General features: G+C 43.2%; 2 protein-coding genes, 2 non-coding genes and 1 pseudogene across 7 annotated transcripts; 3 read left to right on the top strand and 2 right to left on the bottom strand.

Annotated features, from left to right (window-relative positions):
- Nucleotides 1-42,624: 42,624 nt before the first annotated feature.
- LOC141418060 (zinc finger protein Rlf-like) lies at nt 42,625-61,047 on the bottom strand (annotated as a pseudogene).
- Nucleotides 61,048-94,367: 33,320 nt separating this feature from the next.
- On the top strand, nt 94,368-200,187 carry Eepd1 (endonuclease/exonuclease/phosphatase family domain containing 1). Of its 2 annotated transcripts, XM_074065294.1 has the most exons (8): nt 94,368-94,797; nt 95,269-96,328; nt 158,372-158,423; nt 184,849-184,959; nt 188,368-188,502; nt 191,578-191,716; nt 196,416-196,610; nt 198,181-199,452. In XM_074065294.1, the coding sequence occupies exons 2-8, from the start codon at nt 95,451-95,453 to the stop codon at nt 198,378-198,380; spliced, it is 1,710 nt and encodes a 569-aa protein (XP_073921395.1). In that variant the 5' UTR covers nt 94,368-94,797; nt 95,269-95,450; the 3' UTR covers nt 198,381-199,452. The 2 variants fall into 2 exon arrangements, with proteins under 2 accessions (XP_073921395.1, XP_073921396.1); XM_074065295.1 differs by lacking the exon at nt 94,368-94,797 and having other exon boundaries at nt 95,440-96,328; nt 198,181-200,187.
- Nucleotides 181,127-181,230, top strand: LOC141421024 (U6 spliceosomal RNA). Its single transcript, XR_012445731.1, has one exon. It is a non-coding gene; the product is annotated as a U6 spliceosomal RNA (small nuclear RNA).
- An 18,934-nt stretch (nt 200,188-219,121) lies between the features above and the next one.
- Matcap2 (microtubule associated tyrosine carboxypeptidase 2) lies at nt 219,122-263,304 on the bottom strand. Of its 3 annotated transcripts, none has more exons than XM_020182915.2 (7): nt 263,003-263,304; nt 253,139-253,833; nt 234,467-234,610; nt 232,801-232,933; nt 231,824-232,129; nt 226,554-226,651; nt 219,122-221,884 (listed from the first exon to the last, which is right to left on the bottom strand). In XM_020182915.2, exons 1-7 carry the CDS (start codon nt 263,025-263,027, stop codon nt 221,723-221,725), a joined length of 1,563 nt encoding a protein of 520 aa, XP_020038504.1. In that variant the 5' UTR covers nt 263,028-263,304; the 3' UTR covers nt 219,122-221,722. The 3 variants fall into 3 exon arrangements, with proteins under 3 accessions (XP_020038504.1, XP_073921393.1, XP_073921394.1); XM_074065292.1 differs by having other exon boundaries at nt 253,139-253,434; nt 263,003-263,152; XM_074065293.1 differs by lacking the exon at nt 253,139-253,833 and having other exon boundaries at nt 263,003-263,139.
- On the top strand, nt 223,288-223,421 carry LOC141421139 (small nucleolar RNA SNORA51). The gene has a single exon (XR_012445813.1). It is a non-coding gene; the product is annotated as a small nucleolar RNA SNORA51 (small nucleolar RNA).
- Nucleotides 263,305-288,358: the final 25,054 nt, after the last annotated feature.

Raw genomic sequence — 288,358 nt, 5'->3', positions numbered from 1 at the left:
GGATGTCTGTACTCAGTAGGACGCAGCTGTGTGGGTTCTAAGGACATGTGGAGTGGCAGAAAGTAGGACAGGAGTTGAATTTTGGAAATTGAGCTCAGAAAGTTTAGGTATCTTAGCCAAAGCCACACGGCCAGTAGGTGGTGAGGATGGGATTTAAGCCTAAGTCTGTGCTTCACTGCCCCCGTGGGAGGTAGAATTTGGAGCTATACCAGGGAGGTCTGGTAGAGCCCAGTATGTGCCCCTAACAACAAAGACAATTCTGCATATACAGCAACCATCCCTGTGTCTTTGAACACACAAGGGACCCCAAATGCTGAGGAAGGAATGACAGATGACGTTTGGGCCCTGACATGCTTTTGCTGTGCATAAGCTCAGAGAGGCAGAGCTTGATTTTTTTTTTTTTTTTGGTGGTACTCATTTGAACTCAGGGCTTTGTGCTTGCTATGCAGGCATTCTACCACTTCCAGCACTTTTTGCTCTAGTTATTCTGGAGATAGGGTCTTGCTTTTTATACAGGCCTCCCTGGACCACTTTCATCCTATCTATGCTTCCTGTTGTAGCTGGAATGACAGGCACATGCCACCAGGCCCACCCACTGGTTGAGATGGGAGTCTCATGAACTTTTTTGCTTGGGCTGGCTTCAAATTACAATCCTCCTAATCTCAGCCTTCTAAGTAGCTAGGATTTCAGGCATGAGCCACTGGGGCTTTCCTTAACTTTTGAACTTGGGCATCAGGGAGGAAAAACTTCCCAGCTTTAGGAAAGCTTTCCTAAAGTCTCCTGCAAGTAGCAGGAAGGCCACCCTAGTTGATTTTCCCTTTGTCTATCTTTTGTCAACAAAAATTTACATGCAGTCTTCTGAGTCTGCAGAGAGAATTACTAAAGGCCAATTTTTTGGGGGGGGTTATATAATCTCATTTAAGAAATTACCATGACCTTATAGTTACTTACCATTGTACCCCATTTTACAGATCAAAACACTGAGGTTCAGCAAGAGGATCATCTTGATGAGACTACAGAAAGGGATGCTTCCTTGTTTACTTCCATGGGTGAAGAATGGACTGAGCACGACTTAGTCAGGGGCCTGGAGACTAACAGGGTCCACACACAGTACTGACCCTGCAAGAATCCTGGAGAAGGCCTGGACCTTCTTTCTATGGGGAATGGAAGGCGTCTTCTCAGACTTCAGGGCAGAGCTGGCTTTACTGCCAGAGCCAATGGTGAACATCTCTCCCCAGTTTCTCCTTCAGTGACATGTCTTAGTATTTTCAAATTTGTCATGATGGGAGTACTTACATTACAGTAATTATCAAGCACTACAACCAGGGTTGGGTTTTTTGCGGGGGAGGGAGAAGGGGGCAATTATTGAACATTTACCAACATACCTCTTCCTCAGGGGGCCAAGAGACTCCTTGACATCTAAACAGATGTCACCCCCTTACCAAGCTGTTTGCCCAATTTCAAAGAAATGTCGAAGGTGACAGTTTTTGAAGGAAAGTTTTGTGTGCTGTTTCCGTTTCTGTTTATGAGGAGGCATTGGCCAGAGAGGGGAAATAGAGTGAGCGCTAATAGGTTTTTTAAATAAGAGGAAGAGAGAAAATACCCACAGATAATGGCTTTTTTTTTTTTTTTTTGAGGCACTGGGGTTTGAACTCAGGACTTCATGCTTGCTAGGCAGGTGCTTTACCACTTGAGCCACTCCACCAGCCCAATAATGTCCTTTTGCATGTGTGACTAAGGAGAGGGACTGAATGATGCAAATCTTCAAAATGGCCTTAGGAAAATGGTGTCCTGACACAGTCAGAAAGAGTGTGTATGTTTCTTGGCACTATCGTTTTCATGGCCTGGTCTGTCTGAGAAAGAACAAGAGGTGTGAGAAACCAAATTCTGGATGAAAGTACAGGCTCTAAAACGTTGGTCAGAATACCATGGTGTTCACAGATCAAAAATGTCCGGCTTTTAATTTTTTCATCTCTATAAGTCAAACCAACGATTTCAAAGTTCTTTCTTCTAGGATCTTTAATGAAGGTGTCACTTGGAGACTTTTTTCACTTCCGTTTTTTCTGCTGTTTTACTTTGAAATAAGGATATACCTATAGAAATGTCGCAATAGGAGCACAGAAAGCTTACCAACATTTTTCATCCAGATTCCCCTAATATTAGCAGTGTGGGTAACAATACAGCAATTATCAAAACCAGGAAATTAACATTAGTACATTACTGTTAGCAAAACAAAATTGATAACTTCAAGTTTTCTCTTAATAGCTTGCTCTGTTCCAGAATCCAGTTTAGTATCACACAGCGCATTTCGATGTTCTGCTTTCTCAGTCTGTTCCCATTTGTAATCATTCCTCTCTGTTTCTCCAGCTTTAAGATGATGACACTTTTGGAGAACTCTGGTCAGTTGTTTTATAGAATGTCTTCAACTGGGGTTTGTGTGATGGCTTCACAAGCTTAGATTGAAGGTGTTATGTTCTTTTCTGTTCATCGTACCAGTTATGTGACATAAATTAGTCATACCACTGGTATAGTAATCTTTATCACTTGGCTTTGGTGGTATTGGCTGGGCTTCTCCACAATCAACTTTGTAACTGATAAATATCTTGAGAGAGCTGCTTCCAGACCATGCAAACTTTCACCTACTGATTTTAAGATCCATAGGTGGCTGTTCCTACAACTCTTATTACTATGCTGTCTGCCCTTCTTTCTTTATTAGCTGGAATGCTTCATAATAAGGAGATAGTTCTTCTTCCCTCATTGATTTCTTTATTCAATTATTTCTTTATGTAAGTATTTAAGTATGGAATTATGAACATTTACTTTATTCTGTGATGTATTAGTGTTCTTCAGAGAATCAGAGCCAATGGGATATATATTTACAGAGGGAGATGTATTTAAGGAATTGATGCATGATGCTGGAAAGTTCAAGATCTGCAGGGTGGGCTGATGGGCTAAAAATCTTACAGAAGAGCTGATGTATTTTAAGTCTGATGGCCTTCTGCTAGAGAATTTTGTCATCCTCCATGGAGTCAGTCTCTTGTTGTTTTCAGGCCTTCAACTGATTGGATGAGACCACCCACAATGTGGCAATGTGCTATCCTCAATGTACACTGATTTAAGTGTCAATTTCATCCAAAAATACCCCCAGAAACATCCAGAGTCTTGTCTGACCATATATCTGGATATCATGGTCCAGTCAAGTTGGCACACGTGTCATTATTTACTTTCTTGGTAAAATTGTTCCACTTTTCTCACCACTGGCGGTCCATTTAGGGTAGTTCTGTAACTTTTTGTCATGTCTCCATTTTTACAAGTACTTCCTGTTTCCATATGAAACCCTGAGCTCATTTTGCACTTTTCTTGCCCCGACCCTTGAGTCAGCCACTTCTGCAAAGGGTCTTATTTCTTCTTATTGCAGAAGGGTATTTTAAAATCAGTTTCTGGGGGCTCAGTATGCTCATTGTCATTGGTGGCCCAGTTTTTTCTAGCCCCTTTTAGAGCACAGGCTAGGAAAGATTGTATGCATGCTAACACATGCATGTAAGACATTATGAACATTTATATTGATTTCTATATTTATTAGTAAGACTGTTAGCTTGACCAACACCATAATAAAGCAAAACAAACATTTAAATGTGTAAAATATTTGAACATACATTCACCAAAGAAGATCTATAAACAGAAAATATACACACATGCAACATGCTCAACATTGTTACTCATTAAGGAAATGCTATCTAAAACCACAATGAGACTACTACACTTGTTACAATGGCTAAAGCAAAAATACTGTTGATACCAAATATTGGTGAAGATGTGGAAAAACTGGAATTTGAATGAATTCTGAATAGTATACCACTGATGAATTTTAATAGTACAACCACTTTGGAAAATAGTTTGGTAATTCCTTAAAAAGTTAAACATATACTTACCATATGATCTTCTGATCCCACTCCTGGGAGGAGAAACCAAAGTTGAACTTCTAAAAGCTAGAAGCAACCTAAATGTATATCACCAGGTGAATGGGTAAACAAAATGTGGTATATACTAAAAATGGGATATTACTCAGCAGTAAAAAGAAATATACTATTGAGAAATGCTATAATTATGATGAGTAAAAGAAGCTGGATGGACTATGATCCCATTTATATAAAATTCTAGGAAATAAAATAAACCTGTAGTGACAAAGCAGTAACTTGTTGCCTATGAGTGTGGATGGGATAAGGCATCAGGAGGGGACCACAAATGGGTCTAAAGAAATTTTGAGGAGCATTGCTGAGGATTTGGATCACAGTATCTGCAGTGTAGATAGAAAAATATTTTGAAACTGAGTCAACAGGAATCCTTGAATGCTGAGGTGTGAGGGGAAAGGGAAACTTTGTGGATTTTTAGTGGTGCCATTTGCTGAGATGGGTAGGACCAGACGAGAAGCACATAGAGAGTAGGTGGGAGAATCAATAATTCAGCTTAGACCTGTTAAATCTGAGATGTCTACAGGGCATCAAAGTGGAAAACTGGCCAAATAGAAAGAAGCCAAATGGAGATACAAGTGTGAAAGCTACTTCCAAGTCAGTGATGTTCAAGTGGATTAAATGAGATTAGCACATAGTTAGAAAAAAAGAAGGGGTCCTAGGATTGAATCCTCAAGAGGATGTAAACCTTTAAGAGATTGAGTGGAAGATGATCCAGCAAATTGGAAGTAGAAGGAGAGTCCAGAAGATTGGAGGAAAACCAAAGGAGTCAGGGATGTTTCAAGAGGTAAAGGGAGTTCTAACTGTTGCTTAGCATTGCAAATTAAGACCGAAAAGTAAACAATATGGGTTTGTCATTGGTGATCTTGACAAGAGACATGTGGGGATGAAAACCTAACTAGGGTAGGTTGGAAGGAAGAAGTAGAGGTTAACTAGAGTAATTCTTTCAAAACATTATGCTGTGAACACAGGGCTGAGAATTTAGGGGAGTAGTTAGAGGATGTAAGAGAGGTGAAGAAAAAATTTATCCAAACATTAGAGACACTGATTCACCTGGTAAAGGAGACAACTGCAGGAGGAAAGTCCCAAGACAATGAGAGACGGCAGGAGGAGGAAAGGCAAGGACAGAGGGTTCAAATTCAGGAAGATGGCTTTGTCTGGAGATAGGAAAATGAGGGTCCTGTCTGATGACTTCTCTTTGTTCTGGGAGGCATGGGGTGAGGGCATCAGGTGAGATGAACTTGTTAGGGGTCTGGGAAGATGGAAGGAGAGTCTGTGTCAGGAGAGACTGGGGTGAGCTTAGCTTGACCCAAGATTGTGAGAAGACCAGGCTGACTGGAAGAGAGACCCTGTGTGGTAGTCAGACTTTGATTTCTGTGAGAAAATACCTAAGCAAAACAACTTATGGGAAGGAGACTTCTTTGGGCTCATAGTTTCAGTCTATCATGGAAGGGAGGGTGTGGTACAGCAGAAAGGCTCACATCATGGAGGGCAGGAAGCAGTGAGAGAGAATGCCTGCATTCATGAACTTTCTTTTTTCTCTTCTACCCATCCAAGCCTCCAGCCATCCAGGGGCAGTCTTCCTCCCTTAGTTCATCCTGTCTGGAAACACCCTCACAGACACACTCAGAATGTGCTTTACTAATCTCCTAAGTGCTTCTTAATCTAATCAAGTTGATAAATCAAGATTAACCATCATGCCCTGTGTGGAAAAGTGGTAGGAAGTCAGTGCATAGCATGTGGAGGGAAGAGGACCCCAGAACAGATGCAGGGGCTGACCCATGTGAAGAACAGAAAGAGTTTTGTTGACTTTGGGCTGGAAATGGCCTAGTGTAGGTAAACTCTCGGGACTGGTTGGGCCAGCACTGCCAGGGAGCTGGGACCTCATCTCAGGAATGGGGCCAGATAAGAGGGCTGTCTTCAGAATTGGGAGGGGGAAGGTATGAGACACTTTAGAGAAAAATCTATAGTATTTGAGAATTGAAGAGGACCTCTCTTCAACCCCTCTGTGGCCCCAGTGGTCCAGGCCTAATTGGCACCAGGCCTTTCCTGGACTGCTGGTCCAGTCTGTCAAGTTCCATTGTTGCTGTTTTTGATCTTGTTTTTGGTGGTTCTTGTTTTGGTTTGAACTTAGAGCCTTCCATTTGCTAGCCAAGCATTCCTCCACTGGAGTCACACACAGCCCAAGCCCTTTTTGCTTTAGTTTGTTTTTCAGATGGCTTTTGCCTAGGCTGACCTCAGACCTCCTACCTCCAATTCCTAAACTGGCTTGCTTTTTGAGATAGGTTCTGGCTAACTTTTTGCCAGGACTGTTCACAAACTTTGATCCTCCTATGTCCATCTCCCAAGTAGCTGGGATTACAGGCATGAGCCACTACACCTGGCCCTGCTTTGCTGTCTCACTCTTAAAATCTCAGCCTCCTCTCCATCTTATGGCTAGCACCCATCATCTCCCAGCTCTCTATGCTCCCTGGTTAGCCCCTCATCAATCTCTTGTCCACACCACTGCCAAGATGAGCTTCCTAGATTCCAAATACAACTACGGCCTATGCCTGAGTGCGACAATGGCTGATTCATGTGATCTCTTTTCTCTTACCAAATCTCTTCTAATAGGATCTCTTAAGAAACATTGGCAGGCCTATTTAAAAACAAAACAAAAGTCTTAATTCTGAAATTCCTTAAGAAAAACACAAATTTACTTTTCAATATGAAGATGCCACTCTCATTGGGAAAGGTGTGTTTACCAGACGTGTGGCCAATGCACACAATGGGAATATGCGAATGAGGGGTTTCCTTTTTTGTGGTACTGGGATTTGAACTCGAGCCTCACACTTACAAGGTAAGTGCTCTATTACTTGAGCCATGTCTCCAGCCCTTTTTTTGTGTTGGGTATTTTTGAGGTAGAATCTAATGAACTATTTGCCCAGGCTGGCTTTGAACTGTGATCCTCCTGATCTCTGCCTCCAGAGTAGCTAGGATTACAGGCGTGAGCCACCATTGCCCAGCAGGGGTTTCCTTTTAAAAACTCATGATACCACACTCCCAGAGCTTTCAGTTCGGCTAACAATTAGAATTTGCACATGCATTCACTCATTCATTTGTTCATTCAGCAGATATATATTGAGTACTCACTATGTGCCACCTGCTGCTCTGGGCACTGGGAGGACTCAGTGGAAACAAGACAGACTTGGTCCTTCCTTGCCTTCCTGTTGGAGACTAACCATGAGTAAGAAGCAATCAGTAAGGTAATTTGAGAGAAATAGCAGGGAACTGTCAGCAAAGGTGGAAGTGACATTTGAGCCGACAGTTGTGGCAACCACTGGAGGAAGAGCATTTTGTATTTGCAGTACTGGGGTTTGAACTCAGGACCTCATGCTTGCTAAGGAGGCATGCTACCTCTTGAGCCACTCTGTCAGCCTGGAGGAACAGCTTTTGGGGCTGAGGGAACAGCAAGTGCAAGGCTGTGATATAGGAAAGGAACCTGTGACGAAGAATCCACTCTGCCTGCTGTATGGAGAGTGAGATTTGAAACACTCAGCAAAAGGTGCCATGGCCAAATCCAAATCTGCAGAGATCAGGGTGACAGAGACAGAGAGGGAAAATTCTCCTACCAGAAAAAAAGAGTTCCTGTCATTCTTCTTGGATTAGGAGGCCAATATGTTGCACCCCGACCGCTAGAGTCAGTGCAGCTCCAGGTAAAGAATATGCGCTGTAGCCAGTCCATTCTCTACAAGCCAAGCAACCTTGAGGACAACCACCTATTGCCTCTAAACCTCAGTTTTCTTCTCTGTAAAATGGGGGTAAGAAGAATTACCACCTGATAGGATTAAATGAAAGCCATGCAAACAGTGTAATCACCTAACAGTTACTGGCTTAGTTATAACTTACAATAATGCACAAGATAGGATACAATAATTATAAATATTAGTGATAATTATCATAGTTATTTCATTGAAGAATAAACTGGAAACTTTCAGCAGCAAACCTTCTGTGCCACATTTTGTTAAAAATGGTTCAGCATTCTGCTCGATTCCTGAGTCAAAAGCATTTTCACATCATGAGTCATCTCTAAACCCTTGAAATAGTTTGAGAGTTAGAAGTGAACTTTGTTTTTGTTGTGGTAGCAAATTTTACAATGCCTTTCCGTGGTTTGGAAGGAAAGCAGATTGGGGGCAGGGCTGGGGAGAGCTGGTGGAAGGTAAGGGAGGGAAGAAGAGGCCGTTGGTCTCCATGGCTGGGTGGCCAGCAGTGCCTCTGACCACACTGAGGACTCAGGAATGGCAAGTCACTTCCATGTAGCCTTGGCTTACCCTGACCAGTAACACTTTGAATTTCAAGAGGACAATAAATGATAGTCTGGAAAGACTTTTGATACAAGAAGTAATTCCCCAGCAAAGTCTAAACCATCAAAGAAGACGGGAAAACAAAAGGCCATGGGGAAATGACCTCTATGTTTAAATGAGAGAAAACTCGGGCATCCTTATAGTTCCCATTAAGAAATCTGGCCTTTATCCCAGATGGCAATGAAGTTGAGCAGAATGCACTCTGATGGAGGATGGAACATGCTTGGCCAGGAGGTCAGAACTTCCTGATCAACAATTCTAAGCAAATAGAACCCAAACTCAAATTTCTCAACCTTTTTGTGGGTGACTCTTGCTCTCACTCCTCAGTGTTTATATAAAATCAATCGAATCTCTGAGTTTCAGAAAACCTTTGCCCTCATCAGAACTCCCAGCCATGGTTATGTAATGAGATGAAGAAATTGAATTCTTCAGGTTTCATCTTGACAAAACTATTGCATTTGAGAGGAAGAAATTGGTTGTTTGCTAGACCTCTTGAGAAGGAGTTTAAGGCCCTAAGGACACAGCACTGTTGCTTAAGTGAAAGGCAAGGAGAGGTGCCTATTGCTCCTGAGAGGGCCAAGGGAGGGATGGGAGAAGAAGGGGAGGCAGGAATGGCACTGTCCCATCACCCTTGAAAACGCTCTGTGACCTCCTGCCTTGGTACAAGTGCAAATGGGTGAAGAGACCGAGCTTTTCGCTGGAGTCATAAGGATAAGATAAGAGGCAGGTCAAACCCTGAGCTGCAGAGGAAGAGAGTCCTGCTGGAGTCTGTACTAATAACCCACAGACCAGACTTTCAGTGGAAATGGCACCTACGACTGCTGTGGGAGGCTAGGCCTAGCTGAGTCTGAACTGCAGAGAGATATTTAGATGGACTTAGTCACCTGGACCCAGTTGTGGTGACTGTAAGGTAGCCATCCCTGACTACCAAACAGAGCCCTCCTTCCTGTAAACCTTGACTTGTCTGCTTTGAGTTCAAGTTTCCTCTTCTGATGCATTTACAGTTTCCAGTTCTCCAGAGTCATACAGAGCATGTGGTTTGGGTTTTAACTAGGGCTAGGGCTTTATTTAGAGGGATATGTGACAGGTTCCTTGCAGGATACCAAAGACCCCATTAAACTCTCATTAGCTGTGCCTTCCCAAAACATCAACTCACAGCTTATCCCATATTTGCATTTCCAGACAACCACACCTACAGCCAGTCACTGCAGTCAGAGAGAGCTGGGAGTCCAGTTTGGCCACTTTCTAATGAGGTGGTCTTTAGCAAGTTACTTTCTTGTATTAATTTTTCCTATATTAAGTTTTTCAACTAAAAATTGAGGATAATATCTATTATGGGCTTGAGTTGATTAATTAAATATGATAATTTCTATATGAATGGGAGAAATGGCTAAATATTTGACCATAGTATTCCGTAGGGAATTGTATCACACTGAATTTTATTAAATTTGGGGTTTTTTCTCAAAAATATGATAACATGTGAAAGACAGGTAGCAAATATTTGGCACATAGTGTGTCCTTAAGAAATGATTAGCTTTTTTAAAATCTGAAGACTTTCTAAGCATGAATAACTTATTACTAATTAAGCTAGCTGACATCTACCTCCTATTTACAAAAAGAATATTCCAACAGACTAAAGATTGAAGCCAGCTGTCACTGGGTATGCCTATAATCCCAGCACTTGGGAGGCTAAGGCAGAAGGATCATGAGTTCCAGGCCAGTCTGGGCTACATAGTAAGATTCTGCATCAAAAAAAGAAAAAAAAGATTTGTTTATCTAAATAAAAGTATGTATTGCACAAAAAAATTCTTCTTTACAAGTTTCCAAAACTTTCATAATCAATTTCATTCAAATCTTCCTAAAACAGCTCTTGTGTCATATTATTCTTACTTATGCGTTTTCAATGTTCTTGTCTGTGCTTGTGTGATTATGGATTAACAATAAGGAAATGAACAAAAAGCCACAAAATTTTAGTGGAATAGCTCAGAGTTCTACATAGCTCCATAACCCATTAAGTATTGTTTTATTAGAATTAGCATCCTACAGCTGGTGAGTAGCTCAAATGGTAGAGCGCCTGCCTAGCAAGCCCTGAGTTCAAGCCCCATTACTGCAAAAAAAAAAAAAGACAGGAATAAAAGAAACCTAAGTTATGACTCTGATTTTCAGACAGTACTTAGACACTTTCCCTTTTTGTTTTTATTTATATAAAGTCTATATTTATAAAGTATTATTTAATACAAATATCCTTGATCTCTCCTTGACTATTTCTATTGCTAATCATGCTTTATGCTTAAATCCTTGTGTGACCTTTGCTGTATAAACGAGGCTCCACAGTTAAAGTAAGTGATGGCACTTGAGTGGCAAGTCAGGAACATAGGAAAAGTAACAGTCCAAAGGCATTAGCCTTCTCCTTTGATTGTTCCCACTTCCCCAAATACCTCTGGGGCAGATGAAGAGAGACTCACGTTTGACGCTGGTTTGTAATGGTCCCTGGAGGGAGCTATTTCATGGCAAGGAATCTCCCTGTTGAGTGCCAAATAAGACCACAGAGGCAAACGCCAGTGCTCAGATCCTAGGGTCTAGGTGGAGGTGGAGGTTGCTAGGGAAGGAGGCACAAATCTCATCCACTAAACCTAACTATCCTGAGTTCTGTAGATCCAGACACAATGGAAATCCACGGGTAAGTTCCAAAGGGCAGGAACAGAAGCAAGACTCTATCCCAAGCATGAGCTACTGCTGTTTCAGTGTCAGTAGCATTTTCCTGAGGCTGGACCCATAAAACACTAGCATTTGAGAGATTCATGTTCTTTGAGTAGAAGCAAGAACCTATCTATCTGTTGCTCTTTGGGAGCCCTTCAACATAGGAAGCAAACTGTATACAGGTGCTTCAGACTGACATAAAATAAACCTGGTATCTGTGGATGCTGCACTGTGGATTCAACCAACTATGGACTGTAAATCTGCAGGAAAAAAATTGCAGATGGACTTTATTCTTTTGTTGTTATCCCCTAACAATACAGAATAGCAAGTATTTATATAAATTTGCACTGTATTAGGTACTATAAGTAATCTAGAGATGATTGAAAGAATATGGGAGGAGGATGTGCATAGGTTATCTGTAAATTCTACACCATTTTACATAAAAAACATGAGCACCAGTTGGCAGATTTTGGTATCCCCAGTGGCATGATCCATGAATACCCATGGATCCATGGATGACTGTGTACTGTTTGTAAAGCAAAAGTCTTCTTCCCTGGGCTCAGCAAGTATGTCTCGGAGATGTGTGGTGAATCTTGCTGGGACAGGAGAGAGAACTGAGAGGGGAGCTTCAGACCTGGATAAGAAGAGGCTGGGGAAAGGGATTCCAATTCAGGAAAAATGAGGACCAGAGCAATATGGCAGCAGGATAGATCCAAGAAGAGAGACAGTCAACCAGGGCCCCTTCGGGCTGTGCATGGCTGATGGTCACTAGGGCTCTGTGTAGACTGTGACAGTGAAGATTTTCAGTTTTCCTGCTCTGCAATGCAATCTTCTTCTGTCACCCTGAGGCTCCAGTAAAGTTGGTGACCCGAAAACAACTTGGGCCATATTGAGAAGCAAACCCTGGGCCCCCATTTCTTTCCCATATCCATCCACTGAACACTCTTTTGCAGTGTTCCTTCTAGCGGATGCAATCCAACAGTCTATGCTGATTTTACAAGAATAAATAGTTGTGGCTTGAATAAGTCTCTTGCTCAGTTTTTCAGATCTAGAGATTTTGCTACATAACTATTCTAATGCCAAGAATTCATACCCCAGAGCTTTTCCTCTCATCATTGAAGATGTTCAAGATAATTTATAGTCTCAGTACTGGTTGCCAGATTGACAGCCTTAAAAACAAGAGGTGAAATCCAATCTGGATGGAGCTGTGCCCACTGTCTATTTTTAGGTCAAAGATTATTCACCCATATGGGCAGCTGGAAATAACATATTGCTGGAGGTGGGGTGGGCTGGGTAGAGTGTTAAAACAGTCTTGACCCTAAATCGTCTGCTTTCAGTGGAGGTTGGAGGGTGGATGGGGCAGGAATTGTTCTTGGGTTGGGAGGGGTGCAATGGAGAGTGTTCCAAAAAACATCAGACATTTTGCAGAGAGATAAAAATAATCCTTCCTTCTCAAAATAGCCCTCTTAGAAGCCAGATGTCTGGATTTAGATGTAGTCACTCAGAGCATGTACCAGGTACCAAGCTCCAAGTTGGTTCTTTGCAGATATTCTCTTGTGCAACCCTGCTCCAGCCCCCTGAAGCAGGGTTTCCTGCTCCCTCTTGACAATCCTCAATGAGCACATTGAGGATCTGAGAAAGAATATCCAAAGCCTTCACACGACTTGAATCCAATTGCTTCTATTTCCCTCAAGTCTCCAAGGCTAAGAGTTTCCAGGCTGGTTTCACATCAGATCCTCTTGAATTCCCAGGATCTATGTCAGGCCTGCTGAGTCATGGTGCCCAGCAGGGGCAGGACATTAGGTCAAAGTTTCAAAGGTGAGTCAGATGCACAGCCTGGTATGAGATTGCTGTCCTAGATACAAGTCACTCCAGGAGTATACAGGGAATGCCACCAGCATGTCCCTTCAGTCTTGGGGTTTAAGTATCCTGTGTTTCCTTGGTCTTCATAGAGTTCCTCAATTAAGCCAACTTCCCTTAAGACCTTGGAACTTTCCCTCTGCTTGGAATTTCTCCTCCCACCTTCTCCCCACTTTTCTATCACAGCTCACCTGGAATGTCACCTCCCCATGGAAGTCAGCCTTGCCTACCTGCACTAGCTGAGAAACCTCTGTGCTTTTCTGTCAGATCATATCATGGGCTGTAATTACACCTTATGTGAATACTAGCAGTTAATATTGGTCTCACGTGTTCCATGCTCAGGTCTACAAAGGCAGTGACTACATCTGTTTCACTCAAACTTGAGCATCCTGTGCCTCATCCAGGGGAGGCACATCGTGATGGGCCATGTCTTGAAGTGAAGGCAGGAACAAGTAAACAAACTGCCATGGTGAAAAGAGAACTAGGAGGCCTGGGTTCTAGTACCAGCTTGTGTTAATTTTCCACTGAGAAATTTAGGGAGCTGTACCTCCTGTCCAGAATTCTAATTCTTGTCCTTCTGTCATGGTTTGGATACAAAGTGTCCCTCAAAGACCCACATGTTGAAGGCTTGGTCCCAGTGTGGGTGGCAGTGTTCAGAAGTGATTGGATCACGAGAGCTCTAACCTCATCAGTGGATTACTCCATTGATTAATGAGCTATTCAGAGGTGAGGCCTAATTAGAGGAAGTAGGTCACTGGGTGTGTGCCTTCCGAGGGTGTATTTTTGTTTCACAGCACTTCCTCTCTCATACTCTCTGCTTCCTGGCTGCCATGACATTCTGACTCACCACTGCCCAGAAACAATGGCGCCAAGTGACCACTGAAACCTCTGAAACCATGAGCCAAATAAATCTTTTCTCTTTAAGTTGATGTTCTCAGGTATTTTGTCACCGTGATGGAAAGCTGACTGATGCACCTACTAAAAGAGGGATTGAATGAGATGCAGGGGTCTCAAATTTCTGTGTCAGAGTTGCTTAGGAGCTTTACCTAAAGGTGAGTCCCAAGAGCCTTCTTCAGGAAGTTCTAGGGTGGAGCATTGGCATTGTCGATGTCCCCCAGAGATGCTGGTGTCAGTGAGTCTGGGGAAAGAGGGGCACATTTTAGAAAACACTGGATTGAGTGAATTCTTAGGTCTTTCCTACCTGTGCCATTTTGTAATGGATTCAGTGGCTAACAGTTCATGAGATCCAGGCACGAGGAAAACAGAGGATGGAGGAAAAGTAGTGACGCTCCCAGGCAATATCACCAGGAGGGTTTGCAGGAGACTCCTTTGCCCTTTCCTCTGTTCCAATCCATACTTGAAACCACCATTCCCAATGTGCCTGAATATAATACAGTATAGTTATGCTGAAAATATCCCCGAACTACCCTGAAAATGTTAAACTGTTCTTAGAAGATCTAGGTATGATGCAGAACCTCTAAACTATGAGAATATAATTACAGTAACTGTAAGTCCAGGGTGTGTGCATGTGTGTGTGTGTGTATGGGGGGCTCTATAATTATATAGAGGTATGAGGTAGCTGTGTCTTCATGACCAAGCAATGAAGTAGCACTTTGCCAGGCCCCTCAGAAGCCCCCCCACCCCACATCTCACCTTTAGCTCCTTCCCTTCCCCTACAAGTAAATACTCTTGTGACTTTCAGAGTTATTATTTCCTTAAGTTTCTCGACAGTTCTGTCACCTATTTGTGCGTTCCTAGTCTTCATAGTTTAGTCTTGCCACTTAAAAACATTTCGTGGATGAGGGTGGTAGAGCACCTACCTTGCAAGTTCGAGGCCCTGAGTTCAAACCTCAGTACCACAAAAAGTGACGTCTTTTACATCTCATCAGATTCACAGATTTCCCCTCCATACGTCTAAAATAGTGGGGCATTTCACATGTAGAGTTTCCTACAGCCTGGATTTGGCTGATTGCAAACTCACAATATAGTTCAACATGTTCCTCCAAGCTCTGTATTTCCTGAAAATTGGCAGCTGAAATCAGACATTTTTATCACTCATTTCCAATCCCTTTGGCAAGACTATAGGTTATGGTGTGTTTTTTTCATCAGGAGACACATAATGTCTGGTTTTCTCTTCTTCCTCCTCTTCTCTCTCCTCTTTCCTCTCCTCTCCTCTCTTTTCCTTTCCTCCCCCTCCCTCTTTCTCTCCTCCCCCTCCTTCTTTCCCTCCTCCCCTGTTATACTGTTGGTCACTGTTGATGTCAATGCTTAATGTCTGAATCATTAAGTATAACCCAATTAAGGCAGTTCAATTCCATAATTTCTACCATTTTCTTGTCAATTTATTTAATTGTTGAAATGCTTTCATGAAGTGAAAGGCAAGAGAAATGCTTCCCTTCTTTTCCGTTTCTTACCACTTTTCTAGGTAACAAATTACTTCACTGCCTTACGCTGAATGTGCTCACCTACTTTCAAAATATCATTACGAACTCTTACCTTTAAGCCTGTCTGGTGAGTTTCAATCTATTTCAGTTATTGTTGTTCAAGCTCAGATTGTCCCTCTCTGGCCAGGGAAACCTCTTTAGAAGAGTCCTGCAGGCTTCTAAACCTGACTCTGGAGGACTTTGATGGCTTCCTTGCTGTCTAACATGACCAAGGTTCCAGGATCATCTTATTTATTTCTTCCCTGACCTGAAATTAGCCATTTCCCTAAGGTGCTCTGGTGTATTTTAGTGGGAAATAGCATTTCAAGATCCCAGTCTGCGTGCTGGAGACAGTCATTGCTATTCAGGGTTAATCATTGTTTCTAGCCTCTTCAATGAACAGAGCTACAAAGTTACATTTTTTTTTTAGAGTTAAAATACTTCATGAGTTCGCATTGACATTTCTAACCTGAATTCAGGAATACAGGCCTTTATCACCTTTTTACATTTTTATTTCTTTTCTTTTACACCAATATTTCTAGATTACTAGGGAAAGATGGAACTTAAGACCCCACAAGACTCATTTACTTTATCCCACATCACACATCCAAATGTCTCAGAATAGCAATACATCATTAACATCATTAATATGATTACCAAGAGAAGTTAAAATTTCTTTTTGTACTCAAATGTTTGCTCATTTTCTGTTGCTATAACAGAATACAATAGACTGGGTAATTTATAAGAAAAGAAGCTTATTTCTTACAGTTCTAGAGGCTGGGAAGTCTAAGATGTCTGCCAGCATCTAGTGAGTGGCTTCTTACTGCCTTGTAACATGGCAGAGACCATCACATGGCGAGACAGAGCAAGTGTGCCAGCTTAGGTCGCCTGTCTTCTTATAAAAGCCAATAACGCCATCACAGGGGCCCTGCCTCCATGACTTCATCTAATCCTAATTACTCCCAAAGATCCCGCCTCCAAAACCATTAACGTGTAAATTTTGGGATTAAGTTTCCAACACATAAGCTTTTAGAAAACACATTGGAACCTTAGCAATACGCCTCCCTATTCTGTCCCCAGGCCCCCTCCCCCTCTCTCATATTGGTCCCAACACAACACTGGGTCAACTTTGGGATATTACATATTATGAGCTCCTAATTTAACTACTTTTTAATCTTAGTTCCACAAGAGAGCGTATGTTTAATACTTACCATCAAGCCTTGTGTCCTTTAGGTATTTTGGATGTCTGAAGTAGATTTTTCAGGAAGCTCTGATAGGAAACATAGTCTGACAGATGCTTAAGAGGAGAGGGAAATGAGTTTAATGACAGCTAGTTAGTTTCTGCCATGCCACTGTGGTTTGAAGATTAAGCAGATAAACCAGGCAGGTGGCCCTCGTAGGGCTGACATTAAGAGGAAGCTAAGAAAGAATGTTACCTTTCCAAAATGTCAAAGCTTACCTCCTCCAGTCTTTCTTGTTGAGGTTGTCCTACATGTGGCTCAAGGACTGTTCAATTTGTCCCTCATGGAGAAAAAGTAAATTTGTGACCTGTGGCCTAGTTCCTGGACCAGAAGCATTTCTATAGCTCAAAGCTGAGACCCCCAGGTGGTTTCACCATGAAAAAGAAAGAAAGACATCATTTTTCTTTACTGGGTGACTGTTGGCATTCTTTATGGCAGATGAAAATGTGTTTCTTAAAAATGCCCCTAGACCCAGAAGTTTTACTGATTCAAAATGACCTTTCCTTAATTAGCGCTTTTTTTTTTTTAAGTATGTTTTGCTTCTGCTGCCTGTGCTTTTGGGTCTTATTTAAAAATTCTTGTCCAGTCTAATGTCACGAAGCCTTTCCCCCAATATTTCTGCCTATACTTTCATAGTTTTACAATTAATCTTTAGTCCATTTAGAGTTGTTTGTATATCTTATGAGAGATAAGAGTTTAATTTCAGTCTTCTTCATGTGGAAATACAATTTTCCAAGCACTGTTTATTAAAGACTGTCCTTTTCCCTAATGTATGTTCTTATCATCTTTGAAAGAAAAATCAATAGACAATAGATGTGTGGATTTATTTCTAGATTCTCTATTCTGTTCCATTTATTTCTTGTTTGTTTTGCTGCCATTACCATGTGGTTTTGGTTACTATAATTTTGTAATATATTTTTGTGCTTACTGCTCTAAACCATGAGGCTCACTTGGCTTGCTTTGTGGATATTGCACACACAGCAGTGTGCAATGATATGGGCCTGAGGTTCTCTCCTGCTAGATTAGGAAAAGAACAGTGATACTTCCGGATAGCCTCAACTCTTGGTCACTCTCCTATTTAGGAAAAGAGTAATTGGGGAGATATTCATTCCAAAACACCTTCCAACTTCCCAACTTCCATATTATTATGCTTAGGCTGGATGCTACTCTGGTGTTAGACAAGGGTCCCTGTCTTTTTAGAATTCAGAGGAGCTGGCTCAAAATCATACACCTGTATCAAGTTCTCTATATCCCTTCTCAAAGACCCCAGAATCCCAGGTGTGCTGTCCTGGAGAGCTGAGTCCTCCCAGAGGGGAAGTAGAATGGGGGATCTAGGCAGCTACTTGGGGTCTTTAGTTCTTTTTGCTTCTCTCCACCACACGGTTCACCTCTTATTGTTCTAATTCTGAGCTGGTGTGTACAGAGGCCTGTGATGTGGTCTGATGATCTCCCAGCTCTGTTAGAGCTGTCTTTCAGGATGAATTTTCTAGGCTGTTTGCCTTTCTGGTCCATTTTTTCAGGCAGAAGGGATGGTAAGCCACTCGTCCTTGCTTCTTAGAATCCTGCTCACTTGGAATGCGTCCTTCAATAAAGTCTACACACATTTTCTGGGTAAGGCAAGCAGATCAGTATAAAGAATAAAGAAAATATCAGAATAAAGAAAAACATGAAAATCACTTCCTTTCTACAAAGCTGGCTGCTGCTGGTCTCTCTTCTAGAGAAAACAATAAGTTTTGCTGCTTGAGAAGATTATGACAAATTCCTCTAAATTCAAGGAGACCTGTTGTGTTTGGAAGCAAAAGACCTGGTTCAAATCCAGCCCCAACACCATCCTGCCGAGTTCACATGCCATCAGTCCTAGGTGAGAGGGAAACAATCCCAAGAGCAATGAGGACAGAGGCAGCCCCTTCTCCCCCATGGGGCCCTGCTTTCTCTCTCATAGGGAGCTACAGAATAGGCCAGCTGTACATGTGTTTTTTTCCACCCGTGACCAGCTCTGTGTTGCCCTGCAGAAGGTAAGGGTGCATTTTCCTGAGGAGAAGGGCTGGGCCTTGGTGTGTGTCCCCAGGGCTGGGTTCAGTCTAAACGGCATTGCTCTTAGATCCTTCAGGGTGTCATCATCACTAAAGACACTGGGGCAGGTCGAAGGTGCTAGAAAGAGTGTGGGTAAGGGATTACCATAGCCATCTTCATTCAGCTGTAGATCCCATGGCAACTTGAAAACAAGGCCTTTGACTTTTGGACTAGTCAAGCCAATTAATTTACCTAAACTAATCGAGAAGAGTATCCAGGGCAAAAACCCTCCCAGAGCCCCCCATCCCATTTTAGTTCATTAGCATTATCTCTCTATTCTCCCTAGCCAGCAGCAGGTTGAGTTATGAAGAACAATTCAAAGTTGGTGTAAGTTTGCAGATAAGTGAGATTTCAAAGCCTCTTCCTATATGTAATAGCCCTTCCTAAACACCTCTCCAGAAAACCTGGAGTACAAACACAGTTTTCTCTACCATTATAATTATTTCAATGGAAAAAAGCACTGTTTTACAGGCCAGGGGGACACAAATTATGGAATACAAACCAAATATGGATGACAATTGTTAGATTATAACACACTCTCATTGGCAGATTATCCATGGCTGTTTTGGTGCTACCTCAGTAGAGGTGAATAGTTGCAGTAGAGTCTGTGTTTCACAAAACCTAAAATTTTCACTACTTATGCTTTTACAGAACAAGTGTGCATGGTCCTCCTCTGGGTTAACAAATTGGAGAATGAAGGAATCATGAATCATGGTTCACTAGCTAATGAGTGTCTGAGAAATAGCCGGATTAGAGGACAGCTCATTCCAGACATAGGCCAAACCTGCCTCAACACTGACCACATCTCTTGCCTCTCCTGCCCTTCAGACTTTCTCCCCATCTCCCCCATTCTTTAAGATGCACCCTCATCTCCTTAGCACACTTTTGCTCCTCAGGCCGCTTTGTCTCTGTTCTACCATCTCCCCTTTTCACTCTTTTTTTGCTGCCATCCCTTCCCTTGATTTGCTAATAATGAAGCAGGCATAGAAGGACATCTAGCTGAAAGGCTGGAAGATTTACCAAGCCAATGGCCCCTGAAAACAGGCAGGAGTAGCAATGCTTATCTCTGACAAAGTAGACTTCAAACCTACATTGATCAAACGAGATAAAGAAGGACATTCCATACTAATAAAAGGGGAAATAGAACAAAAGAAAATAATAATCATCAATCTGTATGCACCCAATGTCAACGCACCCAGTTTCATCAAACATACCCTGAAAGACCTAAAAGCATATATAAACGCCAACACAGTGGTTGTGGGAGACTTTAACACCCCATTATCATCAATAGATAGGTCATCCAAACAAAAAATCAATAAAGAAATCCAAGATCTAAAATATGCAATAGATCAAATGGACCTAGTTGATGTCTACAGAACATTTCATCCAACCTCTACACAATATACATTCTTCTCAGCAGCCCATGGAACCTACTCCAAAATAGATCATATCCTAGGGCACAAAGCAAGCCTCAGCAAATATAAGAAAATAGAAATAATACCATGCATATTATCTGATCACAATGCAGTAAAAGTAGAACTCAACAACAAAAGTAAAGACAAAAAACATGCAAACAGCTGGAAACTAAATAACTCATTACTTAATGCAGAATGGATCATTGATGAAATAAAAAAGGAAATTAAAAAGTTCCTGGAAGTCAATGAAAATGAAAACACAACCTACCGGAACCTATGGGACACAGCAAAGGTAGTCCTGAGAGGAAAGTTTATAGCCATGAGTGCATATATTAAAAAGATTGAAAGATCCCAAATCAATGACCTAATGATACATCTCAAACTCCTAGAAAAACAAGTACAAGCAAATCCCAAAACAAATAGAAGGAGAGAAATAATAAAAATAAGAGCTGAAATCAATGAAATAGAAACCAAAAAAACCATACAAAGAATTAATGAAACAAAAAGTTGGTTCTTTGAAAAAATAAACAAGATCGATAGACCCCTGGCAAACCTGACTAAAATGAGGAGAGAAAAAACCCAAATTAGTAGAATTAGGAATGCAAAAGGGGAGATAACAACAAACTCCATGGAAGTCCAGGAAATCATCAGAGACTACTTTGAGAACCTATATTCAAATAAATTTGAAAATCTTAAAGAAATGGACAGATTTCTAGATACATATGATCATCCAAAACTGAACCAAGAGGAAATTAATCACCTGAATAGACCTATAACACAAAATGAAATTGAAGCAGCAATCAAGAGTCTCCCCAAAAAGAAAAGTCCAGGACCTGATGGATTCTCTGCTGAATTCTATCAGACCTTTAAAGAAGAACTGATACCAACCCTCCTTAAACTGTTCCATGAAATAAAAAGGGAAGGAAAACTGCCAAACACATTTTATGAAGCCAGTATTACACTTATCCCAAAACCAGGCAAAGACACCTCCAAAAAGGAGAACTATAGGCCAATCTCCTTAATGAACATTGATGCAAAAATCCTCAATAACATAATGGCAAACTGAATTCAGCAACACATCAAAAAGATTATTCACCATGACCAAGTAGGCTTCATCCCAGGGATGCAGGGGTGGTTCAACATATGAAAATCAATAAACATAATAAACCACATTAACAGAAGCAAAGACAAAAACCACTTGATCATCTCAATAGATGCAGAAAAAGCCTTTGATAAGATCCAACACCATTTCATGATAAAAAGCTCTAAGAAAACTAGGAATAGAAGGAAAGTACCTCAACATTATAAAAGCTATATATGACAAACCTACAGCCAGCATTATACTTAATGGAGAGAAACTGAAACCATTCCCTCTAAAATCAGGAACCAGACAAGGATGCCCACTATCTCCACTCCTATTCAACATAGTACTGGAATTCCTAGCCAGAGCAATTAGGCAAGAAGAAGGAATAAAAGGAATACAAATAGGTAAAGAAACTGTCAAAATATCCCTATTTGCAAATGATATGATCCTATACCTTAAAGACCAAAAAACTCTACTCAAAAGCTCCTAGACACCATCAATAGCTACAGCAAGGTAGCAGGATATAAAATCAACATAGAAAAATCATAAGTATTTCTATACACTAATAATGAACAAACTGAGAAAGAATATATGAAAACAATTCCATTTACAATAGCCTCAAAAAAAATCAAATACCTAGGTGTAAACCTAACAAAAGATGTGAACAACCTCTATAAGGAAAACTATAAACTTCTGAAGAAAGAGATTGAGGAAGACTATAGAAAGTGGAGAGATCTCCCATACTCATGGATTGGTAGAATCAACATAGTAAAAATGTCTATACTCCCAAAAGTAATCTACATGTTTAATGCAATTCCCATCAAAATTCCAATGACATTCATTAAAGAGATTGAAAAATCTACAGTGAAATTTATATCGAAACACAAGAGGCCACGAATACCCAAGGCAATACTCAGTCAAAAGAACAATGCAGGAGGTATCACAATACCTGACTTCAAACTATATTACAAAGCAATAACAAAAAAACAGCATGGTACTGGCACAAAAACAGACATGAAGACCAGTGGAACAGAATAGAGGACCCAGATATGAAGCCACACAACTATAACCAACTTATCTTTGACAAAGGAGCTAAAAATATACGATGGAGAAATAGCAGCCTCTTCAACAAAAACTGCTGGGAAAACTGGTTAGCAGTCTGCAAAAAACTGAAACTAGATCCATGTATATCACCCTATACCAAGATTAACTCAAAATGGATCAAGGATCTTAATATCAGACCACAAACTCTTAAGTTGATACAGGAAAGAGTAGGAAATACTCTGGAGTTAGTAGGTATAGGTAAGAACTTTCTCAATGAAACCCCAGCAGCACAGCAACTAAGAGATAGCATAGATAAATGGGACCTCATAAAACTAAAAAGCTTCTGTTCATCAAAAGAAATGGTCTCTAAACTGAAGAGAACACCCACAGAGTGGGAGAAAATATTTGCCAACTATACATCAGACAAAGGACTGATAACCAGAATATATAGGGAACTTAAAAAACTAAATTCTCCCAAAACTAATGAACCAATAAAGAAATGGGCAAGTGAACTAAACAGAACTTTCTCAAAAGAAGAAATTCAAATGGCCAAAAAACACATGAAAAAATGCTCACCATCTCTAGCAATAAAGGAAATGCAAATTAAAACCACACTAAGATTCCACCTCACCCCTGTTAGAATAGCCATCATCAGCAACACCACCAACAACAGGTGTTGGCGAGGATGCGGGGGCGGGGGGGGAAGGAACCCTCTTACACTGTTGGTGGGAATGTAAACTAGTACAACCACTCTGGAAAAAAATGTGGAGGCTACTTAAAAAGCTAGACATTGATCTACCATTTGATACAGCAATACCACTCTTGGGGATATACCCAAAAGACTGTGACACAGGTTACTCCAGAGGCACCTGCACACCCATGTTTATTGCAGCACTATTTATAATAGCCAAGTTATGGAAACAGCCAAGATGCCCCACTACTGATGAATGGATTAAGAAAATGTGGTATCTATACACAATGGAATTCTATGCAGCCATAAAGAAGAACGAAATGTTATCATTCGCTGGTAAATGGATGGAATTGGAGAACATCATTCTGAGTGAGGTTAGCCTGGCCCAAAAGACCAAAAATCGTATGTTCTCCCTCATATGTGGACATTAGATCAAGGGTAAACACAACAATGGGATTGGACTATGAGCACATGATAAAAGCGAGAGCACACAAGGAAGGGGTGAGGATAGGTAAGACACCTAAAAAATTAGCTAGCATTTGTTGCCCTCAACGCAGAGAAACTAAAGCAGATACCTTAAAAGCAACTGAGGCCAATAGGAAAAGTGGAACAGGTACTAGAGAAAAGGTTAGATCAAAAAGAATTAACCTAGAAGGTAACACCCACGCACAGGAAATCAATGTGAGTCAATGCCCTGTATAGCTATCCTTATCTCAACCAGCAAAAACCCTTGTTCCTTCCTATTATTGCTTATACTCTCTCTACAACAAAATTAGAAATAAGGGGAAAATAGCTTCTGCTGGGTATTGAGGGGGGGGAGAGGGAGGGGGCAGAGTGGAAACAAAAAAATTAAAAAATTAAAAAAAAAAAAAGAAGGACATCTAGCTCTGCTCTGAGTCTCTGACAAGATGGGGTGGTCCTGGGGTGCAGGGCAGCCCTCTGTGCTCCCTCTTCTCCCTCTACACACTGGAGATGATTCCAGACACATTGTGAAGCAGTGCTAGGGATTTAATATAATCACCTTAACAATACTTTCTTGGTACATTTTATGTGCTCTTAAATGCCCCTTAACCAATCAAAATGTGCAACCATGCCTTTTTCAAAATGATGGATGAATATTCATTGACACGGAATGAAAATCAAAGAATATTTTCTCATGTGAATGCAATGGGTTACAAAGCAGAATGTAAAGAAAGGTGATTTTGTTCATTAAAAATAGGCATGCATTTTTTTAAAATCTGAAAAGATATACATCAAAATCTTTCAAAGTATTTGTCTCTGGGTTTTGAATGGTTTTTAATTCCCTGTTACAAATTTTATAATCAAGTAAATATAATATGTGACATTTTCTCTCTGAGGGGAAAGTGTTGTAGTTTATTATTTATTTATTTTCAAGAACTAAGAAAATTACATGCATTGGGGGTTAATTAGGATTGAGTCCTGGAAAACGTGGATTCAAGTAATCCTGAAAATGTGCTCTGGCTCCAAGATGGCAACTAGAGGGAGGAAGCAGTCAGTGTGAGCTCCAAAAATGTGCTCTGGTTTTTACAAAATGGCAGCTATATTTATCGCTTTAAATCACAAGGGGGCTGGAAATGACATCACTTTCATTAGTCAGGTATTATGATTGATGCTGACTGAGGTGAGCTGGTTTGTAAGAAAGGGATTAGGTGTGGTTTTAGTCCTTGGGTAGTTTGGGGGAAGGGTTCCATTAGAGGTGGTCCGCAGAAGTTAGTGATGTTTCAAAGGTCACTGCACGGTGAGAGGTGGAGAGGGTGAGTCTGTAGCCCAGGTCACAGGTGTAGCTGTGGATGTGTCCAAGATCTGATTAACCATGGCCTCTGGGGTCCATTCTAAATGCCCCAAACTAACACTACTCCATTTTGAATTTTTCCCTTTGATACTCCAATCTAATCTCTATGTTGAACCCAAAATAAGCTTTGAAAAATTCAACTCATGTCACTCCTCATTCATGATTAAGTGATTCCTGGTGTTCTTAGGATAAAAACCATGTATCTTTTAACCTGGCTAACAAGCAGGATTATGGGAAACTGCCTGCATCTCTGCACCCATCTTGTTCCTCCTCCTCCGTGCTTACCCATCTCCCATCACATAGGCCTTCTGTTTCTTGATTTCACTTTAGTTTGTCTTGCTGCAGGGCCTTTGCACAAGCTATTCCCTTCACCTGAAATGTTTCTCCCAGTGTCTGCCTATTTAATTCTTATTCATCATTTAGGTTTCAGTTCAAAGGGCACTGACCCAAGTAAGCCTTCCCCACTCTGTAGGCTAGAGCAGGTCTTCCCTGTTTATAGAATCTATAACTGTCTTTTACCTTACACTGTTCTGATGGTTTATAATGTAATATAGGTATAGAGAGATTCACTCAGATTTTCACAGCTTTGTCATAATTGGCAAATATCCAGTATAAGTCATTGTCAGGGAGAAGGCAGGTTGGAGACATACACTGTGCTCTTACTTGGAGCCAAGCCACCCTCATTTCTTCAGGTGGGGTAGCCAGGAGGCCTTGGCTGAGCAGGGCTCAGCCTGACTCTTCTTCACCCCTGACATCACATGTCCTAGCCTGGCTCAGGCCCAGAATCCACTAGGTAGTAGTGGCAGTGACTTTTCCTGACTCTCATTAGATCTGGGTCCCAGAGGCAAACTCAGATACAGGCATGCAGTTTGTAGACAATTAAATGAAACTTTTTTTTCTTTAGGTAGAGGGTGAAAGAGAAGGAGGCAAAGGAAGCTTCTCAGGAGGAGTCTACAGATCACCCTGGAGGCTGAGAAGTCACTTTGAGTTTGACGGTGCAGGAAGGAGAGGCCATCAGGTTGCATTTCATGCCCTTGAGGGCCTCAGTAGTACAGTAGAAGAAACCAAGTGTGGCCCACAGAGAATCTGACAATGCTGCAAAGTGCCCTGGACAAAATGCACAGTCCTGTGTGCCAGCCTAGATATTCCTGGCAGGTGTGGGCAATTCCAGGTGCCTGCAGGGGTGAGAGACGGACTTTGCAAAAGCTCTTTTGCTCCCCTGGAGTTCTCCACTGGCTTCCTCTAGCTAGTGAGTTCCTCACGCATTTAAAATGACACTGCAAACTCTGCTAATTACTTTCTTTTTCTTTTTGTAGTGCTGGGGATCGAACCTTGAGCCTTGCACGAGGCTAACAGGTGCTGTATCACTGAGCCACACCCCCAGTCCCAGAGTCTTAAATTCCTCTCTTCCTCACCCTGCTATTCTGTCCAAAACCAAGCTTTGTAGACACAGAGATTCATGTGATTCTTTAATCATTGTAGGCGGGGAGGGCTACCTGCCTTCTCTCTGGGGAGCAGAATGCCCGGGGGGGCGGGCACTGAAGTAGGTCCAGCTCTCCATCTTCCTTCAGCCCCTCCCCACGCCAGGGACCTTCATCATCCCACTCACTGTGCACATACACCCTTCCTTGGACCAGAGATGGAACCTACAACCAAGCATGTGAGGGCTGACCTGCTGGCTGGGCTCCTGGAAGTCCCTCCCACCCCAGACTTCCACCTACCTGTGCAATGTCAAATTAGAGAAATTAAAAGCTTTCCATTTATGGAAGCAACTGTAGATGGGGGCTTGTTACAGCAACACTGACTGTTCTTAACTCATAATGTCTACAAAGTGATGTTAGTGATAAAATACTAGTTCACCTACAATCCACCTGCCAGGTGGCAGGCTCTCTTTGCCTCTCTCTTGATCTTAATATAAATCCTATCCTCCTTCCTTGTGCTTCAGAAACTTTTGTGTGTGTGTGGTGCTGGGGTTTGAACTCAGGGCCTCTGCCTTGCTAGACAGGCTCTCTATTACTTGAGCCACTCCACCAACCCTTGAGAGCTTGTTTGGAGGTTCAAGCAGGGGAGCACAGCTACTCCTATACCCTTGACAAAAGAATGGTCCTCCTCTATTGGGAATGGTCATTCCCTTTGTCTGAGAGCACAGCTTAGGGTGGGATGCACCTGGAGTAGTGAGGGAGGAAGGGGACACCTGCCTAGCCATTAAGATCAGCATGTCACAGTCAGACCACCCTCACATACCTACCAGCTCTATTTGTGTTAGGCATTTTCAAGATAGGGGCTCCTGAACTATTTGTCCCAGTTGGCCTCGAACCTCAATCCTCCAGATCTCTGCCTCCTGAGCAGCTAGGATGAGCCACTGACACCCGCTCCTGAGACTTGAGTGCTTAATTGAAGACATTCCTTCCTCTTGGCACTATTTCTGTCTCTGGCTGTGAACTCCCTAGAAATGAAACATGTCAGTGTATCTCTAGAATGTATCTTCCTTATTGCTAGACCATGCCTGGATTCACTTCCCAAAAAGTGGGATCACAGCCAAGAGAAGACCCAATGACTAAATGTAACCTGGTGTCCTGGTTGGGAACTTAGGACAGAAAAAGGACATCAAGGGAAAGTAGGAAATAAGAACAGTTATGGACTTCAGTTAACAAGAATGTATCCATCTCAGTTCACTGATGGTGACAAATGTGGAATACAGATGTCAGACGTCAATCATAGGGGAACTGGGCATGGGCAACTTTCTACAGCCTTTGCAAGTTTTACATAAATCTACAATTCGAAAATTAAATTAACTTTTTTAAGAAGTAGAAACGGGAGACTGCAGCTTTAGAGACACAAATTTATTACGCAGAGTCAAATAAGTCATGGACAGATTAAACACTCGCTCACAAAGATGCGGAAGAAAGGAACAGTTAAGTCTGGTCAGATTGGCAGAAAAGCCTCCTGATGGAGTTGATGTGAACCAAGTCTCAAATTTGGGGGTTAGGAAGGTAAAGCATAACTCAAACAAGACAAACCAAGCACATACAGTTGTCTGTTATTTTTTGGAAACTCTTTAAAGTGATATTACATTTTTTCTTTATTTTTTAAAGGACAAACTAAATAGAAGGCAGAGGAATGGTAGATACAAGAGATGAGCAGTGGTCTATGGGATAAAGGGTAACCAGCCTCAGTAAGCAAAGAAATCCCAACCTTGGGGTGGCAAAGGGGATGGTAGTGGAGGTCAGAGAGGACAGCAAGAAAGAGTTCAGATGTGATGTTACAGCTGGGATTTGAAGCGTCCCTCCCAAAAGTCTTGGCATTCAAGGCTTGGTTGGCAGCTGATGGGCTTTTGGGAAGTGATTGCATCATAAGGTTTTAATGTCATCAGCAGATTAATCCGTTGAGGGAGCCATAGTTTGAAAGCACTATTGGGAGGTGGTGGAAACTAGGAGGTGGAGCCTAGTTGGAGGAAGTAGGCCTTGGCAGGGTGTATCTTGTCTCTGGAGCCTTCTCTCTTGCTCTCTGCTTCCTGGCTGCCATGAGGTGAGCAGCTTTCCTCCACCACACCCTTCTGCTTAATCTTTCTGCCTTGCCACCAGCCTAAAAGCAATGGAGCCAGCCAACCATGGACCAGGAGCCAAAATAACTCCTTCCTTTCAGGCCACTTTTGTCAGATATTTTGTCACAGAGATGGAAATCTCACTAACACATATGGGTTCTAGGAAACAGAGACATCGATATAGGACACCAGGTGGAAGGAGTTCCCCAAATGAGCCACGCATCAGGCTTGGGATGTAGCCAGTGTGGGTGAAAAGGGCAGAGCTCCAGGGAGGACATCTGCAATTAAAAAAAAAAAAAAGGTGGTGGGGTGCCTGCAGCTCATACCTGTAATCCTAGCTACTCAGGAGGCAGAGATCAGGTGGATTGTGGTTCAAAGCCAGCCCAGGGAAATAGTCCTTGAGACCCTATCTCTAAAAGCACTTCACACACACTCACACACAAAAAAGGTCTGGTGTAGTGACATAAGGTGTAAACCCTGAGTTCAAGCCACAGTACCACAAAAAAAAAAAAAAAAAAAGCATTTGCTAACTCAAGAAAAAACAAAAACCACAAGAAGTGACTGTATTATCTTACTAGACCCAGTGGTGAAGAACATTTGTAATCATGTAACACAAATGACGAATATTGATTCAAGTCTTTATACTGTGTTACTATAATTTCATCAGGAGATAGAGGAAGGGTAAAAGTGTATGAAAGGCACAAAAGAGAATTTAAATCCTCCGCTCATAAAAGACAAAGTCAACAAAGAACACACAAAAGTGAAAGATCACAGAACATGTCTCTAAATAGATAGGTAAACCCCAGAAGAAAAGCAAAAAAAAAAAAAAAATTAAACTTGTTTTTCTCTAGGGAGAGAAAGGCAGTAGCGGAGATGGGTCAAAGAAAGGATGCTGAATATATTCAAATTTAAGATATGGCAAATATAACTTTTAAAAATAATGGTTGCTAAAGAACATGACAGTAGGAGAGGATAGAAAATCAAAAGTCCATATACCCCAGTGATGGGATGAATTGTGTCTACCCAGGTCATATGCTGAAGCCCTAGTCCCTCAGAATGTAACTATATGTGGAGATAGTCTTGAAAGAGGAATTAAGTTAAAATGAAGTCATTAGGGTAGCCCTAATCCAATATGGTTGTTGTACCAAGAAGAGGAAATTGGGATACAGACCCATACAAAGGGAGGACCATGAAAGGTCACAGGGAGAAGACAGCCATCTGCAAGCCCAGGAGAGAGGTCTCAGAACACAAAACTCCACTGGCATCTTGATCTTGGATGTCTAGTCTGTGGAGCCATGGGAAGAAAGATGTGGTTTAAGTCCACATCCTTTATTACTGTGGCCTGAGCAGAACAGATGGCACAGTCAGGCTCCTCTGGGAAGCAGTGGTGGAGGGTCAGGATGGGCATGGCTACGGTTGACCTTGGAGCTCAGCATGGGGACCAGGCTTTCCAGGGCCATGGTCTTGGGTGCCACTGCTGAGCTGAGCCCTGGTTCTTCTACTACACTGCAATCAACCTGGTCAAGGGGCTTTCCTCTTGCTGTGGCCTAGGCCAGCTAAGTACACCTGCAGAGGTCACTCTTCCCACTCCACACAGCCTCAGAGTTCTTGGAGTGGGGGCTCCCACCTTCAGGTCAGGGCAGGCTCCATAGGCAACACAGACTGTCCTGGTGCAACCAACCATCCTTTGGCCCCTTTGCAGAAACTGGTTTTGCCTCTTGACCTTGACTCTTTGGAAGCCAGAGACGTGGTGTACAAGGGGCTGTGTGGGAAGCAAGCTGCCTGGCATCCATTTGTTTTCCTTTCTGGCAGATGCTGAGGTTAGCTTGCTACAGATACACTGCACATGTTATTCTGAGTGACCCTCTGGCTGGTTCTGTGACATTTCATGCTCTTCCACGTGAACAACCTGACTGTACAAGCATTTATAGTGAAGAAAAGAGCTGAAAAGTCTCATGGAAAGTTCCATCACAGTGTGGAAATGTGACCTCTTTCATGATGGCACACGTTGGGAACCAAAATGACAGAGAAACTTCTCCAACTCTAGTAAAATCACTGTTTCCTCTTTGTGACTATGTCGGGGGGGGGCGGGGGTAGAGCAGGACAGTGATAACAAGCACTTTTCCACAGCCTAGTTGTCCTAGCTCAATTTTGTCTTCTGGATGTGTATCAGGGTGTGGGTTTGCATGCTTTGAATCTTAGTCCTTGTTGCAGTGTTCCCAATAAAAGTGGAGATGGAGTTACATTTCCAAACAGCTTGCTTTTGTTTTAAACACTGGGGGTGTTACTCTGGGAATCATCGCTGGGCTGTAATTCACTACTTACCCTCTTGGGGGCACATTAATGGAAAGGCAGAAAAGGCGGTCAATTATCCATATATCCAAATATCCATATATTGTCCTTTGGTTTCGAGGCTCTTCTGAAACTGGCTATTGTTCTTCTTATCTGCTTGTCTTTGACTTTATGATCCTGGATTTTCAGACTTCGCATCTGAGTAGCATGTGAATGTTTTCAGTGCTTCCTGGTGCCATCAGCAGGGGAGGCCCTCTTCCCTACTCCTGACGGGTTCACAATACCCTGCCTCACATGGGCCCTGTCCACACTAGCAGCCAGGAACAGGTGGAGGGCAGCTGTCTTAATTTTAAGTAGTATATTTGTGCTCCTTCATTTTTCTTGATAACCCTCTATATCCACCATAAGTGGGAGCCAGTGATTGTGGGAGGCAGACTTTTTGTTTGCCGAGAGCAGAGAGTCCCCGTGAGTGGCCTGACAGCCTCATTCACAGTTGTGAGATCTTACAGGAAGGCAGAGTAACTAGCAGCTAGAACTCACTGTCCTGCACGGAAGGGAACACCTTTGACGATGTCTGTGAACATAAGAGATGTTTCAGAGACTCGTGTGCATGATGACCACATCCAAAAAAAATCTAACATGTGTTTCCTACATGCCTGTTTTCTTCATTTTGCCATTTCACCATGATCCCAGAGCCCATTCAAAGCATCGACTTGCTTTACTACCTTGGAAGAACATGGCGCTAACCAAGAAGTTATTGCTAATGTTCTAGAAATGTACTTCTACCTCTTTGCTAATGTGTAAGTTTTGTACTAGATTATGAAAATACACTTAAGAAACCATTACAACAACTATAACCAACTTGTCTTTGACAAAGGAGCTAAAAATATACGATGGAGAAATAGCAGCCTCTTCAACAAAAACTGCTGGGAAAACTGGTTAGCAGTCTGCAAAAAACTGAAACTAGATCCATGTATATCACCCTATGCCAAGATTAACTCAAAATGGATCATGGATCTTAATATCAGACCACAAACTCTAAAGTTGATACAAGAAAGAGTAGGAAATACTCTGGAGTTAGTAGGTATAGGTAAGAACTTTCTCAACGAAACCCCAGCAGCACAGCAACTAAGAGATAGCATAGATAAATGGGACCTCATAAAGCTAAAAAGCTTCTGTTCATCAAAAGAAATGGTCTCTAAACTGAAGAGAACACCCACAGAGAGGGAGAAAATATTTGCCAACTATACATCAGACAAAGGACTGATAACCAGAATATATAGGGAATTTAAAAAACTAAATTCTCCCAAAACTAATGAACCAATAAAGAAATGGGCAAGTGAACTAAACAGAACTTTCTCAAAAGAAGAAATTCAAATGGCCAAAAAACACATGAAAAAATGCTCACCATCTCTAGCAATAAAGGAAAAGCAAATTAAAACCACACTAAGATTCCACCTCACCCCTGTTAGAATAGCCATCATTAGCAACACCACCAACAACAGGTGTTGTCGAGGATGTGGGGGAAAAAGGAACCCTCTTACACTGTTGGTGGGAATGTAAACTAGTACAACCACTCTGGAAAAAAATGTGGAGGCTACTTAAAAAGCTAAACATTGATCTACCATTTGATCCAGCAATACCACTCTTGAGGATATACCCAAAAGACTGTGACACAGGTTACTCCAGAGGCACCTGCACACCCATGTTTATTGCAGCACTATTCATAATAGCCAAGTTATGGAAACAGCCAAGATGCCCCACCACCGACGAATGGATTAAGAAAATGTGGTATCTATACACAATGGAATTTTATGCAGCCATGAAGAAGAACAAAATGTTATCAATCACTGGTAAATGGATAGAATTGGAGAACATCATTGTGAGTGAGGTTAGCCTGGCCCAAAAGACCAAAAATCGTATGTTCTCCCTCATATGTGGACATTAGATCAAGGGCAAACACAACAATGGGATTGGACTTTGAGCACATGATAAAAGCGAGAGCACACAAGGGAGGGGTGAGGATAGGTAAGACACCTAAAAAAATTAACTAGCATTTGTTGCCCTTAATGCAGAGAAACTAAAGCAGATACCTTAAAAGCAACTGAGAAGGAAAAGGGGACCAGGAACTAGAGAAAAGGTGAGATCAGAAAGAATTAACCTAGAAGGTAACACACACGCACAGGAAATTAATGTGAGTCAACTCCCTGTATAGCTATCCTTATCTCAACTAGCAAAAACCCTTGTTCCTTCCTATTATGGCTTATACTCTGTCTTCAACAAAATTAGAGAGAAAGGCAAAATAGTTTCTGGTGGGTATTGAGGGGGTTGTGGGGGAGATGGAAGGGGTGGAGTGGGTGGTAAGGGAGGGGGTGGGGGCAGGGGGGAGAAATGACCCAAGCCTTGTATGCACATATGAATAAAAAAAAAAAAAAGAAACCATTACAGTAAATGCCAGCATTTCTATGGATGACATGCAGAAGAAAAAAGGTAACAGGTATGGTTTTACTTTGGAGTTGTGTGAAACACTAAAAATGAACAGTTTAATATGGGAAACAATTTAATATAAACATGTTTGTACAATGCTGATGGGATTTACAAAGAAGTTAGTCCTCCAGATAAAATATCTGTTTAACTTATCCCCACATCTATAATGTCCTTTCAGGAATTTTCAGTCACAACTCTGTGACAATCTATGCCAAATTCAGCATGACACACAGTTAGGATGATTATATATTGCTATAAATTTGAATTAATAAAACTTTGCTCCACTTAGAGATTAAAAGAATTGTTTACTTTTCAAGTAAGTATCTTCCATGGTGAAATGGTTTAAGTTGAATTGACATAACTATTTTCATCTAAAAATGTGGTTTTTAAAAATCATAGCTGTAAATCAGATAAGCTTTAGAAAAATGCTATACTTTTATCTCATTGCCAGATAGATCTGAGATCTAGAGAGTTCCCTGGGAACGTTGTTCTAATGTCCAAGATGGAAGATCACTGTTCATACATTGGCCTGCTGCCCACATAAACACAGGCCCTTTGCCTCCCTCGCCTTCGCTGGCTGGCTCTCTGGTCCTTCCTGGCTGATGTCGAGGCCTTCCCACTAGGCCCCAGTGAACCCTATTCTCCCTGAGCACCAGCAGCCTGTCTCCCTCACCCCATGTCCTTCACAACAAACCAAAGACTTCACTTCACAAATCCTCACAGCGTCAACCTCACAGGACCCTTAGACAGCCTCTTCCAAGTCACTGAAGTCAAACTTACTGGAAACCTCCAAGCAAAATATGAGCCAATCCCCCAAAATGAAAAAGAGCAGCTCTGTGGTAAAGGTACATCCAGAATACTAAAGACCAAAGAGCACAGACACTGAGTGAACCCTGAATCCTCTAGCCGAGGAAGCCCTCCCACATGGGACAGTTCCCTGGTGTCCAACTGCAGCAGAAGCCAAGGAGTGGGAGACCAGGCTGTGCAGCCTGTAGTCTGAACGTCTGTGATGCAGACTTAATCTTTTTTCCTGGTGAAAAGTTATGCTTGCTGAGTGATACATGGGATACATTCCTCATTCCAGAGTTTGCCCATGGGCAGAGGAACTAGACTCATCATTTCATATGCCTCCCAGCATTGCCTTCTCACATACTGATCTGTCCTCAAGCTCTGATCCAACTTCCGATTTAATTAATTAATTAGTTAGTTTTGGCAGTGCTGTGGTTTGAACTCAGAGCCTCTTGCTTGCTAGGCAAGCACTCTACCACTTGAGCCATGCAAACAGCTCTTTTATGCTTTAGTTATTTTTCAGATAAATTTTTGTGTTTTTCTTCAGGGTCGGCTTTGGACCACAAACCTCCTTCCCAAGCCTCTTGAGTAGCTGGGACCATAGGCAGACACCACAATGCCCACCTTATTAATCAAGATGGGCTCTTGCTAAGATTTTGTGTGGGATGGCCTCAAACCATCATCCTCTCCATCTCTGCCACCCACATTGTTGGAATTACAGAAGTGTGAGTCACTGTGCCTAGCTCCAAATTCCATGATTTTTTTGAGTAACTATGGTCTCAAGACTTGGAAAAATACCTTAACTAGGAGAAAAATTCCTGAACCAAAGAAGAAGAAACTCAAAGCAATTAAAGCTTTAATTTTTCATGATCCCTCTCTCTATAAATTCAAATGACTAATAGACACCATGAAATATTAATCAAGTCAGTAATCCAGGATTATATACGATGCCAAATTGCTCCATGTCGTCAATGGAGAAGCTATCCAACAGAAATTTCCGCAAGCAAACACCAACTTCTGAGTGTCCCACGAGAGAGCGAGTGAGCGAGGTCCCTTATGAGCCTTGGTTCTCATCAGGACCATTCTCACACAGACTGGAAAGCAGAACTGGACCCAAGGGCAGGACAGAAAGGAGAATGACTCAGAATGACAGCTGCACAAAATCCCCCAGGGCTGTGACCCAATGTAGCGAGGTTCCCCATCCCCAGGACCCAACTCCGGGAGCGTGTGTAGCAGAAGGGAGGTCCTGCTGGGGTGTGGTTTGTCTTGTTATTCCCACCCTTCAGCCAGCTGTGTTACAGGCCATGTTGCAGTACTTGCTGTGAGCAGCCTCTGGAGAGGGGGTCATTCCGAGGTCATGGTACTTGGCTTCCCACTATGGAGACAGCTGTTGGGGAAGAGTAGAATTCACCTAGAGGAAGGTGGCCAATGGCTCTGGTCCCTATCAGGGCTTCTGTGACCAGATGAGCCCTGGGAGGAGGCTAAGCCATGGGAGCTGACACTTTGGGAGCAGAAATGGGAGCCCCCTCAGTTGCCTAGTGCAAGGTACGATTGTCCCCAGAACTACTGTGCCCTGGATGGGTTTCCTAATCAGTGGAGGTTCATTTCAGTAGGGGACTGACCGAATGTGTTAGTCCATCTGTGTGACTGTAATGAAATACCTGAGGCTAGGTAACTTATAAAGTAAAGAGGTTTATTTGCCTCACAACTCTGGTGGCTGTGAAGTCTAGACAGCATGGTGCTGGTATCTTGGTGAAGGGCTCTGGCTGTATCATGACATGGTGGGGAAGAGAAAAGGGAACTGTTGCTATGTGCAAAAGAGACCAAGTGCTGTGGGTGGCCTAGCTTTATAACAACCACTTCTCTCAAAACTCAGGCCACTTTGAGAGACCACCACTAATCCTTTCAAGAATGTGGCATCCCATAACCTACTACCAGACCCCATTTCTCACAGGTCCCATGGCCTCAACACAGCCATGCTGTGGACTGAGCTTCCAGCACATGAACCCTTAGGGGAGAAATCACATCCGAAGCCCAACTCCAGTCTTCATCAGTAGCACCATGTGCCAGAGTAAGCACCAGGACCGAGCAGACCTGGGCAACTTTTCTTTTCTCGGGGCCATGGAGGGAGGCTGAATCAACCCACTCAGGTGGCATGAGGTGCCTGGAGCTCTTAGACAATGAGCACTGGAGTGAGCTCCCTCTGCTGACCCCATAATGCTCCTCTAGAAGAAATAACTCCATAGAAGAGCACATGTCCCACACCAGAAACTTGGGATGCTGGGAGGTGTCAGGATGTCCCCTCACCGTCCTAAACTCTCATGGTATGTGATCCAGTCTTGGCTAATGAGACCAAGAGACAGTTTCCTAGGAGCGAGGGGAATGCCTTTGCTTCTGATATAAAGAGAGGGATAGGTAAGAGGAATGTATTTCTTCCTGTTTTAAATTCAGCTTCAATGAGAACATGGCATTTGGAGCTGTGGCAGCAACATTGTGACCATGAGAGGAAGGCCAGGAAAATCATGTATAAGTCAACCTTGATACTGTCACCAAGTGAACCTTAGAACCACCCACTTCAGGACTTCTTATTAGGTAGGGAAATACCCACTACCTTTATAAGCTTCTTTTAGTTGTTACTCAAACATTTCTATTAGCTAGGAATGCCCTTGCTGTGAATGACAACTCTGACTTAAACCACAAGGACATATACTGTTTACTTCATAACAGTCCACAGTAGATGGCCTCAAAGGTAGTTCAGTGGCTCAGCCATCTCATCCAGAACTCAGACTCCTTCCACATTTCCTCAGTAGGCTTTGAGGCATGTCAGTGGTCTCATGGTTGAAAAATGACTGCTGAAGCTCCAAGCATTTCACCACCGCATAGTACCGGGTTGGAAGAGGAGAGCAGAAGTAAGCTTTCTCCCCAGCTACTTCTCTATTATCTGGGAAGAAAATATCTCCCCGGGACAGTTCTCCCTTACATCCCATTGGCCACAGTTGGATCACATGTCCAATCACAGACCAATCACTGGCAAGATAGCAATTGACTGAAATGTCTGTTCCTGGCCTCACAAGGCCACCGCTCATGTTCACCAACCTTCCTCATTTGGGGACACAACATTCCTTGGGTTTCTGTTAAGGAACAAAAGTGTTTTTCATCCTTTGAGCTTTCCTCTGTCATTTGGAACCCCAAAGATCATGTAATTCCTCAGTGATTTGTGTGTGTGTGTGTGGTACTGGAGTTTGAACTCAGGGCCTACACCTTAAGCCACTCCAATAGCCCTTTTTTGTGATGGGTGTTTTTAAGATAAGGTCTCACAGAACTATTTGCCCAGGCTGGCTTCAAACTGCGATCCTCCTGATCGCTGCCTCCTGAGTAGCTAGGATTATAGGCGTACGCAATCAGTGCCCAGCCAGTGATGTTTTTTAGGGGAAAAATTAAAACCATAATAAGAAACTGGACTTCGAGTGTGGCTGGCCCCACAGCAGTGGCTCTTAGCCAGGTGACTTTTGCAACAGTGCCCAGGGGACATTTGTAACACTGGAGATATTTCGGGTTTTCACAGCTTGGGAGAAGTAGGGGTGGGAGCAGTACTGGTGTCCAGTGGGGAGGGGCCCAGGATACAATTAAACACCCTGCAGTGCAGGGGGCAAGACCACTGTCCACAGTGTCTTATCCAGGCCCAAGTGTCTGTGAGCTCCTTACTTTTATCTTTGCTGTGCCCAAATACCTGACAGCAACCACTTTTTTAGGGAGGAAAGATTTCTTTTGCTCATGGTTCCAAGGGTTCGGTCCATGGTGGCTTGGCCCCATGCTCAAGTGGCACAGAATCATGGCGGCCGGAGTGAGTGCCTGAGGACTTTCTTTACCTCATGGTGGACAGGAAGCAGAGGAAGAGAGACAGGAAGGGACTGGGGACCAGGTGTCATCCCACCACCCATGGGACGGAGTTCCTCCATTCAGGCACTACCTCTTAAAGTTTCCGGAACCTCCCCAAATAGTGCCACCAGCTGGGGACCAAACCTTTAATATCTGAACCTGTGGGGGAGGGGGGGCATCATGTCATAGGCAAGCGGTAATAGACTTGGCCTGAGAGCCACCTCTCCCCTGCTCCTACTGCCCTCTCACTGTGACCCCAGGCCCTACAAAAAGAAATGGTCATCTTTCATCTTCTGTGTCTCACTCCCAGGACATTAACTTGCTCCTGGGCAAGAGCGGTGACCAAGTATGGACACGGTGTGGGAGGCACCAAGCAATTGGGTCAGATCACTAATGAAATAAATGAACCCAATCTCCCCAGAGTTTCTTTTTACTTTTGGGGAAATTGCAACAGTGCTTGGATGACTTTTGGACCAAATTGCAAAGTGTTGCATTACAGGCACCCATGTCTTCCTGTGTGAGGGAGGTACTGGGGTGGTCATGGCATTGCTGCCATGTGAGTGGGTGAAAGGGCAAGGTAGAAGCTTTCTGAAAATTATGGCTTCAGGCCAATTTTGATCTAGGGCATGGTGCACTCTTTCCTGCCCACTTTGATTTTACTGCCAGGCTCAAGGGAGAGGTAAAACGGAGCTTCTCTTCAGAGCCGTCCCTTGTTATTTTTCTTTCTTAAAGTGTATCTTCCTATCCTTGTCCCATACATAGAGAGGGGGAAGGAAGGGAAAAACATCAGGCCCACACTCGACCTGCAACTCTGTGCTGGAGTTGGTTGGTTGATTTTGGAGACACTCGATTTCCTCCTAAGTGACCATCCCACTTAGAGTCTGCAGAAAAGATGATACAAGATTGAGTTGTTATAAAGAGATCCCCATTCCAATACACTGTTTTAAGTGAGTTAGAGGTTTTACATTGTTTTAAATGAGTTAGAGGTTTTTAGAACACCTGGCAAAATAGTTCAAAAATGTCCAGGACTAAAGATCCTTTGCCCCACCACGTTTCACGTGCAGCTTCTACCTCATGGTCAAGAATGGCTGCAGCATATGTCATCATCACACCCATGTTCCAACCAGCAGAGAGGCACAGAGAAGAATGCAGAGCCCTCCTCAGACCTTCAAGGGACATGTCACCTGCAAGGTGAACTCATCACATCTGTTCCAATGCTCTTGTTCAGAACTAAGTCAAGTTACGAGGGGTGGCCACTAAGCAATGCTCATTGTTTGGAGAGGCCCAGAGTGTGAGCTGAAACTGGACAGCTGTCACCAACGTCCTCTTACCAGGGTTCTCGCTCAGAACCATGCACTGTGTTGGGTTTTACAATAGAGACTGCATTGAGTTCTCATAGGAAAGACAAATACTCTTGCAGTGCATATTTTTTCCCATGGGGAAGCTAAGGTCCCTGAGCCTGCAGCTTTGGTAAGGGAGCCCTAGTGGAGGCGGTGAGAGACGGGAGCAGGAGAGGGTGGGAAGCCAGGCGAGGGTGGGGTTCCAAGTAGAGCCCCAGCTCCATCTGGAACCTGCAGGAGCCTTCAAAACAGGATATGCATTTCCATTTCCCCTCGAGGCAAGGGGCCCACTACTCACGCTCCACACCAGTCAGGTGCCAGAGGAGACTGAATGCCCAGGACCTTTCAGCCTACTGCGTCTGCTGCCCAGCCAACTCCAAGAAGGTTACAGGACAGCCCTGAGGAACAAGCTCAGGAGCTGGCGTCAACCACACAGAACCTGGAAGAGGATTGCAAGCATCTTAGCTGGACATAGAAGTGTCTGTTACCCCAGCTGCTCAATGGCACTTCACTGCATAGCCTCCTAGGTCAGCATAAGAAAGTCCAGGGAGCAGGGCCACTCAGCAACCCAACCTCCCCCTCCCACATCCATATCAAGGGAATTGGCTATTAAATGAGAAAACCTTCATTTAATCACTCAATAAACACAAAGAACATTCTATATGCTGGGCCCTGCTTATGGACTGGACATATAAAGGAGAGTAAGACACAATAGTCTATTCCCACAAAGAGTCCACAAGCTAAAAGATGGGAAAAACGGGGAAATAAATAGATTTTAGAATTGCATAATCAATGTAATAGAGGCTCCCTGTACTGAGGGAAGTCAGAGGTAAGAGAGAAAGGCAGGTGACAGAAAATATTTGACAGAGGCGAGGATATTCAATTCTGGATTTTTGAGGATGCACAAGAGCCCTTTTGGACATTGTACCAAGTTCTGGATGTGCAGAAGAGCTGGACCTGTGATCTTAGAAGGTGCAGAATGGGTGAGGGAGGCAGGGAATGAATGAAAGGTAGATCCAATGCCTGGTGATTGTGGGAGGGAGAGGTCATCTCAGAATCGTTAAAAAGGTGGGTTCCCCCAGGGTCCTTGCCCTCCACACTCCTACCTCCCCAGAGAGTTGAACCCACTTCTGCAGGACAGAAGCCTCCAGGCAGGAACATCTGTTGCCTTTGGGTGTGAGAGGCTAAAGGAAAGGTGGAGACTCAGCCCTATTGGCCTGTAAGAAAGAATGTCCTTTCGCCTTTCGTCATCAGCTGAATCTGATAAACCTGTGACTTGGCTGTGACATTAAGTTTCAGGAGGCATTGCCGCCATTACCATTTGAAAACAGAAGAATAGGAGTTGCTTGTCCTAGTGGGAAAATATCTTAGAGGCCTGAGCAGCAGCTGTCTCTCAGGATAAAATAGGCCCTTCTTTCACTTGGACCCAGTGTGACCTCCAAAAGGGGTTAGAGGACAATCCCAGTCATCTTCAACATGAAATTCCTTGGCCACATGTGTTTCCAGAATCTTCCAGGTTTTAGAAGGAATTGAGGTGTGGACACCACGTCTTATCTGTATATGTGGGGGAGGGGAGGGCAGTGGGATAGCCGCACCACGTGGGACACAGGTTATAAAAAGTCTCAGTCAATGTCAGTCAGGTTTAGACACCAAATTAGGTTTGCTGAACTTTGGGGTTTCAGAAGGATTTGACTTACTGTTTTCCAACTTTATTTAGACAAACAAATCTAGGTCCTAATGTGGCCCCATGCCTTCCTCACCCTAGGAATAATTAAAGTAATTTGGAGACAGAGCTGGAGGGAGGGAACAGAGGGCGAGAATGGATAGGAGGAAGGGAGCACCCAGTGCAACCCTGCAGCTGCCAGCCCTCCTCCCTTCCCCTCCCCACCCCTCAGCAGCCACTTCTTGCACAGGTGAGCCTGGCCTGGCTGTGTGCTGGTAAGCATCATCACCTCCTTGTACACCAGGTGGGCAATGGGGGTGGGGAAGGTTCTCCTCTTCTCCTTGGAATTCATGACTGTGACCCCCTTCCTGCTTCCTCTGGCCAGGGCTCAGCTCCTAGCTGCAACACTCAAGACAGGGCTTTGGAGACTTGGAAATCACCATAAGGGACTTAAGGGCCCAGCTACCTGTGCGAATCCTCTCCAGGTGCACCTGATGGGGAGGGAAGAGCAGGTGCAGGGCAAGGAAGTCTCCAGAAGATGGACCCCTAGCTCCTGGGCATTTCTAAGACACAGGAGCTGGGATCCTGATGTGCTAAGCTCTCTCTCTAGCTGCTTCACAGGGCTGATAGTCCGTGGGAAGAGGCTGATCTTTGGTCTGCCATCTGAGTGTCATCAGCTGTGCTGTTCATCTGGGGTCCACTGTGAAGCTGGGGGAACTTCGGACCAGGGCAGAGCTGTTGAGCAGTGATCCCCACCCTGGAAACGTGGGGTCCAGAGTCCAATTCTGCTCCACCAGATGCCAGCTCAGCATGAACCTGGTAAATTATCGAGGACCCAGTTTCTTCACCCAATAACAACCACACCTCAGAAAGTGAGGGAGAGATGTGCAGAGCTGGGAGGCCATGACACACATGGCATGAGGAACAGCTGGGCCATTCCTTCTATGGAGATGGGCCTGCATCCGAGTCCTACCCCTGCTGAAACAAACGTCCACAAACCTGGTGTCTAAGAACAACAGAAACTGATGGTCGTAGAGTGCTGGTCTGAAGTCATGGTGTCTGCAGTCTCCCAGGAAGAATCTGTCCTGTGCCTGTCTTTGCTTTTGGTAGAGGATCCTTGACATTCCTGGGCTTGTGGACACATCACTCAAGTGTCTCTGTTTTCTTGTGGCCTTGTGCTCACGGCTCTGTGTCTTGAATCTTTCTTCTTTGTTTTTTAAGAATACCAGTCATCAAACTGAGGACTCACATTAAATCCAAAATAATTCCATCTCAAGATTCTTAACGTAACATCGCTACGTTAAATAAGGTCACCTTCACAAGTACCAGAGATTAGGACTTTTTTTTGGAGAGGGCAGCACAATTTTAATTACCATGTGGCTAGATACAAATTTCCCAGGGTTGGAGCAGCATCATAGTATAGGATACTGTATAGGACGGCAGGTTTTTCACAGACCCTTAGTGGGGTCATCTGATGGGAGAGGTCATTCAGTAGAGGGGCTGCTGTGATGCAGTATGGAGATCGGGGGTGTTAGCTGGGCAAGGTGGTTCCCACATGTAATCCTAGCATTCGGGAGGCTGAAGCAGGAAGATCATGAGTTGGAGGCCATCCTGGGCTATGTAGCAAGATTTTGTCTCAAGAACAAACAAAAAAAACAGAATAGGTTTTTTTTTCTTTTTTGGGTGAAAAATTGTAATTTATTGAAACTCGACTCAAAAAAATATAAGATGCTGTAGTGTACAATATATTACACAAAGCACCCTCAGGTGCACATTCAAGTCAAGTAAGAACTCCGTATCCCTTTCCCTCACCCTCCCACCCTGGGACCTTAGTATTTGTTCCATATACAATCATGCACACTTATTTGAAAAAGGAAGCCCCAGTATATTTTTGATGTGTTAATTAGCACCAAACAAGAGTACAGTTCCATTTCTTTTTAATAAACAAAAAAAGACAAAAAAGTACAATCAATAAACCAACTGGAGAGCTAATGGACTCAGCCAATTCTGCTGACATAGATATTATACATTCATGTAAATACACAGCCTATTCTACCCTAAACAACAGTGTGGCTGGTTCTCAGTCTTTGTTCATGTTGGCAATTGTCCCCATGTTGCAGTATTGGAGCCAGTCTGTTTCTAAAGCAAAATTGCTATTTAGGAACTTCCTACACAAAGCTCATCTGTCTTTTTTGTCGGGAACAAGTCTAAGATTGGTGTGGAAAACTTAGATCTTTCAAGCACAACCACTGGTCGAAGATAATGAAGCTGTTTTAAGGCAAGCTTAAAACAAGTCTGTTAATGCTTTGTCCAATACAACCCTCAGGTTTTCCAAGGAAGGAACTGTTGCTGTTTCAGCTACTATTAAAGGTGGGATTGAAGTCAGGTTCTCATGAATTGTAGAGTCACTGGAAGAATGAGGTATGTCAACTTCTGGGTCATTGTCATTCACCATATTATTTGCCATATCACTCCCTGTTAAGCCAATACTGGGTTGTGAAGAATTACTTAATGTTAAGTGCTCTGAAGGCTCCCAGTCATCAAAATCATCTTCTTTCTCTTCACTTTCCTGAATAAATTTCAGAAATGAAGATTCAAATCCCATAGGTTTGTAAGTCTTCAAATCAAATGACTTAGGTTGTAAATGCTTCCTAAAACTCTCTTTTGGGACATGGGTTGAATTTTTTACAGTGTTTTCTTGCCCTGAACTATGCTGCCCAGTTTCTTCTTTGATCCTTGGTAAAGGCAGTTGGAAATTCGTGAAGTAAGTCCCATTTTCAGTTCCACCGGGATTAGGTATGAAATTTTCTATTTTACAGGGAGGAGACTGAACTATATTACATTGTTCCAAAGAAGTGGTTTCTGAACTGTGGTTGCATTTCAAAGTTCTAGAATAGGGGTTTTAGAACAAGGCAGATTTGACTGGAAGTCCTAAGACACTGGGTAAATTTACTCTATCAAAGTAAACTTTAGTTCCCCAATCTCTAAAACAGGCCTGATAAACCAGATCTCAGGTGATATTGAAGAGTAAAAACAAGTTTTCAGTATCTAGTCTACAAAACTCCTGGCAGGATTCCCCTCCCCTCCACCTACTCCCTTTGGTCTGACAACTCAGTTGGGACTTTGAGTCCTCTCTACAATCAGGAACCTAAGGTGTAGTGAATGACCGGTCATTAAAGCCCTTCAGTACCAGCCATGGCAAGTGTCAGTCACCCGAAATGCCATCTCCTGTGCCAGGCAGTCTGCAAACCAACTCCCCCACAGTCTGCATTCCAGATACACTCTGCACCACTGGGATGGACTCAGTGGAGCCAGTCCCTCGATGACAAACTCACACTCTCAACCTTCCCAACACCCAGGGAGGACATCCCTGGATTTCCCTGCAAACCAAACAAGTGTAAAATGTGCTAGGGGTGGGCCACAAGGCGCCACTGGGGTCCTCCAAAGAGCTTCTGCTTTGCGGCTTGGGAAACACCAGCACCTCCTTTTCCTGATCCAGTCTTCCAGCACCGGGAGAGTAGAATGCCTGTTTTTGGAGGGTGTGGTGGATTGTTCAGTCTGGGCACCAGGCCTAGCATTTTCACTCTTCACCAATACCAGTGCCAAGCAACATGTCACTTTAATTGTGCTGCAGCTTATGTGTGTGTTTGAACTTTCTATCACATATGAGACCACAAGGAATAAAGAGGGACGCTAATTTTGCCAGCCAAGGGACTGGTAGAATGACTTTTAGCTCCCCAGCATCTGAACGAACCCTGCTTCCACGTGGCCGGTGGTGGGAAGCAAGGCAGGCCAGCAGCAGCTCCTCTACTCTACCCACCCACTGTGCCTCTGGCCTCAACTCTAGGCCCTTCCAAGCGGTGCAGCCTCTAAAAGCAAAAGTAACCACCCCAGGGGAAGGATGGAGGCTGTTTTCCTCCTTCCTCTGGTTCCTGAAACCAGTCCTTAAGGAAGCCAGGCGGGTCCCTGCCTGCCCTTCCTGTCCCTCCCTTCTCCCACGCTGAGTGGGTGGGGTGAAGAAATAGCAGCTCAGCAGCAGCAAGAGCTTCCAGGCTTGGCGGCTAATGTTTCTGAGGCACTAAGCAGATGTCTTCAATGTGTTTTCTCAGTTTACTCGGCTCTATATTACAGATAAGGAAAATGAGGCACTGAGTGGTGGCGGATGGGAGACCTGGGATCCAAGATGCTGAAATTCCAGTGGGAATTCAATGGGAGGGGAATCGGGTACTAGATGCTGGACAAGCTTTGCTCATGGACTTGGAGGATCTAGACAGGATCACAGGAAATGGAAAGAGTGGAGCAGAGAAGTGTGATCCCCCAACACATGGTCATGGCAATAGGGCAGCGGCTGACCCTTGGGGTACTCCTATCATAGACTGGGCTGGGGCTGGGGAGCTTATCTGTTGGGAGCAGTTCAGGCTGGAGAGCTTCAGCCAGTATAGAAGACTTGAGCCAAGGCATGGCTAAACAGATGCACACCCTCCTGTATGTAGAGTCTCCCTGGTTGCAGCCACAAGGAGCTTTCATAAGACAGAAAGCCCTAAGCCCTAGACCCAACTTACACACTGCTTCGTGTGAGGCTGAACTCCACCTGGAGTGGCACCCAACTCCCATGCTCCTATCCCTCCTCTTTCCCTGTAGTGTCCCCACCATGGTCAGCAGACTCTCCTGATTGCAGATGCAGGAAATCTGGCCATGCATTATTCTGCAAAGTCCATCTTCTACCTCCCAGTGAGCTTGGCCATGGTATGTTACTGCCAGGATGGGTTCCCTCTCTGTTCCAGCTCCCTCTGCATCCACAAAAGAAAAGAAGGAGTGGTGGATTGCACTGTGGTCAGTGCCACACAACCCTGAGCTCTCCACCAGCTCCACATCCTCAGTTTTCTTAAACACAGGATTCCCAGGGTGTAAACCAGCTGGACTGTCCTATAGGCCTGCACACCTCCTCCAAGTCCATTCATTGAACGACTTCTGGTCTGGGCTGGTGAGTGGGATTCAGAGAATCTCTGCTCTCAAAGGTCTCAGTGGAAGGAGAAAGACACACAAAAAAGGATGAAAGGAGGAGAGCCATGTTCTTCCCTTTTCCTGGGGAATTTTAGGGCAATCTAATGGCAGTAGGAAAAGGTGGATTGTTTTTCTTTTAGCAAGAGCATTTACTTTTTTCCTTACTTATTAAAGTAGTTCTATCAGCATGATTTTATGAATTCTTCTTTTATGTGGTGATTTGTAATCCATTATTATCAGCAATTATTTTGATGCTCAAATGGTCCCAGATTTAGATGGCCCTTCTCTTCCTTTTGCTTGTCCATCAGTCTTTGAGTCACTTCTTGCTTTCTTGTGTAATAAGACATTCTAGATCCATTTTGTGGCAAGTGTCTCTGACAGTGCCTAACAGGTGATGCCAATATTCTTCTGCCATCGTGACAACCAATAGTCACATATCCCCAGTGGGGTTAGCTCTGAGTCTAGCAGAAGAGGAAGATTCTTAGACAGGGGCTGGCTGAATGGAGCAGTGTTCCCAAAGCCTTGCATAAGGACAGCTGGCTCACCAGACATAGATGACTGTGGTCCCTGGTGCTACCTGCCTAGCCAGTTGACAAATGCCTGGAAGAGCCCAAGGCAACAGTTGAGGGAATGGGAAGGAGATGACACAGAGAAGGACTTTGTGGAGTGGATGGTTTCCCAATAGGCAGGAGAAGTTATGTTCACCTCACCTGTGTGCATGAGGTGATGGTAGTGATGAGGCCTGGGTCTGCCCCCAAGGGCTCATCCCAGAAAGTTCTCTCAGATGGAAGAGGCTGGCGATGTCCATCAACAAATGTCACATGGTTTTCCTGGGACAGGGGCCGGCAATATCACAAACAACTCACACTAAACAGTGATTTCCAAAGAACTCAAAGTGCTTTCAGTGATGATTACCAAATAATTTTTGATGTGAAAGCATTGTACAACCTGAACCACAGATGGGAAAATGTTTTTAAAAGACTCAGAACTCGTACTATTCCACCTGTATGACTCTTCTATAAAGCTACCATTATTTCAAAATAAGAGCTAAGTTTTAAAGAGATTTATCATTCACAGCATGGGGGTGATAGAATAATATCCTCCTTCGTAGACAGTCATTCACACTCCAATCCTGGAACCTGTGAATACAATACTTGATGTGGCAAAAAGAATTCTGCTTGTGGGATTATGGATCTTGAAATGGGAGGTTTTCCTGGATTATCTGGATGGGACTATCCTGCTGGTGTTGAAGATGGAGGAAGAGGTCACAAGCCAAGGAATAGAAGCAATCTCTAGAAGTTGGAAAAACCAAAGAAGCAGATTCTCCAGAGCCTGCCAAAGGAATACAACCCTGCTGATATCTTGATTTTAAGATTTAAGATTTAAGAATTGTCAAGCCGGGTGCCAGTGGCTCAGACCTATAATCCTAGCTACTCAGGAGAATGGTGGTTTGAAGCCAGGCCGGGCAAATAGTTTGCAAGACCCTATCTAGAAAAAAAAAAATCACTGGTGGAGTGACTCAAGGTTTAGGCCCTGAGTTCAAGACCCAGTACTGCAAAAAAAAAAAAAAGAAAAAGAAAAAGAAAGAAAGAAAAAAAGAATCATTTTGGATTTCTGACCCCTCAAAACTGGAAGATAGCAAATTTGTATTGTTTTAAGCTGCTAAATTTGTGGTAATTTGTTACAACAGCAATATTAAAGAAATATAAACATTACTTTAAAACTAATTTTTTAAATCTTCTGTTCTATTGACCAGTATGCTTTTTGATCACATCTTCTTCACTCTTGCATATCACATTTCATAAACTGTTCATATGAAAATGAAGACATAACCAAAAATACTCTGTTTCTTTTCTCAGCACCCATCTTTTTGTCGTTCTTGCTGTTTGGCTGAGGGTTCCTGTTCAGTGAGAGCCTTGCTCTCTTTCCAATATCCCAGACTTTTAGTGAGCATTGATTATGCTCCTTTTCTTGAGTGTGCATACAAATGGGCATTCATTTAAGCCAGTGCTGTAAAGACTCTAGATATTCCAGTACAGATGGAGTCTGGGTCCCTGCTCTACAAGCTGCCTGGCTCTGCTACAGGAAAAGCTTCCCAGAAATGAAATTACTGGCACTCCAAACTTACCCTGGAAAATGATCCATAGTTCAAAATCCACCACTCGCATCCACACATGGCCACGCACGAGTTTGACGACAGCATATTGGCTCCAGAGCAATGCCCAGGTGAAGCCTGGTAAGCACTGGTTCATGGCTCATGTCATCTGCATTCTTATGTCATTCATACGTGACCCATTTCCCCACTTATCCATCAGAGGCCTAGAGGCTTTCCTGCCCAGGGGAGAAATTGGGCTTCAAAATAGGCGAATCTGTGTGGCCTGATTAACAGCCCTGATTAAATTACACTCCTGTGGCTAATCTTACACTACAGAATAAACTACATATCCCTGGCAGAATCATTAACTTCCACATAAATGTACCAAGGACAAATTTGGTCTCATATTCACTTCTAGTCCCTACTCCCCCACTGCCACACTAATGGCTAGTGAAACTCCAGCCAGCTGGGACTGTAGGAAATGATCATTCCCTTCCTGTGTCTTCTTTCATTCTATTGAAATCTGTACCCACACACCTCTTTGTCACCCTCCAGTCTGCCCTGGAGTAGATTGAAGTAGATTGCCCATACGAGGAGAAAGAGAAGCAGACTGGATGGATGATTTAAGTAGAACTCTTGGTATGAAGTGTCTTGGTGTGGCTCACTTAGGTCTAAAATATGGAATACTTCCATTGTATCAGCTCACACTCCCCAACCTGGGCAGACTTGGTGTCACACTACAAGTCCCATACAATCCATGATCTCTTCTCCTTTTCATGTTGTACTCACCCTGTGAGTTTTTGCCAAATCAAATTTGAGGATAAGAAAACAAAACTCATCCCAGCACTGCCTAGACAAATTGGGGTGGTGGAGGTGGGAGAGCATCACAGAGCATGGGACCATCCCAGGGTTCTGGGCAGCTGAGCTGGAAGAGTCAACTTCTCAGCATTTTCATCTGCACAGATCTGTGCAGTAGCATGTAACAACCAGGATATAGATTAACCTGAAAGTCCTTCATTATCATGAGAAAGTCTTTCATACTGGAAGAAGAGAAGACAGGGTATCCCACACAGAAGAGACTTGGGGGACATGCAAGCTGGTAAGTCCTGCTTAGGGAAGATCTTCTGCCCATTTTGATTTATTCTAAAAGAGTTAGTATATTCTGGGGTGGAGGGGGGAGAAAGGAAGGATTAGAAAAATTCACCCACTGAAGTCTAACCCCATACCACATCTGACTCAAGATTTTGCCAATTCCTCCTCACCACCTCCAAGCTGCTCAAAGGGCTTGGGTGAGGGGTGGTGGTATAGGGCTGGCCCAAGTATGGCCAGCCAGACCAGGCAAGGCTCCCTTCCCACAGGCGAAGGTGGTGATCATCAGGAAAAGAAGAGTGGCTGGAGTTCTTGGTGATTTCCAGTGTCTGCAGAAATTTCTGTTTGCATTTGATAGACCCAGGGACCACTCAACATTGTATCTGACATCAGGGGCCAGCCTATGATCACTGGAAGGCTGGTTCCGAGATCGGCTTCTCATTTGGGAGCAGGAATTGTGGTGCACGTTCTCTGTAGCCTTCAATATTCCCATCTCCAAAAACCCATCCCTGTAAACCAGAGGACCTGGGAGAGGAAGCATCCCAGAAAGTGCTCAGGGCATCTTCCCCTGACCACAGAAGAGCTGGTCCAGCAAGGGAGTTCCTCTGATGCCCCATCACCAAGGCGATGGCACTAGCATAAATACATGGGAGCTGCTGCTCTGTGGTGCAGATCTGTGTCCCAGGCAAGGCCCCGAGCAGTCATTTTCCCACTGAGAACCTGGATATGGTCCACAAGGATGCCAGGGAACAACTGTATCAACCTTCACCACCACCATTCCTGAGCCCTGGCCCAGGTGCATCCCCTCAACAAAGACTCCTTGCCTAGACCCCAAACTTAACTACCGTGGCCACCTATTTATCAAATCCCCTTTTAGTTGCTTCATGGATCACTCTCAGCCCTATTGCCTGCTGGTATTGACATTGCTAAAGCCCTACAGATCTGTTCCTGCCACTCCACCCACAGTCAATGATCGGTCACATGGAGAGAGTCAGGGCAGGCCGCAGAGCATCTTCTGCTGAGTTCCAGACACAGCTGTGATACAAGTGAGTATGCTTGCTGTAGACTTTAGCTCTGGCTGTTCCTTTTCAGACTCCACCGCTTCTTTCCTACTATTCCTTCCCCGGGACCAGCCAGTGTTTGGAGGAACTATGGCTGAGCTCCAGGAAAGACTGAGAGGCCCACCAATCTTCCAGGCCAGGAGAAGAAGCCAGGTTGCAGAGGAAAGAGCTCTCTGACTCTCGTCCAGGGTCAGATGGCCAGCCCACATGCTTCAAGAGACACCTTATAATCCAACTCAAACCCCTGACCCTGTGCCCAGCTAACCCCTTTCCTGTTCCCTGCTGTACCCTGTTCCCCAGGGTGAGGGAGGGGCTGGATGGCAGTCAGTTTTAACCTTGACTTTCCTGGGAACCTCCCACATTTCAAACTTCGCCAGATTGCATTAAGGCCTGTCCTAGGTACATGGAAGAGGCCACAATCCCCAACTTGAGGACAATCTCAGTGCTGGCTGCCCATCAGAATCAAATTTACCCAAGCCAGGCATCCACCCTGTACTACCCAGAGCTGAATCTCTGTGGGCAGAGGAGTCACTGGGGTTTTAGAAAGCTGCAGGGGGGAGAGGTGCAGGGGTGGGGGTGAGGCCTGAAGGGGAGTTGTCCAACAGGGGTTTTCCTGGAAAGCAGTCAGGTGAAGTTGCCCCTCACTGTTCGTCTAGCTCTCCTGGGTTACATCCTCACCCTCTGCTTTGACCCCCACTGTCTTGCCTCCTGCCCCACGCACCTCACCTACCCCCTCACATGGGTGACCTGGCTGAAGCCTCACCCTGCTCATTCCCTTCCTTGTCTGGTTGACATGGGATTATCTGTGCAGGTGCACACCAAGGTTCCCATCCAACTGCTCTCCCCACTCCCCTCAGCCTCAGCCCAGCCTCAGCTCCCAGCATCCTGTGCAGCAGGCAGCTGGATTTACTGCTCTGTGCACCTACCCACTCAGCAGGGAAGGAGAGCACAGGAAACCAAGGGAACATTGTGATGAGTCTGCAAAGTCTTGAAGATAGGAAGAGAGCAAGAGAAGTCTGTTGAATGAGAAAAAAACAAATGTAATCTGAAAGACTTATTTCAATAATTGATTTCAAGTTGATCCTCTTACCAAATGTGCTGTCTAGTGTCTGTGATGATTAGTTTGTGCTTCTTAGAAATGAGTAGCCAAGGGGGAGGAAAGAAGAGAGGTGGGGACTGGCAGCACACAGCTGCTGGGACTGTTGGCTATTGGCCAATCCTTTCTGGATTAAAAGCCAAAAGTCTAAAGATGCAGGTTAAGGGGGCGGGAAGGGTATCAAGGGTTTAGCTGCAGGTTTCTGTCAAGGTTCTGGCTTTTGTTCTGATTGATGGTTTTATAGTATTTATTTCACCAAAGAACAAAACAAAAGGCCTAACCAAAGTATCAGGAGACCAGATGTGGACCAAAAATAACGGTGTGTCTAGAATGAGGGATAATGCATAATCCATAACCCAATGAATCTGAGTGGGCCAGCATCCCAAGTGATGAAGCAGGGTCTTTGTGGAGGGGAAGGGTGAGGGACTGTAACTCTACCATTTGACCCTACCATGGCAACCACAGGGAACTGTAGGAGCCCTGAGCAAAGGGGCCTCTTTTTCCCTGGTGAAAGAGTTCCAGCCTGCATGAGACAACCAGGTAAGTCAGTCTTCACCCAAGAGAACGAGGGCTCAAGCCGTGATATCAAGTGCCTGAACCTTTGGAAGGTGATCCAGAGTGCAGGCCAGCAGGACATGTTGGAACCTCCAAGCCACTGGTGGTGATGGCTGCCACACATGAAGCCCTCACAACTGTCCAGGCTGAGCCCTTACAGACTTCTCACTTTCACCTCACAGCACTCATCAGGAGCCAGGTTTTGTAGGGCCTGGATCATATGCAAATTGGGGAGCTATTTCAGAAAAGAACATAAAATTACCAATTCAGAAGTGAGATCTAGGGGGCAGGGGGAGGTGGGGAGTAATGACCCAATCATTGTATACATATATGAATAAAGGAAATTAAAAAAAAAAAAGAAGTGAGGTCTAACCAAGCTCTAGCTTCATTAGCTTCTCAATGCATTTGGCTCCAGAACGAGAAGCATCACCCCCATTTTAAAGGTCATAACACTGAGACTAGGATTGCAAAGTGATTGGCCCCCATCAAACAGTGGGCAATTTGTTAACTAGGTTTTTAACCCAGCAGGTTAAGGGTGGTCCAAGTTGGTAGTGACCCTCCTCCACTGCTATTGGATGTTGGCTGTGATAGGGTGACTGTTGTAGAAAGACTGATGATCTAATTTGCATCATAAAGGATTTTGAGCCAATAATCAATTGTGTGGAGCTTGTCAGGGCATGTTTTGTGTCCCATTGGACCCTGGGAAAACAAGACAAGTCCTGCTCCCAGGGAACCAGGTGGAGTAGGAATATAGCTGCCACCACTTCTGGGACCAGAAAAAAGAGAGAGAGAAACAAATGTGCTGAATCCTACTGTCAGGTCCAGAGGTGCTTGGAAAAGGAGCTATTAGTTTAAGAAAATACCTCCATAAGCCTTTGGAAGCAGGAGATGGGAACCCAGGGCTGAGTTGGAAGAAGACTACAAGTTGGTACTACAACCTCTTTAAGTGAGAAAAGATGGCGCAGAGGGCCAGAGGCAGAGAAGAAGGAAGGGAAGGGGGAGGGTGTACCCAAAGGCAGACAGAGCTGCCTAAGAGATTTCAAAAACCAGCTTCTCTGTGCTCAGTTCTCCTGCACTCCTGCAGGGAAATCCCTGCATTCCTGGAGGTCTCAGGAAAGCTGGAAGTAAAGAACACAGAGGTCTCCAGTACATGCGTACAAATGAGAGAGAGAGAGTGTGTGTGAGTACTGCATGAGTGAACATGTCTGTGAATGGCTGTGTGCATGTGTGGGTGGGTATAAGCATATATGTGTGTGTGTCTTGAAAGTATGACTTATATGTGAGTTCATGTGTGTGTTTGAGTGTATGAGGGTTTGTGTGTATGTCTGAAGCCAAGTTCCACATCTGGGTTAGATCAAAACCTCACTGAGGAAATAGAGTGGGAGCAAGAAATCTGATGATGCTGGGTTTCACCAAGACACAAAATTAGGATTGGGGCTTTCTGATTATCTCCTCCAAGTCCTGGAGGGCACTGGGTGGCAGAAGGAATGATTTACTGTTGATCATCCTGAACACCTGTCCCATGCACATCATCTCCCCTTTTTCCCACAGTTATAACAGGTAGGTATTTTTATTCCCAGAAATCAAGTCCTGGTCAAATGGGCTGAACAACTTGACAAGAGCAAGTGCCTGTTAAGATCTGGACTCATGGGATGGCTGCTGATCTGCAGTCCCCCCACCTCTTCACACTATTCCTTCATTTCAGCCCATTTGCCACAGAATTCGTTGTGAGGACTACACAGAACATTCCACGTGGGCAAGGTGGGGATGATGGGTTGACAGTCCTTGTCTCCCCCATGCAGTCCCTGGCTCTGCTCCCTCCCACTCTCTTGTTTTCCTTTCTTCTCCCCTTCCCTGTCAGGATTCCCACTGAAGCCTATAGAAACTTAACGCCCCAGTCCCTGGCTCCCAGCTCCAGATGCAGTCCTGGCTTCCCCCTGCAGCTCAGTTTGTCTCTGAACTCTTGACCAAATGTGTGGAAGTGGCTTCTAAGTGTGACATCACACATTAAGTGAAAATACTAGAAGCAAATACATGACCCCATCCCCCCATTTTTTACCCTTTTTCCAAAAAATTCAGAGAAAAGCATTTTAATGGAATTATTTGAATAACTGAACTGAGATCTTTAAAATTTTGACTGTAGATAAAGCAGTGTTTCCTGATAAGTACTTTTAATGTGTTGCCCATCTGCCACCAAGACACAGCTACTTGTTTTTTCTTGGTAAAGTGTAAAATTCCTGTCAAACCAGACCTTTGGGTGATAGCAATCATCCAATTATCACTAAAAATGGTCCTCAGAAATTCAAGTAGAACTCTACGTGCTGGTACAGCAGGGCCCAAGAAGAGAAACGAATAAAAATGGTTATTTGCTATTTACTGTCCATCTGCACAATAAGATGAGCACCAGTGCTACAACCTCTTTACTCTGGAACTGAGCCCAGTGTCACTAGCTTATAGGTGCCTGGGGTCATCCAGTTCTCCTTCTCAGGAGAGGGTGGGATGGTACTTTCCTGTCCTCTTGAAGTTAGTAATGTATCACTTCCACATGAAACTGGCTTCCTTATCTGTAAATGAGGAAAAATTGTATCCATTCCATGGCTGCTGGGAGAATTTACCGTGGTAATGTACATGCAATGTGTTTTTGAAGCTATCCAGCAGAGCATATGGTGCCTAGTGAGTGCTTAAAAATGTTAGCTGTTGTATTTTAATGGCAATGATTACAAGATGTTGCTCCTGAGAATCTGCAGCAGTGTCTTATTACATAAGTCATGGCCAAACTTCTCAGCTAAGAATTCCAGGCTCCACTTACTCCCTGATGCTTCTGTGGCTCAGACAAGCTCTGAAATGAGGTCACCTGATCAGCTCCTGGACTATGTGGTGAACAGCGATTCACCACAAGTGGGTGGGCAGGAGCTGCTTCAAGGTGCCTGGCCCAGGAGTACTGCATCAAGGCAGAGCCTGCCTCCACCAACCTGAGTGACTCAAGGCTCCATCCAACAGGGAGAGCCCAGCTGCTGGAGGCCAAGTGGACAGCAATCCTTGCAATGAACACTGGTCACTGTGCCTGGTATTAAAGGAAAATTTTCCTATCTATTCATAATGTTGGATTAAAATATGTGTACTGAGGTTCCTATTCTGGACAAGATGGAGTCAGCCCACTGCATCCAACCTCTGTCACTAGGCATCCTGGACAGGATGTGTGGAGCAGCTACCTGAGGACAAAGAAAAGCTGCAGGAGCAGGTGGACTAGGGAAAGAGACCAGGATCTGAAGTTCCTCCAATCACACAGGGAGTCTCCTGTGTTCCTCCCTCTTGTGTCATCTGGCCTGACCCTCTCAGCCTGAAACCTTCATGTGCACTCCAGAAGCAAAGTAAGCTCCAACTGGGCACAGGTGGCTCACACTTATGATCCTAGCTACTAAGGAGGCACAGATCAAGAGGATCATGGTTCGAAGCCAGCCCAGGGAAATAGTTTCGTGAAACCCATCTTGAATAACCCTTCACAAAAAAAAAAAAAAAAACAAAGGTCTGGTGAAGTAGCTCTTGGTGTAGTTCCAGTACCACAAAAAAGTGAGTTCCAAAAAGAACCCCCATTTTTTGGCCCAAGAAGGGAGAAAAACAGTCATAATGGTTATAAAAAGTGGGGTAAGCCCTTGGTTTTTAAATCTTTTTTTCCATCTTCCTCACCTCATCCTCAAGTGACAGCAGCAACAGCAGTGATTTCAGCAGCCAGGAATCTAAACCTCTGGGATTAGCGGAGCCTTGGTCCTGAGAGAATGGGGCAGAATAAAACTGTATCTTCCCTCTCTCTCCTCCCATTGCTTGGCCCCTGTGTTATTCGCTTTTTCATTAGTATAATAAAATACCAAAGGCAGGATAACTATTTGTTAAAGAGATTTATTTAGTTCACAGTTTGGAGACTGAAAGCCCAAACAGCAAAGCACATACTCTGGAAAGGACCCTCAATGGTGATGTCACTTTCTGCTGGCAGAGTCCATGACATTACATGGCTAGAGACAAGAAGCATGCCTACATGTCTGTGTGTCTGGATTCAGTCATGGGGCTCCACTCTAGTGATCTTATCTAATCCTGATCACTTTCCAAATGTTCCACCTCTAAACTCCACAGGTGGGTGAAGTTCTATCTTCTTCCTACCTCACAATGGGGGTTAAACTCCAGTGTGAGTTCTGGGGACACAAATCATATTCAGCCATAGCAGTTCCCTATACAGATAGAGCCACATAAGTGTACAGCAGAGTAAGCAAGCTAAACACCCAGCTTTCTCACCAGAGGACCACAAAGTGAGGCTCCACAGGCCTAACGGTGTCAGACTGTTCTCAGGAGAGCTTACTTCTAAGGTGAACATGGTTTGAGAGCTGGACTGAGGATGACACACGTCACATCAAATAGCAAAGTAAAGTCTGTAAAAACCGAACCTAGGCCAGACACAGTGCCTCACACTACTCAGAAGGTGGAGGTCCAGAGGATCATGGCTTGATGCCAGGTGGGCAAAAAGTTTGAGAGATTTCATCTCAACCAATGACTCTACACAAGGGGCAAGCCTGTCATCCAAGCTACACAGGGAAGCACAAATAAGAGGCTGGAGGTCCAGGCTGGCCCAGGGAATAAAGTGAGAAACAATTCCCAAAATAACCAACACCAAAAGGGCTGGCAGAATGGCTCAAGTTACAGAGCACCTGCCTAGCAAGCACAAGGCCCTGAGTTCAACAAACTAAACAAAACAAAAATAAAAAACCCAGAACTGATATTGGAACCACAGGGCACAGAAGGGGGATCAGAACCTGAGGCAGAAGCTAGACCAGATTGATTGCTGCTAAAACAAAATTCAAAATTCGTTTCAGGATTTAAACAAGACACAGATTCTCATAATGCAGTGTTCAAAATGTCCAGGATACAATCCAAAACAACTTGGCATAGGAAAGAAAAGAAAAAAAAATAATGTATAAGGCAAAGGACAGCAGGTGCCAACTACGAGATGGCACAAAGTTGAAATTATTGCATAAAGAAGCTAAAGCAGCAGCTGTAACTCTACTCTGAGAAGTAAGGTCGAATTCTCTTGGAATGAATGGAAAGATTAAACAAGTTTCAGCAAAGCAACAGAAGATACAAATAGGTAAATAATACCTACTTCATGAGGTTGTGAGATTTTGCAAAAATAATGCCTAGTCAATGACATTACTGCAGTGCTTCAAACATCGTGCACGGCCAGCGAACGTCACATGCTCCGATGATTACCAGGACTTCCAGGAGAACTGTATGAGTTGATTTGGGCCCAGAGACATCCCCCAAGCAAGCCCTCTCCCTCTGTGCAACTGACTCAATGTTGTCTTCCCATGTGTCAAAGAATTGATGATATCATGAAATCCTAAGATTATTTCCCTTTCCTGACACTCCCGGAGAAGTTCAAGGAGCATAACTCTTCAAAAGCAAATAAACACTATCCCCTCAGTGGGAGGGTAGAAATCCCTTAAGATCAGACACACCTTGGTTTGAAGTCTGGCTCTGCTCATATGTTCGGTGTGACCACAAGTAGCTTACCCTCTCTGAGCCTTGTGTTTGTAATCTATCAAGTGTGACTAACCATGCATGCTATTCACAGGGAATATGAGGTCAGTGAAGTACCCTTCATTAGGATAGCTATTTTTGCTAATATTGGATTGTATAAAGGTTTATTCTGGAAACTGAACTAAGTAAGCTATTTGAGCCGGCAGGACGCACAGCCCTAAAATGGAAGTAATTGATAGGAAGCCCACTCCCACCCATCCTGTCATTGTGCAAGACAGTGAGATCCCCAGTCATGGGGTTACTGAGCGGTCAGAAGAGAAGACTTTAAATATCAATGGTGCAGTGACCACATGTTCAGATGGATGGGAGGGTAGATAGCAATGATTTTCCCCAGGTTTCAGGCCCATGGAAAGTTTGGGAGTGTCACCCGGTTTCTGTAGAAACATGTGAATCCCCCACAAGTGACTGTGAATAAGGAAGGGGTCACCAGTCTCCTTGACAATGGATGGGCAGGTGTTGAGGAAGTGGGCGAGGGAGGCTGGCTGTGAAGCTGGGCTTTTCTCAGCAACAGCAGCGTGGATGTCTGCTGTGATTGGCAATACTGATTCGCTATTGCCAAGCAAAGCCACAGTTTGGTCACTCTACAGGTCTATGGGTCCTCACAAGTGCACCACACCAATGTTTGCACTAGAATATCAAACAATAGCTCCACCACCCTGAAATCCTCTGTGTGCCACTTAGTCAGCACTCCTTCATTCTCTCCAAGTCGCTGGCGATCACCAATTTTTTGCAATCTCTATAATTCTGCCTTTTCCAGGATGTCATACAGTATACATCCTTCTAGACTGGTTTCTATCACGAGGCAATGTGCATTTCAGGCTCCTCAATGTTTTTCTGTGGATTGTTCATTGCTCATTACTTTGTTTTTTAACTGAATAAAATTCCATTCTATAGATGGTCTACACTCTGTTCTTCCATTCACATATTGAAGGAGATCTTAGTTGCTTCCAAGTTTGGGCAATTATGAATAAAAGTTCTGTAACATCAGTATGTAGGTTTTTGTGTGGACAAAAGTTTTCCACTTATTTGGACAGTTATATTACACTACTCCTAGCCTCCTGTGATTCATGTTGTGAGAAGGAAAAAGTTTAAGTAAAGCAGGAAAACCCCTGTAGAAGAGGGAATAGACTCTTTTCAGCACAATGCCTTGACATGCCCTGTGACTGTGGACTAGCAGGCTGGGGGCAGAGCCAGGTGGATCAGAGGTAGAAAAACCACTTCTTTTATTATCCTAGCCAGGACACTTGGGCATAATATGGTTTTATTCCCCATAAACCTAGGAATATGCTCTCCCTTGGTAGAAATATAGCCAAGAGGTTGCTAAGGAAAGGTTTATTAAAATAAAGGGTGTGTGTGTATGTAGATGGTTATGGAAGTCAGAGGTTCACATCTGTTATCCCAGCTATGCAGGAGGCTAAGATATGGAGGATCATGGTTCCAGGCCAGCCCAGGCAAAAGAATTTGCAAAACCCTATCTCAACAGAAAAAAATTGGGCAAGGTGGCACATGCCTGTTATCCTAGCTATGGCAAGAAGCATAAATAGGAGGACTGAGGTCCAGGCCAGTCTGGGCAAAAAGCGAGACCCCATCTCAAACACAACCAGAGCAAAAAGCACTGGAGGCATGACTCAAACAGTAGACTACCTGCCTAGCAAGTGCAAAACCTTTAGTACCTCCAAAAACTAAGATAAATAAATGAATGGGACCACAACAAGATGGTTAAATTTAAAATGATCAACCGTGTCAAATGTTAGCAAAGACATGAAGCAACTAAAACTCTCAGACATTGTAGTTGAGAGTATAAGAAGGCCCAACCACTTTTGAAATGTTTGACAGTTTTTTGAAAAGATAATCACACATCTAAAATAGGACACAACCAGAAAGGACATGAGTGTAAATGTTCATAGGAGCTTTGTTATCAATCATAGTAGAAAGCAACTCAAATCCAATGGTAGATGGATGCATAAACAAATTGTGGTATCCTCACCCGATGGACTAGTACTCAGTAGTAAAGAGGAATAAACTATTGATACAAATGACAATATTGATGAATCGCAAAAATCATACTGAGTAAAAAAAGTTGGATGAGAAAAGAACATACAGTATGCCATTCATAGAAAACGCTAGAAAATACAAGCCAACCTACATAGAGAAAGAAGATCACAGCTAAAACTAGGATGGGGGAAGAAATGAATTAAAAGAGTAAAACAAAATTTTGGAGGGTAATAAAGACATTGTTTGGGAGTGATCATTTCATAACTATATGAAAAAACTGGTAGAACTCATACCTGAATATGTGCAATTTAGAGTACTTCAACTATACCTCCATGAAGTTGAAATGCTCTTCAAACTTAAACATACAGATGTGCACATGCATGTGATTTGCAGTGGGGGGAGACCATGGAAAGGACAGCCAGGGAGAGAAGGAGGTAGAAGAGGGAGAAGGAGCTCAAGAAATTGAGTCAGTAGCTAACAGAAGAGAAGAGTGCATTCCCCAGGTTAGGTTGGGGGTCCAGGGAAAGGAGTCCTGGAGAACTGAGTAGATTGATTCCATCTGCTGTGCTATTCTCTATCCTTGTTCCCCCCACCCCCTCCATCCCCACCACAGACACTGAGTCTTTAACAAGATGTGTAATACCGTAGGATGGTTGCTGTTCACCAGAAATAAGGTAAAGGAGCCAGATATCCACCTGGATTAGGGATAGTGAGACTATGGCTAGAAAAATACGCAAGATGGGTAGAAGACCAAGGATGAACTGGAAACAGAAAGTCAGAATGTGAGGAGACCAAGTGACAGCCACTCTCGAGAAGCTCCATTAGAGCAGAAAGTTAGATGGGGCCCTGTTGTACAGGGAATGGTCTTTTCAGTACACCTTAATTTAGCTCTCCAAGGGCTTTAGGGCCCAGCTGATATCTGAGTTCCATGTGGAAACCAAAGAGCAGAGACTACATCCTTCTGGTCAAGTAGTGCATCCAGTGGTGACTATGACTTATAACATAGTTTGCACCTGGGGCCTTGGTCACTACATGACAATCGTAGGAGAAAGGACCAATATCAGTAGCCCTTTGCTTCTTTGTTTGCTCTTTGGAAGGTAAGTTAACATTCTGGGAAAAGGAAAGCGGGTGGAAATTCAGAAGGGACAGTATTCATCAGTTTTCATATGAAACACCACTGTGCAGACATGGAGTTACAGGCCAGTAGGAATGCATTTTAACTCGGGAAGAGCAATGCAGGTTAAAACAAAGGCAGGGGGCTGGTGGGTGGCAAGGAAATGCTGCTGGGAATTCCTTGACTTCGTGTAGGGAAATTCCCTGGAAAGGAAATGATGTCCCATCTCCCAAGGTCTCATCCCACTTCCCAATCAATAAGGCTCAACCACACTACTGACAGTGACCTTGGCACCAATGCTTGTGTATTGGCCAAGCTGGATGTTGGCCTGAATATGGGTGTGATAAAGGAATTTCTATCCCTGTGACCTCAACAATGAGCAGCCTCTCCACCAAAATTCGCCTCCTGTGTTCCCAAACTGAGGAAAGTGCAGGCATTGGCTGTGTTCTTGAAGATTCTACATCAGACCCACCTCCCTGGGAGGAGTGCCATGGTGGCGTGGGGTGTCAGAGAAAGACCACTGTAGACTCTATGAGCAGCGAAGAGGGATGGACCTTCAGCCTCCACACCCGCCGTGGAATTCTGTGTGAGAACTCATGATGGAAATCCATCAGAGGTTGCACTTGCACACCCGTCTCTGAATGTCCAGTGCTCCGCTACAGCGTTGCCTGTGGACACTCTCCATGGGTCCCAGTGAACCAGGCCTCCCACCTCCTCCGCCCTGTGTCGTCCTTCCCACACTGGGGAACACAGTGGCTGTGCCGTGGGGAAGCCCTGTCCCTGGCTAAGACAAAGGCCATGTGGATGGAGGCACATGAGGATGAGGCAGTCCAGCCTCAGTGGCTCCAAGGTCCAGAGTGTGAGAGAAACCTTCAGCCCAGTCCAGCATCACTGGGATGTATCCAAGGGAGAGAGTCCAGCTGAGACCACGAGCAGAGAGGCCACCACTGAGCCCAGTCACCACAGGCATGAGGGAACACGAAATTGTCTGAGGGTGCTGCATCTTGGGGTGGCCGTGTTTATCACACAGCTGCGGTCCTCATCTCCCAGCAAGAACAAGCAAAGCCACAGCTCCTGAGGTGGCCCATTTGCATTCGTTGATATTTGTCCCCTTTCTCACCAAGCTTTGGTTTCCCTCAAGGGATGTGTTGCTCTCACTTGGGCACAAGACAGTTTTCAAGGCTTCAGGTCCCTTCCCTGGAAGAACTGTAGATAACAGCTGTCACTCTGGGAATAAAGCAGGAACTCTGGAAACAGAAGAGCCATGAATTTGCTCAGCACTGAGTGTGTTTTGTGTTTTCTACAGAATCTCTTCTCTGCCCCACAGACACAGAAAACAAGACAGAGAGGACCTGAGGAGAGCAGGATGGACCCAGCAAATAGCACAGCCTCTGAAGTTCCCCAGCCAGCAGGGCACTGTCCTCTTCTCTTGTCTCCCAGACATCTCCTGGCCACCATTGCAGCTCAGCATCCCCTGAGACAATGCCTGTGAAGGCTATGGAGGTGCCAGTTCTCCTCTTATCCGAACCCCACTGAGCAAAGTTCTAGCCGTCTGCTCACTTCTCACCTCCAGTGCATGGCACACTCGTGGCCAGGTGTGCACAGCAGCATCTTCCCTCTCTCTCCCTGAGCCCTCTGCATCCAGCACAGGCCCTTCTTCCACCCTCTGGAGCTCAGTTTTGCTCAGGACCTTCCTGCTTTGTGCTGAGTGCAGGGACTGTACCTTGACCTCCCCACACACCTTCTTGTGTTTACCAGTGCCTCACCACCCATCACCTGAGGTGCCATGTCTCCCCTGTGCTTTCAGCCTAAACTGGCTCTTTCTGGATGACCTGAAACACAGGTGTTCTTGGAGGAAGGTATAGAAATTTCCAATAGCCACTGGCCCTGGTTGTGGTCAGAGAGAGTCTAGGGTCACACAGTGGAGGGGCGTGTGGGGATTTGCTGGTCCTGCACCTGTCTAAGCTGCCCAGCATTCAGAAAGTTTCTTTTGAAGTATCACTCCTCGAGAAGGGGGTCCATTTGGGCTCCAACACCCACTGCTGATGAGCAGTGGGGGAGGCCACAGGCCTCTTGGGGGCTGGGCTGTATGATCTTCATGTTCAGATTCATTGTGGGACAGGCAGACCCTTTAGCTGTGCTGCTGGCCTTCTGACCTGACTCTTGGTTGCCCACAGACCCTGATCTCTGTGTTGCTCCTGTGACTCTCCTCAAGTAGAAATTGAACCTCTGCTGCCTCGGCTCAGCAGAGACCCATGCTGTTCCTTGCAGGATGAGGAAGCAGGACAGCAGGTGATGAGATCAATTGCAGGCAGGTCCTTCAGGGTGATGGTGAAGGCTTCCAGCTCAGATCTCCTGGAGTCCAGGAGTAGATAGGTGGTCAACACTTTGCCATACTTCTGGTCACGAGACGAGTCCTCATTCCTTTCCTCAGTATAAACCATGGACACCATCGGGCTCATCTTCCATTTCTTTGTAGTCAAGGAGTGGCCCCATATAAGCCTGTAGTTCAGCTTCATGACCACCTTCATCCATGGATCCTTTCTGACTTCCCCTGAATTGCTGCTCTTGATGTGTGAGGGTGAGGACCTTCTCAGGAAGTTTTTCACACTCTAGACAAAGAAGATTACAAATTAGCATGGTTGCTGGACCATATGGTAAGAGAAGCTTTAGTTTCATAAGGTATTGCCAAACTGTGTTCCAACATGGCCTTTTGCATTTCTCTCAATAAGGAATGAGAGTCCCTGAAGCTCCCCAACCTCACCAGCATTTGATTCTGTCAACATTTTGGATTTTAACCACTACTATTGGTATGCAGTGGTAGCTCCATGAAATGGGGCATGTTTTCATACATGTATTCACTGTGTGTCTATCCTTCTTGATAAGGTTTTTTGCCAATATTTTGTCTATTTTTAAGTTGAGATGTTTGTTTGTATGGGTGAGTTTTAAGGGTTTTGCGTATTTTGAGTAACATTCTTGGATATATCTTTTACAAAGAGTTCCTCCCAGTCTTTGGTTTGTCTTCTCAGTCTCTTGACAATGTCTTTGAAGATAAAAGTTTCTGATTCTGCTGGAATCTTGATTGGGATTCCATTGAGCTCATGAATTGGTTTGTTTTGACAACAGATTACTAAGCAAAGTCCCCAGGTCTCATGAAGAGTAGCAAAGGCAGCAGCCTCCTGGCCTAGGAGGGACGGCTGAGTCACACTGTGACAAGCAGCATCTCCTTTTCGCCCCACCCTGTAGGCCTGAGTCAGAGAGTCATTGTTCCTTCCCCTCTACACCCTTGGGTGACACTGGGGACACACCTCTGCACAGATACCATGCACTAGGACCTGGGACCTGGATGCCCAGTGAAGCTTTCTTGGGTATCTCTCTTTTATGACCTGGATTCTGACCTCCCAAGGAAAGTGAAGTCAGAGCTTCTCCCAGGGCAATCAGACTAATTGGGCCTTTCTACTCTGAAAGGCAGAGACCTCATTTTATGACTGGAAACTTAAGCAAAACAAAAATAATGTACACATGCCAGAGACTTGAGTCACACTCTCCAGAGCTGGGTAAGAACAACAGGTGGGGGCAGTAGCAAAGATGCTGTCACTCAGGTGCGTGACTTTCCCTGAGTTTTGTCATCATCAGGTCTCCCCAACACCCCCTTAGGCACTGTGTGCTCTCCGGAGGACCACAGGGCTGGGTCCCACAGCCTCTTTCGAACAGGGAGGCTTCTGAACATTTTCTTCTAAACTCAAATTTTTCAGGGATAAAATTAGATCAAAGATCTGATGCTGCCGGGAAGCTGCCACAACAGTGGGTGGCTGCGGGCCATTAACGGTAAAGAGAAGTTAAAATAACACTAATAAAACTGATGCTGAATGTGGGAAGCAAAAGCTTGCTTGCTGATGATCCCAAGGCCTGGTTATGTCTTTCTGTTTTTCCAGTTGACTCAAGCCTCAAAATTGCATCTATATTTAAGGCAAAGCTTCAATTTCCCACCTGGATGCATCCTGATATCCAGCTGCTCCCGACAAATGGTTCCTCATTCTGTGTGACTCAGCTCCTGACACATCCTCTTCAGAGCCCACCCTGATGGCCCCATGCACAGGGAGCCCCCATCTCCTCCTGCTCCCACTCTGACCAGCACCAGCTTCTCTGTGGCAGGCAGGTCACAATTTGCCCCACTGGACATCAAACTCTTTTGCCACCACTGGACACGCTCGGCCTCATGTTCCACAGAATGCACACCTGATAATTATTCATCGAGTCAGAGGAGTGAGTTGAGGCATTAAACAAAAATTTAAACCTCATACATAAATGTCATTCTATAAAAAGAAAACCCTGCCCACCGGCAAGGGCAATGACAGCCTAAGAAAGCAAGGCTCTGAAACAACCAGCTTTTATGTCTTCCTGCCACCCAGAAAAACTGGGCAGTTCTTATAAGTTTGGTTTCCTCATTTGTGATCTGGGGTCCAAGACATCAGTCTTCCCCAGGTCATTTAAGATTCACTGAACTCATCAGCTCTTCAGTAATGCTCATTTCTGTCCCTTCCCTGGTTAATAAAAGCCCCAGTAGGTTGGCAGGAAAACCCGGGGTTTTGTCCTGGCTCTGTCAGTAGTGGTTGTGTAACCTTGGAACCCACGGAATCTACCCCAGAGTCTCTCATAAATAAGAGGTATAAACCTACTGGTCTGGAGACTTTTTTATTATTATTATAATTAAAATCAAAACATTTTTAAAAAAGCAATGTTTCCTACTAAAGAATTTCAGTCTTCAAGTTTAAAACAAAACATCTAAGACCTGTTGAAAATATTCCAGGAATGGGGTAGGGGAGGTAAAGGAGAATGAGGGAGGGGATAATATATTGTAAGAACTTTTGTAAATGTCTCAATGTACCCCCAGCACAATAATAACATGATAATAAAAAAGAGGAGGAAATAAATAAATAACATAAAGTAAAACATCTGAGGAGTAGGCCATCAGCTTTTCAGGGATGGATTTGGGGGTCCTGGTGGGAGCTGAAGCCTTATGCCCCTGTCCAGTTGGGACCTGCCAAGAGTGTTTCCTCTGTCACAGTCACAGGTGTCTTGGCTATGCGTGGAACAGCAAACAGGTGACTGGGCAGAAGGCTGTGCATTGTAACGCAGGAGTCAGAGGGAATGGGTCACAGAGCCTGGAGTAGAAGGAAAGTGTTGAGAAAATTAGACAGCTCTTCTCCATGACCAAGCTGTGTTTAGCATCTCCAAATGGTGGGGGCCTGCAGGTGACTCTCCCACAGGTATAGATGCGGAAATGGTTGCTCTGAATGGTTTGCCCAGGCCTCCCCATCTCAGCCCTCTGATTCCTGTCCCTCTGTGCCCACCCCCTGGAAACCGTGTCTATTTCAGTTGGTCGTGACTCCAAGAAGGGAGTCTTTGGTGTATATTTTGGCCCTAACAAATGTCAGGACTGGTTTTCTTTAAAAAGCTCTCTTCATGTGTGCTGTGAGTTTCATGCAGTTTTAATAGAGATTGTATTTCTATTTTCTGGTACTGTTAGTTGCCATGAGTACAAACTTTCATTTTTAATGTAGCATGATTCACAAGAATACTTGGTTTAAAAATGGGAGGACCTCTTCTCTGGCAAAATTATAAGACAAAAACTAAGTGGAGGCAGGAAACAATCATTTCTAAAAATAATAAATAATGATTAGATTTGCATTTACTTAAAAACATAGCCTATCAGATCAATTGTCGCAATTCATTTTTGACACTTTGTTCTGAATATTTTACACACACACACACACACACACACCTTTTCTGCTCTCTATATAGCCAATAGGTCTTCCAAAGCAATTAGGGGACTTGGTACCTAGAGAAGGATCTAGAAAATCTATGAGAGGAGAAAGAAGCCAAAAAGCAACTGCCAGTATGAGTTGCAGACTCTCCTTGGCCCTTTTCCTCTTTGGAAAAACAGAGGTCAGAGGCCTACCCTACAGTCATTTCTGGTTCCCATTCAACTGACCCAGGTCTGATTCACTGCTCAGGTATCACACACAGCACTGGCACCATCTGGTGCTCTGTCTAAGGGGAGCCCAGCGATGAGCAATGATAGAGGCTGAAGGGTAGGAGCCATCCAGGGATCCTCTAAGGACTACATCCTAGTGTCTACTTGTAATGTTCAAGAAAACCCACATCTGTGGAGTGTAACCTTCTAGGATGCACTACCACCCTAGAAGAAGGGGCTATTGTCATTCCCACTTAACAGATGGGAAGCTGAAGCCAAGTGGCTGGGGAAGTTGGCCAATGTCCCAGGTCTATTCACAGGGTGGAACCAGAATAAGAATCCAGATTGCTGGTTAAAGTCCTCCCTCTTAACCACTGCCCAAACTGCCTCAAAATGGCCCATCCCAGGTGTCTGGTGTACTTATACCAAGTGTTGCAAGGACATAGAGGAAGCAGGACACCGCAGGTGGGAGTGGAAGTCAGTCTATCCATATTGAAAAATTGTTGGGCAGTTTTTACAAAGCTCAACTTATGCATGCCCTACGACCCAGTCATTCAACTTCCAATCACATACCCAAGAGAAATGCGTGCACAGAGCTTCTGAAAGACATACAAGAAAAGCACAGGCTCATAGCAAAATCTGAAATGACCACATATTGGATACCACTGAAATGTCCATCAACAGAGAATGGCTAAGTTAACCATGGAGTGCTCTACAGTTGAATTCTACTTAGCAGTAACAATGAACAAACTACCCAAAAGACAAGGATGAATCTCACAAAGAGTGTTGAGAGAGAAGTCATGGGCTAGCAGAGTGGCTCAAGTGGGAGAGTGCCTACCTGGCAAGAATGAGGCCCTGACTTCAAATACCAGTATCACCTAAAAACAAAACAAAACAAAAAAACAAGCAAGAGAGAAGCCAGACACCAAGTACACAGTGCATGTCACTTATATAAAATTTAAAACACTCCAAGCCCATCCACACTGTTGGAAGTCAAAGAACTGGGTATCTTTAGGGAAAATGCCGAGAGGGTGGCCAAAGGAGGACTTCTGAGGTGCCCGTCATACTCTGTCATACTCTTGATCTAGGCACTGGTACACAGTTGTGGCATCTTTGCAAAACTTCATCAAGCTATACCCTAATGATCTTCATGCTTTTCTGCATATTAAACTTTTAGTAAAAAGTTTACTTTGAAAATAAAATATGGAGTGCCATGCCTGGCAACCCAGAGAATTCCACAGTGTGAGGCCCCTACCTCCCCTCCCTTCTCTGTGCCTGTCTGAGCCTGTCTGGAGGCACCTTACTGCCTCCTCTTGTCCAGGAACCAGCCTAAATGAAGTCGACTGACCCAGGGTCAGGATGCTTCTGGGGCACCATGGGATGCCTGAGTGTAAGATTTGGAGAGTCTAAGAGATTACATGCCTGGGCCAAGGCCAGGTGAGCACCCATTCCTCAACTATTCCCGGGGGCTCTCTCTGCAGGCAGCTGCCTGTGGGTATGGTGCAAGAATTCTGAACCTGGGAGAGAAAGGTTCACATTTAGGCTCTGCTGCAAACTTGCTTTGCCACTGGGCAAGTCCCTTAGCACAAATGATCATCACAGATTGTTCATACCAGACCACAGGCAGGCAGGAGCACAGCGTGCCCTGCAAAGTGCTGTGGGAAGCCAGTCCCCATGATTGAAGATGAGGAGCGGGGGCGCAGAGAAGGGAAGCATATTAGGATGGAGCACAGCTGTGTGAAGCACCCAGCATGGCCTGCCCATCCTCTTCTCAGTGCTCCACACTCCTCCTCTTGCCCTCTGCTTGCTCTCCCTCAGTAGTTGCCACTGAGGCTCTGCAATGTCCCAGCAGGCATCCCATACATGCTGGCCACTTCCTGCCATTCACTGAGTCTAAAGGCAGGGATGGCCCCGTCTTGTGAATGGTCAGAGCTCTCACTTAGAAGGGATGTCAGAGTCCATGGCTAAAGCTTTTGCGTGGTTCTGAGTCCCATCCACCACACCCTGCATGAGTCCTTACTCTGCCTCTGTGTGAACCTCTCCAGTGACAGTGAACTAGCCCCTTCCATGGAGACAGCTTGGTCTGTCATAGGTGTAAAATGTGCAAATGTGAGGCTATGGCACAAATGTCAGAAGTTTGATAGAGCCAGGAGCTCAGCCTCTGGTGGAAAAGGCTGCCCACGAGAAATATGTTCTCTCAGTTTCCCCGCTATGTGGGGCGCAATGCTTCAGGAAGAAGGCACCCTACTGGGGATGCCCGACATGAATGGAGCAAGGTGAGGCCTGGTCAAGGTACCAGTGTGGTTTGTAAGCTGTGGTTTCCACCCTGAACATGGCAGGAAGAAGGTTGAACAGCAGTTTGGCTCTAACACACCACAAAGGTGTAAGACCAGCACAGCTGGTCTTAAAACTTGTGGCCACAGGACCCTATTACACCATTAAAAATTACTAATTGTGTGGGTCAGGCACAATGGTCATGACTATAATCCTAGCTACTTGGGAGGTAGAGATGGAAGAATCATGGTTCAAGGTGAGCCTGGGCAAAAAGTTAGCAAGACCCTATCTCAACAAACAAGATTGGCATGGTAGTAAATGCCTGTAATCCTAACTGAGTAGGCAGTAGAGGAAGGATTGCAGCCCAAGGCCAACTCCTGCTCTAGGCAAGAACATGAGACCCTATCTGAAAAATAACTAAACAAGTAAAAAGGGCTGGAGGCATAGCTTCAGTGACAGAGCACTTGCTTAGTAAGCATAAGGCCCTGAATTCAAATCCTAGTGCTGCCCAAAAAAGAAAAAAATATGTTGATCGTCCTAAAGAACCTTCTTGGGTTATAGCTGTTGATACTAAAAATTAAAACTAAACATATTTTGCAATAGTTGTTTGGTCATTTATTATAAAATAACAAATATAAATCCATTCTATTTTCCAAATGAAAAGACAGATTGCTAACATGAGTGATGTTGTTTTACATTTCCTGCAAATCTCCTTAACACCCAGTGCAAGCTTTCTAGAAAACAGCATTTACTCTGTTGTGTGGTCCACACCTGTGGCCTCTAGAAAACACCTTTGCAGACTCCTGAGGGGATGAGAGGGAAACAAGCTAATGATGTCTTAGTATGAAATGGTTTTGACTTTGGGGACCCCTGGAAGGGCCTTGGGAACACCCAGGACACATTTGTTTTCTTTTTATGTCTGTGTGTCAGATTGTCCAGATTCAAATTCCACTTCTGCTACCTGGTGGATGCTCAGATGTTGGGCGGTTGTTATCAGAGCAGGCACTCTCCTCATCTTTCATTTATGTCTACAGCAGAACGTCCAGAACCCCCACAGCAGGCTTCCCAGCAGTGGTGAGCACTGGGCTTAGCAGGAGAGTTCTAGTCGTGAGCCATTCCTGTTTCACTTTTGCAGATAGGATTCGTGTAAAGAGAATCCTGATAACAGCATAGGACTTTGCTGTGAGAACTCACCGTGAGGACTCAGGCTAGCTTCATAACTCCTGGAGGCCTCATTTTGTTGTTCTATAAAACGGGGCTCAAAATACTACTGCCTCATAGGCTTACTATGCAAATTAACTAAAATAAGGATGAAATAACTCAGCCCAGCACCTGGTAAACATTACCTGCACTGTTCCCAGCATCCTGAGTAGCTGGGACTACAGGCTTTAGTACTTTTAACTGAAAGTTTTCTATTTGAATTTATTTTTCAATCGACCACATAAAACTGCATATTTATGGGGTATCACATGATGTGAAACCAAAGCTTTTAATGGCAGCCCTGACTGGCACCCCGGGGCTCACCCTTCTAGAATTGTCAAAAGGATATTTAGTGGTGACACAAAAACAACTCTCTACATGAGAGACAATTTGTGGGATTTTTTTGACCAGAAATAATTGAACTGTGTTTTCTAGAAAATATAATTCTAGTGTTCCTCTGTGGCAAAGCACTAAATGCCTGCCCATGGTCAGCACTGGCAGACCCCTCCGGGAGTGTTCTCTCTGGACACCGTCCACCCTGGCAGGTGCACCAGGTCCCCCACGAGCTGACTCACTCCCTTGGCAGCTCTGCCAGCACAATAAACACACCATTCTCGTCTGCCAGCGTGAACTTTGTGATGGGCCCCGGCTGTCGTAACATGGGTCAGGAGCCTGCAAGCTCTTCTGACTGAGTGGCAATGGCTTCTGGAGCTAAGACTGATGGAAGCAGCAGCCAAAGCACCAACATTTCATTTTCAACAATGTTCTATATCACTTCCCCTCAGTCCCCCCAAAATGTTATGGTCGAAATCCTTCCCAATAGTTTTCTTTTGTTGAGAATCATTGTAGTAACTCAATGATTGTATAATCCATTTTTTTTTTTTTGGTTCTGGGAACCAAACCAAGGGCCTCTATTACTGAGCTACACCCTCAGCCCAAACCCCCCAGGAAAACTTTGCCATCCTTTGCAGACTGGCCCGTATCTGCCTTGTGGCCGATGCCACAGAGTGAATTGAACCCCACCTATTCTGCAAACATTGAGAGTGGACACAAGGTGAGGGTGGCATTTGGGCTGCGCCCAGGGAGGCAGGTCTCGGTGATAAGGAATTAGTTACACAAAACGTGACCTGGTGCAGGGACTGTGTGCAGTGGCCAGGTGGGGCCAGTTAGTAACTGAAGCTGGCTCCTCTTATCAGCAAGCTTCCTCTGGTTGTCACTGAGACAGAGGTGCTCCTTCCATCTGATATGCAGTAACTCCCTCTAGCCAGCACTCTGTCACATGGGCAAATTTTATGTTCCTCACAATTATCATCAAACATGTTATTTGTTCGTCTGCTTGGATAGCGTGTGTGTCCCCTACCTGTACACACTGAACATTTTCAAGGTGACCTATAGAATCTCCAAAATGAACGAATAGACTATATGCTCTGCATACATTGCTAAAACAAAATCATTCACCTAAATCCCATAGATGATTTGGGAGAGAAGGGTAAAATAACTAAAGTGGTGTATGTCATCACTACCTCCATCCTATCAGAAAAATTTAAGGAAAATATGGGTTGGGGCCTTCTCTGATTATAGAATTAAAGTAGACTAAAGTCAACATGAAAGAAATCTCATGCCAAAGTCTTTCTAGGTAGAAACACAGCAGATTGTGTTGGGGGGCAAGATGCAGGGGAATCTAACCTAACCAATGTACAATGTAAGGCTATTCAGAATTGTCCCAATGAATCCCCCCATACAACAAATATATCCAAATAAAACTGGGAAAAAATGGAACACATCAGAGCTTATTTGCAGAGATGAAGGGGACAAGTGACTGTGTTTGTTTCAATGTTTTACCACTTTACATGCTTGAAGGCAGGAGGCTCCCCAGATGTAAGATTCTGAGGCCAGAATAGAGGAACCAGCCATCTGCACCCCAGAGAACAGTTCCAGAACCTTCATCTATATAGACACATGTGCACAGAACATACTTATATAGAAATGTACGTGCATATGTATAGTCACGTGTTGACATGTGCACATATCATTATGCACAGATACATGGGAACTGTAGAAACAAGGGCAAGTGGTTTAGCCAGTGCGGCTGGAGCTGCTCAAGTGTTCTTGGCAGGTCAGTTATCAACTCTGTCCTAGTTTTCAGGCAACACCTGTGACGATACGTTCTGGACCAGTCTTGCCAATAATGAATAGAGTTTGCAAAAGTGCCATGTGCATCTGGAGCATTATGGCAGAACTAGGACATTTCTGGAGACTTGTGTACCCAGGACACATCTACAGAGCCCTAATGGAGTGCCAAACTGGGGCGTGCAGAGAACTTGCACTCATGATGGAGAGAGGTGAGTATATATCTGTGCAGCCCTCTCTGTGCAGAGGGCTGACTACTGAAGTCCACACAAGAACTTGGGGAGCATGGATGGGAGGGGCAGCTGGCCCTGGGTTCCATTTCCAGTACTGGGGGGGGGGAGTCAGCAAAAATGAACTTTTTGAACATAGATAGGAGAAGTCAGCGCTCAGGGAGTGGGGATGGTGTGCCAGGCAGAAGGAGCAGCACATGTAAAAGCAAGGACAGAATACCAGGGTCAGATACATGGCTGCTGAAGTATGCTAGGGTGCCACAGGCAAGGACCTTACACTTGAAGCCAGTGGGTTTGAAAAGTGTCCTGAAAGTTGAGGGTGTCCCTGGGGGATTGCTGCAGACCTGCCTTGGAGAAAGAAGCCCTCAGTGGCTGTGCAGAGGCTCTCAGTGGGAGGAGATTCCTGACAGTGGAGACCAAATGGAGAAGATGACCATGCAGAGTAAAAAGGGAGATGCCTCAGGACTTAGAAGACAGTTAGATGAGACAGGAGTGCACACCCTTAAGTACATCAGACTTCTAGGTTTGGGCACTGCAGTGAGCAGAGCAAACAGCTGAGCCTTCGTGGTGCTGGCATCACGTGAGAAAGGCCAGCCAGAAGAAACCAAGGAAGTCAGTGTGTTGGACACCAATGCTGAGTCCTTAGAGAAAAATGAAGACAGCAACACTAGCGGAGAGCTGGGAAGTTTGGAATGTGGAGGCCAGCAGGATGTGGGGACACCAGCCCAGCAGCTCTAGGAAGAGAACAGCAACACGAGACCCGAGGCCTGGCATGTTCAGGAACTTCAAGGGCCTGTGCAGCTGCAAGAACCTTGGAAAACAACAGCAGACGAACTGAGAGAGTCGCTCAAGCAGTAACAGCACCTGCCTGGCAAGTGTGAGACCCTGAGTTCAAACCCCAACATTGCAAAAAAAAGGACAGCAGTTGAACTTGGAGTGCTGTAGGGCTGGAGCAGGAGACACTGCAGACTGTGAGGGACTTGGCAGGACATTGCAAGGACTTCATTTGACCTGATTGAAATGGGAGCCACTGGAGGGTCATGACTTCAGCTCAGTCTTAGCGTTGAGAACAGATTGGAAGGAACAGAGGCAGGAGCAGGAAGACCTGGAGTGGCCACAGCAGTGGAGAGGTAGAAGTGATCTGATTCAGAATTGATTTTAAAAGCAGAGCTACTGAGCATTGCTGGTAGAGGAGATGTGTTTGAGAAACAGAAGTCAAGAAGATCAGAGGTAAAGCTAGTATCAATGGGAATGGGGACATTTATAGATTATACTTGGGAGAGGTTGGAGTTTGAGATGTCAGGTAGAGATACCCAAGTAGCAGTGAATGGTTGAGGTCTGGGGCCTCCGCTCATCTTCAGATGGATCCGCAGGGCATGGTAGGAGAGAAGGCCAAGTAGGCAGCCCACCCCAGGCTGGGACGATGGGACTGTCCCTCCAGTTCTTAGGGTGTCTGGAATTCTGTCATGAATTGGTTGAGATCCATAACCATTGAGAGCACTTTCATGAGGTACAGTTTCCTGAGTCTCACTTCACACCTACTGTGAAACCCAAACCTACAAAAATTTCAAAACCCATGTCCAGTGATTCTGATGATCACTACTGGAGAAGATTTTCCACATTATAGAGTACTTTCTTTAGGCTTTATTGCTGTCTTAAAATTGAGAGGGTTGTCAGGCGCGGTGGCCAAGTGGTAAGGCGTCAGTCTCGTAAAATTGAGAGGGTCAAGGGAACGAGATAAGGCAGTCTCTGCCTTATCAAAAGACATATTTGATAAAGGCCAGGTTTAGAAACATGTGAAGAAATCTTAAGACTTAATGATACAAGTAAATTTGTATCATTGAGTTGAAAGCAAACAATTCAATTCAAAAATGGACAAAAGAGCCAGGCTCCAGTGACTCATGCCTATAATCTTAGCTACTTGGAAGGCTGAGATTGAAAGGATCACAGTTCAAGTCCTACCTGGGCAAAAAAGTTCATGAGGCCCCATCTCAACCAGTAGCTGGGCACAGAGGCATGTGCCTGTCATCCCAAGCTACTTGAGAGGCTGGAATTGGGAGAACTGAAGTTCCAGGCCAGCCCTGGCAAAAAACTTTACAAGACTCCATCTCAACAGACAAAACAGCTAGGTATGGTGACATACACCTGCCATCCCAGTGTTGACGGGAAGCATAAAATATGAAGATCATAGTCCAGGCAGGCCTGCGCAAAAAGTGAGGACCGATCACCAAAATAGCAAGAGCAAAAAGGGCTGGAGACTTTCATTAAGTAGTTGAGTGCCTGTCTAGCAAGTGCAAAGCCAAGCCCTGAGTTGAAACCCCAGTAGCACCAAAAACAAACAAAAAATATTGACAAAAGATCTAAACAGAAATCTCACCAGAGAAAAGACACAGATGGTAAATAAGCAAATGAGAAGATACTCCACATCGTGTTATCAAGGAGATGCAAATCAACGCAGCAATTAGATACCTGTTAGAATGGCCAAAATCCAGAACGCTGACACCACCAAATTGTGGTGAGGGTGTGGAGCAACAGGAACTCTCATTCCCCCTTGGAGGGGATGGAAATGGAAGACACCACCAGTTTCTTACAGAAACTGAATATGCTCTTACTACATCATCCAGCAATCCTGCTTCTTGGTATTAGCCAAGCGAGTTGAAGATCTTTAGTCACACAAAAACTTGCACACAAATCCTTACAACAGCTTTCCTCATAATTGTCAAAACTGGAAGCCCCCAAGATGTCGTTTGGTAGGTGAGTAGAGGGAATCCCATACCTTTCTGCACCTGTTCCTGACCCCCACTGTGTCAGGGGCTCAGAGTTCATCAAGGGACAGCAACTGCATGGGGCTCTGTCAAGATTAAGGTGTGAGAACCACTTAAAGGTTGGTTTCTGAAGTTGGTGCCTTAGAGTCCATGAAGGGCAGAGGGAAGAGAGTAGACCAACCTGTCCTCACCTCATGCCCCTTAGCCTGACCTGGGCTGCCACTCAGAACGGCCATTTTCTGCTGCTTGCTACACTAACAGTGGTGGTCACTAGGAACACAATGATTCTACCGAAAGCAAGTTAGGCTCTTGTTATTAAAGAAAAAAAAGAATGTATGAATGAGGTTGCAGAGAAATTGGAACCCCATATACTGTTGTTGGGAGTGTAAAATATGTTATGTATATTTTGAGTATTACTCAGCCTTAAAATGCTTCACTATGCATGAAGCTTGGGAACTTTACACTAAGTGAAATAAAACAGTTCCCAAAACACAAGTGTGGCACAATTGCACTTACCAGAGATTTCTAGAGTACTCAAGTTCATAGAAACAAGAGGTAGAATGGTGATTGCGGGCAGTTAGGAGGAGAGGAGAATGGGGAGATGTTTCATGGTACAGTTTCAGTGTGGGAAGATGATGGAGTTCGGAAGATGGCTAGTGGTGATGGCTGTACAGCAATACCAGTGTACCTAACGTTACTGAGCTGCACGCTTAAAAATGAGTGAAATGGTAAATTTTATGTTATGTATATTTTACCACAGTAAAAGAAAAGAAGGCTGGTGGAGTGGCTCAAGTGGTAGAGTATGTATCTAGCAAGAGTGAGGCCAAACACCAATACCATCAAAAAATAAAGGAAGGAGGGAAGGAAGGGAGGGGAGCAGAGGTGGCAGTGAACCTCTTCTCTCAAGCCCCCTGCTGCTCACTTTCCCCACTCTTCTCTGTCACCTCGCACTTCCTCCCTCCTCCGGCTTGTCCAGGACCCCTCAGAGCACCCGTTTCTCTTCTTTAGACAGCTTCTTCAGACACCTGCTCAGACACCTGCTCATGACCTCTTGTCTCCAGAGGCTCCGGTTCAATTCTTGAAGGAATCGGATCGACCACCCCACTTGTGGAGCACAAGCACACTCTAAGATGCAAACTTGTGAGCTGCATCTTCTGAGCAATCCTGTTTGCTCAATTAGCGGCAGCCTCCTGGGGCAGCCCAGCCAGCAGGACCCTGGCTGCTGTCTGTCCTCAGTAGAAGTAGTGGGTGGCAGGGATGTTGGTTCCTGTGATGGAACTTACTAGAACACCAATAAACCTAATCTGAAACCTTAAGATGCCTGTTCTATATTCATCCCAAAGTTATGGATTCTCTCCCTCTCCTCCTCTCCCAGTCCTCACAACCTTTCTTTTATTTGTTAGTCTGTTGCTTATTGATTTCAGAAATAGGAAATTACGTTTGAGTCAAAGATAACCATAGTCACCTTATATTTTCATATCACCACAAGGTAGGACTCAAATGTTTATTTATAAACTAACGAATGGGAAAAGAAAACACTTAAAAAGCACTGAATTTGGAATCTGAAGATACAAGTTCAGTCACTGTGTGACCTTTGAAAAGCACCAAATCTCTCTGGATCTCAGTCACAAATTCTGCAAAATGAACAGGCATCAGGAATCCAAAGCCTATTCCACTGCACCCTGAAAGATGTTAAATGAGTGTCTTCACTGCCAAATACCCCAAAGTGACCTTATGAACTTCCCTGGGTAAGGTTAAAGTATCCTTCAAACATGACACATCCTATGAGGCTTTGGTGGAGTGAGCGGAAAGATTTGTTTGGAATGCCGGTAAATCTAAGCTGCTTTAGCTCTGAACAGCCTCAACTACCTGTAACTGCTTGCTGTTTCCAACTTACTTGCTCACAACTAATCACTCTGGAGTTTGGATTTTAAATGGTCTTGGCTCCCATAGGTTGTTTCCTGTCTGCCTCACACTCATGATTGTCTGAGAATCATTTTCCTCCTTCTGTTTAGCCATGACCTGTAGGTCACCAAGGCCACTGAGTCAGATTTTATGAAGTTGGTTTCCTTATCGGGGGCAACATGGTACCTCCTGTTACCAAGAAAAGATAAGGCACAGATACTCTGCCGCTGATATGAGTGTGAAGGCATCTGAGTGGGCAGCTGTCACCTGGAAAAGCTCTGTGTTATCCTTTAAATGCAGATCATTATCTCACCTAAGTGATTAGTGGGAAGTGCAATCTGCCTTGTGGGTTTATCTTGGCAATGTTAAATATCTTTCATGATTTATGACCAGATATTATAACTGACTGGAGAAGAGGGAGCAAGAATACTGTCAGATATAGAAATCTGGGCATGATCAGGGCTGCCAGGAGACCTGGGCTGTGCTCTCCTGCTCTACTGTCCTAGGGCTGCCATAATAAAGTAATAAGCTGGGTGGCTCAAAGTTACCAAAATGGATTCTCTCACAGTCTGGAGACTAGAAATCTGACATCCAAGTATTCCAGAGCTGGGCTCCTACTGACGACTCAACACAGACTGCTCTTCCAGCTTCTGGTGGCCCTAGATGTCCCTTGACTTATGGTAGCATCAATCTCTGCTTCTGTCTTTACCTGGTCACCTTCCATCTTGGTTGACATCCAACTTTTCTTCTCCTTATAAGTATACCAGTCATATTGGCTCAGGGCCACTTGATGACCTCATCTTAACTTGATTGTATCTGCAAAGACTATTTCTAAATAAGGTCACATCCACAGGTAGCAGGGATTAGAGCTTCAACACATCATTTGGGGGACACAATTCAACCTTTTATAATCCCTATGTCAAGGAATATTCCATTTGAGTACCAACTGCATACAATGTGTTCCACTTGGTCCTCCTTGCCCATCTGGGAACAATGACAGTCTACTCTCTCCTTTGGGGGCCTATGCCAGGTTTACAAAGAGGACAGTCATCCAAGGTTCAAAACCCTCAGGACTTAAGGTGGAGTTTAGGGCCAGGGATGTCAAAGGTTTCCAAAGTTTTATTTACAGATGAGAAGGGATACATTCTGGAATCAGCATAACATGAGGCTTAGGAGCCTGCTGGACTCTGGTTTGAATTCCACTTTCCTCATGGACACTGTAAGACACTAAGCAAAGCACTTGATCACTCTGAACCTTTGTTTCCTTACAGGTGATGGCAATGACACTAGCTTATCCCAGTGGTTCTTACCTGGGGAAGATTTTAGCACCCATCCCATATTGGGTGACATCTTCAGACACTTCTAATTGTCTCAGCTGAAGGGGGACTACTGGCATCTAGTGGCTGACATCACAGATGTGCTGGCCATTGTACAATGCACAGGACAACCTCCCACCATCAAGAATGATCCGGCCCTAAGGATCATTCTTTATGATGCTGAGATCACTGGCAAGAGCTCCATCCTTACAGGTTAATACTGAGCTTTAGAAATGAGCCATTGAGAAAGATTAATAAGTGGCATTTCTACACCTTGAAAAGTAGGTAGTTTGTGACAATCCTATAAAAAATAGCTGAGCTTACTAAAATCTTTAGACTAGAAGAGGAACAAAAACTCTCATATTCTGTGATGCATTATGAATGCCGGAGAAACATAAAGAATGTCAATATGTACCTGGCTGAAGCACCTAGTAAGGCATATATTTGCTTGTGTCATATGCTTTCTACCTTTCACTTAACCCTAGTCTTTTACCCACATCACTTCATTTAATACTTTCAGCAACACTATGAAGAGTTTTCATTCCCATTTTCACAAGTGAAGAAGCTAAGGCTAACAAGAGGTTCACAAGTATCTCATCCTTGGGTTATCTATCTGTGAGTGGGAGAGCTAGTATATTTAGCCCAGGTCTCTGTCACCAAGCCCATGACTTTGTTTCTCCACTCTGGTTCATGTGTAATCACTGCAAGTGGTAAATTTATAAGTCATGAATCCAGCTACATGGCTGCTAAGGGATACAGAGGAGGGAGCCCCAGGAGAGGTAGGAACTTGGTAAAGATCCCCAGGGAGTCCTAAGGGATCACTTTCACTCTAGGGTCTCTCCTTTCTTCCCTGCATTTGAGCTGGGGCTCTCTTAATGTTCTTTCTGGTGATCTTGACAGCTGGAATAGTCCTGCCTTTCAAAAACAATGCAAAATCCTAAGAAATTAATCACTTATTGTTCCTCCTCCTCCTGCCCATAACAAGTCCTATTCCCTCAGGAAGAAAGAGCATCTGTGTGCTACAAAAAGGAGAGCATCCAGCTTAACCAGAGATAGGACACAATGGCACAAAGCTGAAAATGGGGAAATGGAAGTAATCTTGTAAAGTTCACGAATAGATAGATAGATGATAGATAGTGAGGCATTATAATTCACTTGAAGGTAGACAGTGATAAACAAAGATGCATACTATAAACCCACAACCACTAAAGCAATGATCCAAAAAGTACCACTAAAAGGCCACAAAAGAAGTAAAATGAAGTCATAAAAATAATCAGTCCACCAAAGAAGATAAACGAATGGCCATGACTTCATGAAAAGATGCTCAATATTATTGGTCACAAGGGAGATGCAAAGTCAAGAGGGAGAAGCCAATGAGATGTGACTTCTCACCAACAAGATAGTTCTAGGCAAAAGGACAGATAGTAATGAATGTTGGCACAATGTGGAGAAAAAAGAGAACCCATTCACTGCTGAAGGGAATGTAAAATGAAGCAGCCACTTTGCAATAGCTTGGCAGTTCCTCAAACAGTTGAACAGAGTTACCATATGGTCCTGCAATTCCACTCCTAGGTATATATGTATATATATGAAACACGGATTTACATAAAAATGTATACATGAGTGTTCATACTAGCATTATTTGAAATAACCAAAAAGTAGAAGCACTCCAAATGTTCATCAACTGATAAATGGATAAACAAATGTGTTAGGGATATACAATGGTTTTCATTCAAAAAAAAGGAGAAGGAGTATTGACATATGCTACAACCCAAGCGAGCGTTGAGGTTTTTATGCTAAGGGAAAGAAGCTAATTACAAAAGTTCTGTATTGTACGATTCTGTTTATATGAAATGTCCAGAATAGGAAAATTTATAGAAGCAGAAAATAGATAAATAGATTAGAGCTTTCTAGGGAAGGGATAAGAATGGGAAGATCTGGGTGGCAATAGTTGAAACATGAAAACTTTCTTTGGGGAATGATCAAGATGTTTTATAATTGATGATGATAGTTCTGCAATTTTGTATACATGCTAAAATAATTGCATTATACATTTTAGATGGGTGAAGTCTATAATATGTGCATTGTATCTCAAAAAGGCTGTTATAACAAAAGCAATCTGCCCAAAAATAGGCAGAAAAAAGAGAGAAAGGAAAAAAGGAACAGATGGGACAAATAGAGAACAAAAGCAAAATGTTCCAATCTAAATCTAACATTATCAATCATCACATTAAATTTAAATGGTCTCAATGCTTCAATTTGAAGGGAGAGGTGGAGAAAATGAATGATTAAAAAAAACAAGTTTTTCTTAGTCTGTTTTCTGCTGCAATAGCAGAATACCTGAGACCAAGTAAATTATGATGAACAGAAATATATTTAGAATCACAGTTTTGGAGGTTGAAAAATCCAAAAATACAGAGCTGACCTCTGGTGAGGTCTTTTCATGCTGCATCATCCCATGCAGAAGGCAAATGGGGCAAGAAAGGATGAGAGAGAGAGAGAGAGAAGGTAAAGGAGGGAGGAGGAGGAAGGGGGAAGAAAGAAGAAAAGGGAAAGGAGAGAAGAGAAGACAGAAGGGAGGCAGATACAAGAGCGATGGGGCCGAACTCATCCTTTTATCAGGAAATCCCTTCTGTGGTAACCAACCCAATTCCATGATAAGATGGTATTAATTACTTCCCATATTCTATACTTTTAATCGCCTCTTAGAGATCCAACTCTCAACAATGTTGCCTTGAGGATTCAATTGCTAATACACAAACTTTGGGGGACAGATTCAAACATAGCACAAGTATATTCTGCCTATAAGAAACCCATTCTGGTGCTGGCAGAGTAGCTCAAGCAGTGGACTGCCTACCTAGCAAGCTCTGAGTTCAAACCCCAGCTCCGCCAAAAAAAAGAAACCCACTTTAAATAAAAAGTCATAAGTAGCTTAAAAGTGAAATAAGAGAAAAGGATTCGCCATGCTAACATCAATTTTCTAAAAATATGGAATGGATATATTAGTATCAGATAATGTAGATTCAGAACAGAGAATATTACCAAGGACAAAGAAGATCATTTCATAGTGATAAAATGGTCCATTCATCAAGAGGACATAACTATCTTAAATATTTATGTACTGGATAACACAGCTTCAAACTACATGAAGCAAAACTTGAGAGAACTCCAAGGTGAAATAGAGAAATCTCTAATTATATCAGCTATTTTAATTTAACCACTTGTCATACAATAACTGATAAGGAAAGTTTTTTCTACAGAAGAAAAACTGGGGCCAGGGCAGATCTGTTGACTTGCCCAAGGTCACAGAATTAATTAATTTCAGAGCCTAGACACCAGCCAAGTGTTACCAGGTGCCTTATAATATATAGCCTCCCAAATTCAACCTGAAGTTGTAGCTAGAGATTTACAATCATAAATAGAAGTCCCACGAGGTAAGTAGTCATGGTGACGTGTTTTAAGAGACTATCCCTTCAGTCATTTTATTAACTATTTATTAAGGACTGGGCACTACTGGAGGTGCTGGGGATACAACAGTGAAGACCAAGCTCCTCTCCTCAGGAGCTTTTACTTTAGTGAGGAAGAGATAGGCAATAAACAAATACATGATAAATGCTATTAAGAAAATAAGATAGGGTGAGAAAGGTAGACATTGGGCTGTAGCTTTTACAGCAAGTGACTCTGCTATAATTTGGATCTGGACTGTCCCCCAAAGGCCAATGTATTAAATGCTTGGTTGCCAGTCCATGGTGCTATTCGGACAACTGTTAGGAGGTGGGACCTAATGGGAAGAAGTCAGGTCACTGGGGGTATGCTCTTGAAAGGAGATATTGAGACCCTGGCTCTTCCTCTTTCTTTTTGCTTTCTGGATACCATGAGGTGTACAGAACTCCTCAGCTACAAACTCCTTCCATGATGTTTTGTGCCACCATGGGCCCAAAACAATGGAACCCAGAAACCATCAACTGAAAACTCTGAAAATATGAGCCCAAATAAATCTTTCTTCCTTAAAATTTGATTTTTCTCAGATATTTTGTCACAGCAACAGAAATCTAACACAGACCTCATAGTATTCCCGTAAGAAAGGATTGTCCTGTGAAACATTCCACATAATAAGTGCTGCCTGTATATCCTCCTCTTGGAGATCCTCTGCATTTTTGTAAATTAAACACTTTAAGAAGTCTTGCTACAATGAAACTCATTTCAATTGGTTTAATCCAGTACTTTCTAAGCATGGAATATACTTTGAAGAATACCTATGATGCCACATGGAGTTCTGTATAACTTCTTTTCTATGCACTTTCTGGATTAAGAGCCAAACTTATAACTTTTTTGTGTGTTTAGCTTTTTCTAAAAAAGCTAGGTGCAGTGGCTCATGCCAGTAATCCCAACTATTCAGGATGCAGAGATCAGGAGGATCTCAGTTTGAGGCCAGCCAGGGCAAAAAGTTTGCAAGACCCCATTTCAACCAATAAAATGTGGGAATGGTGGAGTACACCTGTTACCCCAACTATCCGGGAAACATAAGTAAGAGGCTCCAGGTCCAGTCTGACCCAGGCATAAATAAGAGCCCATTTTTTAAAATACCTAAAGCAAAAAAGGCTGGGGGTATATCTTAAGTGGTAGAGCACCTAGCAAGTGCAAGTCCCTGAGTTCAAACCCCAGTGCCAGAAAAATGTGTGTGTGTGTGTGTGTGTGTGTGTACATATATATCACGGTTCCCTTCAAAATCAATTTGCAATTAGTGAAGCAATTATATCCACCAGAGAGGCAGCAGAACTGTTTTTGTTGTTCCACATAGAGACACGCACTCCTATGTGCTCAGACAAAGCTGTAATATTATGAAACTCTGGCTAGGTACTGTTGCCTGCCAAGAGTCTGAGATGAGGTTAGCATTTTCTCTATGTAGAGACATCAACAAATGTGAGAACATTTTATGGTCACACTGGCCTTGAGAGCTTCTCCTTGAGGCTATGGAGTGACAGACAGAGAAAGAAAAATGGAGAGATTCCTCCACTGAATAGCTCAGTCCTACCTCATGCTGTGTCTGGGGTCTCTAAATCCCTCTTCCTTACCACCATCAACTCACTCTGGGGGATGCTGTGTAAGACCTTTGGGAAGCCATCTGTTCACTCCTAAGGGAGGCGAGGCTGTGGGTCAAGGACCAGTCTCACCAGGCTTTCCATTTTACAGTGTTTGAGAGGAATACAGCTATGAAAGAATACCAATAGCAATGTTGAGCGAGAAGGGGAGAACCAGTAAAGTACATCACAAGCTTGAACTAGTGATGGTGTTGACAGAGGTGATTAGGCCATTGTTGCTGCCAGGAGATTTTGAAGGGGAGGCAGGGCAGGAGAGGTCTACCTGCTATTCCCATGTGTATAAGAGCCTTCCCTGTGTCCCCCAGCTCAAGTACAGGGCTCCATTCTTCTGGCCCATGACCGGGCTTGAAGGAGCCTCCCCAACCATTTCCAGCATAGAAATGCTATGATTGGTCATAAGATAGGAATAGTTGCCTTGCCTCCCTTTTTGCTTCTGGATTATCCAGAACCAAACTAATAGGCTTTACCAAAAGGAGTAGTTTACAGATTCTTAAATTCAGTCAACAAGAAAGAATAAACTGTTCTTTGGAAAAGTGGAAATCTGGAACTAACTGGAATTGCTGCTTTTTAGAAGAAATGGATAAAGCAAATGGGAGCTTGGCTTCCTAAGTGTAATTGTAAGAATCACATCACCTTTAAAGATTAATGAATATTATTTTCCTGTAATAATGATAATTCTGGAGGAGGAAACAGTGCTGCTTATGGTAAATGCTCTCTATTTGGGCATGTAAGTGAAGTCTTCATTCTGTTGGGGCTTTGCCACAATGATCCCCAGCCAAATACACCATAAAAAATAAAATGCCAATTGAAAACACATTTAGGATGTCACAAAAATGACAAAGGACTTCAATTATCAGCCATGAAATGAAGCAATGTATCAGTCAGTACATTGTGAGATTTAAAGGAGGCTCCTGGGTTCCCTGAAAGTAAGGGATGGAGGTTCCTGTTTCTAACTGGTATCAAACTCAATATGGGGGAAATAGTAACCACTTTGTAATGCTTGCAATTCTTCTTCTTCTTCTTCTTATTATTATTATTATTATTATTATTGCAGTACTGGTGTTTGAACTCAGGGCCTACAACTTGAGTCACTCCACCAGCTCTTTTTTTGTGAAGGTTTTTTTTTGAGACAGGGTCTTGAAAACTGTTTTCCTCAGGCTGACTTTGAAGCATGATCCTCCTGATCTCTACCTCCTGAGTAACTAGGGTTACAGGCATGATCCACAAACACCAAGCTGCAATGCTCTTCTTAAGAAGAAGCAGGTTCCCCATTTCCACTAGCAGACATGACCTGTGGGCAAGTAGACTGGCACCTCTGCAAATAGGCAAATAGAACCTAAATGGGAAAATTTTTTCATGAGATTTTTATTTAGTTTATTGTCATGGAAATGTATGGACTAATTTGGTTTAAAAACCTTCATTTTGAAAGGAGAGACTGAGAAAATAAATACAATAGACAATCTAAATAGGCTGGTATCTCTATTAAAGAAATTGAATCAATAATTAATAACATTCCAAAAAAAAAAAAAGAAAGAAAACATCAGGTCCATGTGGATTCATTGTGAATTCTACCAAACATTTAAGGAAGAAATGATTCCAGAAAGTTGAAGCAGAAAAAATAAGTCAGTGATTCATTCTATGAGATCAGTCATAACTTAATACCAATGCTACATTATGACATTACAAAGAAGAAAACTACAAACCAACATTTCTCAAGGACATAGATGCAAAAATTCTCAACAGAGTATTAATAAATCAAATCCAACAATGGATAGAAAGAATTATATTCTGTGAGTGGGTGGAATTTATCCCAGGTACATAGGTTGGCTCAACATTCAAAAATCAAATTATTCTATTACATCAATAATCTAAAGGAGAGAAATCACAAGATTATATCAATTGATGCCAAATAGCATTTGACAAAATCCAATACCTGGAGCCGGAGCAAGGTGCACTGGCCCATACCTGTTATCCCAACCAATAAGCTAGGCATGGTGGCATTTACCTGTCATCCCAGCTATGCAGGAGGCATAAATAGAAGGATCACAGTCCAGGCTGATCTCAGCAAAAATGTGGGACCCTATCTGAAAAATAATTAAAGCAAAAAAGGACTGGAGGCATGGCTCAAGTAACACCCCTGTCTGTGAGGTCCTGAGTTCAAACCCCAGTGCTGCCAAAAAAAAAAAGAGTCCAATACCCATTCATGATAAAAACTCAGCAAGCTAGGAACAGAAGGTAATTTTACCAACTTGATAAAGAACATCCACAAAATTCCCACAGACAATATAATATTTAATATTGAGAAACTATAAGCTTTGCTAAGATTAAAAACAATGAAAAGATGATCCCTTTCACCACAACTTGTCAGCCTCATGCTTTTTTCTTGTCTTACTGCATTAGCTAGATTTGGAAAGAATTCAGAAGATTGTTTTTATTCATAGATGACATGATTTTCTATTTGTCCAAAATAATTGACCTCCAAAATCTCCTGTGACTTCTAAGCAATGTTGGCAATGTTGCAAAATACAAAAACCAATGACTTTCTTATGTGCTGGTGATGAAAAAGGGGAATTTGAAATTAAAAACATATACTGTTTGCATTAGCACCTCCAAAATGAAATACATATGTATAAGCCTAACAAAACATGTGTAAGATACATATGAGGGAAAAAACAAAACTCTGATAAAAATTAAGAACAAAAAAATGGAAAGAATTTTACGTTCATGGATGGACTCAATCTTGTCAAGTTCCCTGAAGTTTGACCTCTGGATTAAACACAACCTCAGTTAAATTCCCAGCAAGTTATTTTGCAGATATTGATAAACTGATTCTAAAGTTTATATGCAGAGGCAAAAGATACAGAAAAGAACAAAGTTGGAGAACTGATGATACCAGAATTCAATTTGGTATTAAGCTGTAGTCATTGAGGCAGTAAGTTAGTGGGTTAAGAATAGGCAGAAAGGCTGGAAAAGGGGCTTACTGGTAGAATGCTTGATCTCCAGCATCAGCAAACAGATCAATAATGCTGAGTAGCAAGTCCACATCCATATAGATACAGTGTGACTTATTTTTTGACACAAGGTCTTACTTACGTATACCACATTGACTTCAGTCTCGGGATCCTCTTGCCTCAGCCTTCTGAGAGCTGGAACTACAAATATGTATCACCATAACCAAGTTAGTCAACTGATTGTTGACAAAGGCCCAAAGGCAATACAATGGAGAAAAGATAGTCCTTTTCCAATAAATCATACTAGAACAAGTTAACATTCAAATTACAAAAAAATCTAGACACAAAACTTACATTGCTCATTTAAAAATCTCAACTACAGCATAGACATCTACGTAAAATGTAAAAATATAAAAGTTCTAGAAGAAAACAAAAAAAAGTCTAGATGATCTTGGATTTTGTGATGACATTACAAAAGGCATGATGTATCAAAGGAAAAGTTAATAAGCTGGACAATTGTTAAAATTTTAAAAATATTGGTCTCCAAATGATACTAACAAGAGCATAAGAAGACAAAACACAAACTAGAAGGGCTATTTTCCAAAATATGCAGAGAGCTCTTAAAAGTCAACAAATAGAGAGTGGAAAACCTAACTAGAAAGTAGAAAAAGGTCCAAAGAAATATTTCAAGCAAAGAAGATACACAGATGGCAAATACACATATAAAATGCTTCACATCCCATGTCATGAGGGAATTCCAAAGTAAGACCATAATAAGATACAAGTACACACTAGAATAGACAAAATCCAAAACAATGATACTACCAAATGTGAAACAACAGGAACTCCCATTCATTGCTAGTGGGAATGCAAAACAGTCAAATTGCTGTAGAAGACAGTGTGACAGTTTCTTGAAAAACTAAAGATGTTTTTACCATATGATCCAGCAACTATGCTAACTTGTAATCTTTTCTAGAGATTGTGAAAACCTTCCCAAGAAGGTTCTCATCCTCAGGCATCAAGAGCAGCTCTTCAGGGGAAGTCAGAAAGGATCCATGGATGAAGGTGATCATGAAGCTGAACTACAGCCTTACAGGGGCCACTCATTGACTACAAAGAAATGGAAGACGAGCCCGATGGTGTCCATGGTTTATACTGAGGAAAGGAATGAAGACTCATCTCGTGACCAGAAGTATGGCAAAGTGTTGACCACCTATCTACTCCTGGACTCCAGGAGATCTGAGCTGGAAGCCTTCACCATCACCCTGAAGGACCTGCCTGCAACTGATCCCATCACCTGCTGTCCTGCTTCCTCATCCTGCAAGGAACAGCATGGGTCTCTGCTGAGCCGAGGCAGCAGAGGTTCAATTTCTACTTGAGGAGAGTCACAGGAGCAACACAGAGATCAGGGTCTGTGGGCAACCAAGAGTCAGGGCAGAAGGCCAGCAGCACAGCTAAAGGGCCTGCCTGTCCCACAATGAGTCTGAACATGAAGACCATACAGCCCATTCCCCAAGAGGCCTATGGCCTCCCCCACTGCTCACCAGCAGTGGGTGTTGGAGCCCAAATGGACCCCCTTCCCGAGGGGTGATACTTCAAAAGAAACTTTCTGAATGCTGGGCAGCTTAGACAGGTGCAGGACCAGCAAATCCCCACACGCCCCTCCACTGTGTGACCCTAGACTCTCTCTGACCACAACCAGGGCCAGTGGCTATTGGAAATTTCTATACCTTCCTCCAAGAACACCTGTGTTTCAGGTCATCCAGAAAGAGCCAGTTTAGGCTGAAAGCACAGGGGAGACATGGCACCTCAGGTGATGGGTAGTGAGGCACTGGTAAACACAAGAAGGTGTGTGGGGAGGTCAAGGCACAGTCCCTGCACTCAGCACAAAGCAGGAAGGTCCTGAGCAAAACTGAGCTCCAGAGGGTGGAAGAAGGGCCTGTGCTGGATGCAGAGGGCTCAGGGAGAGAGGGAAGATGCTGCTGTGCACACCTGGCCACGAGTGTGCCATGCACTGGAGGTGAGAAGTGAGCAGACGGCTAGAACTTTGCTCAGCGGGGTTCGGATAAGAGGAGAACTGGCACCTCCATAGCCTTCACAGGCATTGTCTCAGGGGATGCTGAGCTGCAATGGTGGCCAGGAGATGTCTGGGAGACAAGAGAAGAGGACAGTGCCTTGCTGGCTGGGGAACTTCAGAGGCTGTGCTATTTGCTGGGTCCATCCTGCTCTCCTCAGGTCCTCTCTGTCTTGTTTTCTGTGTCTGTGGGGCAGAGAAGAGATTCTGTAGAAAACACAAAACACACTCAGTGCTGAGCAAATTCATGGCTCTTCTGTTTCCAGAGTTCCTGCTTTATTCCCAGAGTGACAGCTGTTATCTACAGTTCTTCCAGGGAAGGGACCTGAAGCCTTGAAAACTGTCTTGTGCCCAAGTGAGAGCAACACATCCCTTGAGGGAAACCAAAGCTTGGTGAGAAAGGGGACAAATATCAACGAATGCAAATGGGCCACCTCAGGAGCTGTGGCTTTGCTTGTTCTTGCTGGGAGATGAGGACCGCAGCTGTGTGATAAACACGGCCACCCCAAGATGCAGCACCCTCAGACAATTCCGTGTTCCCTCATGCCTGTGGTGACTGGGCTCAGTGGTGGCCTCTCTGCTCGTGGTCTCAGTTGGACTCTCTCCCTTGGATACATCCCAGTGATGCTGGACTGGGCTGAAGGTTTCTCTCACACTCTGGACCTTGGAGCCACTGAGGCTGGACTGCCTCATCCTCATGTGCCTCCATCCACATGGCCTTTGTCTTAGCCAGGGACAGGGCTTCCCCACGGCACAGCCACTGTGTTCCCCAGCGTGGGAAGGACGACACAGGGCGGAGGAGGTGGGAGGCCTGGTTCACTGGGACCCATGGAGAGTGTCCACAGGCAACGCTGTAGCGGAGCACTGGACATTCAGAGACGGGTGTGCAAGTGCAACCTCTGATGGATTTCCATCATGAGTTCTCACACAGAATTCCACGGCGGGTGTGGAGGCTGAAGGTCCATCCCTCTTCGCTGCTCGTAGAGTCTACAGTGGTCTTTCTCTGACACCCCACGCCACCATGGCACTCCTCCCAGGGAGGTGGGTCTGATGTAGAATCTTCAAGAACACAGCCAATGCCTGCACTTTCCTCAGTTTGGGAACACAGGAGGCGAATTTTGGTGGAGAGGCTGCTCATTGTTGTCACAGGGATAGAAATTCCTTTATCACACCCATATTCAGGCCAACATTCAGCTTGGCCAATACACAAGCATTGGTGCCAAGGTCACTGTCAGTAGTGTGGTTGAACCTTATTGATTGGGAAGTGGGAGTTGCTTTGCAGGGGCTGAGACCTTGGGAGATGGGACATCATTCCCTGTTTATCTTTCAAGTCTGTTCTTAACCCTCACTTCCCAGAGAAGTGCCCTAGACCAAGTCACTAAATCATAGCTTTATCCTCATGCTCTCCCCCTTATTTAATCCTGCACTGTTCTTCCTAATTTAATGTCTGTTTTGCTGTTGGCCTATCAACCTGGGAAGAGAAGAACTAGCAATTTGCTCATCACTGTGTCTCTAGAGCCTGCACCATGTTGTTAAAATTGAAAATTGACTTACGGTTTCTCTTCTGAACCTCTGCTACCTGTCCCTTTCCCCAAATTACCATTTACCTTTGAAACTGCTGACTAAGGAGCAAGAGGCCAATGTCTTCTGTCTTCTCTGACCAGGCCCCAAATAAGAAGTGTATTGTCAGGGGCAGAGGCTACAACATGTGACGTTTGGCTGGAATGATGTAACCCCTGCCCTTTGGCATCCTCGTGTAATTCAAATGTCAGCTAGGGTTCAGTCATCTGTGGAGAATCAAGTGCAAATGGTTTAAACTCCCAGTTCCTGTATAATGAGGCCCCTATCCAATTTCTCAATCTCAATGAGGATTCTCTTTTGTGTATGTGCAATACTGGGGTTTGAACTCAGGGCCTTGAGCTTGCTAAATAGATGCTATACCTCTTAAGACCTCCCCTAGCCGTTTTTGCTTTAGGATCTTTTTCAAATGAGGTCCATATTCTCTTTTACATTTTTTCTGATCATATTATTGTTTTACTGGGGGTACATTGTGATATTTACAGAAATTCTTATAGTATTTCATGTTGGAATTCACCCCCTCCATCATTCTCCTTTTTCCCTCCTTCCCCCTTTCCTGAAATAGTTTCAACAGGTCTCATTTTTCCATTTTCATACATGAACACCTGATATTTCCACCATATTCTCTCCCCTACACCCTTTCCTTATATCCCCCTCCCCTGGTACCTGGCTCCAGATAGGACCTGTTTTCCATTTTTGAAAAAAAAAAGAAGACATTTTTGTTCGTTTAAGATAGCTATACGTGGAGTTTCATTGTGACATTTCCATGTATATGTGTATTATAACCTGAATTGGTTCATCTCCTCTGTTTTTCTTCTTTCTGCCTCCGTCCCCTTCTTATGATGGTTTCAACAGGTTTAAAATTTCTATATTCATGCTTGTCTAGGAAGTACATCAAGTACATTCACCTTTTTAATGTCCTCCTTTTGTCCTCCTTCTCCCATTAGTGGCCTCCCCTTAGCATGACCTGTTTTGGCAGAGTGCTCAAGTGGTAGAACATTTGCCTGGCAAGTACAAGGCCCTGAGTTCAAACCCCAGCAATGCCAAAAAAGAAAAGAAATATAGGGATGCTCAACATTAAGGTCTCACATTTTTTTATGCCTAGGTTGGCCTGGACAGTGATCCTCCTCTTTGCTTTCCATGGAGCTGGGATGACAGATTTATATTGCCAGATCCAGGTCTCGAGAACTCTTTGCCCAGACTAGCCTTGAACCACAATCCTCCCAATCTCCACCTTCCTAGTAGCTGGGATTACAGGCATGAGCCACCACGCCTGGCTTCTATGGGGATTCTTGAAAGTCAAATGTTTCGATAGGTCATCTCAAATCTGGTTTCCTCCCTCCAGAATCTTTTTGCTGTCTTCATCCCTGGGCATAGCATATCTTATTAAAGACTCCATGTCTATGTGTACGACCTGGAGGATTATACAGAGAATATTTTAGAGGATTACACTATTACACATCATCAGTTTTTAAATCCCCTGTAACCTCATTCCCTGGATCGCCAACTCAAACTGGGGAATGTTTGCTGCTCTTCTGTCAGCTGCTGATTCAACTTCTTGGGTCCCTTCACCCCTTCAACCTCCTTTATCCACCCTGGCTCACCCCTCCCCTCCAAAAATATCCCTCATCTTTTCTTTTAAATTTAAAAGGCATTTCTTTTTTAATTCATTTTTGTGTTTTGAAGATTTTCCCAAGTTTATTGAGCTATAATTGAAGCACACTAAACTGCACATCCTTAAAAAATACAATTCTGTCAATTTTAACATATGTATACCCATGCATCCAGCAGCTCTCAACATTTCCATCACTTCCCCTTTACCGTTTCTTTGCACCTTTTAGTCCATTTCCCCTCCATCCCATCCAAAGGCAACCACTGATACACTGCTTTTATGTAGACGTTAGTTTGTATTTTCTAGTGTTTATGTATGGATTTTGCAGAATGTTTCCTCTTTGGGCCTGGCTTCTTTCACTCAGTGTACTGACTTTGAGATTTTTAAATGTTGTTGTTTGTATTAATAGTTTACTTGTCTTTATTTCTGGACAATATTTCATTATATGGTTATTTCACAATTTTTTTTATTCATCTATTTACTGTATTCATATATTTTATAATGAAAAACACAAAGCTGGGTAGTTACAAAGAAGAGTTTTATTTAGCTCACCATTCTGGAGGCTGAAGGGTATGGTGCTGCCATTGGTTTACCTCTGGTAAGGCGTTATGGCAGATGACATTGCAATGACAGAAGGAAAAATCAAGAGACTCAAGCCAGAGCGAGAGGGAGAGCCAGGCTTTTTCTTTCTTGTAACAACTCTCTTGTGATAACTAACTCAGGGTGCTACAATAACTATCTTAATTCCTTCCAAAAGCAGCACCCCAATGAACTCCATTAAGCCCCACCTCTTTAAAGTTCCACTTCCCAATATCACCCTAGTCCATGTTCTAACACATGGATCCTTGAAACAAACTCAGACCATATCCAAACCATAGCATCTACTGATGGATTTGAGGTTTTTCATTTTTGATTGTAACAAATCACACTCTAAGAACATCCATGTAAAAGACTTTGGGTTTCATGTTTTAGTTTCTCTTTGGTAAACCTATAAATGGAATGGTTGGGTTGTGTGGTAGGTGTGCATTTAACGTTTTAAGAAATTTCCAGACTGTTTTGCAAGGTAATTGTACCAGCTTACACTCCTACCAGCAATGTATGAATGTTTCATTTCCTTTATAGTCTTATCAGCATTTGATATGATCAGTCATTTTAAAGTGACATTTCAGGGTGTGTGTGTGTGTGTGTGTGTGTGTGTGTGTGTGAGTTTAATGCACTGCTATTTAGTTACCCTTGGCTTTGTTTCTGTTTCTTTTTTGTTCTTTCTTTTTGTTTTCATTTTCTTTTTCTTTTCTCTCTTGGCTTCATTTCTAACAAGGGAGAACATACGCTTAGGTTATGGAGAATAAAACCAGATTATTTCTGTTGTTCTCATGAAATTATTAATAGCATCCTCTCTTAATTCCAAATGTCCTGGCTTGGAAGACAATGTGTATGGTTTCTCTACTTCTAGTCCAAGTGGCCATGCTGCAGATTGTGCCCTTGATGGGCACGTGGCCCATCAGGCTTTCTGCTCAATGAAGATCATTCTCTCCTCCACAAGGAGTTTTTCTGCTTTTCTTAAACAATTTTGTTTTTCACTGACCACAGCAAAAGTTCAGGGAGTGGAGTGATGTAGCCTAGTGCTTGGGTGGGAGGGTTTCTGGAGAGGGTGAGAACTGGATATTCTTGCCATCATAATCCAAACAGCTTGCCTGAAAATGAAGCCAACAGAGAAGAAGGTGGTGCCAGGGGTGGAGAGAGTCAGGCCATGCCAGATGATAGCCTTGGAGCTGGATGCAGCTATACTTGAGGTAAGATCCATTCCCCACCTTCTCCTCAGGGAACAAGGAAACTCCCCTCCCCACATTTTTTTTGTCTAAACTATTCAGACTTGGGCTTCTGTCACTTGTAATTATGAGGGTCTTGACTAATATCCTCAGCAGTGAATGTGCCTCAGAAAGGTAGTAGCAGTTTGCCAAGCCTGGTCTGCCACTTACTTCACATCTGAGGTACGTCTGCCTTCCCTGAGAATTATTGTTTTTGCTGACCGGGTCCCTGAAATTCAAGGCAGAAGCACATCTACAGGGAAGATTTATTCCTTCAGAGGACACTAACAGCTAAGGGTCAAAGTATTCACCGGTATCACCGCATGGTTTGTTCAATCGAATACTCCAGCAGGAGGTATCCACTCTAATGCACCAGACTCTTTAATTTTTAACTAAATTATCATTTCGCAAGGTGATCTAAAAACTGCCTGAGTTTGAGAAGCAGCCTGCATTTCCCAGTAGCATTTCCTTTCTTTCTAATGATTAGGTTTAATACTTGTAGGAACACATCCTTATTTACTCAGAGTGCTAAGTGTGGAGATGAACAGCCTATATGCGACCTATGTGAACACACAGAAGTGGGGTGGGAGCCCTTTTCTAGGAGCACAAGTCCCCGGCATTACTAGATGGAGGGCAATCTGGCTGAGCAGAGCAAAGGTAATACGCTATTGCAAGAAAAGAAGCTCAAAAGGGAGGATAGAAAAAAATTAGACGCCATTCATCTCGTCTGCACATTCTACAGAATTTAGCGAGGCCCGGGACCTGCAAGATGCTTGCCTCACGGGGACTGCCCCGGCCTTGGTCCCCAGGCTCCAAAGACGGACAAGATGAAGCCAGACAGCTCTCTCCTCGGCTAATTCTAAGCAACCTGTAACCCCGCATAACCAGCCTCTGGTCCCCGGCGGGAGCCCCGGTTCAACAACAGCCAGCCAGGGAGCAGCCGGGCAGCTACTGAGTTAGCTCCGCCCCAGGCGCTAAGCCCCGCCCCCGGCGTCTTCCCGAGGCCCGCCCCCACGCGGGCCCCGCCCAGAGCTCTCTGGGTCGCTCTCCACCCCCGCGCTCTGTAGGCCCCGCCTCTCGCACCCCAGGCCCCGCCCCCGCTCTCCTGCGTTCCGCTCCCGCCCCCCTACCCCTCGCGCCCCGCCCCCACGTGCCCTCGGGAGTCCCGGGGAGGAGTTGGTGCGCGGGAGGAGGCGTGGCTGTGTCGGCGGAGGCGCGGGCGGCGCAGCCGGGACTTTGGCTTTGACACCCACGGCGAGCGGCAGTCGTGGCGCTGGTGCTGAGGTCTCGGCTCGCTCTGTCGGGTCCCGCGCCCGAGTTGGGTGCAGGACTTTTTGCCTGGATAAACGCAACGGCGGCGACGCCGCAAGTGCTGGTGCAGCGTTGGTGGCCGGATTTCGCCGCTGCTACAGCAGTCTTCGAGCAGCCCTGCAGGTCTTGCCTGTTCTGGGAGTCAGAGAGTTTCTCCCGCAGAAAAAACCGGGACGCGCGGAGCGAGGCGACGTGGGAGGCGTCCCGGGGCCGGCACCCGGGACTGACCCGCACCCGCGCGGGCGCCAGTGCTTGTGGCTGGGCTCAGACTTCCGAGCCGCAGGCGAATGAGGACCCTGTAGCAGAGCGGCCGAATGGTGGGCGCTGGGATCCGTGGAGGGGGTGGGTGCGGGTCCATAGCCCCTTCTCTGTGTATGCACCAGCAAGCACGGAGTTCCCAAGTTGCAGAATTGCGCGCGGAGTGTGTGTGTGTGAGTGTGAGTGTGAGTGTGTGTGTGTAGGGCTGGGAGGGGGTGGCGGGGGAGGGTTGTCCTCTTGTCTGCTGGATCCCAGGTGTGGTGGGTTTTCAAAGTGAAGAGGTGGGAGGCAGAGAGAAGCGTGAGGGTGATGGCGTTAGGTCTCTTCCCAAGGGCCTTTTTTGAGCCCCAGTGTGAATAAATGAACCAGATGTATCCTGAGGAAACGCCCCATGGGCCACTTTATTTACTGTGTTTTCAGGAGTTCACCTGCCCGCACTAGCCTGAATTCATGGTTATAAACTCCAGCACCTACCTGGTCGGGAGTGCTAATGGCCGATTGGTTACATTAGTTTGTGTGTTGATTTCTAGGTGGCAAGTGAAAAGTCATTTTGGACACTCAGGCATGGAAGATTTGGTGTGCGTCTGCAGCAACTTCAGCTTGTAAATTCGGCACCTTCCACTCTGTGCCTGTAAAGTCTTCTGGGCTTCTTCCCTAGCCAGAGTTCTTCTGCGGTGGTGAGGACTTCCTGGGCCCCTGATCTTGGTTGGCCATGGGGAGCACCCTGGGCTGCCATCGCTCTATCCCCAGGGATCCCTCGGACCTGTCCCATAGCCGCAAGTTCAGCGCAGCCTGCAATTTCAGCAACATCCTGGTGAATCAGGAGAGGCTCAACATTAACACTGCCACCGAGGAGGAGCTGATGACCCTGCCTGGGGTGACCCGGGCTGTGGCACGAAGCATCGTGGAGTACCGAGAATATATTGGTGGCTTCAAGAAGGTAGAGGACCTGGCACTGGTCAGCGGTGTGGGTGCCACCAAACTGGAACAGGTCAAGTTTGAGATCTGTGTGAGCAGCAAGGGCAGCTCCGCACAACATTCTCCCAGTTCCCTGCGAAGGGATCTGCTGGCAGAGCAGCAGCCCCATCACCTGGTTACCACTGTGCCCCTCACTCCACGAGTCAACATTAACACAGCCACCCCTGCTCAGCTCATGAGTGTGCGAGGCCTCACAGAGAAAATGGCCCTCAGCATCGTGGATTACCGCAGGGAGCATGGTCCCTTTCGCAGTGTTGAGGACTTGGTGAGGATGGATGGTATCAACGCTGCCTTCCTGGACAGAATAAGGCACCAGGTGTTTGCTGAGAGGTCCAGGCCCCCATCCACTCACACCAACGGGGGTCTGACCTTCACTGCCAAGCCTCACCCCAGTCCTACCTCACTGAGCCTGCAGAGTGAGGACCTGGACCTGCCACCAGGGGGACCCACGCAGATCATCTCCACTCGGCCCTCCGTGGAGGCCTTTGGTGGTATGAGAGATGGGCGGCCTGTGTTGAGGCTGGCCACCTGGAATTTGCAAGGCTGCTCTGTGGAGAAAGCTAACAACCCTGGGGTGCGAGAAGTGGTGTGTATGACGCTTCTGGAAAACAGGTGAGGGCAGGAACCCACCGAGGATGGTAGATGTGAAGGCAGCTCTGGTGTGGCCACATCTGGGGATGCAAATGAATGGGCTCTTTGGGGAATAGGGAGGGGACGAGAGCATTTAATGAGTGTTTGTGAGACTCTGGCCGATGCTGTCACCTGAGGCTGAACTCTTTCTGCTCCAGAAGCTCTCTGGGTAGCCCAAGGTCTATGTTTCGAACGCGGTATATCTAAGATAGCCCCCTAATTTGGGGGTGAGTGGAGGTTGTGTAGGTTGTAATGCTGTGGAGGTCACTTGACTTATAAGTCTTCATCTTATATTTAGGATTTACGCTGAATCAGGCACTCAGCCTGGGAACTGATGTACAGTTTTGTACTAGAAAGAGCTGAGTGGATTTTTTTTATTATTATTAATGGTAGGCAAAAATCACGTTTGTTCCTTCACACCTATTTATGTGCATAAAATCATCTAATAGACCGGGTATTTGCAAACACATACACTGTCTACATCTACCAGAACGCTGTGAATGAATCACTCTTTACTCTTTTCCCTAGTAGAACCTGAAGTTGGTTTTTAGTGTTCCATAGCCAAAAAAGGCCAAGCTGCTTTGTGTATGAATACTGACCAGATTTCCACATCTGAACCAAAGGAGGAGAAACTTGTGGGGTAGGCTGTTATCAGAAACTGTTTACATCATTCACAGCACTGCTCTCTGTAGGAACATCCGTTAACTCCCCATAAAACAAAACAATATATCGTGGCAGGAACTCCCGCTGTTAGTAAGATAGTGTGCAGTATAATGTCATCAGCTTTGGGAAGAAAAGATCCTCTGATCTTGATTTGGGGTTTTCTTTACCACCCACCAGAGGGGCAGTGCTTGTGGCTCTGTGCTGCATATTTTGCCTTGGATAGTTGGTGAGTTTGGCAGGATGGCAGTTTGGTGACATGAAGCGAGTTCTTGGTGGAAATCACAGTGCACTGTACAGATCATCAGGACAAATTAGTGAGGAGAAAAGCAGGTCACAATGTTTCCCTGGCATTGCCCCACTGGCATGCTCCCGTCACTGAGTAGAGAAGAACATGCACTGGATCCGAGACTTGGACCAGGGGAGCCCTTAGGTGCTATTCCCCTTTCTCACTCCTTTGCACAGTCATCTTGTGCATGGGAGAGCTGGACTCAGCAAGGTCTCACCCTCAGCAGCATGGGCAGACGGATGGGAAAGGCAGTGGGGGAGACCGCTGTGTAATTCCTATTAGGAGTTTTCTTCTTAAGGCTCATTGGGGTGAAGAGGGGGATGAATGGGGACCTAAAGTTGCCTGGTGAAATGATGGCCTGGTCAGCTCTTGCCCATTTACTTTGTTGGTGTTCTCTCAAGTGTGACCCCTGGATCAGTACCATCAGCTGATCCAGACACTCTGGGTTCCTGTGTTTAACACACCTTGCTCTCCAGAGCAGGTTCTTCTGATGCACACTCAGGTTGAAGAGCCCTTGTCTTAGGTATTGGGCGGGCTCCAAGCTTCATCCCTCTGGGCTTATCTTTAAAGCCCTCCCCCTTACTGGATTTTGGCTTGCAAGGCCAGTGATTTAGTGCAAAGCATCACTCTCTCTGATTGTTCTGATCATCTGTATAGTTGTTCAATCCCATAATTCCGTGTGACCAGGGCTTGAGGGGCTTCTTCAGCTTCTGGGACATACGAATGTGGAGGGTGGAAAATGGGACAGTGAAAGCCAGACATGGTGACACAGGCCTGTAAGTCCCTGTTACTCAGGATGCTCACCTCACTTTGCAGCATGCAGATGGGGTCACTAGGGACTCACTGGGGAGGGGCACTAACAACTCTTATCCAGGGTGGAGTTGTTAGGGTTTGTCCTGTTTTTCTTCTTAGGATTTCCTAGAGGGTTGATGGTTTGTGGAAGATATTTAACTGCTGTCTTCAGGCAAGAGTTCAGGAGAAGCTCACTCAGAGCCAGTAAGGTTATAGAAGGGAGTACCTGTAAGTGATAGGAAGGTGACCACCATCTCCACTGTCTTCTCACACTTAGTCAGCTGAGTGGTCCTGTGGGTTGGTGGTTCCTTCTGCCTGGTGACAATGCATTTGGTATTTTGCACACTCTAGTACACTGTTTTTGTCTGGTAAACATGTAGTAGTCGTAGGCTTAGGCCCTGATCCCTTATAGTGCTGGGGTGGGTACATTCGTCTGTGTGACTCTCCTAGGGCACTGAAAGCTGTCATAGAGTGGCTCTCGTCCTCAGTGACAGATGGCTGCACCCATTCTACAAGAGTTCCCTGTCTGTCCTGATTCACAGTAGTGTCTGGCATTCCAGTTGCTCCCTTTATTAGTAAGAGGAAACAGATTTAGTATGAGCAACAGTGGGTGCAGGTAATTTTCTGGGTGATTTAATTTTCTAGAACCCTTAGGATAGAAGGGTTTCCTGACTTCTTCATATGCCTTTGAACTGTCTAACAGCTTTTATGTTTATTGCGTGTCCCCAGCAACTCTGGACAGTAGGTAACACTTGCTCTTTATTGATGATTCTCCATCTCTGGGTGAGGAAACTAAAACCGAAGAAGTTAAATGACTTGTCTCGGAAACATAGCTCATTAGTGGCTGCTGGGATGAGGACCCATATCGTCAGCCTTTAGATCATGCTCCTCGCAAGCGTTTCTGTGTTTGGTAAACAGCACCTTTAGCCCACCTTTTGGTTAGGCATCCCACACTGTGCTGAATCAAGGGCACTTGCCAAATCATGTGCCAGGCACAGAAATTAAATCCATTGCAAAGGTGTTTTACAACCACCTGTGGGCAGTTTTGCAAAGGGAATGGCTGGTTCCTAGCTTTCCTTTCTGCGGGATTGCTTGAGCAGAGGCTGACGGGAACCTGTATGAACTGAGAATTGGAGTCCTTTCTTGCCCTGAGATGCTGCTGCTTCAGTGGACAGGCAAGTCTGAGCTATAAGAATCTGTTTTGCATGTGAGATCTGAGGTAGGACAGCACAGAGCTAGATAATTATAGAGTCCCCAGGAGCCTTCTGGGACACCATGCTGGTGGCACAGAACTGACGGGTTTCATCAGATTCTTTTGCCAAACTTCAGTCTTAGGCAATGTTCTTCCTTGTTCAGTATTTATGGAGCAAGACAGAAAGAAGAATGCTCTTCTAAATATCCTTGCAAATGAAGTGATACTCCACATGTGGAATAAAGACTTTAATTTTCATTTATTTTTTGCTGAACAATCATTCTGTTCAGAAAAATCCATTTGTTACTGAAACTATAAACCTCAGAGGACCTGACAGATAATCTCCAAAAGATATAAGGAGATTTAACATCCCAGGTGCTTATTTTCTCCACAACCTACATCAGAAACAACAGTGTCAAAATTGTTAGCCTTATAATGGTTTAAATCTGTTTTATTCCCCATCTACATTATCGAAGCACAAGGTAGGTTAGTGCCTAGCAACATACATTGATGGCAAAAAAAGAGATGTTAGTTCATCTAACTTGATTACTGGAATAAATACAGACACCATCCATCTTGTCATTTGATTCATTCATTGAAAAATACATATTGAATGCCTGTTATGTAGATGTATAAGCTAAATTCAGGAATCAGCTTGGCCCAGTTATTTGACAGAATTAAGTAAATGTGGTTCACTTTTTATGGTTCAGCATCAAAACAGTCTGGTAAACCCAGAATTTTTTGGCTAAGTCACAGAGTATGATTGATATCTGGTTGAATTTTTCCCATATGAATAAACTGATTCATCTTGGGAAATTGATGGGTAGGTGGATAAAGCCAGATATAACATCTGGGGCAAAATATTCAGCAGTCCTCTTAAAGTTGAGATTGTGAAATCTATTTTGACAGCTGTGGAAACTGAGGTGCAGAGAGATTAAATAGCTTCCTTGTGGCCTTCAAAAATGAAGATGTCAGAGTCAGGATTTGAAGCTAGGCATTTTAAACCTGGGACTGGGTGGGTCTTTTCCCAAACTTCACCTCCTTCTGTGTCCTGCCTCTGACCCTGGCCAGCCTGTGGCCTGCGCACTGTTTCCTCCCTATCTTAGGTCTTAGGCTGGCCAGGTATCAGGATCTTAGGGCAAGGGCTTCACATAGACCCCTGGGACTGTCTTAGGCCTTGGGAGACCTCTGTTCTCTTCCTGCTTTTGTTCCTCCAAAGGATGGGGTTGTCGCCAGATGGACAGCAAATTCAGAGGGTATCAAGGCCCCTCCACCCAACCCTCAACTGTGAGTCTAAGACCTTGGGCCCAATTCCAAGGCAAGAGTTCTGGTTTTCTGAGCCAAGGAGTTCTGGGTCATTTCCGGAACGAAAGGTGGCAGGCAGTAAGACTGCTATGAATTTGTAAGAGAAGACAGAGTGAGTGAAGGAAAGTCCCAGGGTGGGCACCACTCAGGCTTTATTTCACTGAAGGAAAAGAAGTTGTGTTTTTCAAGAAAGGTGGGCCCCTTTTGGGTCTGATTTCAAGGTTCTGTGAAGGTTTGATAGTGTTGATTCTCTCAGGTTTTGTTCATTCCTTTATTATTCATTTAGCATCCATTTATTCATTCAGCTGATTCTTTAGAGCTTTCTCTAGGTACCAGGTTCTGTGTCAGGCTCTGGTAATACAGTGGAGAACAGGCAAGTCCCTTGCTCTTAGGGAGCTTCCATTTTTGGTGGGAGACATACAGGGCAGCACCCAGATAAGTGACTACAGTGTGTGAGAATGCCGAGGCCCACGGAGGCAAGCTGAAAAGAAGTCTGTTTTCATAGACGGAGGTCAAGGAGGCCTCGGCCGAATGCCAGTGGACGAGAAGGAACCACATGTGGAAATGCTCCGTAGAAGAACCAGCAAGTGCAGAGGCCTGTGAGGATTGGGTCCAGACAGAGGGCCAGGGTTCCAAGATTACAGGTGGATGGGGCTGCAGAGAGAGGCAGTGCCCGATCAGGTGGGGCCTCCACAGCTCTGATTTTAACTGCAGAAGGTGACCACAGACGGTTAGAAGCGGAGGCCAACAAAATGACTTCTTGCATGGAGTGGGTCCTGGGGAAGTGGGTGGAGTTGAGGGACTTTAGTGTTGAAACTGGAGAGATTTGCCTGTGTTTGGGATAGTGTTAGGATTAAGCAGCGACTTGTTTGAAATGGTCTGAGATTCCTAGAAGACAGGCTCAGAGGTGTTCAAGAAATCTTGGGACTGACTTGCATGTTTCTGTGCTGTGTCAACATAACCCAGCCTGCTGACCTCACCTCTCCCCTCTGTGACTGCTGCACTCCAGCAAGGTGTGGGTGTTGGGTCCATAGTGGTGGAATAAGAGGCCACAGTTTGTCCTTTGTGCAAATGGGGCATCTGACAAGACCATATCAATAACATTCTGAACGAGGGCATGCTTGGGGGTTATGGCTAACTTTTTCGTAGAAGACGTGTAGATCAGTTCAAGTTCTTGTTGATTGAGCACCTACTCTGTGCTGACTACCTGATGAGGTCAGAGGCACAGGGAGACCCTGGCCTGTAGTCAGGGAGCTCATTAGTCTAGAAGGGATGGGCATTCAGTGAGTGTTTACCCGGGTGACTCATGGTATAAGGGCGGAAGTGAACGTTGCTAGGGGGCCTGAGAGCACAGAGATTGGGTACCAGCCTGGTTGGCTCTCTCTGCAGGTGTGTGGAGACCTCAGCCTCAAGGGGAGGATGAGGGGAGGACCAAGTCCTGTGCTTGGGAGGGAGCTCCTGGAGGGAGGTTGGGTCTGAGCAGCAGGGATGTGGTACCAGTTGGGGCTGGAAGTCAGTAGTTCTTCTTCTCCCACACACACATTCAGGAGTGGGAGGTCTAAGCTTCGCCCTCCTGTCAGGCTTATAATCTCTAATACTCAGACAGAAACACAGCGGGCTCCAGAATTAGTATGCAGACACTCATTACAAAGCAAAGGGTTCTATTGCAGAAAGCCCTAATGACACCCTGTCAGTGGGAAATACAGTGATGCAGTTCACTCAGATTTGATTTGCTCATCAGAGACAGCCTTGCCTGTGTGTTGTAAAGTACAGCAAGGTGAAATTCCACCCCCATGACTCCTCACATCAAAACATCCAGGACATGCCACAAAAATGCCTGGCTCTCCCTGACAAGTCCTTGACAAATACTTAGGAATCTTAGCAGCTCCCAAGGCCTGTTCTGTATGATTGCACATAGTCCTGGCTTTGACCACTGTTTGGATTGTGGTATTTTGATTGACAGCTGCCAAACATGAGGACTCCAGTGGCTAGGAGCCCTGGGAAGATGTCCTCAGAGTGCACATGTTGTTATTGAAAGAGTCTGTATGCCTCCCAAACTCTTGTACAAAGAAACCTTACTTACTGGCTACAGTTCTTTAACTAATGTTGACCTGTTGCTTGTTTCTAACCAGTCCTTGTTTCCTGAGAATTCTATTTTGGTTCAGCCATTACCTGATTAAGCTGTTAAGCTGGGCTTTCAGTTGTTTTGATCTAGAGACTCCTGTGAACTCTTGAAACTGAATGCGCCACCAAGGGAACACTGTTCCTGCTGCAGCCTCTGAAGTCTTGTGCCCTGGACTGTTCTGGGCTTGTGCAGCCTTGTTTGCTCACCCCAAAACAGGAGGGTCAAATTGGTACTTTGTTTTTCTCAGCTCAGTGTGGTGTCTTTTAAAGAGGGAGGTCTCAGGTGAACTTGTCGCTTTTTGAAATATTGATCCAACACCCTATTCAAAGACAACTTTCCCTCAATGGGTTCTCCTTTAAGAAAATTCAGTCTGACTTACATTTTTATCAGTCTCTGGTTCTTTTTTATTGGCGTATCTTAATTGTATAAAATGATGGGTTTCATTATCACATTTTTGTACACGTTTATAATACATAATACCAAGTGTATTACTTGGTCGTGAACCCTCCTCTGCCCATTGCTCCCTTTCATTCCCCAAATAGTCTCCCTTCTACTTCCGTGTCTTTTTTATTACTTTTAAAATCTAGATTCCACATATGAGAGAAAACTTTCAACTCTTGTCTTTCTCTGTCTGGCTTATTTCACTTAATATGTCGATCACCAGTTCCGTCCATTTTCCCACACACATGATTTCGTTCTGTTTTCCTGAATTGAGTAAAAAGTGAAAACATGGGTAGCCTGAGGCATTGTTCTTAACGCTAGTGGATTTGCGCTCCTTCCTTTCTTGGCATGTGGCCTGTGCAGCTTCAGATCCCGTGTCATTTTACTGGTCAGTTTTCTAACAAGGTAATTCCTTAAAACTTAGAGTTTAAACAGCAAAATACTTCATGATGTAGTACTTTTGCTGCGAATAAAAACAACTAACACTGGAATTGCTATGGCTAAGGCCTAGCTCTAAGCAGTGTCATCTGTGGCCATATTACTGCCAGCGTCTTACAGACACAGAAGGGATGGTGCAGGGAAACTAGACCTTTACCCAGAATCACACAGCTGCTAAACTGTAGAGCCTAGATTATAACCAAGCAGTTAGTCTCCAAGTTGATGACAAAAGCACCTCTAAGTTCAGTAATGCTTTTCTGCATATTTATATTTTATTCCTTATACCAGCCATATACTAGACTAGATACTATCTTAACCAACTTTATTTGAGTTACCTCAGTCATGTTCTTTTATAAGTACATGGATGTGGCCAAATGTGGTGGGGCACACCTGCAATCCTAGCTACTCAGGAGGTGGAGGTTGGGAGGATCTCAGTTTGAGGTCAGCCTAGGAAAAAAGTTAGTGAGACCCTATGGTCAACAAGCCAGGTGTAGCATACACCTTTAATCCCAAGTACTCAGGAGGAATAGGTAGGAGGATTGTGGTCCAAGGCTGGCCCTGGGCAAAAACACAAGATCCTATCAAAAAAAAATAACTACAGCAAAAATGGCTAGGAGTGTGGCTCAAGTGATAGAATGCCTGCCTACTAAGACCCTGCGTTCAAACCCCGGTACTGCCAAAAAACCAAAAATAACTGTGCAGCTATGTGAAGGTATCATCATGTATGTCAGCACATGTGTTTGCTCTAGTGTTTGTTTCTTTGAAGTGGAGCAAGGATATTTGCAAAGCAAACTGGGTGCAGGGTACTGCATTTTATGGCTTTTTAGTCTCTTACAGTTTTCTTGTCCACACCTAGGTTTAGCAATTTCATTTACAACTTGCTTTTATAGGCACTTTCTAAGCAGTCCTTTTTGTTTTGTGGGAAACAACTTCTCTCTTTGCTCACATTTAAGAGACCATTGCACTATGTACAACAGGCATGAACAGATGGGTGACCTCCACGTTGACTTGGGATGGGCATATGACACCCCTATGCACAGTTGACCCAACCAGAAGTAGTCAGAGTGCCACAGGCAGCACATTTTATGAAGGGAAGGGGACAGTCTGGTGGGTCTCGTGAGTGGAGGCCTCTGTGCCCAAGGTATCTGTTTAGTCTAGTGACAGTATTTCCTGGCCCCTGGCAGTAATTTCAAGTTGTTATTGACCCACCATTATTTTCTGTAAAAGATTGACTTAAAAGTGTTACTAGCTATAAAGTGGAGAGTTCATTGCTACATTGTCTTAATTCTCTCTAAAAATTTTTTTGCAACTTTTCAAAATAAAAAAAAAGGTAAACTAGTAATGAGCTTTTATTTTGACTTAACACTTAAGTCAGCATTTTCTTAGGTGGTGTTGATGGGCTGATAAGAACCATGAATGAGGAGTGACTTAAGGAGGGGGGTTGGACGAGATGCTTTATAAAATGCCTTTCCAAGCGTGGAGTATGACAGAGGGCATGTGTTTGATGCAGTGAAATACCAGTAAAAGTAGGGACAATCTGTTGTCTTGTATTGGGTTAGACTTGGTGCTTCCCACATTTATAATAAAAATGCAAGTAGTTGTTAGAGCTTCAACTTAGAATTAAGAGTTGTTTTAACCTTTCAAACTTTGGGGTAAATTGAATTGAAGAGCATCTAAGATTACAAGATGATGGTTTAAAACGTTACCGTTTGCAGCAAGTTATCTATGAAAATCAGGAATTTCTTGTCATTAGTCAATCAAATCAAGGCACAGAAATAAACTAGATGATTGCAAAATTATCTGTAACTTCTGATTTTATATTAATTTTTTAAAAATTTTGGCAGTACTGGGGTTTGAACTCAGGGCTTTGAGCATGCTAGGCAGGTGCTCTACCACTTGAGCTACACCCCCAGTCCGGAATACCCGATTTTAAATACAGTATGTTCATCAAAACAGTCATGGCATTTTGATTGATTGATTCTGTTGGTAAAGGGTACATACTTAAATGTGTGTATTTCTTCCAAGCTACAAAAGTCCCTTCCAACCCTGAGGCTTTTTCCACTAAGGGAAAATGACCACTATTTCTACCAGAATTCTACTTGAATTCTGAGAAGGAAGAAAGATTGTTCCTGTAGATACTATGTGTATTAGTTTGCCACAGCTGCCATAACAAATTACCACAGCCTGGTGGCTTAATCGACAGAAATATATTGTCTCTATTCTGGAGGCCAGAAGTGCAAGATTATTTGGCATTTTCTGAGGCCCATCTGTCTGGCTTGTAGGTGACTGTTGTCTCCCTGTGTCTTCACATGGTCTTTCCCTTACCTGTCTGCATCCACATTTACTCTTATGAAAATCAGGTGTGGGAAGGCACACCTGCAATCCTGGCACTCAGGAGGTCAAGGCAGAAGGATTGTGAGATCAAGGTCAGCCTGGGCTACATAATGAGAGCACATTTCTCTTATGAAGACAGGAGTTCTATTGGATTAGGGCCATTCTAATACCCCAATTTTACCTTACCTCTTTCAAGACTGAGTCTCTAAATGCATTCACATCCTAAGGTACTGGGAGTTAGGACTTTGAGGAGATGCCATTCAGCCCGTCACAAGATTGATTTAGGAAAAACTACCCAAAGGGTTCCTTCTTGGCCATCTATGGGAATGTGCTCCTCTGAAATTTTTTCCAGAGAGATGGTTTCCAGGTATTCATGTCAGAGTGTAAAGGCTAGAGAAGCTGCGTTCCAGGTCCTGAGGTAACACTTAGCCCTAACAAGAGGACAGCTTTTTGCGAGGCCACAGCAGGTAGTGTCCAGCCCTTTGAAGCACCTCTCCTTCATAGTCTCCAGTCCTGGGGTTTTCTTCTGAAAGTACAGGGGTGACCTGAAGCCCTGTGCCCCACCTGCACCCTCAGGCACCAGCCTCCAGTTTGCCAAGTTTGCACTTGTCCTTGGCTGCAGGTAATGTTGACACACGAGTTTGCCAAACCCTAGCACCAGTTTCAGGTAGGGATTTAGTGCCTGTCTGCTGGTCACAACTTAGTGTCCTCTAGAACTGTGCTGGGAAGGGGAGTTTCAGAGTGGCCACCACAAAGCCAACTCAGGTCAACTCAGGTGGGACTTTTCCTGGCTTCTGTCATGATGCACCCAGCCGTGGGCTCCCTTGTACACATGGATTGCTCCACCACAACAGTCACTCAGCCCTTCTGGACTGAAGGTTTCGTAAGGGCAGCAGCTGAGCACAGTTGGCACAGTCTCAGTACCGTCGCACTCAGGCATTTGTGGAAGGAGCATATGCTGGCTCACGATTATTGAGTATTTACTTTACCCCAAGTGTTGTTGTTAAACATTTTATATTCATTAACTAACTTTATCCTCACATCTCCCTAGTGAGGTAAGTAAAGTACGTCCACTTTATGTACAAGGAAGCTTATCTGAAAGAGTTGAAGTACACTTGCAGGAAGTCACATAGTTGGTAAGCATGGATCAGGCTGCCTTACCCCAGACCAAACACTTTCAATACAGAGGTAGCAAATGCATAAGCCTATAGATGGGAGCAGAAGCTCAAGAAAGGAGACAGTTTGTTGGGCATGGTGGTACATAGCTGTAATCTCAGCTTTTGGGAGGCAAAGGCAAGAGAACAGCAGAGTTCAAGGCCAACCTACGCAAAGTGAGTGAGACCCTGTCTCAAAACAAAAATATAGCCAAAAGGGCTGGGGGTGTGGCTCAAGTGGTGGAGTGTTTGGCTAGCATGAGCCAGGGCAATCTCCAATATTGAGAAAAAGGGGGAGGGATCCAACAGTTCTATAACAAGACAGTATGAAGAGACAAAGTACTAGGGAAAGGACCCTGTCTCTGCAGTGGTTCTCAGCCAGCACTCAGGAAAATCATCCACTTCTCTCATCTAGTGAGGTCAGGAATGCTGGACCATGAGAAGGCTGGATTTTTTTTCTTTTCTTTTTTTAACTAGCATATAATAGCTGTATAGGGGGATACATTGTGATATCTACATATGTGCTTACAATATATCTTAGTTAGATTTACCCCCACCATTGTTCTCCTTCTTCCCCCTTACCCCATTCTTAGAACAATTTTGACAGGTTTCATTCTTTTCATATATGAATACAAAATACATCACCATATTCACCCTCATTCACCCTTTCCCTATGTCCACCCTGTTCCCACTGGTATCCACCCCCAGAAAAGATCTATTTTAAAGGGCTGGATTTCTTCCTGTTAATTGAAGTATGATTACTATGCCACATAACTCATGCCAGAAGGAAAAAATTCAGTGGTTTTAGTATATTCACAATACTGGGCAACTATTATATTTTCATCAGTCACTTCTCATAGCCACCAGCCTACTTTCTATCTCTGTGGACCTGCCTCTCCTGGACACACCATAGAAATGGGGTTATGCAGTGTGTGGCCTTTTGTGTCAGATTTCCTTCACTATTCATAATGATTTTTAGCTTCATCCATGCTATAGCATGTAGGAGTATTTCTTTTTTTCCCTGTCTTGATAGCTGGATAATATTAAAGTTTATACCTGTACCACATTCACCAGTTGATGGCCAATCCTTTTGGGCTATTATGAATATGGCCATGAACTTTCATGTGTACATTTTTATATGGGCATATCTTTCCAATTTCTTTCACTGGGGTGAAGGTGCTGGGTCCTATGATAATTCTCTGTTTACCATTTTGAAGAGCTGTCTGACTGTTTGCCAGAGCGTCTGCACCATTGTACATTCCCTCCTTCAGTGTAGGAAGGCTCCTGTTTTTTTTCATATCCTCACCACACTTGTTATCATCTATCTTTTTTTGGAGGGGGAGTACTGGGGTTTTAACTCAGGGCCTCATGCTTGCGAGGCAGGCCCTTTACCTCTTGAGCCACTCCACCAGTAACTACAGTCCTTTTACTTTTAGTGGGTGTGAAGTGGCATGTTGTCAGGGTTTGAATTCCAGCTCCCTAATAATCAGTGATTCTTAATATCTTCTCATATGTTCATTAAGTCATTGATTTCTCTTCTTTGGAGAAGTATCTATTCAGATCTGGTAGGCTGTTATCAAACCTGTCCTCAAGCTGAAATAAATACAAGAGGAACCTTGTGCTAACTCCCTATATTCCCTCCCTCTCCTCCTTGCCTCTTAGTCAGGGAGTCAGTACACCAGGACAACCTACAATAAATTCTTTATAATAAGAAAAGGTGCCCACCACCCTACAGAAACAAGCCTCCAACCTGGGGAGGAAGCCCAAGAACTCTATTTGCCATGCTTTATGATTCTGGCTTTAGCACTGGGTTAGACTGGGCTTTTAACAGTGACCTTGAGAGAAACTTGGTGTCCTCCAGTTTCTTCATTTAACTTACGTTCTTTGGATGGACGATTAGCACTTTTTATCTGAAGCCAAAATGTAATGGACAGTATGCCAGGATTTGCAATGAGAGGTGAGCTTTGGAAATTTCATCATGATATCTGCAGCTCTCAGACTTGGGCCAGGAAAACCCCCTGGAGGAGCACCTGCCACGGGACAGACATACCAAAGCCATGACAGACACATGAAATTGCACGTCCTATGTCTACTTCCTGGTTCTCGTGCAACCCCAGCTGTGGAAAGCTGAGTCATCACACTCTTCACTTCATGGGCTCTGTCATCAGCTGGTGACAGGCCTCCACTTCCCTTCGGTTTTAGTTTTTAAATGCCTTTTCTCTTTAGCCCCCTCCTGTAGATAACCAGGATAAAGTGTTACATGTATGCCCTTAGATATATCCCTGGAAAATGTGGTGTGTTTTTCTTTTTTGGCAGTACTGTGGCTTGAACTCAGGGTGTCACAATTCCTAGGCAGGTGCTCTACCACTTGAACCACTCCACCAGTCCAAATGTGGTATTTTAAATCTAAAAAAGTGTTCTGAGCTGAAGATTTCCAGTTAGGTTTGGCTTCTAATGCCGCTTAGTCAGAAGCAGTTAGCTCGCCATGTGCCTCTACAACATTTACCATCCATCTCCTGCATAGAGATACGTTCTTGTGTTCAGTCATCCTTATTTCCACAATGCTCTTCTATCCTTCCTATACATTTTTATGTCTTAGTCTGTCTTCTGCTGCTATAACGAAATACCTCAGCAGAAATAATAAACAGAGCCAAAGGCAGAAATAAGAATCACAGTTCACAGCCAGCCTGGGCAAATAGTTCACAAGACCCTATCTTGAAGAAAAAAAAAAAATCACCACAAAAAAGGACAAGTGGAGTGGCTCAAGGTGAAGGTCCTGAGTTGAAACCCTAGTACTGCAAAAAATATAAAATGAATAAAAATAAAAAGTAAAGAAAGAATAAACAGAATTTTGTTTGGCTCCTGGTTTTGGAGGCTGGGATGTTCAAAAACATGGCACCAGCATCTAGCATGGCTTTGTGCTGCGTCATCCAAGGTTGAAAGGCAGAAAAGGTAAAAGCAAGAGTAGAGAGAGATGAACTTGGTTTTGTAATAAACTCACTCTCTCCATAACTAACCCACTCCCATGATGACATTAATCCATTAGTGAGGGCAAAGCCCTATTAGCCCATTTTACTGGGCTAATGTTTCTAACACGTGAACTTGGACACATTCATACCATTATTACCACTTTATTTGTAAATTAGGCCATTTCTCTAACCCTCTCCTAGTTAGAAATAGAGCTTGTCTCATATATTTGGAGAGCTCAGGTCAGTCTCTTTCAGCCTCACATCATAATATCACCCTGATTCATTTTAGCTCATTTTACCTTTCCATATGCTTCATATTTTTAGAGCATAAATTGGTTTGGGGCTGTGCTCTCATCCTCAGATTGCACAGGTATATTCTTGCAGGAGTGATGTACAAAAATAAGTGGATGCAGCAGAAAAGCCAAAATATACTTTGTCAGTTTAAAACAACCCCTCCAAAAAGTAGTGACTCTAAATTATAAGTGTTTAAATTTAAAACTAATTTTATTTGTGCAGAACAGTTCTAATAGCAGGTCACTCTATTACAGGTCAGAATAGAGATCAATGACCTTGGAATTATCTTTCACAGTTCAAGCGTCATTGATTGAGTCTTGTTTTTATAAATCTTTTTTGCTTCTCATGTGTCCATGGATTCATATGTGTCTGACCATAGACATATGTTTGTACGTGTCTCTGCCCACAGAGTGTCTGGGTATGTGTAAGTTATAAATATACCCATCTTTTAGAATAGATCTTTATCTTTACTGTTAATTGCATCTTTGCTTCTTCTACTTTCTCAGTGAGTAGGTATGGTTGGGAAGACCTGTATACAGCTGGCTGTACACTGCCTTCTGACTAATTATTTGTAAGCCTTCTCTGTAGTTAGTTTTGGCCGAGCCCAATGGTACCTTGCATCTGATTTAATCTAAAAGCAACCCAGGTGAAAATTAGAAATGTCTTTTATTCTCACCAGTTTCCAAATGACCTGGTGATCAGAGCCAGGTGATGTGACCTTGGTCTTTTATATAGTTCAAGGCCAAAGTGTGAAGCTCACTTTTAGTGTTCTGGTGGACCCTTTTAGTTTTTATATGAAAAGTTTAAAATACTTGAAAAGTTTTAAATAATACTTGGGCCCCTTTTCCCACTGTTGGCAATGCCTTTCACTTTCTTGGGGACTCTGTCATTCTGTCTCATTGTTATTCTTTTAAATGTCTTTCTTTGGGAATTTTCCTTCTTTATGAGACTAAATGGGCAGCAGAATTCATCACCCACTGGGGAAGCTCTCATGCAAAGCTCACTTTTCCCAGCATCCTTTGCAGTGAAAACCAGGCCTCTGCAGTTTGGTGTAGCCATTCTGATGCCCTACTGAGGATCAATGCCACCTAAAGCACAGAGACGCTGAAGAGCTCAACCTGGCTGTGGAAACAGTCTGCACAGAATCAAGCCCTTGGCATCCCAGAGACTATGTGGCCGGTGGCAGGGAGTGGTGCCCAGGACTGGCACTGTTGGCTCCCGAGGCTGCAGCATCTTGAGTGAGGTGTTCTGGAGTACGCTTGGCTTCTTGTTCCTGAATACTTTCCCTAAGCTCCTCAGTATGCTTTTAATGAAGTATTTTTCTATTTCAGTCAGCCAGCATTGGTTCGTTTCTTGCAAGAAGCATGATGCGTACACCCTCAAATGTGCATTAAAAGCCCTTTAACCAAGGAAGCCTTTCCTTAAATGAAATCTATGGGGAAGCACATGTGAAGCTGATGAAATGATGCCATTCTGGGTTGGGCCTGAGGGGGATGGGGGAAACACGGTACATAAAGCACAGATAAAATCTACTGTCTCAGATGTTTTGTTACCTGAATTGGCTTCCCTACCCATTGGCAGGTCTTGTTCTCTGCCATCGCCCCTGGAAAATCACAGGGCTGTGTTTACTGCCAGTTCTTCATTAGACCCTCCATGGGCTGTTCATGTGCTCCAAGATGCTGACTTTTTTTTAACTGCTGCTTGCTTTTGCAGGGTGAATGTTTACAGATCTGCCCAAATGTAGACATTTGGATCAAAGAGAGCCCAGGTGTCACTGAGTCATCTTCAAAACACAAATCCATTCTTTCTTTCTTTCTTTCTTTCTTTTTTGAGGTACTAGGGGTTGAACTCAGGGCCTACACCTTGAGCCACTCCACCAGTCCTTTTTTGTGATGGTTTTTGTTTTTTAAATAGGGTCTCACAGAACTATTTGCCCAGGCTGGCTTCAAACCACAATCCTCCTGATCTCTGCCTCCTGAGTAGCTAGGATTACAGGTGTGAGCCACTGGCACCCAGTCACAAATCCAGTCTTAAGATCAAAAATAGTTAACTAATCCGTGGGGACTGCCCTTCACTCCCACATGTGAAAAAGGACATGCTTTAGAGCAGGGTCTCTCAACCTACTTGGCACTATTGGCTTTTTGTTCAACTTTTCATTTTGGTATGACTATAGATTCACATCCTATTGATGTTTTGGGGCAGCTCATTTTTTGTGGCGGGGGCTGGCCTGTGTTTTGTAGGATGTTTAATGAGTCCCTGGTCTCTGCTCACTACATGCCGCAAAGACCCCCACACTCCTTTCCCCAGGTGTGAAAAACAAACCATCTTCATACATTGCCACATGAATGTCCCCTGGGGGCAGAACCACGCCAGTTTGAGAACCATCTTGTTATAAATGTGATACAAAATACATTGCTAATGCCCAAATGTAGAATTCATCATTTTCAGTGAGGAAAAGAGGTGTGGAAAATAGCATATGGTATGAAGTAGTACAAGCTAAAAGTAAAGCTGCCTGCTTCTCCCCAGGTAGCTTTTAGGTACTTTGAAAGTCTTCAGTGGAAGGAAAAAATAGTAAATCCAAATATGGTTCAGTACATTTTGACTTCAAATGTTATTGGATATGTTTTTAGAGAGACAAAAGGCAGGTTGGAGGTTGGGGTTGCAGCTGAGAACAGGGATCGACTGCAAATGGTCACAAGGAAGTTTGGGATGATTATAGTGATGATTGCACAACTGTGAAGTTACTAAAAATCATTGATTTACATGCTTGCAATGGGTGTATTCTATATACATTTTACCTCATTAAAGCCACAAAGGGTTGTTGCTGTGTGCTTAAAATGACATCTTACTTAACCTAGTAGGGGTTTTTGTTGTTACTGTTTTAGAATACTGAGGTTTGAACTCAGGGCCTTATGCTTGCTAGGCACGTCTAGCCATATCTCCAGCAACTTTGCAGTTTTTATGTCTCATTGTTTTTTGGTTGGTTGGTTGGTTGGTGGTACTGGGGCTTGAACTCAGGGCCTCACACTTATTAGGTGGGTACTCTACCACTTGAAGTCTCATTGTTTTTTATTCCTTACAACAAGTGTCTGATTTAAGACAAGTCATTTAAGTCCCCTGGGGCTGGAAAATAGGGGGTAATAATGTTCCCATCTCAGAAGACCCTGTGTCAAATCATAGAATTAAGTGTAAAGCATTTACCACATACCTAGCTCCTAGTCTTACCACTACTACCACCGGTCACTTTTCTTCTCTAGCCCTGGCCTACGCTTGGCTCTACATGTAGACTTATGGCTGGGCCCACCACAGACACACCTCCTCTTTCTGAAAGCATTGCTTCAGGTGGGTCCCCACATTTCTTAGGGAAGTCCAGAAGTCCAGATGCCCTGTGCTGACTTCCCTAAGAAGGGGAGGCTGGCCCTTCTTTGTCCCCTCATCTCCAGCACCCTCCTGCCATCTCTTAGCCAGGATTGCCAGCCAGCAATTCTCCCAGTTCTTCATCCTCTCTCTCTCTTTCTCCTGACAGCCCTGCTCTTCCTTAAGGCGCTAGCATCAGGTGGCTCCTGGGAAGTCAGCGGGGAGCCCGTTAGACCCCTGCGTTTTGTACCACCATCCCAAGTTCTCTAATCAGTCACATTCTCCACCTGAGCCTGGTGCCTCCTTAGCAACCTGAAGGTGAACCTCCCTGAAGCGATGAGTTGCCTTCCTCTTTCAGCTGCCCCAAGAGAGGCGCTAATTCCAGGGCGTGTTCTGTTTGCTTAGGAAGTGAAAGGCTACAGCCCTTTTTGCTGGATCTTTGTTTAAGGAAAATGTTCCCTTTTGACTTCCAGAGGTTGAGCTTTAAGTAGAAAAGGGATAATGGCCTTCGTATTAGGGATGGTACTCACCATAGGGAAGTTCTTTCTGCCTCTCATCTGTGGGATCTCACAGCCCCACCTTAGAAATGTGTTCTTTGCATGTAAGAGACTACCCAGGAACCGGCTATTAACCACCAAACCAAATTTTCATATGCAGGCTGCCTTTGTTCTTTCCATACTTGTGTTTTACAAATACACTTGAATGTTCCAGTTCTAATGTGATCGATACACATTAGGGTTTACCTCCCTGCCTGCTAGTGGGCATCTCCCAACCTCTCCATAACTTCTGGGCCAAAGGGGACTGCTGTGTTTTTTATTTCATCCTTAAACACTTTTTATTCAGTTGTGTTTTACGGTGTGCCTAATATTACATTACCCTTCCACATAACTTCTCAAAATGCAGTACATACCATATTCCTGCATGCTCAAATGCCATAGGGATGGTTGGGTAGTAATGCACTGGTTTAAAATTGAGAACACGATAGTGATTACTTATTATGATTAATAAAACTTATCTGCACACAATGGATGGCAGACTTTAAAAATCAGCAGATTTTCCTCCAAGAAATTATAGGTACAATTGCAAAATGCAAGCCAGGTGTGGTGGTGCACACCTATAATCTCACTCGGGAGACTGAGGGAGGAGGATTGCAAGTTTGAGGCCATCCTGGGCTACATAGCAAGACCCTATATCACCCCTCACCCCACAAAAGTAAGTCTGAAATGAGCACAGTGCACCTAGACAGAAGTAAGGGTGGTCAGGACAAAAAGGGACTGGCACTCAGCCTCTCCCAGTGGCATTCAGCCCTGTTTCTGAAGCACTATTGCTGGAGGAGCTTCTGCCTGAGATGCCTCTTCGCTGGCCTAGAGTCCCCTGTGGGTCCACAGGGCATCCACAGAGCTTCTGTTGGATGCTGCAGGCAGCAAGTTGAGCAGACCTTCTCCCAGCCAAGTGAGCCATGTCTGAGAGTGGACTAAGGGACTTGGTTATTGGAATTGTAGAGCAATAGGAAAGACTCCACAAAGACTTTCTCCACCAAAAATAAATTCATAAAGGTTTGGGTAACTGACAGGGTGCTGGATGTTGAGAACAACCACATGCCATGAGGAGGAGGGAAGGGGGTAACCGTTTCTGCATAGCAGGCATTGCAATCTCTTATCTGATTCCCCCTTTGTCTTCATCAGTACCCAGTGTCCCACCCTGTTGTACCTTTCAACTTCGCTCACTTGAGGTGGGCAGAGAAGGCAGAGGACGAGGTGGCAACTGTCTTCCTATCCCCTCTGTATCCTGCATACTTTCTCATTCCATATTGTAGGCGACAGTGAAGGAAAAGACTGCAGCTCACCCCTTACCCTCTTTCTTAGAAATAAGGGCTGCCATGTTCCTCACTAGCCTTGCTGCACCATACTGGGGACCCTGACTGTATCCACAGCTGTAGCTTGTTCTGGACCCAGGAAGAGCCCAGGAGACCCTTTTGTAAGGCATGCTCAGCACACATACAGATGTGAGTGTCGGGGCATGGATCAAGGCTCTAGGCCAGCCTTGGGATGTTTGGGTGTGTCCACTCCTTAGAACACTTGGCCATGTATTTTGGGAGCCTGCATGTGTCCTCCTGGCCGCCTCACTGATGTCCCCTCATGTTCAGATCCCAAGTTAAAATCCCTTCCTCTGGCAAGTTGTCCCTGATCCTGGACCTGTCAGGCTTCTTCCCTGCTATGTTCCCCAGGAACAGTGGCATCAGTCCTGAGTCTGCTCATTTCCACCCCAAATCCACCTTCTTCTCTACAAACCCACTCCCTACCTGAACTCGTGCAGCAGGGCACCCTCACACAGCTCCTGGGTCCAGCTCCTGCCCCCTGCTAGCCCGAGTGTCATGGACCTTCTGACTGCATGCCTCCATTGCCTTCAAGAGCACTTCTAAAGTCAGGCTGAATACTCTGCAGAAAGATTCCCTGGCAGACTTTCTGGGTGCCCATTCCTGAGTCTACCCAAGGCCTCCTGGATCACACCTCCATAAGTGGATATTTGACAAAGTCCCTAGGATACTGGTGCAGGCAGAATTGTGAAGATCCTCTACGCTGCCCACCAGTTGGTTAGCAGCCTCCTGTCCGTCTTCCCTTTTTATTCTGAAATCCCTAGCCCATGCCTCAAATACTCTACCTGACTCACCCCTCTGCCTTAATTCCCCTGCATGCCTCAGCACCCATCAACACTTAGAGGGCTGGGCCATCAGGTGGCCCCTCCTGGCTTCCACTCCCTCCTTGTGGAAGGAATCGAATCCAACCACCGCCCATCCTGGGCTCAGGTTCTTTGGAGGCTGCTCAGGATGAGCAATTACATGTTTGCACCTTAACATTTAGCACATCTTGACATATACCAGGCATTAAGAAAAGCTTTGAGTTGATTTTGCAAGTTGAGGGCAGCTAGAATGAGAAGCACCTCATCTGCTCTCACCTGTTACCCCCCTCATTTAGAGGAAAAATGGGAATAAATGAGGATATAAATGTGTGGGAGACAAATATGGCAACAGAGTTAGGAAATATCCAGATTTTGTCTTGGTAACCCCAGGACCTCAGAGCCATGAAGCAATGGGTTAAATGCAGCTTCAGGCTTCCTTCTTCATCGAATTGTCAAATGCATTTACTTTTATATCCCATATGCTCATTTGTTCTTTCTTCAAATCTTTGTCAGGAGGAGGAAGAGAAAGGGCAGATGACAGGATAACTGTGCCTCATCTGTTATTTGTTCTCTACTGCTGCTACCAGCAAACAAAAAATAATAAGGCTTCCCAAAACTTTCATTTGCCCGAGTTCATGGGGGAAAATTAAAATTTATAATACACTTCAGGTAATTTATCTTACAAACAAGTGTGGGTAAAGTTACAATTTTGCAGTATTGTTTATAGAAAGTTTGTGTGTCCTCCAAACAAATCATGGGCTATCCACACAGGAACACTATATCTGTGATGGAAGGGAAAGAGAAGGTCATATGGAAAGGTCCCTATTCTGAATCATTCACTGGAAAAGGCAAGGTATAGAGCAATACATATCATATGCACATTTTTGTATAAGAAAGGGAGAGAAAATTAAAATATGTATTTATATATACTTATTAATGCATTAAGAGATGCTGGGTAGACACCAGCCAATAAAATGACAAATTATAGTGGGATGGAAGGGCAGGAGCTAAATTTCTCAGTGTGTCTGTTTTCATAGCATTTTGATTTTTTTTGAAGCATTTGACTCTATTACCTTTCAAAAAACTGTACACAAATAAAGACAATAGCTACAATACCATTTTTAAATTTTAAGTTACAAGCTGGGTTTGGTGGCATATCAAAGCCAGCCTGGGTCACATAAGTGAGACCTTGTCTCAAAAAACATTAAAGTTATATAAATGGACTGATAGTTCTTTCATAATTAAAACCAAAGCACTCACCAGCAGCATTTGCCCTACATGACTTCCCACAGTATTCACAGACCTTCATCTTGAGTTCATGAGGATTTTATGGACTTGCCCAGTGACATGTGGCTGGGAAGTGGTAAGTCAAGATGGAACTCCTAGGGTCTCGGTCCTTGGCATTGCAAAATGAAGCAGTGCATTTCTCTACAGACGTACCCAGGACCAACACACAGACACGGGCGCTAAAACGGTGTCCTTGAAGCTAAATCCCACATTCCATGTCTTCTCATCCTTTTAATTTTGCCTCATGTTCTCCTGCTCTTTTGAGTGTCACATCCAGTTAGGTGCCACTGGTCATGTCCTATGGCCTTTGCTTTCTTTTGTCTTCCTTTCTCTGTGGACAGAGAAGCCCCTTAGCTCTGGGGTTGGGTGAATAGGGCCTTCAGGTGGCCTGAGCGAGGCAGGCCTCAGGGGAGGCCAGTGGATTGGCAGACCTGGCTCTGAGCCCTGCCCTGAACCAGCTCACAGGCACATTGTTCCCACGGTTCACCTGCCACTGTGAAGCAGCTGGCTGTGGGCCGTTCCTGAGAATCTTGGGCTGAGCGGATGGCACACTTCATGTTCTCCACAGGGACCAAGAGGAACATGGCTCACTTGGCACAGGGTTTGTACTTGGGCAACACAGTCCTCATAGGTCATAAAGACCCAGTCAGCCGTAGCATGGTCTCTACGATAAAATGTAACACACCTGCCTAGAGACCAGCCTGACTGAGGGCCCACAGTACGGCTGCTTCCTGCTAATACTTCAGAACCGCACCCTCAGCCTCTCTCAGGAGGCCCTAAGCCTGGTGCTGCTTTTCTCCCATGGGATGTTGCCAAAGCATTGTCAGTCCCTATGTCTGCTTCACACCTGAAGCTTTGCTCTGAATTGCTACTGGGTTTTTGTCGGGTTTCTTTAGACCGTAAAATTTTTCCACATCTTTCTATTTTGTCCACTCAAAACACAAACCTGTATTCCAGCATTGAAAACAGTGCAGACTTTGTGTTCTTGGTAGTCTTTCAATTAAAAAAATAGGTGTTGTAGTTTGGTATGTATTTTCACAAACAGCCACACGTTCTTTGTGGAACGAGGTTCAATGTAAGCAAAGAAGCAAACATTGTCCTTAGGATCTTTGCATTAGTGTTTTAAAAAAAAATGTTTTTAAATCCCCTTTTTTCTAGTACAGGGCTCAGCAAATTTTTTCTGCCAAGAGTCAGACAGTCATTATTTCAAGCTCCTTCTCCTTGCTTCAGGTAGGCTATATGGTCTCTTGCAATTACCCGACTTAATGTTTAGAGCAAATGCAGCCACAGACAACATGTAAATGAATGTTGCTGTGTTCCCACAAAACTTCATGGACACTAACACTTGAACTTCAGTTTTCTCATATCATGAAATGTGCATTCTTCTCTTGATATTTTTCAACATTAAAAAAATGCCAAGACCATTCTTACATTACAAGCTGTTCAGAAGCAGGTGGTACACTGGATGTGGCCTGGAGGCCATAGTTTACTGATGACCTGCCCAGCACTGGACACCACTGTGTTTTCAGTATTTCTAAGAAAGAGGAGATGTTCTCTTAGCAGCCACAGACAGTGCTTAACCTGCAATCCATTTTATCCAAGCAACAGAGTTAAGGTACACCCTGGGAATATGAGACCAGGGGCTGTGTGAGAGCAAGAGAAGGCTTTGGAACAGGAAGTCTCCATTTCTCCTGGCCCCTGAAAATTTGCAGTACCTTCAGTTGAGGGCATGAAAGATGCCTCACAATTCTTTCATAACTAGACAGCAGATTGCTGACTCCCTTTGCTTTTGAAAAATGTATTTTTATTAAATGAACTAATTCCAAGCTATCATAAGTCAGGCACAGTGTCATATACCTATAGTCCCAGCTGCCTGGGAAGCTGAGGTGGGAGAATTAGTTGAGCCCAGGAATTCAAAGCTAGCTTGGGCAACATAATGATACCCCATCTCAAAAAAACAAAGCAAAGCAAGAAACACATCTTACACTCATATGTATAAAATATAAAGAATTAATGATATCATGAACCACCCCTGTGCCACACAACTCAAGCAAGAGAATGTTGCTTTGTAGTTCCCTTTGTGCCCTCCCTATGCAGAGATAGCTCATTGCAGGCAGGGTGGCTCATCAAAGGCTGTTTATCTGGAGAATTTTGCACAGGAATTTGTATCCCTAAGCGAGGTACATTGTTATGCTTCTTATAACTGGAATAGCGCTTGCTCTTGGTTTCACTAAGCCTCATGTTTCAGAGGCTCCTCCTGCACTTGCATGTAGCTGTAATTTATTCAACGTTGCCACAGTACTGTATTTTATTGTGTGGGTGTACCACAATTTGTTTATCCATTCTACTATGGATGGCATTTAGATAGTTTTCAGTGTTGTTTTATTGCAAGTATTTCTGCCGTGAGTGTTCTTGTGTGTGTTGGTGCATGCAGCTGCACAATTCTCTTGGGAACAGAAGTCGAATGGCCAGCTTTTGAATTTTTGTTTTATTGATCATACTTGCATGAAGCATCCCTGTGCTCACAGGATTTACCAGTGGTTGGTGAGCATGCAGATTCCCAGAAACTTTGCCCTTCCTTCCATTACTGTGGTCCATCCCATCATTACCCTAGAGAGCCAGTGCCTCTTCCAACTCATGCATCCTGAGCTGGAGATGGCTACTGTAAGGTAAAGGAAAGTCAAATCTGTGCTTCTGTGCCTGTTTCTGAGCAGTCTTGGCAGTTTACTTCATGCCCTTGGTGTTGACAGCAGTGTTTGTTTGGAGTGTTGTTAGGCTTTGCAGGGATCATGTGTTCTATTATCAAGTTTCTCTTAGTCCATAGAAAGCCCTTACCTTGGCATAATAGTGCACAACATGAGTCAGAATGTCCTTTCACCAGCTGGTGAAAGGGACTGCTTAACACAGGAGCAGGAGTAAATGAGGAATAATACATGTTCCTCATATATAGATGTTTGAAGCGCATTTATCTTCACCTTTTCTTTTCTAGAGCCTACATTTGTTTTGCTTGGTTTATTTATTTTGCAAGCTAGGCTTCTTCCTGGCATTTTTAGAAAGCCAACAATATGTGCCCTTAGCTTTGCATTTCTCATTCCAGAAACCATGTAGTGATAGACTGTGTTGTCACTTGCGCGCCACTTGACTCCTCTCTGGACTCATTCTCCACCAAGAGTGGCACATCATTTTCTTCTGCTTTTTTCCTTGCATTTTCCTTATCCTCATACTCTCCCTGTCTAATCTCTTACTTCCCCAGAGTTCACAAGGGAGGATGAGAATGGCTAGCAGGGAAAGGGAAGGGCTCTGGGGACCCTTGAAAGTTTATCCAAAGTGTGGTCAACCTGAAGTTCCAAATGTGGTGATTCCCAAAGGGATAGGGAGAGTCCATTTTTATGGCCCCAGCTCCAGATTTTTATGGGAGTTTAGAGGGTTCTTGGAGCCTCATTCAAACACAACAAAAGTGCATCACCACATCCTCTGTTGGGTGAGATTGTGAAAATACAGCAGCTGCCTACTGGAAGTACCCAAGAGTTGTTTATTTTTCCCTCTCATGACTAAGTCAAAATTTATACACTGATCTAAGTAGAAATTAAATGATTCAAAGCATTCAGTTAGAAGTAATTCAAATTAAATTAAGCTAAGGATGTATGACTGTGAACTTGTGTAGCGAAGGTATAGGTCAGGTCATCCATGTGGCTGGATATACCAAAATTTGGACTGAGTAAGATCTAGAAAGCTAACCATTCTTTCAGTAGTCTACAAACTATTATCAGAAATGTTAAACACCAGCAAAGATGGTGCCCATAATCCAGCACTCTGGAGGTTGAGGCAGGAGGATGGAGAGTTTGAGACCAGCTTGGGCTATAATTTCATATTTGGATGCTCTATTACAATGTATTAGTGAATATTGATTTACAGACTTGAAAAAATATCTCTTTAATGCACAACAAATCCACTCAATGCGTTCAATTTGGCAGACTGGAAATTTTGAGAAATCTAATATAGTAACCAACACCGTGCAGCCATCCCCACCCCTTGCCCTGGTTTCTGCAGTGGTATTTGTGGGTGTCAGATACTGCCCATTGTCCCAGCCCCCCAGGAAGTGGGGGTAGACCTACCCAGCACCTGACACCTGATGTGGAGTGGTCCTCAAAAATTATTTGTCAATTGGTTAACTCAGTTTGTAGAAATTTCAAGAGGAGTGTTGATCTCTGTTCTGAAGGATGGGACATTTGTCTGGTTGAAAAATAGGGACTTGAAAAAAAGCCAAATCCTAGGTTAAAAAATCAGTAAATGGTTTGATTTAGCCTTCAAATTAATACTGGTATTATTATTAAATGTGTAAGAACTAGGGTATAACATATCAAAGTTATGTTTTCTGTGAAACTAATTTTCCTAAATCTTTTTGAAGGTCTTTGTATTATCTGTAATTAGGAGAATATTGTTGAATGTGAGAATCTTGAAATCCAATCAGTAAGTTTTTTTAATTGAGCATTTACTTTGAGAACAGAACTCTACTAAGTATAGGTGTTAGGGTGATAGAAGAAAGTATATGACCCCACCAGTACCCCAAGGTGACCAGAAAGGAAGGCTTCCAGATCACTTATTATGTCATGTTTTCTTGTTGAGATTACTTAACTACTGTGCCTAAGAGTAGAAACCTGTAAATAGATACGGTTCAAATCCTTTGTCTGACACTTGCTGTGCCTGACATGTTAGGCAAATTACTTAATCTTGCTATACTTATTTTCCCCACCTGTACAATAAAGATAACATGATTTTGATGGCACATCAAAATGCATGGAAGGCTCCTTTGTCATGGTACAAAACATGGAATAAAATGGTAACCATTATTTTTAGTTTGGGCTGATTCTTTATTTAGCTCTTGTGCCTTCTCTCTTATTCTCTTCCTGTAACACAGTCATACAAAAATCAATATAATTTGACCAAGAAAGGATTCTTGTTTGACTTTTCAAAGGCTGTTCACTTCATCCTTGGGCACTAGTCCCTGCATGAAGGTGAGCCCATGTGAGTGGCCTTCAAGGACTTGTAGACTAGGTAGCCTTTGAGGACTCTAGTGGGGGAAACATCTGGCAACTTCCATCCTCTCCCTTTCTTCCTTTGGAGAATCTCAGGGTAAAGCTTTAGCCTGAGTATCTTTCCTTAGGTTGTGTCCTGGGGCTGGCTGGAGCGTGACTTGAGGCCACCACACCCGGAATGCTCTGACTTCCTCATCTGGTCTCTTGCCAGCTGTCTTCCCTGAAGTCATTATGGGTCATTGACCTGTTCCCCAGAAAAATGCATAGGCGATCTCTGAACTTGAAATGACTTCTTCATGTACTTTTACTCAGAGACTATAGAGTCCCTCTTTTGGGCCAAATGGTAGAAAATCACACGGCATTTGGAAGTGACCTTATTGGTAGCAGGTTATGAAGTGTCTGCAGTTTTTGTTAAGTAAACATTTTGAGAAGTGTTGGTTTGTGCCAGATCTCACTATCTTGGGCAATTTGATTGCAGGTCCTAAAATTGAGCATGGGCTCAGAGTGGCAAGAGGAGGCTAATAGGACAGGAGATAGGACCTTAAGATCAGCCTAACTTACTCCAAAGTCAGGAATGGCTTTTGCTTAGAACCTAAAATCAGTGTTTCACCCTGAAACATTGCTGGCACAGCTGTCAGGTGAGCATGGGAGAGGGGCATGCTGCACACTGGAGAGATGAAAGAGGGAAAGAAGAGGAGAGAGGATAGGCCTGGAGAGAGATGGAGGAAAGGGACAAACGCTGGAGTCAGCAATGGCACTGCTCTTGACCCAGTGGCTTGGAAGCAGCTGTTGCTTTTGCCCCGTTATGGATGAGACCAAAGCTGGACCTAAGAATGAGTTGTTTCCTACAGTGAGCCTTTGACCCTGCACTGAAGAAGGGAGAAGACCCATAATTAGGTGACATGTTCAGCTATCTGGTCCAGAGTGAGCCATCTCAGCAGCACTCGGCACTTGGGATTAAAACCAAATGCAGGCTTATATCTGCCCATCACAGTCCTGGGTCTCTTCATTTATAAAGTTGCTCTTTTGTGTTGATCTGAAGGGGCTTGCCGAGGGGTGTTTGTGATCAGGGACCACATGCTTTTCTGATGGGGAATATGGAATCCCGAGGCTGTGTTGTGACATATGCTCTTAACACTTAAAGGAGCACCAGAACTCTTCAGAGGTTGCCAGAACCTACCGGTCAAACCATCTTTCTGAGCTCTGCACTGGCACATGGAGGCCTGAGTTGAATTGAAAAGAAGGCACTAGGTACCCAAGCCGTTCACCCTTTTCTAAAAGGGGAGCACGTGAGCTTTGCATTGCAGATGTGATTCTTATTTTTAAACGCTGTGAGTGATGGCGTGTGAGCAATGACGCATCCACAGCCAACTAATGTGTATTGTGTAAAAACACACAAACCACAAATTATTTTTAAAAGGGAAGAAAGCAAAAGCACAGATGCAGCGAACTCCTTGAGTCACGTGAGTGGAGGGAAGAAACTCCAGCAAAGGCATTTCTGAGTAGTGGCAGAGGGAAGAAAGCCACCAGCTGGGGCAAACAGGCGGGAAACTGCTTTCTTCTCCATAGCCGGCATTGACACTGCCCATTTCTGTGTGCATGGATTTCTTTCTTTCTTTTTTTTTTGTAAGATGAATTGCTAACAATTTTGTGTGCATGCTAAGAAGTACAGTAGTCTGATGTGTGCAGCGTGTAGTATTAGCATAGTGGGCAACCTGTGACTCGGACAGGGCAGACTTACCTGTCACTCACTCATACATGGCAACTATGAAAGTGGATCTCAAAGAAGCCAGAGGGTGGAAGTAGTGATCACTAGAGGCTGGAGAGAGTAGGGGTTCCCCATATTCAGCAAACATTCACATAGCATACAGATACATAGAGGATTAATTTCTGATGTTCTGCAGCATAGTAGGAGTTCACAGCAATTTTTTTTATATTTTATAAAGAACTTCTGAGGAGGAGTTCAGAGCTTCTCAACAAAAAGAAATGATACATATTTGAGAGGGAACTGACTTGAGCATTACATATTTTATAGATGTATCTGGTTACCACACTGTACTCCATAACTAGGTACTATTGTTTTATGTCAGGTAGAAAGAACCCTAAGCCAGGCAGATGATGCACACCTGTAATCTTAGCATTCCAGGGGCTGAGGCAGAGAATCATGAGTTCAAGGCCAGCCTGGACTACCTAGTGAGTTCCAGGCCAGTCTGGGTTACATAGTGAGACCCTGTCTTGAAAGAAAGGGAAGAAAAGAGGAGGGGAGGGGAGGGAAGGAAGAACCTTACCCATCAAAACCATGTATCTGAACAGTAACAATACTAAGTAAAACTGGTCAGTCCTGGGCTATGAAAGTCAGCGTATTACATAATTCAACTCCTTTTTTCTTTTTTTCCCAACGCATATTTTCTTTTAAAGTGAGATCAAGATTTAAGACCACAGTTAGAACTAAGTTGCATTTTAATGAAAGGTTCCTAAATACAGAACATCAAAATAGAAAGCATCCTTCCATCTTCCCTGTCCCAAGTCCTGGCAGGCTGGTTCTCTGTGAAGATGAGTGATGCCCAGATGTACCTGGACTGGAAGAGAAAGAAGGCTCTGCAGAATGTGCCTTACCTCTGTCACTCTCCTGGGTGAGGTCTAAGACACAAGGTGGGGCTAGGCAGGGAAGGCAGCTCAGGCCAGGACTCTGCCCAACTCCCCAGGGCATCTCGACAGAATGGTGCCAAGTCCCTAGCCCCAGTCTACACTGGTCCAGTGGGGGAGGCAAACATGACATGGCAGGTATGTTATGATGGGGTATGGTGTCCCGTGGACGTCAGAGCAGGGATGCTGGGCTAATCTGGGGTGGATGGGATGTCAGGAAGGGTCCCAGAAGAATTGACATCCCCAGTTTGGAAGCACCAGCTAGGAGAAATTAAAGAGCGGCCCGGAGAACAGAGCTCTGGAGAGGGAACCATGCAGGGAACTGGAACCAGGAGAGAAAGTATGGCTGAAGGTAGGACACAGTGTGGCTGGAGAAAAGAGAGCATGCCTCAGGGGAAGTCAAGGGGGAAATGAAATGAGCAGGAAGAGAGGGACCACGCAGGCAGATGTTGGCCATCCCAAGGGATTACCCTGAGGACAGAGGGAGGACAGCAAAGGAGGCTCCTAGTGTTTCACTGTTTTATGCTGATGAGGTGGCCCCTTCCTAGCGCCTGGGCAGGTATTATGACTAGTTACCCCTCAAGGGTGACAGACTTCTTGGAGGGACACTGAAAGCTGGCCAACACTGATCTAAGAAGGAGGGAAAAAGGAGTGTGTTCAAAGCTACCCTAACCTTGTGTGCCCAGGTCAGAGCCAGGCCCAGCGGATAGATGCCATGTTGCTGGCTGTCATTCCACTGCTTGCCTCTCACCAGGACATAGAGTGATCTGAAAAATGTCTCCCTCCTCACAATTTTAAAAGAATCTGAGAAAGTCTTCAGATACAGCCTGATACTTCTATGGATAGAATTTGTAGTAAGTTTCCAATGTTATTTAAGAACTCTGAAAAGGCACAGAAAGATAGATACTGTGTGATCTCACTTACATGTGGAGTCAAAGAAAGTGGAACTCATAGAAGCAGAGAGTAGATTGGTGGTTGCCAGGGGTGGGGGTACAGGGATGAACTGGGTATGTCTGTCAAAGGATACAAAGTTTCAGTTCTTCAGCAAGGATAAATTCAGGGGAACTATTGTATATTGTGGTGACTGTGTATCACAACTGTCTTCTTGAAAATTGTTTTCTTCTGCTTGTTTTTTTTTTTTTTTTTGAGATAGGCTCTTGCTATATAGCCCAGGCTAACCTTGAACTCTTAATCCTCCTACTGCTACCTCCTAAATGCTGGGATTACAGACATGTAACACTACCACACCCAGTTTAAAAGAGTTGTTTTTAAGGGTTCTCACTATGAGAAAATAATAATTGCATGTTAATTCATTTAGTTTGGCTACTCCACAGTATATACATATTTCAAAACACTATGTTGTATACCACAAATATATACAATTTTTAGTCAATTAAGAAACAATAAATAGATAATCTCTGTAAGATGTGTGAAAGTGAGCAGGGCTTCACCCATGATGAACAAAAAAAAAGAGCTGTGATGTCAGGAGTCTTTCTACCTGAAAATAAAAAGGAAAGCTTTAAAAGATTAGACATTCTGTCAATACATGATATAAGATTGATTGGTGCTTTGGCCTTGTTGTCCACTTCCCATGAGGCCCCAGTGAGTGCCATCTCCCTGGTCATTTTAGTCCTGGTCGCTTTGGTAAAGTCCACCTTGTCTGTCCACCACCTTCTTTGGGAGGCTGATTTACTGCCATGGCCTGAGCAGAAAGGCTGGTGAGATGAAGTACTCTTCCTGGAGCACAGGGAGCATCCCACAGTGAGAACAGGACCACAGAGGAGAGCCTTTCCTGGGCTCCTTCTCCAAGACAGCAGGGTACCCTAAAATATCACCCACCAGCCAGGACTAGCTTCTAGTGGAACTCAGGAGTTTTGCATATTGCCTTCCAGGAGTCTTGGCCCAGAACACAGGCTTGTCCTAAAAGATGGAGAGGTAGGAGCTCCTGTGTGTTCCTCACCAGTGTGGTGCCAGCACCCAGCACAGACTGCCTGGGATCCATTTAGTAAGGGCAGCCTTTCTAGCTGGTGGCTTTTCCTGTGGGGATCTGGCAGCTGAGTGACCTGGTTTTCCAGTGTGGGGACTGTCTTGAGCTTAAGAATTTTCTAGGAAAGGAGATTTTAAAATTGTTATTAGAAGCTCCTTTCTTGCCCTCGTTTAGAATCGTAAGTTGTCTTAACTGTTGCCCTGACCCTGAAAAAGAGGGAGGAAAGGGCTTGATGAGAAGCAGCAGGTACTAGATAGGAGGATTTGGCACTTACAGGAGATGGAACCTCCTACCTAGGATTACCAGATATGACTCCTGAAACTCCTAGGACTTCCTTCATGGGTGCTCTGGGTGGGTGTGTTGCCCCAAGCAGCTGGGGCCAGCTTTGCAGAGCCTTTGGGGAAATAGTGAGGTAAGGAACATAGACTGTCATTGGCTAAGCCTGGCTATGGATCCCTAAATCTCACCCCCTCTCCTGACCATATGATGGCATCCTGAGTCTCAGCTGCTCCTTCTCTAGAATGAAGATAATACACCTTGCTTTACCTGTGCTGTGGCACTGGGAAGATCTCCTTCAAATGCTGTCTATGGTGTGCCCAGCAGTGAGGGAGGCAGGTATACCTCCTTGGGGGTGGGAAGCTTCGGAAAACAGAACAGAGGGGCTTTGAGGGCAGTTCGATTTGGGAAAAGCACATCAGAGGACAGTGACACACTTCCTCTCCCAACCTGTTTTACAGGATAGTCCTCGGGACCAGCCCATTGTGTGTGTCGTGGGATACCTGGTCCTACTAGGCATTTATAAACACACCTGTTATTCATTACCTTGTGAATCCTGAATTCGTCCTGCTCTTTTTTTTTTTAAGACTTACAGGTTTTTCTTGCATCACATTTCTTGCGCAGGTTGGCTCCAACTAAGAGCCCCATTCTAGAAAGAAAAACTCACTTTCATCTCCCAGTTTTCTGGTGAGGACACTGGAATGCTCAGTTTAGCCTTCAGAATGTTCCTGTTCTAGGTGTTTGTTTTGTTTTGTTATCACTGATCTCCCCACAGTTCTCAGGCTGGGTTCCTGTCTGAGGCTGTGTTGCACGGATTTCTGGAGTCTTCTGCGGGTTGATTGTTGTGCTAATTCCAGTTATGACTGGGTTGCTCAAGTCCTGTCCTACGCACTGCCCCACTAGCCCAGCAGCAACTCTCAGACATGAGTGTGCACCAGAATCACTGCTCAGACACTTGGATAGACTCAGAGTATCTGCCTGTGAGATACTTATTCATCACAAAGGGAAAGCTATGACTTCCCAGTGGAGACTAGCTGGTAGACACCTGACTGGTCACCTTAAAAGAAGATCAGAGTTAACATCACCTGTAAGGGTGTATTGTCAACCTCCTGTCTCTCCTTATGCGCTGCCCTGAGAAGAGTACATTCTCACCTCTGGAGTGTTTTTGCCAAAAATGCACAACCAGAATTTCATCACAAAGAAACAATCAGCAGACCCAAATTCAGAAACATCCTACAAATAAACAACTAGGACTCTTTATATAGCTCAAACTGGCAAAAGACAAAGAGACGGGGGAGCTGTCCACTGTGGGGTCCTGGCGTGGTTCCTGCACCAGAAGAAGAACCTGCGTGGTGAAGTGTGGATATAGAGGATAGACAGTACTGTTACCTTTAGTTTCGTGGTGTCCCCTGATCCTTGTGCTATGTTCACAGATGTTAACTTTAGAGAAAGCTTGGGTGAAGGGTTCCAACATCTTTTGCACACTAAGATTAGAGAAAGTGCTCAGGTTTAAGAGTAAAAGAGACTGATTGGATTCAGATCTTGCATTTAGTGACTATTACCTACTGACATAGGGAAGTCTGTCCCATTACTTGCTTGAGCTTGCCTTTCCTCATCTGAAAACTGCTAACTGCCTGCCTCTTGGTGGTGATGTGATGATCAGAGAGAGGTGATATATAACTCATAGTATGAGACCTCTCCCCCTTTTCCCGTTGAAGGTATCACGTCATTACCTTTCCCACCCATGGACTTCCTCTACCTGTCTCTTGTCTCTGCCAACCCCACTGCTGGTCACCCTCTCCTACAGTATTTGCAGAATCCTACACACACATTTACCTCTAAGATCTCGAAAGATGGCTTTATAAATGAGAAACTCTGGCTCTTGCTGGATGGAGCTGTGAGGTAGGATTGAACCCTGTCATGGCCTTTTTGTCAGCTCTCCTTCCTTTAGAATTCTCTCTCAAAGGGTTCAAGTCCCCTGCTGCTCAAAGTGTGCTCCCTAGACCAGAGATTGTTAGAAATGTAGACTCTCAGTTCCCCACCCAGACCCAGGGACTCCGAATCCACAGTTTTCCTAGATCTCCAAGTGATTTGTGGTTCAGGTTTGAGAACTCCTCCACTTTAGGTTCTGACTGACACAGCAATTAATTCCAAGCCAAGAGAATAATTCACCTTCTGGTGTGCACATCCACAGTGCAGGGCTGAACCGAGTCTGTATGAGAGCTGGGAAATGTGGCTGTGGTGTAGGTCTTCAGGACCTGTATCAGTTCTCTCCCCAGAGACCTCAGGGACCCAAGATCCTGCCCACAGCCTGGAATTTCAGCCAAGGCCTCAACATGGGAATCGCTGGCCTGGGTATTGCCCAGGAGGGACTGTTTACTTTCTGTCCAGGTCTTGAGTTTCTTTTTTCTTTAAATGCAAAGTTTAACACATGTGTTACACAATGCTGTCAATACATTTTACCATAGAAGGGTGAGTTTTGGGGGAGGGGTTGCAATAAATATGTGAAATGTCAGTTTAGGAAATTGAACACTATCTCTGTGATATTTTTCTTTTTTTCTCAAAGCATTTTTATTAGCATACATTAGATGTACAGGGAAGATTCATTGTGACACTTCTGAATATGTTTACATTATAGATTGGTTAGGTTTACACCCACTATCTCTCTCCCTCATCTCCCTCTTTGGGTTTCTTTACCTCACTTACTAGCTTGTGCTAAGCAAGCCCAGTGCCTCCAGGCAGTAACTGTTGGCTCTCAGACCAGCTGGTAACCAGGACTGTTGTTTGGTTCTAAGGGTGATGGGTCCGGCATGCAGTTGCTATAAGAGAGTCTGTAGAAAATGAACAGTACAGATTGCACATGAGTAGCAGGACCTCATAACTGTGACTTTGATTCAGGTGCTGAGCAGGCTGTTTCTTAAACTAAGCCAACATTTCTTGGACAAGTCAGTGTGCCTAAGGAGTGAGGCATGTGCTTTATATGCCATGACCCTACAAGGTGGAACCACTTCTAGACCCACTCAGGAGCCCTGAACCCTGGGCCTTAGAAAGGCCACTGGGGCCCAAAGTCATAAAGCTGTGTGTGGAGCTGAGATTTGAGCCCAGAATTCCTGATTCCAGAGCCCGGCTCTTGAAGTCTATGCTATACTGAATGAACCAAGTTTCCTGGTATCTGACAAGGATGGGCAAGCCAATGCCTTCTCAAAAGTAAGGTGGACAGGACTGCCTGCAGACTTCTTACTCCATTCTTGGACTTGCCCTGGCTAACCACCTTGGAAGACCCCACTACAGGTGGGGCTTTCTGGTGGGGCTGGACATGGCTGGTAGTCACTCTTGGTTTGAATTCAAGGCTTCATGCTTGTTAGACAGGCACTCTACCACTTGAGCCACACCCCTTGGGATGTGGTTATTGCTTTGGCTATTTTTCAGATAGGGTTTCATGTTTTTGCCAAGAACCAGTCTCCTACCTATGCCTTCTGCATGGCTAGAATTACACCAGGAGGTAAGAGAGTCATCTGGTATCTGCTGAGCATGGGAACTTGTGACCTAGGTATCTGGAGAGGGGCAGGTCTTTAGTCCCTGGGTTATTCTCAAGGATCTGGTCTCCCAGATCACTTACTTGGCCTTTACTGCCTCATATTGTTGGTTAAATCCAGTCCCTTGATTTGGTGTGTTCAAGTTAGAGTGCAGATTCCTGTTGGGAGGCAGACACTTCTTATGTGTCTTTCCCGAATTATTATCATACATGAAACACTTGTTCTGTAAACTTTTGTTACTGGAATACAAAGGAGGAAAAACAGTGTTAGTAAACAGGGCTGGAGTTTACTAGTGGTTGTAACAGATTTCAGAGGGGCTAAAATCTGACCACCCCCCCACCCAAACCCCTCTGCAGAAAGCCTATTGACTTGTTCACCTAAATGAAGTGCTGACCTTAGCTCAAGGTGCCTCCATGATATTTAGGGTTGTCTGGACCTCTGTGGTCTTTACAGCTACCCCTGGAGTAGACCAAGGATCATAGCAGAGTGAGTCTGCAGGTGTCCCAAGCCTGGCAGCAGATAGGGCTTACCTGGCTACAGAGTCTGGGGCTGGTACTTTTCTAGGGATGCCTTTTCCCCTTCTTTAATAATCCCAGAGGGTGCTCCGTGGAGTTTCTAAAGTGTTTAGAAATTACTGCATGGCTTTATTTTTTTAAAAAGGTGAACTTTGGGATAGTGTGGCAAATATCTGTTGATGACTTCTTGGGTTCCAGACCTGCAGTTGACATTGGTGTAGAAATGAATCGTGGCTCTTGCTCTCCATGATCTGGTGAGAGAGACCATCCTGAAATTGTTATAAGATGGGGTAAAAGGTTACATGTGCATAAAGCCAGGGGCAGTGGGCCAAGCTCACTTTTGTTCCTCATTCTGAGCCGTACATATGGGTCAGCCATCCCTCCCCCCAGCCCCGACACATACACACACCAGCCACATTGGTTCTCACTCGGCGAGGGAGTTAGGTGTGTTTGGGACCCTGGTCCTCAGGCAATGTGAGATGGGCAGAGGGAGAGACAACAAGCAACTGATACCAACACAAACACACATCACCTTTCATCCACAGCAAAAGCCTACCTCAAGGTTCCGGAGGTGGCAGTGGTGTGAGCTTCTTGTCACTGTCTTCTATGTTATTGGGATTTTCTTCACAAGAAGAATGTAGACATATATTATTTGTATAGGTAAAAGAATTTAAAAGATATACAGCATAATTAGTCTTTGTCTCTAGGCTATCCAAAGACTTATGTCCTTTCATATCGTGTGTAAGTTATTGCAGCTTGATTTTTTTCAAGGAGGAAGACATGCCTTGTATTGTACGTGGCAGTGGCCTATAAAATATTTTTGGCCTCTCTTGATCATTGCAGGGGTTTCTAGTTTCTTTGCCTGTTCAGCCTTCAAATTTTGGGTCACAATGAAAGCATGGTCCAAAAAGGGTGAAAGCATGGTCCTAAGCCTGATCTAGAAAACTGAGCTGCAGGTTAAAAGCATGAGTCATGATGGCATTCCATTTTAAAATACATATTTAACTTTTGAAAATAGTAACAAATTCTCAAGTAAGCGGACCTTTTTATCTGGATGCGGGGACTCAAGTAGCCACATGAAACAGGTTGCTGGCTATTTTTTTAAGTTTTTGGTGTCTCAGCAAAGTGGCATTTTTCTGCAAAGAAGGCACAACAGTAGCAAAGAATGGCACAGACAAAATCCCTTAGAAACTCTCCTGGACTCTGGAGTAATCGGGCCACTGACCTAAATAAGGGCAGGAATTCGCCTAGTACAACAAGCTCCAGCTGCCAGGACAGTGAATTGAGGTCACTCAGTGTTCCATTCACATGCTGGCCCTGTGTGCATTCAGCCCCCAGGAGATGTGGGGGCCCCTGTCCCACACCAGCCAGAGCACCCCAGCCCCACCCACACAAGGCTGCTGGGTGATAGCAGGGCTAAATCCCTCATGGAGACACTGGCAAGACATAGCATTTTATCATAAGAACCCCCCAAAATGATGGAGTCTCATTGGACTTCAAGACTCAGTCAAATTGAATAATGCAAAGTGGACTGCTTACAGCTGTGCTGTCCAGCCAAAATACAATGTGAGTCGTGCCTGCAATTTAAAATTTTCTGATAGCACATTTTAAAAGGTCAGAAAAAACAGGAGTGCTGGCTTTTTACAAGCCTCGAATCCCAGCGCTGGGGAGGCTGAGGCCGAAGGATCGTGAGTTTGAGGTCAGCCTGTGCTGCATAGTGGGACCCTGGGTCAAAAAACAAAATAAATAAATAAATACAGGTCAGAAGAAACAGATGACATTCACCTTAATATTTTTTATTTCACCCAGTATATCCAATGTGTGAACATTTAGGCACACAATCAATATAAAATTATTAAGGAAGTGTTTGACCTTCTTTTTGGAAACATTTTGAAACCCTGTGTATATTTTATTTGAATTAATAGCTTGTCTCAAGTTCAGACTGGACACATTTCAAGTGCCCAGAAGCCATGTGTGACTGGTGGCTGCCCTGTTGGACTGAGCGTTTCTAAGAACCCCATCACCTGAGCACCTTACGAAGTGGGGTGGGGAAGCAGTCAGACTGTTGGCTGGGCCTGTGAAATCATGCATCATTTGATGATGGAGCCTCATGATATTTATGTGCCATTTTGTAAAGACGCTTTAAAGTTCAGCAAGTTGTAGGTAATGATAGTTGTTTACACTGTCACAGAGCTTTTCTGTGTGTGAACACTTGCGTATGTTCTCTGTGAGAGGCAGGGAGGTACCATTCTTTTGGTACACATTATTGGAGAGTCTTCTGAGTGCTAGTCCTGATTCACAGAAGTAACTCAGATCCTAGTGGAAGAGAAAAACATGTCATCATGTTTAGAACAGTAGGGGGAAGATGCGAGGGGCTATGGAAACTCAAAAGAAAGACCTTCATCTGCCCAAGGTGTGAGGGGAGGGTCTTCTAATGAGGCGATTGAAGTAGAATATTCAGAACGAGAGACCTTTGCTAAGTAAGGAAGTGGGGAGGGGGATGCATAGCTTGAACACTGTCCATTCAGGGGAGAACTGAACTTGGCATGTGCATTTAAAAGCCCAGCAGGTTAGCTACCTGTTTGCAATCCCGCTTGGTGTTCATGAAGAGGAGCCAGGGCCCCAGGAGTCACCCTGGAGCTAGTCACCCTGGAGCAGCTGTTCATCTGGAAAAGGGAATCCCCTGGGCATGGTCTTCATGAAGGGATGGGTGTGGGAGGGGTCAGGCAGCCTTAATTCCAAGGTCTTTTCTGTCCTGAAGCTACCATCTTGTTGTTTGGAAATCTGAAGTAAGAATTTTTCTTACTTCAGATTTTTCCCCTGCCATTCTGCATGTCATCAGGCCAAAGTTCAGTAGGGGTGGGGGCCTTAAGGTGCTGCTCATAGAGTGTTTCTGTCACACTCATGCTTGAATGTTTTAGACCCCCCTGATAGATGGGCTTTCCATCTGGAACCTCACTGAAGGTTCTTAAATGCAGACAGGGATCTGGGCTTTTAACTTCTGTCCATACAAGGGCCTGGGCCACCACTAGAACAGAATAGAGAGTGCCCTTCAGGAAAGCCCACCTCCTCTGTGCTCAGCAGTTTTTATTTTTATTTCATCAGCATGTTCCTCTTTTTGAAGTGTGAATCCTGGTGACCCGAATGAGCTGTCTGCCTGGGCCCAGGCCAGCCGGACCAGGTTACTCTAGTTCAGAGGTGACCCCTGGGCCAGGGTGGGAGGAATGCCAGTTTCTTGGGTGGGGGCCTCTCAGGGCAGTCTCAGTCTGGCCTGCCAGGCCAACAGGTTCTCCAACTCAGAAGACTTCATGCTGAAAATAAACTGGGGCCTGTGTGCCCCCTCCCTCATCCCTTTCGTAGCAGCTCTTTAAAAAGAGTAAATGGAGCCAAGTGTGGTGGTACATTCCAAGGCTGAGGCAGGAGAATCACAAGTTCAAGGCCAGCCTAAGCTACCTAGTGAATCTGAGGCCAGCCTGGGCTACATAGTGACACCTCTATCTTTTTTTTTTAATAAATTTTTATTAAGGATATATTCATGATGGGGGGTTCATAGTGACAATTCTGATTAGCTATATATTGTACACTACTTATCTCCCCCACAGCCCCCTCCTCACCCCACTTAAAGCAATTGCAAGAGGTTTTCTAGTTCTGTTTCATGTAGGTATATGAAGTCCATCTACCTTATACGGTCACCTTACTCTCCTTCCTTCACCCTCCCCCCTCCCACTTACCCCTCCTCACTCCTTCTTACCCCCATCACTAGTATTCCCCCTCCTCCATGACACTGTAGCTTAAAACCACAAAACATAACAAAACAAAACAAAAAGAGTGAGGTCAGCATGCGTAGCCCTCAGAATCCAGCAAGGTAGGATTTAGGTGTCTTGGCTTTGACCTTTGCCCATCTGAGGCTCTGCTAAGGTTTGATCTGCTGCAGCAGAACAGGATGGTGAGTCTGGCTTAATACCTAGGGCTCAGCATAGTGACTTGGGACATGCTCCCTCCCTGGGATTGCCAGGTCAGCAGTGACTGCCCCATGCTGGGGGAGGGGCGGGGAGGGTGGAGGTTTAGAAACTCCTCTTCTGGCTGATGTCCCAAATGCACCTGATTCAGAGGGAAGATGAAGAATATCTGTACCCACCCCCCAGCACTTCATACCAGGAACTGACTTAGGAGCTTTCCCTGTAGAGTCCAGGAGTTCTGGACAGCTGCCCTGCAGGCTTGTTCTCATGGGGGCCTTGTTTCATAGGCATCGGTGGCCCAGATGTGGTCCCTGAACCAGCAGCAATAGTGTCGCTAGGGCAGGAGATTGTGAGGTGTGTGTGTTTTCAGCCCCACCCACACTCTACTGAGTGAGAATTTGGGTGTTTTAACATGCCCCCATCCCTACCTGAGGCGATTCTGCTTCAAGAAAGCTTGAAGATTCCTCCCAAAGAGAACTGGAATTCAGCCCTGAGGTGAGGCTGGGCTCGGATCTCAGGTGTGTGGCCTTGGGCAAGTCAGGCAAGAATTCTGTGCCTCAGTATTCTGCATGTAGATTAGGGTGATAACAGGGCCTGCTTTTGGGGTTGTGTGGGATCACTGGGTCATGTATGTTCACACCAGCAGTGGTTCTGGGCTTGTGGTAGGCATATGACAATTGCTTCCTATAACTCACTGAGTTAGCCAGCTTCCATCCTGGCTCTGTTTGACTTTGAGATTGTTTACTCTGACTCTTCCTTAGAAGTCTAATTCACATAGGTGTGAAGACATCTAATTGTACAAAAATAATGCAGGCTGTTTGTAGGCCCAGACTAGCAAGATTTCCTTTCTCATTGCTACCCCCAGTTGGTGTGCAGGGACTGCTGAGAGAAGGCTTTTACTAAGAACGGCATGGGTGTGCCTTTATTGATGAGATGTCTTGTCGTAGACATCACAGCAGGGGTGTCACGTGTTCTCCTTTCCTGCTGTGGGTACTTTCCTTCTATTCCTAGTTTTCTTAGAGCTTTTATCATGAAATGGTGCCTGCTGTGGGTTGCTGTGAACTTAATGTGGATTTCTGATCCTCTGTCTTACTGGGTTTAATAAGAAGTTGTATGGAGTCACTCCCGAGTGCCACAGGCCACAGAAAACAGCCATGCAGACTTCATTTGTAGGGCAAATCCATTGGACACTATGAGCTTTGTGGACAGGCCTGTAATTAGCATGCTTCTTGACCATCTCCTGCAGGACTTACGGTGCCTACAGTCATACCAAAGGCTGGTTCAGAATCTGAAAGTTGAGAATCCTGGCCAAACATGATTCCATCTCATCATGACTACCAGGAACTTTTTGCAGATATGGAGAGTAACATAGTAAGTCAAGCATTTCCTTCCTAGCACATTGCCATTGGCCACCATCCCTGTGGGCAGTGCCCTACATCTCGTGGCACTCTTATTTCTGTCAGCATCCTGAAGCTGAGGGAGGAGCAGGGCCGGATCTGCTTCCTTAGAGTTGTCTCCTTGTGATCCTCTTGGGTACTTCCATTCATTAGACCAGATGTAAAGGCCAGTCTTCCTCTACATCTTGAAGACAGTCTTTTCCCAGAAGGCACAGGTCCTAGCATTCCTACCCTGACTAGACCTTTAATCAACAACTGAGACCCACTGGGCACCAGGCTCTAGGGAAAATATGCCATCTCCTGCCCACTCCTTCTGTCCTGGGAGCTGTGGCTTTGTGTCCCATCAGAGGGAGTGGTTAGTTCCAGGACTCCAATTCAGGCTTTGGGAGAATGGGCAGAGTGAGCTAGTTCAAGTCACTGAGGGCTAATTTTCTTAGGAAAAAAACCCTCCAGGTGACACAGCCCCATTGACTGCATGTCTGTGTGTTGGTTGGGACTGAGCCCATGCTAATAACAAAGGGTCCCTTGAAGGCTGGTAGAGTGGCTCAAGTGGTAGAGCACCTGCCTAGCAAGTGTGAAGCTCTGTGTTCAAACCCCAGTACCACCAAAAAACCAAAACAAATGCAAAAAGCCCCACAAAGGGTCCCTTGGCCCTGTTTACTTTGCCCACCATTCCTAGCCGCAAGGAGTAACATCTTTTGACGTTAGAAGACCATCCTAGTATAGTGTTACTAGCCTTATCTTCCCCACGTTCTCATCCTCAGTACCCTGTTTCTGACCATATATTCCGTCTACATATATCCCTTCTATCTCGCTTCCTCCTTTCTGATGGCTTCCTCTATATGACCACATCTGTCCCCAGTACAACTTAATGACCCCCCCACACCCACCATTCTATTCCATTTGCTCTGTCCTATCAAGTAGCAGCTAAACATGGTAGTGGTTCAGCTTTTCCTCACAGTTCTCAGCCTGTGAAGCTGGTTAAATTGCCTGCTCTGGCTCCTGTGGCCTTGTTTGACCAATTTCCCTATACCACCTGCTCAGGGGACCTCATAGGTGAGTTCACTATGGTATTCACTCTTGCTTGCTGGCAGTACAGGTGCCTCCCACTGCATGAAGCATCACCTGTGGCCATGCAGGAGCTCTGTACCTGTTCAAGAGAGTTCTGGAGGTGGATGGCACCTACCACAGGACCACCCTAGGGAGTCTCTCTGGGGTCTTATGGGAAGAACGTACTTCTTTCTCTGATTGCCAGTTCACTTGTAGATAGCGTCAGAGACACCATGGGGAAACGTCAAGTGTGGTCTCACTGACCTAGGGAAGCTGAGAGGATGGCTGTCACTGTTACGTTCCTCTCATAAAGGGAATTGGACCATAAGGGACTCATTTTTCCAGTCTCACAGGAAGTAGGCTCTGAGAGACTCCCAAGACCAACTGAACATAGTTGGGCAGTACATTGATGTAGACTTCCCTCTCCGTGAAGCAGAGGGAAGTTAGTGAACCTTAGCCAGGGGGCTCTCCTTTGCGTTAGTTTGCTGGATGCCAATAACAAAGGGCCACAGATCAGATGGCTTGAAAGTAGAAGTTTACTTTCTAACAGTAAGTTTACTTTCAAACTGGAAATTGGAGATTAAGGTATCAGCTGGGGCAAAGGCAGTGACTCATGCCTGAAATCCCAGCTATTCAGAAAGTGTAGGGCAGGAGGCCAATCTGGGCCAAAAAAAAAAATGGTATTGAGATCCCATCTCAACCAACAAGCCAGGCATGTTGGTGTGGCCTGTGATTCTAGCTATGAGGGAGCCATAGGTAGAAGGATGATGGTCTGAGGCCAGCCCCAGGCAAATGTAAGAGCCTATGTGAAAAATAATGAAAAGTAGAAAAAGGACCAGAGAGTAAAGCACCTGCCAAGAAAGGTCTTGGGTTCAAACCCCAGTATCACTAAGGAAAAAAAAAGTGGAGAGGCTGGGTAGTTTCTTCTGAGGCCACTCTCCTTGGCCTGTAGATGCCACCTTCTCTGTCTTTTGTCCTCACTTGGCCTTTTCTCTGTACTGTTTCCAGATTTTCTCTTCTTTGTTTTTGGTGGCACTGGGGTTTGAACTCAGGGTCTCACACTTGCTAGGCAGGCGCTCTTAGTGCTTGAGCCGCTCTGCCAGCCCCCAGATTTTCTCTTATAAGGATACCATTCGTACTGGATTTTTATCTTAAGGCCTCTCCAAATATCGTCAGTCACATTCTGACATTACTGGGGGTTATAACCTTTCAAGAGACACAATTCAGCTCATGACACCTGGGTCTTCAGGAAAAAAGCACCTTGCTCTGGCTGGCGCTTGAGGGGACAGTTCACTCAGTGCAGGGGATTAAGGGAGGCTGGGGGAGGATGGGAAGGGCAGCAAGGATTAACAAAGAAGGGATGTGTGTGAAGAGGAGCTGGAGGGGATAGGGTCACAGGGATGCCTGTCCTGGGGATACAAGGTGACACGGATGGTGTCTAGCAGAGCCTGGCACACATGGGAAGCCTTCAGTAAATACTGTTACTTGTTCAGCCTTTCCCCCCTAACCCCCATAGAAGAGCAGATGGAAGTGCTCTGCCTGGTTTACTGCAGAATCCTCAGAACCTCAAATACTACTGTGGCTCAGAAGTATTTGTTGAGTGAATACATGAAAACATGAGGGCCAAACATTAAGTACTCAGTAGTTAAAATGGCAATTTGGTGTACCAGTAGAGACAGATTAAAGGAACATCTCAAAAGCAGCTCTAGCATTTGTGGGACTATTAGGTGATGCCAGGGCATCACGAATCAGTGGGAGAAGGGATGGGTAATTCAATAATTGACCGATGCAAAATAATTAGATCCTTCTCTCATCACATATATTTTTAAAATTCCAATTAGACACTTCAACCATAAGAAGAAACAGAAAATATTTGCAAATATCTCCTCTTTAAGGGAAGAGTTGGCTTTTGAAACACAAAACACTGCAGGAAAAGATCAGAAAAAGTACAGGGATTGGGCTGCTTTTTAAAATTAACTTTTGTATATCACAAACATTCAAAACAAAATTTAAAGTCAATGTTGAAAAGTTCCCTTAAGTGGCAAAAATGTTGAGAGCCTTTAATATATAAATTACTTATTTAAATCTAGAGGGGAAAACTCATTTCTATCTTCATAGAAAAATTAGCCCAAAGAAAGATTTAGATCATGCACAGAAGAACAAATTGCAAGCAGCCAACCAGTGTAGGAAGAATGTTTAACTTGTTGGTAATCAGAGAAATACAAAGAAAAATGAGATGTCATTTTTTGCCTATCAGGTAACACATCAGGGGTGGTGTTAAGAAAGGCCTTTTCCCAAATCGCTGCTGGGAGAATAGCTGTAAATTGTTTTCTGACACACGGTTTAAAGAGGCTTAAGTATATATAAATCTTTTGAGATAGTAAATGCAATCCAGCCTAAGCAAAATTCAAAAATTGAAAATCAAGGAAATGTGAAAAATCTAAATACCCAGCAGTAGAGGAAATAGTAAACTGTGGTACACACCCATAGGAAATACCAGAAAGATTTTTTTCCCCTTTCTTTTGGAGGTGCTGGGTTTTGAACTCAGAACCTCATGCTTGGTAGGCAGGTGTTCTACCACTTGAGCCACTCTCCTAGCGCTTTTGGCTTTTAGTTACTTTCCAAATAGGGTCTTGAACTTTTCCCCCAGCTTGCCTGGACAGACATTCTCCTACCCGTGCCCACTTAGTGTGTGTATCACTGTGCCCAGCTTATTGGTTGGGATGGAGTCTCGCTAACTTTTTTTGCCAGGGCTGGCCTGGAACCATGATTCTTCCAGTCTCTGCCTCCTGAACAGCTGTGATTACAGGTGTGTACCAACATGCCCAGCCCTCAGCCTTTAAAAGTTAGTTTTTGAAGAATATTTAATACAGCAGTGTTCAACCTGTATTGCATTGTATCATACTTACTAATGTCTCATTGGCTAAAAGAAAGTCACATGACCAAGCTCAGATTTAGTAGGAACAGAGGGAAGTGCCAGTGTAACCACTTAGTGTATGTTCATAGCATAATTGCAATTCATACACACGGGACACACAGCACACACACACGTGTGCAAATATACCAGTATCTTATCAGTGGTTATTCTCTAACTTATTATTCTATGTTTTTGCACAGTTTCCTATTTTATCATCATAAACAAAAAGTACACCTTGAATTAAGAAAGTATGGCTTTGGCCAGCCAAGGTATCTCATGCTTGAAATCCTAGCTATTCAAGAGGCAGAGATCAAGGAAGGATCAAGGTTTGAGACCAGCCCAGGAAAAAAGTTAGGCTCCATCTCAACCAATAAGCCGGGTGTGTGGCGTGAGCCTGTGATTCCAACTGTGAGTAAGACATAGATATAGGATCGTGGTCCCGGCTGGCTCCAGCAAAAACACAAAACCCTACTTGAAAAATAACTCAAGCAAAAAGGGCTGGGGGCATTGTTCAAGTGGTAGAGCACCTGCCTATCAAGTGTGAGATCCTGAGTTCAAACCCCAGTACCGCCAAAAGAAAAAAAGAGGAAGGAAGGAAGGAAGGCCTGCTGGCCGGCCAGTCTATCTCTGGGTTTGGATAAGTTAGTGTATGACAATGGATGCATTCAGGAGGTGGTTGGGTGGATGGAATTAAGTGATAAATGAGACTTTTTTAGATGCAGTGGATGAAGTAGGGACTCCACAGTTTCAAGAAAAATATAGTGCCAGGAGTGGTAGTGCACACCTTATAATCCAAGCACTTGGAAGGCCAGCCAGGGGTACAGGGCAAGACCCTGTTTCAAAGAAGAAAAGGAAAAGGTAAAAGAAAGGGGAATGAAAAGGAAAGGAAAAAAAAGAAGTAAAGTAGTGTCAGTTGGATGGTACCAAGGTGGGGAGGGATGGGCGCCTTTGCTTAAGGCTCCTCTGAAGCATGGTAGCAGGAGATCCAGCAGGTGTTAGGAGTTACAGAGCTGATGTTGAGAAAAGAACAGATCTGAATCATAGGTGACCATTGATACAGGAAATACTACACCCAAGAGTAGTATTGGAAGGAATAGAGGAGAACAGAGGATGGACCCTTGAGTTCACCAACGTTGACGACCCTGCCAAACAAAATGTGCCAGGTCAGTGCCAGTTCCAGACACTGCTTCTGCGTTGCATCACTCAGCTCCGTGCCCGCCCCAAGCCCAGTGAGGTACAGTCTCAGCACCCCCGTGCTTCTCATGTGGGATACTTAACTCATTAGCTGATTGACAGGCATGTTCCCCACCAGACTCAGCTGCACGACAGCAGGGACATGGGCTGCTGTGTTCTCCTTGCCCTTCACTGTGTCTGGCATGGTGCTTGGCAGGATTTTCTGGAATGATGAGTGAATGAAAGCATGCAGCAAACAAACCAGGGAAGTCAGAGGGACGGGGAGGATCAATAATGACAGCTCAGGAGGATTTTGAGAGGTCAGAAGTCGAGGAGAGTTTAAGGAAAAAGTTTCAAGGAGAGAGCCGACACCTACTGGTACCAGTCAATGGTTAGATGTTGAGGAAGAGGGGCTCTAGAAAGATCTGGAAAAACCTAGGAGGAGAAAGGTGTTTTAGAGTAGGGACAGAAGCAGGTCCTAGGGAAAAGCAATGTGTGTAGTCAACCTGTCAGGAGCACAGGGGAGCTGACTGATCTTGGGAATAAAAGGCGTAGAAACTCTTCTGAGTGGGGGGTCTGAAAAGAGGATGAGACAACTGAACAACTGAATAAGGAGAATGAGGTCACATGGCAAATTGGACATCGTTGGTCCTGGTCAGCTAGGCTGACTGCTCTCAGGCTGGGACATTTGGCTTTTCAGAGTGTCCACAGGAGATGGATGTTCTGTTTGTGTAATGAAGTTGTGCTGTTCCATCTTACACCCTCCCTCCCCAAAGCCCCTGGGTTTGCCCCAGAGAACTCATCAGTGCTGCCCCTCCCCCGACCAGTCTGTAGACCACACCAAGTAGCCTGCGTTGAAATCACCATGGAAATCCATTTTCAATTTGCTGCTAGCCCCTATTTGCTGAGTCTCGAAGAATGGTTCTCAGATAGGCAGCTTCCATCTCCTCTGAGAACTTGTTGAATGCAAATTCTGATGCCTACTTAAGATGACAGCTCTGGGATGGGCCCAGCAATGGCCTTAACACCACTCTGAAAATGACGTTCACCAAACCTGGAGAATCACTGTCCTATCCCCAACCCCAGCAAGCAAGTGCTGCAGACTGACCAGCTCTGGCTGGGATGACAGGAGCCCCCCAGCAAGGGTGGCTGTTTCCTCCCACAGCCTTCTTAGAAGAGCCTTTCCTTTGAAGTTGTGTACTTGAAACCTGCCATGGAATTCCCTGAGCTAGGCGAACTGGGCAGATAAATGAGAGGCCCCTGTCATGTGGCTGCTCCATTTTACAGGGTCAGCAGGTTCTGCTGGGCTCCCAGGCAGCTTTCCAGGCCTGACTCTGATCTGCACGTAAGGTTCTGAGCAAGTGTGGGATTCCTGGGCCCCCTGAATCTGGTATTTTAAATTGCAGACTACGAAGGACTGGAGAGGCCTGAATTGCAGGCTGGAGGATAGGGTTTCACACATAGCAGCTGGAATTCATAGCTATGCATCTGGGCCCTTTGGCTTTAAAGACATGGTAAGATGCTATTGCCTAATGAAAACCAGACCCAGGCCCACCAGCCGCTGCCCTCACTGTGACTCTGATCCCTGCAGTGAGGGGCACCAGCACCACGGTAGGTCATCTAGCCCCTATATGCACCTCTGGGCTCCCCAGGAGGCAAGAGCTGCCTGGCAAGGCCTGTAGCTCCTTTGAAGGGACTGGCCTCTTACCTGTAGCTCTCAGTACAGACACCCGGCCACAGCTGCTAATTACAGCAGAAGTATGGGGAGACTTTTCCTCCTCTTCATAGACAGAGGTACAGATAGCCAGAGGTTAGCCAGATCCCCACATCTGAAGCTGATTCCAGAAACCAGGAGATGGAATTTCACAGACAGCCAAGGCTGTCCACGCCCAGTGGGCGCCCTCTGGTCCCTAAAGCAATGTTCATTTACATTCTGAAAGCTTGCTCATGAAGTGTGAGGGGTCCTGCTGTCTGGGCATCTTGGACCAGCCTCTTTTGCACTGGTGAGCACAGCACTGTGCTTAGGACCTGGGAAGCAAGGGCTGGTCTCCTTCCCCTGAGGATGGTGCTGTTGCTAGGGACAGGTGAGAGTAGGCCAGTGCTCTCTCCTGGAAAACCCCTGAGTTCCCTGCAGACCCCAGGCATGTATCCAGTACAGCTGCATTCTTGCACATCTTGTACCTTGCGCGCTTTGTGGATGAGTCTTCCTTTGCTGCCAAAGCTAGAGGGAGGACAGGAGCCCAGCTTCTGGTTCCAGTTTACTCATACGATCTTGAGCCAATGAGCAAATCTTTCCAAATTCTGCCCCCTTGGGTGAGTGGGCTTTAATCATCCTTATTCCAGCTGGTGGGCCCCATGCAGAACTTGTGTGGCAAAATATTGATAGTAGTTTCTCACTAAGAATGTTTGGAAATCTCAAAAGTCCATATTGCTGCTCTCATGTATACAGGGATATCTATCCAGTTAAAAAAGGAAAGGAAGGAAAGAAACTGTCCAAGAACTGCGATTAGTTGCAGAGGTCCTATGTACAGGGCTGCTGCGCTCACTAGACCTTTCAGTATGGCCCAAGATGGTGCAAGACAGGTCCCTGGATCGTGCCCTATTCACCTCTGAAAAAAGAGTCGAAAACAGCCAATAGAATATTCAGTCTCTCTAGTAAATTTAAACTTAAGCTGCATAATAACACTTTTCCTACCTGCTTGATTTATAAGGGTTTTTTTTGTAGCTGTTTATTTTGTTTGTTTTTTAAATTACCTAGGACAAGGAGTGGTTTGTTACAACTGCTAGTAAAGTTCTAAATCTGCAAAGCAATTTTGAAAAAATTACTAAGAACCTTAAAATGCACATAGCCCTGGACCTAGCACTCCTGGGAATTTTATTGGAAACAACTGAAGTTGTTGAGAAAGTAGTGTGTTCAGGACTGGGGTGTACATCAGTGGTAAAGCGCTTGACTTCCAAGCTCAAGACCCTGGGTTCAGTCCCCAGGGCAAAAGAAAGAAAGAAAGAAAGAAAGCAGTATGTTCAAAGTTTCTCACCAAAATGATAATTAGAAAGGTGAGAACTTAGAAAGAACCTTGATATCAATAAGGCTCATTAAATTATAGCATATGTCTATATATATCTCATCATTAAAATCTGGAGTCATATGTACTTGATGGTAATTTTAAAAAAATGGAACACAGCATATACAACAAGATTCCAATTTTATAAAATGTATGTATTTTTTAAAGGTCTAGGATAAATCAAAACCTTAGTGGTAATTCCTAGGTAGCAAGAATATGTTTTCTTTCTTTGTATTTCCTAAATTTTCTTCAAAAACATGTGCTGTGTAAATAACTTATTTTTAAAAACTAAATAAAAATTTTCATGAACTATGACCTCATAACTGCTGCTTTAAACATCTCTCTTCCCAGAGAATCTTAACTGGTTGGTTTATATTAAAAGGAGGGATAGAGGTTTACTCTTTGCTGATTAACGAGGCCATTGCCTCTGACAAAACCCAGGGGTGAATTTTATCTGGCCTAAAAGGAAGAGAAGCCTTGTGAAGAGGTGAAAGGTCAGCACTGAAAGCCAGATGAAGAATTTTGGCAGGAGCATTCATTTGGAACCACAGACCCTGTATTGTGTTAGATAACTTTGTAATTTCCAGTGTGCTTTGAAAGAGGAAATTTCTTGCTTGCTTGCATGTCCTGTTAATTGCTCGTACTTTTTCCCAGAAAAATGCAACAAGCAGTGAAGTTCTTAAGATGGTGGTGATGAGTAGTTGACCAGGGCAGAGCCAGCCTGGCTGTGCTTGGGACATCCTGGATGTGAGAAGTGCTGGGTCACAGTCCCTTTCCTTATGAAGCACACCAGGAGCAATCATTGCCTCCGAGTCCTGTGTGAAAGCATGGCACCCCCTTCCTGCCTGAAAAATATGGATCAAACGTAAGCTTGGGGTTTTAGAAACAATCATTTCATGGTGGAAACAGCAGAGTGTGGCAGAGGAGGAGGGGCAGACTGGGGAGGTAACTGCAATTTCATCCAGGCTAGGAGGGACTTTGGTTCATGAAGGCTGAAGTCTAGATAGAGCTTGAGACAAAGGCCTGGAGGATAAGTGTTGGTATCAGGCCTGAGCCAGAGCCTGAATGTGGGGCTCACATTGGTATCTGGTAGTCAGTAGGGTATAGGGTATGGAATATTTGAAAATGAGAGAAATTACCTTGAGGCCAGCCTTAGTGTGAAATATGAGGAACCAAATACTGGATTGCAGCTTAAGATGGATTGGTGTATAATTAGGGGTACAGATGTGTGTGATAAAACAAACTGAGGGAAATGCTAAGTGCAGAAGGCAGGTGTGTATCCATGCATGTTTGTGGTTCAGCTCCCTAAACTTTTCTGTAGGCTTGAAATTTTTCATAATCAAAACATTGGGAACAAAAGAGAGCAACTAGATGGTAAAACCTGAACACATGGGCATTTATAGGGGGAAAAAAGTAACAAGGAATTTTTAACAAATACCAAAGTATAAAAAGGTAGACACCCCAAAGCCCCCATATTCCTAATTATGGGCTTAACTATCTAGCATGCATTTGCAAAGTGTGTGTGTGGCTTATGTCTGTGCTCACGGTCTGGGTACATGTGAGGAAACAGTGTGAAATGTTTGAGGGAAGCCTAGTGAGTGGAGGGGAAGACAAGCTTGGCCCTTGAAGTATGTGCATGTGGTTCCGAACAGGTTGCTAAAAGGAAGGTCGCAGGGATGTGACAGTCCAGAGGGGAACAAGCTATTGGCAGTGTTCACTTGTTGCGAGGTGAGGTTGAAGAGCACCAGGACATTGTCCCTGTGGCAGATGTGAAAGTTGTTGGGTCTGCTTGGTTGTTCAGCCTCCCCCAGTAAGAACCAAGGTATAACAAAGAGCACTTTTTTTTTGGGTGGGGGGAGCTAGGAAGAACATGGTGGAAATTTTTTTTTCCTGAAGAAGAAATGTCTTCAGATGATGCTTTTAGCATTTTTCTGACTATGCTGGGTACATGGCTCCTTCTTGGGTAAAACACTAAGAGGGAAGTCTGAACCTCTTAAAAGTCCCCAATTTCCTTGGGCTGGGGAAGTGATTGGTACCAACTGAAGAGTCCCCTTGGTTTAGGCACACATTTGGTTTGTGTTATTATAACACTTGGATAAAGAATGACCAAAAGGATGGGAGGTGGATATGATTGAAGTGCATTATATATGTGTATGAAAATAGCATAATGAAACTCTCTAAAAACTGTTACAAAGTGGAGGAGGAGGAAGAGGAGTTAGGACAGCGGGGGGTGAATTTGATCATAGTATATTATCTGTATGTATGTATGTATGTCATGATGAAACCCCTTTGTACAATTAATTTATGCTAACAAAGAAATTTTATGCTATGCTAAGAGATAGCATAGATAAATGGGACCTCATAAAACTAAAAAGCTTCTGTTCATCAAAAGAAATGGTCTCTAAACTGAAGAGAACACCCACAGAGTGGGAGAAAATATTTGCCAATTATACATCAGACAAAGGACTGATAACCAGAATATACAGGGAACTTAAAAAACTAAATTCTCCCAAAACTAATGAACCAATAAAGAAATGGGCACGTGAACTAAACAGAACTTTCTCAAAAGAAGAAATTCAAATGGCCAGAAAACACATGAAAAAATGCTCACCATCTCTAGCAATAAAGGAAATGCAAATTAAAACCACGCTAAGGTTCCACCTCACCCCTGTTAGAATAGCCATCATCAGCAACACCACCAACAACAGGTGTTGACAAGGATGCGGAGAAAAAGGAACCCTCTTACACTGTTGGTGGGAATGTAGACTAGTACAACCACTCTGGAAAAAAATTTGGAGGCTACTTAAAAAGCTGGACATCGATCTACCATTTGATCCAGCAATACCACTCTTGGGGATATACCCAAAAGACTGTTACTCCAGAGGCACCTGCACATCCATGTTTATTGCAGCACTATTCACAATAGCCAAGTTATGGAAGCAGCCAAGATGCCCCACCACTGACGAATGGATTAAGAAAATGTGGTATCTATACACAATGGAATTTTATGCAGCCATGAAGAAGAACGAAATGTTATCATTCGCTGGTAAATGGATGGAATTGGAGAACATCATTCTGAGTGAGGTTAGCCTGGCTCAAAAGACCAAAAATCGTATGTTCTCCCTCATATGTGGACATTAGATCAAGGGCAAACACAACAAGGGGATTGGACTATGAGCACATGATAAAAGCGAGAGCACACAAGGGAGGGGTGAGGATAGGTAAGACACCTAAAAAACTAGCTAGCATTTGTTGCCCTTAATGCAGAGAAACTAAAGCAGATACCTTAAAGCAACTGAGGCCAATAGGAAAAGGGGACCAGGAACTAGAGAAAAGGTTAGATCAAAAAGAATTAACCTAGAAGGTAACACCTACGCACAGGAAATCAATGTGAGTCAGTGCCCTGTATAGCTATCCTTATCTCAACCAGCAAAAACCCTTGTTCCTTCCTATTATTGCTTATACTCTCTCTACAACAAAATTAGAGATAAGGGCAAAATAGTTTCTGCTGGGTATTGAGGGGGGGAGCAGGAGGGGGTGGAGTGGGTGGTAAGGGAGGGGGTGGGGGCAGGGGGGAGAAATGAACCAAGCCTTGTATGCACATATGAATAATAAAAGAAAAATGAAAAAAAAAAAAAAAAAAAAAAGATAGTAACGACCAGATATGGGGTGCATGCCTGTAATCTCACACTTGGGAGACAGAGGCATGAGGATTTTGAGTTCAAGGCCAGCCCAGGCTACATAGTAAGACCATGTCTCAAAAAAAAAAAAAAAGATCAGCTATTCATCCTCGTCAGCTTCCGGAGGGCACCAGCTCTTCTCCAGCTGCATGACATCGAGAGGACCGTTCCCTCCAAGCAAAATGAACCTTCTGACCCATAGGCGGAAGCATTCCATGGTCCCCACATGATCACGGCACCCACAGACACTCCAACACGCAGAGGCACGCAGACACAGACATATACGCAGCCACCATTGGGCAGGAAAAAGTTTATTTTCTCTCAGGAATTTAGCACTGTCACTAAAAAGTATACTTTTCATATCTCTTCATGTGAAATCCACTGCTAATGTTTTTGTAATGTTTTAAAAACTAATATAGGTGAATCATTAAAAAAAAAATAAAAATAAAAACTCTTAGCAAACCAGGAAAAAAAAAAAAAAGAATGGCAAAAAAAGAAACTCATGGAAGTTCTACAGCTTCATTTCTTACCTATTAATGTAACACTGAGGAGGACGTTTGGGGCAAAAGAAAGACATACTAGTCGTAGTCCTGAGGCCTGGGTGTGAATGATGACTTTGCTCTTACTCTGCAACTTGGCCCTGCTATTCTGTCTCTAAAGCAGAGCTAACGACAGCAACTCCATGAAGTGTTCTGCACAGAACAAGAGTGGTTGAAAGGCATGCAGCTTGCTGTGTGTCAGGGAGGAGGCTGAGAAAAATGCTTTCTTCTTTTTCCTTTCACCCTGAGATCAAACTTACACTGAATTCTTAAAGAAAGAATCATTTTTCACTCTTTAGAGGAAGAGTCTCATTCTCCAGTTCAAATGTCTGATGATATTTCATTTATTTTCAGCATTTTATACCTTACCTTCTGGAGTTTTGGTCCTTGTCATTGCTTGGTGAAGGGACTTGCATTACAGCTTTGAAAGTATGTAAGAACCATTTCTAGGGCTGGAGGTGTGGCTTAAGTGGTAGAGCACCTGCCTAGCAAGTGTGAGGCTCTCAGTCCAAATGCCAGTACTTCCAAAACAAACAAAACAAAAGGAATATGATATAGTTCAGGTTGGGATATCCAGCTGAACCCTCTCTGACCTTCCCCCATGTAGACACTAATTCCCAAACAGAGCCATTTATTCTCCATATTTATAGTCATACATCTGCATAGCATTTTTGTTATGTAGTGAATAATCTGTGATCATTGTACAGTGTCTCATTTGAAAATGAGGTAAAATTTCCTTATGAAACGTAAAGGATGGGGCTATGCCACACTGCACACTGTAAAGATGGAAGTTAACTTGGGTAGTGGCCGTGCCTGTCTTGCACCCTGGTAAATTTTAAAAATGGGATCTTTGTACTTATGTTGATTGTTTGTTTGTTTTAACTAACTGTTAAAACCCTCCTCACCAGGAAAAAAAAATCAGTTTGAGCATATAGGTTGAGCATCCCTAGTCTGAAATCCAAAAGGGCTCCAAAATCCAAAGCTTTATGAGTACTGACATGATGCCTCGAGTGGAAAATTCCACACCTGGGCCTCATAGGATGCTTGCAATCAAAACATAGGCACTAAAAATAGTGTGCAAAATTACCTTCAGGCTGTGTGAATAAGGTTTCTATGAAACCTAAATTAATTTCATGGTTAGATGTGGATCCCACCACCAAGATACCTCCACCACCCTGTTCTTATTCCCTGCACTAATATGAAAAACTTAAAGATAAATCCTGGTAAATTCAAAACAAATTTTAGAACTACTTAAACATTTGGGAAGTAGAAGGCAAAGCTCATTATGAAGTAGACTCAAAAAAAGTACCAGTGCATTTTATCTGTTTTTTAAGGCATCCCCTCACTGTGAAACCCAGGCTGCCCTGAAACTCCTGCCTTAGTCTCCCTACTGCTGAGAATTACAGGCATGCACCATCACTGCCACCTATTTTATTTTGTATTATTGGACAGGAAGTAGGATTTACTGGTGGGCCTGATTAAGGGGGAGGAACACAATGGAAGCCCTCATGAGTGCATGGCCTGCTACTTGTCTAAAAGAACCCAATTAGAGATGCATTTGATCCCAGCCCTTCAGGATGAGCTACTTCCAAGCTACCATGGCTCCACATTTATCCACAGTAAACTTGAAAAATTCCCACTTCTTTGAGATGTGGATCTTCTGGCAGCCAGGGAATTTGACCATGGTCCTTCATGGGGCCTCAACCAGATTTTCCTTGTTCTGCAGTTTAATGCCGATGCAGATGAACCCTGGCCAGTGTGAACCCTGGCCAACTTGTGCTGGCTATTCCCAAAAGGCACCACTCTTACTTGTCTGGAGTCTAGATTGGGAACAGTACAGTGTCAGTGACAGGAATGTCCATTGGAAAGAGCAATCTCCAAGATCCCCGAAGGTGACCCATATATACAATAGGCTATGACACTTCTGAGGAGGCTTCTGTTTGCATCCACTGCACACTGGGCAATACATTTTCAAAAGCAAGAAATGTATAATGTACTCCCTATATCACCATGGGAGAAATACAAAATCACAAAATTTAAAATCCAACTACAGTCATGTATCATTTAGCAGTAGAGATACATTCTGAGAAATGTGTCCATAGGTGATTTCATTATTGTGCAAACATAGAGTAGGTTTACACAGACCTAAGATGGCTGTGATGGCAGTAGGCAATGTAATCTTTTGGGACCACCATTGTTTATGTAGCCACCGTTGGCTGTAATGTCATCATGTGACGTATGATTATACGTAAATCAAAATTAATTAATTAATTAGTTAATTCATTGCAAAAACACAATCCAAATAACTGTTGAATCCAATAGGAGACTAAAACTGCCACTGCAGGCTAGGTAGAATGTACCAAGAATGTTGCATAATGAAATTTGTAATATACACAAATACATACATAGAGAAAATGTATGATTTTATATACAAAAAAATTCATCTAAGTAAATGATCATTCAAGAAGATGGACAGAGAAATTAACAAAAGAAAAAAAAGGAAAGTTGGAGGAGGGAATTAGACCTTGATTAATTGGAAAAAGGGTGGTACCAATCCTGGTACTAATTTTTTTTTAGCAAACTAGACTGGTTTCCCACAAGTCTAATTTTTAAAATGAGGGAAAAAATTACCTACGCATTAAAAAACAAGGAAAGGTGCATACATGCTGACAGAGTTTAAGTTTAATTACTAGTACAATTCTTTGCTTACAATTTGGAAATATGAATGGATTGAACAGATTTCTAAGAAAATAGAAATTACTATAATTGATTCAAGTAGTTGAAAGCTTGCAATGGGCAAGGGAAAAGGGGGACCCAGGGGAACTGTCTTCAGAGAAGATTCCTGCCCAGACTGTCTTGCAGACTGGTTTCCTCAGAGCACCAAGAGAAGTCATTGCCCAAGCTGAATTCCATGTGGATTGTTCTGTAACTAACATACTAACCCTGCACTTGGCTTTGGAGAGGCAAGGTGGGGTGCCAGCATGTTCTCTGGCAGTAACAGATATAACACTGTAGATAACATGTCTGAGGAAAGCAGGGCCTTCAATTGGGCTGTTCCTTTCCTCACATGTGTTCATTTACATGCAGAGACTTGTACTAGACCACAAAAAGGGATTTGTCCTGACGTTGCTCTGAGGGAATCAAAGGAGAGGAATCTCTGAAAGGGAAGGAAAGGGTGTTTGGACAATTGGATTGATATCACTTCTGACTTTGACTTTTATGCAGCTTCCTAAATGACAACCATGTCCTGCACAGGAACATGGGAATACAGAGTGGCCCTTGCCTGTGGCCACTAAGCCCTGGCTGTGAATTTTACCCTCACTCCATCATCTCCTCTTGGCTTACTCTTGCCATTACTGGAAGGCTATTTGGACGCCTCTCCCCCAAGTTCCTGCTGCTGCTCCCCTCTGTTAGAGACATAAGAAACCCCTCCCTTGTCTGGCCTGGACCGTAGAGACAACATGGCTGGTGCACTGGACAGAGTCTGCCTATCCAGGATCCCAGATGCTCTGGGACTCTTCCCAGTCGTCTGTCTTCTTCCTTGTGCAGGTGCTCATGGAAGTACTATATTACAAGACACAGCTGCCAGGCATCATTTGGAACTTTCATGGTCTTTATATTTACCAAATCATGTAAATGATTATGTTCTCAGAGAAAAACTGGGCTCTGTGATTTTATCATTGGGCAGAGTGGGGCAGGACAAAGAAAAAAGGAAAGATGGAGAGAGAGAATATGAAAGTGAATATGAAGAGTTTTGACAGGGCTTTTTGTCTGCACTTTAATAATTGCATCCATTTTGTAAGGCCAAGACCTCTTGTCTTGTGTTCTACTCCTTGGCAAAGCATACTGTTCTGTGACAAGTCACACCACCTTTGTGGTAAAAACCCCATCTTCTATCTAGATTTCAATCTCACTATTTCTCCTTCTCTCCTCCTGTTTACTTCTCACCCACTGAATCCTGGCATCTACCATTCCCTGGAGCCACTCTCTCCAGGAATTCCTGCCTTCCCAGGCACTCTGCAGAGTCTGAGCTGTGGCTCCCTTTTTTTCTTGCCTTGTTCTCCCCCTTGGCTCCTGGGCTCTGAGTTCTGAGTCTTGCTTCCATCTTCCAGGAAGTTCCTCTTCTGTTTCCCTGGCAAGTTCTAGGGCTTCTGTCCTTTGCTGTCCTCTCTCTACAACCTCCTGACTAATCCTCTTTGGCACCATCCTGCTACCCTCATCCAAATAGAGAGCCCACATCTTGCCAAGCTACAGCCAATTACCAATTTATACCCCACTCAGAGGCCCCAAGACAGTGAGTCCCAGATCTGACTCACCATGTCAGCCCTGCCTTCCTCATGAAGTAAACAGTCCCTCCAACTCCCAGTTTCACAAGCTACAAACTGAGGTGAGATTTCTTTTGCCTCCACACACATCCATTTATTTAAAAAGCCCTACCAACTGATCATCAGTTTAGAATGAGCCCAATGCCATTTCCATGTACAACCCATGATCTCTTACCTGGACCCATCTTGGGTCTGACTGCCTCAAGTCTTGTCACCTCCATACCAATTCACTTTTCACACCACAACCATTGTTACACCTCTATTGGGTCTCTTCTGCCCTAGATCATTCACGGTTCTCCTTGCCCTCAGAATACAGTCCAAACTCCCCAACATGGCTTAACAAGCACCTGCTTTTGCAAAATAATCTTTTTGGCATCTTCTCCTTCCTCAGCCCCTGTGAGTCCCCTGGTTGTTGTGTAGCCCCTGAATGGGCTGTGCTTGCCCACTGTCCCCATTCCCTTGCTCATGAAGTCCCTTCCTGCCACCCTACATAGAATGTTCTTGCTCCTGTCCCCTCTGCCTTTTAAGCCCGTAGGTGTCAGATCAAGAGCCACTCCAGAGGGAGCCTTCCAGCTTTGGACAAGTGTCCTTCCAGCAGGCCATGTAGCATGTCTACCCCTTGAGGGTATGCACCTCATATGGCTGGTCTGCTCACCTGATTCCTCCATTAGATTCAGATGTCTGAAGGCAAAGGCCATTCTTGTTCCTGAAACCCAGTACTGCCTATAATGCAGAATCCTTAATGTTTCATTCATGCACTGATAAATGAATCTATTGCATTACTTTCATTATATATTTATTGCATACTTTTATATCCTGTGCACTATGCTATGTCACCTCATAAGTGCAGTGGAAAGTCTAATTGCTAGAATCCTCAGAGAAAGGCACTATGATAAGCTCTTGACTCCTGTTCTCTTTAGGAAGCCTGAGTGTCTCTGGAGTTGGGAGTTCACCCCTTAAGTACATTGTGCCCCTGTAGAGTTCTTTCAGAGTTCTTGGGGCCACTGAGATTGCTTCAGTCTCCAGCCCCAACCCACTCAGACCGCAGGAATGCCCTCTAGCTTCTCTTCCACGACATTACTTTGCTTCACTGTCACTGTGTGTGCCACACTTTCCCCATCCCCACTTCTAATCCCATTGCAGACCTTACTGTGCCAGATGCTATCCAGCTGAATGAGACACTGCCCTCAAGCACCTTTGCTCATTTGTGGAAAGTAGACCTAAAATGATGACAACACTGATGAGAAGATGATAAGGGACGTAAATGAGCATGGGGGACTCTCTTGGGGGGGTTGGGGAAGAGGAGGGGGAAGGCAGAAGATACCGGGAGGGGTGAAGAGGGTGGAAGTACGCTGAAGACAACATAATTAAACCCACGGAACACTACTTGAAAGAGAGGGGAAGAGGGAGAGGAGAAATGGGAATATGGTGGAGGGGGTGTACACATGAATGGAATTACCGCATTGAAACCTCCCCTTATTATCAATGTATGATAAATAAAAACAAAATCACCTTGAGGCTTTCTTAGCAAAAATTAATTGCACATATTTTGGGTGTTTCTAAGTGTTACCTGACTTAACATCAGAACTTTCCCTTGAAGTTGTCTTTTTTTTTTAGTAAATCACTATCAACTGCTTTTGTGTGATTTTCCTCCCTTCTCCAGGTGGAGTGCAGAAAAAGAAATTTTAGGTCATTGCAGCTTTCATCTGATGCTGACCAAGCTCCAGGCCACTGGCAGAGATATCCTCTGAAGCCCAGAGTAGAACCCAAGAACTCTCAGGAAGACATACCCTGCTTCCTAGGCATGTGCCCAGACAGCTCCTTTTAGCTCTTTAAGGGCATGTTCACCTTTGTCTTCCAGTGTGTGGCACAGTTTCTAAAATATAGAGAGTATTCAGTATATTTGTGGAATTAGCAGAGAGAGGAGAAGGGGAAGAAAGGAGGTGGAAGAGAGAGAGGAAGAGAGGGAGAGGCAAAACTGAAAATGATATCTCAGACTCTTCCAGGGCTAGAAATTAGATGGTATCAAATGGAAGGTTTGGTAAATAGGTTTGTTGCCCCTAAGTATGTGTGAAATGTCGTCCTAGGGAGTTCCTGATGTGTTAGAAAATCTGACACCATAAGTACTGAAATAAGTACCCCAAACTTGGAGAGTTTCCAGTGCAGTTAGAAATAACCTTAGGGTAGTTACATAACAGGGAACATGTAGCACCTGTCAAAGCCTGCCACTGTAGAGAGGAAGAGGCATACTTGCTGAATGGACTCAAGGCACTAAACAGCTCTTATTAACATGCATAATTGCTGTTTTGAAACTGAAGCCATCTCTCTTCCTACCCTGAAAGCTGTCCCAGCTAGGGTCTGGGTTGTAGTAGTGTGGGTGCCTCTGTTTTTCCTTCCCTTTTCTAGTACCATCAATACTGATACTAGGTTGAGAGTAGATGTTTTGTGAGTTTGAGCTCACATACCATTTTCAGTAGATTGGTTGTAGCTCACTGGAGTGTTGCGAAGAATTCTGAAGTTGAATTTCAGTTCAGTGTGGCAAGTTCCATGGAAAGAGGTGAAGGGGGTTGGAGAATAGCCGTGTGCAGGCCAAGAATTTCCCAGCCCTATTCCAGAGCAAAGTAAGTTGATGAGAGCAGGAAGTAGTGTCCATCACCTTTTTACCTAAGTAAGAGTCAACTGAAGGTATTTTCATTGGCTTTCAGATCATGTTCTTTAGTGAGTAGAGAGAAAAAGAGAGTTAAATATCTTAAGTATTTCAACCATTTCTCCAACCTGTAGATATCTGATATTTGAGGCTAGATCAGACCTCATGACCACAGACAGGGCAGGAACAAGAGACTATTTTAAAAGTCCCTCCAGAATAAATATTTTCCATGGTTATTCAGAGGCAATTTAAGCTTCTGAAACTTGAGCTACAACTGGATACTCTTAACTTAGCACAGAAGCTGCTGTCCAAACTGGTAACCTGCAATCTTAGATTTGTGCACTGGGAGTCAGAACAACTGAGGAGGAGCCACCAGGCGTATTTCCTTTACGACAGTCAGTTACACAACTGCACACACCGCACCTTTCACCCAGGGCGAATCCATCCTGTCATTTTTTTGAGGCATTGTTTTTTAGATGGAGAAACTGAGGCATGACCTGCAGTTTTTCCCATCCACACTGGAATGTGTAAGCTATGAAAGTATCTTGGTTCATAGGCGTCAGGGCCCAGGCAGTCAATAAATAGTCCTTGAGTGTTTTCCATGCACCAATTGTAAACACTTCAGATAGAGTTATGAGCAAGAACGCCTGGACCCTCAACCTCAAAGTGCTTCCGTAGTTGAGAGGAGACAGACAGAAGCACCCCTGTAAATAATACTCTAAAGACAGCAATAAATGTATTGAGGAAAATGCACTTGGGTGTATTCCACCTTGGGTGTCCAAGGAAGCTATTTGAAGGAATGGCAGTCACATTTCAGTTAGAATGAGGTGATGGAATGGAGTTGATGTTACAAAGTTCTTGAAAAGACCCTTCTAAATCAGAGAAAAAAACAGGCACACCCCTGGTCAGAAGGAGAACCCATGTGGTTGGAGCAGAGAGAATGCTCAGAGACCTGCCCCTTAGCCCTGACGTTTGCTAAATTGTGTCTGTTGGTAGTGGTGGTTTCTTTAAGACTTGAAAACATTTGTTGTACTTCCTGGAGCCGCTTTTAACTCAGCCATCACATTTGGTTGTATGTCCTCGCATAGCTGTGCGGAGAGAGACTGTGAGGGCATCATAGCACGGAAGGAAAATGCCTTCCTTATAATCCTACATCCACTACTCGATTCTCTCATCTCAGTTGCTGGTCACATCCAGGCTCAGGCTCTAACCTGGAAACTGGAGAGTCATTCTCTCACTGTGGTGTCTTTGTAGATCTCTCTGTGATGGCCTTCCTCCAAGCCCTCTCCCGTGGCAAGGCCATGTTGGTCCCTCCGTGGCACGTTATGCATCATGTTCTGATCTGATCATGGCTTCCAAGAGGCCATGAGCTCCTTGCAGGCAGGGAGCATGTCATAAAGTCATCATTCATGTTCAGCCACCTGCCCACAGTAGGCACCATCAGTGTTTGGTAAGCAAATGTGCAGCTGAGCAGGCCCCCTTTGTATGCCATGATTTTAGCTATTTGCTCATTATCATCAAAGGCCCATCAAGCGAGGATTAATACTGACATGGGCATCTGCGTTCTTCTTTATAGTCTTCTCAGTTTATTCAGACTCCTTACATGAAGCAGCTGTCAGTTACTTTTAGAATTCTTTGTGCTGAGGACTGGGGGCATGACTCAAGTCGTAGAGCACCTGCCTAGCAAGCACAAGGCCCTGAGTTCAAACCCCAGTACCACCAAGGAATAAAAAAGGATTTTTGTGGTGTAATGTACATAACATTACATGTACTGTTTTAACAGTTGTTAAGTGTACAACTCAGTGGCATTAACGCATTCACACTATCAATGTATACTAATTAAAATATAAAATTTTAAAAATGAAATGCATGCTGAAATTTTACACTTTCATTCTTGTGACTTGTGTGATGATGCTGGGTGGCATGAAATTGTTTTCAAGTGTGGTTCTAACTTTCTCTTACAGCATCAAGCTTCTAGCTGTGCAAGAACTACTTGACAAAGAGGCCCTGGAAAAGGTAAATATTTTGCTCTTCTTACCCCATATTCACAAACAGAGCAGAGTGCCACCCATGGGAAAATTCCAGCTCCATCACTAAGGTGTGCAGTTATTTTGTATTCTTGACAGTGAGTGAGCTATGCAGAATTTTAATCAAAACTCTCATATCACTCATATTCATTCACACTTACAAACTCAATACTGCTTGCCTCCTTTTAGGGCAGGGTGGTAGCAGGGGCTTGCCCTGTGACAATGTGGGCCTCACTCAAGGCTTTCTGTGCTTCAGAGGACCATGAGCTGGAGGCCTCCTGAGTGCCGGGCTATGAGTTCCTCCCCTCGGTTTGATGTTTGTGATTATCTGGGTGCATGGATTATGGAATGAGGCCCAATAAGGTCTGATAACTTGCCCAAGGCCAACGAGCTAAGTGGAAGAGTGATGATTTGAACTCTGTACTTCTATTTCTAAAACCAGTGCTTTTCTGTTTAATAGACAAATTTATAAGTTTGTGTCCCTTTTTAGGTCACTTCTAAAGATTGGGAAACTGCTTCCTTTCCCCTAAACTAATATTTCACTGAATCCTGGAAGAGATGTCCAGTGTGTCTCTCCTTCCTATGTTCAAGTCAAGTCTGAAACTGGGAATTCTTTGCTGGTTGTGGGTTCAAGTTCTGCATGCAAGGAGGAATGAGCTTTGCAAAGCAGGCTGGGCAGATGCCCAGTAGGCCAAGACCCTGCATTGCTACCCCTCAGGCCTCCCAATTCGTGCCAAGTTACTAGGTAGCTCAGGACATAGCTGTGGGTGTTAATTAGAATCTGTACCAATGGCATAAAAGTATGTGGCTAGAGAGATAAGCACTCAAATGCTGTTGTTTTACTTTTGGAATTTAAAAATGTTTGCATTAGTAATCATTTGGCACTTAAATGAGTAAAGTCTTTAAAATCAGCACTAAGCAGTGATATGAAGGGAGGCAGGGGGCTGAGCTCTGGCATTATAGTTAATATATCCTCAGCCTCATTTCCATCCTGGATAAAACAAGGACAGTGTACTGCTGCTGGAGCTTACAGAGGCAAGATGAGAGCCAAATGAGTTGATGTAGCAAAAGGGCCTTCTAAATGCCAAAGCACTCTACTTGTATTAATTCTTAATTACGTATATTAATTCTTAATATGCATTCAGCCATTAAAACACACTAGGCCTGGCTATAAAAGCTATCAGTGAGCCAAACAACAACCTTGGATGAGGACAGTAGATTAGATAAAGATATTACATCAACATTAACTTTTCCTGAATTTGATAATTTGCTTGTGATCGTGCAAGAGAATGGCCTTGTCCTTAGGAATTACATGCTGATGTGTTTGAGAATAAACACACACACACACACACACAGACATGCAGATAGAGCCAGAGAGAAAACCAAGTATAAATGAAAAGGCCAGTGGAGCAAAATGCAAACCATTGAGCCTTCTGGGTATGTAAGAGTTCTCTGTATGTTCTTGAAACTTTTAAAAAGTTACCTTCCCACCCCCCACCCCAATTTTTCTTTATGGTACTAACTGTATACCGTATATTTGTTTTACTCCTCGATTAAAAAGTCAGAAAAAGCTGGCAAACATGGAGCCCCTGTGCTAAGGTATTGGTCTAGTAAAAACATATGTGCCAGAAATATTGGTTGCATCTTTTGAACAGTGCTACTGTCTGATTTAAGAGAGGACGTAGAGCCAAGTCAATCCATGTGGAATAATGCTACAATGTGCTGTGGCTGAGAATCCAATGTGGATTCTGTGTTTGGACCTAAAGCCTCCTCCTTCTTCCTCACTGAATTGCCTCAGGTTACTTATCCTCTCTGTACCTCAGTTGCCCAGTCTATAAAATGGAAATCGTTATAATCTCTAGTTCACAGAGGTTTTGAGAAGAGTAAGTGGACAGTCTGTGTGCAGGTCTTAAACTCTATGCCTGGCATTCAGTGATCCCCAAAAGTTAGCTCTTGTATATACTCTTTCCTACTCTTTCCCTCCTTCTTCCTCTTTCTCCTTCCTTCCCTGTCTCTTTCTTTCCTTCCTCCTCCTCTCTTCCTCTCTCCCCAACTCTGGTGGTGGCTTTGTATTCCCTCATCTCAAGAGGTGACCACAGAAAGCTCTATAAGATGATCTAAATATATACAGGTGTCAGCTAGGTGCCAAGTTCTTACTTTTCCCTCTGTGCATTCATTCAGTCAGTCATTCAGTGATTCATGCTGCAAGCGTTTGTTGAGTTTTCTGTGTGCAAAGCAAGTAGCAGACATTTCTAGAAAAGTCTAGAAGCAACCAGTCATCATGAGTTTGGTAGGTAGTTGCATTTTGGTTGACACATGATATTGCCTGGATTAGTTTTCTTTCTTTTTTTTTACTTTTAGTTCAGTTTATTGAAATAAGATACAGCCTCTGAGGAGCCTCGTGACTGACAGATTTCCCTTCTCCCTGGGCGTGTTGGAGAGGCACTGAGAAAAGTTCTTTGTAAACTCTGGAGCGTTGCTACCCAAAGTTTGTTCCCAGACCTGAAGCACTGAAAGCTTGTTAGCCATGCAGAAACTCAGCCCCCATCCCAGACGCCTGAACCAGAGTCACACTCTAAACAGACCCCAGTCGCTTGTGCACTCTGAAATCCAGGATTACTGCCATAGAGCCTCAGTTATTAACACCAATCATGATGATTGACTAGATTAGACCGTAATAGTCAGAGATATCCTGTGAGAAGTCAAAGTTTTCCTTTTATGGCCACCTAACTGCCTTTTCTTGGCACCAAAAGCGAAGTAGACACCATCCTCTTATTTGGGAGAACCTAGTTTTCCTCCTTAGATAACCTGCTGCTTCCTTTCATTAAGGAAATAGTCTGTTTAATGGAGTAGGGAAAGCCAGCGAGCAGGGCCACACACCCGCAGCCTGGAAACCTCAAACTTCACTGACTCTCTTGCAGTGGGGGTGCCTTTTGTAGTTTTGCCTTTGGATTTTGTGATTACTGAACTCCCAAGACACCGCCATCCATGATGGACACCCAGAGACAGACAGTCCCAAAAGGGGGTATCTTCACGTGCCTCACTCTTGGAAGATGCAAGCTGTTCTAAATGGGTCTTTTCCCCCACAGGCAGTGGTAAGTTGTATCAGAACAGTAAAAGATTTGAATTAGGGGAGAAAGAGATGGGATGCTTCTGTGTGAAAGCAGTGGCTTTCAGTAAATGACCTGAATGTAGATGGGGGGACGAATTCCCCAGCCCCTCTGGCTGTGGTTCTGCAGCCTCTACTGTACCTCCAGAACCCAGTACTTTGTGCTTCTGGCATCTTTTAAGCTCCTTAAATAATTTGGTTCTCTGCATACCCTCAACCCTTCTGTCCATTCCCCACTTTTGTTCCCAGACCCTCTCAGAGGCCCCTCCAAGGCTGACCATATAGACAGCAGGAGCCACCTCATCCCCCTGCTGGGATTTACTTACCTAGCGAGTCCAGTGGCTGCTGAAATCTGACTGATGGAGGGATGGAGAGGCCCACACAGGGCCTTCTGGCAAAGTCAGACATAGTACAGCAGCCTCAGAGCAGTTTCAGAGCCTTGTGGAGGATTCCAGTGAGTTTGAACTTCCCTTTGAGACTAGCTGATGGACCTCCTGGACTGGTCATGCCAAGACTGGCCACCCCAGGTCCAAGCAGTTTGGGAGAACCAACCTGCCTGAAAGGTCTGAACTGACAGACACCCCTACTGATCAGGCCAGCCCAAAGGGGGAAAAATATTAGAGTTATGTATGACATAAAAGGCTAAATAGCACTGTTTTGGGGTGCCATAGAAAATAAGATTTCCCAAAGTCCATATGTTTTCTCTCATATTTGGAAGCTAGACCTATAAGTTAAATGTATATTTAGAAACTTAGGATTACACACACACACACACATACACACACACACACACATACATACACATATATAGTGACAGAACAAAATTGTATTAGTGAGTCTGTCTGAGGGGACTATGGGAGGTGGGAGAAAGAAAATGTTAGAGAATGAAAAATATTGAAACAGCCCATCTGTATATGAATATAATATAATGTAGTATACAGTAAGCTATTGAATATTAGGGGAGCATGGTGATAAAGAATGGGTAAATAATGGGGGAGGAGGCCATTAATTTGATAAAGCACCATATATACAGACCTGAAGTACCAAGGCAAAATCCCCTTGGACTATTATTATACACTTATTTTTTTTAAATGAAGGGCAAGAGGGAAAAATAAATCTTTCCCATGGGTGGATACCCATGGGGGGTGGGAACAAGGAAGGGGGAATGAGGGTGAATATGGTAGATGTGTTTTGTATCCATATATGAAAATAGAAGAATGAAACCTGTTGAAATTGTTCTAAAAAGCATGGGAGAGGGGAAGAGAGAGAATGATGGAGGGTATAAATCCAACTAATACATATTTTTAAACACATATGTAAATATCACAGTGTAACCTCCTGTACACAATTATATTAGAATAAAATCAGAAGTTTTAAAAAAAAAAGAAAGTAAGATTTCCAATGCTTTTTCTTATTGCTGTCAGACATTATTATGACCTTACTATTTCAGCTTAAAATCTCCCGGTCTTAGCCTGAATCATCCTTTACCTGGTCTTTGATGGAGAGCTTTCTGCTTTCAGAAGTGCCTGGGTGTTCTGCTTTCTGTAGATCCCAGAGCCCCGTTCTCCTGGCCTTGGCAGAGGGTGCTTCTGGAGTCCCAGATCTCCTTTCCTTATCTGTAATGCTGCTCTCTGGACCTCCCTCCCACTCTGACTCTAGGACTTCATTTTTCAGAGTTGAAGACTCTGGGAACATTTTATCTTTTTGTGCTCTATCTTCTAATATTTTCTCCTCTTCCTTACTCCCAGTGGTTCTTACTGAGTTTGGGGGCTTTTGTGATTCATCTCCCTATTCACCATCTGGGAAGAGGCAAATGGTGAACACATACCTTGTGACCCCAATATGTAGACCAGTGGGGTTCCAGGTTTTACTTCTTCCTACTTGTTTCAATTTAGGGCAGTAGACTATGGAGAAGTTGGGGACGCCCAATGGGTCTGAATTTCTTCTCTCCACTAAGACTACACAGAGTCACTTTCCAGACTAGACACAGTGATTTGTTGCTTATTTTAAAAATAAGTTATAAACCATATAATTAGTAACTTAAGCTTTGATGTCAGTTTCTTCAAAAAATTATTAGAACCATGAAAAGGGGATCTGATATGTATAAATATCAGGACATGACATTTCTCTGAAAAAGTGTCTTATATTTTAATGTGTTTTTTAGTCATGTATTCCCTTGGTCCCAAGACAAGGACTTACTCTGAGAACTTGTCATCTGGCCTTATGCACTCTTTGCTTTCAGTGTGCGACCTTTTTGTTTTTCTGAGTTTAAGTCACAAGGACTTTTTTCCCAGGCTTTAAAAACAGGTTCATCTAATGCCTTTAACCATGGCATTGCATGAAAGGGAAGGAAAATATTGGTACAGCTTGATTTAGAAGATCATTTTTCAATGACCCTTTCAAACGGCTTCCTGCAAAGCTGTGGACAATAGTTTGGCAGTGACTCCAGCCCGAGGTCACCCTCACCCTGTCAGGATCAGAAGGCAGCCATCAGCTGACCCAACTGAGACTAGCACCTGCTTAAAGAGCTGCCTGTGTGAATTGGGTTACCTTGCAAGTCAGGGCCTCCCAACTCATTCCTGGCTCCCCCCAGGCCAGACTCAGCTGTTAATCCCAAGTCAACTGAGCTCATGCACCATCTTTGAGAACAGGGCTGTGAATCCAGCTGTGCTGAGCGCTAGCCAGGGAACCTATCAGGCAAGTCACCCATTAACCTCAGTTTCTTCCCAACATGCAGGGGCACAATAACACCTACATCATTGGGATTTTTTTAATGAGAGCTAAGTGAAATAATGTATGAAACAGAGTGCATGACTCAGTGGTAGAGCACCTGCTTAGCAAGAGTAAGGCTGAGAGTTCAAACCCCAGTACCACCACCCCCCACACAAAAAAAAAAGAGAGCGAGAGAAAGATTGTGCATATAGTAAACACTGGAGTCACAGTGCCTAATGTTATCATTACTGCTGTTAGTCTGATTGTTAGCATTGGAAAATGTTAAAGGAAAAGCAATATCCTCCTCCTGCCTCCATCTGCCAAACTGTGTGGGACAGGATGCCTGCTGGTCCTCCTTTCTGCTGCTCCAAGGTATTATTCTTAGAACTTTGGCTTTGGAGTCCCACTTTGTCCAGTTTTCCTACAGGTAGAACAGAGGATCTCCAAGACCCCTGGTAGTACATTTCACCAGCAATCCTGGAACTAAAAAATTGGACTTGATGCATCAGTCAGGGACTCTTCCAGCCCAACCCTGGTGATGAGCAACACTGGAATTAGAAGTAGTAATTCCCTGGGAATTTTCAGGAGGGGATAGGAGGTAAGCCATTTCACATAGCTGAGGCACATGCATGGCTAAGCTAAGTGATCATGGCCTTAATTGGTAGTGGTATTTCAAAAAATACACATGTGCACATGCATAAACCCTAGCTTGTTACTGCATGCCCTCAGAGTGGTGTTCATTATGAAGATAAAGTTACAAAAAACATTTTACACTTGAATGGCATGCCTAGAATCCCAAAATGTCAGAACTGAGGGAGACTTAAAAGCTATCTAATCCAACCCTGTCATTTTGCAGACAGGACACTGAGGCCAAGGAATTTGAAGTGCCCATTTTCCCATGGGTCCAGGCAGATGTGGATCTATCCTGTGGACTGGACTCCATATCCAGACTCCTTTCAGGATATCCCCTGCCTCTCCTATCTCACTTAACCTGGACAACAGCCCTACCCGCATAGGGAACAACTCTATTGTCACATGTCCTACGATTGGCAGCAGATCCAGATGATGGAGAACTGAATCCCAGGTCCTCTGACAGCTTGACTTACAGCAAACAGATTTGGGTGGTTGGTCTATGTCTCCATGAGCACCATGTGGTCCATCCAGCAAGAAGGCCAGAGAATGTTGGCCCATGGTTGGAAAAAGGGCAGTAAGAGGTTCTGGGCTGCAGATGTGGGCACTGTGGGGGAAGCAACAGAAAATGAAGGAATATGTGGTGGTGTGAGGGCTGCCTGGAGACCACCTACCAAGTGAGAATTCTGCAAATGGTCATAAGAACTGATGAGGAGTGTGAGAAAGAATGATGAAAGTGGGTTGGACACACCCTTTATTTAGGCTAAGTATTGAAAAAAATTGCTTCAAGAATTTTAACTTAGAAAAACTTCTCAGGGGTCAGGTATGCAAATGGTAGAGACCTGCCTAGCAAGCATAAGGCCCTGAGTTCAAGCCCCAGTATCACAAAAAAAAAATTAATTTGAAAATATTGTGTAAAACACAATGTGTCCTTTAAAAATATCAACATGAGATCTCTTAGCTCATTTTTCTCCCTCACGTAGTCCTTCTTAAAGTCAAAGCTTAAGTGGAAGACAATCTTGAATGGTTAATATTTATGTGTCTGTGCAAGCTGATTTTGTTCTTTTAGTGAGTTGAACCAATTAGTGTCTGGTCATTATTAAATTCATTGTCATCACTTGCCTGGCTTCATCTCTGTGGCAGGAAGTTGGCTACTTTTCCTTCTAAGAACTAGTGAGCTGAAATGGGGACCCCACTGGGGAGCTCAGGCTCTTCTGAGTAGAATTGACTGGGGCTCACCACAGCTGCCACCCTGCCCAGCAGCTCTGCTTCCCAAGCTGTACTCTTGGGATCCACCCATGTGCCGTGTTGCCAGGAAGTGGTACAAATAAGTGTAAGTCAATTATACGTATTCCATAAGTGGAAGTCAATTATGGCCAGGCTTCACAGTTCATTTTTAAAACAGGGCAGAACAGGTGATCCTCTAAATCAAAGTAACCTATGGCCAGTCTCTGGATTAAATCCAGCCCACAGCTTGTTTTTATTTTTTTTAAATAAAGTTTTATTGGAACACAGATGTACCTATTCACTAAACTTATTACCTGTGGCTGTTTTCACACCACAGTGTAGAGTTGAGTAGTTGGAACAGAGATTGTATAGTCCTCAAAACTTAAGTTATATATTATTGACCCTTTACAGAATGTTTGCCAACTCCCATTCTAGATTAGTGGTGCTCCCTTAAGTATCAGATGAAAACCCTATGCCCTTATCCCAGAAAAATTCACCTGCATTTCTTTGTACATAGTTGAGTTTGGAGCCCACAGGCTCTGAAGCCTCCCCACAGAGCCCCCAGAGTTCACACATTTGGGCCCAGGTAAAGGTAGGGTTCATTACTCCACCCCAGATATGTTGAATTATTTTTTCTTATAGACAGAATATAAGAAATGGTGAGGATATACTTCTAATAGTGGATATGCTTCTAATAGTGGAATAAATCAACTTTTCCCAGTGAGGCATAGTGCCCATGGTCAGCAGAAAAGCCATTTTTGTGGCCAGGTTCTGGTCAGGTTCTAGACAGAGCTATATCCCATTTTCACAGAAACAGCATCTCTTCAGTTCCCTATTTTGGTGGCTGATGGGATGATCCCCATATGGGTCATTCTAAGGGAATGATCTAGTTTATAGGGGATCTGTGCTCTCATTCAGTGGTACTAGGGTTTGGAATTCACGGCCTCTCACTCTACCACTTGAGCCATCTCCAGTTCTAAATCTAAATATTACTGGAACTCTGAGAGAAAGGATGGAGAAGAGAAGGAAAGACAGGAGGGGAGGTAAAACAAGGAGTGAAAATATAAGATTCTCTGTCCTCCTTTTCCATGATAAAGGGTGGACCCTTTTTGCTTTATTAGTTTTTGGATAGGGGCTCTCATTTTTGCCCAGGCTGACCTGGACTTCAGTCCTCCTATTTATAACCCCTTCATAGCTGGAATGACAGGCACATGCAGTCACCCAGCTTATTGGTTGAGATAGGGCCTTGTTAACTTTTTGCCCCATTTGGTCTTGAACTGTGATCCTTCTGATCTCCACCTACTGAGTAGCTGGTATTACAGTTGTAAGCCACTGTACCTGGCAGGTTTTCTTCAATGATTTTTTTCCCTATATATTTTTGATTTGTTTTCTCAGTAGTTCTAGGATTTACCATGCCTATCTTAACTTACCAGATTTATACTAAGCTATTTCAAATTTGTACTCGATTCCAGATTTATACTAACTTAATTCCAGTAAGGTGTATGAACACAAGTACTATAGAACTCTATTCTGTCTTCCCCCTTTTTATACTGTTGTTACACATATTAAATCTATGTATGTTACAGGCTGAACTATATGTTGTTAAAACTATTAGTTTTATATTGTTAGGCCTTTCAAAGAAAATGAGAGAAACAGAACAAGTGTATACTTTAGTTTTCATTTTTGCCTGTGGATTCTAGTTACCAATTGGTATAATTTCCCATTCCAGTACATCTTTATTCCCCTCCTGGCTCTTTTGTACCTTGTCACCTGTATCACATTCTTATATGTTATGGGCCCAACAATATAATTGTGTGCATGCTATTTGTATAATTTCTTTTTCTTTTTTTCCTGTAGTGACAGGGATTAAAACCAGGGCTTCATGTATGCTAAGCATTCTACACCACTGAGCTACATCCTCAACCCCTACACTTGCTTTTTAAATCAGTAGAGAATAAAGGAGAAGAAACATGCCTTTATAGTGTGTTTTATAGTTACCTGTAATGATGCTACTCATTTCTTCATGAGGATTTGAGTTGGTCTATGGTCACTTGCTTTTAACCTGAAGAACTTTGTTTAGTATTTCTCATCAGACAGGTATGTTATCAATAGATTTACTTGGTTTTTGTTTGTCTTGGAATGTATTTCATCTTCATTTTTGAAAGATAGTTTTTCCACACATAAAATTGGTTGACAGTCATTATGGTTCAACCCTTTCTACTATGTCATTTCATTGCCTCTGGCTTCTATCACTGATGAAAGTTCAGCAGTTAATCTTATTGGGAACAAGTGGCTTTTGACAGCTGGATGTATTCCTGGGGCTAAAGGCCACCATGTTTACCGAACAGTGTATTTCACCTATTGGGTTTCTTAAGAGTGACTCATACATACTTTCTTGGTGTCCCAAAGCTGGTCCAGCCTTAGTGACACAACTTCCCATGCTTGAAGAGATTTTTAAAGCATTATCCACATAACGTCCCACAAAACACTTCACGTGGTTTTGGCAAAGGGAGAATGAAAAGGAGAAAACAAAAAATATAGGAAGACCAAGGACTTTGTCATGAACAGACCTTGAGTTTGACTCTCAAATAATAGATCATGAAATCAGTTTGGTGTATTTCACCTAGCATTTGTTTCAGTATGTATGTGTAATACATGTATATGTCTGAACGTACACATGGATTGGTGAGTGGAGTGGGTAGATGAATGGATGGGCAGCAGTGAGATAAATACAATATACCAGGTTTTCATACAGAAATTATTTTTATTGCTATGAGTCATAGTCAAAAATATTTGAGAAGTGCTGTCTTAGTTCATTTATTGGCTTGGAAGAGGGCCTATTCTGGGACTTTTCCAGTATTGGAAGACCTGTGCTTGCCCTTGGGTGTATCCTAAGCACTCTTCTCTTCTGCTTTGTATGCTTCTTAACTTTACTCGACTTTTCAGCAGAAAGAACAATATGCCAAATTCATCACTATCCCTTCAAAATTGTTGCACATAGCCACCGCCTCCTACAGGAACTCAGACAGCCCTGGTGACGGGAGTTATGTACAGTTTCCTGTCTTTTTCCGTCCACCCTCAAATGCTTCTCTTATCAGGAAGTGCTAACAATGAGTTGGTCCTGAAAGAACTTTCAGTTCAGTTTTTTAGAGAATTCTGAGACATTTCATGAATGATTCATTCATTCATTTCTGGAGAACATGACTTTGTATTCAGCAAAGTTTGGGCTAGTCACTCATTTTAAATGAAACAAAAGGGCAGGCAGGTGAAACCAATTTTGCTGAGTTGCTAAACACAGTTATGCCAGATGTCCTCAGCAGGTAAAATTAGCCTTATTGAGCTGGTCATTAAAGCTTGCTTTGCCAGAAATAATTCAGTGGAGAGTTCTGACAAATCGTTAACTATGTATTTAGAATGAGTAATTCCTACAGCTGATAAAATATTTTTTGTTAACCTTCAGGAGCATCGAAATGATGGGTTTGGGCCTTCACAAGATCCAAGCCCTGGGAAAGCATCCAACCTAACTTTAGTTTTGAATCATCTGGGTAGAAATTCAGAAGTGTGTCCTGACATCCACTATGAGCAGGATCCAAAACCTCTTTTTAGGTCCTACACTTGGTTTCCCTACCACATTCCAAATATACAGCCACCCACTCCTGCCCATGCTCTAAGCCTGTCCCACCTAACTCTTGTCCATGAAATGCAGAGTCATTTTAACTTGCAGTATTAATTAGGTTGGAAGAATACAGCCAAAGAAAACCAAGCAACCCCTCTCCTATGAGTTACTTTCAAATTGCCTGCCTTTGTGGTTTACCTTGCAGTAGCTCTCTACACAAGTGGACAGTCAAGGTATCTTTAAGTGGCTCTGTAAAAGCACTGTTGAGTCAGCAAGCATCTTCTCAGCATGCCTAGCTCTGAGGACCCTCAGAGATTAAAAAAAGAAAAAAGTGCCTAGAACTAATACAAGATCCCCAGCATTTACAATGAACCTGGAAGAAAAGACGGCAAGTTTGGGGCTTAGACTGAATGCCAAGATTTGCACAAGTTGCTGAGGGAGCAGTAAAGCCTCTCACCTGTGATTGCAGACTGGAAGACTGCAGTTTCCTATTATGGTCAATGTCCTCTACCAGGCAAGCTTTGCCTCCTCTCCCTCTCTTCACTTGGCCAAAACTCCTGGTGAAGAATCAATTGCTGCCTATTGATTGTCCATTTGGTTTCTCTCTGCCTACACATCCTTGTTATGCACTCAGTTTGTGTGGACATTATTTGAGAAGAGGGAAGATATAACAAGTGTTTATATGCTTCATTTCAGGATGTAGCAGGGACGTTTTTATGTAACAGCACTTAATCAGCATTTTTATGAAAAAGAATTAAAGATGGGGCTGGAGAGGGAGGAAAGGAAGGGAAGAGAGTGTGTCTTCTACATGAATAAAGTTCACACCAATTGATATTTATACTATGGCTAGACATATGAAACTTCTAGAAAATAAGAAAGGTGGGAGAAAAATTAAAACATAGAAAATTACAGTTCAGTCTCTCTAGTTTCATTTTGTTTCAGTTCCTCATGTATATTGTTACCAAAGTAGCCCTCCTAGAACACAAGTTGGATTTTATTCTGCCCTCATTAGATAGTCACCCCTTGGTATCTGCAGGGGATTGTTTCCAGACACCCTCCCCCATACCAAAATGTGCAGATGCTAAAGTCCCCTATATAAAATGCCAAAGTATTTGCATACAGCCTACGTATATTCTCTTATATATTTTAAATTGTCTCTAGATTACTCATAATACCTAATAAAATGTAAATGCTGTGTGAATAGTTCTATATTACTTGGGGAATAATGACAAGAGAGTCTGTACATGTTCAGTACAGACACATTTTTTCTGAATATATTCTGAATTTTTTAATCTATTGTTGATTGAATCTGCAAGTATACATGTGGAACCCATGGGTCCTAGTGCCAACTCGTGTTACTTCAGAGAGAAGCCAACGTGGCATAATGGGGTCAGATAGACCTGGATTTGGTCCCACTCAGCCTCCTACCCTCTGGGTGATCTTGAGTTTGGCATTTAGCTCATCCAGCCCCATATTCCTTATCGGTCAATTGAAGATGATATGTCTCCCTTGCAGAGCTGTGGTGTGGGTCACACCATGGCCTGTGTGCAAAGAGCCTGCAGTGCTCTGCCAATGGCATCAGTAAATGAGAACTGCTGGAGTTCAGATTCAGTCACATGAAGTGGGTCCCCCGCCCCACAGGGCACTGTCAGGGCATGACGTGCACCTTGCCAAGTATTCAACTGGATTTTTACAGTCCTTCTCTTCTCTCTGTCCCCTTTGCTTTCATCTTACACATTGTCTGTGGGTTGGAAGGATCCAGAAACTAACATCAGGCAGTTTGGCTATTAAATGTCCTCGGCCAAAAATTTAATAGGAAGGGAGCTTGACTAAAAGAGTGTGTGGGGATTTGACTTTCCATTTTTCCCATTAGCCCAGAAAATTGAGACCTGGGCGAGTCTCAAGGCATTATTTTATTTCATGAACCACCACTTCTATTTCTTGCTACCATGAAGTGTCTAGGGAGCGAAAAATTGCAGGTCTCTCCATCCCTTGCTGCCCACACAGAAAAGAGCAATCAAATCTATAGGGTTTGCTTGAAATAAAATAGGAAATATGTAGGCTTTAAAGAGTGGTGTTTAGCATAATGCAAATCCAAATAAAATAAGTCATGAATCAGTAGCACTCTTACAGCTTTGAGGTCTTTATTTTTGTGATTACTGCTGAGGAGAGCAGGCTGCATAAGTACCATTTAGAATAGCTGAAGGTTGGCATTTCACAAGAAAAATGGCAAGTAGAGAAATTTCCCTGAGGGTTCATAAGTGCTAATTCTATTTAATGTGACAGTTCCTAAATAACTCTGGCTCTTCACAGAAACGCATGTGGGTAGTCCCGGGAGCTCTGTAATCTCGAGTGAGTCAAAGAGTGCATTAGTCTTCCATATGTACAGATTGACCAAATGTGTCCCTGGGGCTTACACAGTATGTAGGTGCTCACGTAAGAGGCAAAATACCACCTTTGTTCTACTTCTAGGTAATTTTCTTTGGATTGAAGTATCTAAGTAATTGTTAGTCCTTCCCCTTTTTTGTTTTCTTTCTCTATCTTGCCATCTTCTTTTTCCCTATCCCTATCATTTAGGTTGCTGTATTGGACCTTTGAAACCACAGGGGTAAAAATGCTCTCTTAGTTACTGTTGCATCACTGTGACAAGATACCTGACATAAACAACTTGAAGTGAGGAACTGTTTATTTTGGCTCATGGTCATAGAGGTTTCAGTTCACAGTCCTTGACTCTGTTGATTCTGGGCCCATAGCGAGGCAGAATGTCATGGGCGTGGAAGCATGTGGTAGAAGTTACTCACTCATGGTGAACAGGAAGCAGAGGGGAAGGGGAGGAGGGGAGAGGAGGCAGAAAAGAGGAGGGGGAGGAAAGGAGAGGGGAGGGGATCTGAACTAGTGGGCTTTTTCCTTTTCCCCTTTTATTCCATCAGCCCCCAGCCTATGGGGTAGTACTACCCACATTCAGGGCAGTCTTTCACCCACTTAGTTAATCTTCACTGGAAACCTCCTCACAGACACGCTCAGAGGTGAGCTTCACAAATTTCCCAGGCACTTCTCAATCCAATAAAGTTCATGATCAAGATTAACCGTCACATGATCTTATTATACCGTAGGGTGGTTATCTAGGTTCTGTGACAGGCTCCTCTGTATCCATCCTACCTGAGCCTGTTTACCTGATGACGTTAAAGAGGAAAGAAGGGTCCAGAAAGGGAAGAGGGGTCTGGTCAATATGGTTTGTCCTTGGAAACAAATTATCATTATACAAGCTAGGGGCAGGTGACTTTGTGCTCACAGATTGAATATTATAACACATGGTTGGCCTTTCCTGCTGAATCTGGGTCTTAGCATTTCAGTTGAGAAGTACTGAATGAAGCTCTCTGCATTTGCAGACTTCATTACTAGAGTGTTTCAGGCAATGTCAAAACCTTCCAATCACAGAGGCATGTTTGGTGTGAACGATGGCATGGCTGTCCCAGTGTTTTTGCTCTGATGGGGGATATGCTCCATGCTGCCTGCAGCTGCCCCCACGCTCTCCTAAAATATCCACAAAATCCTCCAAAACTCATGGCTATTTTCAGACCTGCTTCTATTTGAATAATTAGTTTCAATCATTACTTACAAGTTTCGTGCCTAATTGGGAAAGAAGTGCTTATTTTATTTGCCCTAAAACTGTCTGGTTTTGAGCTTCAAAGAGCCACTTTTCCAAGAATTATTGGGCTGGGCACTCCTCTCATAGGTATGACTGGAGGTAGCCTCCTCAGTGTGAGGCTCTGACCTCCCTGCTCCCCCCAGACCCAGCACTCCACAAGGGTCCTCTCCATCCTGCACTCTGCACTGTAGCTGTGGCCTTTTCCAAATGCAGGTACCTGCATGGCCAGGCCTCTTCAAGTTCATTCCACCCTTCTTTCTCCTTCACCATCTCACTGCAGCCAAACTGGCTTCTCTCTCCTACAAACTCTCCATGCTTCTTCCACCACAGGGTCCTCATCCATGCTGCCCCTGCTTCCTGGAACGAGCTTCCCTCTTCTTTCTATAGTAAACTCCTCTTCCCCTGAGTTCAGGGCTCAAGCATCACTTCTTCAGCCTTCCCCAGCTAAGTCAAACTCCCCACCATCATAATGGATGCACACAGGCTTCTCAAACCACTCCAGTATAGCACAGCTTCGAGCTGCAGCTTTATGTTTAGGTGATCATTTCCATCTCCACCCCTTTGGCCTTTATCCCCAGACTACAAACTCAGGTTGGGCAGGGAATGATGTCTCTTTCCTAACCATTATAATTCCAAAACTATTATGGACCAAATGTCTGTGTCCCCCAATCTTTCTGTGCTGAAGCCCTAACCCCATAGGGATGATATTTGAAGGTGGGGTATTTGAGAGGCAACAGGTTATAAGAGCACTGCCCTCACTGTTGAATAATGAACACGACCCCACTTAAGCATGTCCAACGTGGAAGAATTCTTCCTACAGGAGAAACCCAAATGATGGAGGTGGCATTTGCTGCTTGAGTGTGGATGGGTTTGTTTAAAGCACCAGAGCTGACAAACAGTTCCACTGTGTTCTATCTAGGCAATCCCATGGCCCTGTTAAACACAGTGATCAAACCATTCCACTGGCCTGAGGCCTCACACCTACGAGAGGATGATCTTAGCAAATTCAGGTGGACATGAGGACAAATGTTCAGAGTCATTTTATTACAAACAAACCTAGAGGAAAAAATAAAGGTGAGGATTGTTTGTCTTCAAGTGAAAGAAAGGAAGCTGTTTGTGAAGACTCCTGTCTTTAGTGTCAGACAATTTTTAAATGTGTCACATCCTTTCTATTCATAGATTTCTGCAGCTAGGGAGGTTAATGTCTTTGGTGATTCATTCTCCAGATCCCTGGTGTTGCCATTTGTTTATCACAGGTACATATCTTAAAATAGAACAAAACACAACCAATAGCGCCTGAGTAAGTCAGGAATAATGGTGCATGCCTGTAATCTCAGCACTCAGATTGCTGAGGCAGGAAGATCAAGAGTTCAAGGCCAGCCTGAGCTATATAGTGAGACCTGTCCCAACAAAACAGAGCAAGACAGCTCCTGGTTTCTTTGAAAAACAAAGATATTGTCATTTTAAACTCTTAGAATTTTTCTTAAAGTCATGAAAATGACTTTGAGCATGTGAGTGTGTAGTGTGGTAAGTTTATAATGAAATGAAAAAAGCCCCCAAAAGGCAGAAATTCCTTCTGACCAATGAAACATCCATCACCACTAGCCCATGAAGTGATTTTAGAAGAATTTTTAATAACTTGGCCCAATATAAGTAGAAAAAGCAGAGCACAAAAGTGTGTGTGCATGTGGGTAGGGAAATGAAATATATGGATAAACACAAATGAAACAGCCTAGGAGGAACTCCACCCGAAATGTTAGCAGTGGTGGACTCTGCACAATATTATACATCATTTTTTTTCTTTGCCTACTTGATAAATTATTCTGAGCTTGTGTTTATTTATAGCAAGACATAAGCCTCGGTTTAAAGAAAAGGAAAAAACGAAAACCACACACACACACATACTATCATACTCTTAAGTCTCATGTAGAATTAAGAGACAGCATCCGAAGACCTTGAGAGAAGAGAAGAGCCTTTGGAACGTTCTCAAAGGGCAGACATATACGATGAATGTGGTACTGATGAAGACTGTGGTGGCAGTGTGAAGTGTAGAATCCCTAATGAGTGCTTTTTGTGGCCCACGATCCCACCAATCCTTCAATCCCCATGAAATCTTCCCTCTTAGTCTTTTGAGTTTACACTTGCCCTTGAATAAATGAGCAAATAAGCAAATAAGTAAGTAAAAATGTTTTAACTGCCCTTGAAGGGTTTTCTTGGAGGTCCTCACTTGACTTACAATAACCTCTTATTCAGGATCCATGTGATAGGTGTCTTTAGGGAACATAGAAAGGTTAACAGAGCCAGCAGCCACTGGGGGCAGGACGGCCTGTGAGCGCCTCTTTTCCTGTTCTATAAAAGCAGCCAATCATCAGGTGATTGTGTGGCCAGGAAATGTCTCCCTGTTTGCTCCTTCTCTTCCTGTGCATGATTAGAATGCATAGACAAAACTGAACAGCCATGCAGAACTCCTTTCTAGTCCCCATGGAAAGAGCATGCAGTAGCTGGCCTACAGAGGCACATGGTGACTATGGGCTGGTGATTATGGGCTTCTTGAACAGAGCAGGGTGGCCCAAGCTTTTAGAGCAGGGGTCCTTTGCAATGCTCAGAACTCTTGGTCATGTGGCATGGAATGGGCGCGGCCATACCAGGAGGAAGGCCGTCATTGTGAGAGCCACCATGGGGCATGTTGGACAGTAGGCCTGAATGGTAACACTGATTGCTGTGGAGTGTGGCCATGCAGGTTTTAGCTTCAGAGAACCCAGAAGTTGGAATGTGCATTCTGTGGAGCACACAGGCCTGCACATATATCATCACTGGGTCTGGTGTATTTCTGAGTACATTTGAATGTTGGGTTTTCATTCTGCCTTGCCTACTTGCCCACATGCTTAATCCAACCATGTCACCCTTCTGAATCCCAGGTTCCCAAAGTGCCAAATGGGCGTACCTTAGGGGGCTGTGTTAGGATTTGATGTGGCCATGTATGAAAAGTTTCTGCCATTTGCTAGACACATAAGGAAGTGCAGCCCCATTCTTCCTCCCTCTGGCTCTGTTTTTACAGGATTTAGAAGCGAACCTGATTATAGGGGATTGACTACCTGTATCTTCTCACTGTTACTGGATTTGCCTAGATTTAACCTACTAGGAATACTGCCTAATGAGAGTAAACTCCTATACTGGGTAGCTAATGAGGGGTCTTGAGCTGGGGCTCAGAAACATTGAGGAAAAGTGGTGCAGTTTTTCAAAGGCTCCTGTTTAGGCTTAGGCCTTTTAAAAGTTGACTCAATGTCCTGTCAATGCCATCAGCTTCTTCATGAAGTTTACACAGCAATTATCATGAGGAGGGAGGAAAGGAGAAAGGAGAATCTTGTATTTCTACTCCTACTTTTACCTTCCCTCCTGCCTTTTCTTCTTTTCTCCAACCTCTCCTCCCAGAGCTCTAGAAACATGCAATTTTAGAACTCGGAATGGCCTTGGGCGAGCTCATCTTCTCCAATCCCTTCATGCTACACATGGGGAAACTGAGACCTAAAGATGTTCAGTGACATGGCCCAGGGTCCCAAAGTACCTCCCTTCCCTTCTCCTTTCAGCCTGTAACAGTGGCCCTCTGAACTCTTAAAGCTACCAGGAAATGAGGCAAGGTCTTTCTTTTGCTATTGGAAAAAGTGAGTTATTCCCTGGGCCTTTGAGACGCAGGAGGACTGACCTCCTGTACTCCCTCAGCAGGTCCCTGGGCACAGATGGTAGAGGTGGCACCATGGCCTTATTATGTGAGCACTTGGGGCAGCCCTGAAGCCCACACACCTCGTGCTCTTTCCTACTTTGGACCTGTTTTACATTTGAGCTGAGGTGGCCGTGCTCGTCCTGGCTCTTTAAAGGAACACAGCTCTTCTCTTTAAAAGGCGTTGACCCTGAGCAGTGTTTTTGTTCTTCCATTGAGAATGAGGGAAAAGGAGGTTGGAAAACTCTTTAACTTGCTTTATGTTTGTGCTGCTTGCATTCAGTGCTTGAGCCCCTATCTCTGCCAAGAGGTGTGCCTGGGCCTGTCAGGCCACAAATCACCATGGAGGCACATAGGTCCCAGTAGAACAGCAATTTCTGTCCTGTAGGTGATATGGCTTTCAAACTATCAACATTTTACTTTTGAGACAGGGTCTCAAGGCTGGCCTTGAACTCACTATATAGTGAGTGTGAGATGCACTGCTTTCTAACACTGGCTGTAACATTCCAGTGGTAGAAGATCCTAGCAAGGATAAGCCCTTGCTAACCATTAACATTTCTAAAGCCGTTGTCTCTCTCAGTACTCAGGGTGGTTGAGGTAGGAATGTCACAAGCTCCAGGCGAGCCTGTGCTACATAGTGAGACCCTGTCTCCAAAAAAGAAAGAGAGGGAGGGAGGTAAGAGAGAAAGAGAAGGAGAGAGAGGAAAGAAAGGGAGGGAGAGAGGGAAGAAAGGGAGGAAGAGAGGGAGAAAGGGAGGAAGGGAGATATAAAAAGTATGGTCTGCCTTTTGCCCTATGGTCTTGTAGTATTCAGATGAAAGTTCAGTCTCTTGGCCCTGCATGGCCTAAGACAGGGCCATGATGATGGCAATGTATCTTTATAAGGAAAACCCACCTGGGCTTCTTAATCCACCAAAATAGATGGTGTTTTTGATAGCCACCACTGAGAACACAAAGGAAATTGCTTGTTACCATGTGGCAAACTCATTGTCAAAGGGAAGTCATGTCCAGAATCAGGAAAGCAAGTGAAACACCAACTCAGGGGAGCAGCTTCATCTGGAAATTTGGCCCCAAGGGTTCAAAATGAAAACATAGCCTCCCCACCCTTCCAGGAAGCAGGATAAGGTGTCCATGTGGTGTTTGCTTTAAAATGCCTACCAGTACTCCTGCTTCTCTGTCCCTAGCTAATTGTATGGTCACCTTTAACAACACATCTTTGTAAATTGCTCAGTGAACCCAAGTTTTGCTGTAACATAACCAGAGAAAGTTTAAAAGACCTCTGAGTTTTGGTGGTAGCAAGCCACCTAGTGAAGTTGTAAAACCCCCAGTCAGAACCAGATGAATTAAGGAATATTCTTTTCAGAAAGTGGGAGGGGTCAAAGTAAAGAGGAAAAGTCCAAAGGTCCATGAGCTAAAAATAACATTTTTTTTCAAGTTTTAGAGCCCTTTTGTTGAGCTGGGAACATGGCTTAAGAGGTACAGTATCTACCTAGCAAGTACAAAACCCTAGTACTGCCAAGAGAAAGAGACACAGAGAGAAAGAGAGAGTCAGCCCTTTTCTCACTGCAGAGATAGCAGTCAGTTGATTCAGGGCAGACCCGGATCAAGAAGTCCTAAGGTCATGTCCTTTAGGCATGAACTTTTGGGCATTTCCATAATGCTAGTGCCCATGCTGTTAATATGTCTGACTTTGAGGCTTCTTATTGCCAAGCCTAAAGCTGGGGTGGTGATCAAGTGACTTTCATCACTTCTTGGTCACTGTTGTACTAGTCACCTTTTCATTGCTGTGATAGAACACAGCTGAGACAATCAACTTTTAATAAAGAATGGTTTATTTTGGCTGATGGTTTCACAAGTTTCAGTCCATGGGCACTTGACCCTCTAGCCTTTGGCCCTGTGGTGAGGCACAATATCATGGTGAGGAGTGCATAATGAAGGAAGCTACTTATCTCATGGCAGCAAGAAACAAAGACAACTGGAAGGGTCCAGGGTCCCGGGATTCTCTCCAAAGGCACACTCCCAGGGACTTAACACCCTCATCTTAAAAGTTCCGTCACCTCCCAATCGCACCACTAGCTGAGGACAAAGCCTTTAACATGTTACTTACAGGGACATCTCATATCCAAACTGTGGCACTGGTCAACCTTCTGACCAGCTGTTTGTGAGGCAATGCTAAGGAACAATGATGATTCTACCTTCCATTTGGTCTGGTGCTAGAACAACTTGTGTCCATGGTAGCTCTTGTAACTTATGCTAGGAGAGAGAAGCCACCGACTTACACATTCCCTAAATACCTGCTGTGTGCCTGCTGTGCACCAAGCCAGGCTCCTTGTATATTATCTCATGGGGTTAGCTGCAAAGAGCAAGTCAAGTGCTTTCAGGGTGTGGCTGGGAGGAAGCTAACATGACATTTGTTTTTGTTTTTTCTTTTTCAATAATGAAAGCTGTCCTTTCAGATCACAGGTATTAAAACTCAGAAGGCTGAGTTCTACATCAGCAATTGTCCAACTTGTTTGAGCTCCTCGAACTTGAGAATTGCTTAGGGCACTTGTTACAAACACAGATCTTGGTGCTAACCTCAGAGATTGATTCAGCCAAGCAGGAACAGAGTCCATTAATCCACTGTTCTAAGAACAAGAGCCAGCTTAATTCTGATGAAGGCAGGCGATCAGTTAGCCACTGTGGTTTGCGAAACACAGGTGAGAGTACATGGTATTAGTCAGGCTCTGCAGAGCAGAACTAGCTGGGAGACTTTTTTGAATAACACACACCTTTCCCTTGCCATTTTGACCTTTCTGCCCTGGTTAGTCACTTGTACTCACAACACTATTATTTTCTCCTTCTGACTATGTGGGTGAAGCAGGAAATTTGAGAACCAGCTGATCTCAGATTAAGGTCTCTCAGAAGATGCTTTTGTTTTCCTTTGACATTTTTGGGAGAAGGGATCCAAGAGTTCAGTAGAGAAGGGCTGGCCCCAACCCTTGGAACCTGCCCCATTCCACCTGTTCCTCTGGTCTAAGCAGGTGGTAGAGCATCAGAGACCTATTTCAGACCCTCCCTCTAACACCAGCTGTGCAACCTTGAACTTACACCCGAGCTTGAGCTTCCTCTACAAAGGCCAGTGCTTCTTTCGTGAACACCTGGCAAACATGGGCTCTTTGGGGATAGCAGAGATGTTGTGTCCAACAGCATCTGGCATAGTACCTGCCAACGGGAAGGCTCTCAAGTGACTTTCAAAGCTTCCTAAGCCCAGGATACTGTGAAGACAGACTCTGATGCAGCAGATCTGGAGTGGCCTGAGAGTTGGCACTGCTAGCAGGCTGCTCTCTGAGGTTGGTGCTCCGGTCCATGCACCACACTTGGAGTAGCAAGGACCTAAAAAGTGCCTCCTCTCCTTTTTTTTTTTTTTTTTTTTGTAGTTTGAACTCAGGGCTTCATTCTTACAGAGCAGGCACTATGCCACATGAGCCACATCTCCAGTCCAGGTGCCTCCCTTTTGAGGTTTGCTGTGAACTGCTAATGTAGTTTTCTCCTCTAACAAACTGGCAGCTCCTTTCTCAAGAAATAGAAAAAAGAGCCTATCCCTTACTTAACTCGTAAAATTGGGCATAGAAAGCTTTCAGCTATCAATGCTTATCTCTCTGGTCTCTTAAATCATTAATTGTTTCCCAGTAACATAAGAAATACTGAAGAAGAAAGCAGACTGAGGGATTATCTGCTCTGTGGGTTGAGAGAGGATCAAGATATACAAAACTAAGATAGCCCGTAGGACTCAGGGGTTGTGTGTCCCTAGGACTTTGAGAGCTTACCAGTGAGTAAAAGGCTTTTAAATAAAAAATAACCAAAAGTGCCTGCCACATCTTTCCTTCATCCATGAAATCAACTTTAACTTCAGAATCATCTGGAGAGGCTCTTAAATGCAGATTACTGCCAAGTGCAGCTATTTGGGAGGCTCAGATCTGGAGGATCACAGTTCAACACCAGCCTGGACAAATATTTTGTGAGACCCCATCTCTAAAATACTAGAGCAAGTGCTCACTTCAGCAGCACATAAGTAAAATTGGAATGATACAAAGAAGGTTAGCATGGCCCCTGCACAAGGATGACACACATTCATGAAGCATCCCATAGAAAGAAAATTAAATAATCAGAGGAAAATGGTGGTAGAATATCTGCTTTGCAAGCACAAAGATCTAAGTACAAATCCTGGTCCCACCAAAAAATGCATATTACCTGGTTCCACCCTAGCCTTTAATTAAGTAGAACTGGGTAGAGCCTAGGAATCTGCATTTTTGTTTGTTTCTGAGACAGGGTCTCAATGTGTGTTCCAGCTGGCCTTGAACTCAATATGTAGCCCAGGGTGGTGTCAAATTTGAGATCCTCCTGCCTCAGCCTCCCACGTGCTGGGATTACAGGTTCAGACCACCATGGGCCCAACTGGAACTTGCATTTTTAACAAGTGACACTGTGATCTCACTTTGACTTTCCCAACCTTAGTCCAGAGACCATCTTTGAGAGTGGTGACTATGGAGGAACAGTGCCTTTTGCCTGGGCCACAGCTCCTACCACAGTGGTATTGCCAGGAATGAGAGCATCTGCGCTAGGGTGTGTTGGGGTGTTATCAGAGACCTACCTGTCCTCAAGTATCTGAAAGTCCTTCTGAGGTCTGAGAGAGGTTAGATTTCTCATCATGGAAAGCCAGCCTGTTGGCACAGCTGCCTGCAGGCAATGTGTCCCTGCACAGCCTTGTCCCCAGAGTCTAGGTCTCTCTAATCTATGCTGTTAGCTGTACAGATGGGGCCTTTTTAAAAGAGAGCTTCCAGGGTGCATCCCAGAAGACCTGATGAGCAGCCAGGCCTTGGGTTGGGGGCTTGTTTAGAGAATGTTGAAGACCCAGGTGGCAACAGAGAGCCACTCTTGTTCTTGGAGTCAGCTGCAATGATTGCTCAGCAAGCACATGGTTCCCTGCCAGGAAACTGGACCCTTGCTTCAGTGGATTTCCTTGCTGGATCCCTAAAGTATAGCCTGTATATTCTGGATGCATTTTTAAAAGTGTTTCATGTCCCATCTGAGGATGGCCAAGCGGATTCATCTTGTAGTACAGTCTTCCCACTGCTACTCTTACCCTCTACCCAGTCAGGAAAAGCACTGTCAATGGCAATTCTGCACAAGGCAGTGTTGGAAGGGGATTCAATGTCGATCTGATGACAAGATTGCAAAGAGGCGGGTGCCAGTGGCTCACATCTGTAATCCTAGCTATTCAGGAGGCGGATATCAGGAGGATCGCAGTTCGAAGACCCTATCTTGAAAAACCCATCACAAAAAAGAGCTGGTGGAGTGGCTCAAGGTGAAGGCTCTGAGTTCACACCCGAGTACCACAAAATAAATAAATAAATGTTGTTTAAAAAAAAAAAGATTGCAGAGAGGACACTCCCCAGACACTAAGCTGCATAGAGCTCATCAGTGTGAAAAAGTCAGATGAAAATTGAGGCAATTATTGAGATAATAGCCCCAAGGAGGGATCCCCTTTTCTGTAGGTCATGCCTGGATTTGAAGACTGGTTGATCTCCTTGAGTTTTCCAATTCACCAGCAAACAGAATTCATGTTCTGTGCCAGATAGGATTTGATAAAAGTGACCCAGGCATAGTCTCTGTCCCTTGGAGTCCACCATGGGGAAATGCGGACACTTGGATGACTCACTGTTAAAGCAACTGCCTCTAACATAGACCTATGGGCTGGTGGAGTGGCTCAAGTGGTAGAGCACCACCTGCCTAGCAAGCATGAGTCTCTGAGTTCAAACTCCATGCCATCAAAAAAAAAAAAAAAAAAAAAAAGATCTGATGTAGCCCTCCCAGCACTTCCCCTCTGTTCACCCGCTCTTATTTTCTCCATAGTTTTGTCATTATAGAAGCGACTAGCTGAATCCTTTGCTTTTGCCTCATCTTCCATTCTAAAGAGTAAGCAATGTGGGAACAAAGACCAGACCTTTAGAGCCTGGCCTCTCTCAGCCACTAAATGTGCACCCCCAGCATGAGAGCAGCTCTCTGCCAGCCAGAGGCTGTCTACCCCCAGCACTGCCAGAATCTAGGACAGATGCTTTGGGAAAACCTGGGGAGCCATAGGACTTTTCAAACCTTGGCACACACAAGGATCATTTAGAGGGCTTCTTATAGCGTGGATCACTTGGTCCCAACCTGGACATCTGGTACAGCAGGGCTAGGATGAGTCTCGAGAATTTCCAACAAGTTGCCAGGTGATGGTAATGCTGGTGGTCTGCAGACTGCACTTGGAGAATGAAAAGGTTTTTGTGACTCACTGTTCAGCATGGAGATGGATCAAATGACAGGCAGGAAAGCTCCCCAGAGACCATGCCAGTGGCCAGGTGAGAGAAGATAGGATCTGAAAGAGGCCCAGCTGCGGACTGAGCTCCATACACAGATGACAGTAGAGTCACTGGGTAGAGGCTTGGTAGACATGGAATGAAGGAGGAAAGGGAAAAGCTGGGAAGACAGAGATGCAGGAAACTGAGATGCAGGAAAAGAGAGGAAGCTCTGTTGTTGGGGACTTGCTGGTTTGAGGTTCTAGGATGTTAAAGAGGCAGTTGGAAATGCAATTCAGAACTTAGGACAGTAAGGCTTGGTGGTGCATACCTGTTAATCTCAGGAGTCTATGACAGAATTTTGAGATCCAGGCCAATTTGGGTGACACTGCAAGACCCTGTCTCAAAAAACACAAAAGAATCAAACAAAACACTGAGGAGAGAAATCTGAGCAGCAGCTACAGATTAGGGGTTTCCAGACAGAAGTGAAAATTGATATGGTGGAAATAAGTATAATCAGAGTTAGAGCCATTACAGTACTCAGAAGGGAGCCCTCACTTGGGGATGTGTAGGGAAAGAGATGAGTGGAGTGCTCCAAGGTACACTGAGGGACCAAAGGCTGTCACCAGGGAGGGGCAGGTTACAGATGAAGTATCTCAAAAACTGGGCTCAAATTTGGCCAATCCTGGGAACCCCTCGAATGAACCAACACCAAGAAATTCATTAGAAGAGTTGGTCTGAATTCTGTGAAGTCAGTTTTTCAGCTCTTTGTCCTACTTTGTGCATTGTGTTCTGCCTTAGTTGTGGTCATTTTATGGTTCCCACAACACATGGAACATGTATAAGCAAAAAAGTCGTACACAGAGCATCCCCATACAATGGGCATAGTATCCATCCACGACAGGAAACGACAGTGACCAAGCTGGTGGTTTGGGATTAAGCTGGGGTAGTCATTTTTTGTCCCCTCTAAACTAAGCTCCCTGTTGTCAGTGTGATCATCTTTTTTCTCCCTTTGGATTTGACACTGACTCAGGTGCTCCTGGCACCTCAAGTCCTCTGGTTTCACAAATATGAAAAGGATTCTGGCAACCCTCTTGGAATGGTTTGGGCAAGATGCTACAGAGAGAATCGAACTCTATGAGTGGAAGGTCTTCCATATTAATTCATCATTTTGTAGGTGGGCAGCATATGCTTTTTTTAGCTTGTGGTATTAGTTTAGTTGTATGGGTCTTTGCCTGGTTTTTATTTTGTTTTGGGAACTTTATTTTTCAATGGGCAAGTAAAATTGTAAACCTTGGTCTTGAGAACACAGGGATGAAGTGCAACTAGTCTGTGAATAGCATGTGATGACTCAGAATCACTGTGTCCAGCTTCTAAGGCTGCTATGCATGGGAACACAGACACACTGACTTACTTGTGCTCTGTCTTTGCAGTTTTGCACGGAGCTAAACCAGCCGATCCTGCCCAACATCCGTAAGTGGAAGGGACCCCGGGGATGCTGGAGGTCTGTTGTCTCTGAGAAGCCTTTGAGTCAGCTCCAGAAGGTACCTCACCTGGCCTTCATGTTCATCTTATTTAAACATTTGTTTTTCCCCAGAGGACTTCCACATTTGCCTGTATCTTCGATGAAGTTTTGTATTTCTGCCCAATTTTTAAATCTTAGCCACTCATTTCTAATGCCCTAGTTCTCATTTAGTGTTTAGGTCGGGAATGGACTCCTGCCCAGATGGAAATGAGAGCTTAGGGTTTGAGGAGGAGAAATCCTGTCCAGGGCCAAGGCAGCAAGTGGGTATTTCTGTCCTTTGTCCTTGTAATCCCTTGGCCACAGTTCTGTACTCTGCCAAGTCTGCAGAAAGCCCATCATTCATTGAGGAGAACTGATTCACAGCAGTTCATATGTGACATACTTGCTTCCAGGGGTGGAAAATGCTCTCTTGAACCTTTCAGCAGATTTTTATTTTGGATTTTGTTTTAATTCAACAGTATCATTCTTATGGGTATGAGTAAATTTCCATATATAAACATTATCACTCTTACATACTATATTCAAGCCCAGAGTTAGTCACTTTAGAATGTCTAATTTCAACAGAGGTTTAGATTTTTAAAAAGGCTTCTGATAATTGTTCATGAGTTGAGGAATTATTATCTCCTATAAATGCAGATTTTAAAATCTTGAGTCTACCTACTATGCTTATAGACACATGTAAATTACACTTTTTATAATTTGGCTTCTTAAATCCTGAGTGTATACTGGATTAAACATTTATTGACAATAAGCTCCACGCTTTTCAGCGACAACTGAAAAACGTGCATATAAAGCTCCCACTCCGGGGTGGTTGTTTTGGAATGGAAGCAGCTTCTGCAGCTGACAGTGAGTCAGCACACATTCACTGTTGGCTTTGTGACCATAGCCCAAGGCTGACTCTCTCAGTCCACATAGAAATAATATCGCGTTGCTTTTTTAAAAATAGCACTTTACATGTATGCAGGTGTGCGAGGGTTCATGATGTACTTTATTCATTCATTAATCAAATCTTTTATGAAAGGTTACTCTGTGCTAGGCACTAGGTTCCATGCTGAGTTCACACAGGTGAGAAAAACAGACCCAGCAGCCCAGCCCTAGCTGTGCCCACTTTTCAAAGATCAACAAGGGTCCCATTCACTCCTTCAGGAATCTCACAACCTGCTGGAGGGACAAGACAGGTCACAAGTCCAGGCAGGGGAGTCAAGGCCATTGGAGAACCTTCTGCAACTGCAGAGAGAATGGAGAATTGACCTCAGATCCTTCATCTGTGCAGTGGAGCCATAGCCCCTTCCTTGGCGCACAGAATGACTCCAGGATTTTTCGAGATAGCATGTGCTAGAATGCTTTGGGCACCGAGTCCAAGGCAGGACCTGGCAGACTGTGCATGTGGCAGCATGGCAACTGAACTGAGAGCCTCTGCCTGTCTCAGGTTGCTGTCACCTCTAGCTCTGGCCAGGCATTACCATGGAGTATTGTGGGCTGGTGTGACCAAATCTCCCAGATTCATTTTCATGTGAAATTCCCTGAATTTTAAATGTGCGCCGATAATGCAAAAAAAAATGCTCTGAATTGCTGTGTGAGTCAAGCAAAATGTATCTGCAGTCACCAATGTTCAGTCTCTAAACCATTGTGAACACAATGATGCATTTTATTTGCTACTCTTGACTGCAAGAATGACGATAAATGTAATAAATAAATAAATAAATAATAAATAAATAAATAAACCATTGTGAAAGGGTGGTAACAGCAGCTGCCTGTCTCCAAGGCCTGGAGTTACATCCAGGAGCCTTCTGGTCAGTTCTCCAGGCCTTGCACCCTAGCAGGAAAGGCAGTTTACAGATGAAAAAATGGGGGCCTACGAAGAAACGATGTGCCCAAGAGCTGTCCTTCTGCCATAGGAGGTGGCGCTCTGACTTGAGCCTTGCGAGCATTCTCTGGCAGAATATTTGTTCCTCCATGGCCTGTCAGAACATGTGCACATGTGGTAGACAGCCGTGTGCACAGAATTGTAGGGGCAAGAAAAGCCCAGGGCTGCTGGGGACACAATAAGCACATGATAGAGGTGCAGAAACCCACATGGGGTTAGCCATGACGTTTTTTCAGGCAGAAGATGACTTGAGTAATGTGTGAGGAAGGTTTCTCAGGCACTGCCACTGGGGTCCAAAGCAAGAAGATAGTCCCAAAGCCAACATGGTGATCATACTGACTTCATTCTCCCCCATGCCCTACCACAAGGAAACCAAGGCTTAGATAAGCAAGAGGCTTGCCCAGGTTCCTTAGCCCCTGAAGCATCTGGGACTGAGCTCATTAAACTAGTGCTCCCTCCCTAGGGTGTGCAAGGAGATTCTTGCACATTGTAGAAGTCTGCGCTGGGCTCAGCCCCTTCCTCCCTCCCACCTCCTAATCACTCATTGCAGGCAAAGCATGGACCCCGTCAGGTGTGTGGCTTGAACCTGAGCTGAAGTTGGAGACTCAGAGATGGTGGCACACGATGATGGTTGTACAGTGTCACTTCCTCTCCTTTTGCAACTTAGAGAAGCAGCAACAAGCACTGCCAGCCTGCCTGTCTGATAGCATGCTAATCCCTCCTGGGCAGCAGGTACCAAAGAAGCGCTGTGGTGACCAGTGGAGGCTGCGGAGGCTGGAGTAGGGTGGGCAGGACAGAAGAGCCTTTCTTCTTCCACAAGGCCCAGGGCAGCAGCAAAGGCAGGCAGACTTGGAGCAGCCTTTCTGATTCCGGAGATGGCAGGGAGTTAGCCCAGGACTCTACCCACATATCCCAAAGTGTGTCTTCCCTCCTCACAACCCTCGGGGCCTCTGACCCAGCTTCAGACCTCTACACAAGGCCCTATCCATCTGTGAAGGGCCCTTGACAAGATAAAGCAGTAGGACTGGTTCTGACCTCCATTCATCCGGCAAATACCCAGATGAATGACTAGATGCCTGGCACCATCATGGGAGGCAGCAACTAATCAGCAAGCAAAAGCCATCTCTTGGAGTCTTTAGTTTTGGTTCTCAGCATTGATAGCTGTGGGATTTTAGGGAAGCTACTTCACCTCTCTGAGCAGCAGTGTTCTCATTTGGCAAATAGGAGTATGAGCGGCTACCTTATGGCATGTGTATATATTCATGATATAACCCTGGGCTTACTCTCAGCTTCTTCCATCTCCTCCCAAAAAGGGAAGAGCCTAGGCCATGGCAGTCGTATGTAAGCTCTGCCTTGGTAGTGTGTGTGAAGCATGCTGTGGTCTGGGGGTATGGTCTTTATTACAGAAATAGCCTCTGTGTGAGTGATCTTGGAGACTCCAACAAGGAGAAGCCTGCTGCTTCTCTGTCTGGCCTTTCCTGCCTCTTTTACCCAGTACTTGACTGCATCTTGCAGAATTAGGACCTTGACACCAAAACTCTTTCTCCCTTTCCACCGCAGGGAGCTGGGCACTCAGGATTCCTGTGGGACACAGCAGCTGGGGTGGAGCTGAGAGATGCTGCCTTGCAAGAGAGCTCACCCAGCAATGGGCATGGGAAGCCCACGGACCCCAGCCCATACCTTGCAAGGTTCAAGGTACCTTCTCCCCATCATCTGTGTGGTCCAGTTCCTTCTAAAGGATGTTGGTGGGGGGTTGCATAAAACTATAAGCAAGAAGCCTCCTCATTTTGCTTTGATTTTATTCTCTCAGGATTGGGTCAGCACCCACTCCTTGGAGCTTCCTTGGCAGGTGACCTTGTCCAGGGCAGGAATGAAAGGGATGGCAAGGGCCTCTCAGCAGAGATAACACTACATCTCAGCAAGGATTTGGAGGAGAAGCTAGGTGTGTGTAGGTTGTCCTAGCTACTTGGGAGACTGGGACTGGAGGGTCACTTGAGCCCAGGAATTCAAGGCCAACCTGGGCAATGATAGATGGATGGATGGATGGATAGATAGATAGATAGATAGATAGATAGATAGATAGATAGAAAGAAAGAAAGAAAGAAAGAAAGAAAGAAAAGGGAGGAGATCAGGTGGCTGGTTCCCAAAACCGGCATAGATCAGAATCACCCACAGAGATTTTCTTAAAGTCAAGGATTCCTGGAGCCTCAGCCAGATGGAATTTCTGGGACAGAGCCCAAACTGTTTTTCAAAAGTGCCCTCAGCAGTTCTTCAGCCTACCTGGTGCAGGTTAGTGAAGCTGGTATTTGGAAATGGCCACGTTAGGAACAGCAGAACTGCTGTGAAGAGCCTCTTTCCCTTGGCTCCTTCCCAGGCCAACTCCCTCACAACTACTCACTTCCTGGGAGAAGAGGCCTCTTGACAGACTGTTAAGTGCAGAGGGGATTCAGGAGGGGCTCTGGACTGAGGCACCAGGGCCCCCATCATTGATGACCAGATGTGCCCTCCTTCCCGGGTGCCTCCAGTCACCCAGTCTGGGAGCAGCTGAGCAGGTCCGTCTGAGTGCCTGCCTTCTCCAGCATGTCCTGGAGAATATTCTTGAATATCAGACCACTCAGAAGTTGGGAGGCAAGAGGGGGAGAAGCCAGAAGCCCAGTCACCATGCTGCCAGTCAATGAATCTTATCCCCATGGTTCCTAACTGTGAAATCCCAGGTTGGGCTGGGTGGTTCCTTGCCAGAGCCCCACAAGCCCATCTCCTGCTGGGTCATGAGACCCCTTCTTTCTATGTGCTTCCCAGCAGTTCTGGAGCCTGGGGTTTGCCCAGCACAGCTTTTTTCCAGCCAGGAGGCGGGATTAGGGGTGACCCCTGTGTTCCGGCTATAAGCCCATGTCCTGTCTCTCACACTTCAGCTGCATAGGTGACAGATGGGTGCATGGTCACACACTGGGGTATCTGCTGTGGTACCCAGTGATATCTCTCATCCCCCTGCTTATGATATTGATGGGCTTCTGCCTACACACCTGTGCCTGTGGTACTGACATGTAAGTCTGTCAGGTATTATCTTTAAAGCCTCATCACATCACGTTGTTCCCCTCCCCCCCTCTTTTTTTTTTTTGCAGTTCTGGGGGTTGAACCCAGGGCCTTATACATGCTAGGCAAGTGCTCTACCACTTGAGCCATGGCCCCAACCCTTTTGATTTTTATTTTGTTTTTGAGACAGGGACTCATGCTACTTTTGCCTAGGCTGGCCTCAAACTCACAATCCTTTTGCTGGGCCCCATTTTTTTTTAATGTCAAGTGGCTACTCTGTCTTGGGTCAAGGGGAGCAACAGCTAGAACGAGCTGGTGTCACTAAAGGGCACTAAAGGGGTTTTGCTTTATTTTGGTTTTTGTTGTTTTTGATGTTTTGAGACAGTCTCTTACTATGAAGCCCACTGGCCTTATAAACTTATGATCCTTCTGACTCAGCCTCCTCCTGCCTCAGCTAGGATCACAGATGTGTGCCATTTCTAGCACAAGAAGCAGTTTTTAGTGGGCTAATGAGCAAATGCTATGAGGTCATGAGTGATGGGCCCACATCCTCTAAAGCAGTCACCTAGCCAGGCACATGGCCTCTTGTACTTCAGGTCATGTTCTAGGCCAAACAAGTAGTCTGGGATACATTCCAGGCACATCCCTTTAGGGAGTGCATCCCAGCCCTGTCGTCAAGGTAGTTTCTCTGGTGTTCTGAGGCTGTCAGTCCTAACCATGGCAAACGGGAGCTACACCTGCAAGACAAGACTGCTAACCTCTGCTTCCTGGGGACTCCCCACACACCCTTCCTTTCTTGGCAATGTTTAGTGTTTGTTGCCATGACAAACGGAAGGCCAGGATTGCCAAACCCTGAGCGGCTGAGTAATTGCCAAACCCTGAGTGGCTGAGTAAGGCTGTGATGGCCCAGAAGATAAACTACCCCTACACATACATGGCTGCAGATCACAGACCTAGCCTTGGGGAGCAGGGACAGACACATCTGTTGACCAGCCTCGGCGAGCTTTGAGTTTTCTGTATGTGAAAAATCAAGTTAAAGTCAACATCAGGACATAGGAGGCTCCAGAGGGACAAGACTCCAAAGGAGAATGGGTAGAATGTGAGTTGAGTGGGTGAGGAGACATCCGACAGGGCATCCTGCAGGGGAACCTTAGGCCGGCTCATGGATAAGGGCCCCAAATCTTTATAGCAACCAGCTGCTGGAGGCCCTTCTTCTCTTACACAATTGCATAGAAGGGCGGGGGAAGTCCCGACAATGCCAGATATGTCTAGTTCTTTAGGTACTAAGAAAGAGTATGGAGCTGTGAACCAGTGGCTCACTTCTGTAATCCTAGCTACTCAGAAGGCAAGAGATCAGGAGGACAGTAGTTCAAAGCCAGCCCAGGCAAATAGTTCCTGAGACCCTATCTCAAAAAAGCTCATCACAAAAAAGGGCTGGTGGAGTGGCTCAAGGTGTAGGTCCTGAGTTCAAACCAGCATTGCAAAAAAAAAAAAGGAGTATGGGGTGAGTTGGATGTTGCAGTGGTGCTGGAGGATGGGCTGATAGAACACAGTAGGTCTGTTCCTGTAGGTCCAAGTCTAGGAAACTCTACAGTCATCTCCTGGGGGTAAGAACTGGCGTTGTTCTCCTTTACCTTTATCAGCTCTGTGCGTGAAGCTACTTGTGACTTGATTGTAATGGATATAGGAAACAGGAGCTTCTAACCCTCTCCCTGTGCTTCGTTTCCTGCTGCCCAGGTGGGAAGTAATGACTTGACCCTTGTCAACCTTCACCTGGCCACCCTGGCCCTGCCAGGGGGAGAGAATCCCAGCAAGAATCACAGTGATGGCCCCCGGTTGGCAAGCTTTGCACAGACCCTACAGGAAACCCTGAAAGGTAGGACGATGTCTTTTCCTGTGTGCAGGGGAGGCAGCCATACCTCCAAGAAAGATGTCCTCCAACGCATCTTTCTGACCACTTAGTCTGGCCATTTGTCAGCAGTCCTGGGGACAGGAGATGATCACAACCCTGCATCTCATGGAGCCTGGTGATCCCAGGCACGGTCTTGTCTTTATCTCAAAGGATGTCACGTGTGGGTTCCAAGGTATTAGCTTTGTGGCTTTTTGACCTCTCTTAAAAGATGTGCTCCTGTGACAGAGCAGAGTTAATGAAAGGAAGATAGCTAGGTATTTAAGATTAGTACCCCATCCAAAGAGCAGCTGTGTGGGAAACTTCACCTACAATTTGTCTCTTGCCTGACTTGAGAGTTTTTCCCATCTGTGGACTTTTCTGTTGTTCTCCATCTCAAACTTCTCTTTACCTAGAAGCATAAGGTGTTGCCTCATAATTTCTCTAGCAATCACCACTTTTTCCCTTGATATCCAGGAAGAGGTTAGGTTTTGGTCAGAAAAGCTCAGGCAGGTTATTATTCAGGTTGTCAAGGGACTATTGACCCACAGCCTGGCTCGGCCTTGACACATCCAGCTAGGGACAGTGACTCATGCCCCCTGAGTCTCCCTACTTGTAACTAATAGCCAATTAATTGTTAACTAATAACACTTCAGACTCAGGGATTGAGGAAGTGGTACAGCCTATCACAGGGCAAATCAATTAGTGGGGAGTTCCGCTCAAACACAGACAAAGCCTCTTCCCCCAGAGCAAACAGAAACTGTTTGATTCATAAACTCCCAACCTTTCTGCCTTTGTGTGGAATGTGCATCCTCTGACATTAGCAGGACAGGTCCTATGCTTGCCCTTTGGTACAATTTTCTTTCAGACCTGACCAGAGCTTGAGGACAGGGTCTTCCTCTGTGACCTTAGCAAGTGTGCAGTAGGGTGCGTAGTCATGGTTGGCATCTGGTAGGACAGCCCCTCAGTATCACTGGGACTTTATATTTGTAGGGAGTCTCTGAGGAAATCAGCCCCAAGCATTTTCCCCTCACTTCTGGGAGCTAAGGGAACAACTAGGGAGCCCACCAGGCAGGTAGCTGTAGGAGGAGAATCAGGGCTTTTGCACCTCCACATTCTCAGAAGCAAAGCTGCCTCCATGTTGTCACTACCTCGGGTTTAACTGGAAGGATGAGCTGTGAGAACTCTGGATGAGCTTGTTCAAAAAGAGAACCTTCATTTTCGTCACCAGAGCTCCACAGAACTGGGCTATTGACCCTTCACACCAGCCTCTCTCCTGCATCCCAATCATCTTTTCCAACCCAAATTTTCTAGGTCTGCATCCCAGGAAAGACATCTCTTGTTCCTTGGGAACCAACTGCCTGCCTCAGTCTTTCAGAACCATCAGTTTTCCTTCCTATTCCATAAATGCAGCCGCTTTTTCTTTCTTCCTCTCCAAATCAAGCCACCCTTAATTCTGAGGTATTCACTTGTTTATTCACTGTTCCAAGCTCTTGGTATGCCACAGTGCACTCATACTCTGTGGCTTTTCAAGCCTAGCCCTGTGAAGATCCCTGGATTTGAGGGCTGGCCTGGTGACTTTGGGCAAACCATTCCATTTCTCTTGAGTCTGTGCTTTCTACCTGCAGAGAGAGTGGAGATGGTGAATGACTGCCCCCACGGACTGGTGATGGTTATATGACATGCTGTCCAGGAAGTGGTCACAGTGCCACACACACACAGTGAGGGCTTGGTGACCAGTCATAATGCTGGCCAGGTGTGAGTTCTGGTCATTGATATTATTCCCAAGTCAGCTTCCCTGTTAGAAGTTGGCTCAGGCTCACCCTGATTTGGGTGCAGAGTTCTGATCTAGCATGTGGGACCACGCAGAGGCAAGGAAGGCTTCCATCCTGTCCCCTTTGTTCCTGGGCCTAGAGGAGGACACCATCTGCAGCACACGATTGCCCTCTGGTGGTGTTTTGTGTCATTTCACTTTAGACTTCCCCTAGACATTGTCACTGGAGCATGTTCAATTCATGCTAAGGAAAGAGATTTGCCAAGTGTCTCAGATACATTTATGATTTTGTTTGTGAATTGCTTTCCATAAAGCCTCCCTTGTAGAGTGTGACAGAAATGCCACTCCTTGGGGTCATGTAACTTCCCTGAAGTGAATTCTCTGACTAGAAGGGTCAGGCAGTGTTCATGGGAATCCCCAGAGGCTGGCTGGGGTCCATTGTTCTTTTAGAATTCCTACTCACTTTGCTTGGAAAATACTTCATAACTATTCTACTTCCTGCAGACTGTGGGAGAAATGCCTAAAGCACTTTAAAGAGAAACACTTTCCACTTTGGCCCGGTGTGCACTTTATAGTCCTTATCTACACTCAAATATTAATTTCTTCTGAGGTCTCTCTGTGAATCTGATTCAGAAGACTGAAAGAGAAGGAGGCCTGAAATGCCCTCAAAATGACCATGCCAGGTGCTCTGTGGCTTCTCCAATCCTGACAACAGCCAGTAGGAAGTGGGTGGGTTTTCCCTGGTTAATGGACCAAGTGATTTGCCTAAGACCGCCCAGCTGGGAGATGGCAAAGCCCACCTTCCATCTCAGAGTCATCCAGCTGTTTTCTCTTCACTAGGGAAAACAACTGGATGATTGTTCTCTGTGGCCAGAACAGCAGCTCTCAGATAGACCACTCTAGGGTTTTATTTCTTTCTGAGCATCTCTGTAGGCCGCTTTTCCTCCTAGTTTATTTGGATTAATAAAGTGAAATGAGGAAGTAGGGGGAAAGGAGACAAAACTATCACTGCTCATAAAGAATACGATTGTCATTTTGTTCCACTTAAAGTTTAAAATATGTGGTGCAGGAGGCTGTTGTAATCCCAACACTCAGGAGCCTGAGGCAGAAGGATTACAAGTTCAAGGCTAGTCTGGGCTACAGACCAAGATCCTGTCTCAAAATCAAAAGAAAAAGAATGATGAAACCCTAAAAACTTAGTGAATATTTGCCTGATTTTTTGAGTCACTCTAGGAAAATTTTGTCAAATTGTAGTACATTTTTTAAAAAGTAAACATCTATATGATTCAGAATGATCTTAGACCAAATGAAAAGGCAAATGACAAGCTAGGAAAAAAACCTTCCTATATATGACAAAGGGTCAGTATTCTTCCCATATGAAGAGTTTGTATAAGTCAATAAATAAAGCACTCGTATACCCAGTACAAAGAAGAGACTCCGAAAGCACTCCCAGCACCCTCTAAGGCATTCTGCAACAGAAGAAGCTAGGGCTCCTTGGACAAATGTGGATTCTAAAACTGGAATGGAAAAGACCCAGAATGATCCTGGAGCATGGGGGTCAGAAAGAATGAAAGCCTTCTAACAAAAAACATGCTGGGTGGGTGTCAAAAGGATTCAGGGACCTACTAAAAGAGATCCTGGAAACCAGAGCTTAAAAGAGTGAGCAACAAAGTAAATAACAGTAGTGGGTTATAACTCCATGTATAAAACAAATAACCAGGGGTCCATACTGACATAAACAAATGATTGAATAGATTAATAAACAAGGAGGAAGAGGTCAATTTCCTTTGCAGCAGAATTCCAAATACTCTACATAGATACTCCAACCTCAACAGCTGGAGCATTACTTGTTTTTCTCCAAATCGAAAGAAGACACTGTCTTCATGAACCAAATTAATTGTTTTAGTGAGAACACTCACTGTTGGTGAGAGGTGCAGAGGGGACTTCCTAATGTTGCTGAAGAGGGTTGACATTGGAGCAGTCTTTGGAAACTAGGTCAGCAGTATTTATCTAGAATCCTTTTTAACTGGGACTGTACACTTAGGACAGAAAGGACATACACCCTCACTGCAGCATTAAATACAGCATTGAACCTCAGAAATAGCCTTAGAGAATGGTAAACCATGTGCATCATGGGTAATAGGCTGTGCCCAACCTCCCCCCTGCTTTACTGATCTATTCGACCTTCAGGTGATAGATCTGCCAGGCAGGACTTACATCTCTAGCCTCCTCTTGGACACCTGGCTTCTTGATTCTCTATACTCTGGAAGCATCCAGCTACTCCAGGTTGCCCCACCACCACCACCCAAACCAGACTGTTTCGTTATACCCTACTACACGGGTTCTCTGTCATCCTTATTGCCCCACGCACTCCTGTGTGTCCTGTAAGACCCAAATCAACCATCACCTCCAGGAAGTCATCCCTGGATACTCTTCCCTGTGCCATGTTGGTCTCTGTACATGTTTCTTATTTTCACCTACATTCTACTCTCCTGTTCACATGTCTGTCTCTCCATTAGACTGTGAGCTCAGAGGGCACAGTTGTATTTTATTCATCTCTGTATTTCCCACACAAGGTAGGACCCAAGTTGGCACCATGTAAATGTTTGTTAAACATTTGGCCAAGACCCGTAGGCCTTTTCCACTATGAGATTAGGACTCTTAAGAGCTTCAACAATGGTGGTTTCTGTTACCACACCACCCCCCATTTCCAAAGGAATGTACTCAGAAAGTTTGGGCAGGGAGTTGCACATGAAATTTGGAAGATTGGGTGAATGAATGAGAACCATGCTGCAGTCCTCACCCTGGGGAGTCAAGTCAGGGACTCACAGTCCCATTTCCAGGGACTGGTGCCAATGTCAGGTGTTCCTTCACACATTCTTTAACTCCAGATTTTCTTCCTTCCACTTCCAGGAGAAAAAGATGTTATTATTTTAGGGGATTTTGGCCAAGGGCCAGATAACAGTGACTATGACCTCCTGAGGAGAGAGAAATTCCTTCACCTGATTCCTGCCCACACCTTCACCAACATTAGCACCAAGAATCCTCAAGGCTCTAAGTCACTGGACAACATCTGGATCAGCAGAAGCTTAAAGAAGGTCTTCACAGGTAGGAAGGAGTCACTCTGCTTTCCCTGTTCACAATGCATGAACAACCGGATGTTGGTGGCTCACACCTGTAATCCTAGCTCCTCAAGAGGCAGAGATCAGGAGGATTGTGGTTTGAAGCCAGCCTGGGCAAACAGTTCATGAGATCTTATCTTGAAAATACCTAACACAAAAAAGGGCTGGTGGAGTGGCTCCAGGTGTAGGCGCTGAGTTCAAACCCCAGTGCCGCAACAACAACAACAAAAACCAGTGGGTAGGTATTGTGTGTGTGTGTGTGTGTGGTGTTGAGGATGGAATCGGGGTCTCACACACGCTACATCCATCCCCATCCCAGTTAGAAGGCAGTACATTCTTCTAATGAAATACAAGAACAGTAATTTTTTTTTTAGGCTAGGTATGGTGGCTCATGCCTCTACTCCTAGCTACTCAAGAGGTGAGATCAGGAGGATTACAGATTGAGACCAGCCCAGGCAAAAAGTTAGCAAGATCTCATCTCAACAAACAAGCCAGGTGTGGTGATGCCCATAATCACAGCTGCGTAGGAGGCATAGATAGGAGGATCAAGATCCAAGGCAGCCAGAGGAAAAGTGTGAAAACCTATCCAAAAAAATACCTGAAGTAAAAAAGAGCTGGGTACATGGCAGAAATTCAGAGCACCTGCCTGACAATCATGAGGCCCTGAATTCAAACCCCAGTATCACCAAAAGAGAGAGAGAGATTGAACAGTGATTCTGAACCCTGACTGTCAGCTTTACAGAGTTCCAAAAAAGGACATGTTATACTTCAAAGAGAAACTTAAAATAAGAGAAGTAGGGATGTCTGGGTAGCAGTGTGAGTATCTGATATGTAGCCAGGGCCAGGATCCTCGGGACTTAGAATTTCCAGTCTGGAAGTCCAGCAGGTTCCTCTGTCTGGACACTGTTTTCCCGCTGGACTCTCAGTGGGCCTCCGGGGAGTGACAGTCATCAAAGTAGATGAATGCAGCTTGCAGATGTGGCCTGCAGTTCAGCAGCAGAGGCCAGCCACACCTTTAAAACACCTTTACTTCCTCATAAACCCCTGTGTTTCTTTTTTACCCTTCCTTCAGAAAGAATCTATTTTCCTCCTCAGGATCTTTTGCTTTGTGAAAAAGGGCCCTCATCTGGATATTGTTATCAGACCCTTTGTCAAATACTTACTTGGGGCTGAGGATGTAGCTCAGTGCTAGAATGCTTGCCTGGCATGCATGACACCCTGGATTTGATTCCTAGCACTGCAAAAAATGAAAACAAGATTAAAATAAAAACTTACTTTTGCTGGTTAGATTTGTGGTAGGACATAAAAGAGGAGGACATCAGCTCCTCCTTGATGATGAGAGGCCTGGCCTTTGCGTAGTTTCAGTGCCCAAGTGGGTCAACCTTCATTTATATAGAAAATCAAATTGGCCAAGACCTTGCGCTGGCATGGGCAGGCCAGTGATATGGGTCCACTAAGAGGGACTGTTGGGGCACCCCAGCTTACAGGTGAATAGCACAGACCTTCCTCCTGACATCCATTGCCCTGATTTCTGGATCTCTTCCCTCTCAATTCAGGTCACTGGGCTGTAGTGAGAGAAGGTCTTACAAATCCTTGGATTCCAGATAACTGGTCCTGGGGCGGAGTGGCTTCTGAACACTGCCCGGTGCTAGCCGAGTTTTATATGGAAAAGGACTGGAGCAAGAAGGACGGCGCCCGGAATGGCAATGGGGTCACCTTAGAGCGAGCTGAAGCCAACATCAAGCATGAGCGATGACGACACCATATCGATTCTTCCAGCCTCTGACCTCTGAGGGTGCAGGAAGGAGTTAGCCCTTCCCGGTGAAGAGTCAGGGCCTTCTCCTCTTCATTCTGAGGACTCAGCAGCGGGCCTTGGCCGGCTGCCTGCTGGGTGGATGCTTTAGGACCTCCCTGGGGACAGCATGTTGGGCACTGGCTGTGCCAGGCGGTCATGACACAGTCAACGAGCACTGAGACATCTTGACTCTGGCTGGCTGAGCTCAGCAGGGTGGGGCTGAGTGGCAGGCAGTATGAGGACTGCAGCAGAGATGAAGAGGACGGGGGAGCCGGCCCAGGAAGCCACGGCCTGCCAGAGCCATGCCAGAGCTCTCATTCTGCCTCTCTAGGATGTGACATTCTGGCTGCGTGACAGGAAGCTTTTAACTGTGATGAGCACCCTCCTCAAAGATTTTCAGTGGTGATTTTAGTTTTGTTTTGAAAAAAATAAACAGATTAATATGCCCAATTGCAGAAAGGGGGTGTGTTCCCCTGCCGTGCATGTTTTACCACCATTGTCAGATCCTCTCTGTGGGGCTGTGGCCACCCCCACAGTGGCTCCCCCACCTACACTGCCTGAGTGCCTCTCACACTCTTGTCATCTTGCCTGGCACCCTTTGAAACCACTCTCCTTTCCTGCCCATCCTTCCTCCCGTCTTCTTCTCCACACTTCTTTAGAGCTCTATTTGTGCTTCAGACGCCTGGTGTAGGACAAAAATTATATCACAAGGACACCTCCCTGCTCACTCGTTTCCCAGCTTCCTAGCCCAGAGTCTCCCTGTGTAGATTCAGGGACAAACACAGTCTTTATATCTGCAGGTTCTGCATCTGTGGCTTCAGCCAATCACAGTTGGAAACTATTCAGAAAACAAATGGTGTCTGTTCTGAACTTATACGGGCTTTTGTTCCTTGTCATGATTCCCTAAACAACATAGTATAACAACTATTCACACAGCATTTACATTGAATTAGGTGTTTATATGTCATCTACAGATAATTTAAAGTATACGGAGGATGTGCCTAGGTTATGGGCTCATTTAAAATATACCATTTTATATAAGGGACTTGAGTCATGGATTTTGGTGTCCTTGAGGGGAGCTCAAGGTATCCATGGATACCTAGGGGTAACTGTTGGCTCGGGACACTTGGGAAGTAACCTGAACTGAGGTCATGGCTCAGGTAGAAGAGCGCCTGACTAGCAAGCACAAGGCCCTGGTTCAACCCACAGCAACACCAAAAAAAAAAAAAAAGATTAAAATGAAAAGGAAGACAAACCTGAGTGTATCAAGGAAGGAGGGTCCTTTGTGGTTGTGGGAGGGGAGGCTGGGAGGGTTTGAAAGAGAGGCAAGAACATGTGAACTGCCACAGCCCCCCTTCCCTGAGCCTCAGCTGGTTGGTTTCTCTCTTAGGCCCATCATTATACATCCCTAGAGACCATGGTTGGGTTGTCCACTTCACTCGTAACATCACCCAACCAGTAAGTAAAGAAATGAGAGCCAAACCCGGGCTTTTCTCAGCCCCATATCCATTCTGGCATACCAACTCTATGCTTTACATTAATGTAAAGGCATAAAAATGAAAAAAGAAAAAAGAAATCGTAACCTTACCTTACCTAGGACATCCCAGTTCCCAGTGGTAGCTGAAGGCTTATTCCTCTTTCCACACTGGACACTCAGGGAAGACCAGGGCTGAGAATTTACCTGTCACCAAGCAGGTGAACCAAGTGGCTTCTTGGTCATTGTGATAAGAGTTCGTTCTTCCACCAAAGGCCATCTGATCCAAGGAGTATCGCTCATCTTGGGCACCAGAAGGAAGCCCTCTTCTGAGGACTCTGAGGTACTCAGACAGCTATGCCCATCCTGAGGGAGGGGTGTCCTTTTCCAGGGAGCAGCTAGAAAGCAGCTGCATTAGCCTCGGAAGTCCTAAGGGGCAGTTAAGGATGCTGCCCAGCTGGGCATCTTTTTTCATGAAAACATCTACCTAGGGCTGGCTGAGTGACTCAAGTAGTAAGAGCGCCTGCCTAGCAAGCGTGAGGCCCTGAGTTCAAACCCCAGTGCCACCAAAAAAAAAAAAAAAAAGGAAAACCTCCATCTGTCTTCACCAGCTATGTGCCCCAAATCCTTATAGCCAGATTGCATTTTGCACCAAACTTGTAGACAGAAAAGACTTCTTAAATGAGGTGGGAGAAAAGGAGAAATTCAATTAAGTCACCTTCATTAGGGCAATTCAGTTAGAGCCAGAGAAGGGAGCTGCACCGCATCCACACCTCACTGGTCTTTTTGCTTCTAATATTGGCAGAAGTGAGCCTACAAGCTGCTGTTCTTATTATAGCCCAGACCACGTGGGTTTTGCTTTTTTGATTTTGATTATGTTTTTTATTAATACCATCATTATCATCATCATCATCATTAGCAGACTTTATTTTAAAGAGCTATTTTAGCTTTATAGGAGAACTGGGCACAAGCACAGCTTCCATATCCTCCCTCCTACCTTCTCTCTTAGTAGCATGTTTCGTTACTGTGGTACACTTGCTATAATTGCTGAGCTAACACATTATAATTAACTGAAGTCCATAGCTTAAGGTTCATTCTTTGTATTGTACATTCTGTGGGTTTTCACAAGTATACAGATGCTCTCAATTTACAAGGGGGTCATGTCCCAATTCCACCCAAAATATCACAAGTTGAAAATACAGGTATCACACCTAACCTACCAAACATCACAGCCTTGCCTAGCTTAAGTGTTCAGAACACATCCACTAGCCCAAAATGGGAAGAATCATCCCACACACATTTTAATTTATAATGAAGTATTGCATTTCTAGCATAATTTATTGAGTAACTGTATCCAAAAACCTCTGGCAATACTGTGCACAGGCATATCAGTTATTACCCCCCAAGACTACCTGGCTGGGAGTTGTGTCTCACTGCCAACGCCCAGCGTCACAAGAGAGGATCAGACACACATTGCTAGCACAGCAGAAGAGCAAAATTCAGAACTCAAAGCACTGTTTGTGATACAGTTTGGACAAAAGCCCTGGCTCCAGGGAGTTCCCCAATGGACTAGGCTGGGCCACCAGTCCTGGAAAGCAAAGAGATGAGCATGGATGGGGCATGAGATAAGGTCTCACGAACTGTTTACCCGTGCTAGCTATCCTCCTGATCTCTGCCTCCTGAGTATTTGGGATTACAGGCATGAGCCACCAGCAAGCAGCTGTTCCCTCCTTTTTCTCGATTCTTTTCTCCTCCTGCCTTCCACAATTGTCAGATAGTTCAAGTAGGAGCCTAACAGTGGAAGGTCTTGTGGTTGATGCTAAGGGGAGTCTCCTGAAGCTGAACTGGGTTTCTGGAAGTGAAGGGTTTGGGTGCTAAGGAAGCTCTTAAAGCTCCTAGGAACCAAGTGGAAGCTTCCTTCCTTCTCTATCACAGATCACCACAGGTGTAGGAGCCCCTCCCTTCCTGCCCATTGTCCCAGAGAGATCTGAGATATCACCTCTGCACTCATTGTGTGCAGTTAGAAGCCCACAGCCATCACTGCAGTGCTACTAGCACTAGCCTGAACTTTCTCTATCAGGAGTGACTCCTGAGGGCAGCCAGGTGCCCTCCACAGCCTCAAATAAGTGGTACACCCCATGGGTCCTCATTGCTACCCTAAGGATACAAGGAAAGAGAAGTGAGGTTGGCCCTCCATGGAGGACTGCACTCTTCTGAAGCCAGGGATGTCATCTTCTGCTCTGAGTTTCTCTGGTTTTGACCAAGTTCTCCAGGTTTTCAGTTTGAGGCTACACGATGCACATAAGCCTCCACCATCTGAAGAAAAGAAGGATTGATGTTACCTGAGACTGCCTCACCTTTTGTATTTGATGGACAGTGTAAGAAAAATTATCTTTTCTATCAAAGTATATGTCACCCTCAGATTACTTAAAATTCCTCAGGTCACCAACTTAAGTGACTTGCATTGTTTAAAAGGTTCCTGTTTCTTCTTCCAGATTCTTGTATAGCCCCATTGCCCACAAAAATTGCCCACCAAATTACGTGCCCTAACCCATCCCCTAAGCCTTTTAGGCAATCGAGAACGATTGTGAACCTTTGACCTGGACAAATCCCAGCTGAGGGGCAGGTACACTTGCATCAGGGATATAAGGAGGAGCCACTGTCAGCCATTTTGTGCTCACGTGTCTGCTCAGCTGGAGTGAGTACATGCTTGTACCCTTTTGATCAAAAGATATTGCCTTGTCAAGATTTTCTCTATCTCTTGTGTGTCTGTTTTCAGCACCAAAGGGTCTTTAATTCTAACAACAGGAAAAAATGATTTTAGGACCACTAGCTTATCTTAGTCCAAGTGTCTATTTTCAAATAATCATTAACCCAGGCTTATTGTCACCTAATCAATATAGGTAATTTATACTTGTTAAAAGACCTCAAACCTAGTTTTGCAGTTCTTAATTGGCTTTATTTGTAATCTGAAACAGTTCAGACCAAAAATATTTCAGAATCCCCCACACTATCACAAGGACAAGTTATATTTACAGCCAGAGAAAAGGAAATGGCATACAGAAAAGGAAGTGACATAGAAAGACAGCCTGATTGGCCACAAGTTATATCTGTCTTATTTGAACATGGTTTTAGCAACTGGCTGTTTGTGATTGGCTGAGACTCAGCTACTTGATACATGAGTAGGTTACAGTCTGTTTATACATCAAGTTAGGTTACAGCTCACTATGTGCTGAGAAACCTTTAGGCCAAACTTAAACCATGTACAGAGCCACTTTAAGTGAAACAATCCAATTTAATATACTTTAAAAAAACTGCCTTCAGCAGCAGCAGAGTCCAGTACAGTTGGTCCTATTATCTTTCTTCTGTTTCTTTTTACAGATGAGTCATGGAGTTTACCAGGCTAGGCCCATACAACCAGAAACAGAGCTGGCTGGCAGCTGATTGGCAGTGGGCATTCCAGCACATATTTTTTCACTGTCTTCACTTGTTTTTTGTTTTTGTTTTTGACAGCAACAGAGTTTGAACTCAGGGCCTCATGATTGCCAGGTGGGCACTCGTACCACTTGAGCCACTTTACCAGCCCGTCTTCACTTGTTATTTAACAACTGATACAGGTGCATTATGGTCTTCAGTGAGGGAAAGAGGGACATTTGGTGATGTTTGGAGATATTTTTAGTTGTCATGCTGTGAATGATGGTGCTCTTGAGCTAGTAGAGGGGTAGAAAGAGGTCAGGGATGCAGCCAAACTCCTACAGTGCAAAGGATCATCTCACCCTCCCAAAAAAGATTCATCCTGCCCAAAATGTCAGTAATGCCAAGGTGCAGAGATTCTGCTTTACACTCAATGACCACATCCTAGTTTAACTTTACCCCAGCAAAATCAAGCACAGAGCGAAACACATCAAAGACCTTCAGGAGTTAGAGGCAAGGGTGGGTTCAGTCACCTCAAGGATTATTTCCACAATACATTTCTTCTACTATGATTACTACCCACCCCTTCTCTCTCATTCCTCTTCCAAACTCTGATTGAAATAGAAGCAAGTTGCATAAATTGATGAGTACCAAAAGATAGAGTTTTCAGTGGAAGCTGGTGCCGTCTTGAGTATTGCCAAGACTTCCATTTCTTTCCAGAAGTGTGCCCTGTGAAGCTCTGCAAGTTGAGCCCTGTTCTTTGCCCTCTCTCTTCCCAGTGACTTTATTTCTGTCCCTTATCAACATAGCTGTCCAGTCACACAGAATGTAGACCTTCTGGCTGCATAGAAGCCAGGCCTGGTCATTAAGGCAATGTCTGGGTTTCATCCATCCATACTAAAAGAGTTCCTTATCAAGCACTGCACTATGCAGGGGTGAGGTGATATAGATAACAGTAACAGGGCAGGGACACTAACCAGATCAGACACCAGGAGCTGGGCCTGGGTCCTCAGGACATCTGCCAGCCAGGCCTTAATTCTTGGTTGTGTGGGTGACCTAAGAAGGGCCCATTGGTGGGCCCAGGAAGAAGGGATACCCAAGAGGTATCAACAGCTGTTATTAAGGATTTCAACAATTTGTCAACAAGTTCAGCCATGCCAGCATTGCTCCAGCCAGCCTGGCTCAGGGAAGGCAGGGAAGAAAAGGCCCACCCTTAGTGAGCAACCTAGCTCCCTGGGTGTCTCAGATACACCCACAGACACAACAACACAAGGAAGGGACAGGAAAGAATGATGGTAAGACTCTAGTGAAAGATAGTGGCACTGGTTCTGGGCCACCTGGCACCATCTTCATGAAGATCAGGACAGGCAAAAGCATGTGGCCCTTGTGGAAAGGATTCTTATTTACTGTTCTTACCAGCCGTGGGGATGAATGCAGGCGTGACCCAAACTGGTGAGAAGATCACAGGTACTTGGGTTTGGCCTTTCGACCACTGGCCTTTGTTTTCTCTTCTAAACACTATTAGTCCACACAGTCCCTCTTTCCTTGGGGGATACTGCTAATTCCAGCCCCTTCCTATCTCATCCTTCCTCACTGAATAATCTTCAGAGAGACATGGACACTTGTTTTCCTCCAACAGTTCCCACAGGCTGCGACTCACCAGGGCACCTGATCCTCACTCCCCCTTGTTTTTAGAACAACAATTGCCCTCCCCAGACAATTCTGTCCTTGACTAGTGGAGAGGAGCTTACCCACCTTCCTAGGCAGCCCAGCCTCAGATGCTGCGTTGTTTTCTTAGTGGTATCAGAGATGCCACATCATATGAAGCAGCAGCATCCTCAGGCCTGGTGGGTGAGAAAGGTCTTTGAGCCTAGAGCGGCCCTTTTCATCCAAGACTTCCACCCCCCAACACCTCCACTCTGCTAGGGCAGGAACAGCCTCCACAGGAAGCTGGGACTAGCTGGGCAGCAGCAATCTTCTGTGAGGCCATGCTGAGATGTTAGGGTGACATCATTGCTTAGCTACTGTGATCACAGCCCTGGAAAGTCTCAGGTCCCAATAGAACATTGCCCCGGGGCAATGACTGAGTTCCGGGCTCCTGGCCTCACCCTCCCCATCAGCAGCCTTTTCTGGGCTACACTCAACCTCCAGGGCTTCTCCCTGCTGCAGGTCCAGCCTCTCCAGCCTGAGGACTGCTCTCTCTTCAGCCCAGAGGCAAGATTTTAACAAAGCTTACAGAACTGGAAGCACAAGTTTTATAGAAGCTTTTAAGATTCATTAATGGCCTATCTCCTGGAAGACCTTGGAGTCCAATGGACACATTCATCTGCAAAGTGTGGCTAGTTGTTGAAGCTGGGCCAAGGAAACATGGGGGTTCATTTACTCTGTTTTTTTTTTTTATTTTTTGCAGTATTGGGGACCACACGCTTGCTAGACAGGCACTTTGCCACTTGAGCCACACCTCCAGCTGGTTTTGCTTTATTTTTGAGACAGGGTCTCTCATTTTTTGCCTGTGGCCAGTTTTGGACTGTTCTCCTATCTATGCCTCCTACATATCTGGGGTCACAGGTGTGCACTACCAGGGCTGGCTTGGCGATGAGATGGGTGTCTTGCTAACTTTTTGCTTGGGCTGACCTCAAACATGATCTTCCCAATTTTCACCTGAGTATCTAACATTAGAGGCATGAGTTACCACACCCAGTCCCATTTTACTTTTCTTCTTTTTCTTCCTTTTCTTCTTTTACGATACTGGGATTTGAACTCGGAGTCTCCACCAACCCATTTTTGTGATGCTTTTTTTTTTTTTTTTTGAGATAGGGTCTCACCATCTATTTGCCCAGGCTGGCTTTGAACCACGATCCTCCTGATCTCTGTCTTCTGAGTAGCTAGGATTACAGGCATGAGCCACTGGTGGCTGGCTACTGTGTCTTCTTTCTTATGTGTATGTTTGAAATGTTCCATAATCATAATGAACAAAACACATAAATAATAAAAGGCCCAAGCCACACACAAAAGACAATAGAACAGTTACGCTTTTTAATAAGATACATAAACGCTATATTTTCCTATAGACCAAGAGTGCTGAAATCTTCACAGAGGAGGTGGAGACTTGGGGATTAGCCTCCGTAATTCTTCTTATTATGCCACTCCCTAGAGCAGAATATCAATTCTGCTAGGAAAGACTCACCAAAAGCATCAAGTGTTTAATTATAGAATGAGGAAATAATTTATATTTGGAGGTGAATTAAAAGTCCCTGAGAGAACTGAAGAGGACTCCAGTTGCTTTTTATTAATCAATCACATGTCATCCACCCCCCCAGGCTAGGCCTAGTTGTGGGACAGGCATGGGGCAGGAAGACCCCTGCCTCTCAGGTCACTCCTCCATGGACTGGGGCAGTGGCGGGGCCAGGGTGCGTGTCTCCATAACATGGCACTCCTACAACTGCCTGGCCCCAGACATGGAGTTAACCAGTTAACCAAGCCATCGTGGGATCCTCCTGTATTCTGTATTCGCCTCTCAGTAAATCTCTGAAGATGTGGGCAGAGGAAGGTTCAATTGTTTGTCTCAGCTCTGAAAAGCCTCACCCAGAAGCCAGGCAAAGTGGTCCATTCCTACATTCTACATCACTTTTAAGAAAACCATGAAACTCAAACCTGGGCCTCCAGCCTGGTGATTCCTGCAGGTCTAGAACCTTCCAGCACAGTCCTCTGCCCACAGTCTTCTTCCTGTTATGGTGGCAGGGCAGCTGTTCCCAGGATGGAGCAGGCAAACCAGCCATTATCAAAGGCCTGAAGAAACTATCCCATAAAGAGATAAAAGCTAATTCTGTAGCTTGCAAGGCAGAGCTTACTCATCCTCAGCTTCTGGGAGTTAGGTAGCACCTCCCTGCCTGGGCCTACCTGGTTGAGGCCTCTTGGGAGGACACTAAGATCAGGACAACTGTCCAGCATGGACAGCAAGAAGCCATAATCAGTTCCACCTTCTGTTGACTTGTAGTCTCTTTCTGAGTTGATAGGCTCCAGGAACATCTTATCTACCCCCAGCCCCTTCCATGCAGTCTACAAACACCCATGTTTGAGGCCAAAGTCAGGTGCACAGAAAAGGAGGGGAGTGGCTACTTAGAGGAAGGTGGTAGGGAACAAGAAGGAACCAGACACTTGCCTCCTGCCTCCTCACCACCACACACACAGAAGAGCACTTTAAAAGCAAGCTAACCTCTTACATCAGCCCCAGTCCAGGAAAGGAAACCAGAACTCAGAGAGTTAAGTAAGCCTCACAGCTAGTGAACAGCAAAACCCGGATTTGGGCTCAGTTCTGTCTGACATCAGAGACCTTGTTTTTAAAGTGTAGGGAAGAAGCTCACAACTAAGAATAAATGGATTTTGCAGCAGAGAGATTAAGAGGAAGGAGAGTGTGTATTCTCTGAGGGCAAATCCAAAGAGTCTTCCTGGGAAGCCATCCTGGAACAAGGACTTAAACCCAAGAAACAGATTATCACTTCTGTATGCCTGAACCTGGCACATAATAGCATGTGAGGAGTAAGTGAGTGAATAAAAGCTTAGGGAGGAATGACAAGGGGTATGTAGCAGGGAGGAGGATCAGAAGAAAACACACCAGACCTGAGCTCTGACAAAGTAGCAGGGAGATAGGGATGGCATAGCAGAGAGATAAAACCTGAGAGATCTGAATGTGGAGAGGGTCACATAACTGGGGAGGGAGAAAAGTTATGTAGCACTAGGGTAAAGTAGCCTATAGAATTAAATATAACTATGTATGTATTAGACCTTGCTTTTTGCTTCTGTAACCTACTTGCAAGGGTATATAAGGTGAGACCCCTTGGTTCTCGGGACTAAGCCTTTGGACATGAGTCCACTGGGTCTGTGCTGGCACAATAAAACATTGCTTCCTGCTAAACTACCTCAGTGTCCTGCATCTCAGCTTGTGATTCCTGCAACATTTCTTGGGGGCTTATTGCCAGGATTGTGGAGACGGTGATTTATCACCTCCCTTGTCAATAAGCGCCAGTGGACAGCTTGATCTGGAGGAGGGATTCATCCTCCTGGCGAGTAGGGGTGAGGGCCTCAAATGCACAGAGGAACCTGATGAGGTGTGGGACCAGCGAGGGGAGGGGAGCGCCACTTGTCAGACTGGTAAGAACCCGGGTTCAAATTCAGGCCTGCCTCAGAAGGCTGAAGGGGAGACTGATCACCTCCCAGAGACCGCTACTAACCACCTTTCGGGGTGAAACCATGTCTCTCAGATTCAGGGAGCAGGATGGAAGTACTGTGCTGGGTGAGAGTATGTGAAAGTGCGAGCCTGAGACGCAACCCAGCTGCAAAATGAGTGAGGAGTCCCAGTCCACAGGTCTGTGGTGAACTCATATGGTCAAGGGTGAGCCCTAATAGGGCCTTTGGTCCCAGGTTTATATGGACTCACTACAGCCAAAGAGACACCTAAATCCCTGTGAAGGGACCAGCAGGAGATGGACAGAGTGAGTTCTCTTCCAAAACCCCTCCCCTTCTGTGTGTCTTGCAGTCTGGTAATGAGAGGAGATGGGTGGAAATCAGAGTAAAACACTCTCTTGGAGTGTGTGGTTAAAAATTTTAAAAGGGGATTTAATGGAGACTATGGAGTTAAGTTCACTCCTAATAAGCTTAAGGTCCTTTGTGAAGTAGATTGGCCTGCTCTTGGTGTAGGGTGGCCCCCAGAAGGGTCACTAGATAAAACTGTGGTAAATGAAGTTTATAGACTAATTGTAGGAAAGCCCAGATACCCAGAAAAATTTCCTTATACTGATTGCTGGCAGGATGCTGTCCTCAGCTGGCCCATATGGCTAAGGCCCTGTCTGGAAGAGGCCTGTAGACTTATGATAGCTAGGGTGGCCCCAGCTTCCAAGTATAGAGAGAAAGCAAAGGAGCCTCTACTGGCTGAGGAACCTGAGAAGGTAACACCACCCTATGTGCCACGCTATCCACCTCTGCCACCCGTGCCCAATTCCATACCCCCCACCTCTGACACTGATGGAAAAACTCAAGGGACAGTCACACCTATAAAATCTGGTTCAGAAGCTTCTGGGGCCTCAACTCCCCAGACCTCCCTAAGTCCTATGGACTGAATACCCACTCTGAGTACACCAGTGCTTACCCCACATCCCCTACTCAATCGAAAGCATCTGACTGGTCTCTGTGAGGTCCCCTCCTTTCCTCAGACTCTAGCTGCCCTGCAGATGCCCCTGAGGGAAGTCCAGAGCACCATGTATTATGACAAGGAAGGCCAAATAAAGGAGGAGGATGGGTATTTGTCTACCAGCCCTTTACCACCACAGACCTCCTCAACTGGAAACGTCACACCCCCTCCTTCATGGAAAAACCTCAGGCTCTGACTGATTCGATGCAGTCTGTCATCCAGATTCACCAACCCACCTGGACAGACTGTCAACAGCTTCTTTTGACTCTATTTAATACTGAAGAGTGACACTGTATGACGCAGGCAGCTGTGAAGTGGCTAGAAGATCACTAGCCACCCTAAACACCCAAGCCTATGCTTATGCCTATTTTCCAGAACAAGATCCACGTTGGGATCCCAATAATAGCTGAGATTACTAGCAACTTGAATGATTTCAGGAGGCATTACTGGAAGGCATGAAGGATGTAGGGGAAAAGACCATGAACATGAGCAAAACATCAGAAATCCTCCAAGGGCCAGATGAGAGTCCCAGACAGTTCTATGAGCGTTTGTGTGAGGCTTTTCATTTGTACACCCCCTGACCCGGAAGCCACTGAAAACCAGAGGATGATAAGTGCCGCTTTTGTTGGCCAGGCCTGGGGAGACATAAGGCGGGACTTGCAGAAACTGGAAGAATTTGCTGGAATGAACACTAGCCAGCTCCTGGAGGTGGCCTCAAAGGTGTTTATCAATCAAGATCCAAGGAAAATGGACCTCCTTGCAGCAGACCTTGCCGGACAGTCAAGTGGGCCCTGACGAGCAAATCCAGGCAGGGGCAGAGGAAATCCCTGAGGGTGACAGCAAATGCCCCTAGGACACTCCCATGCTAGGGAGTGAAACAGTGTGCCTACTGTCATCAGTAAGGGCATTGAAAGAATGAATGTCCCAAGCAGGCTGGGGACTTACCAAAAGCCCCCCAGATTAGAGGCAGAGGCCAGGCTGTTGAAGGAATATATCAGTCTATCCACAGGGGAGCCAGTCCTTGAGAGGAAAACATTGTCAGTCTGGCAGGTCTGGAAGGCTATGAGGAAGACTAGGACAGACCAGGCTCCATTCTATTGGGCCCCCAGGAGCCTATGGTCCAAATGAAAATAGGGGGCCACTCTGTTGACCTCATGGTGGACACAGGTGCTGAACATTCAGTTGTGACCCAACCAGTGGGTCACCTCTTTCCATCAAGCATACCACTATTATTGGGGCTACAGGGGACTGGGTCCATGGCCCTTTCCTAATGGCTAGACAATGCAACCTTGGGAGTCATGAATTAAGGCATGAATTCCTCTATCTCCCCAATTTCCCTGTGGGCATGTTGGGCAGGGACTTGCTATGCAAACTGAGGGCACAGATAACTTTTGATTCAGATGTCACAGCAGCCTTAAGTTGAGAGGACCCAAGGCAAAGACACTAATCCCCATGCTTGCACAAGATGAGGAATGGCGGCTCTATGCTCCTGATGGGAAGACTCCTGAAATACCTGACCTTCCCTTCAAGGTTCCAGGAGTATGGGCTGAAGATAACCCTCTAGGTCTGGCCTGAAATGTGCCCCCAGTAGTGGTAGAATTAAAGCTGGGAGTCACCCCTATCAACCAGAAATGGTACTTCATTCCTCTCAAGGCCCAGGTTGGAATTCAAAAGCACTTTGTCAGACTCTTAAGATATGGGAATCCTCTGACCTTGTCAGTTGTCCTGGAGCATATGCTTATTGCCAATCCAGAAATCAGGTACTGAGGATTTCAGGCCAGTTCAGGACTTCTGGGCAGTAAATTCAGCAGCTGTCATTTTGCACACCCCATAGTCCCAAATCCATACATGCTTTTAAGCCTTGTCCCAGCTGCGGCACAGTGTTTTACCTGCCTAGATCTTAAAGGTGTATTCTTCTGTATCTGCCTGGCCCCACAGAGCCAGCCCATTTTTGCCTTTCAATGGGAAAAATCACAACACTGGGGAAAGGGGGAACTAACCTGGAATCAGTTACCACAAACTTTTAAAAATTCACCCACTATTTTTGGAACTGCCCTGGCATCTGACCTAAAAGCCTTCTCAGCTGACCAGCATGGCTGCACACTCCTCCAGTACATAGATGACCTCCTGCTGGCTAACCAACTCAGGAAGACTGCATGGAAAGGACACGCTTTCTCCTTTCTTTTTTTATGGGATGCAGGATATAAAGTCTCTAGGAAAAAAGGCCTAGATTTGCCAAAACACTGTCAAATACCTCAGCTTTCTCTTGTCCTAGTGGCAACACAGGCTCAGCCCTGAGAAGAAACAGGCTGTATGTTCCATCCCAGCCCCTAAGACCCACAGGCAAATCAGAGAATTTTGGGGGGCCACAGGTTTCTGTCAAATCTGGATACCTAACTGCTCCCTCTTGGCCAAACCCCTCTATGAGTTCACAAAGCGGGGAGAATGGGTATGGGGAAAGGAACAAGAGAAAGTCTTTAAAGAAATCAAAAAGGCACTCACCAATCTGTGCTCTGGGCCTGCCAGATGTAATGAAGCCCTTCTTACTATATGTACATAAGAGACTGGAGACGGCTGTAGGAGTCTTGACCCAGCTGCTAGGTTCCTGGCACTGCCTGGTGGCCTATTTATCAAAGCAAATTGATGCCATTTCCCAAGGCTGGCCACCATGCCTGTGTGCTTTGGTAGCCACTGCTGCCCTGGTAACAGAGCAGATAAATTCACCATAGGGCAATAACTCACTGTCTGGGTTCCCCACTCTGTCCTGACACTCATGGGGTACAAGGGAAATTATTGGCTAACTCTCTGATGGTCAAATACCAGAGCATGCCATGTGAAAATCCACACATCTGGCTGGTGATTGTTAAGACTCTAAACCCAGCCACTCTATTGCCAATTGGCTCCAGCCCCCGAAGCATGACTGCTTAGAGGTTATGGATGAGGTTTTCTTGAGCTGGCTAGATTTAACCAATCAACCAATCAGCAATCAGGTTATTGAATATTTCACAGATGGCAGCAGGTTTTTCCAGGGCAGCACACACTTTGCTGGTTATGCGGTGGTGACTTTGGACTCAGTTATTGAGGCTCACTTGCTGCTGGTAGGGACTTCTGCACAAAAGGCTGAGCTTGTCACCCTCATGTGGAGGCTACAGCTCACTGCAGGAGTACAAGTAAATATTTACACTGATTCCAAAGATGCCTTCACAACCATTCATGTTCACAGGGCCTTATATAAAGAGAGGGGACTCATTAACTCGGGAGGAAAAAGTATCAAGTATGGGCAGGAAATCCTCGAACTGATAGATGCTGTGTGGGCCCTTAAACGGATGGCAGTTATACACTGCTGAGGGCACCAAAAGGGAGATACAACAGTTACTTGGGGAAACCAGAAAGCTGACAGGGAGGCCAAACCTGCAGCCCTCACAAGGGGACCAGCCCCAACTGTTCTGACAGCTGCCTTGTTCCCATGCACCTTAGCTGAATGGGGCCCATAGCACACACCACAAGAACAGGCATGGCCTAAGACTGAGGAGGGAAATCTTCTACCAAATGGATGGTGGAAATTTACTGATGGCTGCACTGCCATACCTGAGTCACTGGCCCCTACATTTGTCAAACAGTTCCACGAAGGAACTCATTCAGGGCGAACAGCCCTTGAGTCCACCCTGGCCCAGCATTTTTATGTCCCCAGGCTCTCCAGCAATAAGTAAGACAATATGTGAGAGATGTACCTTATGTGCCAAAAGTAATCCCAGAAAAGGACCAAGAGTGTCCCCTTGTGCCCCGAATGTTGGTGGAACTCCTCTTGAAAACTTAATCCTGGACTTCAGTGAAATGCCATGCATTGGAGGATGTAAATATCTGTTGGTGTTTGTTTGTACCTTCTCAGGGTGGGTGGAAGCCTTCCCCACGTGGACTGAAAAGGCCCGGGAGGTGGCCAGATGTCTGTTGAAGGAAATCATCCCTTGGTTTGGAGAATCTGTGTCAACTGGGTCAGACAATGGGCCAGCCTTTGTGACCGAGGTGGTACAGCTGATGGCTAAGGGCTTAGGAATCACCTGGAACTTGCATATGACCTACCACCCCCAGAGTTCAGGATAAGTGGAGCACATGAATGGAACCCTAAAATTATAGCTAGGAAAACTGTGTCAGGAGACCCATCTGCAGTGGGATCAATTACTGCCCATAGCAGTACTAAGGATTAGGTCTGGCCCCATGAAACGGATGGGGCTCAGCCTTTGGACACGAGTCCGCTGTCTGTGCCGGCACAATAAAATGTTGCTTCCTGCTAAACTGCCTCAGTGTCCCGTATCTCAGCTTGAGATTCCCGCAACAGATAAGCAACAGAACACGGAGAAGTTTGAGGTGAGGGAGGGGAGCTACATAGCTCCCAAAAGTCTAGTGGAATGTGGCTGTGCTTGCCTCTCCAAGGGCAGCAGTAAGGCAGGCCATGAGGAGACTTGGGGTGGTGCAGGTCTCCACCTGGTCCCTCTTCTGGCCTTGACACCCAGGACAAATCCTGATGTGGAGGAAGTGTGTAGCAAACAGAGAAATCCCTGGAATTGAGGAGTGAGGCCGGCTTCTCACCTGTCCCTCCACACCACACTCTGCATCAGAGCAGCAGAGCTAGTCCTCTGGCATTTTCTTCCCTTTGTGAATGGGACCCAGTAGAGCCAGAGGCCCCAACAAATATAGGGGTACTGGCAGGAAAAGAGTGGGGGAAGTCCTTAGTGACACTGAGATCTTAGTTTGTAATGATGTGATGGGCCCCAAATCCTATTCAAATCTATTCTGGAATTTCTATCGGTGTGACTTGGGGAAGTTGCTTGACCTACCTGAGGTTCCTTTTCCGAAAAATGAGGATATTTCTTCCTGTCTTGCAGTATTATAATAGAGATTAAATGTTTGTCACAAAGTAAACATCACAACCACCACCATCATGTTATCTTCAATGGTGGCAGGGGTTGGGGATGGGGGAAAGCTGACTTGCAGGGTCAAACCATACGTGGGCTTTTGGTTTTGGTGTCTGCTTCAAAAGCTGAGTTCCGACAGTCAGTGATGGAAGATGCAGTCATGCAAGTGCCCTGCTGACTCCGTTGTGATGAATGGTTTGATCATTCGGGGGAGGAGCATTAAGGACTCAAATTTTACTGTGATAAGAAATGGATATTAGCTGGTGTAGTGTCTCAAGTGGTAAGAGTGCTTGTCAAGCAAGCATGAGGTCTTGAGTTCAAAACCCAGTACCACAAAAAGAAAAAAGAGAGAGAGCAATAAGGAGTGGGTACAATTGGCCGGGGCCTGTTAGTAAGCCAAGGAGGGCTGTGGAAAACAAGTGGCCATGACAAAGGTAGGCATGGTTCCAGTCTCCAAATTTCCTGTGTCTTCCTGGAAACTGAATGGGTAGCTGAGGTTGACCTGAGAGTTTAGAATTACCCCAGAAACAGAGGGATGGTCAAGGCACAGGTACAGCCTGGGACAGCAAGGACAGGTCCTAAAAGCAAAGGTGAGGTGCGGGCAGAGGAATCCAGGGCCTCTGGTTCTTGCTTCCCAAGGGGGTGTCTCTAGGTGCCACCCCATCCCTCCAGGGACAGAGGGTAGAACTGTTTTCCTCTGATTTTGTGCCTGGGTGACCAGGCTGGGTGAGGTAAGGTGGCAATCTTGGGTCTGGCAGGGCAGTGAAGTTCCAAGGCCTATGGAGGACAGTGGCAGGCAAAGAAGGCATTGTGTTGTCCTTGGAGAGTTCTGCTTCTGCGGGGAGGTGACTGGCAGAGATGGCTTGGACAGGAGAGAGTCGGGGAGAAAGAGCCTCTGAAGGATCTCCCAGCTGCTTCTGTTTTCCTAAGTTTGGGGGTCAAACCACACAAGGCATGCTTCACTGTGTGCTTTTGGTTCTGGGGTACCTAATGATGTCTGCTTAGCAGGCTGTTTCAATCCGTAGTTATGATGGAAGGTGCAACCGCCTAAGCACCTGCTGACTCCGTTATGATGAATTATTTAATTAAATGACTGTTGGGGGCGGGAAATATCAAGACCCAACTTCGGCTGAGATAAGGAGCAAGCGCAGCTGGCTGGGGTTGTGTTACTGCACTAGAACAAGCTACTTTGGATAGAGCCCAAGTTTGTAGCCAGAGAAGGGTGGCAGCCAGCCAGCCCTAGCTGCTGTGTAATGTGCAGTTCTTTGCTGAGTTCTGAGACACTCTGAAGTGCCATTTTAAAATAGAAATTCAAAAAATGCTTCATCTCTTGGCAAACAGACATCATCCCAGTCCTATGCATTGAGAGATCCTATGAATTTCCTGGACTATAACTCCCTCTGCAAACACACACACACACACTCACACACACACTCACTCACTCACTAAAGCCAAGGACAGGGAGTCAGGAATCCAAGGATGAGACCCTCTGTACAGACTGGCCTAGACCCTGGTGGGTCATTTGTGAACCGCCTTTCCCAAGGCAGTGAGTCTTCCTCTCGGGTACTGGGCTTCCCACTTGGTGCATGGTGATCACCAGAGGAGCTTTCATATGCCTTAACCCACAGTCTGATGATGGGACAGTGACTAGGCGTGGCTGTGGTCCTGCTGCATTGGTAACGGTGCCCTGTGGCTCCCACTTTGAAAAATATCAATGTGGAGGGAAGCTGGTTTAGACATGGTGCCTAGAAATGTGGCTGAACCTACTATAAATAACAGTGGAAAGAGGTTAGAAACCGGGTGGATGGTGTCAAGATGAATTGTGGTGGCTTTTGTTTACTTAGAATTTTAGTGTGGCTTTTAACAGGGTAGGTAAGAGACTCAGCAACAAGAACAATAGCTACAAAATCCTGTCAGAAATCAGCAAGGCAACTGAAAACATGTAGCACTGAAGCTGACCGATAAACAGGGACCCATTGTTACTGGGACAATTTTATTAAGAATCTTGAGTCCTTGACTTCACCGTCCTAACAGAGTTCAGTGTGGATTTTTTCATTACTGTAATTGCCAGATAACACTGAATAAATCATATTTGTAGAAGTGTTCATATTTCTGAACAGCACAGATCGATCGTCATTTACTTATCTAAGAAGTCCAAGTCACCAGAGAATTTTAGTCTCTCTCTGAGGGGATCTCTATTCTGTTCTGGTGCTGGGACTCCTGAGTAGAAGATGTGTACTGCCAACTAGAAGCAGTGAACACACAAGAGCCTCAGAACTATGAGGAGTCAGCCTCAGTCTTGACCTTGACCACCAACAGCTTCCAGTAGAACCCTGGAGGCTGCAAAGGCCTTAATTCTCACCCTCAGTATATGGATGATCCAGCTACATATCTAGCCCTAAACACCTTAGCTGTTTGCTTACCAGGCCTGGGAAAGAAGCCCACTTCTCAGTAGGAAGCCTGTTTACCTTGGATGTGAAGGAGACAGACTTCTGCATTTTACTTGAATAGCCTAGAGGCTTAACCTGTCTGAGTATATTTGGTCTGGAGTGAGCCAGCAAGCTGCTGAGTACCCAAACAAGATGGGGTTTAAGATGTCTGTGATCAAGAGAAATCTCCCTTTTGGCCAACAGCTTCCATCAATAGCTCCTTCTCTCTATTTCTCTAAAAGGGAAAAACTGATTTTACTGAGAAGCATCTAAGCTAATTTTGCTGCTAAGATAAAACAGCTGAGTTTAAAAGATCCGTAAGTAGTAAATATGCAGACTCAGTCCAAATCATCTCAAGGAATTTTATGGCGAGCTTATCAGTATGAGTCTCAGATGGACAGAAGCAGCAGCAGAGTTAAGAACAGGCCTACTGGAGACTTGGGTAACTCCTTCTCTTGAATTCAAATGATACACAAACCTTCCCTACAAGTTATTCTTGCTTGAAATCAAAGTACAGGTGAGGATTTAGCTGCAAGTGTCAACTAAAAAAGGTTAAACCTCTAGTGGCCGCCAGCCAAAGATAAAATACTGGACAGAGTGGGAAGAAACAGGAAAAGAGCGAGAGGTCCCTCTGGTGGACAGTTGTAGGTGGGCACTCAGAAATCCACTCAGAATTCTTGCTGTTGTTCAAACTGCCTGGCAGGCCTTCAGGATCTTTTCCGTTAATATCTAATTACTGAGTACAGCCCTGCAAATAATTCACTGCTGAGAAAATTAGATCTTTCAACATGAACCAGGGACAAAAAAGAATTAGTGTCGTCCCAACTCCAGGAGGGTCATTTTCTTAGTGATCTAACAGCAATTATTAGAAAAAGTACTCTACACATGATGGAGATATTGTACAAGGGCAGGAGAACCAAGTCCTCTGGTTAACCTAAATTTGAGATGGTTACACCACAGGTAATTAAGTATTTGTTGTCATTAGGAACTTTGGTATATATGATGGCAGGAATTTTTTTAGGTCTCATTCCTATGTTAGGAAAAAAATTGTCCAGATATCCCCCCAACCCCCAGGAAAGTACTGTACAATAAAATCCTGCTTTTTTTCTTTCCTTCAGTACCAGGGTTTGAACTCAGGGTCTACACCTTGAGTCACTCCACCGGCCCTTTTTTGTGATGGATTTTTTAAAGATAGGGTCTCATAAACTATTTGTCCAGGCTGGCTTTGAACCACAAAACTCCTGATCTCTGCCTCCTGAGTAGGAGGCAGAGGTAGGATTACAGGTATGAGCCACTGGCGCAGTGTCTGCTGCTTCTTAAGGCTCTTCCCCAGCTAGCTACAAGCATTGGTATCACACATTCTGGCTTCAGTTTCAAGGCATTAATTCTTTTAGCTATGGCAATTTCAGTGAACAAAAACTACAGCTGGCTGATAAGACTTGTTTTTTCTTTGAGACAGTTCTCACTATATAGCAAGAATGCTCTGTCTTCCTGCTTCAGCCTCCTGAGTGCTGGGATTACAGACATGAACCACAACCCTTAGCCTGGCAAAGCTCTCTGAATTCAAAGAGCAGCTACTTGCCCTGGTGGGTGAGGGCACATGCATTCATCTCTCAGTCCCTGATCAAGGGCCATCATCTTAAGGATACAGGTGTCAGTTCCTTGGGCATCCAGGCTGGGTTGTGCTTTTTTTTTTCCCCCTTTTTGACATGCTGGGTATCAAACACAGGGCTGTGCACATGCTAGGCAAGCACTCGACCACTGAGCTACACCCCCACCCCATCCAGGCTGCTGCTTTCATGGTCTACTCCTTCCACTGGGCTAACACTGCTCAGGCTCCAAACACAAGTTTTGCAAAGAGCGGTGATAAAACTCAACAATCACCATTTTTGCCTCTGTTTAAAACACACAGGCAGGTCCACTGCCTACAGTGTCCATTCTTTTGGTAGCACTTTTTGAATACAGGACTGGCTGGGCTGTAATCGGCTTCCAGGCCTCTTACTCACTGGATTTTTTTATTGGAGGACCTCTGGCACGCAGCACAGATCCTGCTCAAGAGGCTCTGCATAAAAGTTTACTAAATGAACGGGGCAGTAACAAAACTGTCCCTCTCCTTTTTCCTACTCTATACATCCCAAGAGCTTATGAGCTGAAGGAATCAGGGGAAAGGTGGGCTACAGTAAATGTAACATTTCTCTATATGTAAGGACACTGGGAAGTCAGATTTACTGATGTCCTTTCAATAATTACCACGCAACAGAAAATAAGAAGTGCCACAATAAAAATACAGTTTTCAAAGAACAGAAGTTTATATGCATAGATATCCACATACTTCATTTGAGAACCTCAAAGCTATTTCTCTGTTATAGGTAGACACAAAATGCCTGAAAAGATACAACAAAACAAACAATACGAATTTAAAGCACTTTTACAAAAATAAAAATATTCAGAAATGAAAACTACAGAGTTATGTTTGCAAACATTAATTTTACTTTGAATCCGTCTGATATTAAAACTTAATAGTTTATCAAAATTTGTCTTTGATACATGTTGGAATTACAGTAAACAAAACTGATGGAATTCTAATCAATAGCCAATAGCAAAAAGAATTATAATTAAAATCCATATGATCTTCAGCTAAGTACTGTTGATGTAACTTTCTGTTTATTTAAACTTTTATTTTAGGGAACAAAATTGACTTATCTCTATTTCAAGAAAGAGAATGAATAAACGTGTATTTAATTTTCAATTTCAACTTTGAAAACTTAACGCTCTATGTATTTCTACTGTTCCGAAACTACTTTTGATTCACTGCTAACTTTTAAAACATCTTAAAGACAATCAATGTAACTTAAGGTCGCTTTCGTATTCAGAATGCTCCTATTTTTCATTTTACACCAAAGCAGTAAGGCAAGAAAGCAGTTCCTTTCCCAAATCAGACACAGAAATATCTGTCCCCTTTAAATTCCAGGACTACTGAGCCACTACAAATTATCCTATCAGTAGAAAATTAAGGCTTCTGTGATTTTCCTTTATACTTAAACCATAAAGTAAGATTAGCAGTGTTACTGATTGCAAATGTTGAACTGATAAAGCATCTGGGCTTAAATCACAGGATGTAAACATCACCATTTCTGTCTATTCCTACAACACAGTTTTCATAATTACCTTCTGTGAGTTTTAGATAAAGTCAGAAAACACTACACAAAGTTGAAAGTATACACAACTCTACTACAAGGAGATACATGCTTGAGGTGTCAAGAGTAAATTTCCTGTGTCTGATAAATCTTGGTGCACTCTGACCCCACCTGGCAAACAGATCTGTGGAGTCATGCCAGACAGCATGGCACAATGTATGTGGGGTAGGAGGGGGCTTTCAGTATTCCAAAGGACCTGGGCCTCTACTGCCAAAGGCAAGATGCTGTGTGGCTTTCTAAGAACCTCTAGGCACCAACTAGAGTATATCCTGTTTGCTATAACATTCTTTTTTGGAAGGCAAGCCTTTCTAGGTATGTGAAAGAGAAAATTCACATTACCTAACCTACAGAAGATTTCCTAAAATCATCTAGAATGAATGTGAACCAGGCTTTGCAGCAATAGCACCATATTAGCCTGAAATGAGGTAAAGATAAAACTCTTTGATAGCCTTGGGTAAAAACAGCTGTAGCAATCTTGCCTGGGGTGCTTACAGCAGCATTCTTTCTGATCTTTAGAGTAAGGTGTATGAAGAACAATTTGTTTCCAAGTATAACACCCAATATAAATCAAAACTGATCAATTACAAAGCTCGTTATCTAATAGCAGGAAAAATATAACAAAACAGAACTCTTAATTTTTAATTCAAAGTATGTCATTACTGGTTGATGAAGTCAAGGATCCTGATAAAACACACTAGGCAAGTGTCACAAGGGTGGTTTATCAGATGGGAATGCCCAGAAATTTCATTTTCAGAGCATGGTCAGGTTTATTCTAGATCTGTCTAAATGGGGGCAAATGTCCCCTTCTTGTTACATATTCCAAAACAGGTGAGTAGCCTTCCTCTTTCCCAACTATTTTAAATTGGGTAGACAAACTTCTCAGCAATGTACATTTATCATTTATATAACATAATACAAAGGGAAGACTTTAAAACTGTTAAAAATTTAAAGGGGCAAAATTAAAATGTTTCAGCAAATGAAAACAGAGTTCTGTTTAGAGAGAAGTGGACAAAAAAAAGAGGCAATTCTCTAATAAGAAAAGACTAAAAGAAGCACTTTTCAGAGAGCTGAGGATGTGGCTCAGGGGCAGAGTGCAGAGTACATGCATGCTTCTTAGCAGGCATGAGGCCCCTAAGGGCTTGATTCCCAGCACCGGAAAAAAAAAAGAAAAAAAAAACCCTCTAATTTAGTTCCTTTAAGGTGAAATAATAATAAAGGACTTAAAGAAAAAATCTTAAATTGCTTTTCCCCAGTCTCTTTAACATGTGGGAGAAATAAGAAATCTTAGAATTTTTTTTGAATGTCACAAAACTAAATTTTCAGAGAAATACAATTACCATTATTTATCAGAAAAAATATAACCTTTTAGGACACTGCTGGCCTCTGTGATCAGATGGAAGTTTATCACTCTATGCAACCAAGAGGCTTCAAACACGCTCAGCAGGATTTTCATTTGACTTTCTTGAGACTCAGATGAAATATGAGTAACTTTCCCTGAAGCCAATAGAAACATTTTAGGGAAAGAGTTTAAGGTTTGTACTTAAGCTAAAAATTCAGCTGGATACTGAAGACCATCTTCAGAAAACTCAAGTAAACAGTCATCCTCTTTTATAAATCTGCTGGTGCTAACTGCACCTAAGTGGTAAAATACCTGGAGGTATAGCTGAGCTATGTTTGCAAGAATGCTAATTAGTATATGAGGTCCTTCAGTTCTGTGTCAGTCAGTTCATTCACTTCCATGATCTTCTCTAAATGTTCCATGTACCGGCCATGGTCCTGCAGGAAGTGAGGGACCCTCATGTTTTCAGTAACTGCCAATCCCTTTAAGCGATCCACATCTTCATAAGAAACCTGAAAAAAGGAGAAATTTTAAAACACAATAAGAAGTTACATTTTTTTGGTTGTTGTGCACTGTGTTTCTCCACAGCATTTTTATTCTCTGCGCGCACACACACACACGCACACAATTTGTTCTTTTTTCTGTTCTTTTCAGGCAATCTCACTATGTAGCTCAGGCTGGCCTCAAACTCACTTTGTAGCCAAAGCTGGCCTTGAATTCTTAATCTTCTTGCCTCAGTCTGCCTCCTGAATGCTTGGTTCACTGTAAATAGTGGACAATATTCTTCCAGGTTTGGTAGGAAAGGCTTTTTGAAAAGAAATAATGCTCATATTCTATTCCTATTAGTTTTTTAAAAGTTTTTATTATCAAAATTATTTACTTAGTATTTACACTCCTATATGTAATGAAAGTAGATTTGTTGCTATTGATATGGTTTAATTCCTAAACTATTCTGAGTTAACGACAGGAGGGAATAAATACATACAGGCATACATCATCTTGTGATGCTTTGCAAATACTGTGTTTTTTATGCTGAGCAAGTCTATTGGTGACATTTTTGAAATAATATGCTTATTTTGTGTCTCTGTGCCACATTTTTGTCTTTTCTTACAATAGTTCAACTTTGTGTTATTACTGTATTTGTCATTGGTGATCTGTCTTCAGTGATCTTTGATGTTACTATTGTAATTATTTAGGGAGTCCACAAACTGTGTTCATGTAAGATGGTAAATTTATCTGTTGTTCCCCCATCTCTCGCTCTTCCTATTCCCTGATCAATTCCAATTAATTAGGCCAATTAATAATTTACAATGGCCTCTGAGTATTTAAGTGAAAAGAAGACTTAAAGGTCTCTCACTGTAAACCAGAACTAGAAATGATTAAGAATAGTGAAAAAAAGCATGTCAAAAGGCAAGCTAAACCAAAAGCTGGGTCTTTTGTGCCTAACAGCTAAGTCATGAATGAAACTTCTAGAAAGAACTGAAAATGCTAGTCCAATGAACTCATGAACAATAAAAAAATCAAACAGCCTAACTGTTGATCTGGTAAACATTTTAGTGGCCTGGACAGAAGATCAAAATAGCCACAACATTCCCATAAGCCAAAGTCTAACCCAGAGCAAGGCCCTAACTCTCCAATTCTGTGAAGGCTAAGAGAGGTGAAAAAGCTGCAGAAGAAAAGTTTGAAGCCAGCAGAGGTGGTTCATGATGTTTAAGAAACAATCTCTATAACATAAAAGTACAGGTAAAGCAGCAAGTACTGATGCAGAATCCACAGGAAGTTATCCAGCAGATCTAGCTAGGATAACTGATGAAGGCGGCTACACTGAACAATAGATTTCAATGAGGACAATACAGCCTTACAGTAGGAGAAGATGCCACCTTGGACTTTCATAGCTAGAGAGAAGTCAATGCTGGGCTTCCTGGTGCTTACCACAAGCTTTGTTCTTATACTGACTGTATGGATAAAGAAGAGGAAAAATAAACTTACCCCATGAACACTTCAACCCAGGATCTGTGCCTGGTTTGTATTGTGAATAGGAAGACATGGGGTAGGAGTGAGTGGGGGAAGAAGTCAGTGCATGGCTTCGATGCTTCAAAGGACAAGCTGACTCTATTGCTAGGGGCTAATACAGCTGGTGACTTGAAATTGAAGCCAATGCTCATCTACAATTTGTGGCTCGTGGGAGGTCAAAATATCAATTGACAGGAGTTGGGAAGATGTTGATTCCAACCCTTCTGAATGACTCTGAGGTTGGGTTCAAGACTTCAATGGAAGAAGTAACTGCAGATGTAGTAGAAGCATCAAGAGAACCAGAATTAGAAGAGCCTGAATATGTAACGAGTTGCTGTAATCTCATGATAAAACTTTTCAAAGACGAGGAGTTCTAACGGATGAGCAAAGAAAATGGTCTCTTGAGATGCAATCCACTCCTAATGGAGATGCTGTGTACATTGCTGATGTTAACAATAAACCATTTAGAATATTACATAAACTGTTTTGATAAAGCTACAGCAGGGTTTGAGAGAAATAACTCCAATTTTGAAAGAAGTTCTACTGTAGGCAAAATGCTATCAAACAGCTAGCTTTCATGGAAAGCTTTCATGGAAGGAAGAGTCAATCAATGTGGCAAAATGCACTGTTGTCTTATTTTAAGAAACTTCCATAGATGCCCAACCTTCAGCAAAAAACAGCACCCTGACTAGTCAACAGCATCAGCATCAAGGGAAGGTCCTAAGTCAGCAAAAATCTGAAAGCTCAGATGATAGCTGGCATTTGTTAGCAGTCATTTTTTTTTTTTGAGGCAGGGTCTTGCTAGGTTGGTCTCAAACTTCTAGGCTCAAGAGATCTTCCTTCCTCAGTCTTTCGACTACTGGGACTACAGTCATGAGTCACTGTGCCCAGACAGTGATAAAGTACTTTTAAACTAAGGTATGTATATTGGGTTTTTTTTAGACATAATGCTCTTATATACTTATCTGACTACAGTATAGTATAAACATAACCCTTTTTGTTGTTGTTGTTTTAAGACAAAGTCTCACTATGTAGCCCAGGCTGGCCTCAAACCTCGATTCTTCAGATCTCAAACTCCCAAACAGCTAAGATTACAGGTGTGAGCCACTGTACCCAGCCCAGGCTGATTCATGATCCTCCTGCCTCAATCTTCTGAGTGCTGAAATTACAAGTGTGATTCACCCTGCCTGGTTCTAAACACAGCTTTTTTGTGCATTGTGTTAGGTGAATGTGATACCCACTACACTATGGAAACCTGGCTTTTATATGCATGGTGAAACCAAGAAAAATGTGTAACTCACTTTATTGTGGTAGTCTGGAAATGAACCTGCAATCTCTTTGAGGTATGTCTAAACTGATATTGGGGAATAAGGCCCTCATTTTAAGAGAAGGGAGATACAAATATGGATGGGGAGGTTAACTGTGAAAAATTCTGTGGGGTCTGATTTAAATTGGAATGCCCTTATGATTCACAACACACATACATGATCTCCTCTTTGAAACTGTCTAGAAGCAACAGCACCCCAATAGAAGGGACATACCTTGAGTTTATATCTTGTTTTCTAAATACTATTATGCACTAAAAGTATTCAAGGCTTTATTGAAGAAACAGCTAATCTAAGATTTGGGTAGAAAATGTGTAAGATGAGCCAAGATATTTTAATTTGCCAGAAAACATGGGGACACATTTAAAAAAAAAAAAAAAAAACATGGGAACAGTCGTGAACTAGTTAAATAAAAAGGAGTAAGTCTGTAAAAATGCCTCAAAAAAGTGAGGGAGTAAGTGAAAGAAGAAATGTAACAAGATCTCTATTTTGTTACTAACTAATAACTGATTTTGACAAGGATCGTCAGAGGATGCTAATGCCAGTCCTTAAAAGGTTGACAGGGAATATCACTCCATTCATAGGCATCGCTCCACAAGTTACTTACTAATACAATACAGGAAAGGTGTCTTTACGATGGAGAGAGGTGGTGGTTACTAATTTATCCAGGAGATCAAATATAGCATCACCAATAATGGTGCAAAATGATATGTGCTTTCTATGGGATGCAATGGAAAACACACATTGTTTCTGTAGTATTCTTGGCAAAAACGTTTAACCTGATTATCATTAAGAGGAAATAATCTGATAATCCAGAACATAGAAATTATCAAGAAAACTGTCCTGAACTCCTAAAATGTCACAAAAACAAAAAAGAATGGGGTCGGGGAACTGTTATAAAGAGATAAAGACTGCAGCCAAATGCAATGCATTGTTGCTGTTGTTTTTACAATGCATAAATCTTGATTGGACACTGGACCACAAAAAAAAAAAAGAGCTATAAAGAATATTTCAGAAACAATTTGGGAAATTTTAAGTGGAGCGTATTTTTCTTCTTTCGCCTTTATTTTTTCCTAAATTCCTTAGGTGTTTGGCTGCATCCATAACTAGTGATTTCTTTTTTTTTTTTTTGCAGTACTGGGGTTTAAACTCAGAGTCTATACCTTCAGCCAGTCCACCAGCCCTTTTAGATTTTTTTTTTCTTTTTTCCAGTACTGGGGTTTGAACTCAGGGTCTACACCTCAAGCCACTCTACCAGCCCTTTTTTGTGAAGGTTTTTTTTTTTTTTAGATAAGGTCTCAGGAACTATTGCCCAGGCTGGCCTCAAACCTCTATCCTCCTGATCTCTGCCTCCTGAGTAGCTAGGATTACAGGCATGAGCCTGTGATGAATTACTTTAAAAACTTGTATTATGTCTAAGAATACCCTATTCTTAGGAAATAATAAGGGGGAAAGTATATCTTAACTTTAAAATTAACTTTAAAAATTCTTTTATAAAAAGATGCATATAAAAATAAAATTGTACATATTTCCCTCTTTATCACTTATCAATCCCCCCAAAATTTGTCATTTGGTTCTATGACATAAACATATTTCTTCCATTTTTTTTTTCTGTGTGCAGTACTGGGTTTGAACTCAGGGCCTCACACTTGCTAGGCAGGCACTTTACCACTTGAGCCACTCTGCCAGCATATTTCTTCCTTTATGTTATCACATGGAGAAAACTTATTCCAATAACAATGTAAAAAAAGTTTGAACCTCAGTCTCATTTAATCATAAAATCAAGCTTGAGGAAATGCTAGCCTGGGGTGTTTGGGGATCATGAATCATTTATTTTACTCACCTTTCCCAGGGCAGTCAGAAGATGAAAGTCTATGGACTCTCTGTATCGGAGGATCTGAAGGATTCCATCCAAGTACACCTGATCTTTACTGAAACACCCTGGAGAAATCAGAATAGTGATTACTTTCTTATGTTTAAAAAAACCATTAAGAAATCAGAAACTACTAATCCATCCCCTTTACTGCAAGAATAGTCTTATATTGTAAAAATCTGAATTTGCCAAAATTTATTTTATTACCTTCATGACATAAAATCTGAGGTCTTGCAAGTACCAGCACAGCAGGCAGACTGATACATTTGCTTTAAGAATTCCTTCACCCAAAAGAGTGAAGAAGAGTAATAGAGGGGTGTTAAAGGACCGATTTAAGCACAATATATTTAAAGTTAAAATACCAAGGCAAAATCCTCACTGAAAAAATGAACACACACCTAAGCAATGAAGGAAAGGAATGTAAAACAGGTCATGTTAAGGAGAAGGTACTAATGGGAGGGTAGAGTAAAGGAGAAGAAATATGGTTGATGCACTTTTTTTTTTTTGGTGGTGGTACTGGGGCTTGAACTCAGGTCCTGGACAGGTGCTCTACCACTTGAGCCAGTCTGCCAGCCCAGTTAACATATTTTGTATACAAGTATGAACGTGGAACATAAACTTGTTGATGGGATTTGGATGGGGAAGGTTGGGGGCAGTTTTAGAGTAGTTAGGTCTCAGCAGGGGCGTATGGAGACACAGGATTTTACAAAGTCCTATTTTCTTTTGTTTTGTTTTTCTTATTATATAATAACATCCCTGCCCCTCCTTAAAAAAGACTATGAAGCTGGGCACTGCGGTGCATACCTATAATCTCAGCTACTTGGAAGGCCGAAGAAGGGGGATCTCAAGTTTAAGACCCCATCTTAAACAAGACAAGGGTTTAAAAAACACTCTAAGTGATTTTGATAGTGCTTTTCCCTATGAAAACAACAATTAGAACTAGATTTTAGAGACTACTTAGGGATTAGGAATAGAAAAACTGCAGATGAAGAAGACATGAAAAGCAGGGACACCTCATGAGAGCTGAGGCTCATTAGAAAAAGACATTCCAATCAAAGAAAACCTTCAGCTCATCCTGACATAACTTGTGTAAGTTTTTAAAAGCTTTGCTCTATACTCACCAAACAAGACTAAAATTGTACCATATAGAGTCATATATTAAGCTATTCATTTTGTTAGGTGTGCTAATAGCATGGCAATCATGAAAACTATTGTTCTCCTCAGAGACACTGACAAATTCATGGACATGATGTTGGAACTGGATTTCAATACTACAGGAAAACGAAAGAACTGACTAACCACAGCTAGAAAAGGTCAGAAATTGCTAAGATACAGTAATGTATTAAGGAGGTGTCAGCATGTTAATTGCTCTTGTTTTATATACATTTGAAATTTTCCATAATAAAAGCTAAAAAAAAAGTATGCAAAGAAAGGGAATAAAAGAGACTAGTCTAAAAGTGACATGCCTCCACAGGATACAAGGGCAATAGGAAAGTCCTGTATGAGGAATGGGAAACAGCAGACATACTGCTCATCAGGAATGCAGCCTGGGTGGCTATCACACACAAAGACAGAGGACAGATGTCCTCCTCTTTCCTGCTTCCTGTCTTGCCTGGTCCTGGCTCTCAGACATCATACTTGTGTGTGTGTGTGTGTGTGTGTGTCTCAGACATCATACTTGTGTGTGTGTGTGTGTGTGTGTGTGTGTGTGTGTGTGTGTGTGTGTGTGAGACTGAGGTTTGAACTCAAGGCTTCACACATGAAAAGCAGCTCTGGTTATTGTTGGAGATTGGGTTTCTTGAGTTTTTGCCCTGGCTGGTCTTGAACCACTGCTCCTCCCAATCTCAGTCTCCCAAGTAGCTAGGACTACAAGTGTGAGTCACCAGTACTTGGCAAGGGCACCACACTTTCACACAAGTTTACCACTGGCACAAAATGTTGACTTGGGCTACTCTGGTGACAAAACCCTCTCCCCTCGTAAGTATTTCTAAGCTCCAAATAAATAGTTTAAAAATCCTTTTAGAAGAAATTCTTTTTATTTTTTGAGCTAATCCAAAGATCAAAATGACTCCTAAACAAACATTGCCTAATTCTTACCCTTTTTTTTCCAAAAGACATTTTTGTATTACCATAAACTTTTCTTCCTATATCTTGTTAAAAACAAAACGCAAATAAAAAAAATTTTGTGGGCAACCTGAAGTCTTATGGGTACTGATAAAAATGCTGTAACTTTTTAATAGAGTGGCACCCTTACTTAGCACTATATCCTGCTTGTAAACATCAACATGCATTGTGACTGGACTCTTTGCCTTGAGTGTCTTTAGGCAAATGATAGAAACAATTATACTAGACATCCCTAATGAAACCAAGAAGCACTGATGGACTCTAAAATCGTTAGGGGAAACTTTGGTAGAGAACAGGACGTTCACGGTCTGTCACCCCATATTCATTAATTAGAGAGGAAGAAGAAAATGGACCTTTAGAAAGGAAAGTGCTCCTTAAGTCATCCTCTGAGGACCAACCTTAGCATCTTTCAGATGCTGAGTGGTGAGACAATCTGTAATTAGCTGGCTCTTGATGAACCCAGCATCTCTTATGCAGACTTCTTGCCAAACATGTTTACTGCAACTAATCTCAGGGAAAGAATCAAAGTCACCCAGAATTCTAGAAGAATACTGCACTGCACTGCAGCAAAAGTCACTATGGCATCATGACAATCACTGCATGTATCATGAAAAATAAAAAGGTGGGGAAGACTGCCCCACAGTAAAAGATGCTAACTGCCAGAAGGAATTTACAAGCACTGATTGGATCCACATGAAAAAGAAAAACTATATGAGACACTATCTGAAACAACCAAACAAAAAGCTATAAAGAACATTTTTGGAACAGTTGGGGAATTTTAAATATGGTGTGTATTTTCATTGATATTGCTGATTTAATGTTAATTTTTTAAAGTATGATAATGATTATGGTAGGTAGCAGACTGTCTTTATTTTTAGGAGATGCATGCTTAAGTTTTTAAGAATGAAATGTCAAATATAAAACTTACATTAAAAAGTCAAAAGGGTAAGCTTCCGGCCTTAGTTCAATCTCCAGTACCAAAAACAAATAAATAAATAAATATCAAAAGGGGTTGCGCATGGCAGCCCATACCTGTAATACTGACTACTGGGGAGGCCAAAACTGGGAGGATCACACTTTGAGGTCAACCTGGGCAAAAAGTTAACAAGACTCCACCTCACCAAATAAGCTCGGCATGATGGTTCAAACCTGTAATTCCAGCTATGTGGGGGACATAGATAGGAGGACTGCAGTCTGATACTGGTCCTAGGCAAAAACTAAGACCCTGTTTGAAAAATAATTAAAGCCAAAAAAGGCTGGGGGCATGCATAGCTCAAGTGGTAGAGTGCCTGCCTAGCAAGCACAGAGTTCTGAGTTCAAACCCCAATACTGGTAAAAAAAAAGTCAAAGGGATGGCTAGCTTGTACAAGGACCTGGGTTCAGGGGATGGAGGGGATACTCAATAATAAAAAGATAAATCATCCAATTAAGAAACTGAAAAAAAGATCAAAGTAGAGAGTTCTCAAGAATATATACAAGCTGGGTATGATGACACACACTTGTAATCCTAGGACTTGGAAGGTTGAGGCAAAAGGATTATAAATTCAAGGCTAATATGGGCTCTACTCCATAAGGAAAGCCCACCTCAAAAGCTAAAAAAAAAGCTGGGCACCAGTGGCTTACACCTGTAATCTACTACTCAGGAGGCAGAGATCAGGAGGATTGCAGTTCAAAGCCAGCCCTGGGTAAATAGTTTGAGAGACCCTATCTCGAAAAAACCCACCACAAAAAAGGACTAGTAGAGTGGCTCAAGGTATAGGCCCTGAGTTCAAACCCTAATACCGCAACAACAACAACAAAAGAAGATATACAAGTGGTCAATAAGCAAATGAAAAGATACTTAGTTATCACTGATCATCAGGTAAACACAATTCAAAACTACAATGAGGAATCTCTTCCTTTATACCTATCAGTTTATTTTAATAATAATACTGCTAGTTTTAAAGTGAAAATAGTTGAGACAAATAACACAAATGAAAACAGCAAGTATTGGCAAGGATGTGGAGAAAGAGGAACACTCAGACAATGCTGGTAGGAATGTAAAAAGGTGCAACCACTACAGAAAACAGTCCGGCGGTACCTAAAATGATTAAGCATAGAGTTACTGTATTATTCAGCCATCCCACTTCAAGTATACATACAAGAGAAATGAAAGCATGTCTGCACACAAACTTTTGCAGTCATGTTCAGAGCAGCACTATTTGCAATAACCAAAAAGTAGAAATAGACCAAATGCCCACCAATTGGCAAATGGATAAAGAAAGTGTGATCTATGTATGTATTGGAATATTAATTCAGCAATAAAAATGACTGAAATACTGACAAATGCTGTAATACAAATGAATATTGAAAACAACATGCCAATGGGAAAAAGCCAGCCACAAAGCATCAGTTTCCACTAAGATGAAATGTCCCAAACAGGTAAGCTACAGAGACTAAAAGTAAAAACCACTAAAAGTGGATGCTGAAAGGAGAGGGAGAGGAAGAAATGGGAAATGACAGCTAATGAATAAGAGTATCTTTTGGGGGTGATGAAAACATTCTGCAATTAGTAGAGATGGTTGTATAAAATTCTGTAATATTCAAGAAAACCACTGAACTTTACATCTTAAATGGGTAAACTGTATGACATGTGAAGTATTATCTCAATAAAGCTTTTTTTTTTTTTTAAGTCAGAGAAAGTGAAAATGGCAAAGTTAACAATTGGTGAATCTAGATTCAGGGTATATGGGTATTCATTCTTTATTTTTTCCAGACAGAGTTTTACCATGTAGCCAGACTGGTCTGCGGCTCAGGCACGTCTCCACTTGTTCTACTATTCTTTCTATATTGTGTTGGTCTGAAAGTTTCAAAATGATCTGGAGGAAAATAATTCTCAGAGAGCTGGGGGTGGTGGCACGTACCTACCTATAATCCCAGTCCTACTGACAATAATAAACAAACAAAAACATTCTGAGAGAGTGTGGTTTGGGAAAACTAGTGTTGACCACAAGTAATAAAGGCTTAATTTTTCATAGGTGAATGAATTTTCAGATTCAGGGATTAGGGTATGATCTGAAAATCAGTATATAACTAGCCAGTGAGTTAGAAACCTACCATTATCAAAGGATACTTACCTGGCTGGGAAGTATCAGTCCATCCCCTCTTGGCTCGTACACAATAATCCCATCTTGTATTGGGGTCCTTGACAAACTTGCCAATGTCTTTGAAGAGTTCGCAAAAGGACATTAGACTGGCTTGATAAACAGTGTAGTAGAGGAGGGCAGCCCTCCAAAGAAAGGGGTCTTTTCTAAACAGGACACTGTGAATACTTGCTAGTCCTTCCTCTGTAGGATTGTTTGGTTTTAGCTCATGTTTTTTACGTCCATTCCAACTGTTCCATGGCTGCTGGAGATTATTAATGCCTCGAAAATAATGTGTGCCTATGAAGAAAAGGCACATGAATAATAAGAAAATGCACTCTTGTTTTAATTCTTCTCCAAGGAAAGTACCACAGTTTGGATCTGGAATGTTTACCAAAGGCCCAAGTGTTAAAGATTTGTTCCTTGTGTGATACTACTGGAAGATGGTAAAAAAATGTCAGAGATGTAGCATAAAGGGTTGGGGTGGAGCTCAGCATTAGAGTATTTGCCTAGCGTGAGCAAGGCCCTGAGTTCAATCCCCAGCACCATAAAAAATTAATTACTTACTAATTTAGCCAGATGAAGGAGTATGCTACCTTCAAAAGGCCCGTTTATATCATCAGAGGAGGTATAACCTTTGTAACTATATTGTTCAAGAGAAGAAATATAGATTTGTTATCTGAAAAGAATTTCAGAGACACTTAATTCAACCCTTTCAATTTAAAGTGAGGGACTGAAATCCAAAGGAGTTAAGTGACCTTCCAAGCTTAATACAAATAGACAGTGCCCTAAAAATCTAATTTGAAATAAGATATAAACATACTACCTTTAATCCAAGTGAAGCTGAACAACCTCATGACTTTTTGCTAAATACTACTAAGAAAAAGAAAACATTGTAACGTAGTAAAAGATCATTTCTTTGGGGAACACTTCCTGATACTACAATGAACAAACAGAAAGGGTTGTCCTACCTATTTCATGCCTCAGCATGCCCTCCAGCCAGTGCTCGCGTGCAGTAGAAACATTGATGGTAAGAGTTGGACATCCGTTTACTACTGTCATTGAAGCTCGGGAAAGCAGGTCCTCAGTGAGATGAACTACAATCTAAGGAGCAGGAGGAAACACACACACAAATAAAACAAAATGTATAGGCAGGGGGAAACCTTTCACAGAAAACAATGAGGCAATAATTTAATACTTTTCTTGTTGTTGTTTAAAACTATCTTGAGTTCCCAGAAAACAAGATGGTGAAGCTGGGCACTGGTGGCTCATGCTTGTAATCTCAGCTACTTGAGCGGTTGAGATTGGGAGGATCATGGTTCAAAGCAAAAAGACTTCATCTCAATCAATAGCTGGGTGGTAGTGTGTGCCTGTCCTCTCAAGCTATGTAGAAGGCTGAGATCAGGAGGATTGTTGTTCCACTACAGTGAGGTGGAAAAAAGTAAGGCACGGTGGTACGTGCCTGTCATGCCTGTTATGTTGGGAAGTGTAAAATGGAGGATCACAGTCCAGGTGGACTTACAAAAACCAAGAACTTATATCCAAAATAACCAGAGTAAAAAGAGGTGGAGTTGTGGCTCAAGTGGTAGAGCACCTGCCTGGCAAGCATGAAAGCTCTGAGTTCAAACCTCAGTATCGTTAAAAAAGAAAAGAGGAGGGGAAGGAGAAAGAGGGGAGGGGAGGGGGGAAGGAGAAAGATGGGAGGGGAGGGAGGGAGGAAAGGAGAAAGGAAGGAAGGTAGGTGAAATGCACATTTAGTTACCTTTGAACCTTCTAATTTTTAAATTTTTTGGTGGTACTGGTGTTTGATCTCTCAGGGCCTTACACTTGCTAGGCAGGCACTCTACCACTTGAGCCACTCCACCAGTCCGAGCTTTCTTTAGTCACTTTTCTTTTTTTGGTGGAACTGGGGTTTTAACTCAGGGCTTCAGGCTTGCAAAGCAGGCGCTCTACCAGTTAGCTACACCTCCAGTCCTGAACCTTCTAATTGTGACCTTTTGGAAATTCACGGACTTTTTATTGGATTGAAGACAAAGTAGATGGGTCTGTGAGGAAGACAGAGAACTTTGTATTGCAGCCCTGGGGTCTCTCAAATATAGTTTCTAGCTATAATTAGCTGTAATGAAGCAAAAGAAGGTGCAAGGTACAAGAATGGAATCCTGCTCCTTGCTGGTCTAAAGCTCTGGGACTGACCGTTAAGAACAGACTACTAACAAGGAGAAGAATCTCTTCATTAACCATTTTCTTTTCCTTTTTATTTATTTATTTTTTGACATAGGATCTTACAAGGCTGACCTTGAACTTGAACTTGATATCCTCCTGCCTCACCTCCCAAGGGCTGGGATTACAGATGCATACCACCACACCTGGCTTCATTAATGATTTTGGTAAAGTAATTCACACAATTCCACAAGCTATATGGGAATGGCATTAAGACAAGAGAAATGGGAAAAAACCAAACACATTACAATAATTCAAGTACACAAAGAACTTAGGTATTTTGCAAGAAATCTGGTGATTAATTTTTGAGTAAATAGGCTTAGGGAAACAGAACCTGCAGGAGAAAACCATGCATGTGGCACTGACTGAAGATGAGAATGCCATAGCCAGTGCCCTGTGTTCACTCATGATTCTCACCTCTCCCAGGCAGCCTTCCTTTACCATGTACTTCCTAACATGACTCCAGATTCGAGGTTTGGATAACAAGCTACCACCAGTTGCTTGTTCAAATTTTTCGTAACTTCCATATTTCTGTAAAGTTAGCTCCATAATATTGATGGACTGTTAGAGAAAAAGAGATAAAGTAAACAGCTTCATGTTACTGTGAGATGAGTAATAAGCTAAACCATGACATTATTTATCAAGATTTGTTCTAATATTGATAACCAAATTAAACTGCAACCTAGATACCACATTTTTCTAAGCTTAAACAGTTTCCACTCACTTTCACCAATCTGTACAAATGTCTATGCACTTAGAATTACTCTTTCTCTGTGTTTGCCCCTCAACATAGAGAAAGAGGGGCTCAAGTGCTGCATACAGTGCTGACATGTGACAGGTGAGAAGGTGGGCAGACAGGCTGCTGGCTTCTCTCTAAGATAATTTGGTGGTTTAGCTGAAAAACTCAAGAGTAACAGGTCTATCCCCACACTAGTCACTAGATTACAATTACTATTTGAGAGCTTGTTTGGAGGTTCTAGCAGGGGAGCGCAGCTACTCGTATACCCTTGACCGAAGAATGGTCCTCCTCTATCGGGGATGGTCGTCCTCTTCGATGGAGTGCGCAGCTTCGGGAGGGACGCACATGGAGCAGTGAGGGAGGAAGGGGACACACATCTAGCCAGCCAGATCAGCCGAATCAACCCTGGCGATCAATAGGGTGACAGATGTCGCAGCCAGATTGCCCTCATAGCCTACAATTACTATTTGAATAAAGAAAAAAACCTTCAAAATTTTAAGAACATAAAGAAGAATCAACGTGCCTTCTCTGTCAATCTGAAAAAGCCACAGTTTTACCGGGCTACTCTTTGGCAGAAAACGGTCTCAACATTAATAAGAACACTTTTATCTTTCACCTGGGGCAGGGTGCTACTACTACCACTTTTCATTCTGAATTAACTTTCACAACAAAGGAATATGAAAGTTGAGATATTTTTCTACAAACACACATATGCAGAATGGAAGACTAAAAAAATTTGGTAACAAATACAAATCATCAGTATCAATGGGAAAGCCAGAAAGAAAGGAAAACATAAGGAAGAAGAAAACTGCTCTTTAAAGGCCTTTTGGGAAACAAACTAGAAAATTCAAATATATCTTATGTGAATTGTGAAAGAACCAGAAGATTCATATGCATGTTACATAAAGTCTGTAGTTTCTGGACTGCTGTCAGACTCGTAACGAAATTAAAGGTACAAGCTCTAGAACTGGACTACCTGAGCTGACATCCTGCTCTCTCACCTTCTAGCTGTGTTTACCACAGGCTGATCACTATAGGTGTGACTCTGTCTCCTCATTTGTGAATGAGGATAACAATAATAATATCTACTTCATGACTGAGAAAATTTAGTCCACAAAGCACAGCATCTGGGGCATAAAAAAGTCAATACGTATTAACTATTTTATCATCATTGATCTGCCACAGTGCCCCGATCTTAAACTTCCTAGCCCTCAGAACTATGGGGAATAAATCTGTTTATAAATTACCCAGTTTATGGTATTTTGTTACAGCAGTCCAAACAGATTATTTCCTGGATAACAGTTTACCTTAACATTCCTTAAAACATTAGTTTCCAACTTTTGTTTTTAGCATTGAACTTTTTTTAGACCAAATCTTAAAGAAGTCCATCTTAAGTTTCTTCAGTCTGTTGGGAAAGACTTCAGTGTTTGTGAAAACACTAAAAACATGTCTTCAGCCCAACATAAGCCCTGAATAAGGTGCTTCTTTTTCTTTTTTTGCTGTACTGGGATTTGAACTCAGAGCCTACACCTTGAGCCACTCCACCAGCCCTCTTTTTGTGATGGTTTTTTCCAGATAGGGTCTTGTGCACTATTTGCCCAAGTTGGCTTTGAACCATGATTCTCCTGAGTTGCTAGGATTACAGACGTGAGCCACCAGCCCCCAGCAATAAGGTGCTTCTTAAACACAGATGCGTAATAGGAACAAGAAGACAACATAAGCCCTATGAAGACAAGGAAGTGGGTAGGAGTTACCTTGAAAACTCCAATGAAGAAGATACCTCTGAAAGAGCATCATATGACGATCACATATGAACAGTTTTATTTGGTTCAACGTAATGCAAGCTATAGGAAACTCTAAAATTTTAGAAAGTACAAGTTTTTCTTCACAAATTAATGAAGCCAATGATAAATGTCGAAAATTCCCAGGAAAAGGAGGAAAATGTTGAAAATTAGGATACACATGGAATACAGACAACTAACATTAAATTTATTACTGTAATTTATTTATTTATTTATTGTAGTACTACAGTTTGAATTCAGAGTCTTGTACTTTCCAGGTAGGCACTCTACCACTGTGATCACACTTTCCAGCCCTAAATCTAAAGACTTGAGTAAACTGATCACATGACCACCAGGAAACGAGAATGGCTGGAAAGGGGTATGACTGCAATGCACATCCAAAGCAGTGAGTTTTACCATCTGCACATAAGTGAAACTATTCTCCAAAGTTCTATTATCTTCTAGGTAAGTTAATAAGAAGAAACCACTCAGAGACATATCAAGATGCCAGAAACAATCCAGGGAGGGGTGTGGTGATGTGCCCTGTAAATCCCATCACTCAGGAAGCTGAAGCAGGAGGATCAGGAGTTCAAGGTCAGGCCAGCCTGGGCTACATAAAAAGACCTTGTCTCAAAAAAGAAAGAAACAATCTTCCCTGCGCAGTTCATAAAGGACCACAACGATCACATTAATGATTCCATTTATATCAAATGTCCAGAGTAAGTAAATACATAGAAAGAGAAAGTAGACTGTATTTGTCTAGGGCTGGCAGGCTGGTGAAAATGGGGAGTGATTGCTAATAAGTAGAGAACTAATTCTGGAATTAGACAGTGGTGATTGTTATATAACTAAATGTTATGTACAAAATGTTCCCCATAGGCTCATGAACAGAAGCATTGGTCTACATGGTGTGCTATGTTGGGAAGTTTTAGAAACTAGTTGGTGGGGTCTAGCTGGAGGGAGTAGGTCACTGTATATGGACTGTCCATGTCCTTGGAGCTATATCTTGCCCTATGCCCTTCCTGTCTCTTTTCTGCTTCCTGGCTACCATGCCCTTCTACCATGTTCTTCTGCCTCACCACAGCCCAGAAACAATGCAGTCAGCTGATCATGGACTGAAACCTCTGAAACCACCAGCCAAAATAAATCTTTCCTCCTTAAGTTGATTCTTTCAGGTATTTGTCTCAATAACAAAAATACTAACACACTAAACATATTAAAAGTCATTGAACTGAACTCTTTAAATGGTTGAAGTATATGGCATGAGAATTTTATCTTACGAAAGCTATTGTAAAAAAAAGAGTAATCAAATAATGTATTTCAACTATTAATCCATAAAATGAAAATTTTCTCTACATAAAATGTTGAACATTTTCTTGGATGATATAAAAGACTTTCTGAAAAATCTCAATATTCTGCAACATGATCTGCTTTCAGTTTACTTCCTGATTTTGTTTACTATTCAGCAATTTGGAAATCTGACCATCAATCATGAGCCACTTCAACAGTCATGCACTAAAAACCTATCTCCGTTCTTAATGAAAAACAGTTTTCACTCAATAAAAAACTATACACAAAGGGGACACTGATACAGTATGAGATAGGCTGATGCTGTGGAAATACTAGCAGGCAGAAAGCCTGGTTTTACACTAGGGCCCCATCATTTACTGACTGTGATTGTAAGTATGTTGTTTAGCCTTTCTCAGGTTTTGTTTCTTCACTGGCAAAATGGAGATGAAGATCCTTGCTCTACTTACCACAGAGGTGGTTGTGAGAACAAAAGGGGCAGGGCAGGAGAGAGGGTGCTTTATAACCTATTTCTCACATGACTTAGAATTCTTAACTTTGGCAGAAGACTGCTAGGTTTTAGTTTAGAATTTAAAGTCATTGGTTTGTCCTCTTTACTATTCATTCAAGGTAACCTCTTTCTTGCCTTGCTAATTAGTATCTAATCCCAACACTCCATTTTTCTCCTTTTCAGAAAAATCTAAAATCTAGAACTACCCTCTCAGGCAAATACTAATACCTGTAGAAAACTAGATAGTCCTTTTCTTTCCTTCCTTCTTTTCCTTTCTTAGCAAGGTCTAAGCCTGGACCTTGCTATAGCCGGGCTGGCCTGGAACTTATGATCTTCCTGCCTTGGCTTCTCAAGTGCTAGGATTATAACCCTGCACCTCCACCATGGTCAGTCCTTTAAGTTAAGCCATGGTTCCCCAAATTTTTCTTGAGGTACAGTGGTCTACACAATATCATTTTTAAAGGTTCCAATCCCAAATGAGTTAGAAAAGTATTAGAATAAGTTAAACGAAGTGTCACAACAAAACATCTTGTACAACTATTATATACTAATAAAAACATTAAAAAAAGAAGAATCCTCATCAGAACTCAACTACGATACTATGATTTTGAACCATAGAACTGTGATAAATAGATTTCTGTTGTTTAAGCCAAAATAAATAAATAAAGTTAAACAAAAACTCCCCAAATCTTTATTATGGCACTACATGTAGTAAATCTTGGAGATGAGTATAAAATTCTGTTTTCCCAACCTGTGTCCCCTTTTTCTTATGCAATGTCCAACAGAACAATTTGAAGTTGTTTACTCAAATAAGCATGGGACACACACATTCTGGTTCTTTTAGAGCGTCAGAATGAAAAGCAAAATTCTAAATACTAACGTTTTTCAATGACAGTTACTTCTTGACAGCAAATTAATTTTATAAAGATTTGTGATTACTCAATCAGACCACTAGGGCTCCATTTAAGGCAATGTTGCCATAAATCAATCAGTTCACACACTCAAACACTTTCAGATGCAAGCAGAAAGCATCATGTAAAGCTACTGGTTAAAAGATATCTGGGAGAGGCAAAAGAAGAGCACCTTTACATTCTAACTAAAAAAAAAAAAAAAAAAAAAAAAACCCTACCATGCTGGCCAAACAAAACATGTATGTAGGCTGAGCTTGACCCCTGGCAGACAAATATTGAATCCACTGTTGTTTATAAAGTGCTTTACAAAATTTCTGACATACCAGTGAAAAGGTTGTGTATGGTCACCTTCTATGTGTCAATCACTGTTACTATATATTTTAGAATATAAGTTCCTTCTCCTGCCATTAGACTGGCAGAGAAGACATGTAAACATATATAATGTACTAATACTTTGATGGAGTTAAAAGTATTGTGAGAAAAGATAAATAGAAGTGGGGAATTAGAAGAGATGGAATGCATTCCAGGAAAAAGGCAATGATATTGTCAAAAGTACACAGAAATCAAATAAAGTGAATATAGCATAGTTTGGGAAACTCATTCAGTTCCAGGAACTGTGCTAGAATCTGGAATAATTGAAATAAATAAAACACACTGGTATAAAGGAGAGCAATCTGATGGTGAAGATGACAACCTGAAAATGTTAACAGTGGATAAATTGTAATGACAGGTGTTTGCACAAGTCTGTGGTGGGAGTATAGAGTTGACTTTGGTGAAAGGCCATGCTAAAGATTTTGTACTCTTAACATGAATTATGAGGAGCCCTGAAGTTTCTCAGGAAGGAAGTAACATAATTAGATTTTCACCTTAGAAAGACCCTGACAACAGTATGGACAGCAGGGAGAGACTAAAGGCAGCAAAAAACACTTTTGCTAATAATTGAGTTTTCTGTAACATAAACTACAGGCTAGGATTAGATTATAATAAAAAAGAAACAAACCAAATTATTTTAAAAATTATATTCTACATATGCTGAATCCAGACACTGAGTATGCCTTCAATGAATATCAAAACCAGACAAAGAAATAAACTGTCACTTATAGCCTATTCCTTCTGCTCCCCTTTGGTGCTCCCCCGCTCCCTCTGTATGCTGTGTTATCAGGATTAGGAGTAATCTGGATACACACAGAGTGAGTAGGAAAAGGAGGTGGAAGAGCTACCAGGATAAAATATTTATAAATAGCTTAGTATTGCAGAGTATTCTTTCACCAGTCATAATAGTACAAACAGATATTCAAGCTGTATCCTAGGAAGGACCCTGTTAAGATAAGAACCTGAGAATGTCCATGTTAGTTGAGTTTTCAAAGCAAATCAACAAAGCTTTCAATGAGTTATCAAGGTCATACCTACTTCTAAGGACATACAATCTGACTGGGGTATTTCCATCTCTGATCTGTAAGAAAATCTTCCTAGCTATTAGGTTAAGAAACTGACCTCACTCCTCCAACCTGATATACAAAGCTTCTATGGATCATACTAAACTCAAAACAACCTTTTAAGAAGACTTATAACTTCAAGGTATCTGTGAAAGATTTGTGATTTGCTAGACAGAAAATTGTCATCTAAGGAGAGGCCGTTTTGTTGCTGTTACAGTACTGAGGTTTTGAACTAAGGACCTATAAGCTTGCTAGTCAGGCATTCTACCACTTGATCCATGTCCCTACCCCCAGCCCAAGAGAGAATAATAATTTAAAGAAGGCTGGGGCTGGTGGAATGGCTCAAGTGGTAAAAGTGTCTGGAATCATAAAAAGGCCCTAGAGTTCAACCCCAGTTTTACCAAAAAAAAATAAGAAGGCTGACTTTTTCTTCCTCTTCACCATTTTGCCAATTTGAGGTCTGCAAAAATAAAACATTATTTCAATTCTAGTACAATAACAAAAACCTCAAAGAAATTTTATGTCAGGAAAGCCTACTATTTAAGGTATTTTATTTCCAGTTAAATTTCTTTTATTGAGAAAAGGAAAATGGGGGCTAGAGATATAGCTCAGTGGTAAAGTGCTTGCCTAGCATGTGTAAGGAAGGCCCTATGTTTAATCCCTAGCAACGGAAAATGAAAAAAAGGAAAATGAACACTTGTCTTGATTTAGAGTATCTTATGTGATTTTATCTCAGTGGTATTAGAAATTGAGAAAATACATAATTATTATGTAAGTCTTAATATAACAATGGATTGCCTACTCTAATTCAAAAAGTAAGAAACTGTTTTCAGAGGACCACATAAAAGCTTTTGCCATCACTGTTAGATTAATCATTGGTCCTAATAAAAATGGAGCTCCAGTAATCAGAGGTGGCAAAGGTTGGTAAATATCACTCAGTAGAAGAGCACTTGCTGAGAGATTCCAAGATGGCGACAAGAGGGAGGAAGCAGAAAGCGTGCCTCCTAAAGTAAAATCTTGGAAAGGTGCTGGAGACACACCTTACAGGAAAACCCACCAAGAAGAGGCAAAACTTTGACTCCTCCACAACCCCAGCCCACGCATAGCATCCCCACTTCACATTAAATGGAGAAACCAGGAGGGCTCCCACGCAGCCGCCAGACGCCGGTGCCCAAACCGCTTGGGAAGATGCAGACCACAAGGTGAGCTAAGTGGCATGTGGTACACCCACAGACAACCCTGGGCCAGATCAGCATAGCCCCCGGACAGACTGACCCCCACCCAGGGAAAAAAGAGAAACTGAATAATAAGCAATAAGAAAAAAAACCCGTAGTAAAGCGGGGGGTGCCCTGAGTGCCCAATGGGGGGGGAGGGGAATCTCCCACAGAACTGTATATAAACAAGCCGGCCAGAGCAGGCAGGAGCAGCGGCACATGCCCAGCAACCACGAGCAGGAAAGCTTGTAAAAGTGGTGGTGGGAGGAAAACTCCACAGGAGAGGGGGGAAGGCCCACTTCCCACGTGTACTGTAAATAAACATGCTGGCCCAAGAAAGCGGGTGCAGTGTCACCTCCCCCAGTGTGCTTGGAAAGGGGAAAGCTTGTAGCAGTGGCATCGTGCACAGGACTCTTGAGTAAACAAAGCTTGCGGGGCTAGATGAGTGTTAAGCTCACTTCTGAGATCTGCATAAATAAAGCCTCCAGCAACAGCAGGCTGACAGCAGCGGGCAGGTGAGCCGCAGCCTCAGATAGCCATTCACAGAACTATCTCCAGACTTTTTTTTTTCTCTCTTCCTTTGACAAGACAACAACTGAACTACATCTGCATGCAGGAAAACTTTAACTGTATTGCATTTGAACTTGGGACACCTTGTGGTGTTTTTTTTATTTTATTTTGTTTGTTTTTTTTTCCCTTTAATAAGACAATGACAGAACTACTACTGAGACACCATCTCCAGGATTGGAGGCTGAGGGACTAAGACCAAAATTATTAAGACTGAAACTTTATTGCATTTGAACTTCGAGATTTTTTTTTGTTTTCAATCCTCTCTTTGTCTCTCTAATGCCTGTTTAGCTTACTGTTGATTAGTAGACTATCTCTCCCTGTTTATATCTTTGAAACTTTTTGTTTGTTTTGTTTTTTCACTTGTTTATTTGTTTTTCCCTTTTTCTTTAACTTCTTTGCTTTCCCTCTCCTCTCACCCTTCCATCCTAAATATCACCACTGTTAATATTACAAGCTAGAAAATACTTAATTGCACACAGTACAGGGAAAATAACAACACCAAGGACAATGATGGGAAGACAGAAAAAACAGGGAAACCAGTTTCCCCACAGCAAAAAATCAGTACAGGAACCAGAGGGAAATGAAGAAAACAGATACTCAGATCCAGACTCCAACAAAATGAAGATAAACTATGCCAAAGAACCCAATGAAGCCCACAAAAATCATCTAAAAGAAGAAATACTACAGGTACTCAATGAGAATTTTATAGAGATGATACTGGATAGGGTCAACCAAAATGTATAGGAGACACTCAAGAAATTCCAAGACAACAAAAATAGAGAATTTGAAAAAGCACAAGAAGAAATAAAAAACCATAGAAGCACTGTATGAACACCAAAGAGAAACAAAGAACATGATTAATAAAGAGATAAATGAACTAAGGATGAAAATAGACAACATTAAAGAGGAAACCACCCAGGATATGGAAAACCTCAGAAAAAAGAACGAAACAGAATTGCAAAACAAAATGAAAGGCCAATCCAACAGAATAGAAGAAACAGAACACAGAATCTCAGAACTTGAAGATGAAATGGCAATTAAAGGAAAAACAGAAGAACTATTAGTTAAACAACTCAAGACCTGTGAAAAGAAAAAGCAAGAACTCACTGACTCCATCAAAAGACCAAACCTGAGAATCATGTGCATTAAAGAAGGAGAACAGGTGCAAGCAAAGGGAATGCATAATATATTCAACAAAATAATAACAGAAAATTTCCCAAATCTACAGAAATCTATTCCCATACAGATCCAAGAGGCCTCCAGAACACCAAACAGAACAGGCTAAAATAGAACTACCCCACTGCATGTTATCATTAAAACAACAAATACAGAGACCCAATAAAGAATACTGAAGGCTGTAAGAGAGAAAAAACAAATAACATACAAAGGTAAACCCATCAAAATCACAGCAGACTTCTCAACAGAAACATTAAAAGCAAGAAGAGTGTGGGATGAGATCTTCTGGGCACTGAATGAAAATAACTTCAACCCCAGGATACTCTACCCAGCAAAACTATCATTCAAAATAGATGGAGCAATAAAAGTCTTCCATGATAAGCAGAAACTAAAACAATATGTGACCACAAAGCCACCACTACAAAAGATCCTTCAAGGGATTCTGCACACAAAAAGTGAAACCCAACATAACCATGAAAGGGCAGGCAGCACCAAACTTCAGGAAAAGAAAAAGCAAGAAAGTAGAGAGTAACCTCAACTTGGGCACACATAACCAAACCTTCAAACAACTAAAACAACTAAATGACAGGAATCACCACATTCCTATCCATACTAACACTTAATGTTAATGGACTTAATTCCCCCATCAAAAGGCACCGTTTGATGAACTGGATTAAAAAGGAAGATCCAACAATTTGTTGCTTACAGGAGACCCATCTCACCGACAGAAATAAGCATAGGCTTAGGATGAAAGGCTGGAAGAAGATTTACCAAGCCAATGGCCCCCGAAAATAGGCAGGAGTAGCAATGCTTATCTCAGACAAAGTAGACTTCAAACCTACATTGATCAAACGAGATAAAGAAGGACATTCCATACTAATAAAAGGGGAAATAGACCAAAAGGAAATAACAATTATCAACCTATATGCACCCAATGTCAATGCACCCAATTTCATCAAACATACCCTGAAGGACCTAAAAGCATATATTAACTCCAACACACTGGACGTGGGAGACTTTAACACCCCATTATCATCAATAGATAGGTCATCCAAACAAAAAATCAATAAAGAAATCCTAGATCTAAAATATACCATAGATCCAATGGACCTACTTGATGTCTATAGAACATTTCATCCAACTTCTAAACAATATACATTCTTCTCAGCAGCCCACGGAACCTTCTCCAAAATAGATCATATCCTAGGGCACAAAGCAAGCCTCAGCAAATATAAGAAAACAGAAATTATACCGTGCATACTATCTGATCACAATGCAATAAAACTAGAACTCAAAAACAAAAGTAAAGACAAAAAATATGCAAACAACTGGAAACTGAGTAACTCAATGCTTAATAAACAATGGGTCATTGATGAAATAAAAGAAGAAATTAAAAAGTTCCTGGAAGTCAATGAAAATGAAAACACAACCTACTGGAACCTATGGGACACAGCAAAGGCAGTCCTGAGAGGAAAGTTTATAGCCATGAGTGCATATATTAAAAACACTGAAAGATCCCAAATCAATGACCTAATGATACATCTCAAACTCCTAGAAAAACAAGAACAAGCAAATCCTAAAACAAACAGAAGGAGAGAAATAATAAAAATAAGAGCTGAAATCAATGAAATAGAGACCAAAAAAACCATACAAAGAATCAATGAAACAAAAAGTTGGTTCTTTGAAAAAATAAACAAGATCAACAGACCCCTGGCAAACCTGCCTAAAGTGAGGAGAGAAAAAACCCAAATTAGTAGAATCAGGAATGCAAAAGGGGAGATAACAACAAACACCTTGGAAGTCCAGGAAGTCAGAGACTACTTCGAGAACTACATTCAAATAAATTTGAAAATCTGAAAGAAATGGACAGATTTCTAGATACATATGATCATCCAAAATTGAACCAAGAGGATGTTAATCACCTGACTAGATCTATAACACAAAATGAAATTGAAGCAGCAATCAAGAGTCTCCCCAAAAAGAAAACTCCAGGACCTGATGGATTCCCTGCTGAATTCTATCAGATCTTTAAAGAAGAACTGATACCAACCCTCCTTAAACTGTTCCACGAAATAGAAAGGGAAGGAAAACTGCCAAACACATTTTATGAAGCCAGTATTACACTTATACCAAAACCAGGCAAAGACACCTCCAAAAAAGAACTATAGGCCAATCTCCTTAATGAACATTATGCAAAAAATCCTCGATAAATAATGGCAAACCAAATTTAACAACACATCAAAAAGATCATTCACCATGACCAAGTAGGCTTCATCCCAGGAATGCAGGGTTGGTTCAACACACGAAAATCAATAAACGTAATAAACCACATTAACAGAAGCAAAGACAAAAACTACTTGATCATCTCAATAGATGCAGAAAAAGCCTTTGATAAGATCCAACACCATTTCATGATAAAAAGCTCTAAGAAAACTAGGAATAGAAGGAAAGTACCTCAACATTATAAAAGCTATATATGACAAACCTACAGCCAGCATTATACTTAATGGAGAGAAACTGAAACCATTCCCTCTAAAATCAGGAACCAGACAAGGATGCCCACTATCTCCACTCCTATTCCTAGCCAGAGCAATTAGGCAAGAAGAAGGAATAAAAGGAATACAAATAGGTAAAGAAACTGTCAAAATATCCCTATTTGCAAATGATATGATCCTATACCTTAAAGACCAAAAAACTCTACTCAAAAGCTCCTAGACACCATCAATAGCTACAGCAAGGTAGCAGGATATAAAATCAACATAGAAAAATCATAAGTATTTCTATACACTAATAATGAACAAACTGAGAAAGAATATATGAAAACAATTCCATTTACAATAACCTCAAAAAAAAAAATCAAATACCTAGGTGTAAACCTAACAAAGGATGTGAATGACCTCTACAAGGAAAACTATAAACTTCTAAAGAGACTGAGGAAGACTATAGAAAGTGGAGAGATCTCCCATGCTCATGGATTGGTAGAATCAGCATAGTAAAAATGTATATACTCCCAAAACTAATCTACATGTTTAATGCAATTTCCATCAAAATTCCAATGACATTTATTAAAGAGATTGAAAAATCTACCATTAAATTTATATGGAAACACAAGAGGCCACAAATAGCCAAGGCAATACTCAGTCAAAAGAACAATGCAGGAGGTATCACAATACCTGACTTCAAACTACATTACAAAGCAGTAGCAATAAAAACAGCATGGTACTGGCACAAAAACAGACATGAAGACCAGTAGAACAGAATAGAGGACCCAGATATGAAGCCACACGACTATAACCAACTTGTCTTTGACAAAGGCGCTAAAAATATACGATGGAGAAAAGACAGCCTCTTCAACAAAAACTGCTGGGAAAACTGGTTAGCAGTCTGCAAAAAACTGAAACTAGATCCATGTATATCAACCTATACCAATATTAACTCAAAATGGATCAAAGATCTTAATATCAGACCCCAAATTCTAAAGTTGGTACAGGAAAGAGTAGGAAATACTCTGGAATTAATAGGTATAGGCAAGAACTTTCCCAATGGAACCCCAGCAGCACAGCAACTAAGAGACAGCATAGATAAACAGGACTTCATAAAACTAAAAAGCTTCTGCTCAACAAAAGAAATTGTCTCTAAACTAAAGAGACCACCCACAGAGTGGGAGAAAATATTTGCCAGCTACACCTCAGACAAAGGACTGATAACCAGAACATATAGGGAACTTAAAAAACTAAATTCTCCTAAAATTAATGAACCAATAAAGAAATGGGCAAGTGAACTAAACAGAACTTTCTCAAAAGAAGAAATTCAAATGGCCAAAAAACTGAAAAAATGCTCAACATCTCTAGCAATAAAGGAAATGCAAATTAAAACCACACTAAGATTCCACCTCACCCCTGTTAGAATAGCCATCATTAGCAACACCACTAACAACAGGAGTTGGCGAGGATGTGGGGAAAAAGGAACCCTCTTACACTGCTGGTGGGAATGTAAACTAATACAACCACTCTGGAAGAAAATTTGGAGGCTACTTAAAAATCTAAACATAGATCTGCCATATGATCCAGCAATACCATTCTTGGGGATATACCCAAAAGACTGTGACAGAGGTTACTCCAGAGGCACCTGCACACCCATGTTTATTGTAGCACTATTCACAAAATAGCCAAGTTATGGAAACAGCCAAGATGCCCCACTACTGACGAATGGATTAAGAAAATGTGGTATGTATACACAATGGAATTTTATGCAGCCATGAAGAACGAAATGTTACCATTCGCTGGTAAATGATGGAATTGAAGAACATCATTCTGAATGAGGTTAGCCTGGCCCAAAAAAACAAAAATTGTATGTTCTCCCTCATATACGGACATTAGATCAAGGGCAAACACAAGGGGACTGGACTTCGATCACATGATAAAGCGAGAGCACACAAGTGAGGTATGAGGATAGGTAAAACACCTAAAAAACTAGATAGTATTTGTTGCCCTCAACGCAGAGAAACTAAAGCAGATACTTTAAAGCAACTGAGGCCAACAGGAGAAGGGGACCAGGAACAAGAGAAAAGGTTAGTTCAAAAAGAACCTAGAAGGTAACACACATGCACAGGAAATCAGTGCGAGTCAACTCCCTATATAGCTTTCCTTATCTCAACTAGCAAAAACACTTGGTCCTTCCTATTATTGCTTATACTCTCTCTTCAACAAAATTAGAGATAAGGGCAAAATAGTTTCTGCCGGGTAGCGAGGGTTAAAGAGGTGTAAGGGAGGGAGCGGGTGGGGGGGTTAGGGAGGGGGTGGAGGGAAGGGGGGAGAAATGACCCAAACATTGTTGGCACATATGAATAAAATAAAAAATAAAAAAAAACCAAAAACCCAAGTAAATTGAAAAAAAAAAGAAGAAGAGCACTTGCCTAGCATTGTTAAGGCCCTGGGGTTGATCCCCAGTACCACAGGAAATCAAAAACCAAAAACTCTTTGTAATCAAAGGTAGCAAATTGGCATCCCAAGCGATGAATGTAACTCAGAAGACAGTTTTCACTGACCTGGACAGCCTTCATTAGTTTAACTGAATTAGGTGTCAGCAATTACAAGCTGGAAGACTTGATATAAAGTTCAGATTTCTACTTTCCCTTGAAAACCCACAACACATACATTAACACTGGATTCATCTGGTTTACAGCATACTACTGTGTGTAGCCAAATCCTTTCAATTCGCTTATGGTCCCTGCACAGACCATAAGTCAGAATCTGAGTTGATGACCCTAATATACCATGAGTATATAAAGTTTGCTAACCAGGCAGAAGAAAATTGAAATTTATTTCTTAACATAACAAAGTGGTTCATCTAGGTACTATTTTGAATATCTGAACTGTATTATAAACACACATGCATTGCTTTGCTATAGAATGTTGTATGCTATATTGTTCTGGTGCAGAAAAAGGAGCTGTCAGAATCAGTCTCTTCCTTTCTCTATTTTCAATATCACTAAGATTTTCTGATAACTTTACTAAGTTATCCTTGACAGCATGGAACAATTAACTTCCATTACCATCAAGTAATAAAGAAAAATCTAGGATACAATAATCACGTAAACAGAAGAGTTTTTTCACCTAAGAAGATAAAGGATATATTATCAAACAATGCCCTAAACAGATAATACGACTGTGATGAAAATGGCTTTTGTAGAGACATCCAACATATTTTTAAGAATGAATTGTTTCTTGCAGCATTGTTTCTCACCTCTTACTGTACCTACACTATTTCACTTATGTATGTATGTATTTACAAAAAAAAATCAAGCTATATCAGTTTTTGGGTTTCACTATTTTAGAGACAATATATCTATGTTCAGTAAAACTGTGACTGTCCTGGTTGGAAGCTCTGCTTGCTCTGAGATACACAATACGCTGGCCCTTCCTGATGACTGCTCTTCCTTCCCAACAGATGCATTGTCTCTGCTTTCTCCAGGGCTAATTTTACAAGGTAATAATGTGTAATCTCCTGTGAGTAAGATGCTCATGCAAACAGCTCCTTTCTGTTGGCAATGTCTTAATACTTAGTTTTGGTTACACTGAAGAGTAGTCTTTGCTTTCCTTAAAGTATTCTTTAAAGCACCTTATATGTTTCTATATTAGAAGATAGACTATGAAGTATAATACAAAATTCACATGAACTTAAGATAAAACATACATTTGCTCACCCTGAATTATTTACTGATCAACAACACCTACCATCAAGGATCCTCTTCTGATTCACTGGTGAGAATGCACCTGCCCCAGGATAGTTTCCCCATTCCCGACTCCCATACCCCTTCCCTAGTACCTAGAAACCACTGCATTCTTTTCTGCAAAAGCCCACAGTCGAAGAGAACAGACATTGGGAGTTTCTGTCAAGTTTAAACATACCCAAGAGTGGGGGAACTGAGGCCACCACAGCTGCCAGAATGTGGCTAGTCAGGGGTCAGTAAGCTCCACCTAGACTTATATTCCACTCCTGCATCCCATAGTGATGCCCTAGATCAGATCAGGAATCTAATAAGTGCCTCCCTATGAACCTACTGCACAAACCAGGAAAAACTGAGTGCTGGAACTCCCGTACCCTGAAGTGGAAACCAGCTGGGGATGGTCAGAGCCTAAGCACTACCTCGGTTCCCTTCTGGTAGGCTTAGGTTCTGCTAGTTTGTGCACTGAAGAGGACCATAGTTACCCTCCAATGGTATGGCTGTCTGTCTGCCTTAAAAGGATAAAGACTTTGAAACTCAGAACACTGTCTGCTGGGGCTGGCAAGGACATTTCACATATTTTTTAGTGTTGTTTATTTACTCTAACTAGAAAGAATGGAAAGTGAGTCCAACTCATTTTTGGTAAAATAATGTGGGTTGGTATTCTGGCTAGTCCTGTAAGTCTTAATTAAACAAAGGTTGAAGAAAAAAGCATAACAAATTAAAAATCCCCACTATATTTCTCAGAAATTAAAAACAAATGCTAGACCTAATATTGCTGAAGCTGCTGCTTTGGCTTCACAGCTGGGACAGAAGGATGCATGACATCATGTGTTAATACACGCAGATCCTGAATAGGAACTTAAGCATATTTTTCCAGAGACCTTGTTCTGTGAATTTCTTTTATTTGATTGAAGTGGTTTAAACAATAGATCTGGCATTAAGAACCAGCTCTTCAAATGTGGCATTTGAGGGACAAGCCAGGCAGGATTACTAGCACTATTTAGAAGTCTCAAGCAATTCAAGTACTTGCTTAATCTCCTGCAGCTAAGCTAGGTTAAAATAAGAACTGTGAAGACACAGGTCAACCAGCATCAATTCTTAATGTATGGGGCTACTGATATTCCCAAACTGCCTTCCAGAGAAATGAGAAAGCATTTATTTTTGATCTAATGGTGGTAATTTTTTTTCTTTTTTGTTTGAACTTAGAGTCTCATGCTTTCTAGGTGGGCACTCTTGCTGCTTGAGCTACTCCACCAGCCAGGTAAATCTCTTTCTTAATGGGCAGAGCTGGGGTATTCTGGGCTTCAAATCAGATACTATTGGCAAATAAAGAATAGCCAACTCCTTTATTATTTTTGTAACAATAATTTTAAACTATTCAATTATAATTTACACAATAAAATCACAAGAATGACTGCCACACCTGTAATCCTAGATACTCAGGAGGCAGAGATCACGAGGATCGCAGTTCCAAGCCAGCCTGGAACTGGCTAGGGTCCTCAAGACCCTATTTGGAAAAAACCCATCACAGAAAAGGGTTGGTAGAGTGCCTTGGGGTGTAGGCCCTGAGTTTAAGCCCCAGGATTGCAAAAAAGAAAGAAAGAAAGCATGACTGCCAAAAAAGGAACAAAAATAACAGCTAACTTTTTTTATTAGTGGTTATTATGTACCAAGCACTATCACTATGCATTTAGCAATCTATGTACCAAGCATTATCTCATTTATCAGAATAACCTCTTTAAGTAGATATTTTGTTTGCTTTTGTTTGACTTTTTTGAGACAGGGTCTTGCTATGCAGCCCAGGTTGGCCATCCTCCTGCCTCTGCTTCCCAAGTACAGGTATTATAGGTGTGCAACACCTTTCCTGGATAACTAAATATTTTCTTTATTCCATTTTATACATGGTGAAAAGTAATGGAGCCTAAATGAATCCCTTCCCAAAACGCAACTTTATATTAATAATTTCTCAATTTAAGTTACAATCTTTTTAGCACAATCTCAGCACGTATTTAAAAACTGAATGATCATTGAAAAGTACATAAGCAGTAGAAAAGATTTCTTCTGACAAAGGAAAATAAATAGCATGTTCAAAATTATTTTAATCTTAAAATAAGCTTTAGATAATGGCGAAAGTTGTGGCATAAGCAGTAAAGTGCCTGCCTAACAAGCATGAAGCCCTGAATTCAAATCCCAATACTAAAAATTAAAGCTTTACATAATGACTTCAAAAGACTGAATAGATTCCATGTTATTTACAATAACAGCAAAAAATGTGCTAGCCCTAAGATTAAAGAAGTATACTATTAGCAAAAGTGCTAAAGTATGACAAGGAGCACAGGCAAATAGAACCATGCAGTTTTCCCTGTCCTACAGATTTTCAATTACTGACAAGAGTCAACTTCAGGATAATGTATTATAAAAACCTAGTCAAAGTTAATTTAACCAAATGAAGTCTGCCTGTATGATGTTAAAACTATATACTGAAGCCAGGCACCAGTGGCTCATGCCTGTAATCCTAGATACTATGGAGGCAGAGATCAGGAGGACTGCAATTCAAAGCCAGCCCTGGCAAATAGTTGGTGAGATCCTATCTTGAAAAACCCCATCACAAAAAAAGACTGGTGGAGTGCCTCAAGGTGTAGGCCCTGAGTTCAAAACAAAAAGAAACCTATGCACTGCAGGTAAATATCAGCCAATTTGTCCTCAAATACTTAAGTGAAGTCTTGAAGTTTATTATAGCCCTATAAAACACTCAAGTATGTGCTAAGGGCCTAAACTGAGCAGTTTTGAAAGTATTATTCTTATCATTCACGTCATCATTTGCTAACCTCGAAGGTAAGTTTTAAAATCCCACTTTTTTCTTATGAGTGCTTAAAGTACTTATTAGATGAAAATTAATCATTTTGGTGAAGCATTACAAGTTCATAAACAAGAACCAAATCTGGCTCCTGAACTATCTACAGAAATCTAAGCAAGCTGGGAATGAATCAGCTTGGAATAACAACAGATTGCATGTTCCAGCTAAGGAATTCAAAAGCCCACCAGAAAACAAAACATGGGCTATCCAATAATCACCTGCGGGCTGGCTAATGGGCCACAAGTTTGGAACTCCCAAACCAAAGCTTCAAGCCAGAATCAGAAGCTTTTCCCCAAATATAGTGATCAAAGTCTACATAGCAGAGACTTTATAGACTTTAACTTACGCAAAGTAGTTCACAGTCAGATGGCATTTTACCTGCTTAAGAAATCGGTCAGATGCGTTGCTGTGCTTGGCTAACATACTTGGCAGAGCAGGATTAGCATATTCAAACTGAGGATTGTAGGTATACTCAGACTTGAAGAATCTCAATTTTTCTTTCTCTAAGTTGGTCGGCTTTATAGCAGTCAATATGCAAAACTTCTTTCCAGAAAGGTCATCTGCTTTTTCAAAGCTTCTAGACAGCTGAGGCTGTTGCTGCGGCTTTGGAAGAGAGACGAAATGGCGTCGCTTGACTTTGCTTTTGGGTTTAGGTGGCAGTACTATGCCATTTCCTGTAACAGAGATATCATGTGTAAACCTCACAGGACTTGACACTGAACTAGTGACAAAAACAGCAGGCTGCCTCTCTAGGCAGTACCAAGTGTCATCACTTGTCATAGGCACAAGGGATTTCATCCTGTGAGGATCTTTACTATGAGAGGAGCTAGGAGATTTGCTGGGTTTTCTACATCTTTTGGAGTAGGCAGAGGAAGACTGTTTTTGTGAATGATGCTTTCTCTCCTCCTTGCTCTGCAGTAGGACATTGTAACTACTGGTTCCAGTTGTGAAAATGTCTTTTAGTACTCCAGAGGACAAATGTGAAAAGCTTCTTTTGCTGTCAATGATCAATGACTCTTCTGCATTTAGAACAGACTTCTTAGCAAATTCTTGTTCAGGCCAGTGAAGCTTTTCTGTGTTAATAAACAAAATCAAAATAAAAGAAATAACAAAGATACCAGATGAAGCAAACTGCTTACTATATAGAAAGTATTCTGAAGGTTCTGTAAACTTTACAACTTTGCAACAGTCTTTAGAAAAGATACTTCAAATATTAAAAGGATATGTTACGAAATTTGGTCATGCAAGACACTGTCAATTCTCTGGAGTATACCTATGTTAAATTATCTATAAAAATCCTTGGCTTCTGCTGGGTATGGTGGTACATGCCTGTAATCTCAACACTAGGGAAAAAGAAGGATGGTGAACTCAAAGACTAGCCTGGGCTACATAGTGAGACCCTGTCTTTAAAAAAAAAAGAAAAGAAAAAAGAAGAAGAAGAAGAAAGAGAAAAGAAGAAGTAAAAGAAGAAGAAGAAGAAAGATCCTCAGTTTCAAACCATTTAGACGGTCAAAGTCTAATACAGATGTGAGATAATACACGTAAGTACTCTGAAGACTCCATTCAGCTAAAGGTAAATTTCATAGGAAGGGTATGTTTTAATAGCATTATAATCAATAATATTAATATTAGTAATAGCCAAGGTACTTTCAAAGTTAATATAATCTTGAAATTTAGAACTATATTTAAAAGTAGCCATCAGTAAAAGCACAGTAACACATTACCTCAAAAACCATTTTTAATTTTCAACAGATGAAAGGTTAGGAGTGTGGCTCAAGTGGTAGAGCACCTGCCTAGCAAGTTGTGAGGCCCTGAGTTCAAACCAGTACCACTACCAAAAAGAAAAAAATAGATTCAACAGATGATAAGTATATGTTCAAGTATGTTTACTAATGCCACTTACTATTGATAATTGTTTGATTTTCTTAATAATTTTAGGCTACAGGTTAAGGTTAAAGAAAGATGTTTCCTTCACAAGTCTGAAAAACAAATTATGATTACTATTATAAATGTGTCAATATGTTAAATGGCAAGGTAACGAGAGAGCAGCTTTGTCTTTAGATCTCACAAATACTTTAATCAGGTTAAGAATCATGTGACATACTACTGCTCAAACACTGCTTTAACACTGAGTGCTGTTTGCATTCCTTCATTCAACAAAGGTATGAAATACTTCTATGTGGCACATGGCTCTGAGCAACAGCTGAATAAATACATTGCTCCTGCCTAAAATCAGCTTCGGACCGAAGACAAGGCATTCCTATGAAGCTTTGAGTACCATCTGGCATATGACTAACGGTGAAAAACAAAAGATAGCAGCAATAATCTAGAGTTCAGAGAAGGAATCAAATGAGGAGATTTCAGGTAGGGCTTCAAGGGCTTTCAGATCATTCTAAACTGTCTTAATTCCAGTTCCTCTGGATAATACTCCAGGTCATATCCTGTCCAAAAAATGTTCACTGAATACATAAATGAATAAATAACCCTAAAATGCCATCCTCCAACCATTCTGATATATAGGTATTTTCAGTCTTAGAAGAATTCTGTATTTCTATGAGGCGAGCACTGCAGAAGTAGAAATCTAGCAGGAAAGATCCTAATCCAGTGGTTCTCAACTGAGAGTGATTTTACCCTCCAGGGGACATTCGGCAATATCTAGAGACACACTGCAGAGAGGCTCCTGACTTGTTGTGGGTAGATGTTAGGGATGACACTAAATATCCTTCACAGGACAGTCTCCAACACACAAAAATATTACTCTAAAATGTCATGGTGACAAGGTAGAGAAGCCCTGTTCAAAATGGTAGTTTTTAAAGCCCAGAAGTCATAGGGTTTAGGGTGAAGAAACAGTACCAGGTAAAAAGTAGGTAATGGCTGGGCACCAGTGGCTCACGTCTGGAATCCTAGCTACTCAGGAGGCAGAGATTAGGAGAATCCTGGCTCAAAATCAGATCATGAGACCTTATCTCAGAAAAAAAACACCACAAAAAAGGGCTGATGGAATGGCTCGAGGTGTAGGCCCTGAGTTCAAACCCCAGTATGGCCAAAAAAAAAAAAAAAAATAGGTAATGAAGAATTCAACTATGTGTTATTTTATTAATATTTTCTTGACTAGCGTGTGAAATTTGAATTCTGGTGTCTAAAGAGTATAAACAGGCAGGGGCTAAATGTCTACTACATGTACAAATTAGAGGTACATTGCACGTGGTTACATTGAAGGTGGATTGAACAAAGAAATCAATGAAAAATGCTAGTGAAGTGGCTCAAGTGGCTAGTAAGTGTGAGGCCCTGAGTTCAAACCCCAGTACTACCAAAAAGGAAAAAAAAAAAAAAAGCACAATGAACTTTAAGCTGGGCACCTGTGGTTAACACATGTAATCCTAGCTACAGGAATATAAACCATCAGGGGCTAAATGTCTACTACGTGTACAAATTAGAGGTACATTGTACATGATCATATTGAAGGTAGATTGAACAAGGATATCATTGAAAAATGCTGAAGATCCAATCAGCCAAAATAACAGGTTCATCACAGCCTGGTAGGTCTCACTTTCTCAATACTGAAGTATTGCCAAGTGATAGTCAAAAACTGGGTAGGAAAGGAAACAAGCTACAAAACACCAGGACACAGGCTGTAACCCAAATGCCCAGGAACAATGTCAGTTTCCCTAAGAAGACACAAGTTTAGGAGGCAAGAGGTGAGGATGAAAGAAGACCAGATGAGTGGACAGGAAATAGGAAGCAGTAAGAGAATGGAGGTAAGAAAAGGATTGCAGAGGCCTAGAGAAGTAGGGTAAGGACTGGGAGCAGACAGAAAGGGAAAAGGAGGTAAACAGGCTCTTTTCTCTTTTGGTCTTCATAATAAAAAGGGGGAAAGTTACACCGCACTAAAATCAATGAAAACACTACTTTGGAGAATTTCTATTTTGATGGTTCATTACCTGGGTGTTGTGATTTTTAAAAATTGAATATTCAATGTAAAAATGGTTTGATTCTGAAGAATTATAGTAGCTTTATGACTGAAGAACTGATCTCATTTTGACCTCCAACAACCTAAAAATTACAGGATACTTTACTTATTTAGGCAGCACGAGGTTTGAACTCAGAGCCTTATGACTGCTAAGTTGGCACTTTATTCTGAGTCATGCCCCTCAGCCCTTATGATACTTTTTAAAAAGTCCTAAACCATCTACCAAAACCTTTAAAAAGGAGAAGAACAAGGCAGCGGGGTGTTCCCAGGCATTTCAATTCACTTGCCAATGATCCACTGGAGGTTGAGCTCCATCTGCTGCCGAGTAAAGTTCCCAGTGCCAATAGTGAATTTATTTAACAAAAGCCAATCTCGCCAAATGCTGGATATCCCATGAAGTCCCTAACAGTGGGGCACATGGTCCTTCATGCAACTCATCCAAGTTGGATGTAATATTTCTCAGCAACACACTAATCACATTTCAGCTATATTAACTATTATAGAACCTAAAATACTGTTCTTTGTAATTTAAAATACTATTGTTTGTTTTGTGAAAAAAATGACTTTTCAACAGGTATAAGACCATAATAAAAGGCTCATAAGATGTCTAATTGTTTACATAGTTTATTTTAAAAATACCTTAGTCCTCTTTCCTGAAAAATTAAAAACTTTTTAAAGCATAAGCAGATTTCTTTGGAGGAAGTGTAACTCATATTCCCCCCAAAAGTAGTAAGGTAATTAAAAATCATTTCTCACATTAAAGGTAGATGCTATATAATTTAACACTTCAGCCATCAGCAATCTGCTTCATTAAAATTTTGAAGTGAATAATTTGTTGATCAAAGAAAATCATTCACCACAACCTGGTTGCTCATACTGAGGACAAAGGGATAAATAATATTACTATATAGAATTCTCCCAGTCCCACCAAAAACAAAAAAACCCCACCTCATTCTCAAAATATTTACCTACCTGAGGACATAGCAAGGTGAATATACTGAAATTTCCAACACAATGAAAGCTTAATGTGTATCTAGAGCAGGAGAAAAGGACACTAGGACTCCTGGCTTCCATTCCTAGGCCTTTCAATGACCTCTCTGTAATACCAGCTAATCACGGTACCATCAGTACCTCCTGTTCCTCACCTAAAAGAATGGGGGAGAAGGGGACACTGCTCACTAAACTTAGTGTTTCACAACTGGGGAGAGGTGAGGTTTCACAGTAGCTATTAGGTCCTTGGCTGAGAGGCCCTAATCACCAGGAACAAACCTGGTGGAAAAACACTAGTCAACAAATTTTGGCCTATAAAATGGCAATTTCTTTGTGCTCTGAGGATTCAACCCAGGGCCTTGCAGGTGATAAGCAGGTACTCAACCACTTAGCTAAAACCCCAGCCTAAAATGGAAATTTCATATAATTCACCTATACTTATGAAATCTGACAACCTGGGATAATCCTATACCACAAAACAATAGGTTGTTTGATTGTAAATAGAAAAAAAGGGTGAAATAAAACAAAATTCCTGAATAAGATAAACACTTTCATTTTACCAAGTATTTCTTTAGTTAAGTTTATTATTAATACTCAAATGATACAATACCTATCAACAGTAGAAAGGATGTACATTAATACAATAGAATACTACACTGCAGTGAAAAACATCTGAGGTTGTAAGCAATGACATACATGAATCTCAGACAATGTTGAATAAAGGAAGATAGATCCAAGGAGTATATACTGTATAATTCTGTTTGCATGTAGCTCAGAAGTAGCAAACTAATTTATGGTATTAGATGTCAGAATAGTGATTACCTTAGAGGGAAGGGTCAAAAACCAGGAGGAGGTGCCAAGGAGTCTAATGGGTGCTGGAAATATTCTGTATCTTGTTCTGTGCCATGGGTACATATCTATAAATTCATTAGGCTGCACATTTAAGATTCAAGTATTATACAATCTACAAGCTACAGCTTAGCTGGGTGATGGTGGCTCAAGCCTGTAATTCTAGCTACTTGGGATGCTGGGACTGAGCGGACCATGGCTCGAAGCCAGCCCAGGCAAATAATACTGAGACCACCCCCTCACCTCCAAAACAACCAAAGCAAAATGGACTGGCTCAAGCAGTAGAGCACCTGCTTTACAAGCCCGAAATCCTAACTTCCAACCCCAGACCCACCAAAATAAAATAAAAGTTATACCTGAATTTTTTTCGTAGTGCTGGGGAACAAACCCAGAGCCCCACACATGCTAGGCAAGGATGTACTATACCACTGACACTGAACTACATCCCCAGCCCAGTACCTTAATTTTTTAAATGTTGTATAAAAAAAGTAGTTATTGCCTGATTTGTCTACATTCTGACAGTAGTGTTTTAACTGCAATATCTCTAAATTCAACAATGCCCTTCAATGTTAAGGAAAAGAGATGAAAGACACTGCTTAATGTCATTTAAGAACTCAGAAATTTGACAGTAGTTCACATTTGGTGTATTGACAGCCTTCCACAACAACTAAATTATAAATTCTTACAGCATACACTTGTATTTGCTTTGCTCACTCACTATACTCCTTATGAGGGTTGCCAGAGAGGTAATGCAGGAAAAAGAATATTTGAGAGGAAACAATGTGTAGAGAATTTGCTAGCTCAAAGGTTGAGGAATAAAAATAAATAAATGAATCATCTCAGAAGGTATAAGAAAATGAAACAATTAGTGATGGCGAAGACAAGGGTTTTTGTTGTTGCTGTTGTTGTTTTAGCTTTTTTGGCAGTACCGGGGTTTGAACTCAGGGCCTCACCAATACTTAAACCTCCCAACACCCAAAGACAAGTTTTAATGTTGGTGCCTCCTGCTGTAGGACAAACAAGTTATGTGTCCAGGTGTATTAATCCTGTGTGGCCAAAACCTGGCCTTAAGAAGACTGTCATCTACAGGATTTTTAACATTCACCTTTGTTACAAAGGGACTTCATTTCTAGATGATTCATTAATCATTTCCTACATTAATCACTTTTATATCGCAAACAAAAATAAGGGCAATACACAATCATAAATTAACATAATCTTGTGTTTTCTTGCTAAATAAATGTTGTCTATTTTGATTTTGTTTTTGTGATGTTGGGATAGAACTTAAGGCCTCGTGCATGCCAGGCAAGCACTCTACCACTGAACTCCGCTCCAGCCCTTCTTTTTCTAGTTTGTAAAACAAAATTATATCCAAGTAAAATATGGATTTTCCAGGCAAAAATTAGTACTTGCACATTTTCCTATGCTATAAATTTAACAAGTCAACACCTTGAGTAAACTAACACATAATGCAACATGCATACCATGTAACCCAGGCTATCCTCCTGCCTCAGCAGTGCTGGGATTATAGGGGTAAACCACCATGCCCTACTCTAAAATGAAATCTTGAAGTTGGATTTTGTGGCTTAGATCAGTGCACAGTTATGGTATTATGTTGATTTTCCTAGTGGTTGAGAACAGGGGCTTTGGATGGAACTTGTCTAGTTTGAATCTTGGCTCTGCTCATTAGGAGCTGTGACCTTGACCAAGTTGCTTAATTCTTTGTGTTGTAGTTTCTGTAAAACTGGGCTAATAATGCATTCACACTTCATAGTGCTGGGTGTGAAGATTTCTAAAGTTAATTTATGTTGAGTGCAGAAAACAGTGCTGGCCCATAGCAAGCATACGTTGTAAACTATTATTATATTCAAAATTATATTCTACTTCTGTAGAAACACCCCATGGAATAATGTAAATGAGGAAATATTTAGAATCATTAAATTTATGTTTCCAAAGTAAATTTAATATTAATATAATGTAACTCTACATTTGGAATCAAATGTAGAGGTGAGCCTGGCATCATGATACATGCCTGTAATCCCAGCTCTTGGGAGGCTGAAACAGGAGGATCTCAAGTTCCAGGCCAGACTGGGCTACATACATACCCTGCATCAAGAAAAAGAAACAAAACACACATAAAAAGAAGAGTATGAGAGGGCAAAGAAACTTTTTCTGACGTGATTCATTTTCAAGCAACATATATATAGTATGTACATTTCATTTCATCTTATTCCTTTAATCACCAGTTCCACCAGGATGTTATTTTTAGATTATATTAAATTGGGACTAAAAGTGGATATTATATAGAAAGTGATTTCAGAAACAATTACTTCAGTTCTGAAATATAAAATAATCAGTTTATCTTATATTTATCGCTACTTCAAAGCTGAAAAAAGGAATACATTTCCACTGTACTCTTACCACAATCAAATTCTTCTGTTAACATGAGTATCTCAGATATCAATAAACAGTAAGGGAACAGCCAGGAAAGAGGAGGACATGTTTTCAGCTAAAATCACCTCAGAATATTTCTGGCTGTCCAAATTGGGTTTTCTGATATTTGAATGAAATGTTGAGAACAAGCCTCTAGAATTACTTTAATTAGTAAAGTATTATGTAAAAGAAATGGAGAAACTATTTTTGAAAAGTGACCTGGTCACCTGGCACCAGTGGCTCCCACCTGCAATCCTAGCTGAACTCAGCAGGCAGAGATCAAGAGGATCAAGGCTCCAAGCCAGTGCAGGAAAATAGTTCCAGAGACCCTATCTTGAAAATACCCAACACAAAAAAGGGCTGGTAGACTGGCTCAAGTGGTAGAGCACTCTGCCTAGCAAGCGTGAAGCCCGAAATTCAAATTCCAGTAAAAAAAGAAAAAGAAAAATGACCTCGTAGGTTGTTCTTTAAGGGACTATACCAAGTTAGGAACACACAGAGCTGGACTTTTTAAGTATACTGCTACTAAATTATGGGAAGGAAATTAAGTCAATAGGAGTGGGTCTTCTGTTTATAAAGTATCCCCCCTCAAAACTTCCAACTCTACATACAGGAATTCTTTTGCATTGCAGACTATTTACATCATATTCTCTCTATAATGATTATTATGTTTCAGGGAAACAATTTTAATCAATGTGATTTCTAAACACAGTAACTTGTATTGTGGAAGATTCTATTTGCCTCCAAGGCAGTGGTTCTCAATGCCCCCAAGGAGGAATGTCTGCAGAAATTTATTCCTTTATTTATTTTTGTAGTACTGAGGTTTGAACTCAGGGCCTACACCTTGAACCACTCTACCAGCCATCTTTTGTGATGGATTTTTTTGATAGGGTCTCACGAACTATTTGCCTGGTTTGGGTTCCAAGCGTATTATCCTGATCTCTGCCTCCTGAGTAGCTAAGATAACAGACGTGAGCCACTGGTGTCAGCTCTGTGGAAATATTTGGTTGTCAGAAAAATTGTTGCTGTGTGTGAGAGGAACAGAAAACAGCTCCCCGCCCCACAACAGGCACACAAAATTAACTTATCAATGTTAACAGTGTGCAAAGAAGATTGGTATTATTAAGTTACTCCTGACACTGTGTCTTAAGAGGAAAGAGTTGTATCTACATCAAATCACATGCCAACTTAAGTTGCCTCTTAGATCTTGGCTCCTGCTACTGTCCATGCTTCCCATCGACATAAAATGAGATAAATCGCAGGGGTTCCATGAATGCACAAATCAGCTCTGTATTCTATAACAATGAATATCAAATACAATAAAATGAAGATCATATATATTTTCATTGGGAAAGAATTCAGCTTTTCAATTAAAAAAAGAAAACCACCTCAGAAAATCGGTCTAATAGATATTGCAATGCCTTGGAGCTAAAACTTCTGAGCTTATCCTGATACTACTTGAGGATTCTGTATTTATTTTCCTTTCTTTATTCTGTTCTTATCATGAAGCCTGTCTTACAGAAATGTCTCATGCAGAACCAAGTAACTGGGAAACGGCCTAGGAAATCATTCTAATACCATATACGATTAAAAAAAAAAAAGCACGCAGATCTATTTAAAAATAATAAAAGGCAAGTAAATGTTCAGACCTGGGGTTTAAACATCCCTGTGTGATGCTTATTAATAGTATCGATTCAAAACGTCCTGTGTTTAGGACTAAAAGCAAAAACATAAAGAATACATGCTGAAATGCAGAGGCGCGTTCTTTTGCTTGGCTCTTTTTCTGAACGTTCTAGAACACGATTAACGCCAACTTCCCTGCGCGATTTCACGCGGGGCGGTGACGGCCACCTCTGCAGACCCCCGCACGGCTCCCTGACCGTTTCCTCCGCCCCACCCCCCGCACGGAGCTCACAACCGACCCCGTCCCCGCGTCATGGGCGGTGGGACCCCAGCCCGTGTGTCGTCCTCAGCCGCCCCGCCAGCCCTCCCCGACTCACCCGTCACGCGAATGGACTCCAGCATCGTCCCGCCGAGGCCGGGACAGCAGGCTCCGCACGCGCGGGGTCGAGGGCCGGCGGATCGCCACGGCCCGGGCCTCAGTGGCGGGGACGCGCGGGAGGTTGTTGTCGGCGACCAGGGCACGGAAAAGTAGCGGAGCGCAGACGAAGGCGTGCGGACAGCGGTTGTAAGCAGCGGTGCTTTCACCCGCAGGGGCTGGAACGGGCACGCGGCGCCTCTACCTTGGCAGGCGTGCTTGGAACTCGCTACCGTGACGTCGCAACTCCCCCTGTTGCTAGGAGACGCTCTCCGCGGTCCGCGCGCACCGAGCCTGCGCGCCGCTTGGGGCGCTAGCGAAACGGAGGCCAGGTTCGGAGGGAGGGCAGGGAGAACTACAACTCCCGGCATACATAGCGGGGGTCCGCCCCTCAGGGGTTTGTGGGCGTGTCCGCAACCGGCTGGGTCTTCCGTCGGTGGGACATGCATTTTGTCTAGCTCCAAGCATGTCTGTACACGATTTAGAGGGAGTTAATTCCGTGATGGCTGCGCAAAATAGGAGCGGTGTGATGCTCTGTCCTAGCTAAGAATTGCAAATCCAGTCTCCTCTGCCTTATTGTTATTTACATAGCCCTTCTTATTCACAGGGGTACTTCCCAAGACTCCCAGTGGATACCTGAAACCATGAAGAGTACCTGACCCTATTTATATTTTTCTCCTATACATACATACATACATAAATATGGTTTAATTTATAAATTAAGCACAATAAGATGTTAACAACAAAAAACTAACAATACAATAGAACAATTATAACAATGTACTCTAGTAATACTGCCCACATCACTACTCTTGCCCTCTGGGGCCATTAAGTAAAATAAGGGCTGCATAAACACAAGCACTGCGATACCAAGACAGTAGATCATCTATTAATGGTCAGATACCATACACAGCATGAATGCTGGACGAGATGATTCCTGTCCAGGGCAGGACAGAGCACGTTGTCTCAAGATTTCATCAACTATACTCAGAAAGGCATGCAATTTAAAACTTAAGAATTTCTGGAATTTTCTGTTTAATATCTTCAGATTGCAGCTGACCACAGGAAACCAAACCATGGAAAGTAAAACAGTGCATAAGGGGGACATACTGCATGCATTTTTACCTTAAGGAATGTGAAAATTTACTCTCTTACAATAGTTGTGAGAAATGTAGAGAAATGCCATTCAACATTTGTTTGAGGTTAACGTGTGCAAGCTTCTGAGCCAGTTTGTGAAGGAATCAGGGAAATAAGCCTGGGAGGGCTTACAGTCCTGGAGGATCTCAGAAGACAGTGCTGTCAATTTTGAGAGCCACATTTTCTCTTTGTCCTTCCCCAAGTTGGAGTAAGATGTGGAAATAATTGATGTGTTTTCAGACTCAGGAACAAAATATCAGGAGTGTGATACTCTAGGAATGACAGAACTTGTGAGAAATTGGTTCTTTTTCATCGTTTAGGAGGAAATAGTAGAAATTTAATTGTGTTATAAATAGTGGATAACTTCAAAAAACAAAACAAAACCTCCAAAACCTGTGGCTACAATCTTCCAAATATACCCAGAATTCAGCTACTTGCTATCACTCTGGCTCACACCACCACATCTTGTCTAGACTTTGGCTAGAACCTCTAGATGATCTCCCTCTTCACACCCTTACCTTCTTTATTCTCAAAACCCAGTGGCCAGAGTAGTCCTTTTAAAAAGTCAGACCATGTCAGTCCCCAAAACCTTTCAATGCCTGTGAAGTCCTTTATGACCTAATCTCCAGTCATCTTTTTGATCTCATCTCCTAATGTTCCCCCCCCCCCCTAGAGACACCTGGCCTTCTTGGTACCCCTCAACCATCATGGGCACTGTTTCACCTCAAGGCCTTTATAATTTGGGACTTTCCCTGCCTGGAATGCCCTTCCCACAGATATCCACAGGACTTGTTCCTTCACTTCCTTTAGGATCTAATCCCCTAACACCATGCTGTGAAGGTTTTCTTGGCCACCTGCCTGCAATTCTACTCCTGGGCTTGGGGTGTAGCTCAAGTGGTGAAGTGTTTGTACAACATGCAGGAGGCCCTGGGTTCAATTCCTAGTAACACAAAATCAAATTCCACTCCTTTTTCATATTTCACATCCCTGTCTCTGCCTAATTTTTTTCCTTAGCACTTATTTAACATCTAATTTATTATAGGTCTTACTGATTTATATTGATTATTGTCTGTAGCCATTCCTGGGATAAAATTACCATAAGTATGATGATTTTTTTTCTCTTCTGGTACTGGAGCATGAACCCAGGGCTTCGTGCATAAGTGCAGTGATTTTGTTTATTCACTGATGTATTCCAGCATCAAGAACAGTACATGATGGCGGGGTGTCAGTGGCTCATGCCTGTAATCTGAGCTACTCAGCAGGTGGAGATTAGGAGGATCACAGTGTGAGGCCAGCCTGGGCAAATAATTTGAGAGCCTGTCTTGAAAAAACTCTTTACAAAAAATGGGCTGGTGAAGTGGCTCAAAGTGAAGGCCCTGAGTTCAAGCCCTAGTACTGAAAAAAAACAAAAAGACGTTGAGTGTACAGTTTACTCTGCATGCTTAATTGTCATCAAACCCAGGGCCTTCTGCATGCTAGTCATTCACTCTACCACCGGGCTACATCCCAGCCCCATTTTCGTTACATTCTGAATAACCAAGAAGTATATTATGTTCTTCATACCATGCATGTATACACAAGGCACCGGGCTTGGTGCTTTTATAATGCATTAAAAGACATGATATGGGCCAGGCACAGTGGCTCATGCCTGTAATCTCACCTACTTAGAGGTAGGGATTGGGAGGATCATGGGTTTGAGCCCAGCCTGGGCCAAAATGTGAGACCCTATATGAAAAATAACTACAGCAAAAAGGGCTAGGGTGGTGGCGTGGGGGGGTGATGGCTCAAGTGGTAGCATGCCTGTCTAGCAAGCACTAGGCCCTGAGTTTAAAACCCCAATACCACCAAAAAATAAAATACGACTTGATAACGTATCTTCAAAGAACTTATTGACTAGTAGGGAAGATTTTGTATATTTATATACAATACACATATATATGAATATACACATGTATGTATATATGTGCACACGTACATATACAGTATACAGTGAGGTATGTTAAAGGTACATGCCTTTTTCAATGTTTCATTAAACTTAAGAATTCTAAAAATAGTCAGGCAGTGGTGGCTCATGCCTGTGATCCTAGCTACTTGGGAGGCTGAGATCAGGAGGATCACAGTTCAAGGCCAACAGTGGCAAATATTTCACAAGACCCCATCTCCACAATAATCAGAACAAAATAGGCTGGAGGTGTGACTCAAGCAGGAGAGCACCTGCTTTGCAAGTGCAAAGCCCCAAGTTCAAACCCCAAGTTCCATCAAAGAAAAAAATCCAAAAATAAATTTGATGCCCCTGTAGTTATCCCACCTAGAATATTATTTTTTACTTTTGTAATACTGGAGCTTGAACCTAAGGCTTTGCACATGCTAGGCAAGTGCTCTACTCCTTGAGTCATAGCCTCCAGCCTTTTGTTTGTATTTTGTTTTAGAGTGAGGCTCATGCTAACTTTGCCTCAAACACTAGCTCCTCCTACATCTGCCTCTGGAGTATCTGGGATTACAGCTGTGCATCACTATATGCCTGACTTCATTCTTTAGTTTTAAAATTACTTCTATGTTCACACTCACAATATTTTCTCGTGGATCATTTTGATTTCTAAATATCTTTAGTGATAGGTACCAATATAAAGAAGCATGTCAATATCATCAAAACATTTAAAAAAATATCTTGCATGTAGTATTGAAGCAATCTTGCTAACAAATTCAAGAATACAAAGAGTTTATCTAATTTTTACAAAACTAGGTCTATTAGCTGCTTTTACTATTCTCTCAGCTATGCAATTATTCCCTTCATCAAGCCTGTGTATCTGCTTTGTTAATTACCAATTCGTGCTATGCCTGCTTAGTGTTTTTCCTTTGGGTACAACATCTGCAGCTGCCCGCTTGGCTGCCGGTGAGTCACCACTGTTTTTTTAACATACACCAGAACAATGAACAATTCCATCTTTCTGAGAAACTTTTTTATACCTGTTTCTACATGAACCATTAATATTGAGATAAAATGACATATTTTGTTTTCAGTTATGCCTCTATTTTCAAAGCACTAATTGCAAAATCAAGTTAAGAATTTACTAAAGCTGCCTTTAATAGTTTATGTTTAGCCTTAAGGATGCCTCTTACCCTTCTTAAAGTTTTACTGAATTTAAATTTTCAAGCAATAGGGCTGGCAGAGTGGCTCAAGGAGTAGAGTGCCCTGAATCAAACACTAGTACTGCCAAAAAAAATAAAAATTCAAGCAATAACTAAGAATTCCACTGAAATACACTCATTTTCCTCTCATGGTCATTAAGAAATTTTTTTTCTTTTGATGTACTGGGGTTTGAACTCAGGGCCTTGCACTTACTAGGCAGATGCTCTACCACTTGAGACACTCCACCAGCACCTTGGGCATTTTATGTTATGTGTAGCAACACTCTGCTGTGGATCATTTGGATGACTGCAATAAGAGCACCTCTTAGCCAGGCAGCGGTGCCTCACGCCTGTAATCCTAGCTACTCAGGAGGCAGGGATCAGGAGGATTGCGGTTTGAAGCCAGCCTGGGCAAATAGTTCATGAGACCCTATCTCGAGAAAACCCTTCACAAAAAAATTGCTGGTGGAACGGCTCAAGGAGTAGGCCCAGAGTTTAAACCCCAGTACCACACACACACACACACACACACACACACACACACACACAAAGCAACTCTTGTGTGTGCTGGGTTTTTTGCACTATGGGTAAAGAGATTATTTTTCTTATTTTGTTGGTAACTTTTGCTTCATTAACTACTTTATTTTTTGGCAGTATTGAGGTTGGAACTTTCCCATTCTTGCTAGGTAGGCATTCTACCACTTGAGTAACTCCACCAGTCTGTTACATTAACTCCTCGTATTAATCTGTATATTTCTGTTAAATGTTGCATAGCAGGATACTTTATTTACTATTCAAAAAGTAGTTGATGGAGGTTTGTTATAAAAATTTGGTTAAACTAGCTCAGTAATGAGAGGATTTTTTCTTTTGTTTTTAGAAAAACAGATCAACATGCTACATTTTAAGACTGACCTTATTTTAAATTAGATTGTTTGCTGGTTGTGGGAGGGGTTGGTAAACTCTGGCAAAGGAGAGATGAAGACTGGGGAAGCTGCTCAAAATTATTGCTACCAGAAAAATCAAAACAAAAAAAGTATTGCTACTGGAGAGACATATACAATATATTACACTTTCTATGGCAGAGATTATTTTAATTATTTGTATTTTTTTAAGATAGGGGAAGTCTCACTCTATACCCCAGGTTGGCTTTGAACTCTCCATCCTTCTGTTTCAGCCTCCCAAGTGCTGGGATTATAAGTGTACACCATCACACCTGGTCAGAAATTCATTTTTAAAAAGCAGAACAAGCTTTTTCTCTCCTTGCACCTCATACCTGTCCTATCATGATTGTTTGTCACGTTTTCCCTAACCTTTAATAAACTCCATTACAAAAAAAAAGCAGAGCAAGTACATACTGTACTTGAAACTAAGGAAAAGTTTTTAATTTCTTAAGGCGAAGTCATGATCTTAGTAACTAAAAATGAATTAGAACAATGAAATGCTATGTATTTACTTTTATGTTTCCTGTAAGAGTGTAAAAGAGGGCTAGGGCATGGCCTGCCTGGCAAGCATAAGGCCTCAAACCTCAGTACTGTCAAAAAAAAAAAAAAAAAAAGACTTTAAAAGAGTGGAGAGGGGCTGGGAACATGGCTCAGGTAGTAGTGTCCACCAAGCAAGCATGAGACCCTGAGTTCAAAACCAGCCCTGAAAAAGAGAGAGAAAAGAAGAAGAAAGAGGAGGAGGAGGAGGAAAGGAAGGGAGGGAGGGAGGGAAGGAGGGACGGAAGGAGGGAGGGAGGGAGGGAGGGTAGGGAGGAGAGGAGAAAACACTTCTGACTTTCCTTCATGTTCTACTGAAAGCAACATACAATGTTCTGTGTTTGGTGAAAATCCATGAATTAAGGAGCATAAATCTGCAGTCTGCCATCACAACAGGACAAGTCAACTCTAGCTGCAATAGTCTAGATTCTAACAAGCCTTAGGACAAGCCATAAAAAATGTTCCTGGGCACATACAGAAAAAGAAGTTCAGGAAAGTTTGAAGAACTGATTTTTCCTTGGCTTTGTGTGTGTGTGCATGCATAAGAGTGTGTGTGTGTTTGTGTATGTGTGAAGTTTCAATGCTTTCGGGATGCCTGTGTCAAGCAAATAGAATGTTTTCGGTATGTCTATATTCAGGAGAATGAAAAGCCAAATAGAAGAATACTTTATGAGTCCCAGCTACTCAGGAGGCAGCGATCAGCCCGGAGAAATAGTTCCACAAGACCCTATCTAAAAAAACCCTTCACAAAAATAGGAGTGGAGCTGGAGTGGCTGAAGGTAAAGGCCATGAGTTCAAGCCCCAGTACCACAAAAAAAAGCTTTGTAAAACCTCCTCTCCTTTTTTTACCTCAATGAAAATAGAACTGCACACAATCCTGCAAAAACACCTGCAACTTTTTTTGTGATAGTGTTAGGGTTTGAGTTTAAGGCCTCATGCTGGCTAGGCAGGCACTCTACCACTTGAGCCACACACTTTTTCAACAGGGTCTCATACTTTTTGCCTAGGGCAGACTTACTACCTATGCTTCTCAAATAGCTGGGATTACAGCTGTGAATACCCACTCCTGGCTTTTTTTTGGCAGTAATGGGGTTTGAACTGAGGACCTCACACTTGCTAGGCAGGCATTCTACCACTTGAGCCACCCAGCTCTTTTTGGAGGGTTGGGTATTTTTTTAGATAGGGCCTCACTTTTTGCCTGGGCTGGCCTCAAACTGATATTCCCCTGATCTCTGACTCCTGAATAGCTAGGATTACAAGCATGAGCCACCAGCAGCCAGTGCTGGCGCTGTGTGTGTGTGTGTGTGTGTGTGTGTGTGTTTGTGTGTGTGTGTGTGTGTGTGTGTGTGATTGTGTGTGATTGTGTGTGTGTGATTGTGTGTGTGTGTGTGTGTGTGTGTGATTGTGTGTGTGTGTGTGTGATTGTGTGTGTGTGTTTTGTCAGTACTGGGACCTCATACTGGCTAGGCAGGTGCTCTACCACTTGAGCCACTCCACTACCCTTTTTGTGTTGGGTATCTTTCGAGATAGGGTCTCATGAACTATTTGCCCAGGACTGTCTTCAAACTGTGATTCTTCTGACTTCGGCCTGTAGGTAGGACTATAGGCATGAGCCACCAGAGCCTGGCTCTCTGGTGAGGTTTTGCTCACTTTTTGCTCCAGCTGGCCTCAAACTGCCATCCTCCTAATCTCTTGTGTCTTAAGTAGCTAGGACTACAGGCATGTAGCACTGTGTCAGGCACCCTCTCTGTGACTTTTTGGTAGGATGTTTCATTGTAAATGATTAAAGGGAAGAAGGACATTTTTTAATCAGCCAAAAAAATATAAAAGACCTTGCCCTTAATTATATTTGAAGAAACCAACATGTACATTAGTTTACTCCATCCAAAAGTATTCTGAAAGTGTTAAGATATTGAGTTCCTATTATCTACAAGGCTAAAAGATGATAAAAAAATACCTACTTACAAAGAACTTATTGGAAATGTAAAAATGACATATATCTACCAATCAAAACTTGAGCACATATAACAGGGAAGCCAATGTGAGTAGACCATGACCCAGTTCCCTTGGAATTTATGTTGCAGTTTTATCTAAACAACAATCAAGTTGTCAATGACATAATTTCAGATACAGACTAGTGCTGTGAAGGGCAGTAAACCAGAGGCTATTCTAGATGGTAGAAGGATAAGGAAAAGTCAACCCTAGAAAGATCTGGGGGAGAGTATTGCACACAGAATTGCTGAAACAAAAGGAATGATCTTGCATGATCGTGGAGCCACGTGAAGTTCAGGCTTTGGCTCAAGTATATCCCCCAAGGGTTCATATGTTGTGAGCTCTATCCATTGTGCTTCAGTGCTGGGAGGAAGTGTGGAATCCATAAAAAGGTGGGGCCTAGTGGGAAGTCTTTAGTGCATGTGGATGGGATTAAGGTAGTCATGAGAGAATCACTAATCCTATCTCAAGATAGAATTGTTATAAAAGAACAAGACTGTTGGCTCCCTAGCTTCTCTGGCTTCCTCTCTGGTGATCTGATCCTCTCTCCCACAAGTGCTTCCATCACTGGTCTTCACCAGAGCCAAGTTGATGGAAGCACTGTGCCCTTGAACCCCCAGAACTGTGACTAAACCTCTTTTTTTCTTTTTTAAAGTAGCCTGCCTCAGATGTCTCACTGTAGTAACAGAAAACAGACTAATGCAGTTAGTACGCCTGATTTTCAGTAAATTTGGAAAAAGTGTAGGAGAAAAGGTTGGAAAGGCAGGCAGGGATCAGGAAAGGAGTCTGGACCATCCCAAGTGCAATTAGAAGCCAAGGCAGGATGTTAAAACTAGAGTGACATAATGTGGTTTATGGAAGTTTAATTTATTGTTTGCTTTTTGGTAGTGCTGGAGATCGAACCCAGGGCCTCCTACATCCTGGGCAAGCGCTATACCACTGAACTATACCACCAGCCCTGATTTATGCTTTTAAGTTTGCATTGGCTTCTCTAAGCATAATGGATAGGAAGGTGAGAGTAGAAGCAGGAAGATCACATAAGAATCTCTTGCAGCTAGGTGCTGATGGCTCACACCTATAATTTTAGCTACTTGGGAGACAGCGATCAGGAGGATTGTGGTTCAAGGCCAGCCTGGGCAAAACATTTATTAGGCCCCATCTCAACCAATGGCTAAGCATGGTAATATGCGCCTGCCATCCCAGCTACTCAGGGAAGCACAATTAGGAGGATTGCAGTCTATGCTGGCCCAGGCAAAAAGCAAGACTGTACCTTAAAGGTAACCAATGCAAAAAAGGCTGGCAAGAGTGCTCAAGTGGTAGAAGGCCTGCCTGGCAAGCATAAGGCTCTGAGTTCAACCCCCAGTACCATTAAAACAAAACCAAAAACAACTCAGTCCCTGCAGTGGGCCAAGTGTGAGGGCAATGATGGCTTTGAGTGAAGTAGAAACTGTAGAGAAGAATAGAAGTAGAAGACCCAAATATATTTGGGAGGTAGAGTTGATGAGTAGGTAGATATGTGAGTGAAGTAAAAGAAGAGGATTCCTAAGATTTCAATTGGCCAAGTAAGTGGATAGTTGAAATAGAGAAGACTAGAGAAGAATAGGTTTAGGTTTACTGGGGAACATCTAGTTTGGAACACTATGTTTTAATATACTATTGATATCCACATCAGATTTCAAATAGGCAGGTGGATATAACAGTTCATAGCTCAGGGAAGAGATCAGGCTAGACAAATAATTTTAGGAGCCATTAGTATTTAGATATTTAAAAATTTTTTTTGGTGATACTGAGGTTTGAACTTAGGGTCTCATGCTTGCTAGGCAGGTGCTCTACCACTTGAGCTACTACTCTGGCCCCGTATTTTTTTGTTGTTGTTGAGATGTTTTTTTTTTTTTTTTGAGACAGGGTCTTGCTGTGTAGTCCAGGCTGGCCTTGAACTCAAGATCCTCCTGCCTCAACCTCCCAAGTGCTGGAATTATAGGAATTAATCATGATGCCCTCCTAGGGTGTGTGTGTAGGCAGACAAGATCACTCTGGGTAGAATTTAGAGTTCTCATTTAGTTGTGGGGCAGAGGAAGAAGAAGAAGAAGAAGGAAGTTTCTATCTATTTATCTATCTGTTCGTCCACCACACATATACAGAGAATAATATATATTCTAGCATATTATTATATAACTATAACACACACATATAGCTAAATATGTATAAGTTATGTGCCCTATTTTGATTTGGCCAATAGCAAACTACATATATAATGGTGGTCTCATAAGATTATATGATAGTGATGACACAGCTGTCTTAGTTTGTGTAAGTATACTTTATGATGTTCGTACAACGATGAAATTAAGTAAAATGCATTTCTCAGAGCATGTCTCCATTATTAAGTATTACATGACAATATATGGTCTTTTTCCTAAACCATTTTAAGAGTAGCTTGAAGACATAATGTCCTTTCACCTCTAAATACTACAGAATATATATGTAAATATACATTATACATACAAAAGAGAGAGAATATATGGGTGTTTCACTTGCAACATTTCCTATGTCTGAGATCATGTCAAAATAAAATGGTACAAATTAAGTTGTAAGGTGGAAGGCAACCTCACTATGGACTGGGTAGGCCATAAGATATAATATTCAATACAGGTGCCCATGGCTCATGCCTGTAATCCTAACTACTCAGGAGGCAGAGATCAGGAGAACTGGGGTTGGAAACCAGCCCTTGCAAATAGTTTGCAAAGAAAAAAACTCATCACAAAAATAGGGCTAGTGGAGTAGCTCAAGATGTAGGCCCTGAGTTTGAACCCCAACACCACAAAAAAACAAAAGATAGAATATTCAGCTGGACTCACACTTAGATATTCAAAGTTATAGGGCTAGAGGGTGGCTCAAGTAGAAGAGTGCAGCCTAGCAAGTGTGAGGGTCCTGAGTTCAAACCACAGTACTACCAAAAAAAAAAAAAAGACAAAGGTAGTGGTCATGAGCATTCTGCATCTTCAAAATGGTTCTTAAACTGCAGTTATATGGTTAATGTGATATTCAAGATAACAAAAAACAGGGTGTTTGTTTTAAAGATCTCTGTTACAAACTGCTTAATCTTTTTACATGTGAATATGTAAACATCTTGAGGATGGTTCTTATTATAGAGTCAATGTAAAAAATTGTTGCTCTGTTCTACTGTTACTCTTAAGAAAACCAGCTTTCATACTTATTTTAATCAGATCTCACTAGGATATAGGCATTCAGGGGTTAACACCCTGGTCCGGACCAGAGGAGAAAAAAAAAACAGAAAAAAAGAAAAGGGGGGCCACAGCCTGCAGAAAGAATCTTAAAATTTGGTTAGTTAAAAAATGACCTTAGCCTGTTTCATTCTGTTGTAAATAAAATCCGGGATTTAATTCTCTCTTCTAATACATGGGTCTGCTAACAAATGGGCTTTCTATAAATCGTTTTTACACAAAAAATAATTTTAAGGTCACTTTCTTTCTGGTTTATTTTTTCATACAAATAGAAGGCTATAAGTTAAAGGAGTTTATGAGTTATTTTCAACAAGTAACAAAAATTTATAGAAGGTATTAAGGATATGGTTTTTTAAAATAAAAGGTTAAGAAGTACTTTTAAATTTTAAAAAAGGATAAAGACAAGCTCCCCCAGAGGACACAAAATAAGTTATCATAAAGATACAGAGTGAGTTATCATAAAAAGAAGGAACTTATAAATGCTTATGTAAGTGATTAAGTTGACTAAAATCCAGTTACATTAAAGGTTTTGTACGGGACTGGAGGTGTAGCTCAAGTGGTTGAGCGCCAGCTTTGCAAGCATGAAGCCCTGAGTTCAAACCCCAATTCCACCAAAAGACAAAGAAATAAAGAAACAATAAATAAATAAAGGTTTTGTACAGTCAAAATTTAATGTACTGATGTTAAACTAAAACTTAATTCTCTAAGTTCATTTCTCAAAAGAAGAAATTCAAATGGCCAGAAAACACATGAAAAAATGCTCACCATCTCTAGCAATAAAGGAAATGCAAATTAAAACCACACTAAGATTCCACCTCACCCCTGTTAGAATAGCCATCATCAGCAACACCACCACCAACAGGTGTTGGTGAGGATGCGGAGAAAAAGGAACCCTCTTACACTGTTGGTGGGAATGTAGACTAGTACAACCACTCTGGAAAAAAATTTGGAGGCTACTTAAAAAGCTAGACATTGATCTACCATTTGATCCAGTAATACCACTCTTGGGGATATACCCAAAAGACTGTGACACAGGTTACTCCAGAGGCACCTGCACACCCATGTTTATTGCAGCACTATTCACAATAGCCAAGTTATGGAAACAGCCAAGATGCCCCACCACTGACGAATGGATTAAGAAAATGTGGTATCTATATGCAATGGAATTCTATGCAGCCATGAAGAAGAACGAAATGTTATCATTCGCTGGTAAATGGATGGAATTGGAGAACATCATTCTGAGTGAGGTTAGCCTGGCCCAAAAGACCAAAAATTGTATGTTCTCCCTCATATGTGGACATTAGATCAAGGGCAAACACAACAAGGGGATTGGACTATGAGCACATGATAAAAGCGAGAGCACACAAGGGAGGGGTGAGGATAGGTAAGACACCTAAAAAATTAGCTAGCATTTGTTGCCCTCAACGCAGTGTAACTAAAGCAGATACCTTAAAAGCAACTGAGGCCAATAGGAAAAGGGGACCAGGAACTAGAGAAAAGGTTAGATCAAAAAGAATTAACCTAGAAGGTAACACACATGCACAGGAAATTAATGTGAGTCAACTCCCTGTATAGCTATCCTTATCTCAACCAGCAAAAACCCTTGTTCCTTCCTATTATTGCTTATACTCTCTCTACAACAAAATTAGAAATAAGGGCAAAATAGTTTCTGCTGGGTATTGGGGGGGGGAGAGGGAGGGGGTGGAGTGGGTGGTAAAGGGAGGGGGTGGGGGCAGGGGGGAGAAATGAACCAAGCCTTGTATGCACATATGAATAATAAAAGAAAAAGGAAAAAAAATTCTCTAAGTTCATAACAACAAGGCTATCTTAAAAATATTATATTGTTCCTGATCACATTTATAAAAAACTGTCTTAAAATGGTTTTTATTTTGTCAAGATCACAGTTAGGAATTTTTGGTGCTACAGGTCAATCCACAAATTTATCAAAACGAGTTTATTAAAACACAGGCAAGAGGCAGCTGAGTACAGGGGGAGTGCTGCTGCTTTGATATGAGGGTTGAGACAGATTTACTTATGTAAACCAAAATAAAAAAACAACAAAGCCAAAGAACACCCTTCAGACAGGATAAAGAACAAAAAAAAACTCAAAAAGGAACACTATACTGGAGGTCAAGACCTCCAGTTTTTATTGGAGGCAACAGAGTGAAGATGTTAGTCCTACTCCTTCCATATGCAGGCAGAGGGAATTTTTGGCCTGGGATGGTCAGATTGGGTCTGTTATTTTAGGGGGGGCTCCATTGACTACAGGTTGGTGGGTCCTGCTATATGTCATGATATCTGTTAATGTCAACAATCTGGGATGTGATCCCTTATCAACATCTGAGCTGTGATTCTTGGCTATTAGGTTTCCTAACTCCACACTTAGTCCCCATAAATACTTACCTGCATTCTCTGGTGATTTTTGTCAGGGTTTCAACTACTAAGATAATGGAGTCATAACTAAATAAAACTTCATTTAAGAGTTGCTTTATGTAAAATTTTCTAGATGACCTCATGTTAAACAACTGCTGTCTTGGGTGATCCTAATGCAGTTGGTACCTTAAATGTGTCTGTAACTGGGCTATTTGATGGTCACTGACAAATGTTCTTCCTCCCCACTAATGAGAAAATCTAAGCTTTTACTTCAAGAGTAACAACTAAACTAATATGTATATATAATTTCTACAGAGCTGCAATGTTGCTGCTGGTTCCTGTATGCTAAATATATTTATGTTTTTCAAGTATATCAAGCCTTCTAAAATACAAAATTTAGATAAACACAGTAACAAAAAGTAAACGGTACTGACAAACTGTTCTGTTAGTTGCTAAATTGTCCATCAAAATTTTAACCATGGCTCTTTTAAGTTTTTGTCATAACAGTTCTGATCCTTCTGGGACATTTACAATCAAGTCCTTAAAAAATGACTCTAATAAGTACTTATGTGTCAACTTTTATTGGATTTTGTTTTGTATTGTCTTTGTCTAGAAGCCCATTTCCTAAGAGCCACTCCTTCTAAGCCTCTTTGTTGCTTAAATTTGGCCAAAAGGGTCTAGATGCACTGACTCCCACCTGATCTGCTTGTTATTACCTCCCTCCCACCCCTGACTTGGGACCAAAACCAACCATCCTGAACACGCCCAATCTCATCTGGTCTCAGAAGCTAAGCAGGGTCGGGTCTGGTTAGTACTTGGATGTGAGAAAGATCTTCAGAGGAGACTGCTCAGAGACAAGCAGTTGGGAGACAAGGAGGGAATGCTGTCAAAGTTCAAATAGAGTCACTTGTGCCAGACCTCTCAAAAATAACCAAAGCCGAGAGGATTAAGGAAATGGTTCTTAAACGTGTGGCTATCTGGCATTAAAGCCCTTTCAGACACAAACTCATATTTTTAGACAGGTCTTCTACTTAAATAGAGACAAAATAACTATTTTTACTGGCTCTAAACATGTCCTTTGATACTTAAAGATGGTGGTTTTAAATTTTTTAAAACAACACGTTTTCTTGGACATATATATACCGATAATATATTGTTGCCATGGTAATTCTACTCAGAAAAAAAGAAAAAACCCAAAAGGTACTGTCTGGGTAAAAGAATAAAATGCCCAACCATTAAAACCCCATTGGAGGGGGCCTTTTGTTGTTTTCATGACTATCCCCACTGTAACAGGATGACACCCCTGCTCTGGTCACTCCAGAAGCTGAGTAGTCTACACATGGCAGAAGCTCAATCATGGGATGCACCCCTGCTCTCCTTTACACACTTGAACTCCTACCTTTTGGGTTGGTCCTTGCAAAGTTTCCCCTATGTACTGAATGTTATAAGAGAGCCATTGCTGGGACCTCCACACAGCCATACTTTGTAGCATGCACCCACCACCAGGCCGGGTATTACATCTGCTCATGTACTTCCCCATGTTTGCAAGGTTGCTGGTGAGCAATACTAAAAGTCCCAGAGTAAAAAACGATACAGGCTACATTTGTCATGAAAAGCGGGGTCTTGTCTTGGAAGCATGTTTGATGTTATCCTGCCTGGTTCCCTTGGTATTGTGGTCCATCAGGACCATTATAGAGGCCACTACAGAAAGAAAAAGAGCCGCCTATGTAATGATGCTATAAAAATACAAACCCCTAAATCAAGATGATGCTCTTTGACCCTAGGTGGGTCTGAGACTCAAAGTGGGGAATAATGTAGTAGGGAGGAGGGCCAGAAAAAAAATCACAAGTCTGTGTTCTGATAATGTAGCAGGGGGGAGGAGATGGCATAGCAGAGAGATAAAACTTAAAAATCTAAACATGAAGAAGGTCACATAGCACTGAGGGTGAAGTAGCCAATAGAGTTACATGCAACTGGTTAAACTTTGCTTTTTGCTTCTGTAACCTGCTTGCAAGAGTATATAAGGTGAGACCCCTCTGTTCTCCGGGCTCAGCCTTTGGATGTGAATCTGCTGAGCTGCTGCAGGCATGCTAATAAATACTGCTTCCTGAAAAGCCTTGGCGTTCTGTGTCTCTGTTCGAGATTTCCCTAACAGGAGGAGGCCACAGAGGTAACAAAGAGCAGGGTTTGTTCAGGGAATAGCTAGCAATTGAGTTCTGTTCTTCTCGAGCTTTCCTTGGCATTGAGCAGTAAGCAAAGTGGGTGGTAAGGTCAGGTACAGAGAGTCAAGAGGTGGGATGGAGAAGGCGTTAGGGATTCAAAGAGATAAGAATTAAAGCATTTGGAGCAACATGAAAGATCCAAAGGGTTGGGATAAATTCAAAATGGAATTGGCTCAGTTTGTCTTTTTCTGGCAGTGCTTTGGCAAGCCAGGAAAAGCAGAAAAAGAGAAGGCTAGAGACTGGCAAGTTACATGTAGCAAGAAGGCCAAGGAGCTAAGGAGAATAGTATAAAAATGCTTTCCCTTGGGGGTCTGCCCAGGTAAGAAGCAACAGAAAGGTGGCTGGGCAGTGTTTGGGAATAAGTCCCCTGAAGGTCAAATGTGTTAAAGGCTTGGCCCCCAGCTGGTGATGCAGCCTGGAGCCTCATGGGGTCTAATAAGAGGTCTTCCTAGTGGGAACCTAGAGGTGGGGCTGAGTGGGAGGACTTCAGGTTGTTGGAAGTGTTCCCTTGAAAGGGATAGTGAGACTCTGGCCCTTCCTTCCCCCTTATTCTATTTTGCATCCACGCCCTGAGTTGAGTGGTTTTGTTCTGCTACATCCTCCCACCATAATGTGTCATTAGAGGTCCAAAGCAACAGGGCCAACAAAAATGTGTGCTGAAACCTCTGAAATCATGAGCCAAAATAAACCTGTTTTCTTTGTAAGTTGATTTGTCTCAAGTATGTAGTATAGTAACTGAAAGCTGACTAACTACACCTGGGAAGGGCCATGGTGGGCTCCAGAAATCTTCGTCTGATCACAGGCTTGTTTCCTCATCCACTATTTACAGGGCTGAATTAGGTGATCTGTAAGACCCTGCCAGCCCTTAAATTCTATTTTCTCTTGGCCCTCTTTTCAGGTTATTGTAGATTGAGCATGTAAACATATAGATTGCATGTAAACCACTTTGCATGGTGGAAGGTCAGGACTAATATCTAGGCATAGCAACTAAGCCTGGGCTATAACATTTTTCATTTGACTGAAAGTTAGGAAAGGGTAGCGTTGAAGGAAGTGATCTGTAAGTTTAGTAGGAGTAAGCAGCAAGGAAGAAGAGGTAAGGATTTGAAGATTAGAGAGTCCAAGTGTGGTTATACATGTGGGTGGGATGAGTAAGAAAGAGAAGTCAGTATAGTTAGAAGCTTGAGGAATGGTGGATTCAGGGTGTGTAGGAGATTGTGGTTCCTGAGAATTCATCATCAAACAATACTTGAGGGCCTATTATGTGACAGCTATGCATGAGACTGAGAAAGATTGGTGCTGTGATTTAAGTGTGTCTCCCCACTTCCAAAAGCATGTGTTGGAAACATGATCCTCAATGCAACAGTGTTGGGAGGTAAGGCCTAATGGGAGCTGTTGGGTTATGGGGGCTCAACTTTCATAAATTAGAGCCAGATGTTCTGGCGAGGGGGCAGCACTGGGCTTTGGACTCAGGACCTCATGCTTGCTAGACAGATGCTCTTGCAACTTGAGTCACTCTGCCAGCTAGACAGATTGAAAAGACCTTGAGGCTGAAAATTTGGTATCTCTCTCTTTCCAGTTTTTTGAAGCCAAGGCCAGCCTTGGCTGGTCTTGAACTTGTGGACCTCCCAAGTGCTGGCTTTATAGGCATACACTGCCATGCCTAGCTACAAGTTTGATCTTTTACTTTCTCTCATGCTCTCTTGCCCTTCTGTTTTCTGACACAGGATGACACAGTAAGAGGGTCCTAGCCATATGAACAGCTTTAATCCTGGACTTCCCAGCCCCTAGAATTATAAGAAACAAATCTCTATTCTTTAGAAATTACACAATCTTAGGTAGTCTGTTATAGCAGTTAATGAACTAAGACAACTGAGGTGGTGTCAGATGATTAGAAGCATGGAAAAGGAGAGTGAAAGTGGGGTTTATGAAGTCCAACATCTGGAAGGAGTAACAAGAGAGCAGACGAACCATGGAAGCAATATATAAGGAGAAAGTTCTGAAGATCCTACATTTTTATTTTTGGTGGCAGTGGGGTTCAAACTCAGGACCTTGCACTTGCTAGGCAAGTACTCTTACTGCTTGAGTCACTCTGTCAACACAAGGAGAAAGTTTTGAGTGCTAGAAGATCACAAAGTTCATGACAGATGTCAATGGTGTCCAATGAACTTGGCATATTTCCTTGTATCAAATTTAAGGAGATCCAGGTGCTGGTGGCTCAAGCCTATAATCCTAGCTACTCAGGAGGCAGAGATCAGGAAGATTATGGTACAAAGACAGCCTACACAAATAACTCACAAGATCCTATCTTGAAAAAAACCCATCACAAAAAAAGGGCTGGTGGAGTGGCTCAAGGTATAGGCCTTGAGTTCAAGCCCCAGTACAGCCAAAAAAAAAAAAAAGATTTAAGGAGTAGATTTTATCATTGATGTTCAATAAAAGGACTTGGATATTTAAGAAACACTGCTTGCTGCTATTTTGCAATATTTAAGAGCTACTTTAATATGGGTTCACTGAAAATAGGTGTAAGAAATATAGGTATGGCAAAGTAAAGTTATCAATACAAATCATAGCCTGATAAGTACATAAAAAAATTCTTCCTTCTGAAAAGACTTACTGTGGTCTTTTAACTATGAATTTCCTTGATATTCTTATTAACCACTGGAGAAAGTAAAAAGGGGATTAAAGCTGTATGCATTTTTGGAATATTCTAATGAATAAAGGAAATAGGCCTGTAGTTGGTTTTTGGAAACAATCCAATATATTCAGAAAGCACAATATGTTTTCCCTCATGCTGGAGCCATTCATTGATTGAATTAAAAAGCAAAAAAAGTATGGGATACTAAAAGCCATTAATAAGATACAGTACAATAAATAAAATAGCCCTCTTCAGTCACATGTAGATAATTTCTTTTTTCAGAAGTGGGGATTGAGCGCAAGGCCTCCTGCGTGCTAGGCAGGTACTCTACTACTTGAGCCATGCCCCCAGTTTTTATTTTGTCTTGAGAGAATCTTGCTAAATTGCTCAGGATGGCCTTGAACTTTCAATCCTCCTTCTTTAGTCTCTATCTAAGTAGCTGGGATTACATATGTGTGGGCTAGATCACAACTTTGGGTGGGTCTTATTTCTTCATTAAAATAAATATGTGAAAGAAATGGCCCTTTAAACCCTCTTACACTGTTGGTGGGAATGTAGACTAGTACAACCACTCTGGAAAAAAATTTGGAGGCTACTTAAAAAGCTGGACATCGATCTACCATTTGATCCAGCAATACCACTCTTGGGGATATACCCAAAAGACTGTTACTCCAGAGGCACCTGCACATCCATGTTTATTGCAGCACTATTCACAATAGCCAAGTTATGGAAACAGCCAAGATGCCCCACCACTGACGAATGGATTAAGAAAATGTGTTATCTATACACAATGGAATTTTATGCAGCCATGAAGAAGAATGAAATGTTATCATTCGCTGGTAAATGGATGGAATTGGAGAACATCATTCTGAGTGAGGTTAGCCTGGCTCAAAAAACCAAAAATCGTATGTTCTCCCTCATATGTGGACATTAGATCAAGGGCAAACACAACAAGGGGATTGGACTATGAGCACATGATAAAAGCGAGAGCACACAAGGGAGGGGTGAGGATAGGTAAGACACCTAAAAAACTAGCTAGCATTTGTTGCCCTTAATGCAGAGAAACTAAAGCAGATACCTTAAAGCAACTGAGGCCAATAGGAAAAGGGGACCAAGAACTAGAGAAAAGGTTAGATCAAAAAGAATTAACCTAGAAGGCAACACCCATGCACAGGAAATCAATGTGAGTCAATGCCCTGTATAGCTATCCTTATCTCAACCAGCAAAAACCCTTGTTCCTTCCTATTATTGCTTATACTCTCTCTACAACAAAATTAGAAATAAGGGCAAAATAGTTTCTGCTGGGTATTGAGGGGGGGGGAGAGGGAGGGGGCGGAGTGGGTGGTAAGGGAGGGGGTGGGGGCAGGGGGGAGAAATGACCCAAGCCTTGTATGCACATATGAATAATAAAAGAAAAAGGAAAAAAGAAAAAAAAAAAAAAAAGAAATGGCCCTTCAGCCAAAATAACCTGGGTTAGAGAACTTGTGCTTAATCCTTCTTGCCACTGCTTTATGGTTAGGTCTTGGTCTTTTCTCTCCCTGTAAAAATACAAACATTTATGTTATTGTATTATTATGTCAATTAAATGAGAATGTGTATGAACATATTTTAAAAAATTAACTATAAATATACAGAATTTGGAGTGTACTTGGTGAAATCAATGCTATTAGATTTTGTTTTTCAACCCTCCATTAATTTTACCTGCAAAAGACATACTTATTTCCTTTCTTTAAATAAAATGTTTTAAGAAGGAAGAAATAGTCATTTTCCAGGGCTAGTTACCCTTGCTTTAGACCTTTGGTTCTGTTCTTAAATTGATATGATAAGTTATAATATTAAAAAAAAATAACTTCAGAAGAAAAAGAATAAAAAAATAAAATAAAAATAACTTTCGAAGTTGTGATATTATCTAGTTTGATGACTTAGGCCAGTCACTTAACCTCTTTGCACTCAATTTCCCCATCTCTAAAATAGGAATAACATTCCTTTTATTTTTTGTTTCTAGCACTGGGACTTGAACTCAGGGCCTATATCTTGAGCCACTCCACCAGCCTTTTTATTGTGTGATAGGTTTTTTTCAAGATAGGGTCTCAAGATCTATTTGCCCAAGCTGGCTTTGAACCACAATCCTCCTGATCTCTGCCTTCTGATAGCTAGGATTACAGGCGTGAGTCACCGGCACCTGGCTAGGAATAATATTCTTACATTTATTTATTCAACAAATATTGACTGCACTGTTGTACCTAGAAGGTTCTGGCTTACCACAATAAACAAGATGAGTCTCTGTTCTTCTCTAATTTACACTTTAGTAAGAAGAGCCAGACAAAAATCATAAATACGTAAATAAAGTAACTGAAGTAAATGTTATGAAGAAAGTAAGTCTGAGTAATTGCATAGAACGTGCTTGGGTCAGAGAAGAAGAGAAGAGGGGGCTGCCACCTGACAGAGCAGTCATCTTTGAGGAGGCAGCACATGTAAGCTCAAGATAAAATAACAAGGAACAGACATGGCGGATCCAGAGAAGTTTTTAAATCCTCAAGGCAGGAAGACTCTTAGCACTTTTTTTTTTTTTTGGCAATACTGGGGTTTGAACTCAGGGCCTCATACTTGCTAGGCAGGTGCTCTACCACTTGAGCCACTCAGCCAGCCCATTAGCATTTTTTTATGAACAGAATAAAGGCCTGGAGCCTCATAAAAAAAAAAAAGGAGAGTACTGTGATATTAAGAGGATATTAAGTTATTAGGAGAGGCAGGTGGAGTTCAGATCATGAAGAGCCTCATAGGTATGAGAAGGGTATTACTGTATATTCTAATTTCAGCGAAAGACACAAAGTGGCTCTAAGTGAGGAGGAAGTGACATTGCATAATTTACATTTTCAAAAGATCTGTCCCTATAAGTAAAATTTAAAATCTAATTGTTTAATAGGTTTGCCACAATTATATTCCTATACATCAGTAATAGTTTAAAACTATAATTTTTCTTTTTTTTTTTGAGTCAGGATCTCATTATGTAGCTTAGGCTGGTTTCAAACTCAACATTCTCCTTCCTCAGCCTTCTGAGTGCTGGGATTCTATAATTTCTTTTCTTTCTTTCTTTTTTTTTGAGATTTAGATCAAGCACAAGGTTTATTGAAAGGATAGCAAAACACTCTGATGGGTGGGACTTAGTGAAAGAGCTAAGCTCTGAAACTATAATTTCTAAAAATACCATTTATAAAAGCTACAACAACAAAGATACATAGGAATACATTTAACAAAAGAGTTTGAAGACCTTTATGGAAGTATGTTATAAACATTTTTGGAAGACATTAAATTAATAAAGATATAGCATGCTCATGAATAAATGCTTGATATCACAAAAACATGTCATTTCTCTCCAAAATATGCAATAACTTCAGTGAAATTTTTCTGGCAGTATTCAGGTTTGAACTCAGGGCTTTGCCCTTGCTAGGCAGGCCCTCTGCAGTTTCAGCCATGTCTCCAGCCTCATAGTGTTTCAAATTAAAAATTTCAAGAGTCTTTCCCCCCACTCTAGAGAGTTTGATAATCAAATCTTACAACTGTATGGAGGAACAAAGGAGCAAAATGAACCAAGTAATTTTGAATTTGTTCTACCAGATATCAATCAATATTATAACTAAGGCAGTATGATATTGTGCTGGGTGCCGATGGCCAACGCCTGTAATTCTAGCTGCTCAGGAGGCAGAGATCAGGAGGATCATGGTTTGAAGCCAGCCCAGGCAAATAGTTCTTAAGACCCTATTCCAAAAACACCCTTCACAAAAAAGGGCTGGTGAAGTGGCTCAAAGGTGTAGGCCCTGAGTTCAAACCCCAGTACTACAAAACAAACAAACAAACAATATGACATTGAGATATAAGTAGACAAACAGGCCAGTAGAACGGAATAAAGAACTCCAATACTGACCGTGTTGTACAGTCAGTTGAAGGTTGAAGTATTATAAAAGTTGAAAGGTTGAAGTATTATAAAAGTGGCTTTTTAGGTCAATGGGGAAAGGATGGACAATTTAGTAACTACAGCAAAGACCACTGATTATTCATATAAACAACAAAATCAATCTGGATAACTTAAAGACCAAACCATAAGCACTCATTCTTTATAATATTTAGATGGAAATTCAGGAGAACATCTTTATGACCTCAGGGAAGGGAAGGACTTTTTACAGCATAAAAAACACAAACTAGGCTCAGGCTGTCAGAGTGCCTGCCTAGCCAGCATGAAGCCCTGAGTTTAACCCCATTGTCACCAAAACAAAACAAAACAATCCCTCCCCCACAGACTCCAAAGGGGGAAAAATGTATCTTTGATAATATTAACATAAAACACTTGTATACTTGTAAAACAGTATAAAGTGTTTTATACTTTATAAAGTGTAGATAAGCCACAAATTAAAAGATATTTGTAAGTCAAAAAATTAACAAGGGTTATTTTCCAGAAAATGGTAAACAAATAACAAAACCCCTATAAATCAATAAGAAAAAGGCAATCACATAAATGAGCAAAGGATAGAGAGCTGAAAATCACAGAAAAGTAAAACCAAAAGGCTGCTAAACACATGAAAGAATTTTCATCTTCCCTAGTAATAAGAAAATGCACACAAATAAGAAAGGCACAATTTTAAAAGCATCTAATTCTTGAGGAAGAACCTGAGTAACAGGCATGTTCATACACTACATAAACTATATGGAGTATAAATTGTTGCAACTATTTCAAAGAGCAATTTACTTACAATATCTGACAATAATATTGAAGTATATTTATTGAAATGATCTACTAAGTTCTACCATATTGTTATAGAGAAAGTTTTGCACCTGTAGGTAAGGAGACAGGAATATTGATGGCATCATGGAATCTTTGGAATGAAAAATTGGAAATACGACAAATGCCCATTAACAGGGTTTGGGTACATAAATTACAGGTGTTCAGCAGTGAAAATTAATGAAGTGCAGCTATAGATATATATATTTTAAATTTTATTTTATTATTATTATTATAATTTTTTTTTTTTTTTTGCAGTGCTGGAGTTTGAACCCAGGGCCTGTCCTTGACCCACTCCACCAGCCCTTTTAAATTATGGTTTTTTTTTTGAGATAGGGTCGGGCAAATAGTTTGCCCAGGCTGGCGTTGAACTGTGATTCTCCTGATCTCTGCCTCCTGAGTAGCTAGGATTATAGGTGTGAGCCATCTGTGCCCAGTTGCAAGCTATTAGGGAGGATGAATTTCATCTTTTTTTTGGTGATACTGGGGTTTGAACCTGAGTTCAGTGAATTTCATAATCTTGAGCCAAAAAATTTCAGAAAGTACATAAAACACTATATATTATTGCAGATATAATAAAAGTATACATATTTCCATGGGAATGAATGATGAACATCAAAATCAAGATGGTGAAGGGTAATAGGATTAGGGAGGGTCACACAGGAGACTTCAGTTAGATGTAGATTTTGTTGTTGTTCTGTTTCTGGAGACAGGGTTTCTCTAGGTAGCCCAGGCTGGCCTTGAACTCATGGTCCTCCTACCTCAGTCTCCCAAGTACTGGGATTTAGAAGTGTGCCACCACTAGGTTTATAACACAGTTTTTAAAAAGAGATAATAACGGGCTGGCAGAATTGTTCAAGCAGTTCGGGGGCTGCCTAGCAAGCATGAAACCCTGAGTTAGAACTTCAGTATCGCTAAAAAAATAAAATAAAATAAATAAATAAGAAGAGACAATACTAGAATGTACTTGAGGCAGTTTGTAAAGAAACTAAAGCTCACAGAGGCGGCAGCCAGAGGGCTCAACGGCTGCATTAATGTCTAATGACTCATCCCTAATGTTGTCACACACATACACACAGCCACACCCCAATACACACACCTCTTTCCTGTTTAGCACTTGAAAAAAATTCAACCATCTTTTCCATTTGGCTTCATAAGTAGCACATTTTGAGCAAATAATTCTACACGATACACACTTGAACAATTCCTCGTTACTTATTGCAGAATACTTTTGGATCTGTCTCTTTTCATTTTTCATCTATTGTTCCCCAAAGTTCTTAAGAAAGTAGGGCAGTTGACTACCTCTGTTATGCAGGTGAGTAAATTAAAACACAAAAAATCAGAGGTTCCTAACCTGGTGTCTTTCATGAAATGCTATGCTAAATACTTTATAATTGATTGGGTGTTTTTCTGGAAAAAAAGCCAGTTTTAATTGCATTTTTCTATGGAATCCATCACTCCCAGAAGATAAAAAACAAACACCTCTCCCCCATTGTTAAATGATTTGCTTAAAGCCTAAGGTCATGTGGTCCTAGTGGAGTCTGAAGTCCAAGTAGTTTTCTCCCCATTATCACCAGAATTCAGTTCACTTCATTCTATAGCATTAGAGTTCAAACTAAAGGACTGCAGGTGTGGCTCAAGTGGTAGAGGTGCTCACTTAAAAAGAGCACAGACCCTGAGCTCAAACCCCAGTACTACCAATAAAAGATTCAAATTAAACGTGTCAGTTAAGTCGTTTTTGTCATGTTTACTGTCTGCTACGATGTAAATGTTATTATACATGCTGAACCGTATTACTTGGGAGGAACAATTCTGTTTGGTTCAGTTGTTGGGCGTTCACTCTACAACCCACATGTGCGTTGCTTTTCAGATGCACAAATCAAGATCTGGGTCTTTACAAGCCCTAACAGAGACTTCTAACACAGAGTTAATCCGAGGCAGCAACTAAGTAATGTGTTTTTACAGATCTGGGCACTCCATAAGGAAGAAGCTGAGACTTAGCTTGATGGAGAGTGAGAGGAAAGCAGATGGTGAGCTGAGATGGGAAGTTTCATTTCTCTTTGACAGTTCTTAAAGTCTCTGGGTGACCCTTCTCTCAGATGTAAACGGAAGGATTGGACTACAGGGTTTCTCTGTATTCTCCCAGTTGTTTACGCCTTGTGGAAGTGGATGAGATTTAATAAAATTTCCTTTTCTTGGTGGTACTAGGGTTCGAACTCAGGTGCTCCAACACTTAAGCCACTCCACCCGCCCTGGATAGGGTTTAAAATAGAAGCAGGTCCCATGTGGTGGATCACATCTATAATCCGGGCCCTCAGGAGGCTAAGGCGGGA

This window comes from Castor canadensis, chromosome 2, assembly GCF_047511655.1.
Source record: "Castor canadensis chromosome 2, mCasCan1.hap1v2, whole genome shotgun sequence".
Lineage (NCBI taxonomy): Eukaryota > Metazoa > Chordata > Mammalia > Rodentia > Castoridae > Castor > Castor canadensis.
The sequence above is the reverse complement of the archived record's forward strand: the minus strand, read 5'-3'. Positions and strand labels throughout refer to the sequence as shown.

Bases quoted from the DNA above. Each gene is read 5' to 3' on its own strand.
- Eepd1 (XM_074065295.1), top strand. From the start codon at position 95,451: ATGGGGAGCACCCTGGGCTGCCATCGCTCTATCCCCAGGGATCCCTCG. The intron at 184,960-188,367 runs GTACCTCACCTG...TTTCCACCGCAG, and splicing joins CTTTGAGTCAGCTCCAGAAG to GGAGCTGGGCACTCAGGATT. The intron at 188,503-191,577 runs GTACCTTCTCCC...CCTGCTGCCCAG, and splicing joins CATACCTTGCAAGGTTCAAG to GTGGGAAGTAATGACTTGAC.
- Matcap2 (XM_020182915.2), bottom strand. From the start codon at position 263,027: ATGCTGGAGTCCATTCGCGTGACGG. The intron at 253,834-263,002 runs GTGAGTCGGGGA...TTATTAACACAG, and splicing joins GGAGTCCATTCGCGTGACGG to AAAAGCTTCACTGGCCTGAA. The intron at 232,130-232,800 runs GTAGGACAACCC...TTTTCTTCATAG, and splicing joins CATGCTGAGGCATGAAATAG to GCACACATTATTTTCGAGGC.